The sequence below is a fragment of the Miniopterus natalensis genome, chromosome 7 (assembly GCF_054644295.1).
Source record: "Miniopterus natalensis isolate mMinNat1 chromosome 7, mMinNat1.hap1, whole genome shotgun sequence".
In the NCBI taxonomy this organism is placed as follows: Eukaryota; Metazoa; Chordata; class Mammalia; order Chiroptera; family Miniopteridae; genus Miniopterus; species Miniopterus natalensis.
Window position 1 is genome coordinate 38698033 of NC_142087.1, and position 288358 is coordinate 38986390.

The window sequence follows — 288358 nt, forward strand, 5'->3', positions numbered from 1 at the left end:
CTTTTTGCTATTGAGTTGCAGAGTTCCTTATAAAATTTGGATATTAACCCTTTATGAGGTACATGGTTTGCAAAATTTTCTCCCAGTCCATAGGTTGCCTTTTCATTCTGTTGTTTTCTTTGCTGTGAAGCATGTGGTTAGTTTTTAACTGTTTTTTTGTCCATCTTTCCAGTTTTTCTTCCATTTTCTCTGAAGCTGTAACTTAGGCTGATAATTCTCATTTTATCCTGACATACAAGCGGGCTAGCTATTCTCAAGTAAGTTATTGGAGCTAAAACTTGTTCTGGATGAAGAAAGGATGCTGGTGTGTTGGCAGTCACACAGATTTCAAAGTAAAAAGGATATAACAATGAAGAAAGCCAAATTCTTCCAGTTTCCTTTTCATTAACATTTGTCAGCTCCTTGAATGAAGTATTTCACCCAGAAAAAATACCTCAGAGGCTCCAGAGCAACTTTTTTTTTTTTTTAAATGTAGTAGAGGCCCTGAAAACAAAGGCTGCTCTTTTTTAACCTGGACATTAAAGCCCAATCTATATAATCCACTATTGACTTTCCCGTATAGTCTGTCTATACAACCATCTCTAAAGTGATGTATTATAATTAGAGATGATGCCCAACACTACTGACCATGAAACAAGCATGGATCAACACAGGCTCATAAATTAAGTGCTACTTTAGCATCCAAATCAGATCTTGAGATGCAAATATATAAAATGCTCTATTAAAATTTCTGGGGTCAGGAGGCATATGTATTTTCACCATAGAACACTATAAATCAAGGGCTAATTGTACCATGAGAAGGCTTAAAGAGGTAGCTGTAACTAGGGTTTGCAGAATGCGCAATAGCAACGTTGGTGGGAAGCGGTCCAGTTTACAAAGTGCTTTCACATGCACAGGGATGTTTGGGTCTGGAGAAGGGGATGTGGGAGCATGACCCATGGGTCTAAGCCACCAAGCTAAAAGAAAGGAAACTAACTGTGGAAGTAATACTTGGGAGGTTGGGGAGAGGTAGGTGGAGAGAGAACTGAGTGGTTGGGGCCTGATCATGGAGACCCCAGAAGCCAAGCATGTGGGAAGGAAACAGGACACGATGCCTTGTGAAGCATCAGGGTATTCCATCAGTGGAGTCAGCGTTGTGACAAAGCAGTGCATCTGAAATCATAAGCTGACTGGAGAGTACAGTCTGAGTAGCCAGCTGAGCAAGACTTATTAAGAGGTGACTGACAACCAAGGCAATGACAAGGGACAAGAGAGTAGTATAAGAATGCTAGAGGCTCCAGCAATGTTAGCTTTAAGCAGTAAAGGATTAAGGCTCAGCAAAGAGCTTGGAGCAATGAGAATCCCATGAAAAGAAGATAAAGCATACTTAACATAACCTCAATAAAGTTATAAAAACTAATCAATTAAAAAATGTGACTTCCCCAAACCCTCTCTCTTTGGTCCTATAGCTATTAATAGCAGGCCCAATTTAAATTCTACATAGGCATTTGAATTTGATACCTCAAAGTATGCTGATAAGCCGTGCAGAGCAGTGTGTGAACATCCTTTCAGGGAACAGGCATGTTCTCTGCTCTCTGCTCTTACATGACACACTTGGCCAAGGACCAGCTCTCCATTAAGCAAAATATTCTGTAATGGGTGCTGCCAAGGTAATTGAAATTTCTGTTTATGCCAGTATTGAGAAATTTCTATGTGTTTCAGATTTTTCCAATTTACTATCACCTGATGAAGAATGAAATTTTTTTTTTTTTGAGAAATGAATTTTGAATTGACTAAGGGACCTAGTTAGGCTTCAATGTAGTCATTTTAAACCTCTACAAATAACAGGTAAGGACAGATACAAGGGCTTGTGTGATTTGACTCAAAACACTCTGGAAGGAAATTTTGAAAAATAAATACAGTTCTAACAGGCCCATCTAGAAACCAGGAGAATATGCCAGGGAATGAATCTTGACAATTTTAGAAGGGGTGAAGTTTGAATGGAGTGAATACAGGGCTAGCTATGACACTGTTTATTGCTATGTTGGCACTTTCCCACAGGAAAATACAGTTCTTTAGTTATATATATTTTTCTTTACCAGTCTGATCTTAAATCATTAAGAAATACTTTAAGTCATTTTAGGTCATCAGTCACCATCACTCTTAATGTTTTGTTTTTTTAAAATTTATCTTTATTGTTGAAAGTATTACAGATGTCCCCCCTTTCTTTCCTCATTGACCCACTTCACCCTGCACCCACACCACCCCTCAGGCCTTCACCACACTATTGTCTGTGTCCATGGGTTATGCATATATGCATATAAGTTCTTTGGTTAATCTCTTCCCATCCCCACTCCCCCACCCTCTTTCCCTCTGAGATTCATCAGTATGTTCCATGCTTCTGTGTCTTGATCTATTTTATCATTTTATTTTGTTCATTAGATTCCACAAATGAGTGAGATTATGTGATCTTGTCTTTCTCTGACTGACTTATTTCACTTAGCATAATACTCTCCAGGTTCCTTCATGCTGTCTCAAAGGGTAAGATATTCTTTTATGCAGCTGCATAGTATTCCACGGTGCAAATGTCCCACAGCTTTTTTTTATCCACTCATCTACTGATGGGCAGTCGGGCTGTTTCCAGATCTCATAGATGACATGATATTGTATATAGAAAACCCTAAAGACTCCACCAAAAAACTACTAGATTTAATAAATTTATTTGGCAATGTAGCAGGATACAAAATTAATACCCAGAAATTGATGGCATTTTTAAACACCAATAATGAACTCTCAGAAAGAGAAACTAAAAAAAAAAAAAATCCCATTTACCATTGCAACAAAAAAATTAAGATACTTAGTAATAAACTTAACCAAGGAGGTAAAAGATCTGTACTTAGAAAACTACAGGACACTGAAAAAAGAAATAGAGGAAGATATAAACAGGTGGAAGAATATACTGTGTTCAGGGATTGGTAGAATTAACATAATTAAAATGCCCATATTACCCAAAGCAATTTATAGATTCAATGCAATCCCTATTAAAATACCAATGGCATATTTCACAGATCTAGAACAAATAATCCAAAAATTTACACAGAACCAAAAAAGACCCTGAAGAGCTGCAGCAATCCTGAGAAAGAACAAAGTTGGAAGGATCACAATACCTGATATCAACTTATACCACAAAGACACTATAATCAAAACAGCCTGGTACTGGCACAAAGACAGGCCTATATAGATCAATGGAACAGAACAGGACCCAGACGTTGACCCAAGCCATTACACTCAATATTTGACAAAGGAGGCAGAGCATACAATGGAGTAAAGACAGTGTCTTCAATAAATGGTGCTGGGAAAACTGGACAGGTACATGCAAAAAAAAAAAAATGCAACTAGATCACCAATTTACAGCATACACAAGAATAAACTGGAAATGGATAAAGGACTTAAATGTAAGTTGTGAAACCATAAAAATCCTAGAAGAAACCATAGGCAGCAAAATCTCAGGCATCACTCATAGCAATATGTTTGCCAATAAATCTCCTAGGGCAAGAGACACAAGAGAGAAAATAAACAAACGGGACTACATCAAAATAAAAGGCTTCTGCACAGCAAAAGAAACCATCAACAAAATGAAAAGGGAGCCCACTGTATGGGAGAACATATTTGCCAACGATACATCTGATAAGGGGTTAATTTCCAAAATGTATAAAGAACTTATACAACTTATTAAAAGGAAGACAAACAATCCAATTTAAAAATGGGCAAAGGACCTGAATAGACGCTTCTCCAAAGAGGACACACAGATGGCCAAGAGACACATGAGAAAATGCTCAACATCACTAATCATCAGAGATGCAAATTAAAACCACACTGAGGTATCACCTCACACTTGTCAGAATGGCTCCATCAACAAATCATCAAATGACAAGTGCTGGTGAGGGTATGGAGAAAGGGGGACCCTGGTACACTGCTGGTGGGAATGCAGACTGGTGCAGCCACTGTGGAAAATAGTATGGAAGTTCCTCAAAAAATTAAAAATAGGACTGCGATTTGACCCAGTGATCCCATTTCTAGAAATATATCCTAAGTATCTGGAAAACACCAATCAGAAAGAATACATTCACCCCTATGTTCATAGCAGCGCTATTTACAATAATTAATATTTTGTTTTTAAATAATGAATAGAATAGTCTTTAAATACTAAAATTCCTTTTTTGCTGTGACTTATTTGCAGGCATGTTTTTCTCAGATTAATTTCAATATATTTCACTTCTAATGCCCTAAATGTGGATTCTTACTGAATTTCTAATGTTGGCTTTGTTTTCCTATTTTTCCGGTCTTCAATTTAGACCCTATCAACATCTAAGGTTTAAAATATAACATTAAGTGCAAAGTATTACAAAAGATTCAAAAATTAATATTCATGGTCCTGACTTCTTCAAAATACGTTCCCATTGTCTACTACACATTTCCACTAGGATGTATCACCCAGCACCTCAAATTTATCTTGCCTATATCCTGTCCCCCTCTAACCCACACAATTAGCTTCACATCTGAATTTCCCTATTTTTATTGGTCCTACCATCATTCTCTCAATAGGTTATAAATTCTTCCATTGTTAGAAATGTTAGGATAATCTTGATACTCATATCCAACCAATCACTCAGTGCTACTGGTTTTTCTTTCAGAATGTTTTTTGTATTACCAACTCTATTTGCTAGTTTGTCTTTTTTCATTCATTTAATAAATATTGAGCACCAACTATATGAAAGGCAGTATTCTTGGCCCTGAGGATAAGGCAGTGAAGAAAACACACCAAGTCATGCCCTCCTGACTTTATCTGTCCTACTTCCTTGATGTCAGTCTCTTTCAGCTTACGGGCTCTCTGCTCAATGCAGCCAGCTTGCACTGCTAACATACCCCCTTGATCATATCACTAGACCCCCTCTAGCCTCTCAGAGGGTTCTATAAGTTAAAACTCACCTCCCCAGAACCCCAGTCATCTACAGCCTCAGACAACCATCTAAAACTCCTTACCTCCCTGAACCCTCTGTCCCAGCCAAAACAGGCTCTTTGCTGTCCATGAATATGTCTTGGCTCATTCCCACTTCATTACTCTTGCTTTTCTACTTTTCCAACTATAATTTATTCCTTTCCTTTCTCTGCATGTGAAATTCTAAATTCCCTCTTTTCTGTGAACTCTTCTAGCCCACTTCTACTAACAGACATCTCTTTTTTAAAAATTTATCTTTAATGTTGAAAGTTATTACAAATGGCCCCCTTTTTTCCCCATTGACCCCCTTCCTCCTCCCTTTCTGTCCCCTCCCCAGGCCTTCACTCCACCACTGTCTGTATCCATGGCTTATGCCATTGCATATAAGTTCTTTGGTTGATCTCTTTCTTCCCCTGCCCTTTCCTTCTGAAATATAGGTCAATGTCTCTGGATCTCTTTTCCATTTCTGAATTAGTTCATCACATACACCTGGCAATTAATCATGGTTTACCTTAGGGCATCTTTTGCATTGCAAAGAGCTCCTTATTAATTGCATTATTTATCTTTTAACTGTCTTTCCCCAATCTTAATCAGTGCTCCTTAATTAACAATAGATTCAATATATCTGATTGCAAGAATTTGAAATGACTCCTTTTTTGAAGAATCATTATTGTCAGCACAGTAACCTGTTATATTCTTAGTATTTCTACTGTTCCTGTAATCAACCACATGGTTTAAAAAATAGAAGAGGAGGGAACATTTCCTAATTAATTCTATGAGGCCATCCTTAATCAAAGACAGACAATATTTAACATCAAATAGCTAATATTGAAACAGACAAAGACACTAGAAGAAAACTACAGACCAGTACTCTGTGAAAATAAAGGAAACTTCATTAAAATGGAGTCAGGAAGCCCTGAAGGGGGTACATCTCATCCATCTACCACTCCTTACAGTCTGCATAACCAGCAGAAAGAAAAGAATTATTTTGACAAGGGAGGACATTAATCACATGGGAATTTCACCTCTTGCTTTTAAGAAATTGAGATGGCTCAACTATATTCAATCCCTGAGGCTGTCCATGCCCAGACAGAAGTTGCAAAGAAATATGGACTAAAACCACCAACATTATAAAATAGGGGGGAAGGAAATGACCCTCAATTTAAAAGAAGTTTTTTCCCTCTTCCACTGAACCCTAAAGAAACTGTCATGAACTGTGTTGAATGGTGGAACTTTGTATTTCTTTCATTTTTTAAAAATATATCTTTATTGATTTCAGAGAGAGGAAAGGAGAGGGGAGAGAGAGAGAAACATCAATGATGAGAGAGTCATCAATGATGAGAGTCATCATTGATCGGCTGCCTCCTGCACACCCCTGGCTGGGGATCAAGCCCGCAGCCTGGGTATGTGCCCTGACCAGGAATCGAACCGAGGTCTCCTGGACCCTAAGTTGGTACTCAATCGCTGGGCGAACTTTTTATTTCTATTTGTGCTGTTGCCATCTGTTTCATGCTTATGTGCATGGGAGTAGCTTAATCATGGTTTACCTTAGGAAATTAGAGTTGCAGCTTTTATTCCTTAGGCAACAAAAGCTTAGAACCTGTTAAAGGGGTTTAAAATACAAGTTTCAAGTACAAGTGATAATTAGCCATGAAAATTAAAAGTTTGGTTTGTTAAAAAAAAAATTTTTTAATCAGTAGAGTCATTAAAGAAAATTGCCCTCCTTAATTAGGTGTACCTCATCAAATCTGTGAAGGCCTGCATACAACGAAAAGTTAAATTTAAATTTTTTTTAAAAACTAGTAGCTAGCTTGCTTTGGGGTTTTTAATAAGATGTTATACTAAGTTCTACTTCATTAGACACTATAAGACTGAAGGAGAAAAATTCCATGAGCCACTAAGTTATATAAGGGAATGCCCATGCTCTTGGTATTAGGAAAAAGACAAGGATATTTATATTTTGTTAGAAAGAAGAGTGAGGGAGGGGGAAACATCAAATAAAAGGGAAAAATATCAATTGAGGGTATATACACATAGGTTGGTTGACATTTTAAGAAAAATGCAAAATATTCAATTTTCCCACTAAGATAAAAAAGCTATTAATATTTTATTTCCTTATCAATTCTTTAGAGAGAGAAAAAAATGGATAGACAGAATAGATAGATGATAAATAGATAGACAGATGATAAATAGATGATATGTAATAGAGTTTATGTTTTTCAAATCTTTATGTGTGGAAGTTCTTTGAAGAATGGGTTGAAGGTGAACTCCTCTAGAGGGTTTATACTGTCAACCAATGGTCATTGGCGCCAATTCAATGTCCACAGGAACCCCCAATTTGGCGTTTGGTAAAGAAAGAAATTTTATTCAGTGCAAAACAGCTTAATGGTGATACAGCACAGCTGTGAAAATAGCAGGGCTGTGAGTGCGCACTGCGGCCAGACAGCTCAGCTCCTTGCTGGTCTGCTCCACTCTGGTAAGCCATCTTCAGTGTTTCAACTCCAGCCAGGGAAACACAATCTTCAATGGAAAGAGAAAATGTCCTCCTAGAGCTATAGGGGAGCTAACTTACATAGACAAAGGTACTGTCCTGGGTCCTTGATTGGTGTGTCCTCATGGAAATGAGGACTCCAAATTTTCGAAGTTTGACTGGTCCAAAAAGCAGTGCCCTAATTGGTCAGAATGGAGCCCCTCTAATGCGTCGGTAAAGCTGCTGATGGGGATATATAGCTGTGCAGAGCAGATGGGATGGGGAAAGCCTCAGTCCTAGTGGTTGAAATAGAATTTCTCCTTCATAAGGGCTGGTTCAGACCGCAGAAACAGTGCAGGCAGGCAGTTCAGTACAGAGGCCCCTGTGTAGAAATGGCTGCTAGACTCAAGGGTTATTTTTTTTATTTATTTTTTTTATTTGAGCCCAGTTAGCCACCAGAAGCTCTTTTTAGTAGGTATCTTCTTTCTCAGGGTCCATAGTACATAATCATAAGTTTCGATGTTTTTGTTAAGAAAAATTGTTCACCTATTTTTACCCAAGTCTCAGTCTAATTCTCATTCGTTTCCATTTCTCCCGCCTGCTAAATGGTGAGCCAAAGTAACCCATCATTGACCTTTTTACCCCTCTTCCCCATCCTCCACACTCGTGCAAACAAAACTCCCAGTCCTAACTTGTTTAAGCAATGTAATTCCTCCCTGCCCCCTTTCTCTGGGACCTCAGCATGTTCCACCTGACCTGCCTTCACCCTCCCAGCCTTGGATTGAGACATCTATAGAAGTTAGCTGACTTACACTTAAGAGTGAAACTTGAATGAAGGGCTTTACATCTATATATTTTTTCCCACTTCCTCGCTCTTAATTACCACACTAAGTATGATACTGATACATATATTCATTTACAATAGGAGATTATAAAGTAGTGAAATGGATGTTTTCTGTGTGGCTTATGAAAAACATATAGGTACTGTATATACCATGTCAGTGGGAATATATATGCAATGCTTATTCCTGATTAGAAAACTTTCTCATGGGTTTTGTCAGGTAAGCACTGGTCAGCACTCTGCCCCAACACTTCAAGTTTCATGTGCTTTTAGATTCTGTTTGACTAGAAGAATGGCACATTTTATACCTAGGATTCCAATCCACAAATTGTTTAATGCTGGCCTTAGCTTCAGGCTCGCATATTTCATCATATCAACCCCAAGTCAGCAGAACCTGCATCAGTTTCATGTCTACTGAAGAGTTTTCGAGCAGTGCCAAAATTTGAGGAGCTGCTGCCTTCACAGATTTTATCGCTTCATCCACAGACCAGCGGAGGCTGCGGTGGAGCCCTGTTTCAGTACTCTGAGGTCAGCCCCAGTGTTAACCTGGGACTTCAGTTTTCCTCAGGGAGAATCCCCAGGGAGGGCTGAAGTAAAGCCCTCTTTTTTCCCCCAACATGTTCTAACAGGCTGTGTCTGAGGAATCTATAAGCCTCTTAAAAGCATTTCTGTTGTCACCACCGTCCAGTGTTAACTATAATCTGGCACCTGTAATTCCAATGACTGTGGCAATACATGCTGAAGCAACACTGTAGAGGTAACATGCTTCCTTTTCAAACCAACTTTGAAATTATTAGCTAGAGGAATCTTGGACTGTGTTAAATACTGTGAAAGGAGCACAGGAATCCAGTGCGCCAGAGATAGTCTTGTTTTCTTGCCATCGAGAGGGAACTGGACAAAGGAAATGTGTGTTGTGCTAGATCTAATACAGGATGCAAATAAAGTATTAGAGAGTTTAGCTCCTGCAGAGACAATAAAGGATTAATTGCACCTGTAAATACCTTTAAGAAGAAATCTTTAAGAAGAAATCAAGTTCAGTACGGGGGAGAGCAAGGGAGGGTATTTTCATCATTCCATATGGGTATTGTGAACTGTAAACAAATCATAAGGTGGAGAGGCCGAGCCTGAATCAATTACTGAAAAGAAATAACAAAAATAACTAAGTTTCTATAGTTTTAGAGTTTTAGGAAGAGTCCTAGAATTTTCAAAGTACTATTACAGAAATGATCTCATTTTACCATAATGATCCATGCAGCAAGCAGAATAAATGTGTGATTCCTCATTTTACAGAGGATGAAGCTGAGGCCCAGAGTGTAATATCGTACATACAACATCACATAATAACAGGGAGCACAAGTAATCTGAATATTGGTCTAAATCCTTTGGAAACAGCCACCTACTTCCTGAATCACAGTACTGACCTCACCAATGAAGTTATTTTTGGACAATTTAGACTAAAAATAATCCATCCGGGGGCATTTTTAGGGCAAATTACTAATCAAGATAATCCTGATGGATTTTTAGTTATTACATAAACGGCTCTCAGGGGTCATATGTAGATAATGAACAATGGAGAAAAAGAAAGCAATCACAAGATCTTAGTATACTTTCAAGCTGTTGAAGACATTTATTCAATAAATATGTATTGAGCAACTACCAGGTGCCAGCCACTGTGTTAGAGGGTAGGATCCCATGGTAATGTGGGGGGGAAAAGGGGTTCTATAAAAAGTAACCTCACAGGGTGATCTGATCACAGATTCCTAACTGGGCAGGTCATGGTGGGGAGTCATACCCCAGGCGTATAATTTTTTAGTAAAAGGTTTATCTTTGCCTTAAGCAAGCCCTATCCATTGTTTCTGTGCATCCAGGTTTGAAATAAGCCGCAACCGCCCTCGAGAGAGCACGTCATCCTCACTATCCTGTAACCCAACCTTGCCTTGCCTTTTCCTGCCTCCATGTAAGAGCAGGTTACCAGCAGGGGCATAAAGCCAGTCTAGTGGTCACTTCACCCTCCCCGCTGGTCGCTCTGGAGCAGACGCTGCTGAGGCCTCGCCCGTCTTCCCTGACGGTGTGACAAGCTCGCGCCCGCCAGCCCCCTCTGCGAGCACCTGCGGCTCTCCCTGGGCACTTCCTCTTGACTCCCGAGGACCGGACTGCCCGGGAGCTGCCGCACTCAGCCCGGGAGCAGCCCCTGCCTCGGTCCCGGTTGGATTCCCGGACCTTGAACCCCGCCTGAAAGCCTCTGCTGCCTTGTTGCCTCATCTGTCTCTCAGGCCTTCAGCCCCTTTCATACCCTGGGCCCCCAGCCCCACCACCCCGACCTGGATCCGTGGGCACGACTCCCAGTCATGTTTATGAGGGGACGAAGGTATCGGTTTACTCTTTAAATGGTACAAGTATTTGGGGAGGGCGGGAAGGGGTGGCGCGGAGTACATCTGGCCCAGCCGGCAGCGCTGGGAGTGGCCGCTGGTCTGGGACTCAGCCCCGGCCAGGGCCACGTTGGCCCCTCTCACAGCGGGACCCAGGCCCTTCTCACGGGTCGGCCTGCTCAACCAACCACAGGAATCGCCTGAGTGCTTGACCATTCGGAGGCCCTCCCCTGCTTGGACCCCAGCGTGGGCTTTCTTGGCCTTTTGAGTGTCTGGCCCCTGTGGGTTCGGCAGTTTCGGGGTTCTCTCAGCCTGTTCCCAGTTCTCAAGCAGACAGAGAGGGAAAGCAGGCGGCAAAGTGCCTCAAAGCCACGTCCTCTGGATCAACGTGGTGAGGCAACCGCCAGAAAGGCTGCGCCTCCCCACCACCCCCGGAAATAAAAGCGGGGCTGGGGTGGGGCGGGGCTATGCGCTAGGGGGCGTGACCTGAGGGGGTTGATAGGCCAATTGGGGCGGGGCTGGCCCAGCAGTGGGCATGGTGATTGGATGGAGTGGGCGGGGTCCGGAAGCAGTGGAGGGGGCGGGGCCAGCCCTGTGGCTTCAATTTGGCCGTTGGTGGCCGTTGGTGGCCGTTGGCGTGGCGGTTGGGAAGGGGTTGGGAAGGTTTGGGTGGCGGGGTCTCCCGGTCTCGGCCCTGCGGGCAGAGTCACTCGTATAACTGCCGTGCGGCTCTGCGGCAAGCAGACATCCGCAGCCACCCGAGGCTGAAAGGAGCCTCTGCTCCGAGACAGGGCTTCCCTAAGGAGGGAGGCCTGGTCCCTGAGGCGGCAGAGGTGGGGGAGAGAGAGAAGCTGGGAACATGGCTTGTCACCTAGACATGTAGAAAGTGATTGCGGGGGAGCCAGCGGGTATTTCCAGTGCAGCGGGGTGTCCTCCTCTTACGATCCCTTTTAGTCAGTTGGAAAGCAGACTAAAATAATTTACATCCAGAGTGGACTTGGGGCGATGAGCCGAGCAAGAGGGTAGGGGGCGCGGGCTGTTAGTGCAGGCAGCACGAATGGGACGGTTGACAGGCCTGCGATGGTCCGGCTGGAGCGCCTCGGGGACTCAGGGACGGGGAGAGGTGGTGGCCGCAACAGGGAGCTCAGGTTTGTGATGTTCAGATGAGGACAGTTAAGAAGGGTGGGGCCTGGGCTACGGACCCTCCCGGGGGGCTCCGGCTGAGTGACGCGCAGTCGGCGCGGCGGGCTCTCTGGAACTGAGGGTGTCACATACCGTTTTCAGTCCCTCGCTGCGGAGGGCACGGCCCGACCACCCGACAAGCCGCAGGGAGGGCGGTTTAGGCCGGACCGAAGGTAAGGACTGGACGGCCAGGGCGCGAACACCCGCTCCCGCCCTCAGGCGGCGTGCGCCCGGAAGGCTGAGCGTTGGGGAGGAAAGAGCTCGGCTTCGGGCAGGAGAGGTGCCTCGGCTCGGGGGTCGTTTGACTCTGAGCCTGCATGGCCTCGTTTCTAAGCTCTGGGTGAGCGTTCTTGCTGCCTCGGAAACTGTGGAGGCTGTTTGGTGGCAGCGCGCCAAGGCCTTGCACGGTAGCGTGACGAGGGCGGTTACCGTCCCCGTCCCCGCCCCCGTGAGGGGCTTTCGGTCGGCAGCCTCAAGCCTCGCATCAGCTCAGTGGCGCATGCTGTTGCCCCCCCTTTACAAACGACGGTCACGGCCGCCGTGGCTTAGAGAACTTGAGAGCTTTGCCCAGGTCCTCCGCAGGCAGCTGCGGCCTCAAAGCTTGGATGTGGGCGCGGGGACTCCGGGCCTGTCCTCAGCCCTGAACCGAGGGCCGAGCCCAGCGTTTCCTCTGCTCTCGGGATATTCCAGCCCCAGCCCCAGGCTTGGACAGGACGCTCAGCTGTGTTTCTTCCCCGCCCGGCCTCAGACTCGCTAATTCCAATAACTCTGCCCACCCGGTTACAGTTTAACGTCCCTGAGCCTTCAATAGTCTTTTTACCTATGAGAGTCCTGTCAACATGTCGACATCCCTTGGGATGGTGGGAAGATTAAGACAAGGTGCCTTGTAACAAACACAGATGGAAACTTGACCTAAGTAGAAAGGCGGAGGAGAGCTGTGTGAGGAGGTAATGCTAAGCTGTTTGCCTCTCAGCTGGTGCTTCTGAAGTGTCCATAGCGAAGGACCAGTTTCACGGTGTTTTTAAAAATTTCCTATCTACTGTGGACTGATATTTCTGTAAAATACTACACAAATGATTTCATAGAAAAATGATATGAAGAGCGACATGACATTATATAAACCCAGTTTTTAAAATTAAAGACAGCTCAATGAAACTGCATTTTATTAACATTAGAATAAATATAACAAAAAAAAATTAAATCAATACACATTCATTTAAAGTATATAGGTGACACAGAGAATTCCTGCTATACTTTTTGTCATTGCACAATTGTGCTTCTTGTTAATTTATCAAATATAAATTTAGGGTTTATAATGTGTTTTCTAAGGGGGAAGGTATATCTAAATGACTTCAATATTTTGTTTTAAAAACTATTGGAGAAACTAGCCTCATAGAGTTGTATTAATTGCAGTATAAGAGGGGATTCTAAAATAGTTTCAGCAAGTTCAAGATGATTCATTTTTAACTTTGATCCAAAATAAAACAGCTGGTGCTATATTTTCAAAATTCATTTTCAGTCCATCAATATCTAGTTCCACAACTTATCTTGTAAAGTTATAGTTATATTTCACTTACCTTTTATCAAAATTACTGTTCAATAAAAGGCAGGGTCATGATTTTCCTACACATGGATCTCCTATAAGTGAAAAAAACCCTTTAAAGCATTCTGTCAAATTCATAAGATATTTACAACTTTCGGACTGGCAATATTAAGATAATCACCAACTTCCAGGATAGTCATTGTTAAGTTGTGGAACATGTCAAAAATCTGTGAAACAGTTGTTCCAAACTTCTAACTTTTGTTTTGACCTTTAGTCATATATCCCTTGGCAAAACACGTCACCATGCTTTGTGGCATGGAAGCATAAGCATCATTAAAGATGTTGACGATAGACAAATGAGCAAGACTGACTATCCAGTTTACACTTAAAAAAATTAGGACCAAGCTAGCTTCTTCTTTTGCAGAAACATGAAGAATTTGTCTTGTAGTTCAGACATTCTTGACAACGTTTCCACTCCATAAAGATCCTAACACACCGTGCAGTTACCAGTTATGGCTCAACATCCATGTTATTACATTACAAAAGGAAGAATCTTAAATTTACCACATTAGGTTTTGCTGCATCACTAAGCATACTTGTTAGTTCCGCTGACATATTTCAGAGCAAGACTTCTCCATGACAGAAGGTGTAAAGTGGTTATAGTCAGTTGCAAGCTCTCAATCTGGGTAACCCAAAAATGTCTCTCACTGCTGTTGTGCCATCAGAACAAATTCCTACTCAAAACTTAAATTCCAAAGCTCATTTGTCACAATGTAATCAGTCCTTCATAGTTTTATTTGGTTCCGAGCTAGTTGTGTTTGTCAATAATAAAGCTGGAAAAATATATATCTTTTCAACATATATCATGTTCAAATTACATAATACTAAAAAAATAGTCATTGAGAGCAATATCTGTGCAGTTGTCAAGTTGCAGTGAAAAAAACGAGTAGCTTTATTTGACTCAGCAATTGGAAATTTTCTTTAGTCTTAGCAACCTAAAGAACAATTCTATGTGAACCCCTCAAAGTGTTAATATTTATGTATGTAATACTAAACATCTGCTTCTGTCAGCCTTTTTATTCAGAACTCACCAAATTCAAGGCCAAAACATTCTTTGAGAGTAAATCCAATTTAAAAACCAGTTTCATGACTTCATTAGTCAGTGCTTTTTCACAAATTACACTCTATGGTTTTATCACTTTGCCATACAAATCACTTGCCTAATGTAGTTACCAAATATGTGTGTGTATTTATACTAAAAGTCTTAATTAAAAGTCAGAATAATTATAAAAACAATATAAGTGAATCGTAAATGCATACAGATTATACAATGTTAGATTATAGCTGCCAAACCTAAAAAGACACATTTGCAAGACGTCCTTCTGTGCCAGACAAGTGCACAGCTCGTGCCACATGTCCCTCTTAGGGACATCTGTTTGGAAATACTTTTGGTTGTCACAACAGGGAAAGGGGAAGTGCTACCAGCATCCACTGGGTAGAGGCCAAGAATGTTACTAAACATCCTACCATGCTCAGAACACTCCCCACAACAAAGAATGATCTGGCCCCAAATGTCAAGTGTCCAGTTTGAGAAAGCATGATTTAGTGACATCTATAAGTGTTCTTCTAAGGTAACATTTTTGTGGATTTCTAGAAATTGCTCTTTTCTCTTTGAGGATTAGCTGTTCCATATGTAAATATTTACCAAAACTGAAACTTTTCCAGTTTCTTGAATAAAGCATATTGGTAAACTGCTTAATAAAAAAGATACATAGAACTACCAATTTGAGTATGCTAATACTCATACTTTGAGTAGTTTTTAGAGAAGTAGATTGTAATGTTAGTTTTACGATTTTCAGGTTAACCTTCTGCAAAAAGAAGACTGTTCAGGGGAACAAACACACTTTTCAATTAAGAAGGCATCTGTACAACTGAGAAGTACATGCAGTCTGAACAGACCTTATTGTATTTCGATGTGGTAACCTACCTTTTATGCCAGCCTTAGCTTCAGGCTCACATATTTCATCATATCGACCCCACAGTCAGCAGAACCTGCACCAGTTTCATGTCTACTGAAGAGTTTTCGAGCAGTGCCGAAGTTTGAGGAGCTGCCTTCACAGATTGTATCCCTTCATCCACAGACCAGTGCAGGCTTCAGTGGAGCCGTTTCAGTACTCTGAGGTCAGCCCCAGTGTTAACCTGGGACTTCAATCTTCCTCAGGGAGAACCCCCAGGGAGGGCTGAAGTAAAGTCCTCTTTTTTCCACTCCACATGTCCTAACAGGCTGTGTGTCTGAAAAATCTATAAGCCTCATTTCTGTTGTCACCACCATCCAGTGTTAACTATAATCTGGCACCTGTAATTCCAATGACTGAGGCAATACATGCTGAAGCAGCACTGTAGAGGTAACATGCTTCCCTTTCAAACCAACTTTGAAGTTAGCTAGAGGAATCTTGGACTGTTAAATACTATGAAAGGAGCACAGGAATCCAGTGCACTGGAGATAGTCCTGATTGTCCTCCTGACACCTTTGTAATTTAACTAGTTATAACAGGAAGGGAGCAAAGGGAAAGTCAGATATTATATGCATGTTCCCTGTAAAACACTGGGGAAAGGGGACTGGACAAAAGGAAGAAATATGCCCAGTAAAGTTGGGATGACATAGGGAAGGCACTTGCCTGTCAGTCACAGCTGGGGACAGAGATGGTTGGCCAGACTAGACATGGCCACTGCAAGCGTGTGGAAATTTGGAATATATAATCCCCTAAACAAAGAAGCTTGGGCTCTTATGCTCTTGGTTCCTCGGGGCACCCTTAGCTTGTGGCTCACATTTAGCTTCTTGGCATCATCCCATGTGGCCCACAGCCATGCTGACCCCCCCACACAAAGGCCTAATGGACTGCAACTAGCCTGATGCTGTACTGGACTCAGCTCCAATGTGGAAAGGAAATTCTGGACACTGGCTCTGAGTTTAGCTTTACTGAAACCCCAGGTATATTTCTTCTATGACTAAGGAAATGGAACTTTGGACACCCAGGGATGTCATTCCACAGAAATAAAGCTTTCTAGATATCTCATCTTCCCATGGGGGTTCCCTGAAATGCTTGTTCAGGTTGTACCCCAAGAACCCCATTCCCACTAACAACGGAAAGAGGTGACACGTTTGTCTCTGATTACACTTCTTGACTGGAGAAATATGCTTGGTTGAAATCAATGACAGTGTGTTCAGAGCTGGTGATGAGCTTGATGTAGCTGATAGGGGCTGAAAAGAATCCCTTTAGAAAGGTAAAATGTTTAAGGTAAAATGTAGTGGGTTGAATTAGTAGGTTTTTCCCGAAAGCCTTTGCTCTTCAGGATGTGGGCATGTCATTTCCTCCTGAGAGAGTAGTACTGCATCTGGTGCAAGTAGTGCTATTGTGAGGTGCTCAGGAGAGGAATAGCATAGGTGGAGGCTTCTGAGAATGTCATTTGGCAGTTCTGTTTCCTGATATGTCTCCTTTTGCTGATTTGTCATTTTTATCTTGAGAAAGTGTTTTTCACTGAGGGAAGATGGACAGAGTACTTCCCTCCACCAGAGGAAGCAGCAGCCACGTCTCCTCTATGGAGGAATCCATGAACAGTACATCTTGGAGGGCACAGTTCACATGGGTGTGTGTGGCCTGCCAGAGCACCCCACCCCTGGGGTCCTATCAGCAAGTGTGGGCAGCTTTGGGGCTCTCTTCTGATCCTGGTGAGCACTAGTGTTTCCCTCTGTGTTTCCAGAGACACAAGCAGCAGACATCACTGTGGTGATTGTCTCAGCAATGTCATCCTTGACCAACTGGAAGGCCAGTGGCTGTGTCTAGCAACTTTACACAAGATAAGATGTAAGAGAGCTCTTCTCTAACCATCAAATGTGATTTAAACTATCTTCAATACCTGCAATAGTTGCAGTGCATATCACATTAGGGTTCTTTTTGTTTACTGCTTCAAGTTTCATTCCCATCTTAAAGACTGGCTTTGGTAATTCCTTCTTAAAGAATGTCAAAGTTGTGACTTCAGACCCATTTAGAGTTCATAAGAGGGATGAACATTAGTCATGATGACACATTCATCTGGAACCCCAGGGAAGGTTGAAGTAAAGCCCTGTTTCCTCCCCTCCCCCCACGTGTCCTAACAGGCGGTGTGTGTGAGGAATCTATAAGCCTCCTAAAATCACTTTTCTTGTCACTACCATCCAGTGTTAACTATTCTGGCACCTATAATTCCAATGACTGTGGCAATACATGCTGAAGCAACACTGTAGAGGTAACATGCTTCCTTTTCAAACCAACTTTGAAGTTGTTAGCTAGAGGAAACTTGAACTGTGAAGGAGCACAGGAAGATCAATCTTAATTGTCCTTCCTGACAATCTAATGATCTTACTGTTCTCCCCATGGTAACCCTTTCTGGTGTTCTTTTTCAGGTAATGGCAGCAGGCAAAGCATGGTTCTCTCCCAGGGTCTAGTTGATATGGGAAGTCAGGGCACTACCACCACATTTTGGAGCCAAGTACAGAGGACAAACCTAAGTTTATTGAGATATAATTGACATACAATAAACTTTACATATTTAAAATGTACAGTTTGATGAGATTAGCTTATGTATACATCCCTGCAACCATCACCACATTCAAGGTAATGAACATAAGCATCACCCTCAAAAGTCCCTCCTGTCCCTTGGTAATCCCTCCCAACCCTCAAATACTTAACACACTGTTTCAAAGTTAAAGTCAAAAAGTAAGAAAACTACTCCACCCATTCAACAAGTCTGGTATGTAACCTTGCCTCTAAAACAATGTGAGGAAATCATAAGACAATTACAGACCATTTTTACTTTTGTACTCAGATGTGAAAAATCTCAATAAAATACTGATTAATTGAATTAATCAACTATGGAAAAAAATATGGGCAATTTTTTGCACCCTAAAGATTCCCCTTTTTATTCTCCAAGGTGTTACATTTTTCATTAAATCTTTGCTCATTTTTCTAGTTTTTCTTCCAGTTTCCCTGCAGTTTTAACTCTATAGTTGATAGTCTCATTTTATCCTGACATTACAAAGCAAGTTGGTTGTTTCCTTACAAGCTCCTGGAGAGGAAATGTGTCCGAGATGAAGAAAGGATACTAGTAGGTGGCAGTCACCCATATTGCCAAATGAAAGAAACAGAGCAATAGAAGATGTTTTATTCAATTACAATTTTCTTAGGCCTTTCTATTGTCAATCCCTTGAATGAGTCCCAAGAATACCACTGGAAGGCCAGGTATAAAACTTCATTTTGTGTCAAAGCTTCTGAAAAGAGACTGCTGCTTTGACCTGGAGGATAGGGCCCAACAAATAGATGTATGATAAGGCATTAACTTCACATTTGGTCTGCTGTACAGCTGTCTCCGACACAGTTCATGGTATTTAGGATTGATACATGACTAAAAGTTGAAAATCAAATATTAATTGCTAACTCAGCGGTTGAACTTGGTGTTGAGGTGAAAATGGAGAAAATGCTCTACCTGTTAGGATCACAATGCATATGTGTATTCACATTAAAACACTATAAAATTAAGGGCTAAATTGAACAGTGGGGTAGAGAGTTATGGGAGGCTTTAAGAAGGTAAAACTAAACAAGTGAGTATAGCTGCCTGTGGCAACTGAAAGCCAAACTAGTGAACAACATGGGTTTGAACTTCAGGGGTTCACTTAGGGGCACAATTTTTTTCAATAAGTATAGAGTTGGCCTTGGACCCGGCTCCCCCTGGGTTTGCATATGCAGATTCAATCAACCTCAGATGGAAAACAGTACAGTTGATCCTTGAAATATACAAGGTAAGGGGCACAGACTCACATGCAGTCAAAATTCACATATAACTTAACTCTCCCCTAAAACTTGGTTATTCCTAGGTATCCTCAGAGGATTGGTTCTAGCATCCAAATCCACAGATACTCAATTTCCTTACATAAAGTAGCCTAGATCATGGCACACAGTTGGCCCTCTGGATCCAGGGACTTCCAACCAGAAACTAGTACACGTATAAGTGAACCCGCACAATTCAAACCTGTGTTATTCTAGGGTTAACTATACGTCCTCAGGCTAATCCCTCTGTATAAATTGCACAGTGAGGAAATATGTGATGAGATCACAAACAGTAAGAATGAATTATTGTTAGCTTGAAGTTCATGAACAAATTGTAATAGTGCACATATGCTTGCAAGTTGATATAACTCAGGTAAAACCTTTCTAAAGCACACACTTCCCCATCCCCCTACTCCTCATCACCCCCACCCATCTTCTGTCTGAAGATATTTAGAGAAGTGTACTTTACTGTTGGGAAGATAAAAGAAACATCTAGGGGGAAACCCAGCATTGCTCAAAATCCCAATTCTCTTTAATCTGCTTTTATGTTTTACTGTCAAATCATATTTTGAAAAGATCTTTGGAATTGAGAAAATGTCCTACCACATTGTGTGAAAAAAATCTTTGCTTACCCCAAAGTCATGAACAGATGGTATTGCTTTTATATTTTATTTGCCAGTTGTCTTTGGCTAATATATAGAACACAATTGATCTTTGTGATTGACCTTGATACCATGACCTTGCTAAATGTTCTTATTAATTCTAGTAATTTTAATAATAGATTCCTGACTTAGGATTTTCTTTACATAATTATGTAGTAATATTGCCTGCAAATTAAACAATATTATTCAGTCCTTTCAAAAAATTCTTTCCTTTTTCTTTACTACGCTAGCTAGGATCTGCTGTACAGTGTTGAACAGAAATAGCAAAAGCAGACATGCTTTCCTTGTCTGTGATCTTAGGACAGGGTTTCTCAAGCTTAGCTCTACTGAAATTTAGGGCAAGATGACTCTTTTTTGTGGAGGCTGTCCTGTGCATTATAGCATATTTAGCTGCATCCCTGGCTTCTCACACACTACAGGATAGTAGCATCCTCTCAGTCCCCAGTAGTGACAACCTAACCTGTCTCCAGAAATCACCAAATACCCCCTGGGGGACAAAATTACCCCCAGTTGAGAACCTCTGTTAGGAAGAAAATGTTCAATGTGTCACCATTCAGCATGATATTAACTATAATTCTGTTTTCAAAATTATACTATTGAAAATTTCAAGCATAGAGAATATTACATTGAAATGGTATACCTACCACCATTCTACCACAAATATACTATAATTGGTCTGGTGCATATCTATCCATCTATCAATGTTTCTATCCATTCATCAATCTGTCTTATTTTTAAACACATTTCAAAATAAGTTACAGACACCAGTACTTTCCCCTAAATATTTCAGTATACATATCATTACCTAAATTTTAATATTTGTTATTCACAGATTTTTTTTCTTTTCAGACATTTGCATATAATGAAATGCAGAAATCTTAAGCAAACATTCAGTTTTGACAAATGCATACACCTTTCTTGAAGTATCTGTTCAAGTCTATGTCCATTTAAAAAATTGGGCTGTTTGTCTTTTTAATTAGTGAATTCCTTATATATCCTGAACCTCAGTCTTTTGTCAAATATGTGCTTTACAAATACATATATATACTTCCTGATATGTAGTTTGCTTATTTGATTTCTTAATGATGTCTTTGGATATACAGCAGTTTTAAATTTTGTTGAAGTTTAATTTATCATTTTCTTTTATAAGCATTGCTTTCTGTTTCTAAGTAACCAGTGCCTAACCCCAAGTCACAAAGCTTCTCCTTTGTTTTCTTCTGGAGGCTTCTTTGTTTTAGGTTATATAAGTAGCTCCATAATCCATTTTGGATGAATTTTCGTGTATCCTGTGAGGGGGTCAACTTTTTCCCCATGTGGATATCCAATTATTCTAGTATCATCTGTTGAAAGTTTCCTTTCCCCACAGGTTGCTTTGGCACCGCTCATTCTAAATTCAACTCTGTTCTTTCTTTTTTGTAAGATTACTTTAGATACTCTAGATTCTTTATATTCCCATATATACTTTATAATTAGTTTATTAATTTCTACCTAAAAAGCCTACTGGTACTATGATTGAGATTGCATTGAATCTATAGATCTATTTGTGGAGAACTAACATCTTACCATTTCTCTCCCATCCATCTCTTGCTATCCAGAAATATTGTATATCTATACATTTATTTAGCTATTCATTAGTTTTTACCAAAAATATTTTGTAGTTTTAGCATACATGTTTTGCATATTTTTGTTAAATGTATTCATGAGTATTTGCTTCTTGATACTATAGTAAATGGCAGTTAAAATTTTATTTTCCAATTGTTTGCTAATAAAAAATATAACTGATTTTTATGTAACACATAACCTTGTAAATTATATTAATAGCTGAAGATACCTTAGACTTTTCTATAATTTGCAAACACAGACTGCTTTGTTTCTTCTTTTCTAATCTTTATGCCTTTTCTTTCTTTCATTTCGCACAGATATATAGTAAAACGTTGAATTTTATAAAAATTCATAAATGGGCATTGAATTATGTCAAATGTCTTTTCTATATATATTTTAAAACAATTTTTTTAAAGCACCTATTAAAAGCTTGTCCAAAGCACCAACTCAAACAAATCTAGGAAGTAGTGTCTGCCTATTCAATCTGTGCCTTACCCACAACCATCCACCATGACCATGGTGCCACATGGCTTCCACACAAGACCACCATCTGGCTAGTAAGTGACAGAGACTTACAGGGCTCAGACAGGAGCCTTCTGATTTCCAAGCTCCTGTTCTTTCATCAGCACCTTGGTAGCCTTAGAGTAATTAAGTAAGTATAAGAATTCTCATGGCAATGCTTTTATTTTTTTTAATTTTTATTTTCATGAATAAAATGCAACATACATATTATACTGAACAATAAAAGCTGGTGGGACAAAAGGATCATTATTAATTTTTAAGATGGGAGGCAACATAAAACACTGGCATTCCTTGTGATATGATACAATTTTTCAACCAAATCAGCTTTAGAAAATAGCTGAAAAATGCCTGAAGGAACATGTGTTATTTTTAAGTTACGGTGTGTGTATGTAAAACTATTGAAAATGCTTGAAAGAAACATTTTAATCCATGTCATATAACTTTTTCATTAAGTGACATATTTATGGAAAAGAATTGAAAATGCCTGTCAGAAATACGAACTATTCAACCCCATAATGTATAGTCTTTTCGGGTGTGTGATGCATTTGTGAAAAACAGCTGAAATATGTTTGATAGAAGGGTCATGTTAATCTCATCTTACTTTTCAGTCACGTGCAATAGAGGAAAAGCAGGTGAAAAATGCCTGCAAGAAGAGATGAATATTAATCCCTACACTTGAAAACCTGCATCTCAATAAGGTTAAACACACAAGACAGTAACTAAGGGACACGCAGTCTCTCAGAGCATACCACAGATCACAGTTTCAGAGTGTTTTGGCTTTAAAGCTTTTGCTAAAAATATTTTACATCATTAAATGTATATTATTAAATGTACACTGAAACTAACTGAAGTGACAATAAGACTCAGGGACAGTTTGTAACAAAAATTGTTAAAGTCCATTAATTTTTTTTCCCAAGAAAGGCAAGTGAGGTAGTTTATACTGTGTATATGTTATAAAGAAATTAACATTCCAGTTTGTTCAAAGATCATTCACTCCAAGAATTATATCCCCCAGTGAGTGGCTTAACAAAAGGATTCTCTTTTGCAAAATAAAGGAAAAAATTAGCCAGTTCTAGGCCTTTTTTTTTTTTTTTAAACGAGTGTTCCTAAAATGTTAATTTTCTCTAGTATTTTCCTGGATATTATTTTCCTAACAGTACACCAAGGGCATGAGGGGCAAGGTGGAAGCTATTAAAAACAGAATTTACAGGCCCAATATCTGACTCTGCTTTTGTTTCCAAATATACTATTCACTTTTACAGGTTATAAGTATTTTAAAACAACTCTTGATAATGCAAAGATACGTGGCAGGCATTTTTGAATTTTAATTGCAAGGGTTTGTTTATTCTTTAAGGATAAAGTTAGTAAAAAGAACCTCTTTATCCACATAAAAATTTGTCTGTGTATCTACTGAAAGTTCTCTAATCAGTTAACCCTGTGACTGAGAATAAAAGGTATCATTGGATAATGATACTGGTATTGGCATGGCCTTCCATATTATACAGTTATTAGAAAGTTGTCACACATCCTTAAATACATTAAAGTGATTAAAGTCACTGACTCAGTTAAGTCTTTAACCTATGAAAACACACACAAGTGTCTAAGGAATTCAGAAACTTACTGTTTTTACCTGTCATCCGTTAGCCATTTATTTAAAACTGATCACAAGTTAAGTAAATCTTGAAATCTTTAGAGCTTATTATAGGTTCTGATATGTTTTCAGTCAAAAGAAATGAAAATTCCTAATAAAAAATTAAATGAGTAGATTCATGAATTTTCTATATAAACAACAGAATTTATTCTAAATGATAAGAAATACAATGGGATTAACCAATCCTTATTTTCATATATACAGAAGTGTAAGGTAGCTAATTTGAAGAATTCCTTCCATGTGGGTAGGCATATATTACTGCCATCTTATGTCTTGGAACTTAGCAACTACATAAAGTGAAATGTTTGCTCCTGCTGCTTGAAATGCAAAAATGATAAAAGCATTTTTTCAAACTCTTGAAATTCATTATGTAAACTCATACGCCATCAATTACCCACATATTGAAAACTAATGAAATGTAAGCATAAACTTACAGAACATGTTTGTTTTCTAATGGGTTTTCAGGAAAAGGAAATGAAAATTCTCAAACAAATAAAATGAATAGATATTTGAGTTTTCTACAAAAATATAACAAAATCTTAATGACCAGAAATGGAATTATCTACATGTTGAATATAAGTAATGTTTTTATAAACATCAAGGCATACTGCAGCATATAAACATTCTCTTGTATATATGGGCTTAAATTATTATCACATTATGTTTAAAGGCTTGGTAAGCAGATAATGTTTTCTGCAATTGTGAGCAACTTTGTCTCTTGTTTGAACTGCAAGAGAGAATCATTTGAGTGTTTAAATCTCATTAAAACTGATACAAAGTCATCAAAATATCAATCTGTGGATTTAATCCAAAGCATGTGGGATAAATGAGACCTCTGCCTCATTTCTAGCTAACTCTACAAGGGCTGTATCTGCATTCTCAAGATGAAAGGCAGAGCTGTCTGACCTCCTCTCCTCCCCTCCCGCATATTTTAGATTTGCTTTCAATTAGAATCATGGGGGACTGTGTGTTCTTATCAACTGTAGAATTGCAGGTCTGGAAAATTGGCTCCACAGGATCTTGATAGAGATACAGTTTTCTGCTTACAAAATATGCATCAGATTTTAAAGGCTGATGCTAATCCACAGTTCTTGGCCATGACTATGATTGATGAACAGAAACAAAACCTGCTTTTACAGTATATAAAATCTGAAAGTAACAGTATTTTTCAGCACTCTTGGATAAAGGCAGTTCTGTATTTTTAAACTGGGGCTGCAAAAATGACTATCTACAGTTGTAAAATATAAAAAATGATATGTTTGGTCAGAAAAGGAAATCAATGCCTGGCACATGGAAAGCTATTTGTTGAGCACCATAATCATGATGTGAAAAAGAGAGGCTCTGTGACTTTTGACTACATGGAAGGTTATGAAAACATAAGAGTACCCTTTGTCAAACTAAGCTTGCCTCAAGGGCCCTGTACCCATAAGGGAACTAGTTTGAAAAATATCAATTTTCACCATCCCAAGAAAAAGAAATGTTCATTTGCACCAGAATGCTGATTGTCATGATACAGTACAACATACATAACAATACGGTATCTTTAAACAGAAATTCCCCCTTCTCCAATTCTGGAGTAAGTCAGAGCATAAATATTGTACGTGTAACTTCAGAAACTGATTCCCGTTGGAAAGTAGATCTGAATTATTTTATAGAGTGAAAGTTACTGATATTTCTGGCATTCTTGCTCAAAAAGGTCAATATATGTATATAACGTAAGTATAAAAGTCTTATTCCACCTCTTGTGTTTGGTAGCATTTGCTCCATGAAGAAGTGTTTCCTGTCCCTAGGTACAGGACCAAGTTTATTTCTGCTGAAGTCAAAGTACTAGAAAGAATGAGAATTCCCATTCTAGGCTGGCCTTTCTTCAGGAGGGATCACAACCTCTTTCCTTCACTCTTATCAAGGAACCGTCATGAGAAAGCTTTAGCTCAAGTAGTTGACCATATCCTCTTACACAGTTCATGTTGACAATGCCAGGAGACACCACTTCGGCCGAGAAATACCAAGAGGGTTATAGGAACAAACATGTCAAAAGCAGTCTTTTCCCCCCTACTTAACGTAGAATTTTCCTGGCATATAATACATAATAGCTGCCATCTTGAGGGTATTTCAAAAACTCGACTGGGGTTTAATCACCCATTCTGCTTGAGGATTTACATGATATACATCCAATATGTAAGCATCTGGATCCAAGCAATGCTGTCCTAAAAGAAAGAGAAAATCAGAGCATGTTTTTAGGAGTAAACACTTCTGCCTGTGTGTGTATAAGGTTTGAATAAGGCCAATACAGTTTTCTTAGCCAAAAGTAGGTACAGTGAGCACTTTCCTTATTGTTTATAGAGTTGAATACTTTAGTTATTAAGTACTTTCATACCGTTACTAATCACTCGACAAGTGATCAACAATTAAAATATATGAGACCAAAAAAATTTAGATGGCGAACATCAGAGTGTACTTACACAATCTAGATGGCATAGCCTACTACTGTATGTGTGCTGTGTTGTTTTCTTAAAAAAATATATCTTTATTGATTTCAGAGAAAGGAAGGAAGAAGGAGAGAGAGACAGAAACATTAATGACGAGAGTCATTGATCGGCTGCCTCCTGCACGTCCCTGACTGGGGATCGAGCCTGCAACCTGGGCATGTGCCCTGACTGGGAATCGAACCGTGATCTCCTGGATCCTAGGTCGATCCTCAACCGCTGAGCCACGCTCAGCCAGGCTACGTGGGCTGTATTTTTATAGAACTGGCAGCACAGTAGGTTTGTTTACACCAGCATCACCACAAATACATGAGGAATGTGTTGTGCTATAATATCATGACAGCTACAATGCCACTAGGCAAAAGGAATTTTTCTGCTCCATTATAATCTTATGGGACCATATATGCATTGTTGACAAAAAGCATGACTGTAGACACATTTTAAAGTTTCTTAGCAAAACCTGCCTATCTTCCTTCCTTTCTTTCTGGCTGTTAAGTACTTTAAGTAAATCCCATGTGAAATTGTGGAAAAACAGACATACCAACCATAGGCAAATTGTTCCCTAGACTCACCACCTCAATTAGAAAAAAAATGGAAAGCACTTGTTTCAGGTATAAACTGATCATTTATATTATAATACCTGTCCTCTAGTGGTTTTACAGATAGTAACCTGACCAGGACTAGAGAAGATTAAAAGCAAATTCATTTTAGTTTTACTATGGAGGCAATGCCCATAGGCAGGAGATCGGGAAATAACAAAAAGATCATTCCATGTGGCAAATACATTTGAAAATATTTATATACAGTGTGTTTGAAATGTAAAGTCTGAAACAAATTTACCAAGATCTGATGGCTTGCTTGATTCATTCACTTACCAAATATTTATTGAAAGTTATGATATTCCAGGAATTATTCTAGGCCTGGGGCTACAGCAATGCATCAGATAGTCAAAAATGCCTGCCCGCTGGGTGCTTACATTCTAAAAGTGGTAAAGGCAACTAGCAAAGAAGCAAGTGTAATATAAAGCAAGTCTGACAGTAGTAAGAACATTAGAGAACAACCTAGCAGGGAAGGAACATAGAGAAGATATAATCCAGGAAGGCCTCATTGAGAAGGTGATATTTATCAAAGACCTGAATGAGGCAAGGGAATGAGAAATGAATCATCTAAAAGAGAGCATTCTAGGCAAAAGTCAGCAAATGCAACGACCCAAGGCAGAATATGCCCAGTGATTGAAAATACAAGGTTGGTGTTTGAGGGAAAGTCTGGATATAAATGTGAGAGGCATCAGCATACAGGTATATTCAAAGCAATGAGATGAACTGAGCTCCCCAAGGAAGTTAAGTGTAGATAGAGAAGAGTTGGAAGGCCTGAGTCCTACTGCTCTCTAATCTTAAGAAGTTGAGAAAATAACAGGCAAATGATACTCCTGAGTAGCCAGTGTAGTGGGAGGAAAGCCAGAAGCTTAGGTTGTCCTTGAGACCAGGTGAGGAAAATGTTTTTCAAAGAAGGAAAAGATCAACTCAGTAGTTACAGAGGCAGACTGAATCGTTGGCTTTCACAACATAAGAGTTCTCCAGTGACCCAGACAAGAGAGCAATTCTGATTAAGTGTTGAAAGGCAAAGTTTGACCAGAGTGGTTTCAAGAGAGAACAAGAGGAAGAGAACCGGTGTAGAGACAACTGATTCAAGGGGGTTTTGCTGTAAAGCATAACAAAAACAGGAGTTGACTTGAAGGGGTTCAAGAGAGAATTTTGTAAAAATAAGAAACATGCCCTGATCAGTGTGGCTCTGTTGGTTGGGCGTCTTCCCACGCACTGAAAGGTCGCCGGTTCGATTCCCAGTCAGGGTCATGCCTGGGCTGCAGGCTCGATTCCCAGTAGGGGGCGTGCAGGAGGCAACTGATTGATGCTTCTCTCTTACATCAATGTTTCTCTCTCTTTTTCCCTTCCTCTCTCTCTAAAATCAATAGAAAATATTTTTTAAAATGAGACATTACCAGAATTTTTATGCAGATAGAAATGATGCAGTTGGAGGGAAAAGCTGATGGTAAAAGAGAGAATGGGGGAGTAACTGGATCAATGTCCTCCCCGGGCAAAGGGGGACATATGAAGTGAGACATGCATGGAAGCGCTGGTCTTACACAGGAGCACAGATATTTCCTCTGGACTGTGAGGAAGGCAAGCAGAAGACATGGGCATGGAAGAAATAAGAGGGAGCTTTCTTTGGATTCCTTTTCCAGCCTCAGAGAAATAGGAAGAATGAACTTGGGCTGTGAGTGGAAATAGGGAAGTTAAATAAAAAGGGTGTCGTGATTTAGAAAGTTCAGTGATGTTCTTTTTTTGTTTTTCATGAGTTTCCAGGAAGAGATTTTCCAACTTTGAGTCACATTTAAAAGACCCAAAGTCTATTCCATATAAACTAAACTATTCACATTTAAATTTTGAAAATATTTTAGGAAGGTCATACTGTTTTTACCCAAGATTAAAAATAATCAGAAGTTGACTGCTTTTGAATTTACATCTAAGAAACTTAAAAAATATACTTTTATAATAATGGCATCACATTCCTTTTAGAGTAACCAGAGAATTTAGGAGTAAAAATTGTTAAAGAATCCTTACCTATATTTCCTCCGATTTCATATAGTCTTTGGTTCTGAATTTTAATGCATTCTGAAGAACCGTGACTGAAAAAAGGAGAAAACAATATAATTTTAACCCTTTCATGATCTGAGGTCAACCTGTAGATTAACTATGGTAACAAATAATTCATTCTGCCTTGAGTGAAATACATCCCATAAATCATCATTATGACTGAAGTTCTGATACCATTTGTTTGTTTGACGTAGACGAGCATCTGAGGCACAGAGAGGAAGGGACTTTTCCAAACCTAGATGGGTGCCCCGGTGCTTCCACGGCAACCTGGAGCCCATTTACCCACAGCTGCCAGCTCTGTTTAGAGGGGCAACCGCTTCTGACTTAGCTCGGCTGGCCGAGGAGCCGGACGCTTCATATTCCCGTCATTGGTCACATCACTCTCAGTTCAAAAGAAGTCAGGTTTCATTTCCGTATTTGTCCAAAACTGAATGGGATTCTCCCCTCAGCCTATGTCACATTTCTAAGTTTGACTAATGCTTTGCTAACACTGATTTTATTGCATGTCTTTGCCCTATAATAAAAGCAAGTCAGAGAAAATGATTTCCCAATTTAATTCTTCTATTCCAGACTAGGATGCTGGGGTAGAAGAGTCTGGAAAGACCCTTTCTGATCTCTACCCCCAATGACTTTAAGGTTGGTTTCTTCAAAAAGATTGTTTTTCCTCTCTTTTGTGAGGAAGAATATGTGTGTTCACCTTTGTTTAAACTGTTTGAAATAATTGTAACTGTGAATGTAGTTGTAAGAAATAATACAGACAGATCCTGTGTCCCCTTTACCCAGTTTCCTCTAACAGAAAAGTCTTGAAAGACTAGTGCAATATCACAACCAGAATGCTGAGTGATTCAGTCAAGACACAGAACATTTCCATCAGCACGAGAGCCCTCCTTTCCCTTCCATAGCCACCCAACCCCATCTCCCTGTCCCTGTTCATACCCCCACCCTTTACCTCTCCATTCTACATTTCTATAAATCTGTCATTTCAAAATGTTATGGAAATGGAAATGTATGGAACTTGTTGGTATTAGCATTTTTTCAATCAGCATAAATCCCTGGATATCACCCAAGTTGCTGATTTTTTATTCCTGAGTAGCATGCCATGGTATAGCTGTGTACCACGGTTTGTTTAGTCATTTACCTGTTAGAGGACACCTGGGTTTTTTCCACTTTTTGATTATTATAAATAAAGCTGCTATAAGCATTTGTGCAGAACATTTTGTGGGAACAGTCTTAATTTTTTTGGGATAGATTCCCAGGAGTAGGAATGTTGGGTTCACATGGTAACTGCATATTTAGTTTTATAAGGAACTATCAAAGTGTTTTACAGAGTGACTATACCATTTTACATTCCCATCGGCAATGTAGGAGCGATCAAGTTTCTCTGTTTTTGCCACTGTTTGGTGTTATCACTATTTTTTATTTTAGCCATTCTCATAGGTGTCTAATGATTAAAGATACTGACCATTTTTTCATGTGCATGTTTGTCAACTGTATCCATTTTGATGAAATGTCTGTTCATGTCTTTTGCCCATTTTCAAAGGAGATTGTTTGTCTTTTTACTGCTGGGTTATGAGTGTCCTTTACCTAGTCTAAATACTAGATCTTTGTTGAATATGTGGTTTGTAAATATTTTCTTCAAATCTTTAGCTTGTCTTGTCATCCTTTTAATGGGATCTTTAAATGTATATTTCAATTTTGATAAAGTCCAATTTATAAATTTTTATCCTTTATGGGTCATGCTTTCAATGTTAAGTCTAAGAATTCTTCACTAGCCTTAAATCACAAAAGTTTCATTGTAAGTAATTTTCTAAAAGTTTCATATTTTACATTTAATTCTGTTATCCATTTTGGGTTAATTTTTGTATAAAATGTGGGGTTTAGATCAAGGGTCATTTTTTTGGCTCATGGATATCCAAAGATTTTCTTTCTACAAAAGGTCTACATGAGCATACAGAGACAACTTTGTAAGTAGAAATCTACTGGACGCCCAAATCCCTCGAATGGAATTTCAAGTCCCTCTACTACTGCCCAGGGGTAACTGGTGTTTTAGTGTCAGGGCCAGCGGCAGAAAAGAGTAAATGTTGGGGTTCCTGTTGGCCTCTGTCTACTCGTCTTTTTTTATGTAAGCTTTATATGTATGAGCTTACATAGTAAGTATAAAAGATACAAAAAGTGCATACACCATGTAACCGGCTCCCATATCCAAAAAAGGAACTTTGTAGAAGCCACTGTGATGCCTTCTGAGTCACTAACCTTTCACCCTCATAGAAAACCACCATCCTGATTTCTAACAGCATGGATTACTTTTACTGGCTACTTCTGTTTTTCTTTTAACTGAAATTTCTATTGAGGTAATTGTAGATTCACATGTATTTGTAAGAAATAATACAGAGAGATTATTCTTTGCCTAGTTCTCCCCAGTATTAAGATTTTACAAAACTATGGTATAATGTCACAATCAGGATGTTGACATTGATACAACCCAACTCATCTTATTTGGATTTACCATTTTAATTGTACTTCATTGTGTGTGTATTAAGTTCACTATAATTATTTAGAGGTTCCTTTATCAACCACCAGAGTCAAGATATCAGTTCCACCACCACAAAGGTACTTGGTGTTGTCCTTTTATAACCACACCCATTCTATCCACCCCACCCCCCACCGCAACAATCAACCCTACCCAACCTCTGGTATCCATTAATTTATTTTACATTTCTAAAATTTTGTAATTTCAAAAATATAAGTATGTAATTTTTTACAACTGGCTCTTTTTGCTCAACATGGATACTCCTTTTTAATATGATTTGAAAGCTTCTTTTTAAGGATACCATCAGAGCTTAACTAGAGACCATCAAATTGTACCTGCTCTCTAATGGACAGATTTAAACTAGTGCTTCTCGTCTTTTAAAAATCTCAAGGGAAATGTTTATCCCTGAATAAGCATGCCTAGACAAAAATGATTATTTATGCCCTTTTAAGGCAATTTATGGCTGATATGCAAAATTGTTTTTTTGTAAATACCATTCTGATGCCAAGGTTTATTGAAAATATATTTTAAGGAAAGCAACAGCTATGATGTTCACTTAACTATATAAACTTTATCTGATATTGGCATATTAAAGCCCACGAGAGCCTGAAATAATGATATTCCTGGAAATCTATCAAGAGATCTATAAAACTAACTTGCTATAATTTTTATTCTAATAAAAAGTAAAACTCATTGAGTAAATGAAGACACCAAGATAGAATAGGTTTCCTATTAAGAATCCCATTTGTAATCTTACACAAAAATTAACTCAAAGTTGGTTAAGACATGAATGTAAGACCTAAAAGTATAAAGCTAGAAAAAAATGTAGGTGGTAAGCTCTTTGACATTGGTCTTGGCAATGATTTTTTTTTTTTTACTCTAATACCAAAAGCAATGGCAACAAAAGCAAAAATAAACAAGTGGGATTGTCAAACTAAAAAGATTCTGCACAGCAAAGAAAAACCATCAAAAATTAAAAGGTAACCCACAGAATGGGAGATAATATTTGCACACCATATATCCAACAAGGGATTAATATCCAAAATATATAAAGAACTCATTCAACTAAATAGCAAAAAAGCAATTCGATTTAAAAATGGGCAGAATATCTGAATAGATGTTTTTCCAAAGAAGACATACAGATAGCCAACAGGTACATAAAAAGATGTTCAGCATCACAAATTATCAGGGAAATGCAAATAAAAACCACGAGAGATAACCCCAGATCTGTTAGAATGGCTATTATCAAAAAGATAAAAAATAACAAGTGTCAATGCTGTGAAGAAAAGGGAACCTTTGTGCACTGCTGATGGGAATGTAAATTGGTGTAGTCACTATAAGAAAAAAACAGGATGGAAGTGGCTCAAAAATTAAAAACAGAACTACCGTATGATCTGTCAATTCCACTTCTCTGTATTTATCCAAAGGAAACAAAAACACTAACTTGGAAAGACATATGTACTCCCATATTCATTTCAGCATTATTTATAATAGCCAAAATATGGAAACAACCTAAGTGTTCACTGATGAATAAATGGATAAAGAAAGAATATGATATATCTTATGGAATAGTATTCAATGAGCAAACAAATGATACCTTGGAATTTGCAGTAATAACATGGATGGAGCTTGAGGGCATTATGCTAAGTGAAATAAGTCACAGAGAGAAAGACAAATACCATATAATCTCACTTATATGTGGAATCTAAACAACAACAAAAACCAGTCTCACAGATTTAGAGAAAAGATTGGTAGTTGTTAAAGTAAGGGAGTGGGATTGTAGAAATAGGTAAAGGGTGTTTAAAGGTACAAACTTCCACTTATAAAATAAATAAGTCATGGTGATGTAATGTACAGCATGATGACTACAGTTAATACTATATGGCATATTTGAAAATTGGTAAAGAGTAGACCTTAAAAGTTCTCATCACAAGAAAAAATGTAACTATGTACGGTGACAAATATTAACTAGACTTACTGTGGTGATCATTTTGCAATATATACAAATATCAAGTTATTATGCTGTATACCAGATATATTATGTGTCAATTATATCTCAATTAAAAAAATAAAAAATAAGAATCCCACCTGTAGAAATTCCTTTAAAACAAAAGAAAACTTCTGTTACTGTCAATTCTATGGTCTACTAACTTCTTACCCTACTTTTAACTTTTCATTTATTGGTTAAGTCCCCAAAGTGACAGGTTCTAATTTTTTGAAACGGCCAAATTTGTAAATTCCTGGAAAGTCACTCATCTGATACAAGTTCATTGTCTTTGTACAGAGAGCTTTATTCACTTTTACTCACCTGTTCTCATATTGAAATTTTGCGAGTATGTCTTTGGCTTTGGTTTGACTATTTAGTTGAATGGCCATGGACACCTTTGAGAGACGTGGAGCATGGACCCTTATGACTCCTTCTGGCACATCAGACTGACAATGAGGAAAAATTCAGTACATTCTGTCAAACTAGGATGAACATCAATCAGTTCAATGATTGTACTTAAGAGATATAAAAATCAATGGCGCTCTGAATTAGGAAAACATGAAAACATGACTAGTATTTAACCAGAATGAAACACTATTTTCTTTTTAACAGGAGAGAAAAAAAAAACTTAACCTGGGATTTTACTGTCACAACACACTTACGTCTTATTTAAAACCTTAAAAATCATGAGTAGTAGAATTGGGTTATGCCAAAAAAAACCCAAAAAACTGTTCCTTGAACAATGTTCTAAAAAAGCCTATTGTAAGCAGAATTATATATTCCAGTATATTATCAACATGAAAAATTCAAGGATCAATTATAAAATATAACTTTTTAAATATCCCTTTTCTTTAGTCAGCCCAAAGTTAAGTCCAGATGGACACTTGAACTTGATCCCTCAAAGTGTGCTAATAACACTGTGAAGAGCAGAACACGGGCTGCTACTGGGGAAGAGAATGTCCCTGCTTTCATGTAACATCACTGGCTTGGGAACTTTGTAGGTCCCATCAAAATGAAATATTCAAAAAATGTTGCTCTCTAATTAATAGAAATTTGTTTTGTCAGGATTGACTGGAAAATTCCTTTGTTTCAAAATTTTGAGTGTTTTAAAGATTAATTCTCTAATTAGAGATGAAAAGAAATAAATTTCTATTTGTCTGGCTACTCCTCAGGTAATTATTCTAAATCTGCATATTCTATTCACAAAAGGGAGTATTGTTGATGCAGGTTTATGTGAACTGATTCAATATGTACCCTAGGAGGAATATGTTATATATTGAATTGTGTCCCCCACAAAGATATGTTGAAGTCCTAACACCCAATACCTGAGAATATGACCTTATTTGGAAATAGAGTCATTGCAAATATAATTAGCTAAGAGGAGCTCATATTGGAGCAGGGCAGGCCCATAATTCAATATGACTGGTTGGATTAAGAGAAGAGACAGAGGCAAGAAAGAGACAGCGACACATATATAGGGTGAATGCCATATAAAGATAGAGGCAGATACGGAAAGTACTGATAAGCTTGTTGTGCCCTAAAAATGTCAAGTTTGAAGAATATATCATGACCAAAATTATACACAGATATTCTGGAGGTAGCCAGGGAATACTATGTAGGAAGTTAATAATTAGGAAGGAATGGAAACTATTTGTTTTCTTACCATTCTTCTTAAAGAGGGTGATTTTTGTAGTACCTTTGAAGTCTTGGGGCTTGTTACCTAAATAAAACACATTTAGTTTTTAGCATTGATGTTGGAAAGACAAGCATATGCTGCTGCTGGAAATAAAACCTGGTGCCGTCTTTATGGAAAACAGTTTGGAATATTTACCAAATTTTAAAACGTGTATGTACTTTGATCCAACAATTCCAAACCTACAAATTTATCCTACAAATATACATCATTTGTGAGAAATGACATATAACAAGTTTATTCACTGATGCAAAATCTTAATAGCAAAAGACTGGAGACCATCTAACTGTTCAATAATATGAGACAGCTTAAATAAATTATGATGTGTCTGTAGAATATCACACAAAAGAAGCAGAGAAGAAGGCCTTGTGGACCGATGTGGAAGAATCACCATGATTTCTTAAGTCAGTGAAGCAAGATGCAGGATAGTGTTTTATGTGTTAACATTCATGTTAAAAAAAAAGGGGGAGGACATTTACTCATGTTTGCTTGTATGTGCTTGGTGCCTCTCTAGAAGTATATACACTTGCAAGTTCCTGTGTACACATAACCTGCCATGGGTAACATTGTTTGTATCTGGGAGGGAAAGTCAAGGTAACCAATTTTTATTTTACTGAATTTTGTAACCTTTCAATGAACTATGTATTCCAATCAAAGAATTAAAAACATGGTATAGTTCAATTGAACTGAAGAAAGACTATTTCTTCATCTTTAAGTGTTGTTTTCATGATACTTTAAATTTGGCCTTGGTTCTAATTTACAATTAAAACATTAAAATAATTGACATTTATATAGCACGAGTTGATGCTAATGATAACTCTGGGAGCTAGAAAACATTACTTCTTCCTCCCCTACCCTGATTTATAGTAAAGTTGAGATTCAGATAAAGACTTTAATTCTCCCAGGCTCCTAGGGCAAAGCCTGACCTGACCTTAGTTTCAGCAGCTCTGAACATATACTTTTGCCATTAAAATTTTTCAGAGTGAAAATGGCAGAGTAAGGAGTCCAAAAGTTTGTCCCTCCATTCACGCAATAAATAAACTGGCAAAATTTGTATCAACTTTTTCAGAACTCAGTATCCCTTTGGGATACTAACCCAAAGGTTGCAACCAAGGAATGCCTAAAGTAAGAAAAACAGCTGAATCTTGGTAAGAACAGTGAGCTTTGTGGGTTTTTAACTTACACTTTCCCCGTCTCTGTTCCCTAGCTCATTGATAACCTTGAAAATGACAGCCTGCATTCCTGGTACAGAAACTAGAGGGAGTAAAAGACACCTCACTCACAAAGAATTCTATTTGTTCTGACCTGTCTGGTGGTTCCCTGGAAGACTGGCTCAAAGGGTTTGCCTTTAGCTTGCCTAACTTGGAACTTGATCAGTGCTAAAATAGTGCTATGTTGAAAACATCTATAGGCAAATGTTTTTAGTCACTGTTGTCTGGTGCAGTGGGTGAGTTGGGGAAAATGAGAGACTAAAAAGCTTTAGAGGCAAGCCTAGAGATGGACATTCTTTGAAGAATAAGGGCTCTGAAAAGCTTCCACATATTCCAGAGAATCTGGAAGGCCATGTGCATGTCCAAGGCTGTGCACATGTTCAAGAAAGACCTGCGAAGAACTTAAACTTTCACCTCTAGCTGACATTCAGGCTCTGTCCAAGCAGAAAGTGAAGGTTCAGGCAGAGCTATAAGGATCCCTGCTCCAGCCTTCTTACCTAATATTTTACTGAAAGTTCTAGCCAGGGCAATTCAACAAGAAAATATAAATAAATAAAAGGCACCCGGATTGTAAAGGAAGAAAAATTATCTCTCTGCATAGAAAACATAGGGTCAAATCTTTGTGATCTTGGATTTGACAAAGGATTCTTAGGTATAACAACAAAAACATGATCAAAAAATAAACAGATACAAGTACACTTCATCATAATTAAAAACCTTTGTGCATCAAAGGACAATATCCAAGAATTGAAACTACAACTCATAGAATGAAAAAATTCTCAAATTATACATCTGATAAAGGACTTGCATCTAGAATATATGAAGAACTTTTACAATGTAATAAAAATGCAAATACCCCAAACAAAAAAGAGAAAGGATCGGGTAGACATTTCTTTAAGGAAGATACACAAATGGCCAATAACACATACATGCTCAACATCATTAGTCATCAGGGAAATACAAATCAAAACCACAGTGAGATACCACATTTTACCCCTTAGGTGGCTAGAATAACAAAATTCTGGTAATATGTGTTGGTGAGGATATGGAGAAATCTGAATCCTCATACACTGATGGTGAAAATGTAAAATCGGGCAGCCACTTTGAAAAACAGTGACAATTCCTCAGATGTTTCAACATACAGTTGCCAAGTAACCCGGCATATTCCCAATGGAGTTGAAACATATATTTACACAAAAACTTGTATATGAATGTTTATAACAGCATCGTTCGTATTAGCTAAAACGTGTAACTAACCTAAATGTCCATCAATGGATAAGTGGATAAATAATATGTGGTATATCCATATAATGGAATATTATTCAGCTATAAAAAAGAAAAGTATTAATGCATACTTTAAGTCTGATGAACCATGAAAATATAATGCTAAGTAAAATAAGTCAGCCACAAAAAAATACATATTATATGATTTTTCACTCACTAAAAGTCCAGAATAGGGAACTCTATACAGTAGAAAAATTAGTTATTGTTTAGGGCTGGTAGGTGGAAATGGGACAGATGGGGTTAGAGAGATGATAGCCAAAGAGTGTATTTTTTTCCTGAGGTGATGATATTCTAGAATTGTTTTATTGACTGCATATATCTGTGAATATATTAAAACCCACTGAATTGTTTACTTTAAATAGATGAACTGTATATGTGCATTATATCTCAAAGTTGTTTTTTAAAAAGAATATAAAATCAAATAAAAAAGGAAGAAATGAAGTACTAATATATGCGATAATATGATGAACCTTGAAAACATTTTTTTAAGTGAAAGATGTCAGACACAAAAGGCCATATACTGTATAATTCTGTTCATATGGAATGTCCCAAACAGGTAAATTTAGAGACCACAAGTAGATTAATGTTTTTCAGGGGCTGTGGGGAGGGGTAATGAGGACTGAGTGCTTAATTGGCATGGGATTTCTTTTCGGGATGGTGAAAATATTATGGAATTAGATAGTGGTGATAGTTGCATGGCATAGTGAATATACTAAAACCAATGAATTGTGCAATTTTAAAATAATAAAAATGATGAATGTTCTATTATGTGAATTTTTCTCAAAACAAAAATTTTTTAGATAGATAAATGTCTTGGTTCTACTGGATGTAAAGTCACTTTGCACATTCATCATGTCTGTGATAAATCACCTAGCAGCACTCCCCCTCACCGCCTTGGCATTTACCATTCCCCTCCCTGGATGAGCTTTCCTTCCCTTCTCCCTTCAAAATGCTATCCATCCTTCAGCGTGCAGCTCAAATGACACTTCCTCCATGAAGCTGTTCACATTTCCCCATGAGGAGCACATTTTTTTCTCCTGTGCACGGTCCTTATACATTGTGTGCACAGCTGATCTGGCACTTAACGCATAGTCACAGCTCTTGTACACCCTTATCTCCTGCATTAGGTGTCAATTCCTTTAAGGGCAAAGTGGGTTGCATGTAATTCTCCATCTTCCTTAAGTCAAATGCTGTGTCTGACACTCATAATCATCCTCAAATTAAATTAAAGCAACAAAGATAATTCTTCCAAAACCTGTTTCCATTATGTACCTCCACGCAAACAGCTGTGCTAATGCAAATATTCTTCAGGATGCAATGAATTTATACAAAACCACTTGAGCATAAGATATTCTTTCAGTATTCAATCACTAAAGAAATCCCTTTCTCTACTTATTAGATATATTAAATACTGAAATCTAATTCATAGGGACTAAAACGTCAACTTACAGCTTTTGTGAGAACCATTTTAAGTACTTGGCAACATAAAACAGTAAGTAATCTTCATGACAGTGATATTTCAAAACTTTAACCAAAACGCACAACAAAATAAAAAGACCACAGTCGTCTGCCGTGGAGAGTACTATACACAATTTCCACAATGTGTATAGTCATAAGATTGACATTTTGTGAGAATATAAAAGTTTTGGTTCTAACTTACAAGCCATTCTGAGGCTCACTATGAGAAATAAAAACCTGGTGGTAACGATATGTGCCTCCCTGTTGATTACCTCCCGCTCTATGGTCTTCCTCCTGAGCAACTTCCTGACACTTGGCAGCTGCTTCTTTAACAACATCGTGGCTTCATTCATCCTTCTGACTTGATTGATTAAGAAACATGGGACCTGGAGAAGGAAAACAGCTTGACTGGAAGGAAACCACTGGAATCACACCTCCCCAGCAGACTCTGTCTTTAGTTATGGTAGCTCCTGGCCACTCAGTATCCTGCAACGGTGGCCAGGAGTAAAAATTAGAAAAAACTACTAGGATTCATACTTCAAAGAGAGAACATGTTCAGCCTCAGCCTTTAAAGAATGTACAAAAATGCCACGGGCAACGGGAGCATAATCTCAACAGGAGCATTTCCTCCCCGTGCCCGGGGCGCTCCCTGCTCCCGGAGCCTTTATGTTTCCGGCGCTGGGAGACTTCAAAGGAGCGTCACAGGCACCACCTTGTGACTCACCTTCCACAGAATTTTCTGGTAGTTGAGCATGAGGCGGATGATGTGGGCTGCAGTGTTTGCTAACCGTAATTCTTCATAATCAGAATGTTTGCTTCTACTGAAGAAAAGGTTCGGTGCCATCACAGTAGAAATGTTCCATATACTCATTCGGTTCTTTGATTCATTGGCAATCACTTTATTGAAGAATGTCATGAGGGCCTACAAAGATACAGCACTGTGTCACACTGCTGTAAATTATCAAAAGCCACCCATCGTTGCTGTCGCTTGTTTCTATACTCACTTGCTGTGCCTCTGGAAAATTGTAAGAATATTCTCAGAAGTATAGAATGGTTAAATGTTACATTCCCCTTTACTTGCTTAAAAGTGCTCATGAGAAATGTGAAGTTTTTATGGAGTTCATTGTATTGGAGTCTCTATAAATAATAGTTTTCATTTTATTATTTTCTTTTATCCTAAACAAGTTTGACAAATATGAAAATTAAATAGTAAACTAGGAAGAGAAAACCCTCCATCTAAAAACACCCCACATAAAACATGTCATGCAGTTTTGTTGTGAAGAAAAGTAATTCTAAAAAACAATCTTAATTTAGGGTATTACTATTAAAAACTATTTTACTGTTTTCTTAGGAAAGGAAAATCCATTTTAAAGAAAAAAAAGAGGATCTCATTCCTCAGTCCAAATGTAAACACAACTGAAAAATTTGTTAATTTTACATTTTGGGTATCATTTTTCTATTGTTTTTTCCATTTTGGAATCTTCAGTAGACTAAAGGAAAATGCTTACATGCAGCTGTTTTAAATATTTTTTAAAAAGCTTTGAGAAAGCTTACTAGTTTGGCTGAGCCACCAAAGTATAAATGCTTATCAGACCTTCTGCCATTCCCCAAGAGGACTGAAATCCTAAAAGGAGATGCTCTTTAGTTTTCCAAGTTTGAATTCTGCTACAGTATTTGTAAGGAGAAAATGGACAGCACATAATAGTAATTATAGTTACCATTATTTGATGATTTATTGTGAGCCGGGCATTATTCTTAGTACTTTATATATATCCACTAATTTCATCATCATTCTAAATCTTGCGTGGTAGGTACTGTTATTAACATTGTTTTACAGATGCGGGAACTAAAGTGGAGAAAGATCGACAGCTCTGTCAAGCGTCAGTTCATTAAGTGGCAAAGCCAGGATTTGAACTAAAGAAACCTGACTCTTGAGCCAGAGCTCTTGATCTCTACACCACACCAACTGCGGTGGTAGTTCCAGCCACAACTGAGAATGGGAGGGAGGAAGAATGGGGGGGATTCCTCACGAGTTCCATAATGTTTTTTGAGGATCTTTTATTAGAAATGTATTGAATTTTTTGATAATTGCTGCATCCTCAGTTATATGAAAAGGTAGATGACACTTTGATCCAGAATTTGATACCAGGTGCATTTTTTTTTGATAAAAGATCATTGTTTAGACAAAGCCAAAACCAAACTAATAAATTCCAGCTTTTGGAAAATGACCAAACTGTATTAGAGAAAGGTTCTTCTGCCATAGCCAACCCCATCCTTGGGTTGAGGATATGATATAACTGACATCTACTATAATTAACATAGGCGTTTTCACTATGTAGGAGGAAAGGTCCTCGCCAAACTGAAATGTTGATAAAGAGGTAGCATTAAGAATCATATTTGTTTGTAGCATTATGTTTACTGACGTCAAAAATATTGGCTCTTTCTAACTCATCCTTACCTCATTTCAAAGATCTTTAACACCTCTTGTACTTATAACACATTTCCTATTATATACAGAATCAGTATCAAAATAGCAAGAGCAACTTTGATTTTGACCAACATATAGCAAAGACATGAATTTGAAATAAAGGGAGGGATATTTGGGATGAAGAACTATGAAACAGGATTCTACCAAATGTTCTATTATATGTTAATGGAGAAATCACTTTTCTGAGCTTAATTTTTCTAATCTGTAAAATAACAAGATCCTATCAGGTAATTTCTAAAGTTCAGAGATCATAGAATTCTTTAAACTGAATTGAATTTGGAAATTGTAAGGCATGAACATTTAAAAAAAAAAAATTAAATCAATGTCTTCGAATTTCCTTCCCAAGGACACTCATCAGATCTTTTGTCCCTAGACTGAGGTGGGCAGCTGAGGACCAACAATTATAGAGTTTTATATTTTACAACTTACATAATATTCTCATTTACTTCTGACATTATTCCATTTAAGTCTTCCATCTTTGCTTTTCCTACTCCTAACCCTGGCATGTGGTAGACATTTAATATAACTTAATAGATTGAATGAATGAAACTGAAATATTCAAGAAGACTCCAGGATTTACATTCTTTCTTGTCTTCCTCAGGAGAACAGCGAAGGGGACATGGAAGGGAAACCAGTCTGCAGCATGCTCAGCTGGCTTAGTAATTTGTCATCTTGCTTTTCAGTTTTCTACCTGAGCCATTTCCTCTGACCAATAAGAGCCAATGACAAACCATGAGGTCAATACAACATACCTGAGCTGTGTCCCTGTTGGCATCAGGCAGTGCCATGACCATGAGGTGTAAGGCTTGAAACTGTACTTTGATGTGAGGCCCTCCTAACGAAAAAACAGAAATAACCACATATTTGGAACACCACTGATGTATTCTGACAGCATTTCTTGCTAACATCTGGTGGCATAGGAGGGCTCCTGACAGTTCTCGCTGGTAAAGACTTAGTTTTTGTGCCCAACAATGTAAATTTGTTCTCTTGGACTGTCTATCAACTCTCCTTTCACATCTCATGATGCCAATAGAGGCAGGTGGCCAACGAGACCCTCAAAATAATTCTGGATTTGTATAACATTTCCCTTTCCAAAGTACTTTCACAGACCTTGCTTTACTCGTATACTATAAACAAAAGACTTAAAGCGCAATTCAAGAGAAAATAAATCTTGCTTCCACATAAAGAAGCAACAAAATGCAATTATTAGGAGCACAGGTTCTATAACCAGATTCAAATCCTGCAGGTACTACTTAGTCACTGAGTGACCGTGGGCAGGCTATTTAACCCCTCGTTGCTCTTATTTTATTATTTGCAAAATGGAAGCAGTCATTATACCTACCTCACTGGGCTGTTATGAAAATTAAGTGACTTAGAACTCAAAATGGATTAAAGACTTATATGAAAGAGCTGGAACCATAAAACTTCTAGAAGAAAACATGGCAGTGAGGTCCTTCACATAGGTCTTGGTGATGAATTTCTAAACCTGACACCAAAAGCAAAAGCAGCAGAAAGAAAAATTAACTAGGACTACATCAAACTGAAAAGCATCTGCAAGGGAAAGGATACCATCGACAAAATGAAAATCAACCTGCTGAATGCGAGAAATATTTACAAATCATTATATCTGCAAATCATTAAATATAAGGGGCTAATATCCAAAACATATAAAGAAATCATACAACTCAATAGCAAAAAACACCAAACAACCTGATTTAAAAATGGGCAGAAGAAAAGACATATGAACAGACATTTTTCCAAAGAAGACATACAGGCCAAGAGGTACATGAAAAGATGCTCCCCATCATCATCAGGGAAATGCAAATCAAAACCACAATGAAATATCACCTCACACCTGTTAGAATGGCTACTGACAAAAAGACAGTAACAAGTGTTGGCAGGGATATGGAGAAAAGAAAACCCTTGTGTATTGTTGGTGGGAATATAAGTTGGTGCAGCCACTATGGAAAACAGTATGGAGGTGCCTCAAAAAATTAAAAATGAATTTATCATATGATACAGCAATTCCACTGCTGAGTATTTATCCTAAGAAAATGAAAACACTAACTCGAAAAGACATATGCACCCCAGTGTTCACTGCAGCATTATTTACAATAGCCAAGATATGGAAACAACCCAAATGTCCATTTATGGATGAACGGAAAAAGAAAATGCCCCCCCCCCATGAATATTATTCAGCCATAAAAAGTGAAATCTTGCCACTTGCAATAACACAGGTGGACCTTGAGGGCATTATGCTAAATGAAATAAATCAAAGAAAAATTAATATCATCTCATCTCTCTTATCTGTAGGATCTAAATCTACAAAACACCCCTCCAAAAAACAACCCCTCCCCAAACCCCAAAACCAAGTTCATAGATACAGAAGACAAATTAGAAAAAAAAAACCACATTACTGAAACCTAGTTAAGGCTCTGTGATTTGGACAATGATATAAAATCCATTCATAAATGCTCAAATTATCCTTGAAGTGAGGTTGTGAGTTATGCCCCACCTCTATAGTTTTCCTTGGGTTGTGATAAATACAGAAGTGGCAAGACTTGGCAACTGTTAAATCACTCAGGGGATATTTCCCCACCAATAATTTTGAAAAGTTTGGACTGATTTTGCTTTGCTATTGTGCTGGATGCTGCATGTAGCATGTGCACTAAAGTGCTGGACAGTCACTTGCGTGTCTCTGAGTAAATGTCTCAGTCATGTCCCAATCCATTGCTGTGTAAGAGGCAGTGCTGAGACATCTTTTCTTTTATGTGGGGACAGACTGTTATAGTTGAATTAGTAATTCTTATGCAAATATGGATTCATGAAATCAGAGAGGAACCCTTTTAACACAGAGAGTAACACAATAAATAAGGGGAGCTTTCGTGCATAGCGGTTTATGGACGGAGTAACCCCTTTGGCTTCAGAAATGTGGGCTTTATTTCCTGAGATTTCCTTTGTCTGTTGGACTGCCTCTAAAAACTCACTTGTTTCTTCTTTATGTGGGGTGTCTCGGGAACTCAGAAAACTTCTTTGTTTCCATATCATGCCTGTAGCAACACATGGGACATGATGCCCGCATCCCACCTTCAGGACTGAAGGACCTAGTCCCTCAGCTGTCAGCTCCTCCTAGAAATTGCTCTCCAGCTATTTCGCCTAAGGTCATGCTGTCTTCTCAGGTGCCGTCCATGATTCCGAATGAAAATGCCCAGCATTCCCACTGCAATGGGAAACAATCCTGAAAGGCCATCCAGCTTCAGAGCTCTCCAAGGGGTGCCTGAGGTCTTGTGTGACTGCGTCACTGCCCAGCCTTATCCTCTGCCCAGTTCTGCTTCCTTTCCCTTCCCTTTCAGAGGTGTGGCCGCCAAGGATAAACCCTAATAAATGTTCTACACAAACTAATCTCGGTCTTAGGTGCTGCTTCCGGGGAACCCAACAAAGCTTCAATCACGAGCAACTTCTAAGGCACATTACCAGCAAAGATGATAACTTAAACCTTTAAATAAGGTAGCTTCTGTAAGCAGAATGCCCGGTATTAAAAAAAAAAAAAAAAAAAAAAAGATTAAATGAATTAATATGTGTAAAGTGTTCACATCAATACCCATAAGTAGTTACCTCTATGTGTGTTTGCTTTTGTTATGATTAATGACACATATTCTAGATCTTAAATGGACATTTAGGGAAGGTGACTAGTTGAATCTCTGGAGTGTTGATATCTTATTTCTTGACAATGACAGAAGATGGCGCCAGACGTCTGGCATTTATACTTGTGTTCTCAGTGCCATCTCTCCCGTTTCAGGGACGGGATTTTAGCAGTTCCACCCACAGCTGGAAAATCCTCAACCAGCTGTGCTGAAGAATAGTTTACCTGGCATCCGGGCTTTACTTTGTCTCTCAGTACTCTCCTCAAATGGGCTCTTAGTGGGGAGTCCTGGCAGGAAGCATTACTTCTAGAATCCCTGGGGAGTTCTCAAGTTGAAGAAATAGCTATCTATCTATAGTCAATGGATGCAAGGCAGCGGGCTGCTTATAAAGTCACTTAGCTTTACAATACTGGAAGCACTCCTGTGACAAGGTACTTGCTACAGGAGGTTGTGTGCACCCCAGTTAGGAGTAGATGACTAATAAAAATAACCACGGGATGAAGGAACAGTTGGAAGGAATATTTATAGGATTGTATCATATTGTCTCAGCACACTCCCCATGTGGGTTTCTAGAAATTTATGTCAAATTTGTAAACAAAAATGACACAGGTGCAGAATGTTTCTGAAAACAGCTAATGCATGATGACATGAGTCTGACTGAATAATAGGATCTATCAGGAGTACATCTCAGTACAAGTATTTAGGGACAGAGAAAGCATTATTTTAATGAGTACACTGCAGGCTAAGGGCTGTCTATAATCTTCCAGTGTAATCCCCAAAAACCTCCGGTGGGGGAGATAACAGATGCAGATGCAGACTCTGTATTTCCATCAATTTCAGAGAAATTATAAAGTTCCTGTTAAGATAAAAAATCTAAACTGGCAAATAACCCATTTTCATTTTACTTTGGAAACCTGGCCCTACACTATTTTGTACTTAATTCATTTATTGCATCCTAGTTAAGTTTTCTTTTTGTCCTGAGGTCATGATTTCCTTAGAAAGCTATTGAAATTTTCGTGAAAATATCTCAGGTTTGATTGATGAACTATTAGTCTTTTAATTTTATGGGCAATTTTGGGGCCAAGTTTGAAAAGAGAAAGTGATTACACTAGTTTGGAAGCGACTCTGTATCCTCATACTCTGTTCCAGAATACAGAGAAGGGCATCCTGAACACATACCCGCGTCTACGGCTTCACTTCCGAAATGAAGTGAGCTTACTCCATGGGGCAGGAAGGCTATTTTCCATGCTGGTAGCAGCCCTGAACTTTGGGCCTCCTGTGGGGTTGGCTGGTTTCAAATCAATCACTGTATATAGTATTTTTTTACTTTCAAAGTCATACAAAACTATGTGAGCCTTTTCAGGATACTTTCCAGATTCTCTCCCTTAAATGAAGTGTGTACTGGCTGCACCCAGGGAAAAACCGAGCTGAGCAGTGGCCACCTCATTATTTAGGGTGTGTCCTCTCAATCTGCCACAGCCCTTTTCTGTCCACGTAGAATCACCATTTACTTAATAAGCTTGTTCAGTAGGTCCTCGAATAACTTCATTTCATTCAACATTGTTTTGTCATAATGTTGATGAGATGCTCTAGGAACTTAACTCTCCTCAAAAATCTTCAACCCTTTGGCTGAAACCATGACAAATCATTCCCTCACTGCCAAATACAACACAGTTTCCATTACTACACTTTTATCAAAGTACCTCACTTAAGGCCTAATCTATGTATCTTTGTAATTTTCAGAAATACTATGCGATATAATTTTCAGAGAGGAAACACCTTCTGTGTAACATGCTACCCATCAGAGCAGGACCTCAGATTTAAAGAAGAGAGAGGTCTTATATTTTTTCAAGGACTATTACACACCAGGCACTATTCTAGATGTTTTCATTCAATAGTCACAACAACTCTGACACAGAACTATTAACTGTAATTTATAGGCACAGTAATGAAACTCAGAAAGGTTCACTGCCTGGCTAACAGATGGCTGAGCAGGAATTTAAATCTCAGGAGTCTATGCTTTCTGCAACCCCCTGCCTTTGAATGATTATAAAACCTTCTAAATCATATCTATCAGACTTAGATATATAAATATGTAAAAAGATGACTGTTTACCATCAAACACAATATTTCACCAAGCATTGCCAGGGAAGAGCAAATATAAACTTCTAACCACATTTTATTGTGCATCTTTCTCCCATTCACACTTAACGTATTCCACCTACTTTCCATCAGAGTGATGAAGGCAGGTATATATTCCACAGGGAAGAGAGAAGTGGGTAATTCTCTGAAAAAGGCTTTCAACATCACTGCAGCTTCTCTATGGCACATTTTGTCCCATTTAAATTTGTCAGTGTTAAACTTGGTATCCAGTTCTTCACGGTATTGCTGAAAATCAAGGAAAACAGTCAATATTTAATGTACTTCTACCACCTGACAGCCCCCCTTTGAAAACTGTCATCACACAAACTATTAAAAAGCCTAACTTTTTTCAAAACAATTAAAGAAGTGAAATACTTTTTTCTGAATTAATTTTTTAAAATGTTTCCTGGAATCTTTTTAGAACAATGTTAATCTTGAAATTATTTGCTAATTCTACACAAATTAAAGAATTCTTTACTCAGGTCATAGTTTCATTTCTGTGGTTTTGGCAGAATGCCACCTACGCCACATGACAACACTGCTAGATTTTGACAAAGCCTCTATTTCTCTCTTATCCACTATCCCTTCCTTTTTCTATCCTGGTCATCTAGAATTACTAAATCAGATCATGAATGTATACCTCTCAGCTACTTCCCATCCAGAATAAAGAAACTCTGATCTCACTGCAACATGCAAACCAATGACATCTTCCTGGAGCAGTTATGGCAAAGTTTTAAGCCAAGACATACACATGTCTTCCACATGTTTGCATGCTTGTCCAATTCTTCATAAGGTTTGGAACACTGTGTAAATACTTTAAAAAAAACAACCACTAAGGCTCCGTAAGTTCTACTTGGGTATACATTTTACATTATCAATTCATTTGATTATCAGTGCCACCAATTCATGTTTCTTTAAGTCAAATTCACTTTCTATTGCTCCCTTGAACTACAGATTTTACTATTAACAGCAGATAGTTAAGTCAGTTCCCTGGCTGACCCTAACAGTTCTTAGAAAGATAAGTTTGAAAACTCTCAATTTCTCTAAGGCTCCTACTTTATTCCTATGAGAAGCCTAATTCTTCAAGCCTGAAACATGCATAGCCAGAGTCAGTGGGTTTTTTTGGTGTTCTTTTAAAATATATCTTTATTGATTTCAGAGAGAGGAAAGAAGAGGGAGAGAGAGAGAGACAGAAACATCAATGATAAGAAAGTCATTGATTGAGCCCGCAACCCGGGCATGTGCCCTGACCAGGAATCGAACCCCGATCGCCTGGATCCTAGGTCGACGCTCAACTGCTGAGCCACGCCCAGCTGGGCCAGAGTCAGTTTTTACATCTGACTTTTTCCTCCCAAGGAGCAGCTCATTAACCACCCCAGAAATAAATGCTCTCATGGCTCCTAGTACATGCAAAACAGGGGTGCCCTGGCAGGACACATCTTTTATAGAGAGACAGACATGATTTCAAGCCACCCTTTGATGACATCAAAAGATTTTTCTTCTTGTCCTTGAGACGCTCTCAACATACAGCTAATCACTGACCCCTTTGTTGATAAATACACTTGGTAAAGCATTGAAGCATACGTATTTAACTCTTCCTGGAATAAAAGTCAGGGTAGACAGGGACCGAGACAAGGCAGGGTATATGAGATCCGTCCTTTGCCTTTAGGCATCTTATAGTCCAGTGGGTACAACCCGTTCATGTAATCATAATGCTAATTTAGGGTGTTAAATACTATAAGAAAGGTCATGTATCGAATGCTATGCAGTCATGAAAGAGAATCGAATTCTGCCAGAGCAAAGTCTTGAGGACTAGTGAGGAGCTTTCCAGAAGACGACATAGAAGGGTGCCCTGGACAGAGGAAACTGCTCAAACAGTAATACAAATGCAAGGAGGCCCAGGGGGCCTGGGGACCCCAATTAGTTCAGTGTTGATGGCGCATCATGGGCAAGGAGGAGAGTAAAGAGAAAGATGAGACTGAGGAGCAGCCCAGAGGTGACCTGACTTCATTCTGTAGGCGGTGAGGCAACATGGAACATTTCCAAGCGAGAGAAGGACATGGTGACATTTATCTTTTCTTACATCCAGATGCAAAAAGAAGGAAATCTTGCCATTAGCAATAACATGGATAGACCTTGAAGGCATTATGCTAAGTGAAATAAGTCAGACAGAGAAAGTCAATTACTAATTACTATATGACCTCACTTTTATTGCGGTATCAATAAAAAAAGCCCATGGATGTAGACTGGCAGTTGCCGAAGCCAGGATGGGGGTGGGGGGGATGTAGGGTGGGAGCAATGGTGAAGTGGGTCAAAGGGTAAAAAGGAAAAAAATTTAAAAATCATTGATGAATTGAACATGAGACTCAGGGGGAAAGTAACGGTCCAAGACGACTCTGATCTCAGATTGCTAGCTGGAGTAATGGCAAGTGAGGTGTTAACAGGAAATACAGGAGGCAAAAATGCTTTTCATCCATAGCTGGTGCCCCCGCTACAAAGCAAAGGGGAAATGGTGTCGAAGTGGGCAGGAAGCACCAGGCAGGGCACAGTAATTCGAACTCATTTCCTACATACCTCTGCCAAAGGAAGCTACCTAAACCTCATGTGACCATCACTCTAAGCTGCCAGTGTTCCCTGTCACCTAAACGCAGGGAACACTGACAGATTAGAATGATGGCTCCAGTGTCAAGAGTAGGCTCTATAACCAGGCTCTTTGGGTTTTTATCCCAATTCCACAACTGACTAGTTGTGCGGCCTGTGCCTCAAGTTTCTCACTGTTTAATAGGGATATTAAAGTGACCTCAAAGAGAGTAAATCGGATGATATAATGTAAAGCTCAGGGGGCAGGGCCTGCCACACAGTAACTGCTCAATAAATGTCAGCAGCCAGCTATGTGCCGTTCTCTTTGTTACAGCCTTTAGTGTTATTACCATGGGAAATGCATGTGCATGTGGTTGTGGATATTTGGGTAATAATATCACTTGGTCTTGTCTGATGGCCAGTGTGAAACAAAACTGGGAGAATGTCCTCTATTGGTTTCAAGCTGAGCCAACTGTGGAGCACAGGGGCAGAGCTGGTATTTCTCTGGTCATAAATGTGAAACCATATAAATCAGGTGTTGAGTTTACCTTGCCAAAGGCAGGTAGCGTTTAAAGGTTGGAGAAGTCATGTTTTCTGCCCAGTGTTAATGAGAACACTACGCCAGGGTCAGAGCCATGTCCTTAAATCTCCTCTGGCAAATAGGCAGCCTGCTTCCATCCCTGAGGTAGTTTTATAACAACGCAAGTGACCTGCCTTCAGCTTCAAAAACCAATTCAGGAGGGGAAACCAGCAGACCAGTTCATTACAAAACATGCAGAGAAGCCTCAGAATAATTCCAGTGAGTCCAAAAAGAAAACCTCACGTGTCCAACAGCCTGCTTTCTTCCATAAAATATATTCCCCAGTGTTTGGCTCAAATTTCTGTCCTTTTGGGAAAAAATGTCATTGAAAACACCAAAGTATTAAACTGGTTCCAAATGATCTGAGGCCTTAAATACAGGAGGGGGCCCTGCTGCTGTGGGCCCCTGTGTGGCTAAAACCTGCAGCTCCCCTTCAGCACCCGTGCCTGTTGGTCTGACCAGGCCCTGAAAGCACAAGACTGGGCTGGACTGTTCCTGATACATTCAGGTTAGTGTCATCCACTTGGCACAATTAGAGGCTAATTATAATGAAGTGGGGTTTTTTTTTGAAACAGTCTTTCCTCAAGCATATTCCAGAAAAAAAATAGTCTAACAGATAAAATTACAAAAAAAATAGTTTAAAGTTTGAACAAGGAGAGAAATAAAGACCCGTTTACTATATCAAGTTACAGTGCCTTTCTAACTGCAATGTTCCCGTTTTTGTTCACTGGCCCAGATTTTTTTCACATTGGCTTTCCTGGAGCTCAAACCATGAAAACATCTGGATTACATTTTTTGGACTAATAAGAGATGAAATAAGAAGGCTGAAACTACATAAAACTGATTAGGGGAGAGAAGGGACCTCTACCCAAATGTGATTCAGAGATGCATGTGCCTATAAGAACACTTTGAAGGAATTACTAGCCTATGATAAGCATTTTTCAGTCAAAGATTAGCCAAAGAAAAGTAACTTCTGCTATGATGTTAAAATTCATGCACCCAAGAAATGACCTGTAATGTTTTCTCTTTTCGATGACTTAAAAAGAGAACTTTAAATGCTATTCATTACGCTCCTCTCTCCCTCTGTCTGTCTGTATTCCTCATTCTCTCACACAAACAGACACAACACACACACAGGAGCCAGTAAGAATTTGTTCAAATAGAGCTTTCCAAGCATGAAGGGATGTTTTGAGGGATACAGTCTAATTCCCTTTTAGGAAATTTGCTTCTCTGGCTTCATTTTGATTCTCTGACTCTACAGATATAACCAAAGATTTAACCAAAACTAGTGACAGCCTTCATCGTCGGATTGAGGATACGTCTGCTCAGCAGTACATAACAACCACACCTATGAGAGCCTGAGACGAAAGCAGATTCAACTTAGGAAGTATAAACCTTCAGGAGCCACTAGGGATTTTCCTGCCTTTCAAATGAACCTGTGGCGGTATTTAGTAATCTCTACTGCCAGGGAAGTCACAACTCCCCCAAATGCCCTCTTCTTTCTGCCACTGACAAAGTATAGTGCACTGCTCTGAGCTCCCTCCAAGAAAGAACTTGCTGATTATCCGACAAAGTCCAGGTAGCTGACTCCCCAGCTGCTCGGACTTTCTGATGGGCCTCAGCCCCTCCTCCACAGAAAGCCCTAGAATGACTGAGGGTGCTGTCGGGGCTGCTTCAGGGGACGGGGGGAGCTGTTAGGCCTGAACTGTGGGCTGAGGCTCAGCCTGCCTAATCCTGCCTCCATCCCCTGATCTTACAGAAGTGCGATCCCCCAATAATCCTCTTCTACCTTCGTCGCAGCATCTGCCCTCTGGGGCTCCCAATAGACACCGCCTATTTATCCTCAGTTCCCACTCAGAAAAATATCTTGTCAGGTTTCTATATAAAAACTCGGAGACTTCTGATAGAAATAGAATTTCTCAAAACATGTACAAAAATGAAATAATGAAGAGATGCTTTTTCGCCTCAATACATTTCCTTTTAATAGTCCTAAACAGAACCAGGTTTACTTTTCCCTCTCCCCGAGACCTTTGTCTGGGGGATTCATCATTTCAAACTGCTCATGTTTCCATGTCTACCAGCCAGACAGTGATGGAGGGCAGGAGGAGATTCTTCATCCTGTATGCCCACCAGTAGATGAAGTGGTATACCTTCCTGGAAATTTATGAAAAAAGCTTTTCTTTTCTAATGATTCCTTAGTGAATGTAGAGTTTGCCACCATATAGAAGTAAGAAAGCAAAGTAGAAGGATTCACATTGCACGGGTGCTTTTATATGAAGAAACTAACATTACTTTCAGTGGAACTGGGCTTTAGAACTGCTGAGTGATTATTGTAGTGGTTATGGCCATTCCTACAAATTCTTATAAGGACTTTCATTAAAAGGAGAGCCAAAGAATATTTCTGAATATAAAGCAAGTGATAATGGAAATAGGACTTATATAATAATAGGCTTAATAAATTCAATGACTGAGAGGAACACAGCAAACTAAAGTGTTTACCCCCCAAAGCAGTGATGGGACATTTCAACTTTTCAAACTAAAGACAAGCAGCAGTGCTGATGGTGAACTGTTGGTGGTTTTTTATTGTTTTAATTTAAAAGGATACATGACTCAGGACCATGAACAACATCTCATCATAGGTGAGGAGGAAGACTAGGTAGGGCCAAGTGATAGCATCAAGACAACAAAGGACTCGATACCTGATGCTTGTGTGAACCGGGTCTAGCTAGCTTAGCCCTCTAACTAGGAAGAGAGAAGATGTTTGTTACCTTGACTTTGGCTGTACATCCTGAAAGTCGAAAAATTCCTTCAGATTCCAAACCCGATTCCTCCACCTTCTCAAAAAACTAGAAAGCAATGACACATTACAAAAATAAATACCTCCAGTATGACTGCAAACATCTGAAATAATATTATTGATGACAACTAATGACAAATTACCAAGTATACATACATGCCTGGTACTCGAATGCCTTAAGTGTTCACAACCACTCCATGAGGTCAACATTAGGCTCCAATTTGCAAACGAGGAAATGGAGGCTTAGAGCCGTTATATCGCTTTCCCAAGATTAACGGTAAAAGTAACGGCACTGACTCTCTCAAGCTTGTGCTCTTGGCCACTAAAATATGCTGCCACTGCACTATTTTGAGAACTGATTTACTACATCTCTTTCTGCAGATTGACCAAAAAGAAAAGATTCTAACTTCACTATCATTAGTTGCAACCACTCTGGCTAAGAAACTATCAGAAGTCTAGAAATATGACCAAGGGGGTAAAATTGTAAAGGGTTATAGCTCTCAGGATCTCTCATGGTGATGGTGATAGTGTTAAAATCATCATGATCATCATAACTACTAACATTGATTGTGTACTTTTTGTGTGTTAGATACTGTTCTCAGTACTTTGTATCTATCAACTCATTTAAATCCTCACAATAATCCTATGAGGAAGGTACCATTAGAATCCTCGTTCTACTGCTGAGGAGGCTGAGGCATGCTGAGGATAAGTACTTGCCAACTTCACACAAAAGCAGGATCTGGATCTCTTGCTATTTTTCCTTCAAGATGTGATAGTGCCTGGAGCTAAGGTAGTTCTTGCAGGTATGGAAGAAATAGATATTTGGAGGAAGAAACACATCCACAAGAAAAGACTCTCCCATAGGATTGGAAAGGTAATACCTCAAGCTGTCTTAAGTGAGGAACACTTGACATCAGTAGAAATAATAGCTGACATTTTTTGAGTTGCTAATACGATATAAATTGGGATTTAGTTTAAGTAGCACTTATTCTGCACCTTCCATTTGCTACGTCCTGTACTAGGTCTCTGCACTTACATAATAATATAAATTCATGTAGTGAATCTTCTCAGTCTTAGGTTTTTATGCATTTTCTTTAAATTCCATCCTGTACGCAGAGGACAAAGGGCATAATTCTAGTCCTAATTCAAGGAAGGAAAGAAAATCTTAATCACCAGGACTTTGCCTTGGATATATACTGTGCTCCTTTTCGCATCTACCTCTTGCTAGTTGTGTGTTCCTGGGTAAATGATCTTACCCTACTATGCCTCGGTTGCCTCACTGGTAGAAGGGAGATGATAATGCCAGCTCCTCGGGCGGCGCAGAGCTGATGAGATGTGACAGGATGTGGAAGGCACTGGCGCAGCCCTGTGCAGGAGAGGCACCCTACAGATAGCTCCTGTGCACACTGGCATGTCACCAGCATCCTCTGCCATCCTTCCTGCTCCCACTGGCAGCTGGATTTGAGGAGCAGCTCAACTTGAGGTACCAGTAGCAAAATTTAGAAAGATAGTAAGGAGATGGAGAATAACTACTGTGACTAATGTGAACATATGTTTCCTCAGTCAATATTTCCACATATCATTTAAAAACTCAAGTTAAAATTCAATAGGATTTGTGTTTAATGCTTGGAACTTTAATTGTGCCACTGGATGTCACTGTTAAATAAATGCTTACTTAGGTGAACTGGTGTAAATTATTGGGTATAAAAATACACGACTTAAAAGTAAATGTGCCATTCACCAATGACAGAGAGATATTAGCATAATTCAAATAATATCACCTTTAAAACTTCCCAAACCAAAATTCTTCTTTGTCTAACTATATCGTATCTTCCTAGTCATACCTAAAAACTATCATAACAAGCTAATTTTTAGACTTCATTAAGCTTTGTTTGGAAAATTCACCTACAGGATTACAAATACACATTTTATAATACCCAACCTATGATATCTCAGGAAATACTTGTATGGTCAGTAAATAGATTGCTGATAATTACTAGTCCTTTTCATTCCAGACAGAATAATCAAATACACACAAACACATGCATATACACAAATAATATTTTTTTTAAATATTGGAAATAGATATAACCAAAGGAAACCATGTGACAGAGCATCTGTATCCACCTGATGCTTTATGGTCAGACAATGCAACAGGCTCCAAAAGTTCACAGCAAGGCAAACTGTGGGATGTCCAAGTACTTGTGGGATGGCATGGGGCTTCATGGAAGAAAGTGAAAATTACCAAGGGCCTGAGTCCTAACAGGGCTTGGCTTTAGTGTCTTTAAAACTAAAGGAAAATTCATTAGCAGGTTTATAAATAGCAAACACGAGACTCTATTAATTCCCATTTATATTCTACTCACTTTTTGTAACACAAGGGGCACTTTCACTCCAGGGTCCTTCTTTCGGTCATTGTCCAACAGGACCGTAAGTGGAACTCCAAAAATCCCATTGTCTTCATTGTAAAATAGTTGAGAAAGAAAAAAGAATCAGAAAAGCACTAATCTTATTCCAATGTGTCACACTGTTAAAATCAGAAGAAACCTGTCCTCTTAACTACCTCTTCCTTTTACTTTCTCTGTTTTGTTTCTCTTCAGTGGAATTCCAAAGGCATCAAAAAAGGCCGTCAATTCAATCAGAGAGAGGTGGCGGATTTTCTTCATGTCTTCAGCAGACAGATCTCCTGCTTCAGTTAAGCCAAATCTGGTTTTCTGCACAATAAATTTCTAAAATACATATTAAGGACATTTATTTTTTATGGCAAAAGAAAATTATTATACTTTCATCAAATGCTACCTGAACATTCTAAATCAATTTGCTATTTGCAAAATAAAAAATCTCTGAGGAGCAAGCGGCATCATAGAAAGATTATGAATATGAGTTTTAGAACATTTGCAGGTTACTACTACGCTGAATGTGAAGCACACCAGTGGTCTGCGCATAATGTAACATTACCATCACAACTGTAAAAACTGCTTTCTTCTAAGGATCATTCTATATCATCAACATTAAACATCCCAGGCATTGCATGAAATGTACACATCATGGGCACACATGAGACAGGCATGCACATCTAGGTACTCCCGGGAGAGCTTTCAAGATATTTTTTATTTTAAGGACCATCAGTCCTTAAATCAAGCATCATCTATTCTCTTCTGCAAAGTTTAAGAGACTAAGTAATTTCCAAATTGGAACTGATTGCACATTTTCGCTGAGACAGTAGTTCTACCTTAAAAATCAAATTTAGATGATTCCCAATTGTCTTAAAAGAGAAAAATACAGAGAATGTGCCAAGTAATCTTACTATCAATTTGAAGACAATGATATATTCTCTATTTCCATACTAGAAAGCAAAATATACTAAAACAACAAAAAACCCTTCAATAATCCAGAAATACTGTGAAGACTATAAGACCTTTTAAAAGCAAGAGGTTGTTCTTATTAATATTTAAGTATTACTATAAGTATTATATGTAAGTAATAATAATAAAATATAGGTATTATATAATAGATATATAGTTAAGATATAGTTATATAATAAGTATAATATAGTAAAGTATTACATATGAATATATGTTAATATATAAGTATTACATATAAATATATATGTATTGTATGTAAGTATTATACACACACACACACAGCACATAACAAATACTTTGCTCTCAGAAAACCTGATATTGAAAAAAAAATATTAAAGTAGAAAAATACCATAGTTATTTGAATTACAAAGCTTTAAGTATGCACTGTCCGTAGGAGTTCCTTAAATTAAAGCTTCCTTGGGGTTTTAAAACCATCTACCAATTCATTCACTCATTCATTCACTCATTCTTTCATCAACAATTGTTTCTTAGTTATTTTATCTTTTTTCTTAAACCAAGGCCCCATATAACAATAACACTTAACAACAACAATATAAACAAGAAATGCAATCATTTATTGAGCAATTACTGCATGCTAAACCCCATGCAAAGTTCTTCATGAGAGAGAGGCTGTCCTGTAACCTGGGTGAGCCAAACCTCAGGAGAAGGCATACTCTTGGGGACTAGGGTCCAGCATCCTCCCTTGGACAGATCTCTCTAAAGATTCAGAGAGACTCCCCCAGGAACCAGAGTCCCACTGGATGCCCTCTCTTGCTCCAGAATGCCACTGTGCCCTTCAACATAGAGGCTGCTTAGGGACCAAGAGGGCTCTTGGAGTTAGACACACATAGGTTTAAATCCTGTTTCTGCCATCTACTAGCTATGGGTTACTTAGCTTCTTTGAGCCTCAGTTTCCTCATCTGAAAAATGGAACCAATCACAGGGATGATTACAGCTGAATACCTAATGCAGTGTCAGGCCCATAGAAGGCATGCAGCGAGTCTTACGTTCTTGCCCTGCCTCCCTTCTTCCTCTCCATCACGGCGTGTTTGTCTGGAAATGGTCCAGGCCCCCTGGGGCAGAGTCTGCCTATTTCTAGATGACTCATTCTTTTAGCTCTGACAGCACCTGAGCCCTGCTCACCATGCTGTCTGCCCTGATCAGCACAGAATATTCAGGGATCCATATCATGAACTCTTCACCAATTCATTTATTGAGTAGCAAATAGATCAATGTAATATAGATTCTGTATTGGGCTTTCAGGACATAATATCCTAGGTATATATAATGAGGCTCTCAGGATAATGAAGTATGGAGCGCTACTTGCTCATCCTTAATATTATAAATTCTTGAATTTGCTTTTGATTAATTTTAGTGTCTGTCCTATAAGCTCTCATTTCTTGTTGTTATGACTGTGAATTTCTGCAATACTTCCTTCCGATATGTGCTTCTAGAGGCACAAGTAGATATACAGTTAGAATCTGCATTAACCTATAAGTAAGGATATAAAGTACATAAAAACACATGATCCTGGTGGAAATCCTACTTCATCCATATGATAATACGCAAGCACACTCCCTTACAACTCTTCCTCAAGCCAGGGCTGCCAGGAACAGCCAGGCAGGTCTCGCTGCACAGAAATGATGCCCTGAGTTTACGTACACTGATGCCTGGCCTCTCCCCATCTCTGTGCAGTGAAATCTTTTTAAAATCCTAGTTGGAGCCATGGAGACGTCACAGGAAGCCAGTGGAATAATGATAAGAGGTTTTACGTACAGTAAAAACATAGTCTTCTTTCTTAAAATCTGACTTCTTGAATTTATTTCTTTTTGGAGCTTCTGTAACCATTTCTGAGTAAGATACTTCAAAGGACAGCTCTTCAGCTTCTGGCGGAATGTTCCTTTCCAGATAATCATCATCTAAGAAAAAAGGATCTAGAATATTTAATATGCCACTTAATCAATCAATACCATTTACTGTAAAATAAGCACAAACTATTTATGATTCAATCCATAAGCACGTTAGAATGTTTACGTCCAGAAAAAGACATCCGGCTCACCCAGAATGATTTCAGCGAAACAGTAAGTAGTGTCATCAGACTTCCATATGTATAAATTTCTATACTGTTGTCTAAACAAATTTTCTATTTAATGTGATGTTTTCAATTTTAGATTTTTATGTCTCATGAAAGGCATTGAGGATAACTGGAGGAAAGCCTCAAAATGGGATACTGCTATATATTATTGTGATATTAAAATTCAGACCTCCTAGACCTAATGTGGCTGCCTGGGGAAGCACAATCAGAGTGGCTACTCTTGGCTTGCTTGCAACATTAAGCAGATGCAGACTATTTGTGAAAGGGGCCCCAAGCCAAAGACACTACCCAGTGAGTAGTTTCTAAACGATACAGCAGGAGCGAAGGAGGGAAACATTGGGCTTCTAGTAATTTTGTCCGGTGTGACAGAACGGCATTTTGCAGGTGGAAGGAGGCCATGCTGGAGAGAATCAATATGGGAAGAGTAACTCATTCCCCTTTTAGAAATTCACTGCTGACTCTTGAGCACCAGCACAAAAGCGAGAAGACAGAGCTTAAGTTCGAGAGGAGGCTGTGCCACTCACCACTCACTGAATTCTGAACGGGCTGCCCAGGGGCTGCCGACCCATTGGAATGAACTGGCACATCTGGAATAGTCTCAAGGATAGACTGTGAAACAAGGGAAGATAAACATGAAACATTTACCATAAATACAGTCTACCCTGCATTTCAATCTGATTGATGTTCTGTAGTATAAAAGAATTAGCAGCAATTCTTGATTTCATAAAGCCTGTACCTAATTTCCTTTGTTTCTTCATTCAGTTCAGACCTGTACAGCCCACACAATTATCTCAAAAGAGAAGTAGGTCAAGGTTAAAATGAGCACGTCTTCTTAGCTCTTAAATATTTATTGCTCATATCTTTCCTAACATACAGAAATTCAATACTTGATGTCACATAGTTTGACAATCATAGTTTTTTTAAAATTGATTTTAGAGAGGAGGAGAGGGAGAGAAACACCTCCCACACATCCCGGACACCAGGGATATCGAACCGGCAATCTAGGTCTGTGCTGACTGGGAATCGAACCTGCCACCTTTTGGTGTACAGGATGCCCCTCCAACCAACAGAGCCACACCTGAGAGGGCACAGTATTTGTTATTCTTGATGTACTTGGTTATACATTTTGTTCATAAACTCTAATCATGACATAGCCAGGTGGTTACTAAAAGGGATGCTAGAACCAGACTGCTTGAATTTTAATCTGGCTTTACCATTTACTGTGTGACTTCAAGCAAGTTACTAGAACTCTCTATTGCCTAGTCTCCTAATCTGTAAAATGAAGATGATAGCAGAACATATTTCAAAGAGTTATTATGAATTGTAAATGACTTATCCTATATAAAATCACATGAAACAATCTGGTAGATAGTACTATATAAGAGTTAGCTACTGTTAAATTAAAATATTAATTCCTTCACTATAAAATAGAGTGATAACAACTACCAAAAAACTAAGTGTGTTTTCTAGTTCAGTTTCCACTCTTAATAAATTTGCTCCTTTCTTCACTGAGATCTACCGGAGCATTGCACACCCCTGCAATACTGCCAGACTGGGGATCTCTTTGTCTAGCCCTGTGAAGCGAGTTACTGCTCAGGTTAGATGGGTACTAACAAAAAAATTACACACAAATCCTGCTGTTTCTATCCATATAAATTTTAATGTAGGAGTTATCTGTGAATATATGCAAGGGTAAAAATCTTACGTTTATTTAGCAATAACAACCCCTGCTTCATGAAAGGTGCTTTGCTGTGCCACAAATTACACAAGAGTCTCACACTCTGAGCCTGTGCTTTATTCCTATTTTAATTCAAAGGTGATGACACACTTACTGAGTAAACAGCATGTGAATAGATGGCTAATTATTAAAATGTAGATGCCTTATTAGGTAACTGGTAGAAGACTAAAAAGACAAAAGAGGCCTAATGTCATACAGTTACATTGTCAGTCAGATTATTGGCGGCTCTAAAAACCAGCACTACAGATGAAAGGTTACGCACACACTAAAATCCTTAAAAAGACCTCAACTACTTTTCAGAGGTTTCCTTAAGTTTTCCAAAGAAGAAATGTTGTATCAAAGTTTGAAATAACTGGGACAGAATGCTCTTAAAAATGGAAAGACATTTATATAGGGCGTAAAGCTGATGGTTAGGGTCCTTTAACCCACTAAATGCTCATTTCTTAATCTGTAAAGTGGAGAAGCTAGCCTATTGTGCTGAATGAGTGACTGTTCTTTGCAAATTATTCTGGGACTTTCTTGGGGGAAGCAGAAGTTTAAATTGTGACCCTTGCTCTTGACTATTTATAATGAGGAGAATGAAGTAACACTGATGGAACATTATTAAAAGAGAGTCAATCCACTGTTAAGAGGGAATTTCTATAATCCAACTGTTTATTGGAGAGTACTGGAGAGAAAGGCTTGGCCCAGAAGGTTTTACTGGAGAGGTTGAGCTTGTGCAGGACACAGGAAAGATGAAAAGAGCTTACAAAGGCAGAGGGGACAGGAGCATTCAGGCCAGACATGGGGGTGTAAATTCCAGGTAGGGAGCATGGAAAGACTAGTTTGCCAGGAGTTGAGGTGAGATGTTAAAAAATATGAGAGATACGTTAGTCAAGAGGGTCTGTTCAAATTCTGGAAAGCTCTGAAAGCCAGGTAGAGGAGTTGAGACTTAGAGCCATAAGGGTTAAAACAAGAACAAAATAAAAGAAAATGTCTGTGTGAAAGCAGGCGGAATACATGGTGAAAATGAAAAAGGAAGAGAGCCTGCCAATAAATGGACCCTGAGTTTTGAAGTAGATTGAGCGAAAAGGCTAGGTGCTAGGTATTCAGTTTTAAAACATCTATTCACCCATTAAACAGCAGTATAATTTTAAAAATGTACTAGTGATTTTAATCTATTTAAAGCATACATGCCACTTCCATTTAAAACAGACTCCTCTGGCCTGTCTGTAACAGATCCTACTGTTTCCCTATGTGCCCATCCACAAGTTTCACACTGGGGCTTCAAATGGTAAAGAAAGGCAACATTTCCAGCCACCACGGCGTGAGCTGCCCAAATCATACAGCAGTGGGGCTGGAGAGTAGAGTAGGGGGGATTTCTAGTTTAAATTCCGAATTATAGAAGGGGTTCTATAATGCTTGAGTTCTCTTAAAACTACACTTTGACTGTCTTGATATTTCCTTCACATTAAAGAAACACCAGGCCAAACATCTTTCATGTTCATTACTTACAGGAGAAATTCACTGACTCGAGAGGTTTCTGACCTTCCTGGCGGGCTGCCTGGTTTTTATTCACGGTGTGAGCCTCTGTACTGTAACTCTGCGTGAAACTCTACGTGCTAAAGCAGCCTGTGCTTGAGTCCATACAGAGAACAAGGTTCCCCATCTTCTCCTTCTGCACCTGAGATCAAAACTGATCAACCCACATCTGCAACCACTGTGCCAAATTCCTCAGAGATGAACTTAAATAAGCCACATTCTCTGAAAAATATGCAATCAATTTAGAAATAAAAATAGAGTAACAATTACATAATCTATCCAATTATGAATTCATAAAGAAATTTCAATGACATGCTGGATTAAAAATTAAATCACATCTGAAATTATAAACTAAATGTTAAAGACAATGAGAACATTAAATTCCAAAATCCATGAGAATAGCCAACGTACTCAAGAGATTAGTTCTAATGCAAATAGGAAAGATTATAAATAAATGAAATATGTTTATAACCTAAGAGACTAGACAAAATTATCTAAGGGGAGTCAAGAATGGATGAAAACATTAATACAGTAGAAAAAATTAGGCTTCATTAATTAAAGGTAGTGACTTCTTAAAAAATTGGTGATATAAGTAACTATTTACAGTTCTGATTGAAATAAAATAAACAAACATAACTTTTAAGAACAAAAAAAGAGTAATAGCTACCTTCACAGAAAATTTAAAAATTATACACCTAAATAAATGTGTGGCTTTATTTGTGTATATATAACAACATATTTGGAAACTACATGAATTGGATGTTTTTCTAGAACAAATATCTATTACCAAAATTCATACAACTTGGGATTAAAAGGACTAGAACCCCTAAACCATATCCATTTAAAAATTAACCAAAACATTATGCCAACAATGATGCCAGGCTTTGGATGTTTCATAAACAAATTACAATATAAATTTATATCTAATAGATTTTACAGATCATTTACACCAAAGTTTAATAAATGGCACCAAATACTGGAAAAGATTTGAAGTTCTCAACCTATTTGTATCAAGACTAGCATAGCTCTGGTAACAAAAAGAAATTCTGCACACACACACACACACACACACACACACACACACACACATACACTAACCCCACTTATTAGACTAGTGGTTCAAAATGCTAAAATAGAAGCAAATCTTATTCTGTAGTGTAATAAAAGAATAATATAACACACAAGTAGGGTTTATCTAAGCAAAGAAATTATAGTTCAGCATTAGGAAAACATATCACTGTAATTTCCTGAAGTAACTGCTTAAATGAGAAAACTACTATATTCATTTTAATAGATGATGAATAATCATTTGATAAAATTCAACCTCCATTCCTAATAAAAGCAAGAACCTGGAAGAAATATTCTAGTTAATGATGAAACTTAGAAGAATTCATGAGAAAATTTATACTTATCTAAAGATCTCCATAATTATTATTCAATGTTATAAGTAATCGTGGTCAATAAGACAAGGAAAGTATATAAGATAAATTGGGTAAATAAAATTTTCAGTATTTCAGATGTTATGTGCACAAATTATAAAATCAAATGAAAAAATTTTAGAAGTAAAAAAATATTTCAGAAAGGAAGCTGTAAGATATTTTTGTAAAAAACCAAAACAATTACTTTCCTTATGTATCTGCAAAACCAAATTAGTAGATATAAAAACCCTACCATTTAAAATATGAAAACTATTAAGTTCCTAGTAATTAAACAGTGAAAACATGTGTGAAAAAAATATGTAAAAAAGAAAACTGTGAAGTTTTTTGAAAGACAGATGATAAAATAAATGGAAAGACACAATCATTGTTTCTCAACAAGAAAACTCAATATTTTAAGATGTGAATTCTTTCCCTGGCATTAATTTTTAAATTCAATAAAATTCCCAGTGGAGCCCTAACAAAGTATCTTTTTAATGGGTAGTAATAGTCTTATTCTAAGTTCATCTGAAAGAAAACATTTCTCAGAAGAGCAAAGAAAATTTTTATGCAGAATAATGAGGGTGAACTTATAACAGATTTTAAAAACAAACTATAAAGTCACAGTAATTAAAATAAGCCAGGTGTTCATAGAGAGTTCATGTATCATAAAGGTTCATTTCAAATGTGTAGAAAAAAATGAAAGATTGAAAAAAATATTGGTCAAGCCAAGGTTATCCCTTTGGAAAAAATAAAGTTAGGTTACCTACTTTATAACATTCCACAACATAAACGCCAATGTGCAAACTATCAGGAGTCTCTGTAGTTTTGGAGATGACAGTAAAATGTCCCTGGGAACTTATCTAGGCAGGTGAGATTCACCTTTATAGACGTCATGGCCAGGACCCCCGAATCCATTTCACTGAATTACGGGAAACCCCACCAGCTAAAAAGACTGTGCCCTGTAGCTCCCATAACCAAGAAGCAGGGGAAGCAAAACATATTTACCTCTTGGTAAGATGTTCTAGAATGATTTTCAATATAGGTGATTAAGAGTTAAGTTGGCATCTGTGGGCCATTCTAGCAAATAACCAATTGTTTAACATTTCTAAGTAAAGATATTCTGAGTAACAAACCAAAGTCAGTCATGTTGGAGACTGGTGCCAATGAGATTTTATTTTAAATTTTTTTGCTGAAACTTTTATTTATCTCATTATCAGCATTCAGTTTTCAGAAAACAAACTGAAAATAAACCCAAAATCTGAGTAATTCACTTACCCCAGGAAGCTCTATCTATAATTCCCATAAAAAAAATCATTTCTTTCTCTTGCACTCTCAATTTTCAAAAATCCTATTTGCAGACAGTATGTGCTAAGGACTTGTTGAACGAATGAATGACCGCATGACTGACTGAATCAAGCAACCAGTGATACGGAAAAGCTAACAGAAAAGGGTACAGAAATGAAAAATCACGACGAGCACAGGTCTCGTTAGAAGTAAAACTGTGCTCATGGAACTGCTATGGGAAAGCCTCAAAAACAAGCCTTTCCAACCGACTCTTCTTTAGCAACTCAACTGTGCAAACATCCCTTCAATTTCTGCTCCGTGTCTGCCTGGAACCACAGGCAGGCCTTTGTTGTTGGCTTATACAAAACGCCCGGGGTGGAAAAGTCAGCTAGGGAGGCAGACGAGGGCTCAGACTATGCCAGGAGCTTTCACATCAACCAGAAGGTGGGGAGGAACGACTGTGGGCTTTAAGGGGCTTGTGGCTGTTGGAAAGATGAATTTGAGGGGTATAAATGAACACCCAGGAGATGATTTAAGGACCTATTCCAGCAATACAGAAACTCACCAGTTTCTGTACTGCGGAAGTAGTTGTAGGAAAAGAGGGGAGTAGGAATATTCTAGAATTATTAACATGATAAAATCCACAGGTCTTGAGGATAGGCATGTAGAGGATAGGTGAAATTGAGGCTAATATTTACGTCTTGGGCACATGGGTACCACCAGCTGAGGCAGAAAATAAAGGACCCTGGGCAAGAACCTAAAGCAGGAATCCCAGTCACAGGGGTACAGCACAATTGTGTTAAGGTCTATTACAGGTAACTACTCACTTCCAGTACTTACCAGAGTTTGTGAATGACTTACTGTTTTAATAAGTAGGGTGCATTGGAGATCACTATTTGAGACATACTCACTTGCACTCCACTGTGTGGTCTTAAATGGGAAAGGGCTGAATTCATAGCCAGTTGTGCAGACACTGCGGGTCATTCTTAGCCTATCTATGCCAACACCTGTAGTGTTATTGGTAAGTTACTCATTGACAAAAGTCACTCACATTATTCGGTTTCTTATGTGATCACTGTGCAACGAAACAAAACAACTCCATAACCAAAATTCTAAAAACACAACAGAGAAGCTAATTTTCATGGGGCTAATAGCATTATGTCCCTGAACAATGGGGATATACTGGGAGTGTGCTGTGCATGTGAATGTCAACTACCCTGTGTCTCAAAATGGACAGCAGAGAAACCATCGCCCTGCAGGGATATCTGAATGTGCCCCCGGCACCTGCCTGTTTCAAGTGCTATCTGATGCTGTCCATCAACTTGCCATCAGAGAGCTGCTACCTCATCTAACAGGATTTCTCACTTCTTCTGGCCCATTGCACCACCCCTGCCAGAGCATCTGCACAGAGACACCAGGTGGGGATTTCCAGTGAAGGGGGGGAGAAGGAGTGATGAGAGTTTTAACCAAGAAATGTACAGGTTCTGTCACTCAAGGCCAAGTGAGTGACTGTGTATGGAGTGGAGGGTTTGCATGGATGAGTGCTGAGAGCTAAGGCTGGAAATGTAGACAAGAGTAGAAACCTTTAAATGTCAGAAAGAGGAGTTTTAATTAATTCTGCAGGTAAAGGGACCTCTGGATTAAGATGGAGGAATCAGACCATATCACATGTGTGAATTCAGCTAAAAAGACCAAAGTTAAACCTCTCCATGCTTGATAGACGTAAAGAACATCCTTTGGGTTCCACCTGCAGTGGTATTAATTTATGAAGTCCTTTTTTAAACTAAAATATAGTCATTCCTCAGTTTTCAGTCTCCTTCCTCCTAATTATTACAAGGTTGCTGGGTCTCCTGGCAGCTGTGGTTTTCTTGCAATCTTAGTTCAAGTTTTTCGTATCTGTTTTGCAGAAACTGCTTCTTTTTTGCCTCGAACTGGCAATTTTGCCCTGACATGCAAGAGTCTTGGCATGGGGTGACTTACCACAGAGCCACTCCGGGGAAGTGCAAACTTCCCTCCTTCATCCTGGGACCCATCTGACAAGGCAGGACTGCTGAGAGAAGCATCACCCGGCTGAATGGAGAAATGAGAGCAGCATTCTTATTCCGGCAGATACGTTCTAGTGCTTGTGCATTCTACTATGTGTACATAGTCAGACACGTGTGGCAATCCATGAAGTTACAAATGCCTGGGCATCCAGCCCTGCAGGGGTCATTACGGCAGCCACCGAAACACCCTCTGACACTGGCTTCTGTGGCAAACACCTCTACTGGCTGCAACAAGCTCCATTTTCCTTAACAGTATCTTGGTTTTGTTCCAGGGATTTAGGTATTAAACTACAGAACTTGATCCCCGGGCTCTTTTGTAGCTAAGAGTGATCATGTGACAAGTGTGGCCAATAAGGCATAAGGGTAATTTTATGAAGAGTGCTTCCAGAAAAGGTATGGCTTTCCTGAACAAAAGAGCAAGGTCAGCTGATGGATACTCAGGACAGCACATGGATAAAGCCTGGGATGGCCACGCATCCTGTATGATGAGGACGGCCACAGGGAAGAAGGCCACAGACAGACCATGTGTGGTTGGTCCATGCTAAGGGGCAGCACGTATTTGCTCCGTGAGACTTGGACCACGTCTCCAGGGGAAGCAAAACTACTCCTCATTTTCTATTACGTGCAGCCAAACACAAACTTAACTCACCTAATCTTATTTTTTTAAACAGGCTCTAAAATGACCTTTATCAGAGATCAGAATTCAGTAGCACTAGTACCAAGTTGTTTTTCATTTATAAAGATGGAATGAAGAAATTTTTGCTTTAGTGCACAATGACTACTGAAATTTAAGTTGCGAATATTCTTTCCTTTACTAAAGGGGCCTATTACAAATTTCGGTATAATTTATACTTATAAAAACATACACTATTTTGTCTTTTAAAAAACTGTCATTCATCTTGCCTGACAGTAATTTCTAAATTTTCTATAGAAGGCATGCATTACTTTATAAAATGAACAAGAAACCTTTTTTTAAAAGAAACTAATAAAGCACAAGAATAAAAGAAACTGAAATTCAAGTCAAGATGGTAACTTGACAATCACTATATCACCTCCCACCCCGGATCACTAAAAGTGATAGAAAACTATAGATATATTTAAATCCCCACTCGAGAGTATGTTTTCATTGATTTCAGGAAGAGAAGAAGGGAAGGGGGAGAGAGAGAAACATCCATCAGTTGCCTCCCACATGCACGCCAACCACGGATCAAACCCAAAACCTGGGTACGTGCCCTGACAGGGAGTAGAATCCACAACCGTTCAGTGCTGGATGACACTCCAACCAACTGAGCCACCCAGACAGGGCAAAAACATATATTTTAAAGGAACAGATTTGTTTAACAGCACTTTAAACCAATAAAGAATTCTGTAGCAGATCATGTTATAGAAATTTCTAGATAAAAAGAAAATGGAATTGGTTTGGTAAAATAAAAACCTCTACCTAAAAGCAGAATTTAAAAAAGAAAATTTTAAAAAAGGAAACCTGTAGGGAGGGAAGAGTAAAGCAAGCAAATAACAGAGTGTACACAGAGTAGGAAAGGGCTACAGATAAATAGTTTAAAATGTTTACAAAAGAGGAGCCAAGTAGATCTCCCCCCTCTTAAATATGTAGACAGTCTTTAAATATAACCCTAGGGAAACCCCCCAAAATGCAGTCTACATAAAATGAACTAACTGCCTTGGGGCTATGTCGGTTTTTAGTATGAGGATAGTGGTCTGAGAGGGAACTTAGGAGGCCACAAGACATGGAGGGGAGGCTGAAAAATATTAGCTTTGACTGGACATAATAAATTAGAGATCTTCATTCCCTTCATTGGTTTTGATTAGGGGAGTGTTTACTAACCTACCGGCCTCCTCCATGCACCTGATATGTAAGTATATCCCACTCGCCCACGAGAACATACAATCAACAATTTTCGCCTGTAGGGAAAATTGATCTATTGTAGAGGAAACACATAGCAATTTCCTACACTAATCAATCATAAGTCAATAATTCTGCAGAGAACTTTAGGCGCCTGGAGAGCTGTAGTTCCACCTAAAAGTGTGCTGGTATCTTCTGCCTTGTAAAAAACACTTTCCACCCTATGTTTTCGTGGATGGTGTCTTTGGTGGATCGTCTCACTTTCTTGCTCTGACAGGATTCTGATACAGGAGGGAGAGACTGGGAGATGAACAAGAAAAAACCACCAGGATCTATAGCCTTGGTCAGAAGCTCTCCCTGCACTGCAGCAAAACCTCAAACCTGAGGACACCTGCTGCTGCCCGAGGAGACAGTGCACGTCCCTGACCAGACGGTACCCACATGCAGGCAGACAGCTCACTGTTTGCGTCACTTACTGCCTCACATTCCAAAAGCTAACATGTTCTCCACACAAAATGTTTACATTTGGAAAATAACTGGACCAAACTAAATATTTATATTATAGTTGATACTGAAATACTGAAAAAAATATTTACATGATAGACTGTTATTTTTCATGAGCTCACCCACAAGGACCAAGGTTTAGTTAAGAACATCCTTCACTTAGGATACACATTTTTTAAAAAAATCTAGTATTTGCGTTTGTTGTTGTTGTTTCTGCCTGTAGATGCTTTTTTTTAAAAAAAAAAGAGAATTTAGTTAATTTTTATTAGTTCTTGTTGATTTTAAGAGCTATGAGTGATGGGGCTGTGGGTATTTGTGTTTGCCAATAATATGAATGATGTTGCATTTTTACCCAAGAGAAATGAGAATATACAATCCTTTATATTACATGAATATTCATGGAAGCATTACTCATAATAGCTTAAACCTGGAAGCAATCCAAATGTCCATCAACAGGTGAAAAGATATACCAATATAGTATATTTATGCAATGAAGTAATACTAGTAATAAAAACACCAAACTTCTAATACCAGCAACAAATGGATGAATCTAAAAATTATTATTCTGAGTAAAAGAAGCCAGATACAAAAGTACATATCATAATTCTCCATTTATATGAAAGGTGAAACCCACTTTAAGGTGTCAGAAATCACAACAGGGCTTGCCTCTAAGGAGTGGGAGGACAACAGACTGGGAAGATTCTGAGAGAAATTTCTGGGGTGATGGAAATGTTCTGTATTTTGATTAACTGGTTACTTGGGTGCAAACATTTGTTAAAACTAACTCAATTATACACCTAAAATGTATGCATTTATTGTCTGTAAATTATACCTCAATAAAAAGAATACATCAGAATAATTTGATTCCTTAGAAATAACTGAATTCTTATCTTCACAGTGATTTATGGATCATTGCTATGAATCAAGAACCTATGGCCATACTACTCAGTACATCAGAGAAAAAAATGTTGTTCTTGGGAAATAATAAGTTTGCTAAAATTTACAAAAAGTGTGAGACAAGCTAAAATATAATACAGTAATGACCAAGAAAGAAATTATTAATTTGAACATAAAGTTGAAGAAATCTGGAACACAAAGCAAATAAACTAACATGAAAAAAAAACTGTGAGATACTGAAATCCAATGCAAGCAAACCATTTAATATGTGTTCTAGAGGGGTTGGGCATAGAAAATGGGGAAAAATAATTAAAGTCATAACAGAACACAATGTTCAAAACCTGAAGAAAGAAAACAGTTCTTAGATGGAAAGGACACACTGAGTTGTGATCAGGATGAATTAAATAAAGGGCAGGTCCTTGTGAAACTTCAGAACTACAGCAATAAATTCAAAATAAAATCAAAAAAGAGGAAGAGAAGCTAAACAAAAATAACTTAAGGAGCTTATTTATAAAGGAATGAGATTCAGGAAACTAAAATGAGAAAAAAATATTAATATACTAAGTGTGACAGTCACTCCATGAAAGATAAGAGAAATTCTACTGTGCAGGTTTTCCAGAACTAAGGTTTTCTGTTAATAACAGTCAGCTGGCACATGTTCCTAACAGGAACATCAACGTGGTATCCATATTTTGCTGAGCATCTCGTAAGCAGAAGGATTAAATCCACATGAAAGGAAGAGGTTACCAGCTCATCTAGAGGTGGCATGGCATTGCATTGCAGTTGTATCCCCCTTGGTCTACATACCGTTAGTCTTTTGTTTTGCGACTAAAATATACTCCTACTTGTTTAAATCAAGGCTCCTTAGATTTTCATTTCTATGAAGCAAACACAGATGTAACTGTTAACAGATGGTATGATTATATTTTGCAGTGAACTCTGAATCAATAGCAAGTGCAGCTATTTGATTTTTCCTTAAGGCATTGGAAATAAACTAGGTTGACTGCCTTTTAAATAAACTAACACCTCAATTGAATAATTCATTTATGTCAACGGCACACATGGGAAATGTTTTATCTATACAAGTAGTTGATTTGCAGAGTAGGTTTGTGATGACTGGAGGTTGGATTGCAAGCCTTTTGTAGATGCCTAGATTCAGTGGCATTGGTGAGTTAAGTCAAGGGTCTACTACATGTAATACATGAACAGACTATTCCTTTATTGTGAGTAGCTTATTGCAAAATAAACACATTAAATATTACTGAAATCACAGAACATTATATGGACTCTTTTTAATAGGTTGTGGTATAACTGACATACCATTAACTACACATATTTAAATAGCATAAAGTATACAATTTGATGAATTTGACAAATATACAGACCTGTGAAACCACTACAATGAAGACAGTGAGTAAAATAAGCACCCCCACCCCCAATGTCCTCATGTCTCTTTGTTATCTCTCCTTCCCTCCCCTCCCTGTTCACACCCAGTCCCCAGGCAATCATTAATCTTCTTTCCATCATTATAGGTTAGTTTACATTTTCTATAATTTTATATAGGCTAAATCTTTTTTTTTTCTGGCTTCTTTCACATGGCATAATTATTTTGAGATCCATCCACCTCTACTGTGAATATGCACAGTTCACCGTATATCTCTATTGTGTATATCAATAGTTCATTGCTTTTTGCTGACTTATGTTCAATTGTATGGATATACCACAATTTGTTCATCTATTTATCTGTAAAAAAAAAAAACTGGGTTATTTCCAGTTTAGGGCTATTATGCTATAAACATTTGTGGATAGTCTGTGTATAAATATATATCATCTATAAGTAGAATGGCTGGGTTTATAGTAGGTACATGCTTAACATTTTAGAAGCTGCCAAATTATTTTCCAAAGCAGATGGACCATTTTACATTCCCACCAGCAATGTCAGAGTTCCAGTTGCTCCGCATCCTTAGCACCAGTTGGTATGGTCAATCTTTTCAATTTTAGCCATTTTACAGGGTATGTATACATATCTCATTGTAATTTTATTTCCATAATCATTAATGATACTGAGCACATTTTCATAAACTTATTTCCCATCCATATACCTTCTTGATTGAAGTGTCTGTTAAAATCTTTTGCTCATTTTATTTTTTAAATTTATCTTTATTAGTGAAAGTATTAAAGATGTCCCCTTTTTTCCCCCATTAAAAAGACAACAAAATTTTACCACTGGAAAACTCAAGATATGTTCCTGAAAGTGAAAGTTGATTTTTTTTTTTTTAATTAGGCGATTTGTGTGGTTGTTAAGAGAACCTGAGGTTGGAAATACCAGCATAGAACAAACTATGAACAATTTCTAATATCAAAAGAAGGAGTTTTCTGTAAACAACAGGAATTATATTCTGGGATGAAATGGAAGAGTTATGTCAAATGACCAAGTCTCTCTCTCCTAAAACATAGTAGAGTCAACAAAACATACCTGAAAAATAGGAAAACAAAATCCTAGCAGCAGTCACGAGTGATGGTTGGAGAGAGATATTCCAGGAATAATGTGAACTCTTTTCCAAGATCCAACTCTCTCCCCATCAAACAGTCCCAAAGAAGAAAGCAAATGAAGGAAATTTTGAAAAGGACAGCTATCATCTCCTCCTAATTATGAGGGAACATGACAGAAGGCGTGAGCAATCACATCACAGTGGGTTCAATATATTCCAGCCCTTTCAAAGCGAGTCTCTCCCCAACACCATCTCAGCAGGGAGGGTAGACCTATTGGGATTCACCACTTTGCTTTTTTCTATCCAGGAGAAAGTTAGAAGAGGGACTATGAAGATGGGAAAATAGGTTACAGAAGCTCCACCGAGGGAGAGAAAAGGTAGTTTATGAAAGCAATGCAAGCAGAAACAAATATGAGAAAAGGCTCCAGGATAGACCATAAATAAAGCAACTGGTCCCATTTGCAGACTAATAGAAGCTTTATCATTCTCCTGAGCTGCCGGACTTTGCCCTCCTTTGGGTAAGTGGGGAGTAGAAGTGGCTCTCAGCAAACACAGGGGAGATGGAAAGGGAGGGGGGCCTGGACACCTGGGATAAAAAGTATTGTCTGCAGAAGGTGCCTGAAGTTCACCCTGCACTAGAGAAACAAGAGGAAACTACTGGAGAAACCAAACGGTGAACCTGTGACTTGACAGAACTAACAGTCCTAAGAGAATTGTTTTTAATGAAAGAAAAAATGTAAAGAAACTAGATTTGTCAAAAAGAAATGCCTACAGTCATCGGTTTCCTGGGTGTGTATCTGTTTTTATAGAGCATGCAGTTATTTGTGGATTTAATGGGTTCATTTACTACTGAATGTCCTCCTACAAATCAGTTATAGGCAGATAGGTATGCTGACAGTGGTGGCTGTCCAGCCATCATAATTGTGCTGCATTGTGTTGAAGTTTTACATGATTGTCTTGACGAAAAGATTGTCTTCTTTCATCCCTACCCCCAGTTCTCCTGCTAGAACTTACCGAAGAACCACTTGTTTTGGTAACTACAGGCAGCTCTTTTTCTTCCTGAGTAGTATGATTGTCACAGGTATCACCTGGCTAATGAGAGAAATGAAAGTAATTTTTATCCAGACATATCTTTCCCAGCATGATTGTTTATTCAATTATGCATTACACTAGAACCTGTAAAAATGTACAGCCATGTGGAAATATACAGAGCTAATGACTACCTGCGCAATGGTAACACCATTCACCAATTTGTCCATTATATTGATCTCATAAATATACACTATAATAGAAATTGGTCTCAAAAGCAGACACTGCTAAATGCCTGCCAAAATCCACTCTTCTTCTGTCACTTATGAATATCATGATTTTGCTCCAAGATGCTGTGTGTCTAACTAAAAAAGACTCAGTGTAGTCATGTGATGGTTACATCTAGTGAGATAAGATTAGAATTGCACTTGGTGAAAGCTAATGACACCTGCTGTAGTGGATGGAATCAGCTGGGTGATGCTTCTTCCAGAACATGGGCATGGTGCCTGTGATGCCCAGACACTCTATAGCAGTGAATATTAGCCCCGGGTGCTAAGCAGAGTGGAAAAATGAAAAAGTTGGTAGAACCATGTGAAGAATATCAGCCATACCAGCCTGATTTCTTACTTTGTAAGGAAAATAAACTTCTAGTTGTAGGTCTAAGTCATGCAGATTACTGATAAAACTATGCTACTTTAATATCAGACATCATAACTATATTTTGCAATGATTTATAAATGAATAGAAAGAATAGTCAGTTTTTTTCAATTATGAAACTAGAAATGCATTAGATTGTCAAACATATGACCGAAACAAATATTTCTTGCTCAGTCACAGAACACTGGAAACGCTCTGGTTTTCATTAAGCAGGAAGTGTATTTGGAGACTATTCTGACAATGATGGGCTGCATTGTAGGTCTCTTGCATACACTCTAAGATTTTTAGCAGCATTTGCAATACAATAGCATTTCCAAAATAAGATGAAAATATTCTATTGCCTGATTAAAGCAACTTTTTGCAAAATTAAATATGATGAATATTAATAAAATCATAAACTTTTACATGAGAGCTTAAAAACTTTTATTTTCATCTTGCTTTTCTGTATTGTCTTTCTCTAAAAGTATGTGTATTATATTAATGACAAAAGCACACACCTATTTTGAAGTGGAAACAATGCTAAGGAGGCACTACAAGAAAACTTAGGTACAGAGGGAGGGCTGAGGGTGCACCACTCCCAATCACTCAAAATTAGAGAAAGTGTGTATTTTTATAAGAACTGCAAACAGCACTGGAAACCAACAAAGTGTTCTTATAACAAATCAGAAGTTGTTAGAAATTCCTGAAGAGAAAAAGTACATAATTTATTTCATAACTATAGAGAAATTCTCAGACTAAGAACAGCATATGACAACTTTGCGGGCAAGGAAAGAACAGATCCACGAAAAGCAAATAGACAAACAACAAAGCTCAGAAGGCAAATTTCAAAGGCAGCAAGGGGGCCCAGGGTAATGGCCAGGATGACTTATTGTAAAGTGTTTTCTCCACAGAGGGGCAAGGCTCACCTCCCAACAGCCCCTTTATACTGAACAGCAGGCAGCAGCTATGTATGAACCCAAGAAAGACTCTGAATGAAGTGAGCTACCTGCCTTGGTAAGATGTCCAGCTCTGGGACCAAAAAGACTTTCATTTAATCAGGTCGCTCTGAACCCCCACAAAAGACATGGGTGGGAGAAAAAAAGGAAAACATCAGCTTTGTTTAGGACAGAAAATAAAGTCACTGTTTTCCCTTTGACACTGAAGATGTGTGCTTGTTTGTGTGAGGGGTATGTGTGTGTGTCTGTGTCTGTGTGTGTGTGAGGTGTGTATGAGGGATGTGCGTGTGTGTGTGTGTGAGGTATGAGTGTGTGTGTACTAATGTATGTGTGCTATTTAACTTTCACTCATGCACTATTCTCATACTTTATTGGTTTCTACAAGACCCAAAGTTTTCCCTCTTATTCAAAAAAGGGTTACTGGGAAAATATCTATATCATGGCAGGAAATCCTATAGCAATGACATATCCTAAGTCATTAATTAAGCAGCCCAGTTCATTAATAAATATAAGCTAATCACCAAAGATCATCAGTCATTGGACAAAACCAACATAAAAAAGTCAGCCATGGAGAAAATTAACATCCTGAAAAAGATATATAGTGATAAACATTCTGGGAGAAAGATAATTGAGAGAAGACAGCTTATAATTTATTAATTTCAGAGGGATTTGAGAGGCTACTGTATCCATAAATCTGGAACTAACTATAACAATAAAGAGGAAATCAGTAAAAAGGAAGAGCTCTTTTGAATTAACAGAATAATTGCTAAATTAAAAAATTAATAGCACTTTAATTATAACCACTCAGGGCAAATACTAGAATTAGGGATATACAAAATGAAGTAAATAAAATCTTTTTTTTTTTTTTTAAATATATCTTTATTGATTTCAGAGAGAGGAAGGGAGAGGGAGAGAGGGAGAGAAACATCAATGATGAGAGGCATTGATGGGCTGCCTCCTGCACGCCCCCGACTGGGGATCAAGCCTGCAACCCGGGAATGTGCCCTGACCGGGAATCAAACCCCGAACGCCTGGATCTTAGGTCAACACTCAATCGCTGAGCCACGCCCGGCTGGGCAAATCTTTACTAGCACACAAAACAAACAGAAAAAAAAGACATAAAATATAAAAGAAAATTTAAGAAACATGTGAGTTTAAAGCAAGCAATGAAATGAAAAACAAGAGAAAATGAGAAAAATAAAATAATTGGAGAAATAATGGGAAGATAATGTTCAGAACTGAAAGGAACATTTTTCAGAAACAAAAATCTGAGTACTGATCAGGATGGGGGAAAAAATGATTTCATATCCTGATGACAGTTCAGGTCTCCAACAATAATGATAAACCTAAAAAACTCCCAGAAATGTGAAAATGAGAGCAGGATATAAATAAGGGAATGGGTGTAGAGAGGCATCAGACTCCCCAACATTAACACAACATGTAAAAGCAAATAGATTAATATTTACAAATATCTGAAAGAAACTGATTTAGGGCCTAGCATTTTGACACTCACCAAGTTAGGATTTAAGCTTTTTGGATATAAAAATTTAGTACCCAGAGATATTTCTTGCCACATTTTCTCAAAGGATAAAAGATGCATTTTGCTAAAAAGATGTAACATTTTGTAATACATGTGATTATGCCAATTAATATTGTTACTATCCTCTGTAGTCACTCTGTAAGCTAGCCCTTGTCCTGTGAGGAAGAACAGTGCAACCGACCCTTGGCCGGCAGGAGCTTGAGCTGCTCGGGGGCACTTTCAGGGCCCAGGGTCATTTCTACAGGCTCCCTCATTCATCACCTGTGAGCAGTTCAGGGGGTGGCTGGAGCGAAGCTCAAATGTCCCTTCCATCTTAGTGAGAGTTTCTTCACGTGTCTGGCACCACACCTAACCCCTGATTAGTATGTAAAAGGGGATAAGACCTTCAAGAGATTGAAATAAAAGGAGATAAATAAAAATGATAAAAGAGAAAAGAAATAAAATAAATCCAGAGTAACCATGAGAGTCCATGGCCAGGGAGGGAGTGGGAGTGCGGCGTAAGAGCCAACTTGAAGCCCACTGTCTGCTGCCCTGACCTCTGGGAAATCAGGAACCCGCGAGGGGCCTAGCCGCAAGCTCCTCCCAATCTGCTCTGCCAGATAGGCGCCCCAGCCGGCCAGTGCCCTTAGCCAGGGACCAGTTCCTCGTTATAAGTGGTAGGTTTCAGTTCCTTGCCAGCCCGTGAAATTATACAAACAAGCCAATCACATCGTCCCATGGGAACCACCTGCTGCAGCCCCTGCTTGTTCACTCTGCTCCCCAGTGTGCCCCACACATGGCTCCGTGTCCTCCCCTCCAGGCTCTGGAACATGGGACTAATAAGTTGCTGTCGATCTTATCTGTCCAGTGTCAGGTGTCATGCATTTGGCCACCCGTTACCCAGGGGTAGGAGTCCCTCCCTCACCTAGGAGGTGGAGGGGAGGCAATCCAAATGTAGGTAGGGTCAGGTGGGGTAAAGCTCCCAGAAACCCATTATTCGGAAACACACGGGTCTACTCTGACTTGCCCCCCTCTGGCTGTGGGGAGAGGCAGTGCTGCTGTGAGGGAAAACGGGGCAAGCAGAGAACAAACACCTTGAGCCAAGTTCCTGGCTGGAAGTGAGGTATATAGGACTCCTTGTGCTTAGAGCACATGAAACCAGAGGACACCTGCTTCCAACTCAACAGAAAATATAAAAACCTCTGACCAGAAAGAGTTAGCACTCTTATGAGAAATACAATAAAACTAGGAAAAAAAATTAGAGACAAAATCTGCAAAACAGGAGAGCTCACAGCCCCAGTTGACCAGACTGCACCTCCAGACCTCAGCTCACCCTCAGTAACAGAAGGGCAGCCAAACTGGCCACATCCAAACCCTGCAGCAGAGTTTCAGAAGGGACCAAGAGTAACCCACGATAGAGTGCCCCGTGCAAAATATGCATAAGATGAAAATAAACTGTATAGAAACTAAACATTATTATCATCATCTTCTTAAGGTGGTAGAGGGGTCATTCTTAGAATAGTAAAGAATCCCTCTTCTGCTGCTAGGAAGGAAAGAAGGCAGAGCTAAAGAGAAGGAAACATATTGCAGTATAATAGAGGAAAGTCTCCCACTGCAAATTCTCTGCAGCCATGAGTCCAAGCGGAGAAAGATATCAGCAAACCCATGACCTTCTAGTTTTCCCTCCAGTTCAGTAAGTGGACCAGGCCTCATGCCAAGTGGTACACATCATGGCATGGATTCATCTCACAAAAATAAGCCTTCTACTGAGACAGCTTTCCTGGCAGTTATGAATGCAGATTAGCTCTCCTTGAAACTCAACTAGAACGAGCAAGGTGCTCTCTAATGGAAGGTCTCACGTCCTGTGACATAATGAAAGATGGCTACCTCCTTGCTAGATAGTGCTTTTTCCCACTTATTGCTATACGTTTAAGATGCTGCCATGCTGCTCCCCTCAAATATTTACATTTAGAAAATAACTGAAGTGTCAAAATATGTCTTATGGTGAGAATTACATTAATATTCAAAGCTACATGGAGGGTAACGTAAGATGTTCCATTATGCGCTCAGCAACAAGAAGAGAAGTTTGGCTGACGACCTCCCCACATTTTGACTTATGGCTGTGGCTGCAGCTGTGGTTGTTTTTGACTTTTGATATTGTAGGTTCAGGCAGGCCATGCAGTTACTTGTGGTTTTAACTATTTAATTATTCATTCCTGAGTTTAAGAGTCTCCTTTATCTTGTTGCAAGCAGGCATTTTTCTCAAGTGTTCCTGATTGCCTTGAAATAATTACTTTGTTCTAACTTCCTTACTCTTAATTCCCCTTGCTTTATCTTACCAGTAGACCATTTATGGAGGGAATTGCTGATACCCCTTCTTCATCCAGGCTCGCATCCAAAAGAGGAGTTGAGATACAACAAAAATCACCTGGCTATTAAAAAAGAATGAAAGCGTGTTTTTATTCAGGCATATCCTCCCAAAGCTCATTGTGCATTCAGCTATGTGTTATGCACAATATGTGCACAATCTTACATATCTGTGGAGCTATAATACATATGACTGCCTTGCGCTGATCGTTGCATTTAGCCATTTATCAGCCAATACTTGCCAGGATGATGACAGGCACCAGTCTCTGTGGAGACCAGATACTGTCAACTGCCTACTCCTAACCTAGGCATTTATCTCCCTTTAAAGAATTCTGATTTTTTTTTCCAGGAACTTTTGTGTCCAGCTAAAAAAAAATTATTTCCCAGGTTCCCTTGCAACTAAAGATGATCATGTAACAGTTCTGGACAACAGGTGGTAAATAGAATTCTACCTCATCAGATTTCCAGGAAAGTAAGGTCAGAGGGACAGAAGCCGTCGGTACAAGTTCCAGGAACTGTCAGGAACATGAACATGGTGCCTGGAGTGGCCAAACCAACTTGTAAGCAAAAGGGTGAAGCCGACATATGAAAGGCAAAATAGAAACTTAGAAGGAAGCTGGACTGGATCAATGCTCAGAAAAAGTAACACCTACCTTTAGCTTCTTAAAGAGAGAAAAACAAGTCTGTATTTGTACAGCTCATGATTTCTTGGGCTTTCTGTTACATGTAGTCAAATGTATATATTAGTGATATGATCACATTTTTAAAAACAGAATCTATGACCACACTTATACTGTCAATAATAAGTCATTACCACCTGTAACAGTTATTTATCAGTTATGAAAGTGGAAATAAATTAGACTATTTTGCTCAATTAAATGTGTTATTGAAAGAAATATTTGGTTCACATCTTCTGCATATTATTAAAATGTACCTGGGCCCTGGAATTCTATTCACAATGAACAAAACTATAGACACTGTGTTATGTACACAGAGGCTGATTTAATATTTGCAACTTAGTGTATAATGGCTCTACTAAAACAAGGGTTAACTATTCTATCCCTTATGGTAAGAACTCCATTAAAAAAAAGAAAATTTACTAGATATTTAATGAAATCATAAAATTTTATTTGGGCCCATAGAAATAGTCATTTTTTACCTTGCTTGTCTATATTTTCTAAGTTTCCAGTAAAGATTATGTATTACTTTAGAATAAGGGGGGAAAAAAAAATTTTGGAAAGGAACAAATGCTCCTGAAGAATTAGCATAAGAAAATTGGATCAAGATAGCAAAATACATACACCATTTTTTCCTCCCCCTACAAATCACTCAAAGTGTCAAGAGAGAGACCTTTTTCAAAGAGTAGATCTAGAAACCACTAAACATTTTCATTAGCAGAAGAGGAATTGTTGAATGTTCCTAGGAGATAAAAAGCAAGAATGGTGTGGTAAGGATAGAGGAAAACCTCAGCCTGAAAAAAGGTACGAGAGAAAAATGTGTAGAGGGTAAATTCTGATCCAGAAAAAAAAGCACGTTATCAAGAATGAAAAAAAAAAACAAGAGAGCATAAAAGCATCCACCAATTTAGAAAACAATGAACAAAGTAATTAAAGAATGTTTTTCTGAACAACAATGAACAATAGATAACAGCTAAATGTGATTATAGGATAAAACCCAAGAAGTCCTCTTGGGACACAGCAACCACTTGCCCTGGGGATGGTGGTGACTGTCCTAGCATGTGTGTGGTCCTGGACAAAAAGAAAGTTGAATTGCACTTCATTGGAGCCTTCTAAAGGACGTGGACAGGAGTATAAAAAGGGAAGTTAGGTTTGCCTGATATGAAAATTAATTAGGATTCTGCAGAGCTCTTGTTACTTTGGCATATATGTAATATTGATAATTCTTAAAGTGAAGTGTGATAGTTGACACTGACACATGTCATCACTCACAGGGGCCCAGACTCCTATTCACAGGGGAGTTTTGGGGAGAAAACAGGTCTACATAAGTGCACAGGAAATATACAGCCATTCCCCATACTAATCAATCTAGTCCTCTAGTCCTTTAATAAGCATGAGTCAACACCCAGGATCAAAATCAATTGGATAGCAAAGGAAAAGAAAACAATGATGCCAAAAGAAACTCTTAAGCCTGAAGCAAACAGATAAGTTAAGGAAAATAAAAGAACCCTGGACTTTAAGGTTAAATTTAGTACCTTCAGAGTACTGACAGGTTACTGCAGCCAGGAAACAAGGACAGATGGCTGAAAAAAGGGGGAAGTCAGGGGTAAGGAGAGTCTCTGGCAAATTAACAATATGACTGACAAAAATTTTTAAATAAATGAAAGGTAGAAGTATTAATACAACCATGGCAAATTACTAATATAAAAAGTGAAATTGAAGGGATATCCAAGAATGCAGACCAAACATACACACAGACAAAGCTTGGACTATATGAGAGCATTTAAAAAAACAGAAGTTCAATCCAAACAATACAGCAACCATCTAACAAAATTCCAGAAGGAGATAACTGAGAAAATGAACGGAATGAATACTTGTTTTAAATGTTAGAAGAAAATATGTAGAAGACTGACGCATGAACGAGCTCTCAGATTGCAAGAGCCCACTTAATAGTGACCAGGATGAATTTTTCAAAAAAGGTGAAACAGTTTTAAGTTCCAGGTTCCAATGATAAATATAAAATTTAAAAAACTTCCCCATCTGCATATAAAGAAATGAAATTGATACAGACATTGCTGCAATGATACAAGAGAGAAGGTAATGGACAAATATCTTCAAAATTCTGAGGGAAAATGATTTTGAGCATGGGCTTCTATGTGCATAAAATTAAGAAAACAACTAGTATAATCTACGTATCTATCTGTCAAATCATTGAGTTTATATCTGAAAGTCTGCTGGGTCAAATTCATATGTGTAAGATTAATGCAAAATTACCTTATGAAAATTATGATGTTAAATCTTCATTAAGGAAGTGAAATGGGAAATTTTAGGTATTCTATTAATGTAGGTAAAAGAAATAGAGTAGTAGGGGACATAGGAGGGAGACAAAAAGAGAGGGAGGAGGGGGGAAGGAGGGGGAGGAGGGGGGAGAAGGGGGAGGAGCTAAACACCCAACAGTTCACTGCACCTGTGCATTAACAGAAACATAAAAGACCCTTCATTTCTTTTTAAACTTAAAGCTCCAATGGGTAAGTGCCCACTTTATGTTTTCCTTCAGGATCGAAGTAAAAGAGGGAGGAGCCCAAAAATATCTCTTTCCCTCCCTGTTTCTGTTACTAGGTGTCCAAAGTTTTAGGGACCCTAAACAGGTTAGTCACGCATTTTCTTTAGTAACTGGAGGACCTGGGAGGCGCCTATAGGCCCTGCTCGATTTTGTGGTTTGCTAGGGAAGAGTGACAACCGTGGTCTGAAGTAGCTGGAAGTAGAAGTGGGAAAGAAAGGTTGTAGCCCGAGCTCTCAAGACTCTCAACATGATCTGGGGGATAATGGAAAAATGACCCAGGGAATTTAAACCAGCAGGGTCAACCTTCTCCTTGATTGACACCTTGATAGACAGGAACCTGTGGCTGGAGCCCTTGTGGTTGTGAGCATCACCTTTATTTATTAATTACAGCTGTAGGAAATCTCACCATCCAGAAAGACAGGTTTCAAGTAGTTTGAAAGTTCAAAGAGCACAGAACTCAAAGCGCACTTACTCCTAGGTATATCATTATATACGGCAGAAGATTCTAGACATGTGCTATTCAATTCATTAGCTACAGGCCACATGTAACTACTTAAATTTAAATGAATTAAGATTTAATAAAATTAAAATTTGAGTTCCTTATTCACACCAGCCATATATCAAATGCTAGAGCCACAAGCATCTGTGCCTACCATTATTGGACAACGCAGAAATAGATCATTTCTATCACTGTAGCAAGTTCTAGAGGATAGTGCTATTTTAGGACATTATTAGCAAAAATGCAAAGGTTAACTAAGTATGCGTGAGCTGCCCTGGCAACTACTCAATGTGATTAATATATCTAAGAGAAGATATGACTTACAGACAACCTAAAGTAACTCAAATGGAAACTGTCTTCAGCTCTGCTTGCTAGCCAATATCCTTGGTGTTTTAACTTAAGTCATTATTGATATTACAATTAAAAAGATGAAAAGCCTAAATCAAATTGATTAACTGACTTGCCCCTTGCAACTAAACTTGTAACTTCAGCAGAATATCAAGTTTCCTTTTATCTACATACTAATTACACTCAAAGTTCCAAGAATCCTATCTTCATAGAACCTAATATAGGACCTTGCACAGATAATGTGTCCAATAAGTATTTGTTACACCAATGATGCAATGATTCAATACAACGCTGCAATGATGCAATGAATGAATGAATGAGTTGTAAGGCAGAGCTTAGAGTAAAACAAACAGAATTAAGAGAACATGACTAACAGCCTCATAGGTAAAAGTGTGGCATGGCACCGCTCAGGGTAAGCTGGAATTTCAACCAGCCATTCCTCATAAAGCATGTGATGCTTCCCCTATGCTTTTTATGAATCATTCTCTCTCTTACGTAATTAATGCTCCTATCAATTTTTTTACCTTTTTAACTTATTTGACCATAAAGGCTACCCTACTCACTCTCCCACCCCTGTCCCCATTTAAAACAAACCACCCAGACTTGCTTATAATCCTGGGGCCACTTTCCCAGGACTCCTATACCTGTTTCCATTCAACAGATTTAAGTAAAGCCTTTGTGTATCCAATCCACAAAGACCTGCCCCATTGCCAAAAAGTTATTCTACAACTTCAAAGAAGAAAGGAATGAATTTAGTGTTGAGGGAGACTGCTGAATGGAAGATAAGGAATGACAGCTTAAGTTTCAAATCTGTAAAATTGTGGACTGTGCTGTCTGCTTCAGTTTTCTCTAAAACCTAGAGAGTGATGCTTTTTGCATGTTCCTCTCCATCTCCTCCACCCCCAACCAAACCAAACCTTTTGAGCGACCTTCATTACTTACAGGAGATTCGCTGACTCCAAAGATGTCTCTGACATCCCTGACAGACTGCTTGTTCTTTTTTCTCATGGTTTGAGTGTAAGTATTATATCTCTTTTTCACCGCAGCTGCCTGGGTTCGAGTCAATGTGGAGAGCAAGGCTTTGCCATCCTCCTCTTCATCACCTGAGATCAGGGTTGATAAACCCACATCTTGCAACCACTCTGCTTCAAGTTCTCCTTCTGTGAAATAACATGACCAAGAGGAGGTTAGAGCTCTCTCTGGCTGGCTGGATGACACGCGTATCTGTAGGTCCGTGCATATCAGTGAATGAGAAATATCAATACAGTATTCAATAGATTAAGACTGACCTCTTTTTCAAATTATGGAAAAGGCCTATTAAAATAAAAGTCTGTATTGTATTTTTTAAATAATCTAATTTCTAAGTATTTTCTAGTATAGTAAGGTTGACTGGCAGATTGGGCAAGGTTTTTTCCCTTGTCAGACAGTTAAATATATGCTCTATCTGGACTATCAATTCAAAAAACGAGAAAATTGGAATATTTAAGCTAAAACCATAATAGGAAAAGAGGGGTTTAATAGCATCCAAAAAGGCTTTCAATTACTCGAAGGCAGGTTCAAATCCCAATGCAATCATTTACTAGATGAATGGCTTTGAAAGTTTTAAGATATCTCTTGGCAAAATGGAGGAAATCACAGCCTTTTTATGTGGCTTATGAGGATTGTTTCATCAGTGTAGTTATGACAATGACAAAAAACCTGGAGCAGAGTATATGTTCAATAGATACTTGTTTTCTTACTTTTCTCCTTATTCTAAACATTAGGTAATCTTTCCATTTTTCATAAGGCAATTAAAAATGTAAAATTAGTCATAATAAGAACAGTTGCGACTGTAAATGAGAGGTACAGAAATAATAAAGAATCCAGAATAACAACATCTTTAACAGAAAATCCACTCCACATAAATTCTGGGAGCTATGCTGAACAGGCATTCCTGAACGACGTTTTGTCTGAGGAGCAGATTGGACTGCCATGTAAGTAGCCTGTCAAAATGTCAGCCTAGGAGTCAGACTATGCTTACATTATTGCATCATCGGTATGTGAACAAAACCCTCGAATGTGCTTCACAGTTCCCATTTCTTAGCTAGGCAAATCCTTCAGTTACTTCCTTGTTTTTACTGCTCATTTGCTTCATAACAGAAAATGCAAAGGTGAACCTAAGTTGTACTAATTCTGTACCACTCTTTACTAATCCACCACCTTAGTAAGTTTGTTGGGGAACAAGGGAATAAAATCTTTCAGAAGAGGTACCGTAACCTGTATAGAAATAACAGTCCCGTGTACAATTATGAACTTTGAACTAAGTACATAAAAATAACTATTTGAAGGTAATGGAGAGGAACCAAGAGCAGACAGGAAACGAAAACAAACTTTGATAAAAGCGAATGCCCTGGGTGAGATTCACATTTATACAACTTTACAATTGAGGCCATTTTCCAACTCCTACAGTACTGTGTGGCTAGAACTCAAATAGAAACGAGTCTTAGTTATTTGAGAAGTCAGAGGATAAAGCATGGGATTACCAGAACAGCTGGAAAGTGAGAGATATATCCCTGTAAAGAAAGCCACACAGGAAAAAGCTTCAAAATCTATGCATAAACTCTAACCAAATCCTTGACTGAACCTTAAACTAAAAAGGTGTATGAGAGACATCAAGCTACTGAAAATAGCAGCAAGAAGCCTGAAGGAACAATCGAGATTACAGATGCTGCATAGAGCAGGGAAGACAGACATGGGGAGATGAGCCTGGTCAAGTTAACTGCTAGACCTAAAGTTGACCCCCTTTAGAGAAAGATAATGGAATACAGTCTCTAAAACATATTAATAATGTCACCATATCATTACATTATCAAAAATGTTACAATATATCTAGGATATAATCCAAAGAAAAAATGTATTAATTTATCAAGAGAAAAGGTAGTCAACAGAAAGTGACTCTGAGGTGATTGATGTTGGACAAGGGCTTTAAAGCAGCCATAAAGGAAAAGATGCTCGTGATGAATGTACAGAAAATGTCAGCAGAAAATGAAAAATATAAAAACTAAAAAAACTAAAATTTAGATTATAGAACTGGAAATTAACATATATTAAATAAAAAATTTGCTGATAGGGCTCAACAGTGTATTAGAGACCTTAAAAGACAGGGCCAGTAAACTTGAAATAATCAATAGAAGTTATCCTATGTGAAAAATAGAAAAATATTTTTAAACATACCCCAGCAACCTTAGGGAAATGTTAAGTTGTGTAATATATGTGTAGCTGAAGTTTCAGAGAAGAGAGAGAATAGTGCAGAAAAAAATATTTAAAGAAATAATATCCAAAAGTTTCCAAAATATGCTGAAAACCAACTAGTTCAGAAAGTAGGCAAAAACAAAAGAAAGTGCACTTAGGCATCTTAAAGTCTAACTAATAGAAAACCTAAGATAGAAAGAAAATTTGAATGCAAAGACAATACATTACATACAGGGAAAAACAATATGAATACATTGACTGACTCCTTATCAATGAAGGAGAAACAATGGAGGTCAAAAGACAGTAAGATATCATCTTTAAAATCCTGAAAGGAAAAAAACCCTGTCAAACAATAATTAGCTATCCAGCAAAAATACCCTTCAACCCCTGGCTGATATGGCTCAGTGGTTAGAGTGTGGGCCATGCACCGAAGGGCTGTGAGTAGGATTCCCAGTTAAGGGCACGTACCTGGGTTGCAGGTTCGATGCCCGGCCCCAGTCAGGGCGTGTGCGGGAGGCAACCAATCAATGTGCCTCTCTCACATTGATATTTCTCTCTCTCTCTCCCTCCCTCCCTTTCTTCCACTCTCTCTCCAAAAAAATAGTCAATGGAAAAATATTTTTGGGTGGGGATTAACAACAACAAAAATACCCTTCAAGAATGAAAGTGGTATAAAGTCATTTTCAGGCAAATAAAAATCAAGAGATTTTATCACCAGCCAACTTGCTCTGTAAGATATGCTAAAGAAAGCTCTTTTTAGGATAAAGGAAAAGACATGAGATGATAATGGATATATAAAAAAAGAAGTAGTAGAAATGTTAAGTATGTGGATATTAATTTCTTTAAAAGACAGAAGGCCACTTTCTCTTCTTAAATTAAGTCCTAAAGACTAAAGCCATTAGTTGGAACAGAGCAAGGCAGGTGTCTATGTAGAGGAGTAAGCTAGGGATGTTGGAGCCTGAGATGAGAAGGGCAACCTTGAAAGGTAAAGAAAAATTGGTAATGTACAGAGGGATGGATCAAATAAGTATAAACAAGTATATATATTTAAGATAATGGAAGCGAATTTTCTCACTAAGAAGGAAGTCTCAAATATGCTAAGGGAGAAAAGTACAATGAACCTAATGGTCTTATATTAAAATTGAAGGTATAGCTGTGAACTCATATATTTCAATGTATTTAATTAAAGACATATAGATATAAATGTGTATATGTATGGAATACATATACATACACATTGTATAAATACATATAAGTACATGACATATACATATATGTGTAGGGGTGTGTGTATACATATATATATAGATGTGTATATATGTGATATGTATACACATATATGTGTAGATGTGTATATATGTGAGAGAGATATGTGAGATATATATATTATTGCCTAATAAAAACATTCTTATGGGAATACCTGTATACTTTCTAACTGAACTACCTTCAGTCTTTCTTGGATGTCTAATGTATTTATTTGTTGATAGGTAGGACCTAGAGTAACTTTGCCCCCTTTGAAAACTAAAGACAATTATACTCTTTTATTATTTTTTATTTTGGTTCTCAGCCTTCCTCTGTTTAGTTTTACTAAGCTAGTATATTTTATATGGCTTTTATTTTGGGTGATACAAAAGAATAGATTCTTTAAATACATTAATAACAGTAAATGCTTCAAAGTCAAAGACTTTTTTCTTTAAAATTATACTGGCAATTTCTTCCATTTCTCTCTCTCTCTCTCTAATTAATAGTCAAGTATACAGAGATAAAGGCCATCAAAGTTAGAACACTTAGTCTGATAGATCATAATGAATCATGATAGGCACAGCATCCTAAGCAGCGATATGTAAGGGATCGATTTGAACTTTGTTGACACCCCTCCTTCAGGTCATAACACTTTGCATAGAAGCCACCCTGAGCCAGTCCAGTAGATATAAACCAGTGGGAACAGGTAGCTGATATGCTGAATTCTACTAAATTCACTTGTTCAACTACTAATGGGATGAGTTCTACCTGCTGACAGAACAAGAGAGAGCACAAAAAGTAAGTCCACACACAGAAAAAGGAATCTTGCACCTTACCATCCACAGGCTTGACCTCAGCTGGCGCCTGCTCTTCCTGCCCTCCCATGCTGTTCTCTTTCATACTTTCTGTTTCCCTCCAGAAGTCCTCCATGGAGGCGCTGTCTACGGAGGCCTGTGAGTTGGAGCGGTTGAAAGCAGGAGAATGTAGGGATTCATTGGACAGCATCCTGTTAATTCTTCTGCAGCGAGGAATGGATTTTCTGAGGATAGAATAATATTTGTGAATTAAAATTTGTGTCTTCTATTTCCTAAATCACAAACTCCAATTTAGGTTTAAAATCCATGGAGAAATGAAGCTAGTGTGGGTGAGAGGGGTTTGAGAGGATAATCTCTACTCAGGGGTGGCCCTTTTGTTTACTCTCTATAATTCATAATGACTCTGTGGCCATTTAGGACTTACCACAAAAGCACTTTTATAATTTCACACACTCACAGGGTAGGAGGTTATTTGTATTAGTCAAAACATTTATAGTCTGTCTCTGTAAAGTAGCTAAGATGATGACAGAGGTGTAAAAAGCTGGCAGCTCACACCCATTAGGGTTGCCACACACACACAAAACCCCCACAAAACACAGAAAACAACAAATGTTGATGAGAATGTGGAGAAACTGGACCCCTTGTGCATCACTGGTAGGAATGTAAAATGGTACAGCTGTTGCAGAAAACAGTACTGATGTTCCTTAAAAGATTGAACGTATGATCCTGCAATTCTACTTCTGGGTAAATACCCCAAAGAATTGAAAGAAGGGTCTCAAAAAGATTTTTATACAACCATGTTCATAGAAACAAAACAAATATCTGTCAACCAATGAATGGATAAACAAAATATGGTACATAATACATACAATGAAATAGTATTCAGCCTTAAAAATGAAAGGAATTCTGATATATGCTACACATGGATGAAACATGAAGATATTATGCTAAGTGAAATAAGCCGGGCATAAGAAGACAAACACTGAACGATTCCGCTCACATGAGGAACCAAGGGTAGTCAAATTCAGAGACAGAAAGTAGTTTCTAGGGGCTGGGTGGAGGAGGGAATGGGTAGTTGTTTAATGAGTACTGAGTTTTATTTTCTCAAGATGATATGAGTTCTGGACCTGGATGGTGGAGATGGCTGTGCAACAATGTAAATGTACTTAATACTTAATATGTGCTTAATACTTAATACCTGCTTAAAATGGTTAAGATGGTAAATTTTATCTGATGTGTATTTTATCATATTTTTTTAATTGAAAAAACATTTTTAAGTTAGTTTTTGAGATAATGAGAAAGTGAGAGAAAATAATCTATAACATTCAATGGAAAATCCTTTATTAGGATGGGGAAGTATGACATCAGCATATGTAAAGCACACTGATATTCACGAAGGTACAAAAAGAAAGGGAGATAAGAAAAACATCCATTTGCTCATATTGTCCATACCTCTAGGAATCCTAGATTTCTAAATCACCCTTATAAACATTTCTGGAATTTTATCATTGATCCTTTCATGGTTCCAGGCTGAAAGGCATTCTAGTTTTGAACATTAACTGGAGCAAGGTAGTCAATTTACTTTTAAAAATCAAAGCATTTCAGGAAAATATGAAATATCCTCTTTCATTGTATATGTTGTGCTGTGTGATAAAAACAATTTAACACTGCTTTGTTTTATAATTAGGTGATAAAAGTTTTTCACTAAATTATAGTTTGACAAGACACATTCCGGTGAGTGAAAAACAGATGGAATCGACATAGGTACCAAGGCAGTTACAGCTCTTTATTATTCTTAGGCATTTAAGCCTTTCCCTTTTGCAACAAGACTAATACTAAAGGCTGCTAACAAATTCATAGAGCTATAGTATATAAATACTTGCTTCTTATACAACTGTAATCAATTATGAGTGCTCATACAGCCTACTGCCCTTCATGTACCATATTCAGAAAAAGTTTATAGATGCCCCAAAGTCTCTCTTGTTCTTGAATTTTTAGGTTTCTTTCTTTAAAAAAATTAATATGCTTGACTTGAATAAATACACAGTCTTAACAGCAGACATGGACAAAGTTTTAAAAAGTTATAATACAGTATATTAATAAGTGTAAAAGTTTAAATTATATACAATTGTATAAAGCAGAAATTCTCCTCCCATCTATATCATATCAATATTGCTCTACATGCTGCTTTCTTTTCCCCACTCAAAAAAAAGTCATAGACATATTTTCTACTCCAATACAAAGATGTCATCTTAATGGCTGCATGGAATAGCATAATTTATCTCTGAAATTAAGCAAAATGCAGATGTACCCATGTACTGCAAATGTTTGAAGAAGTGACAGATTTGAAATAAGTAAATCTTAGAAGATAAGGCGCAGATACATTTAGGGCTAATAATGACAATTTTAGTTACAGTATATAGTTTCTTACTCATGCGAAGGGTATCCTGATGAATCTCAGAGAAGACAACATCATAAAACTGCTGAGGGCAGGGGGATCAGATGTGAAACACAGATCATGAACGTCTGAGTAACACACTGGTTTTGTCTGACACAATCCACCTAAAGTATGCTTGAATTGCAATGATCAACTATTCTTTTTTGGCAAAATAGACAGCATTTTTGGGATAAGCACATTTAGAAGCTCGCTCTCTTTTTTAGTGAGGAATCCAAATATTTCCCCCTTCGTCGCAGGGTGGAGTAGGGACCATGACCTTCCATTCTTGAAGCATCGCATAATTGTGATCCTCAGGCTCATGCAACACTTCGATGAGCCTTAATGTGTAGCTGCATACCTCACCATATTAGGATAAACAGACCTTAAGCTTCATCAGCTGTTTGTATTTTTTAAATTTCAAAACAATACCAGGAAAACATTACACGAAAAACAGAATGCAATTGTATTACATAGTGACTTTTTTTTTGGAAACACCATTAGGTTTAAGATTAGATTTTAAGTTCATGGTAATTACCATAAATTCCAAGTGGCATTTTAAAAATACATTTTATTATTGTGTTTTCCTCAATTACCTTTTAAGGAATAAATTATATTGTATTTTAATGATTACTAGAGATCTGTAACTGATTACTGTCTACCTTGAATTACTAGTTTACAATTTCATAACAATGTAAATATCAAGAGTCTAATTCTCTTTCCTCTTCATATTACTATGGTGACAATGTTGCTTCTTCGCATGTCTATATTCCACAATAGTTCGTTTTTTTTAAAAAGTTAAAAATCTTTTTAAAACTTAATAAGCCGTCTTTCTTGTGCTCTTTATTCCTTCCGTCACGTCCGTGTACCCCTAACAGGTCACTTCCGTTAAGCTTTGAGAACTTCCTATAACATTTCTTCTCTTTCCTTACCCTTTCTTAGACTGTGAGTCTGCTGGCAACCAATTCCTTCAGGTTTCTTTCCAATAAGTCTTTAATTCATTTTTACTTTTAATGAATATGTTCACTGGGCATAGAAATTTAGGCTGACAGTTTTTTTGTTTGTAAAACGCTTTTAAAGATGTCATTCCATTGTCTTCTGGACTCGATACTGATAAGGAATCAATTAAAATTCTTATTGATGTTCTTCTAACTATAATGTTTTTCTTCTGTAGCTGCTTTAAACATTTTCTCTTTATCTTTTGTTTTTAGCAGTTTAAGTATGATATGCCTAGATTGTAGTTTTCTTTCATTTATTCTGCTTTCGGTTTACTGAGATTCTAGAATCTTTCACCAATTTTAGCATATTCTTTTTTTTAATCTTTATTATTTTTAATATATCTTTATTGATTTCAGAGAGAGGGAGGTGAGAGAGAGAGAGAAACATCAATGATGAGAGTCACTGATCAGCTGCCTCCTGCATACCCCCAACTGGGGATCGAGCCCAAAACCTGGGCATGTGCCCTGACCAGGAATCCAACCGCTATCTCCTGGATCCTAGGTCGATGCTCAACCGCTGAGCCACGCCAGCCAGGCAATTTTGACATATTCTTATCCATTTTCTCTTCAAATATTTCTTCCATCCTATTCTCTCTCTTTTCTCTGGAACTCCAGAAACATGACTGTTGGGCCATTTGTCCCAAATATTCCTCACAATTGACTTTGCCTTTTTCCCCACCCATTTTCTGTGCTTCAGCTTAGATTTCTATTGCCCTGTCTTCTGGCTCACTCTTCCTTTCTTCTGTGTGTCTAGTCTGCTAAGTCCATCCAACGAATGCTTCAAATCTGACTTTGTGTTTTTTCATATCAAGAACGTCCAATCAGTGCTTTTGAGAGATTCTACTTCTATGTTGGCATTATTCATCTTCTTATCCACTTTCCTCTAATTTCCTTAACATATTTATTATTATTTGAAAGTTTTGTCTCTTAATGTCAACATCTGTGCCATCTATATTCGTGTGTCTGTATTAGTGTCTGCTAATCATCAATATTTGTGTGTCTGCTAATATTGAAGCACAATCAATCAGTTGTTCATAGGTCACATTTTTATTTTCCTTTACAAATCTCCTAACTTTGTGTTGTATGGCAGACACTGATTTTAAAAGAACTCTAGAAAACTGGAGTAAATAATAATTACCTCCAGATGCACAAGTCTTTTCCTTTGTTCTGATCGTTGAAGTGAGGTATAGATCTCTTCAATCCAATCAGGAGTTGAGCTGGGTCTGGGCTGGGTTACAACTTTAATAAGTTTTAGGTCTCCTTCAGTTTCAGACGCTTCAAGGGGGAGATGTGTCCTGTCTGTATTACAGGTCACTCCCTGTAGGAGGACTTTGGGGTAAACACCATGGGACAACAGAAATCTCTTTCTGCTTTAGAGCTCAGCCCCCAGCCTCCTGTGTTGCTGTGCTCTTCGCAAAAATCCTAACGGGAGAACTATCATGTGTGGAGAACTAGCTCTGCCTTTGGCACTTCTACAAATTCCAATCTGTTGAGCCAGTGTAGGCAGCTATTAACAACTCCACTGGTGCCTCCTCACCTCAAGAGAGTCCCTCTACCTATGCAGGTGTGATCTTATGTCCCCTCAGATATTTGTATATCTGCTTATAGCTATACATATTTTTATACCAGAGAAAAAATATAACAGGGATTTAGAGGGAAAACTCTGAAGCCAGCTGGCCCAGGCTTAAATGTAGACTCTGCCACCTCCGAGATCTATGACCTTGAACAAGCTATTGAACCTCTGTGCCTCCATTTCCTAATCTATAAAATAAGAATGTTACCAAACTGGAGGGGTTCACCCGTTGGGTGTTCCATGCAAGAATGAGACATGGTTCTTGCAAGGTAGTTTTATTTACTTGCAGCAAGGATACATATTCAAAACTCAGTCTCCCCAAAGGGAGCCATTGCTTACAAACACTGTTTAGTCAATTACATATTGATTTCTTCTTCACAGCTGACTACACTTACTTCATTGAGTTCCTGTCTAGCTCATCCTGTTTACATCTGCATCTACAAAATACTGGGCTACATTTTAACGTTTAGCAAGAATAGCATTTAGTAATAACATTTAGAACTGATCAGATCTTGAGACCCTTGTCCTATATAACAGAAATATTAATCATATACATTTCATGGAGTTATTATAAGGATTAAGTGAGTTAATACATTTAAAATGCATGGCACATAGCAAGCCCGTGTGTTAAGTGGTTGCTATAATTTAACTAACTTGCTAGCATGCTCATAGCTAGATTTAGGATCAGGTTATAACAGGTGCTAGAATATCACAGGGGCACTAAAATATCACTAGAAATGTAATGAGAGAAATAAAACAAGATCAATCAATCAGAACTGCTCGCTGACTCAACATCATTCTCAAGGCTTGTTTCCCTCCCTTAGGTCCAATGTGGACATCTGACACAATTCTGGCCACAGTCACACAAGAAACATTCCTCTCCATGGTTTCAGTAAAATCATTTTTTTTTTTGATATAGGTGCTATTTCCTTCTTTCCCTCCTTCTCCCTTATTAAAATGTGGACAGAATGACTGGCGGGTCAGCAGCCATGTTGTAATCACGAGAGAAAAGTCAAGAACAGTAGTCGTCAGCCTTGAGTCCCAGAAATGATGTGAAATGCTGCCTATCTCTGGACTTCCAGAAATGTGAGAAAAATAAACTCCTATTTTTAAAAACTAATCTTTGTTGTTGCTATTGTTACTTGCAGCTAAAATCATTCTAAACTGATATAACTGGGAAAAATATTTCAATAGGTCATTTGGGGAAGGGTGACATAAGACACCCTCTCCACCACATTAAGAGTAATATTTGAGTAAAAATAAACAGTAATAACCTGCTTCCTAAAGGGAGGTGGGGTCTAATGTAATGATTTTCAATTTTCTAGCCTAACCCATGTCTTGGTCTGGTATTGATCCGTATAGTAGGGAGTTAAACTTTATGCTGAAGCCATCCCTGCCTAAATATACAGGAACAGATTCACATTGCTCTCCAGTCTAACATGTTCGAAGAGTTTTAGGAAGATAATTAAAGATTTCCCCTTCCCCTTCTGAAAAGAGAGGACTTAATTCTTCACTGTCAGTGTCTGAATGACGCTGGTGCCAGCATAGTGTGGCCATGCAGAGGAATGGGCTTGGGTACCGACCACAGTGGGAATTTACAGCAGGGCTCTTGCAAGACAAATCACTTGCTCTCTGGGAAAGGCCCTGGGCACAGTCCCAGTAATGCAGCTGTTTGCCCTCTTAGCTTCCTCAGGAGGCCATTCAGATAAAGTAAGAGGACAAATCCCTTGTTTTTATGCTCTGGCTTCTCAGTAATCTTTGGATTCTAACATGCATATAAACAAGCTCAACTTGGATGTCTTGCAAAAAGCACTTGAAAGGCAACGGTGATAAAAGGAAGCTATAGATGCAGAGTAATAGAAGCCAGAACAGAGAGGAGGTTCCCACTTTCTTTCTCAGGCTCCCTGATTCTGTTTTTCAAAGTCACTCTGGCGTCCTCTCACACTCATCCTGCCGCCTGCCATCCCAGTTTTCTGTTCCTTTCCTGGCCCGCATCACCCCTCTTCCTGGACAAGGCCAAAGCTGAAGCAGCTGTTCCATCAAAAGGTAAACAGGTATGCCTGAACCTCTCTGTTGCCAGTAAAGGATACAAAAAATGTGTTTGTAGATTAGGGGGAGGCTTAAAACAGCCAACAAATCTCAGTCACTCAACAAGGAATATTTTAAATGGTTTTAAAAGCTGGAATTTTTTTTTTCACCAATTGAAATTCACATCAACAATTAAATTCTTACGCATCTATGAGTCACCCCTGAGTGTAAGCACTTTGCTAGAAATGGGGAATGTGGCGATGAAGGAAAGAACAACTTCAAACCCTTATACACCCCATCCCAGTGGATTCCAGAGGAGGCTCAAATGGGACAAGCTGTTCCGTAAAAGAGAATGACAGAATCTTTTCCCGGGGCTGGGGGAGGGCAGCAGGTTTCCCTGTACTTCTAGCTATGAAAGTGAAGCAACTCCATGTGCTTGACTCAAAGTAATCTATGCTATGTTTTGTCTACTGATCTACCAAAGAGAAGGCAATTAAATAAAATTAATGTTTGTATAGTTGCCACATAATTAAAATATATTAATTATATGGGCATATATATACAAATAAAAAATCAAAATATAATGTTTCTTAAATTCTCCCTACTTTGGCTCAAGGGAGGGGGAAAAGGAAAGTGAATGTGAATGAGTATGGAGTTTCTTTGTGGAGATTAAACATATTCTGGAATTAGTGGTGATGGTATCACAACTTTGTGAATATACTAATAAAAACCCACTGAGTTGTACACTTTAAAAGGGTGAACTTTATGTTATGTGAATTATATCTCAATAAAAATACCATATCAGAAAAATTACCTTTCTTTAATTTTTTAAAAGATTTTGATAATTAAAAGTGCTTTGATACTGACAATACAAACAGCAGTAAGGATGCAGAACAACAGGAATTCTCAATCATTGCTGTTGGGAATGCAAAGTAGTACAGCCACTTTTGAAGACAGTTTGGAGATTTCCTACAAAACTAAACATACTCTTGCCATACACTTCAGCAATCACTCTCCTTGGAATATATCCAAAGAATTTAAAAACTTAGGTCCACGTGAAAAATCTGCACACGTTTAAAGCAGCTTTATTCATAACTGGCAGCTTTATTCATAACTAAGATGTTCTAAAGTAGGTGAATGAATAAACTATGGTACATCCCAACAAAGGAATATTATTCAGAGCTAAAAAGAAATGAGCTATCAAGCCATGACAAGGCATGGAGGAAACTTAAACTCATATTTACTAAGTGAAAGAAGCCATTGTAAAATGGTTGCATACTGTATGATTCCAACTATATGACTTTGTGGAAAAAGCAAAACCATGGAGACAGTAAGAAGATCAATGGTTGCCAGGAAGAAAGTGGGAAGAAAGGAGAGGGAAAGGTGAACAGGTGGAGTAAAGAGGGATTTTAGGGCAATTAAACCATTCTGTTTGATACATGTCATTATATAACTATCCAAACCCACAGAAATGTTCAATACCAAGAATGAGCCATTATATAAACTACAGAATTATGGGTGAGTGTGGTGTGTCAGTTCAGGTTCCTCAATCGTAACAAATGCACCGCTCTGATGGGGGAGGCTGCTTAACGGGAGAGGCTATGCATGCGTTGGGGCAGGTGGTACAAGGAAAATCCAAAGCGAAATATAAATTCAACTTACTAAATTCTGGCAGGAGTGTGTTGGTCCTTTGAATAAATATTTATCAACATCCCTTGATTCCACTTCTTTCACAATATAATTTTTCCACATTCAGACTCACTCCATGATGGTTTTAATTCTATAATGTCTAGTTGAGCAACAACCATCTTGTGTTCCATTTGTTGTCATTGGCTAACATTAAGACAGCTACTCCTTACCTTCTGTACAAACAACTTTAAACGGTAAAGCCGTAACTAGGGTTTCCAATGAAACAGGGGATCATAGAATTGGAGAGCAGAGAGGGAATTTGAGAAACGCCCCAAATAAATCAACACGTTTTATGGATAAGAAAAATGAAACTCAGAGAGGTCAAGTAATTCATCCAAGATCACACTGCTAATTATTAAGAACCAGAACTACAAACTTGGTGTCCTGATACCTAATCCCATGATCTTTTCCCCCTGATCACCAGTCTTCTGATTCATTTATACTTTATGCTCTTTAATCGCTCACCAAAAGAAGAATAAAGCTTCAAACTTTTACTCCACCAAAACAGAAAACTATACACATTGTTGAGAGAGAAAAAGAGATGATGTATAAACCAAGAATGAAAGTAAGTATCACTTTCCCTGTTCATAATACATGAACATTACCTGCCAATGTATGCCACTTAGCGTCATCTATAACAATGACTTGAAGATGCGACTCACCTCAACTATTACGTTTTAAACTACCTGAAATTAGAAATTACAGGAGGTTTATTTTGACATCTCTCAGACTATCAAAGTTCCTGGTATGATGCCTGCTTCATGAGTAAATACTAAATGTGTAAAGATGGATGAATTGTAGGTACAGATAGATCCTTTTTTAAGGGACTGCCGTATTGAAGAAACATGTTTCAGAGAATTATTTTATATGTTTAATAATTTTCTTTATGTGTTACAAAAAATTTTAAATTTTACTAAACAAAATAAAAACCTATCTTCTTCCTCCTTCCAAATTTAATGATTTTCCTTTAAACTCAAGTTTTCACTTAAAAAAAAAAAAAAAGCCAACAGCTTGTTTTTAAAAACCTGAAGTTAATCACTGTTCTCCAATTTCCTTTCTCTCACAGACCTCCAAATTGTGGAAATCAGTCCCAGGCAGTGCCAGCTCAAAAAAGATAACAAAGGTATGCTATTTTGGAAAAGAAAAGGAAACAGAAGACCAGAGAGAGGGAGAGAGGGAGGGGAACAAATGCCACACAAACTTTCATGGAAGTCCAGAGTCCTTAAGTTGTATGCATTGTCCCAGAGACAACTGCCAGGGCTTTCTGGCCTCAAGCAGCACTCTAATGTGCAGGAAGATAGATGCCCAAGGAGAGCATCGCAAGGCAGGGATCTGTGAGATGACGGTCATCTTTTCTTTTCCACCTTTTCTCAAAACAACACAGAACAAACTCCAAAAAGCATCAAAGTGATCTAGGTTATTTTCCATTTCTAAAGCCTTGCTTCAGGTGGGGCACACTGATGCCAAAGGGGAAAAAGGGCTGTCTTCCACAGAGGAGGGCGATTTTGAAAGTGGATACATTTTCCCACCGAAAATTAACCTTACACAACACCTTAAGGGAAGCAAACAAACAGGCAGAGACGGTTAGGCACCCAAAGCCTGTTTACTTTCAATAAATATTTATTGGGCATAGACATATAAAACTTTTTCCCCTCTGGTGAAATCTTAAGTCTGCCTAGATACACCTTATCTTATTGCCATCACTAGTTTCCACAACTCTACCAACCAGCCACCCTGGCTAATGTTCGTTTCTCATTTTCCATTTGTCATTTAATTTAAACTTTTAAATTAATTTTGAATGAAATATGAAATCACGGAAGTGTGTGAGTGTGTGAGAGTGTGTGTATACACATGAAAAGGAGACAGAAGCACAGGTAGGTTTACTGACAGGGGACTTCGCCAATTTTATTTCCAAAGGTCTGATATGACTTTTGTTAAATAAGTTAACTTGCCAATCCCATTATTTATAAGGCCTATCGGATTTTGTAATGAGGTATTTTTGAAAAAAGACAACAAAGTTGAACTTAACAGAATTCAGAAGGGAAAAAGAGAGACAGAGAGATTAACTTCAAAAAGAGTGCAGCAAATTGGATACCACCGAATTTCTTAGGCAGCATGAACACTTAGCTTTTTCTAATGAAATGACTAACATGTTGAATATAAAATGTTGCACTCAAGTAAGTGGTTACTGATTTAGAATAAGGAAGATCTGAGTATCTTTGGAGGCAAAGGGCAGGAAGCTTTTTGAAAAGGAGAGACTGATTTGGGGGGGTGAGGCGGGGGGTACCAAGCAGGGCTGCCAAGGAGGCAGGAAGGTATAGGTTCAGGCTTAGCAGAAGTCTCATTTTTCTCAGTGAGAAATAAAGACAGGGAAGATGAAGATTTGTAATGGAGGAAGGCAAGCGCCACGTGATCTCAATATTCTCTGAAAACATAGGTATGCATGTGTGTGTGTACACTCTGCTACATCTTCCAAGGACTTCTTTCCAGCAAGCGCTCGCCCGTAGAACCTTGCTGGCTGTCTACTACTGGGGCCTGCTGCTCTTGGTGGGCACCTGGGCCTTTCTAAGAGTTATTAAATATTTGTAACTTCACCCTTGCATGCTGCTATACAGTTTGTTAAGCATTTCTATCCATCCATTTACCAGACTGTCTCCAAATGTAGGAAAAGCCTATAGGCCATTGATATAACAATCCGGCTTTGCCACCTGCTATAGTTTGAATTTAGATTCCAACTTTACATATGAAATGTAATGGTATAACTGTTCCTTTGCTTCATGTTTTCAAACTTTTCTTGGAATGGCCCAGGCAGCGGCCTGGGTATCACCAGTGCTTAGGGAGGTATAGCCTCTAAATACCTTGTCCCCTGTTTTGTAAATGGGAACTAGGCCCCCAAGTGCCTGCTTTCACTTTAAGGGCTGGGCTATAGCAAGCTAGCCCAGTGAGAAGGAGGCATGTGACCTGGAGCTGGAGTCAGTGAACATGTGGACAAGTCCAGCCTGCCGCTGGCTTTTTGAAAAGCCGGTTTTACTGACACAGAGCCACTTTCACATGTTTAAGTGTAGTCTATGGGCGCATTTGTGTCGCAGCGGCCGAGCTGAATAGATGTAACAGATCTCATGGACCACAAAGCAGAAAGTATTCACAATGGCCTTTCACAGGAAGTCTGCTGACTCCTGACCCACAGAAAAAGAACGTGTGCAGGAGCGGGCTCCTGCTGTCACTTGCCTAGGACAGGTCTAGAGGAATCCTCTCCCTCCTGCAGATTAAGGGGACGGACTGTTTCCTGAGGAGCCAAGGCTGTCAGACAATACCCTCCCCATTCCTCCACCAGGACCACAGGCTGCGCCCTCCCGGAGCACTAGGAAGCTCTAAGACAACTCTCCTTGCTGGACCTCAGGAAGAATGGGAGGCTCATTCACAATTGTTTGTGCTATTTTCATACTCTGGTCTGAATCTCTGTATAAAGGTCACTCATCTAGAGAGAACAATGCTGAGGTCCACTCCTGGGCTTAGAAAATTAGCTTTTAATAAAGCCAATATGCAGGAAAATAATGGCAACCTGTGAAAATAAAATTTCAATGTCTCGGTTGACTTCTCTAGAAAATTTAAATGTATTTAATCTTCCTTCCTGCACCTAGGAAAAATTGTAATTGAGAAATTAAATCAGTCATGTGATTTTAAAATTCCAAGGTTCAATATCTGTCGAGTGAACAAAAAGCAGGATCCGAAATAAAGGCTTTAGACCCTTTAGTGAAGCTAAACAATGTACAAGAAAAACTGAAAACCAGTGAATTTTTAGTATTGCAAGTTAAGAAGACAGTGCACTCTGAAACAAAATTATTGGAGCATTGCTATATCCTGGGAGACACAGATCAGCAACATGATGTCAATAGCCTGGGAAGGACCAGGTTCCTCCTGCAGGGACAGGTCAGTTCCTAGACCCCTCGCAATTCATAGGACTGTTGACCCATTTTCCTATTACATGTCAAAGGTCAATGAGCTTATTTTAAAAAGTGACAGCTTCTCTAATATTTCTGAAGTCAGTATAAAACGTTAATCAAAAACCACTGCAGCAGTTTACTTACTGCATTAGGAAGGGAAAAAATAGATTCGAACAAAACTTGCTAGTCTATTATAAAACTGAGTTTGTGGGGAGGACCAGACAGAATTGCAAGAAGACTGTCCATCACGTGTAGTGAGAATGCTGTAGAACACAGAACAAACTTGGCAGCTATTTTAAGCACAATTTTCTGTGTATTTTACAACACCATAAGTCTAGAATTACATATCATGCACATTCTCTCAAAGAGAAATATTATTGAACACTAAGTGGAAAATCAGTTTAACAGTGTTTATCTAATATTTATTATTTTTCCTAACTGAAAGTGAATAAAGAATATTAGTTTTATCATTGTACAGAATTTACAAAGTATAACCTCTCTCTCCCCTCCATAGCCTTTGCATAAATGATCGAACAGAGGTTTGGGCAAGTAATCCAACACACTCTCATCTTGATGAATGAGTTTGAGTGTAAAATTTCCCATTCATATTGTGAATTGTATTTTCTGATATCCTTCTTGATTACCCTTAACCTTAGTGGATCACCCTGAACAAATGACAAGTCTAAATCAAATCCTCATTTGGAAGCCAATATATATTCTTCACTGTTGAAAACAAACAAATTTATCATCTTTTCAATGTCACTGCCCAGAAACACATACTGTGTTTTATAATTCACAATGTGGCTTCACATAGAACTGAAGTGGGGGAAGGAGGGAGAGTATAAAAAGGCATTTAAACAGTTTCCTGAAAAATTGGCTGCAATTCCTTATCCTTTTTCACTCAGAATGTAACTTCCGGAGCTCTAAATTTAATTTTCTTCCACATCATTTCTATCCACCCCAAATTTGCTCATTTCCTTTGAGCATGGGAGGCTAGAAAGAGGGGAATAAATAAACATGAAATGGCATTAAAGATATATATAAAAAGAGCATCCATGTTCTGAATACCTAAAATAACAGTTGAAAGAAATAATGTTATTATCATAATTAGCTAGTTAATATTAATAATAGGAAGAGAGCAGAGAGGAGGCCAGACATCATAAGCATGATCATCTAGACAGAAAGCTTCAGCTTCACACTCCCCAGGGAACCACAGGTTCATTCCCTGAAGATCACTGGGGGAAGAGATCAAACAAAGGGGAAGATGGGTATATGTGCAGAGAAGCTGGGGTGATGTAGGGAAGGTGCTTGCCTGTCAGTCTAACCTGGGAAAGATAATTGGCTAAGGGTGGGTGAAGCCACTGCAAATGTGCGAAATCATGAAGGGTTAATTTGTTAAGCTCCTGGTTATAACCCCAGACAAAGAGTTCTCTCTCTCTCTCTTGTTCTGCTCTTGTGCTCTAGCATTCTTGCTCCATGACGTGCACTTGCCCAATGTATTCACCTGTTCTCTCTCCATAGCCATGTGGCCTTGGACTCCACATGCAGAATGCTGGAATGGAGACTATGGGCAGTGGCCTTAATTCCTGACCTGCTGTAGACAAGACTGGACTTTCCATAGCAGGATGGAGGGGAATGGGACATTGGTAACCTAGGAGTTTAATGGCACGAAAATAAAGATCACTCATCCTCCCATGTGAGTCTCAGGAAAGTCTTTTCCTTGTGACATCACAAGAATTCCACTTCCACCAGTAACAGATGGGGAAAGAAAGGGCACCCCATCAGCAACAACTAGAGGAGCAACTTTCCTCATTTGTCTTTATTTGGAATATAAGAAGACCTTACCTACTCTTACATGCCAAGGTCTTCTATGTTAATCATGATCCATAACAATTATGGACCTTATACTTTATAGCATTTTAGATTTCACATTTATCATGTCTCATAAATATTTTAATTGGGAAGAAATGGAAGCTCTAGGTGTTAACTAACTTGCCCAAGGTCACATGACTTAAAGTAGAATGATCCTTTTGGAAAGAAATGTGGAAAGCTTTTGCATCCAAATGATCAGTATAAATGCCACACAAATCACCCAGACTAACTGAGGTGTTTCTTTCAAGATCTTCTTTATGTTCTGCTTAATGTTTAAAATACAAGTTAGAACCACGTAATTATAAGGAACAGATTTTGTTTATAAGTGGGCTGAACACTGGCTAGATGAGAGCCATTGCAACATTTGTGTATCTAATGAATTAACCAAAGAATGTATAGTTGAAAGAGGAAGAAAGGGATGGTAGCAATTTATGTAAAAACAGTGGGAAAACTCTATCTGATTAGGGAAAGAGAAACACAGAGTTCCACAAAGGTCACCATTACTGCACCATTATGTTAGTCTCCCTCCATTTCTTGCCTAAAGACTAAAGACTAAAGAACCCAAGGATAGGCATTTGACACTGTGAACCCATGCTTCTCTCTTGGACTGTGTCACTCTACAGGGAGTGCTCTGGAATGCTGTGGGAGAGCTTTTTGATTGTTGGAATGACTAGGGACCTTGCTGGTATTTAATTGGCAGGGCCAGGAATGCTAAGAGTCCTACACTGCAGTGGATAGTCCTGCATCAAGAAAGGATTGTCCTGTGTCACCCATGACTTTCAAATACCCTGGTGGACATGCACCACAGGTGAAAGACTTGTTTATAATTCTTGAGACCTAGAGCCTGATTCAGTTTTACACTTAATATAAAGTACTTTTTATGCACAGAATCTTCCAGCAACACAATTATAATGCAAGTTGAGAGAAAACTATACTTTGTTTTGTTAGAATATTTACCGTTCTGGAAATTCAGATCACATGCAGCAATACTGCAATACAGCTCTTTTGGACCAGCCTCCATTGGCAGCATCCCCATTCATGGTAAATACGCACATCAGAGAAACTACCTGACTCCTTCACCCTGTCATCTCCTTTAGTCATTTCCCAACATTTACATATTAAAATACTTATTCTATACACTTTCATTTTTTTCCTTTATCTTATATTAAAGTTGGGGCATTATATTGATTTTTTTTTTTTTTAAATCATGTGCATTGGCAGGTTATGCTATCTATAAATTTTATTTGGGGATAGTAAAAAAGACCATGTGTCTGATAGGACTGAGAGCCAGGGCTGTACACCTTTTTTTTTCCTGGACAACCTCTCACTCCTGGCAGAGGTAACTATGCTATCTCCTGGTTTTCCTGAACACTCTGCTTATTTCACTTGTACCCAATTCTTCAAAGCAGCCGTGTTCCCCACAGTTTCATCCCCACCTCTCTTCTTACTGATTTATCTCTCTCTCTTACTTCCCGGACTTGGGCTAACACTTGCTTGCCAAATTGCTCTCAAATCTAGACTTTGTGGTTCCCACCTTTTGCTGAATGTCACACACATTTTCATTTGCTCCCTGTATTGTAGTACTTAGATATCCTACCAGTGCAGTATCTCAGACAAAGCAAGTCCCAAACAGAACTCATTATCTTCCCTGCAAAGCCTGCTCCACCTATATTCTTATTTTTCCTGGTTAGTGACGATACAACTTAACAAGTCTGCAGAATTAGAAAACTGAAATCATTTTAGACTAATTCATCATTTTTTACTTTCCCAAAGCAACTGTTCACCAAATCCAACCAAACTATCCTATATCTTGAATATTTCTAAAATCTATGTAAAGCACAAGTGTCTACACTTGTTCTGAAATACAGTACAGCAGTATTGAAGTCTTAATGTTAAGTGCAGTTTAACTCATTCATTTCGCTTGTTATATAGCCTGTGGAAATCATAATTTTAGACAACTGTAGGCAAAAAGGTGTTAAATATAGGGTTTTTATGAAAATTTGGAAACAACCAACTAAGGGAACAGTTTGGTATTTTTTTTGTACATCTACACAAAGCTATTTTGTAGCCATTAAAATGTGCTAATGGAGTGTCTTTATTATAATAAGAAATGCCTGTCATAGTGTTAAATAAAACATCAGGATCTAAAATTATCTTAACCTTATGAAATGTGCAGGGGAAAATGACTGGAATGAATCATTAATGATGGTTATCTCTGGTGAAAGGATTATAGATTATTTGTATTTTCTTCCTAGTGTTGTTTTTTTTTCATTTTCCGCAGCGCTCATGGCCTTCCTATAAATAATTATTTTCGGTCCTTTTCGAGTCTCGCCAATGGTGCCCGTAGAGTTCAGCCTTCTTTGCTTCCTGGATCCTTTCCCTTCGGTGGATCCTCCGTGCTGCAATTAGATGAATTTTTCAAGATGTTACGTGTTCACGGAGGTCCCTTTCCACTGGCTCCCTACCAGGCCAAGGCCAAGGCGCAGACACGTAGGCATGTCATGAAGGGTCGCACACCTTGTCTCCCAAGTGTGTTTCTTCAGTCTCATCCCCTTGAATTCCTCGCCAACAAGCAGATCCTGTGCCACCTTTGCTTGAACCAGCCATGGACTGTGGCATTTGTCAAGGCTGTTTTCTTGGTCAGGAATGTCCTTCCCCCCTTTGCTGCCAGGTCAAGTAACACTTTATCCTCAAGACTCCCGCCGGTTGCCATAGCTCCCTGAAGCGTTTGCGACAGTCAGGAGCCACCTGCGCTCTCCGCCCAGACACTGCTGTGGATGCTCCCGCATTTCTCTTGGTATAAGAGAGATATAGCCCCAAGATTCCTCTTCCTGGGAAAATACTGTGTCTCTGTCATCTTTGTATCCTGAGCCCTGATACAAAATCGGGCACACGACAGGCACTCAGAAAGTATCTGATGAACGAGCAAATTAATGTATGCAGCGAAAGCCTGTAGGAAGAAAATCAGCAAGTACCTCAGGTACCCATTTGGTGAAGAGAAACTGAAGCCCAGCTGTGGCAGAAGGAACCAAAATGTATTGAAAGAAGCAGAGCTACGGAAGCTAAAGAGGAAATGACAGTTGGATTAAGGAGCGATTGATAACTGTTAGAGATTGTTAAAAAAGATGAATTAAACTTTTACATTAAAATAATCTCTTATGCCTATGTATTTAAAATACAGCAGTCTTTGAGAGTGGTGCCTAATACTCCCTCCACCCACCCCCCGGGGTCATGGACTCCACTGTCAAACTCTTAAAAGTTTAATAAGATTGACATGTTTAAAGAACTGACTAAGAATTCTTAGTAAAATTTCTTTGTCTTTAATACAAATTCAATTTATATTTAACAAAAAACAAAACCTAAAAATAACACGCCACGTTGGATGACACAGGTAAACAGCACACATTTCTGAAGAGGAATGCATTAGTGGGTATAGACGATTATAATAATCACGTCCTTTGACTCAGGAATTCTGAGAATGCCAGTGTTGTGCCTACTATTTTAATAAAAAATCCTAACTGTGCTTAAAACTGTGTTTTTGAAAAGTAAAACAAAACACCCATGGAAAACTAATGAGAAGCCAAGATACCAGATTCATATTCAAGGTACTATCACTCTGACTTCACATTAAGATTTTTAAAAATCTTAATGCCTGGGCCACATTCTAGGTCAACTGAATCAGAATTCCGGGGCCTGGAGCCCAGATATCAGCATTATTTTAAAGCTCCCACTATTGAGAACCACTAATCTACATGAAAAGTTTTCCCCAATTATAGACCATGTCCCTGGAAGGAAATGTGTGTCTTCATAATTATCTTCATTATTAATCTCATTCTTAAAAAGTGAGAGCAAATTGTATATTCTTACTATCAAAGAAAGGTAAATAACACAGTGCAGTTTAAAGAAATTTTTTCACTCCAAGGATGCTGATATTTATTTCAGTTGATTTTTTTTCCTATTTTGAAAATACATTTTCAACACAAAATTCAAATCTGAATAAACTATCATATGGGAACATTTTGGTGTTTTCAGGCCAAAGAAAAAAAAGTCTGGAGAATAAAAAGTTTTGTAAGAAACTGAGATGTAAAATGAAAATTTGCTATTTTGGGGATCCCCACCCCCAAAGCAATATTTTAATAGCCTTGAATGGCAGTTATTGCTGTGGGAAAAAATTGTTTTAATCCTTTTAATCAAATTTTAAATGGTACAATCTTGTATCATTTTTCAGAGATTCACTTAATAGCAATAATGATTTCAGAGAACTATGTGGTCAGTCAATCTGAGACAGCATCCTGCAGGCATGTACTGATGAGAAGGTCACAGTGGGATAGGGGTGGTGACACTGGGTTCCAGCCCTCCCTTCCTGAGGGCTTCTTTTCTCCTTTGGGTTCTCACATCTTTACCCTAATTGTCACCAATTTATCCTGACTTGGGTATACATTTGCCCCATTTAAACTCTTTAATTTTTCTTTAAGTATATATGACGGGATACTTTTTCAAAAATTCTTTACTAAAAACTAAAGAAAAAAGGGGAAAATAAAAATAGTAAAAAAAATAATGGGAAATTTATAATACATAAATTTGTGACCAAAAGTGGCTAATAGTGCAATTTGGCTGGTATAAATTAGTAACTCTAGAAATTATTTATCTTGGTCACTTGATCTCAAAATGCTGTTTTGTTTAACTGACGTCTGCTCTATTTAAAGATAAGTGCCTTACTCCCAATTCAACCCACACCCTCAATAAAACTTATTTCAAACATTGTAAATCTCCTAGGGGAGTATTTTTGAAAAATGTTTAACTTCAACCCATATCAAGAAATATAATTTATATCTTTATCCAGGACACACATATCATTACTTGCAACAAGTACAAATTTCATGAGTCCCATTATGTGTCATATATTGTGATGTATTTCTATTCCATTTCCTCTTCTATTCCATTTTTTCAAATACTAATAATGACCTAATAAATTGATTTTATAATCTACTACTGGATGGTATCAGTAGCAGATATCCATCTTAGGCTAGCACTCACAGGTCCATGGAAGCTCATTTATAGGTCATGGGCACAATAACACTCCTTTCTCAGTCTCTCAACTCTGTCTGCTTCTTTAAAATTCCCAGGACCTGCTGATTGATTCAGTCATTTCCCATACAGTAAGGACTGACAATAACAGGGGTGTAAGAATAACAGAGTCCCAATCAGAGCATCAACTAGTATTAGTCACAGAAGTTAAACTAAGTTCTAGCTGCTTGCAAGCAGAGAGGAGGGAGCAACTTGTGCTGGTTGAAGGTCTCATCTGGAACAAAGAAGAAAGAGCTGAAGCTCAAGAATCCAGAATGATGAAGACATCTTTTCTCTATCACTCAGTTCTAGTGCCAGGAAAAGGTAGTAAAACTGCGGGTAAAGAACACATTTTGAGTGATACATCTGGTTCCCCTGAATGATGAATGGATGGGTGAATAAATGAATGAATCAATCAATATGCATAGCTCTAAGCCAATATTTGTTTTTAAAAATTCCTAATGGTATAAAAAATTGTCCTCTCATTTTGCTTGGGTAATTTAAAATCTGTGTAATTTCATTTAAATGAATTATGCAGAGACTTGGAGTGTTGCTTACAGGTGACAAAAGATGGGGGACCTAATTTGGAAATCCTATGAGAATCTTTATAAAGGGCGATTCAGATTCTTTAACAAGCACTGAAATTAATTCCAAGGACAGCTTATGAGGTAATCAGTTGGTTGTTTTCTCCATAAATTTCCTTTTGGAAAAGATCAGCTCCTTAATTTCTTCTCAGGGCTCTGGCTATTCAGCATCTGCCACAATACAAACAATTCTGACGCCGCAGATTGCTAGCTGTTCCTGGGAGAGATACTGCTATTTGTCAAAGCTGACATTAGGATGAAGTTGGAGGATGGAGGATTACAATCAGATATCTTTACTCAAGATTTTTAAATGTGACTAAAATGAGAAAACACTCACAGGATTTTACAGAGGGACTTCCTCACATTCATCAAGCGAAGTAACTTTAATTTTGATAAATTTGGTCTTTGTTTCCATCTCACTTTCATTCTTACTCTTACTCTAGGCAGCAGAAGAGAGTAGCCAGGACCTGATCCTAGTCCCATAGTGTGAATCTCTGGCAGGCTAAAGATAACATCTTCACCTAAATTATGTTTCAGTTCCTGAGGCCTAAGATGGAATGACCCCTGGCTACTTTCCCATTAGAGCGAACAGAAGGATGCTGGAAAAGACCTGAGCTCAGACCTGAAGAAATGATTTATTATCCTGACCTCACCTCTGACCAATCAACTCTCAACAGGACCCCAAACCCTTAACCCACGGTGCCTTGTGATTTAATCCTGTATAAACCTACAGGCCATTGGAGAGTTGGGTTTTAGCACTAGCTCCCATCTCCATCTTTCTCAATTCAATATTAAACCATTTTTCTTTCCATACTACAAACTCCTGCTCATGCATTTCTTTGGGCCAGTGTGCACAGGCAGACATTCATTAAAAACAACTGGGGTGCTGGTAACATATGAACATGTCTTCATTTCTTCACTAACTCCAGTTGAGGGCAGGGATGTGTGTCTTACTCTTCTTTGTATCCCTAACACCTAGGACAGCACCTGGAGTTTAGAATGGGTTCAATAACCCCTTACATAAACAAATAATGGGAGGGGTAAGTGGGATGTGAGCTGTGCTCCAGGGTGGAGGGTAGAGGGAGGTGGAGGCAGGACAGGAGAAGAAAGGAGAGTTGTGGTCTTTCCCCAGAAATGAGAGACTGCATGGAGAGAGGCAAGCTTCAACCCAACAGGATTACTGGCCACTCACTCCCTGAAAAGGAAGCTTATCTCTAGAGCGGGGCATCCCAATCTTTAAGGTATAGTTACATCACCTGGAAATCTTGTTAAAATGCAGCTTCTGATTCAGGAAGTCTGGGGCAGAACCTAAGAGTCTGCATTTCCGACAAAGCTCCCAGGGGTTACAAATACTGCTGGTCCACAGTTTACACATAGCTCAAGGAGCAAGGCAGCCCTGGGACCTGTGCTCTAAGGACCTGTAACTATTCACTTGGGGCCCTGGGAAGCAGCAGACAGTGGACTCAAGCCAGGTGAGCGAGGAGGCTTCACTATGATGTGAGAAGCACTAAAGGATGCCGGGAAGAACACAATGAAGGCCTATGGCTAGCAACCAGGGGGATGAGCTGCAGCCATCCCCAGACCGAAAGGGCCAAAGGAAGAAGAGGTTACCAGAACCAAAGAAGTTCAAAGCCGGAACAGGAACGGCAGGCTGGAGCCATGAATAGAGCTCAGTTCTAGGTATCTGGAGTAAAGGAACAAAGGCACTTCCGAGGGTGGAGGGAGAATAACCCAGTCTTACTCCCTTCCTACTTTCCCATCCCTTCCTGTGCCTCCCACTGGCCAGGCCCAACGGGGACCCAGAGGGCAAGGGGCTTGCTGAGCTCCTCGCAGCTGCCCAGAGCAGAGCAGCGCAGCGGCGTGGAGAGTGGACGAAGGACACAGGGAGCTATCCAATACAGGAACTTTGGACCAACTGGCAATTCACAATTTCCTCTAGTTAAAAGTGAATACCTTTAAAACTGAAAGAGTATGGACCTATCTATGGGGGCTACACAAAAAGACTTCAGTGGGTCTGTGCTGTTCCTCTAGGCAATCTTTAGGAAGAAAAGAACCACAAGTGGCTTGGTAAGTAGGGGCAGCTTTAAGGATAAAAGAAAAACAAGCTGAATGCCTGAGGCAAAGGCATAAAGGTAGTGAAGAAAGCCATTAAAAGACTAGCTCAGGAAGTTAAGAACAGAGTGGCCCCTATAGGGTTCTCTTAGAGAAAAAGGACTGGCAGGTTGGGGCTGGGGGCAGGCAAGAAAACCAGCCTTCCCTCTGCCTAAAACCTTCCGACTCCTTTTTTAAATTTAGATGCAATATCACTGGTGGATTTCCAAGATTTGGGGAAGAAAGCAGACCCAAGGAAAATTAGAAACAGTAACCGCCATGACTAAATAGTCAGCTCCTAAAAAAATCCAACCAAAGTTTGCTAGAGAAAGATGATTGTAATTATAAATGTATGTGTGTGTGGACGTATATATGGATTTCTCATTAGAGCTCTAATCAAGGCTCTTGGGAAAACATTAAAAAATGGAAAAAGCAAAATCATCCTATTTGGACTTTCAACATGTTAAAAACCAGTGTCTTTTATTCTAAAAAAACAGTGTCATCTCCCATCTGTGATGGATGTATCACACTCCTCATAGTAACAGTGGGGACATAGCACAGCAGTCCTCCCCAGGTGTGGCGGGAAGCCAAAATGTCGGGAATCTCAAGAAAGTAAGACCCCAATCTGGACCCTGACTGATGAGTCAGATTTGGGTGTCCTTTGCCAACAGGACATGATATATGCTTCACTACTTCCAACCCCCTTCCTTAAGCCCATATTCCAAGAGATAGATAAGGCACGGGGAGCTCACCACTGACTTCAGGGGAATTACCAAGAGAAAACAAAACAAAACAAAACCAACAAACATAAAACACGGCAAACACAGATTTTAAATTCTTGGCTCTAGTTCAACGGAGAGACAAATTAGTTTTGAAAAGACATAAACGGGCAGAACAAGTTTTTGGTTTTGGTTTGGTTTTTGGTTTTGTGTTTCACCGCCCCACTCCAAACTGTGAAGAAGGAAGAAACCTGAACAGAAAAAAAGAGCATTATAAGCAATTAGAGGCCATGCACTCAGTGCTCCACCCTCAGAATAAGGCTGGGAGTGGGGGTCCTTACAAGTTTCCCTAGGAAGTTTGGAAGGATCTAGGAGGAGGCTAGCTTTCTGCTTCTCTTCTTTAATTACTAAAGGAGGCTACTGCGGAGACATCCCATGTCACAAGGACAAGAAGAATGGGTATGTTACCATCATAATTAGCTAGTTATTAGCAGTAATAGGAAGAAAGCAATGGGGAGGCCAGACATTGTAAGCATGGCCATCTGGACAGCTTCACCAAAAAACTGCAAGTTTACACTCCCCAGGGAACCACAGGTCCATTCCCTGCAAATCAGGGAAGGGGTCCAACAAAATATGCACAGTGAGGTCAAGGTGAACATGACATGGGAAAGGTGCTTGCCTGTCAGTCTAACTGGGGAACAAAGGTTATTGGTTAGGGTTTGGAGCCACTGCAAGTGCATGAGATCCTAAAGTATTAATTGGTTAAGCTCCTGGTTATAACCCCAAAACAAATAGTTCTCGCTCTCTTGTTCCTCTTGCTGGCTTGCCCTTGCACTCACTCTGTGACCCGTGCTAGCCTGACGTGCGGCCTTAGAAGCTGCATGGCCCATGGCCATGCGGACCCCACATGCAATGGACTATAGCTGGGAACACAAGCTGAGCTAGCCAGATGCTGGACTGGACTTTAGTGTGGAACAAAGACTCTGGGCGGTGGCTTTGATCTTAGCCCTGTTGGACTTTTCCATGGTGGGACAGATGGAGATGGGACCTTGGAAGGGAACTCCCTTAATGGTGTATTGTTAATAAAGCTTTCCATCTCATCTTCCTGTGGGGGCCTAGGGAATTTCTTATTCCTGCGGCACCCCAAGAAACTCACTTCTACCAGCAACAGGTAGAGACACGGAGGTTATCCCACCGATAGCAGGTAGAGATGAGCTTGGTGGGCTAAGGTAGATGGGGTCAGGCATTCCCTGCATTGCCTAAGGGGTGCTCGCTTCAGCTGTAAGAGAACGTGTAAAAGGCAGATTGATGTATTCTCAGTCTGACACTCCTGGCTGGAGATAAGGGTCCTGATGGCAGGGGTTGCTAAGAGGGTAGTTCATAAAAGGGAGCCAAGTGGGAGCCATGCCCATGCCCACAGATCCACATTTGCATCCCTGGAGCCCTTAGTCTAATTGCACAGAGGTGAGGGGGTCAGTTCAGGGCTCAGAGAAGTCAGGGAGGGGAGGCTGAGTGCAGAACTTGGGCCCCATGACTGCCTCTTTGGAGCCACTGGATTGAAGCAACAACATGGAGTAAAAGGAGAGGGATGGAGGGCAAGATCCTGAATGTTCCTGATTTTTAACCAAGAGCAATTTAGAAAGTACTAAACGGGATGAAGCCGGCTGGCTGTGGCTGTTACTAGACCAAGTTTTTTTGCTGTCAGAAATAGGGGATTAGAGTTAGAATATAAATGTATTGCCGGAAGTTTTTTAAATATTATATTCTGGCCCGGCCGGGCGTGGCTCTACGGTTGAGCGTCGACCTAGGATCCAGGCGATCGGGGTTCGATTCCCGGTTAGGGCACATGCCCGGTTGCGGGCTTGATCAATGACTCTCTCATCATTGATGTTTCTATCTCTCTCTCTCCCTCTCCTTTCCTCTCTCTGAAATCAATAAAGATATATTTTAAAAAATAAATAAAAATTATATTCTGTGACTGTGAAATTCATGCGCATTACAAGACTGATAGATTTTTCTCAGTTCCCATTGCTTAAATGTTATATGTGAATATTCAATTAAGCTCAAATTCTCTCCAGAAGCAGCAGCCTCATGGTCTAGCTTCTGCAAAGGACGAAGAAGCTGATTCTGGTTGGCCATCTGGCCTTGACCTTGATCTTATCTGAGGTCAGATTTAGAACTGGGACGGCCTTCCTGGTACAGCCCATACTTAAGAATTGGCAACCCTACCTGGAAGCACCTGGGCCTATCCAGGTCCTTGGTCCTGCCTAAGAGGTGAAATGTGCAGTCAAGTGCTGCTCACACATGACAAGGCAGTTGTCATGTGCAACTCTACTGCTCACAAGCAGGACCTGACCCTTCTGCTCACCTATCCTTTCTAATGTTTTGTTACATCCTCATATTTCCCCTGAATTTTCTAAACTATTTCAGTTCCTAGGGCTCTCTCTTACATAACCTAGGGCCTCAGGTTTCATGTCAGTGAAGTGTTGAGTTCTCTTCAATTTACTTTTTTTTAAAAAAAATATGTCTTTATTGATTTCCGAGAGAGGAAGGGGGGGGGGAGAGAAACATAAATGATGAGAGTCATTGACCTGCCTCCTGCAAGCCCCCTACTGGGGATCAAGTTGGCAACCCAGGCATGTGCCCTGACATTTGCTCAACCACTGAGTCACACCAGCAGGGCCTCTTCAATTTACTTTTACAGCAGGATGGTTGAATTCCTGCCAGAGGTTTGTCAGAAAGACACACATTGACCAGAGTTATTTTGAAGCAATAAAGAATTGTTGGAGGCCTATCCACACCTTGGCAAATGGATTTTCACCATTAACTAACACATCTTTTCTTGAAAATGATAGAGATGTTTAAATACTATACAAGATTAGGCAGATGTTTTTGCTTTTCATAAGGATCGAGGAGCAATTGAATGTGAACTCTGCTCTAGAAACAGGTTGGATGTTCATAAAATGGCTGTTTAGGGGATCATGTGATACCTGTAGCCTGGGAGCTATGTACTGAAACTTTAAATGCAGAATTCTGATAAAAACAACATGGAGACACACTTTATATAAACACGGTCTTCATATTCAGTTTATGAAACCAAGTAGGAGTAATGGTAAAGCCATCTCACAATCTTGTTCTACCCAACGAAATGTGATAAATGTTTGCAACATTTAAAAGTGACTGTTTTGCAAGCAATATTACTCATTTTCTATCATGTTAATTCCACAACCCTGATCAGAAGCCCCAAGAGGACAGGTCTGCTTAACTTTGCAGAGTTTCTATATCTTAATATTGCAGTTTGGGGAAATTTATCCAACAACATGATACAGGATTGTTTTTATATGCAGGACACAGTGCATACTGCAATAATGCCTGGGCCCAAGTGAAATTTGATTTGTATAATGGCCTATGAAAAGGCCTGGACTCTTATGTCTGCATGAGTCTATGTCAAGGACATTAGAGGAAAAACTTCTTCAATACTCAGGCAGTGTTCTTTGAGACCTGGTCTGGAGAACAAAAGAAATGAACATACCAGAATATCAGCAGATTGCTTCAGATGTTCTGACCCCTGCTTAAGCTGCAGAGTTAGGCCAGTGCTCTGCTTACAGATGTGAAGTGGTGATTCTGTAAGAGGAAGGGAGGGATACCCTGAAAAAATATAGTCTTCCAAATCCATTAGAATGACCTGCTGTGATAGTTCAATATACCCTAGCATCAGATAATCTATTATTCATAGTACCATCTAGCCAGATCTTAGATCTAGGAACTAGATCACATTCAGGGAAGTCAGTTAAAAACATTTCCAGATGGTACAGCACGCACAAAGGTATATAAAACAGAATTAAAGAGAGAAAGTGACTCTAGTCACTGTGCATTAATACTCAGTAATTACATGCAACACTCCCTAGTGTCCAACACTGGGTAGAAAACCTGTTGAAAATCCTCAACAATTCTATGAGAACTACTATCTGTACTATCATAATTTATTTTTACAGATAAAGAAACAAAGGCTTAAAGAAGACAATCAATAGCCCAAGGATATATACAGCTGGTAAGAGGAAGACCTAGGATTCGAGCTCCAGCAGTTGAACCTCAGGCCAGAACTCTTTGACCTGTACCTTACGTACTTTTCCCCTAGGCTACTTGCAGTGTTGTTACTTCTCATGGAAAGGTCACTGCCTATGAATGGACAATACAACCCATTTTTAGAGAAGCTTCTGTTCATGACGGAAAGAGACCACCACAGTAGAATCAAAACACTCATACATTTTTAGGACCTAGGACGCTGCCAATAAAGTTTCCAAGACACTTCACAAGAAACCTGGAGCTCATTAAGGGGTTGTCAATCATTTCATATAGATTCCATCACTGCACTAATTTACTTTAGAAATGTAACATGCAAACTATATGGAAAAAAAAATCCTAAAGAAAACCTAGGGCATCTAACAACTGATTTGTGAGTGAATTATACATATCTTCAGACTATACCAATCCTTAATCAATTTACAGAGCACAAACCATTTCCCAAGTTTGCAGTCAATCTTCTGAGAGTGATACTGGTAAAAATCAACAGGTAATGGCTTAGCTACTACAGAAGCTAATCTAAGACACGTTGTAATCATGTTGACAGAGGCTTGAGAAACACCTATGTCCAATCCAAGAGTCCTCACTGTACCCAGCAGACTGGAACACTGATAGAGCGGGTCATACCTTCAGTATTTGGGGCTTTCCTGGGTTTAGTCCTTTAACCTCTTTCCATCTCTCTCTACTTGCAGCACCCCAGCCCCTTACCTTGACCTCATCCATTGCCATGGTTACATTTACAGGCTGAAGATTCACAAATCTTTGGTCCGATTGCTCTTGAGCTCTGACTCTTCAAGATGTCCAACTGCCCTCAGTATGTTCTCCTTCACCTGAAACTCATCACCTGAAAGCTCAGACCCCTCCTAACTGCAATCACTCCTTTTTCCCAGCCTCAGGAATGGCGTCATTAAACACCCTGCCATTTTTACTGCCCCCCGTATTGGACCAGTCCACAAATCTGGGCAAGTCTACCTCAGACACATCTCTTAAATCCATCTTTTTTTATTTTGTTGTATGTCCAGTGTACAAATTTATGATATACTTAGGGCATTGTACCACCTAACTTGACTCCCAGTATCTTGTCTTCTCCCATTTTAATACCCTTTACATACACTTGAAAGAATCATGTTGCTAAAACAAAAATTATATAATGCCATTCTCTTGTTAATAATCAGTTGATGTGGTTTCCCTAATTGTTGGCAGTATATTCCAAACTCATTAGTTTATAGAGGAGTTTCTTTATAACCTGCCTTAACTTATCTTTTCCAGCTCATCTCTATCCCCCACTCCAAAGTTTGTTCATAATGAACTAATCATGGCTCCCTTAAGTAAGCTGCTCATTAAGAGTCAATGGGGACAAGATATTCTCGTGGTTAAGAAAGAGGGCTTTTCAGTTGCGCTGACGTGCACTGACCCACAGATTTACCTCTTCCTGATGGAATAACCTATGTATCCACTCTGACACTTATTTCCCGTGTCTCAAAAATGGGATAGCATAAGGTCATAATCAGAATTTATTAAGTTAATGTGTTAACTATTATAATCCTCATAATCAGGTATATCTAAAACTATTATTTAATGTAGACAAATTTTCAAAGAAACACTTTGTGCAAGTATGTTATTGCTGTTTAATTGATGATGTCCTCAAGGCTTGTATTCTTTGGCCTCTAGAGCTTCTTGAAGTGATAGTGTGGGGAAAAAATTGAAATAGGTTTGTAGCAATTAAGAACTATCCTGTTGAGGCTCTGATTATACCCACTTTTCTATACCACTGACCTAGTAATTCATTGAGTACAGAACTTCCATGTGATATGACTTATATATTTTATTTACTATGTGTTATATCTCCAAATAAACCTGAGTATAGGAATTTTACCTTATATTTCTCAACATCTCAACACTACATAGCCCAACACAAGATTCTTGGTAGACTATCAATAAATGTTGAGGTCAGAGTGAGTTATCATGCTAAAGACTGCTCATCCCCACGGTAATGTCAAAAATTAATTTCATGAGTTTCTGATGTTGGTGCACCATGATGTTTTTTCCAACAGAATAAACATCATACTTCATAAAAGAAAAAAAATATTTTACAATTTTTGTCATGCTGTACAAAGCAAAATATAAATTAGCATGAGCCCATGGGCACAGAAGTTAAAATTAGGTTTTGAGTAATTAAAACTATTTTAATTACAATGTTGATACATACAGTTCATAACACGGAAGCGATATTTCTCTAGGTTACCTGCACGACTTGATACCAGTAAATATGCACAATGCTTATAAAAATGTCAGCTAATATTTGACCGAAGTGAACACGTCTGTAAGTCTGGCCTTTAGTTGGAGTCCATCTTACAGTGCCTCCTTGGGAAAACGTTGTTCCTCTCCAATATGCTATCTCCATAAACTTATAAATGTTTCTTTGGATAGCCACGTTTTGAGAATTCAAAAAATCATGTCCATAAAGTTATTCTGAGCTTCACTAAAATTTACACTTATTGAGTATCTATGGAGATAGCTAACAATTATTAGCAGTGACTATGTACCAGGCACCATTCTAAGCACTTCTCACATACTAACTGGTGTGTATTACTAGCTACATTTTACAGATGTGACAAGTGAGGTTCAGGGAGAAAAACTCACACATCCATGATTATGCCATTACTAAGTGGTACAGCCTGGGTTTGCACACAGTCTGTCCATTCCCAGAGCCCCTGCTCTCAACCACCAAGCCATGCTGTTTACATAAAGTGGAATTCAATAGGTGCTAAAAGCTTTAGCCAATGCTTTGGGAACTCAAAGGAAGAAGAAAGTACTTCCTATTGAAGTTCAGGAAAGACCTCAAGGAGAGGAATGTGCAGGATTCTGATCAGCAGAGATGGAATAGGCATGACAACCTACTAGTCTAATAGACTATTTTGAATTATAATCCAAAAATCAGGGAATTTTCCATTGGGGGGGATTAATGGACTGAAATAACAGGATGAAACAGTAGGAATGAGGGTGAAGTTCAGAAACTTCAGCTGCACATGTTTAGGATGATTGCTTCCTGGCATGAGTACAGCTCCTGTGAAAAAGATGAAGGCAATCTGGCCAAAGGAAGGTCAGTACAAGCCAACAGCATTATGTGGATGCCAAGCAAACTAACTGGACCTAAGTGGCATAGAAGCCTATCATACAGAAAGGAGAGACAATTATCCTAAATGCAGCAGAACTGGAATTCAGCTGCGGGCAACGTTAAGGATGTTGACAACCACGACTGAATTCAGAGCAGAACGGAAGAGAGACCAGCAAACAGCCATACCACACATGAAGGAAATGTTGGAAGCACTGGAGAAACCTAGAAGGCTCTGAGGAAGAATAATCACTGTCTTCAAATATTTCAAGAACTGTCTTGGAAAGAACAATCTGTGTAGATGCACTCACGATATAAAAATAGAACCAATAGGAGGATACTAGAACCATTAAATCAACTAATATTAATGCCAACACTACATTAGCCATGGGGGAGGAGGGACGTTACTGAGGTGAAAGAAGTAATCTGTATCCTACGGGGCCTACATGCTAGCCAGAGATCTCGCCAAGACAATGTTTTGAAAAACAATCCTCATCTCGCTGAGTAGAGAGTACATAAACATTAACGGAAACATATTGATAACGTAGTCTTTACAAATTTGAGGGAAGTGGTGAGATAGTGTTTTAAGAGGGGGAAGGGGGCCATTCCCCTCTTTAAGGAGAATTTGAGCTGGAGTCTGACAGATAAATCAGTTTATAAATCCAAAGTGTTCAAGTCACCACCCCAAAGCCAAATCTTCAGCAAACAAAATTGCAAACAGATTATTGAAAATGCTCAGTGAGCCCACTTAGGGTGTAAGAACACACAGTAATTCTCTGTGATACACCACTTCTCAAACAGTTCCTAAGAGGTAATGGGATTTCCTCCCCTTCCTTTCTCACAACAGTACACCCACCCCCACCCCAACACACACACACAAGAGCACAGTGACAAGATTGACGCTTACTAGGGAAAAGAAATGGGTACTATCTTCTTAAAGAGAGTAGATAGGAAAAGAAGGCAAAATGGTCAGAAAATAGGGAACAAGGGGGCCCCACTAATGAGGAGAAACAGCCTCTCTGAATTGTTCAAAGTCCTGCAGCTACTTCCATGGAAACCTCAGAGTTTCCCTACTATCTCCAGACTGAAAAACACAGACAGATAAGGAATTTGTCATTCACTCAGCATTGTGTGGGGGAAAATGCCCAGGCCTCGAGTCAAACTCTCACATTCTTGCCCTGCCTCTTATCAGCTGTATAGACTTGATCAACCCACGTGACCTCATTGTGCCTCAGTTTCCTTCTCTGTACACTGTGGATAGCCAGTTCTGCATGGAGTTTTTGTGAAGATGAATGAAAGAGTATTCCTAAAATGCCTGCACACATTGTATAATTCTGAGTTTATCTAGTATCGCTTTCTGATTTAAGTTCATAAATTAGAAAGCAGTTCTGAAGGGATTGCAACCTCTTATTGGCAAGGAACTTCTATGAATTTACCATTTTGCAAAATGAGCTTATGCTTTAGGGTGTTTTGCTCAGTAAGGAAGAAGAGGTAGAGGGCTGTGGGAGGAGTGAGGGGGGCTGGAGGGCAGGGTGAGGGGGAGGAAGAGGAGGAGCTGCCACTTCTAGGGCTAGATCAAGTGATAAGTCCTATAATATTTTAACTAAAATATACTAAAAGATTCAGACCTACTGAATAATTTGAGGTTGGCAAAGAATGAAATGAAAGACAATTAATGTTTAATATGCTGTTATTTAAAAAGAATCTGTGGAAGTGAACTTTTTGCTTCCATTTTATTTAAACGTCTGGAAGGCACCCTGTCTTGACTACACATACAATTCCTCCAGCAGTCAGGACTGGCATGTGGTTACTGCCTCCGTTTCTCCAGCGTCCCTTTTGAAGTTTAAGAAAGCACTATTTGCAATGAGCTCCACAAACTGTGGACCAAGAAGAAAAAGAAGGTGAAGTATCTTGATAACATCTACTAATTCCAGAAGTTTCAGGTAGTTAAGTGTACAAAAAACCAAAATATTGTGATTTTTGTGAAGCACCAGGTTGGCTTCTTAGAAAGTCTAAACTAGGTTAATCTACAGCTAAGTGAAACTATCTTTTACATACCTGGCTCTAATTTTACTATGTATATTCTTAAGAGAAAGAAAAAAGTTTAAATCTTCATGTTCATTTAATTAAATACACCTAATAGAGAATTACTTCAGTCATAGCTCCCAGAGACAAGACTTGCCTACTCTGCTCACTTACAAACCCCAAGCGTGTGTGGTGCCTGAGCTCTGTAAACCTATCATTTATCTATCACTAAAGTCACCCAGCAATGAACGGCCATCTAATCAGCACTTACATTGTACAAACACTCCTCTCAATAGCCCCCCCCCCCCCCCCCCCCCCGCCCACGAAAATAATCCACAGGCTTCCCTATCACCAAGAAACAATTCCCTCTCTCAATCTTTCCTCCCTTCTGTTTATATACGCACTGGGTGTGGCTGTCCTTGGTGCAATCTCTGCAAATGGCCCTGTCACACAGGTCACACTACATGCAGAGTGCTGCCAAGCTAGTTTACTCCCTCTCCCAAGGCAGTGCAGAGCTGCTTCCCCGCACGTTTACTATAATAATACAACGCATCTTGACTGAACTGCTTTCACTCTCTGCTTTTGGAAAATCTCCAGGCAGGGTCTGTGTTTACGTCAGCAAGACTGATTGAAATACCATCTCCAAGGTTTTAAACAGGCCTTGAAAGGCACTGTGTGCTCAGCCCAGCTGGGGTCAGCAGAAGGCCTCCAGTAAACCTGTTACTTTGCTCTGTCCTTCTTATTGCTCAGGGGCTCTGATTTCCTTTTAGATCATCTCACAAGCCATTTTGTTATTTTTTTCCTAAAATTTTTGCCAGAACCTTGGCTAGCAGTCCCCTGCATTATTATGCCTGTTGCCTTCAGAATTCCTTACCTGTAAAGATTCTGCTTACTTAGGCAAGCTAAACTGTGTTCTTTCCATCTGATTTTTTTCTTTAGCTTTAGGACCATAAAGTCTTTTGTTTGCATTTTCAAATGTAAACACAAGTCTTATCTTATTAAAGGTGACTTTGATTACAGTTGCTATTCAATTAATCCCTTGGTTAGTATTTAACAAGAGCCTTACAAAATTTATAAAACAAGGGGCATATGCAAAGGGGGCAGGGCAGTGATTACATGCAGAACTATAGGGACCATCAAAATGAAGCTGTAGAATGTGAAACTTAAAAACAATTTCTAAATATAAAGCAATTTCCTCACTACTTACAAGATTTAAAGTTAAAGAAACTCCCCATTTGGTTATAATCATCAAAGCTCATGAATGTTAAATTATTTTCACAAATGAGCACATTAAGATATTGCCACACCTAGATACCATGCTGGAAATGGATACCCTATCATGGACCTTGGTTTTGCTTACCACCTCCTGAAATCTGGGGTAAAACTTAAAGAACAGACAGACAAACAAACACTCTTATCTCCTCCTCCCCCCCAACTATACAAAAAAGCAATACTTCATCTAAGAAGGCTTTCTTACCACACACTAATTTAAAAAGAGACTCTGGGGCCAAAGTAGGCATCACCTTTGATTATAAAATACACTGGTGAAACAATTTTAAAACAATAAAGAAACTATAAACACAACTGTAAAATATAAGATGATGCTACTTAACTAAGAAGAACCCAGAATGCTCGAAACCAACTTTTTCTAATCTAACTTAAAGAAAATGAAATTTAAATAAACAACCAAAACCATCCTTCCTAACCCTTCTCCTTTTCTCTGAAAGACAATACAAAGGACCTGAAAAACAATGAAAAGAAAATAAAGACAAATAAGTTATTGACAAAGTGGCTGTATGGATAACGGTATTCTAAAAGTTAAACAAGAAAGGTTAATTGATATTATGGAAACCTGTCTGGGGAGAGCAGGCCATCTGTGCTTCCTGAGGTAGACCCTGGGCTTGCTGTTAAACAGGCTAACCATGGCTTCGACAGTACACTCTAGCACAGATGCCAGTTTCTCAAAGGCGACGCACAGGGGAGAGTGGGCAGAGAGACTCTGGGGCCAAAGTAGACATCACCTTTGATTATAAAATACACTGGTGAAACAATTTTAAAACAATAAAGAAACTATAAACACAACTGTAAAATGTAAGATGATGCTACTTAACTAAGAAGAACCCAGAATGCTCGAATGCAACTGATTCTAATCTAACTTAAAGAAAATGAAAAGAGGCCAGGAAAAGAGCAGAAGAAATGGACAGACGCAGGTCACACAAGTCCCCAGGCAGAATACTTTTCTGCAGGGCAGGTGCACAATGAGAACACGCTCCCCACTCACCTGTCTTCTCTAGGACCAGGGCAACAAGCGCAGCCACTTCCGGTGGGTGCCCTTGGTCCCAGCACTGAAAACAAGAGGAAGAGCCTGGCAGCCTGACCAGAGAAATACATTAATTCCGTTATCAAGTGGAAGAGCTGGCTTGGGTAATAGAGACCACCTCAGTAGCTATTTCTAAAATTTAATAATTATATGGAATGACTGAGTTAGATAGTTTAAAAGCTCTAGCTCAAAAACAGGAATTGGAATCAAAAGACTTCTAAGCTCTTCCTCTTTATGCATCTATTAAGATCCTATTTTAACTAGTCTCCCCAAATTAGCAACAGGGTTTATCTACCTTCCCTCTATATCTGACCTTGAGAAATTTACATTCGCACTGTAACAAAAATCTTCTTTAAAGGTTAAGAAATTACACTTTACTAAACTTAACAGTATAAACCAGTAATCTACTAATAAAACTATAAGCCCCGCCTATGCATTCACTTAAAATTGATTTTATTTAAAAAGCTGTAGCAAGTATTTGCTCGCTTCTTTTCTCTTAAATAAAGACAGAACCAAATTGCAGAAAGAAGTCTGTAGCCCAAGTTACTGATTTAGGAAGTTCTCTGAACCTTACCTCTTTGCAGGTTAAAAGTCTCCAGGGATGATATGCTTAAGGGAGAAACACGAAACATCTCGGCAACCATGTGTCCTCAGGGCCCAGAGGGGGTGGCCCATCCTCCAGCCCACATTCCCCACCTCGCACCACTGAGTGCTGCCTCCACGTTGAAGACAGGGCAGCTGGCTGCCTCCCGCCTGCAGGCCAGTGAAACAGGACAGCGGAGTTCCTCGCCTAAGTGCAGAACAAATTCCCACTGCACTGCAGTTATTTAAAGAGGTGGGGCCTGCAGGACAAATGTGGCCTCTGAGCTTTCCTGTTTGTGTCCTTGCTCAAATTTTCATCCATTTCCTAAGGAAGACTACAGAGCGAACATAATAAGCCTTGAGAAGGCTGAGATTTATGGAAAGTGTGTGAGGCAATATTTAGAAATAGTTTTTCCCTTTCCTTCTTTTCTCCACAAGAAGATATGAGGCTTTGAAAGTACTTTAAAAGTCAAAAGCAAAAACTATCTGTTGTGGTTTGGTAAAGATTTTTAACCTGAAATATAGAAAGGAAAAAATTTGTGGATGATTAAGCCAATATACATATTACATAATAATGCAGGGGGAAAATGTGACTTATAGTCAGAGGCAAGGATTTGATTAGAAAAACCTTTGCCATTTACTAGCTTTAATTAAAGAAATTTATCCAGCCTCTCTGGGCCTCTGTTTCTTTGTCTGAATAAATGGGACTAATAACATGTAATTTACATGTGTGTTCTGAGACCTGCATAAAATGACTGTAAACAATCCTATACTTTGCCTTATATAAAAGTCAGACTATGCTGTCATTACATTGAACTAATTTTTCTGCTGCTGTTACATAATATCAGGCATTAGAAACTAGATAAAAAGTGCAAATATATTTCTTTTCTTCTCTGCACAATATGTATGCATTTGTTTGCCTGTGTATTGTCTGACTTCCCCATTGGCACCAAGGTTGTAGGAGGGCCAGAGACCTCATTGGTAATGCTGATTTACCATATTACCAGTACCAAGAACAGCTCTTGGCATATATTACCATGCAATATGCAAGAAATCTGGTTAAATAAATGAATAGATAAAAGTATGCTTTCATACAAAATCAAGCACAATGCTCTCCACATAGTAAGTCTGCAACAAATATGTATTGAATTAGTGAATGAACCACAACTTTTTTCTATAGAGAAACATCCCAGGAAAATGCAATAATAGATTTTAAAACAAGTTGGAGCTCTTATAAACATTTGAGATAAATATGACTGTATGTTTTGTTAGATCACTCTGTTCAAATATATTATTAAGATGGTCTGCGAACAAACATCTTACTTACATCATGAATATTAGGAACAATATTCAATATGAATTAAGTCACTGGAAAGCATTTTAGCTCAGTTTAGAATATAGCTAAAATCATTCCTCAGGCCTATTTCTGTTAAAAATAGAAATTTTCTTCTGGTGCCCTTTAAGTCCTAGCTTGGTGGCAATGGGATTTGATAAGGACTCATTGATTTCTTTAAAAGCATTACCCAGACAAGACGGACAAAGATGTGTGGTCCTTTGTGATTCTTATGACACAACTACTAATGTTTAATACAACATAACATGCCAGGAGACACGAGTCTCTGGGATCTGAAACAATAGATTTTGTTCTGAGCCCTCACATTTCTGTCTGAATCCAGTTTGGGCCAGTTCAGGCCACTAAGAGACTAAATTCAATTCTATGATAGCTCTTCATTAATCGATTAGGTAAAAGATAAGGACTTTAGTGGATATTTGTCCACGTCACCAAATTACCAAGAGAGGAAGGGTCCTAAATCTCAAAGATCATGTGAAACATAATTCCCTCTTGCTTCTAAGGATTTCTCTTGCTTTGCTTGAGAAATAGGAACGCAATGTGTCTCTCTTCCACTCCTCTCTGCTCTCTTCGGGCTCCCACTAGATGGACAGAACAAAAGCCCTCCTGTTACAGACCTTTCGCAGGCATTAAACATGGAAACAAGATTTAAAGATGCTCACTCTGAATGAAGCTGTTTTAGTTCCACACTATGAGGAGGCACTTCCTAATCATAAAATCTGAAAGTTCTATGGCTCTTGGCCGATGAAAAAGAATCTGAAGAGCAGAGAGTGGTGGTCAAATAAAAACAGAATTTACTGCCCTTAGCAAGTATCTATCCTCTGTTTTTCTAAGCTCAAGTTTCAGACACTGGGAAGATGTTTTTCGCCCCATCCCTTCTCCTCCTTCTCCTCTCAAGCAGTTTCTCTACTGCCTGAGGCATTTTTAACTGAGTAATTAAAGATTCTAAAGAAGTTCTGAAATGGATTTTTGACATCTTTCAGCAGCAAGGCTTTCTCGCCTTACACATAGCCTCTGGCCTAACAAATACCAGTCTACATGGAGCTTGTGAGTTCAACTACCAGGGTTATCGGATGTGGCTTAAATGCCTCCGGGAACATGCACATTTGACCCTGGGGAAGGAGATGAATTGTGGAAACTGTCACCCAATAGTCAAGCTGCTTCTTCCTCTAATGTAAGAGCTCTTGTAAGCACTCACCCAGAGGCTCTGACACCCTCTCCTGGGGATTCTGATGAACCTGCTGGCTCTTTCCTGGATTAATAGCCTTACTGCCCTGGCTACTGACAGACTTAATCAAGATATCACTGTGTTACTTGGTTAGCAAATAAAAAGATAACTTCAAGTTACTGATTACAGAGTCTTCTTGTGCTATTTCTATTATTATTTGAGACCATACATCCGATTTTAATAAACATTTACCTAATACAACAGAAAATAAAATAATCAATCCTGTAAGAGAAGACAATTTACAGGCAAGACTAAAAGGAGCAAATACAGGACACATTATCCCAAAGTCTGCATTACTGGATATGTGCACTGCACAGCAGAGCAATGATGAATTCCTCCTTTTTGCCATCTGTTGTTTTATAGGAGAGCTGATTTCCTGTCAGCTGACTCTAGTAACTATGCTTTTAGGAATAAAATAAGTAAAACAAAGTTACAGTGAAAGATTAATTTTATTGATAAGGAAGTTCTGTGATAGCAAGTTCATTCTAAGAGTTTAGGGCTATTTCTTTGCCAAAATGGGAAATAAAGGGGATAATATTTCTCCCTCCTTTTCTCCCTTTCAACTTGCTGTGGACAAGGGCAATTCTAGATGCTTTGAAGACACAAGATGTGTAAATACAGGTTCCTATTTTCAATCAACTCATGATCTGGTAAGACAGGCACAGAGATAACTATAGCACAAAGGTTATAGTGAAGGGGGAAGTACAGCCTAACATCAAGAGTGCAGGCATAAGGTAAGAAGGACATAGACTTAAATTCTGGCTTTGCTACACCCACGCTATGTGATCCTGGGCAAATTTCTTAATCCCTCTAAGCCTTGCTTTCCTCATGGGTAAAACAGAGAAAATACTAGATCTGCCTCATAGGGGCATGGGGAAAATTAAATAAATTTATAAATGCAAATCCTTAACAGAGTGCCTGGGTTTTGAAAGTCCTCAATAAATAGCATTTATGCAGAAGACAACTATTAAAAGAAACACTTAAATTGCCATGGACATTCCATGGAGAAAAAAAATTCTATCCATAACTAAAATAAGAGCGAGAATTTTCCAGCCAGGAAACTGCTCCCTTGGAATAGTTTAAATGTAGAGGCTATCCTTGACGTACATCACTGGAGTTTGGAAGATGATTGGGAAAAGAGTACTAGGAAAGAAGAGGGGCCACAGTCAGCCCTAATCTCCCAGTTGCCATACTCCCTTCTTTTCTGGGATGCCCAAGCATGATCCTGTGTCTAATCTCAGCCTGTGCTAATCCACAGCACAGCAAATGGCCTTGGAGTTTCTTCTCTCTCTCCTGCAAAATTTCTTCTCCCTCAACACCAGAGATGGTCTCAGTTTCTTTAGTATGTAGAAGAAAACATCCAGAATATTCATAAAAATGAAAACGTCTCTTTCTGGCCATGATAGATTAAGTGGGACTGAATCAGTCTTCCCACTATAAATAACTGAGGGACTGGGTAAAATATTCAAAAAACTGTTTATAGATGTTAGATTAAAGGAAGCATAAAATGTGATCTCTGAGAGAAGGAGAACATCTGCCATGAATTCCACAGTCATCCCACCTTTTGGCTGGCCTAGACGTACATGTCAGAATGCCACTGCAGTGAGAGAAAACCTAACACTGGAGTCTCAGGGAGTTAAGGGGACACAGAACAGAGTTCATGGAGGCTAAGGCAGATGGAATTTGTTAGGAAAAGCACCATACAGGAAGGATCTATGCAGATGAAGAGTTCAAGAAATCAATATAGGGGTTTCCTTGAGTTTGCTGCTGAATATTAAGTCATACATACATAAGGTCAACTTCATAATTATGGGCAAAAGCCAAATGCAAGATCTACAGGTAAACAGTTCCCAAATCTGCCAGAGAGCTAGGAGACACTTGAGTTGTTACCAGCCACAATAGGAAGTCTTTGTTGAGTATCTGGGGCTTAAGGTCACAACACCAGAAAATTCTTTAGTAGTATGATACTTTGAAATATCAGTTTAGTGGTATGGCTAACTCAGCCCTAGAGCAAAGGCTATTCTAGACCTGCCCTATCAAACTTTTTAAGAGAAAGACAACAAAACTTGACACTAAACAAAACAAACAAAAAATCACAAGTCCATCATTCAATAAAACACTATGACACATGCAAAGAAACAGGAAAATGACACATAGAAACAGACTCAGAAATGACAGAGCTGAAGAATTAGCACAAAAGGACAATTATAAATATACTCAATTTCCTTTAGGATTTCAAAGAAAAGTATGAGGAGATAAACGGAAGATTAGAAAGAATGAAACTCGATAGAGATTTTTAAAATTGAAAATATACCAGATGGAATTATCATAACATTAAGTGCAAAAAAAGAGATCAGGAAATTCAAAGGCAAAACAATATAGAAAATATCTTACATGTCCATTATATCTCAGTTTTTTAAAAAATTAAAATATTAGACAGTAGCAGTGGTACAGGTGCTGCAGCACTCCTCTCAAGGACCTGCTGACCCTGGGAGTGAGGACATGCCCCCAACACTGCACCATCTTTCCTACTGCCACTGAGTCCTCCCTTCTTACCATGTCCCAGAGCAGGCACCACATGGTGGCCCAGCCACTGGAGCACAAGGACAGTAGGGCCTTCAGTTTGGGGAATATGATTACAGTTAAGCCAGGGAAAACACCGATTCAGGTGTTACACAAATATGGCATGAAGACCAAGGACATCCCAGATGGTTTATGAACGTGAAAGATCCGATGTGCAAATGTACGTGCCCACTTTCACCTTCAGAGCAACCACTGGTGACATAACCTGCGCAGATGAAGGTACAAGTAAGAAGCTAGTGAAACACAGAGCTGCAGAAGCTACCACAAACATTTTGAAAGCCAATGCAAGAATTTGCTTAGTAGTTCCTGATCCGTTAATGCCTGATCCTTCCAAGCAACCAAAGAAACAACCTAATCCTATTTGCTCATTACAGGAATTGGCTATTCATCATGGCTGGAGACCTCTTGCATATACCCTTTCCCCAAAAGGAGGAACTGCCCATAATAGAGAATATACTAGAATTTGCAGGTTTGAGTCACTTATGGAAACTGGAAAGGGGACATCAAAAAAACAGGCCAAAAGAAGTGCTGCTGAGAAATTTCTTGCAAAATTCAGTAATATTTCTTCAGAGAACCACATTTCTTTAACAAACATAGTAGGGCATTCTTTAGGATGTACTTGGCATTCCTTGAGGAAGTCTCCTGGTGAAAAGATCAACTTACTGAAAAGAAGCTGCCTCAGTATTCCAATACAGATTACACCCAGCTGCTTAGGGGAATCACCAAGGAACAAGATTTTAATACAATGTATTTTGATATAGAAAAATTGAGGGCCAACGGACAGTATCAGTGCCTCACTGAAGTATCCACCAATCCCATCACAGTCTATCACAGCTCTGGGATCCCTTGTGGCAATGCACAGAGAGATGCAGCTCACAATGCTTTGTAATATTTAAAGATAACAGCAGAAAGAAAATAAACTTAGAGCAACTTAGAAAACCCACTTAAAAATAAAACACCCTTTCACCCCTTCCCAAGCAAAATGTTTACTGTAATGTTTGAGTATGTGTATCATTTCTAAATCTCTTCATAGATCCCATCAACATTCCAGATTTAATCATCTCCAAGTAGTTGTTATTAAGCTCTTTTTAATGGCTTCTACTTTGTATTGGTATACTGTACTTATACACTTTGTACCATAGGCAAAGGATAGTACCCATTTCATAATGCCATGTACATAAAAGAAAGAAACTGTATGTTTATTGATGATGATGAAGATGATGAAGTAAAACTGTTAACAACAGTCTTTCTTACTGGTGCTTAACTTCTCTGTGCAAGGCTTTATAAAGGGAACCTGAAGGAAACCCCTTAGAATTACAGTGTTGAGGAATGACTGTTAAATGTCAGGGAACATCATTGGTCTGCTGTGTATTTGAATCCATGTAATATGCAGGTAATAAAGAGCTGTTGTTATAAAAATAAAAATTAATTCGTTAATTAAGAATTATATGTCAATAATAAAAAGAAAAGACCCAAACTGAAAAACACAGAGAAAAAAGGCTGAAAAAATGAACAGAGTCTCAGTGACCTGTGGGACAACATGAAGTAATCTAACATATGCGTTATTGGAGTCCTGGGATGGGAACTGGGGGATAAAAACGATATAAAGAAATAATGGCTGAAATGTGTCCAAATTCAGTGAAAACTACAAACCAGAGCTCCAAGAAACTCAATGAACCCCAACAAAGATAAAAAAAGAAAACCACAGCCAGGCATATCATGATGCAACTGCTGAAAACAGAGATGAAGAGAAAAAGCAAAAGCAGTAGAGTGGGGGAAAAACAGACATATTATGTACAGAAGAACACAGATAAGAGTGACCACAAACTCCTCATTAGAAACAACACAAGCAAAAAGCAGTAGAATGACACCTTTCACATAATGAAAGAAAAAAGGGTCAACCTAGAACTCTATATCCAGTGAAAATATCCTTCAAAAACAAAGCCAAAATAAATACAGTCTTAGACAAACAAAAGTACAGAGAATTCATATCCAGCAGATCTGCACTACAAGAAATGTTAGTAAGTTTCTCAAGAAGAAAGAAAATAATACCAGATGGGAACTTGGAGGTACAAAAAAAATAAAAGTGTGGGAATTTGTAAATATGTAGGCACATAAAAAAGTACTTCCTTATATTTTTATTTCTTTAAAATAAAATTGACCATTTAAAACAAAAATAATAATAAGGTATTGTAAGTTTCTGACATATGTAATAAATAAAATGTATGTCAACAATATCACAAAAGTCAGGAAGAAGAAAATAAAAGCATAAAGTCATAAGGTTCTTACATTATACATGAAGTAATATAATTTGAAGGTAGGATGTGATAAGATAAAGTGCCATATTGTAAACTCTTGAGTGACCACTAAAAATAATCAACAAAGAGCTATATCATAATACAAGAGTAGAGATAAAATGGAATACTAAAAACAAAAACAAAAAAACATAAGCAATGCAAAAGGCCAAGAAAAAGGGGCAGTGGTGAAGAAAACATATGGAACAAATAGAAAACATACCGCAAGGTAGTAGACTAAACCCAGCTCTATAAGCTGCTTACAAGAAACACACTTCAATTACAAAGACAGAGTAAAAGTAAAAGGATGGACTAAATTTACCATGTAAACATTAATAATAAGAAAGCTCGCATGGCGGTATTAATTCAGACAAAGCAGACTTCTGTGTCAGTTTGGGTCTTAGAGGAAACAGTTATCAAGGACTCTCTTGGAATATGAAATTTATACAATTTTGGTTGTTTATCAAACTTTGACAGTTTCTACTGAAGTAAAAGAATTATTCTAGTGCCACTTCTAAACACACTTCAAGTTTAATGTCTGAGACAAATATCAAAGGGATTATTAGCTATTGTTCAAAATTTACTGCTTCTGTATTTTCAGTCTTCTTGTAATGGTTCTTCTTTTAACAACATTTTAAATACTGACTGATGATTTTATTGTACTTTCCATATGGCAGTAATTCATTAGTAGACAAAAGAAAACTACCCTCACCAGTGTTACAACTGTAGCTTCTTTTAGCTGGAAAATGCTCAGAGGTTTTCATTTTCAAAAGTCCTTATGCCAGTAATGGTAAACAAAACAAAACAAAACAAAAAAGATACCTCGTAGTATATCAATTTAAGTTTGAACTGCATGGGCCCACTTATATGTGGAATTTTTTAGATAAATACAGTAAATATATCTCCTCCTCCTTATGGTTTTCTTAACAACATTCTGCCTCTAGATAACTTTATTGTAAGAATATAGTCTATAATACGTATAACGTACTAAATACATGTTAACAGACTGTTTATGTTATGGGTAAGGCTTCCGGTCAACAGTAGGCTATTAATAGTTAAGTTTTGGGGGAGTCAAAAGTTATACATGGATTTTCACCTGTGTGGGAGGTTGACACCCCTTACCCATGCACTGTTCAAGGGTCAACTGTGGATGGAATGGTAACAACATAGCGCAGTGTTTGGCCCAACCTGGGTACTCAGTAAACATTTCGTTTTTTCCCCCTTCCCTTTCCACAGTCATGTAAACATCGCCCAGTGAATACATTTGCCTTGCAGGTCCTTCTACACAAAGAGAAATACTTGAGTGAGTATGATTTTTCTTGTCTCACAGGTTCACAAAGTTCCATAAAACTGTAGCATCCTTTTCTTGCTCCATCACGCACGGGTCAGCTGAGTTTTGTGTTCAGCCCTGAACTGATTTCTTTTTGCTCTGGCTCAGGGGGCGCCTGGCATCTCTGCCGTGCACGGCGCTACCCTGCTTACCTTTCAATATGACACCTTCTCACACGCTGTTACTACACTGTTTGCAGATGCTCTTGGAGCCTTGGGAATGTGCTGCTGGATTCTTGAAAATGCTTTTCATCCCAGCAAGTTGACCAGCTGCTGAAAAGCTCACTGAAGGACCAGATTATTATCCTCATGCTGTATCTTTCCTGATTCAGCTTATTATACCCGGAGAGACCCCAAAAAGTCATTCCCAGAAGTAGAAGACTTGTAAAAATGTAAATTCTTGCATTGTGAAAGCTGAGGGAGTGACTGCACACTGGGGAATTACTCCTCAGTTTGTGCAGCATCAGAGGCCAGCTGTGTAATCCTGGACAAATAATTAATCTCTCTGTACCTCCATTTCTTTATCTGTAAAATGTTGGTAGTGATAGTACAATCTTCTAGAGTAGTGAGATTATTAGTTAGTATATCTAAAGCACATACAACATTAATCAGCATGAAATACAATGTTTTATTATCATTATTTTAAGCCTGGCATGACATCTTCATTGTTCATGTCTCCCGGTTAAAGTCTAGACTATGGTTTGGCTTCCTATATAAGAAACATAAGCACTTGAAAATACTAAAAATCTTTTCCCTTATTAATGATCGCTAATGATCAAAATTAAAGACAACCTATTAGGTAAGGCAAATAGCTTGTTTGACTTAAAAATGGAGAAGCACACTCGATTTTGTTATTTGTTCTTCTTTGTTGAATGTGATTAAATAACAAAGGCTTCACTCAGTTTGTTTCCTGTAAAATTACCAAAGGCTGTTATTTCCAATCCAAGCCCAAGAGCTGTTGAAAACGGGCTATAAAATCAAGATTTAGTAGAAGTACAGCATAAAAGCCACAGTCATCCTGTGACTTAATGCCTTTGCTATGCAGTTAATAATCATTGGCACATAACCACTAATAGTCAAAGCTGGCTGTTCACAGCTTATTGTAAACAAGAACCATTTGCTATCCTGGATTCAGAGCACATTTCCTCCTGACAATCATTTTGCTTCTTTTGTTCCCAGTAATCATTTTGGGACCTTCTGTGCTTTCAAGGAAGCTACATTTTCATCTCCAGACTCTTTTATTCCAAAAAAGAGCTGGGTTGAGATCTTGATGCATATTAAAACCTATTTTAAACCTTGCTTGTAATTAAGGTTATTAGTTAATAATAATTTTCCCTAATTTTATGCAGGCACTACTGCTTTAGTAACATACATTCACCCTTCACTTTCCCCTCCTGCTACATCTGTTACTATACATGCATTGATGTTTCTCTCTCTCTCTCTCTCTCAGATCAATTTTTTAAAAAGTTAATGCTGTTTTTTGGGTGGGTGGGGTTTTTTGCTTTCTTTTAAAATTCCAAATCCTATTCAGCTTTCAAAATCCTATCCAGCTGTTATAACATCCAAGAAATCTTACCAGACTCCTTCACTAATCAAGAGTTAAACACATTATTGGGTGCAGTTAACACTTGCATTCTAAAATACTTATTAACATATGGATCTTCCTATGAGATTGTGAACTGAAGAGCAAAAAATTCAACTGTGTGTACCAGAGCTTAGAACAGTACCTGGCATATGTAAGTGTTCAATAAATGTTGAATTCAGTTACTTAAGGTAGATTCAAAATAAATGTAATTAATAAAATAAGTCATACCAAGTATAAAATAAAAAACTCTAGAGTAGAAAGTATATATACTTGGATTATGGCTATGTCCATTTTTTGAAAATAATTTTTGATGATGATCCTATACTTAGAAGAGTTTTATGTCATGTGCCAAAAGAATTGTCTGAAATAGCTGGTTTTATTTCTAAGTGGCACTATATGTGTTTCAAGGATTTCCCCCTCAGAACCCAGAATAAAGGCCACTATAAAACTCTCCGGTCTCTCCAGGCTGTAATAGCTGCGGCCTCCTTTGTGTCCTTGGTCTTGAACATATTTCCATCCCAGACTGTCTCCCTCATTGCACGTCTCCCTCATCAACTGTCTCTCTCACGTTTGTCTCTTCCACTAGACAGAAAACTCTTTGAGGGCAGAGACTGTCTCACCTTCATGTCCCTGATGTCTGGCACACATAAGTACTTCATCAATGCTCACTAAAAAATTAAATCCATTAAAAACTTCTCTAAGTTTAAAATTATAATTCTGAACTAGCCTGGCCCAGCTTTCATTGGGTACCCAGATCTGGACACGGGCCAGTGTACCAGTGTTAATGGACCTTGGATTGTAGAAAGTACCTGTGAAATTCTAGAAAATGTGCCAACTTGCATTATTTTTTAACATCAAATAATTCAATAATTGAGCTATTTGTCCTTCACTGAAATTACTCAGTCTTATTATTTTATTCTATGACGATTCTTCCCATGTATAAATTAAATTGTACAATTGTAGAATTATGTTTTATCATCCATTCCTAAATTTCTAAAGAAAAAGAATTTTTATTTAATGTTTTGATAGAACAAAATAGCCAAGAAAGGGCCGACCAGATACAGGGATATAGATTGGTTATATAATACTTATTGATAATTACTTTCCTGCTTTCATACTTTCCTTCCCTGACTACAAATGAACAGACCTGCAAACACTGTGGGGAAAGAAGAGGGAGATGCTAAGAGATGCTGTGCTCACTTGAGCCCTGTCGGCCACACTTCTGCTCTTTCATCCCCTCCACTTCGCGAGCACTGCTGCTGTCCTCCTTCCCCACTTGCAGGCTGACAGGGGTGCTTATGGCAGTTCATCTGCGCCGGAGCTGGGAGCATCAAACAAATATTTGTGGGCCACACACTGTGCTGGACACTGGCCGACAGACAGGTGGAAAATATACAGACTCTGTGTTCCTGGAGAAGAAAATTAAATAAGTATTTGCAAAACACTGGAGGAATGCTATGATAAGGTAAATAAGGCTAGTCTGGAGTCCAACTCTAATACTTGTGTAAGAATATTCTACCTTGACAAATAAGAACCGAAGAAAGAGACTGAGTCATTTGTACACAATCACATTGGTTGGAAATCTCTTTTCCCCAGTTTCTGATCAGTAAATTTAGGGTGATAAAACTGCCTTCCCATCATAAAGGTCTTTTGAGAATTAAGTGAATGACACAAGGCAAAACACTGTGAACAGGCCCAGCCCATAGTGAATGGTCAATGCATGTTTGATGTCATATGAAAGGGCACCTGGTCCGACCCAAAAGACGAAGTGACTTCTAAGCTCAGACCTGAAGAATGAAATAGATTCATTGTGGATATATTAGTTTGCTAGGGCTGCCCCAACAATATTTCATCAGCTGAGTGGCTTAAACAGAGAAATTTATTTTCTCACAGCTCTGAAGGCTAGAAGCAAAGATCAAAGTGTCTGCTTGTTGTCTTCTCACTGTCTTCACTTGGTCTTCTCTGTGTGCCAGTATGTGACCTAACTTCTTATCAGGTCAATCAGGCTGGAGTAGGGCCCTCTCTAAAGACCCAATTTTAACTCAATTGCCTCTTTAATTGCTCTATGTCCAAATACAGTCACCTGTGGGACTACCAGTAGACCATTGGTTATTAATAGTACCTACTGCTTATTAAACCCTAATTATACACCACATAGTGTGCCAAGAACTCTATACACACACCTTTCTACAGATGAAGAAGCTGAACCTTCAGGACATAATATAACTTGGCCATAGCCCCAGGTTCCTTGTACACTCTGCCCCCACTCCCACCCCTAGGGGCACCACTATCGAGCTCTGATACCAGAGATTAATTTTGCCAACTTTTGTATGGTATATGAATAGAATCATACAGTGTATGTCATTTTTCTCTGTATGTCTACATGTTTTTAAAGTCTTCAATTTAACTTGGGGGGGGGTATTGTAGATAGACATAAGTATAATCTCGTGATTTCATTTTCTTATATTCTAAGGAGCCCTGTCATGAATATATAGTACCTACACATTTGTATTCTGAATTACACCCAGGTAAAATCAGTAATGTGAAATGAATCCCAGGGAAGGACAAGGCCCATTTCAGTGTTGTATCCTTTAGAAGAGATTGGGTCTCTGACTCCGACTAGCTGTAACAAATCCCTTCATATGAATTAAAGATTAGAATGTAAAGTAATAGTAACGGTGAGAGAGGTCTTAAAGGAAAGTTCTATTGCAGTAGCTTAAAGTAAATTGAGATAAGCCTTATATAATAAATATGAAATCAACTCTAATTGTTGCTTTACCAAATTAATCCTTTTTTCTAGTTATGAACCTTTTATCCTGATAAGGAACTGCAAGTGGCAAGTGACTTTAGAAAGTGTTTGAATGTGCTATAAAAACAATAGAAATGTCAGCAGAAAATAAGCTTTTACTAGTTTTAAAATTTCTTTTCTAAAACAATTTCATAGAAGTTGTGTATGTAACTTTTCAACATTTTACTGTATGTTCATTATACAATAAAACTACATTGTACTTGCTGAATTCTGACTTTGTTTCTCACCTGGCCCTAAGAATTTCTTGGTGGGGTAAGGATTATAGTCTTATTTTTAGGATAAGAGGATCTTGGCCCTGATTATATTACTTTTGCTTTTAATTGCAGTATAAAAAACTGTAAAAAATATTTAACTTGGAAGATGAAAAATCATATTTGCAAATTTATAGCCATCAAACTTCTAAATTTGCCCAATGTTTTAAAAAGGAGGAAAAAAAAAACCTGATTTATTCACTGCAGTTCTCCAAAACAGGTAGTTTGGTAGGTTGGCTGGTTGGTTTGAACTTGTATAGGTATACATACTTAAGGTATAACTCCATTTCAGAGAAGATTCACATCGTTTTTTACCATAGTGGATGCTTTGTATGAACTCCTACTGCAAATCTTTTGATCACAAGTTCCTCTTAAACCCCCCAAAATTCCTGACTATATTTTGATATCCCTCTCCTAGAAAACAGCCCACAATTAGCATAGCCCTCTTGTTGAACCAAACACGGTTCTCATTACAATCTTAATGAATCCCCTTTTGAGAACATAATCAACCACCTGTGACCAAAATGTTGACTGCAGGACACTACGCCATTAGACACAGTGGAAAGCAGAAACTCCTGGGTGAAATTTAAAGTCAGATTATTTTTTAGCCAGGAGCATTCTGTGAGAGTGCTCAAATTTTAGTTACTTTCTACTTTTCTTTCTCATTTTTGTAATTTCCATATTTATTTCCTGTCATGCATGAGTTGCAGATTTCAGTGCCTTCATTCATTTATGATTGATGTTCCATAAGTGTCTATGGCTTATTTAAAATTCTTAAATACAGTAGGTGCAGAGCTCAACCTAGAAATATGTATTTTTTAATTAACCAACTACACTTTATGAAGAATAATTGGGTAAAAATTAGTAACATTTTAATAATAAATGAGAGAATTACATAAAGGAAGAGAGTAATTGCAACTTTATATATAGTTTGGTAAAGATATAAAATGATAAAAACTATACCCAAACTGAGTTTTTTAATAATCGTAGGATGTTCTAAATGAGAAGCAGAATTTCCTTATTGGTTTCTAAGCTTTACTTTCTGAAAAATTGGATTTGTTCCAAATTTGCCTACCAACTCTTTAATAAAACTTTCTGAAACTTGAGTAATTAATTTCATCTAAAAGGATTAGAGTCAGAATTAAATCCCCATCTACCAGGACATCTGAATCTGCCTCCTTTCCATTCCTATATAAGGCATCAGTGGTGAAATTATTAGAAGAAAACTAAGTAACTGTTTAAAAGGAAAAGCTTGCAAATATTAAATTTTAATTGATTTTAACCAGTATCTTATTCAAACTTATATTATATAGTCTCATGTGCAATCATTAGGATAAAAAAATACTTCATTAATAAAAACCTGTTTAACAAAATGGTAAGTTCCATATTATTTTAGAACAAATCTAAAGCAGTCCTATGTCCTTATTGGACTCTTACTATAAATAAATCATTATTTCCTATTTTGCCTTTGATCTTCTCTTATTAAAAACCACAATTCTCATTTATCTAAGACAATAAGTGAACAGATATAGACTAAAAAAAAAAAATCACAAATACCATAAAACCTCAGTATCTGGTCTAGCTACCTACAAATTTTTAACTGACCAACCAACTAGAAGGAAAATTGGATCATTTGCATTTCCCTTCCTTTCCTTTGCTTTCCAGTGCAATGTTAAAAGGCAAGCAAGCAACAGACTCTAGGGCAGAGCCTACGCCCTCAACCAAAGCAGGAAAGAACAATCTTATTTATGCTGTATGGATTTTAAGCTCCACCTCCCCACTTCACATCTGTAATTAGTATGTTTGCCACAGGAATTCCTTACTTTGAATCTTCTAAATAATATTTCTAGCAAACCTACACTTCCATGCAGTGATATGTAAAAAGAAGACGACATAAGCTTCACTTTTTCCCCCAGCCCCCTCCTCCCAAACTTGGGAAATAGCTATTTAACAGCACAACGAAAGGACTCACAGGCACTTGGAAAATGTCCCTCAAAGGCAAAAATGTACAGCTTCGCACTGAAATGCTGAGGCCTGGTCCTGGCACCACCCTCCAAGCCTCTGGACTGGGCAGGCAACCTAAGGGCAGAGCGCATTCATTTTCCTCTGGGGCAAGTATGCGCACGAGCTTCGTTATCTAATCCTGCTTGTGTAGGGTCAACTGCGTTCACGGGCTAGTCTCCTGAACTCTGAAAAGACCCTTGACACTGGTTTTTAAAGGATTTAGCAAAGTTGCTAAAAATGCTGGACAGTCAGTCTGTTCCAACATCTCTGATGTCTCAAGTCCCATTATCTCTGGAATGATGGAGAGACGGATACAAACAGGGAGGTCCCAAAATTTTGGAAAATTCCTATGTCCTTGCTATTGCTTAATTCTTAATTCAATGGGACGGGTAGGTGGAACACTGACCACCACTTAAGGGTTCCTTCACCAAATCTGTGTGGATTTCATTTCCCCAGGGTAGAAAAAACTAAGTGAAAGATTCTTGTTAAATAGAAAGCTTGGGGATGGGACCACATAGCAAGAAAAAAATACATAAAGATAACAGAGTAAGTGCTGGACAGACTACAGTTTCTGAAGTTGTTACAAAAAATGATAATGATATGAAAATAATATGATAAAGAGATCAGATCTGAATTTAATATAAGTTGACATGTGCCAGTTACACTGGTTGTGCATAAGTAGGATGACTATTTCATTGTTCAAATTGGGACACTTCTGAAAGTGAAAGATGGTGCTGTTAACAATCATGCCTGGATAACAGGTATAATGGGATTTTTCTAATCAAACCAGGAATGGTCATCCTATCCCTGAGTCCAAATATCATAAAACGTATTCCATGTTTTCTAAATGAATATCATTTCTGGACAACATTTGAGCAGTTTCTTTATATTACCACTGGTTCTCTTCCTCCAGCACTTTCTAGTCTATAATAACCACCCTAATAACATTTCTATCCTTAAGGGATCCACTGTCACTTTTTGGAAATAAGCCACTGAATAGTTTCATTCTCTCACACTATGCTTCCCACAGTGCCTCCAGCTCAGCAATTGCCTTAGTAGGCCTACACTTTCTCTGTATCACTTTATAATTCTTCTGAAAAATTACTTTTGGTCCCCTTACATAAATTCCCTGCACTTCTTACCCTTGGATCAAATTCATCATCCATCAAATATCATCTACCAGATGTATAGTCTACTTGGGAAACAGCTGGCGAATTAAGCTGCCCAGATCCTGGGCTTTAGTCACCATATTGCTTATGAAGATCTTTGGGAAACTGACCTAGGAAGGGAGGAAATCACTGCCTTCCTGCTCTGGAAGATCAGTTTATCTATGCTCTGAAGCACTGGGTTTCATTTCTTTACCCTTATATCTCAGACTACATAGCTATACATGTTGGAGGGTACAGTCAACTACTAGTTCTGGAAAGTTGCTCCATGCCAGTAGTAAGTTATATATGAGAAACAAGTGCCCATTGTATCCTGCATAGTTATTTGAAAGTGTTGACATTTGACAATGTTCTCTCTTTCTTAGCCAGCATGGGTTTTTAAGATGTTAGTATTTAAACTTATCCTGATTATAATACCCAATACAGAACTATATTCATCTTTAATTTCCCTGAAATACACCTTATCCTACCACGATATAGCACCACTAAATGGCCTCAGTTCTCCAAAGATAGGTTTAACCTCAATAATGACATGTCATTAAAAGGTTCTCTATAGAAGTTGCTTGGAGAGAAACGGCAACAAGGTCTGAAAATCACATTTAATAGAAAGAAGTGGATATTTTATTAAAGAAGTAAGAAAAGTAATTATAGCTTCAGAGTAACATGGCCAAAAATAAATTATATATTCCATTCTATAATCATCTTTTAAACAGTCATTTCTTCCTAATTACCTGTTACCTTATTCCTTCATGAAAATGGTCTTATTTAAGATAAGTAGACATCAAGAAAAAAGGTATAATTATTGCACACAGAGAATCAATTGTATCTCATATTTTAGAGCTATTGATGTGATACTTAAGATAAGCACATATTCCCTTAAGGTAGACCAGAATTTGACCAAATCTTAATCACAAATGGCAAACATGACTCTGTGTCAGCTTTCAGGAACCTCTTTGTCTTTTAGGAGCACAGACCATATTTACTAAGACAAAAATCACTATGCTTGGGGTGAAATGTTTCTAGATGAAACTCTACTAAACAGTCAGAAGCATGCAAAAGCCATGCCTCTGGGAAGACCATCAGACCTCAAACTTTAAAACAGAAACAAAAATAAGATGTCTAAACTCATTCAATCCCATTGCTCCAAATATCATCCTTTCATTTAATTTAGAAAATATCCACTTTATTAACAATAACTTTTAAAAGTCAATCTTAAACCAACCCTTATGCTATGTGAAGTTTTGTATATTACATTCTTCCAACTATGGTCTGCAGTTATAGACTAAGCTGAGACTTTATTATATGATACAGAGTAAGTCATAAGATTGCATTAACCCCATGAATCACAGATACAGATAGGGAACAGAGAAGAAAAAAAGAGTTGATCTCCATTTGGTCTCACTGAAGATGTAATACTTGTTCTATTGTCACTTTGCGTTAGATAAAATAGAAATATCTAAGAAAAACATTTAAAAAGCTGATTTGAAGGAATTTCTTTTTCATTAGACAAGTGGCTCTCATGTCAAATTAATGTTTTTACTTTAAGCTTTTACAATTGCAATATTGTACTAAAAATAAGTAGGAAATATTTAATAGTATCTTTCAAAGACTCTTAAGAAAACTACAAAATAAGCCCACTGACTACCATTACAAGCAGAGCATCTAGCTATCACAAGTCCCTTATCTCTATGGACTCCCAAATAATAGCCTAATCACAGAATCACTTGACTAAGTGGCATTTCTGTAAGACTCAAAAGCTACTGAATCATTAGGAAATGGTTTGAAGCACCATTTTCAGCTTATCTATTACTCCTACATATAGTTTTTACAGCAACAACAGAAAAGAAATCATGGTCAACCAGCGGGCCAAAGACAAGAGTAAATAGAATGATTATGAGCATACAAAGAGGAAAAAAATAACTTGGTGCAATGACACTGAGCATTGCTTAGGAACCCAACCTCTGCATTCCTGAACTGTGACCAGAGATGATAAAGAAGTGTTGAGAGGAACAAGCAAGCTCATTGTTACCTGTCTATGTTCTTTAGCAGAGTAGAAGCAAAGCCTGTGGTATCATCGCACAGCAATCCCAGGCTAAGAATTAACCTTGCACCGAAGAGAAGCTTCCAGAGCCCATTTCACAGCAGTCCTTTCTGTTTGGACACCATCCTCTTTGTGCAGGGGCTGAAGTGGCTTAGCAATTGGTGTTGCTGAGCCTGGAACCTTTGTTGCACTGCCTGAGGTCTGTGTTAACAAATGGCCTCAAATAAAGACAGAAAGGATTGTGAGAGGCCAAATCAGGGAGAGAGAATCAAGAGACAGGCATAAGGGAATTTTAAAGTGAAGCACTAGTCCTTGATTGACTTGTGATGCCAGTGATACAGTCAGGATAGGAAAAAGGATCTGTTTTGCTTCATTGTTTGAATTTAGGTCTGAAGACCCAATAATTTATGGTTATGCTCACATTCTCTTAAAACAATTCCAGAAACTGTGGTTGCTGAACTCACTAGGGGAAAGGATTCCACTTGGCCCACTCATGGTTCCCCTCCGACAGAGTAACGAGAATTAATAAAAAGCATGGCTGAGTAGCAATCTTATTAATCTACCAAGGGTGAATGGGCATTGGCCAATTTGTAAAGGGAGCTAAAATTAAATTCTTAATATAACTGAATGTCAATTAAATGTATATAATAAAGAATGACCACCCTGAAAATTAATCTGTTTAATAGTTAAAATATAATCAAATTAGTCTGTTCTACAAATGTAGCTCTCCTTCCTTTCTAATTAAGCACTATTTTATGAAGTTCCATTTCCCAGACCTCTGCAATTTTTTAAAAGTTTTGTAGGCATGTCTTCAAAATGCAAGGGACTTTCCTATTTCTTATAACAGGAAAATTGGCTTCTTGTCTTAGCAATTGCCAATTACCTTCATGACTCTAGAGAATTTCAAGGACCGGAAATCAAACTAAAATCAGGAAGGAAAATTAAATAGCAAATCTTACAGTCTACACAGTTAGAGAGAGACAGCACAATAGTAATTTGTAATGTATGACGCTGCTGCAGCTGCTCTTACTGGGTCTGGCAGTGCCATCTGAGGATGGAACACCCCAGTAGAGAATCAGTACATACTCCAAACACCCCATAGAGTATGTGTGTGCCCACCAGTTGGATGATATTTCTTCTTGTTGACTCAGTTGGCATAGCTCATTTTGCCTTTCTATGCTCCAGCCCCAACAATCAATTTCTATGTATATTCCTCACAGCCATCATTTTCCAGTCTTTAAAATTACAGTCTCTGACATTCTATGAATCATCACAAGTTGCTGAGCCCTAAATTAGATGCTGCACTTAAACAGGAGACATATTATCTCCAACAAGAGGGATTGCCTCACAATGAGGTCATGGAAACTCTAGTTTTACAGATTGAAAAACAAAAGCATTTCCTTTCTCTTTCGCCTCCAGTGATTTTTCTTTTTCTTTACATGAGATAAAATCTGACAAAGTGAAAATATAAGCAACTGGCCTGGTGGAACCTGACCCTGATTAGCATTTCTGTGTGTTTCATCAGCATTTTAATTTCCATTGCTTATTGTAAGAAACTGTCTTCTGTGACAAATTTTAGCCAGAGTCAAATTTGGAAAAGAAAATTTTTCAACTTTGGAAAAGAAAATTCATACACTGCCCCTTTTCCCTTGGTGCCATAAACATTCTCAGAGCATGTTACTGGGCGATGAGGTCGTAAAGACAGGCCATGGCTCTGCTCTCAGGGAGCTGCCGTCCAGTGTGGGAGCAGGAGGCAGCGACAGAATAACATCACAATTGTCATTGGCCCAGGCTGCACAGGGTGCACAGACTGGAAGAGAAGAGGAAAAGTACTAGAGAAGCCTTTCTAGGCAAAGTAAGCTGTGACCCAATCCCCAAGACAATAGAACCTAACAGGGCGAAGACTGGCTCTTCACACAAGCGTAGCAGGATGTGTAGAAAGGGGGCAGAGTGTGGTGGTTAAGAATGACAGGCTCTGTATGTTATGCATATTTTACCACAATTTTTTTTTTTTTAAAAGAAGCGGCAGTTTGGGATTTGAAATGAGGCCATTATATTTCCCTCAGGCAAGTTACTTCCATTCTGCGTCGCTAAATCTTTAAAATGAGAAGCAGTAGAGTCCCTATGTCCTAGGAGTAAAACTCTGAGGGCTTTAACACACTGCAAAGCACCTGGACCCTGCAGGCATTCGAGGAAGCACTAAATAAATGTTAGCATTTAGTCCTGTGTATACAGACCCAGAGAGGAGTGAGGGCAGGGTACCTTCAAGAGCATGGTGAGCTTTAGTTCCCATCTCCAAAAGGAAAATTCCAGGAGACATAAGAAGAAACCCAGAAAAGACAACTGAGCTGAAGGTTATCAGAAATGACATTTTTAAAAAGACTTTTTTCTTTTTGTTTTGTATCTATAGAAGATAATGGATACAGTAATCATTTTACAATATGTATAAGTCAAATCATTATGCTGTGCATCTTAAACTTATACAATATACATCAATTATATCTCAAAAAACTGGAAAAATTATAATAGATGATAGATAGATATAGATACATAGATAGATTAGATAGATGACAGATAGATAGATGATAGATGATAGATAGATGATAGATAGATAGATAGATAGATAGATAGATAGATAGATAGATAGATGATAGATGATAGACAGATGATAGAGATAGGTAGATGATAGATAGATAGATAGATAGATAGATAGATAGATAGATAGATAGATAGATAGATAGATAGAGATAGATAGATAGATAGATAGAGATAGATAGATAGATAGATAGATAGATAGATAGATAGATAGATAGATATAGATAGATAGATAGATGATAGACAGACAGACAGATAATAGATAGATAGATGATGATAGATAGATAGATAGATGATAGATAGATAGATAGATAGATAGATAGATAGATAGATAGATAGATATAGATAGATAGATAGATAGATAGATGATAGATAGATGATAGACAGACAGACAGGCAGACAGATAGATAGATAATAGATAGATGATAGATAGATAGATAGATGATAGATAGATAGATAGATAGATAGATAGATAGATAGATAGATAGATAGATAGATAGATAGATAGATGATAGATAGATGATAGACAGACAGACAGGCAGACAGATAGATAGATAATAGATAGATGATAGATAGATAGATAGATAGATGATAGATAGATAGATAGATAGATAGATAGATAGATAGATAGATAGATAGATAGATAGATAGATGATAGATAGATAATAGATAGATGATAGATAGAAAAAAGGAAGGAAGGACGGGAGGAAGGAAGTTTTGAAGATATCACTTTTACCTCCCTGAGGTCCTCACTTAACTCTGACTGTACGCCAAGGACATATCCTTGAAGCTACTACCTACTACACTTTCCTACTTGAGAATAACATGTCGATGCAAAATAATTACATCTTGAGCATTACAACGGTCCTTTTGCAGGGCAGACTGATCCTACTGCTTATATATACCTTCTATCCAAGGCCTGAGAAGGAGCGCAGACCTAAGTCTATGGATGCCAAACATCCCCAAAACCATGTTGTTACACAGCACCACTTGACAGCCTGGAGAGAGAAATGTTTGTTATGATGCCACACGTTATAATGACAAAACAACAATATGAGAAAATACGACGAGTCAGTCTTTCCCATTTAAAAAATGGTACAGAAATGTCAGAATAGTGGAAGCTTGAGATGCTTAATGTCTTAGTTTCCTCACTGGACAAACAAGGCTAGATGTTGTCTAAGGATGCCTGGAACCTTGAACGTCCTATGAACTGACTGATGAACGGACTATATGGAATCAAGGCAGGATCCGAACCCCTGGGTAAGGAGAAACATACATCCAGTCTAGAAATTCGTCAGACAACGCTACCAGGGACTGTTTGCAGGAGAGAGCACAGTCATATTTGTTCGGCACTGACGTTTCTAACTTTCCTATAAAGATATGCTACTAATTTGCTCGTCAAGACTTCAGCTAACCTTTCCTGTCTGTTTCCAGTGTACTGTGGCCTGTGGCTGCTACGTGGATGGCGCGCAAACAGAACCGATCAGGTGTTTGCTCTGCCTGACTTCTAGTGCACACATTTTTGGTCAGACATGTGCTAGAAGCTTTAAGCTTCATCTCAGAAATGCTTCATTTGCATAGACAAACATTTTTCTCCCTGTCTTAGCACGTAACAGCAGAAGCTGGTGCTCTCACACGCAGATCACACTCCTGCCTAGGTATCCAAGGAGGAAAGTACCAGAAACCCCAAGCAGACTCCCACTGAGGAAGCAGGCCATGGACTGTAGGTGTGAGAGCCAAAACCAAAAGGATTATTTTCCCTTATCTCCTATTAGCCAACAACAACACAATGCCCACCCCTCATGTGGGAAATACGGAAAGGCTTCTGCTTCCTCTACCTCTTCCCTGAGAAGTGGTAAAACTCAGTACCCTCTTGCACCATGATCTCATTACGTGTTGATTGCCAACATTTTCTCACGCCTGAGAACATAAATATCCTATTCATACAGGTACTATCTCGTGAGCCCAGGGCGCTCCCAGACTCTGCCCTGTCAGCCTTCTCATATCAGCCAGAAATGCCCAAGCCACAGATGTTGTCCATCCATTGCAAAGCCACCTAGAAGCGCCCTGATTACAGGGACATAACACAGAATGGCAGCCTTGGATGCAGCAGACATTCTAGCAGCCATGTGCTATATTTATATTGAACTTGTTTCACACTTGTTCAACGCTAATCTCTAGGTACTAGGGAAACACTCTTAATACTATGAGAGGTTTTTTGGGGTACATAAAATGGTCATCACAGCTAAATGTGTAAAGATATCCTGGATGAGAAAAAAAGAAGAAAATTTAAATACTAATTTAACCAACATCTTCTTAACCTGTAATCCATGAAATCACCTGAAAATGCATATGCAAATTTGTATAGCATAGTATGTATACTTTTCATAGGAACCTAAGGATTTTGTTAGATTCTCAAAGAGTTCTATGACTTGAAAAATTAATAATAATTAATAATGATAAAAATAATAATCTTTTTTATTTCAGTATAGAAACACAACTCGAGTCCCCAAGCTAGGAGTAACATGAAAACATAAATACATCACTTTTTGCTTTCATTTGAATATCTCTGAGTAATGAATGTAAATTCCAAATTAAAATACAGTATCTGCCATACATGTTCAGTTTCTGAAAAATTACTTTGCTTCAATAGTTCATCAAATAATTTTGACAATTTGTAATTTGGCTTTGAATAAATTCATCCTAACACCAGAAAAAGAGAGCTATGCTAAATGTAAAACTGTTCCCCAAAATAAGTGCTGATGCAGTAAATGGATCATTTAATTGAATACTTGCTGAATTTGAAATCCAATCATGTTTGGATATGTGGAGATATGTGGAGAATTCTATTCTAGGAGTGGCATCATTCCAGGAAGGCAGAAAACCTGTAACTGAATCTCTTTCATCACTTTTCCCAAACACATAGGGGTGCATTCCATAACAGCAGCAGCCACAGGCTTAACTGCAGCTGACCAAGTCTGAGATGACCTCCAAATATGCTCTGTTATTAGTAACACCCTTGCCTTCATGGAATTATCAAAATGCCTATGGGGGTCAGGGTTTCATTAGAGTTGACCCAAAGTCTTCTCCCTCTGCCTGCCCTGTATCCCTCTGGTGCACACACCAGGAAAACTGTCACCCACAATACCCAGCTGTGTCATGCAATCGCAGGCCAAGTTAACTGGCGGTAAGAGCTATATATGTCTCTGCTAAATGTGAAGTCTGAAGACTGGGATTTTGGCCGAATCACTAGGATTTCAGCATGTGTTTGTGATTACTATTAAGCCAGCTACTTCCAATGTGTAAGCTAATTTGTATCAGTTACTTGGGGGGGGCGGGGGGCATAAACTGTTTGAGAGTTCCAAAATAATTAAGTTTTTGCTTGATTCTATTTCGTTTAAAATTAATGCTTTACTTCAATAGACTATATTATATCTATAAAGAGTTGAAGACATCCTCCCAAAGTGAGGTACTTTTATTAATTTATTTTCATTGCTTTGCCTGAACAATTGATATCTCTTTGACAACTTGTTCACTGAGCCAACCCCAGCTCGCAAATAAAACACTAAAGATATGTACATAGGATCTACTACTACTTCCCTCACCAATTTTTAATACATTTAAGCTGAATTATTAGCCCCTTCTTACAACCTCTTTTTGCCCCACACCCCATCCATATACCAATATACCCACATCCCAACTCGAATACCATTTTCTCTATGAAGCAAATCCTGTCTTCTCTCCAGAGGCTACAAAGCTAAACAAGACATGGTTCCAAATTATCTTGGGTTCCAGTATAAGCCCTTAAGCACAAGAACCCCATCTTATTTAGCTTTGATCCTTCACAGTGCCTTCAAGAAAAGACACTCAATGACTGTTAGCTAAAAAGAAACTTTAAAAAAGAATGAACAGAATAACAGAGAATCAGTTAAAATTTGTATTTTTTTCCTCACACACTTACAATGTTAAAACAATTATTTGTATAAAGTGTGCAATATACTGTTTATTTTCATTAATTAATCTGGTTGCTAAATGTGTAACTCTCATTCTGTCTTGGCCAAGACAGTTTCCAGAATGCCACCATTTGAATTCATATTTTTGTCTCTCTCTCTCTCTTATTCTTTTAAAATACGTGCGCTAAGACAGTTTAAGACAGTCTCCCCGAATGTCAATCAGACAGTATATTTGAGGTACTGAGGTACTGTGACTCACATCCATCACAATCTGAATAGGGCAAAGAACCCTGGTTAAAGACTCGGGAGCTCTCAATTGTCTGGGCTCTTCCACTGACTTTTTGTGATCTTCAGAAGTTACTGCTCTGAGATTCAGAGTCCTCATTGAAAAATGAGAGGTTGTAATAAGTGAAATCTCCAGTTCCTTAGCTTTATGTATTCTAGAGAACTAACTGTCGGTATTTCGCTCTAAGCTTACTATACAGACTTCATTAGTGGGCAGAAGCAGCAGCTATCTACATCAGGGGACTGAGTTCTAGGGTCCAAGGACCACATTTGGCCCACTGAATGTTTTTGTAAATAAAGTTTTATTATAACGCAGTTATAGTTACTGGCTTATCTATTGCTGCTTTCATGCTAACAATAGCAAGGCTGCAACAGAGTCTATATGACCAGCAAAGTCCAAATTACTTTTTTTTAAAAACTTTTCCAGCCCAGCCAGGCGTGGCTCAGCAGTTGAGCATCGACCTAGGATCCAGGTGATCGGGGTTCGATTCCCGGTCAGGGCACATGCCCCGGTTGCGGGCTCGATCCCCAGTCAGGGGCGTGCAGGAGGCAGCTGATCGATGACTCTCTCATCATTGATGTTTCTCTCTCTCTCTCCCTCTCCTTTCCTCTCTCTGAAATCAATAAAGATATATTTTTTTAAAAAAACAAAAAAAACACGTTTCCAGTCCCTGGTCTAAATGACATTCACGAGATATGTGACTTCCTGCCTAAAGAACTCTCCTCTGTTCCCTGAAGCAGACCTGAAATTTCAGCATTAGAGATTAAAAAAACTGTACATATGCGTTGGAAAGGCAAAACACCTAAGTACTAAGCAGCTAAGAAACAAATGATCCCTAGCTGGTACACTAGAGAGAAAGTGGAAAGGCTCCAGAAGTTAAAGCAAACTGAACGGGTACCTAAAATAGATGTGCTTACGCCTCAATTTTGCCTGGCTCCACCATGCAGAGATGAGTCTTTCGATTCTGACAGTGACGGGTTTTAATCTAAACATGCTCCCTCGCCTAGCCTCTCTTATGTGCAACAGCCAATACCTGTAGGACAGCTGGATGACAATCAGGTACAAGAAAAAAATAAAACCACCAAAAGGGTCTATGTACACTTTTACCACTTTCAGGCTCTCATGAAATGATGTGTTTGAATCTCAGACACCATTACTCTGAATAAAAGAAGGCAGACACAAAATAATATAGACAGTATTATTCTGTTTACGTTGACTTCCAAGAACAGGCAATACTAATCTATGATGACAGAAGTCAGAAACTGGTAGGCAGGGGGTAATTAAAGAAAAAGAGGCAGGAAGGAGATCTCCGGGGTGATGAAAATGTTCTAGATCTCGTTCTGGATGGTAGTTACATGGGTGAAAGCAATCTAACTGAACACTTAACTGGGCATTTTACTGTATGTTGAGTATACTTCAATTTTTAATATAGTAACTGTTATCACTAAATAAAGGATCTTTCTGTTTGTTTGGGAATATGCATTCAGAAATCTTGGAGAGCTTTAGGATCACTACCATTATATAATTTTCCCTGCATTATAGATAAGAGGGTGAGGCGACAAGTGAAAGGAGAAGACTGGAGAAAAAGAGGAGGGGGATTTCCTAAGCCTCTAGCCCATTTCCCTCACAGGCACATTCTTGCAACATGTCACAGGTATCTCAGTTTGGGGACCTGGTATCTCATAAAAACTTAAAAGGAGAAAATGAGGAAACAAGTGAAATAGTTTTTTCCTTAAATTGTGTGTGTTTGTTCGACTATTAAAAAATACAGAGAAAATATTCAACAACATGCTCATGTTTCTCTATTTTATTTAAATTGTATTAAATATTTATTCTAATTTTGTACCGATGTTAATAAAAGTATTAAATTTAGCATGTTTGATATTGATAAAATTTACCTTTCAAAAAATAAAAAATTTTTTAGCTTATTTTTTATTATTGACAGTACTACAAATGCCCCCTATTTCCCTCCCCTTTCCCCCCCTCAGCCCAGCCCCTACCCCACCCCAGGCCTTCACCTGTCTATAGTCTGTGTCCATGGGCTATGCATATATGCGTATAAATTCTTTGGTTAATCTCATCCCAATCCCCTTATTCTCTTTAAACTGGAACAAAAAATAAATAAAATTACGGAATTCTTAAATAGTACCAAGATTTCTCTTAAATGGCCTACCAACTTACAATCATCTAAAAATCAGTTCTACTTATTGGACAGGCAATATTTTTCAAAGAAAAGCTAAAAGACAAACATCTTACTAATATATGATCCTGACTTGGGTAGCTTGATTAAAATAAGCCAAACTCTACTTATAGTAATTGAAGGCACTAAAATTAGACAACAACTTATGCTTACTACACAGACAGTATAAGTACCCAAGAGATTAAATAAGCAAAGTTAAATGAGAACGGGAAGGGTGTGTTACAAAATTTGTACAGGTCTCAAACCATGTTTTGGTTAAATATCTAGGATTATCTAATTATCTTCATTTCCAACTTAATAATAGAGAAAATAAAATTTAAGTGTTAGAAGAGACCTTAGAGGTCCACTAATGGAACCCCTTCCTTAGCCAAATGAAGAAACCAGACATGTCACCGAGTTCAGTCTGGCCCTAACCACTGCCCAAGTGCACAGCCAGTGGCCTCTACTCCCTCCTAGTTTCACATTACCTTGCCTCAGTCCTATCAGCAACTGCGGCTGCCTGCTGCCCTCCCTCCTCCTCAAACTGGTTCTTCTGCCAGGAACTTATTCCCATTCTCATTCACCCTACTAACTTTTTAAGACTTAACTTAGTTATCAACTCCTCCCAGGAGTTTTCTCAACTCCTCTCACTCTCACCAACAGAGCCCCTGAGTGTTAGATACACCTTCTCCGCTCTCCTAGAGCACCTCATGCATTTTTCCTCAGTCGTTCTTTCAACCACTCAAATACTGAGTGTCCACTCTTGGTCTTGGCCAGTGGGCTAATGCTAGGGATAGAGAGAGAGAGGCGCCGTTGCTGCCCTCAAGGAGCCACACTTCAGCAGCTGGAATTGCCTGTTAACAAGTTCATCTATTCCCATCGAACGACTATGACCATCTCTGGCCCAGAACCTGATATAGTATATGGCATACACAGGCTCAATAGATGTTTGTTCAAGTTCACTGTTATTGTACGAATGAATCTGAATTGTTATTTTAATGAGTGAAATAACCCTTAAGCAAAATTTAATCTTTAACAATGAAGGGTATATATACCTATTCATTTCCCACGCTGCTCTCAGTTTTACATGTTAAGACATGCTCATTTATAATTGCTGACAGCTTTGATTTTTATTAGTTACTCTTCACTTTATAACATATTACCAAGAGTTTATGTTATCCTATGAATAAAGACTATGTTAGTGGATTCTGGGAAAGCAGGCTGTATGTAAGATCACAACAGTATATTCTCTAAAAGAATACCAATCCAAGATTTCTAGTACTTCTAGGGTCAAAATAATATAAAATTATGCACATTTCATAATATATGTAGTAGGATTATTACCTTCACTAACCTTTAATGAATTGTTCATTTACTCAATAAGCATATGTACCTGGCATTAAATTAGGCCAGGAATACAGGGATACTGATATGAATAAGCCATGGTCTAGGCATCAACAAATCCCCGGTCTATAGGGAAGTCAGCTATATAAATACAATAGTGAGATAAGTACAATACCAGAAGAATGTATGAGGCAGAGAAGCCCAAAGGTGGAAGGTGCAAACTTAGATCGAAGTGGGGGGCAGTCAGGGAAAATTTCACAAAGGAAGTGATGCTCAGATTTTGAAGACTTCCCTGATAGCTTCTCAACCCAAGGAGAGGTCGCATTTCCACATTTCAGCCACCACTGTATTGATTAAGCCACCATTTATTGAGACTATTGAGGAGGGGAGGGGGAAGATGGTTAAGGATACAGCAATGAAGGATATCGGCAGTGTTTTTGTCCTAGCAGTGCTCACATACTGCTGTGAGCTGTGTGGCTAGCAGAAGGGTTTCATCCTATAGGCAAGAGTGTTGTTATCAAAGGATCTAAGTAGGAAACTAAATGTGTTTAAGTCTTGCATTTTAAAAATGACAGGTTTCTTTCCTGACTTTACCAGATTTATAGTTCTGGATAAGTTTTTAAATCTCCCCCCTTCAGTCTGCCTTTTCTCTCTCCCCACCTTCCCAAAAGCTAAAATTTTATAAGAGGTTCTATTTGCAGCCTCTGTTTCCTTATCTCACATTCACTCCTCAGCCTGCAGCAAACTGGCTTCCACCTCTACAACTCTATTAGAGACGCGCTATCAAACATCTTCACTGCTATCCACGCCACAAATCCAGTGGGCAGTTTTCAGTCTTCACCTTATTGGTCATTTAGCTACTCTTGATATGGCTGTCCACGCATTCTGAATCCAAGGCCTTGGCTTCCAGCTGCTGTCCTTTGGGTCTCCATCAGAGCTCTTCCCTAACCTAACCGGCACTGCTCCTGCTCCAGGTTTCTATCTTTGTTCCTGCTGCCTTAATAGATGCTGTATGCCCTTCTGCCAGATCTTACTGGGTCCCAGTTGTATCTATCTCCCACATGCTGAATTCTCTATGAATAAAGAGCTTAGAACTTTATTCATAGGTTGAGCGTCAACCTAGGATCCAGGCGATCGGGGTTCAGTTCCCGGTCGTGGCACATGCCCGGGTTGCGGGCTGCAGCCGATCAATGACTCTCTCATCACTGATGTTTCTATCTCTCTCTCTCCCCCTCCTTTCCTCTCTCTGAAATCAATAGAGATATATTAAAAAAAAAAAAAAAAAAAAGAACTTTCAGGCTTGATCTCCCTCCCAGGTTTCTAATTGTACAGCCAACTATCTGCTGGGCATACACACTTAGCTCAAAATTCCACACGTTAAATTCATCTCTCCATCCACAATTTGTTCATCCACCAGAATTCTCTTGTGTTTTTTAAGGCACATAATTTTTATTAATGCTTACATGCACAGGAGTTTAGAGAAATTCAAAGAAGCAGTTATACTTAGGAGCTTTTATACCCTTCTAAAATAAGGGAGGGAATTTTGGCTTCAAGGGATGACAAAGTGTGGGGAAATGGTTAGGAAATATGTGGGAGAAACTAATGGGAGCTCAGGGCTATTTTAGTAAGGCCTGTTTACCAAAGCTCCTCTAGCCGGGCTTTGATGATGGGAGTCACTCTTTCCCCCTAATGGGGGGGAGGGAGGGACCTTCCTCAAAGGGAAATTTATATCCTGCCTTTAGGAAATGAGGGGAGGGCAGAGAATTCTTCCTGCATCTGTTGACTTCCAACTGCCTTCACCTCAAAATAACCTTTCTGCCAAAGTGGCACATTCTGGGGTGGCATATTCTGATCCTCTTCAAGGGTCTAAAGATTAAATATTTGTCCAGGTTTACTCAGGTAGTGAGTGGAGGACTCTGGGATTTAAATCCACCTCTGCTAGGCTCTAAAGCATCTGCTTTTTAAATGTAAACATGCAGAAAAACAGCATGGTTTCCCTATTTCATTTAAGATCATTGAAATAATACTTTTATCGTAATAATGACAGTCATTGTTTACTATAACATGATGCTGGTTCACAGCGCTTTTATGAATCAGCTCATGTGATCCTCTAGGTAGAATGACAGGATTTGCTAAACTGGTTTTACAGACAAGAAACTAAGTAACAATTTAATGGCTTGACCATGGCCAAGCAACCGGTGGAAACACCGCCACAACCTTGTCTAGGTCTCCTGAATCCCAGAAAGGTGCCTTATTTTGGCTATTTCATTATCGATTCTTCCCTAACTGCCCACCTAATGAATTTAAATAAGATTATTTCATTTAACCACAGACCTCTGGGGCACAGCCTCGCGGGGTAGTATGAAGGTCGCTGTTCTGAAATCCTAAACCTGGGTCTGAGTCCAGGTTTAGCTACATGGGGTAACAGCACCTGCCTTGTGGGATGAACTGGAAAGGAGATAAGGCAGTAGAGAATATCACAGAAGGGCCTCCATTTCCCTGACCATAGGCTTCTGGGTGGAAGAACCTCCACCAGAAAAACCTGCTTTACTCTTTCCATCTGGATTGCTTATCCCCCATTCAGAAGGAGTGATGTGTCTGATTGGGCATTTGGGAGAAAGAACTGGGAGAACCCATCTATCCAGGTCTGCATTCTGCCTCACTGTGGGTACAGGGGGGTGGGGATCTGGGGGAAGGCCTCTGTTGTTAGTCAGAGATGAAGTCTACTGTGAACAGAAAGCCATGTTCTCCAACCTAGCTGGGCTGTAAGAGAGGTGCTGTTCTGATTTCCACTTGCCTGCCTCCTTTTAATTGATTCTAAACTTAGGCAGGGAAAATAGGTTTTATTTAGAACCCACCAAATAAATAGATTCCTTTTCCTTCCTTGTTCATAGGAGGTGCCTAAATTCACTGAAAAAACTGCATCTGAGCAAAGTTATAAATAATTTTTGATATGTGAACCCAGCTTTAACTTGTAGGTGTGAAAAATGCTTTTATGTGATTATAAATCGAAATGGGTATCGCTTTCCCACAAAAATCAGTGTTTGTTATTGGTGGTTCTAATAAAATTTGATAAATATTTCAGAAGCTTCAAAATGTCATAAGAGCAAACTGAATATTAAAAACACACACTTGAAGGAGTGGAAGAATTAGTATGCTAATAAAATATCACTGAAGTTGGGAAAATGGAAGTAAAATACTTCTTTCTTCCTTTTAAATTAGAGCCATTAAAGTGATTAGCAGTAGGAAAGGGCTAGCACTCTCCTCTAGTGCTAATTTTTCATACAGAAAAGTCACAGCCCACTTGGACTTTCAAAAATTATTCTTTGAACTTGTTATAACTCTTATTACTGAGTCTGGGAACTCTTCCACCGGAGGAAATCAGTACATCTACTCATGGCAAGAACAGACAGATAAACCCTGCCCATTCGCCTTCCTCCTCTGGTGTCTCAGACATTCCTCTCCTCTGCCTTTTGTTTTCCTCCGGCTTGTCCTTGCTGATGCTTCTGCCAACTTGTTAAGTGCTGGAGTTCCTGGTCCTCTTGTTTTCTTCTTTCCTTTTCCAAGGGCACCCTCATCTACACTACTTGCACTGAAGACTTCTAAATCCATCCATACTGCCTCCCAATATTATTCTCCTGAAGCTGCACATTCAAATTCCTAACTGCTGGAGGTATCACACTATCTCAAACACAGCATGTCTGGAACTCAACTTATTTTATACACTTCTCCCAAACTGAAGGATTTCATATAAAAGTCAACTTCTCTTGAAAAACTGGAAAATCTGATAATACTGAACCCATATGAAAACAGCTGGTGGAGGTAAGGAGTAGCTGCCTCCTTTAAATGAAGCCTGTGGCTCCTGTGGTTCACAGTCCCTACCACTCCCAGTGTCCTGTACCTGGCTGACTTCAGGCAATATGCTCTTTGTCTGGCAACTGCAGATGCTTGAGTTTGTGACCACTGATCTAGGCCATACTAGATCACCTGCTGAATTAAGAAATGAATGAATGAACCAAATAGCATCACTCTTTTCTATTCAGGCTGGGATGACCTGATTTTACTGAATCCTGGCTCTGCCAGTTACTAAACTGATTGCAATGCTGCATAAGTTACTTAACCTCTCTATGTCTCAGTAACTTCATCTATGAAACAGTCATTCACTAGAATTCTCAACTTCAATTAATAACACTCCAAAACAGAAACTCAAGTTATTTTCCTAGTCCCTAGTGTACATTTATTTCATCACCAGATCAAGCCAATACCATTGCTTGTTTCTCCCACAGAATCTTTTATTCCCTTTCGCCCAGGATCCCAGTTCCTTATCACCTCTCCTTGAAGAACGGCATCAGCCCTCTAAATTACTTCTCTACCCCCAGTCATGATCCTCCTTAAAACCATCTTTTATACTCTAGAGATTAGGGGAATCCTGGAACAGAATGAGCTAAGTTATAACATTACAATTTTATTTTATAGATTTGAACCCAACAGTGCTGAAACCAGATTAAAATAGCAGGGATCTGAATCCAGTATGAGCAGGGTAGGGGTGGGGAGTGGAAGAGACACAACAGAGAATAAACCTGGGTAAAATTTGGTGAATTGAAGAGAGCTTCTTCTTAAGAAACATAAGATAAGTCCTCTGAGTAGCCACTTCCATGAACTCTAAGGAGAACTGGTGCTAAATTTTTAACTCCCGCAATAAGGCCTTTTCCAGTCTGGATAAAAGGACAATCATGTTTGTTTAGGGTTGGTATAATCAAAATCAGCTTCACTTGGGCTTCTAAGCAATGACTCATGTTGTTTTAGCTGGTGTTGACTCACTGCCCCACAAAGGATGACACAGCTTTAAATAGGCGGAGCACGGCCTGCTTCTTCCAGCTACGTGCTTCCAGCAACTGGAAGAGGTGGGAGTTCTCCAGAGTGGATCTTTCTGCAACTAAGCACAATTCAGATTTTACAAAAACAGTTGCCAAGTCAACCTTGTAATCACTGAGCTTTATAAATGAGGAGGGAAAGAAGCTAAGTTGTGGTATGTTAAAAATCACAGGGGCCAGCCATTCTCTGTTTTGCAAAACAGAATGTGCGGAAACTTATAGTCAGCTTTTTCCCCATTTAATTGCTTACTCTATTGAGGTCAGCAAATGTTTTTCTTTAAGATTCCAATGAAAAGTTGCAGCGTGTGTTTTTGAGACTCTCCAAGTTAAATTTACTGAGATAACGTGCACGGGTAGTTGTAATAGTGTTTGAAAGGAAGCTAAGGAAATGCCGTTCTCACCATCACCACCTTTTCTCTGGTTCTGCGCTCTCACTGTTTCCCAGTTAGAAAGCCAGTGTTCCCCTCACTCATGGTTTCCTTGTTGTTCGCCTGGCTGCTCCCAGAACACACTGGACCATGTTGTGGGCCTCAGGCCCCTGGTCACGGCAGCTGGTGACCAGGGGTCAGCAGAAGGGATTCAGAGCCTGGCTCCACTAGCTGGTTATTTCTTCTGAGGCTCCCGAGACACTTTTCCCTACTCTGCCTCCCAGCTGCTTAGCAGAGATTGTTCCTGCAGTCCTCGCTCATGACTGGATCTTCACAATGCCCAGTTCCCATTAATAACACACTCCGGGCAACCTGGCTGGTTAAGAATAGTTAGAGAAGACTTCTAAAGATATGGCACTTAGCAGAGGAGCCCAGACCACTCTTTATATAGAACTAAAACGACTGTCCAATCTCTGTAGTTCTGGAGTCCTAAGAACTAAAGTATGTTTAAGGTATTCATTCATTCATCCAAATGAATGCCTTAAAAAACAAACAAGTGCCCAGAGCCTAGAGGCCATCCTGATTCTGACTTCTCCAGAAGATTCAAGTCCAGACAATGATGGGCCCTGGATTTATTTTCTAAACAGAAACCCTTGAAGCCCAGTCTAGCTCAGCATCAGCCATGGCTCCAAGGTCACTGATGGATAAGGACTATGCTCAGGCTTATGGGAGACTAGAGATGGCTCATGGGTCTGGATTGCCACAACCCATCTTATCTTATCCTAAATTTTTAAGCAAGATTTAGAACAGAACTGATCTTCACAAAGTTTATAGTCCAGGACCTGGCTTGGTCCTTCAGTTGGTTTCAAATCAAGATAAGCTGAAAACCTGACTGAATACTGGGAGACAAAAGAAGGTCCCAGTGTGGTTCAGTGGTAGACCATCAGCCCTCACACTGAAGGGTGACAGGTTTGATTCCCAGCCAAGGGCATGTACCTGGGTTGGGGGTTCGCTCCCTACCACTGGTTGGGGTGCGTGCAGGAGGCAACCAGTTGATGTGTGTCTCACATTCATACTTCTCTCTTCTCTGCCTCTCCCCCTCCCTTCTACTCTCTGAAAGCAATGGAAAAAATATCCTCAGGTGAGGATTAACCAAAAAAAAAAGAAGGCCCCATTAATTCATTAATTCTTATGGAGTGTTTTCTCAACATACATTAAGAATTCTTATGCTATAAATCATATAGCAAGGAATGGAATATAAAATATATTTTTAACCACAGAAATCTACCTTAGTAGCTAAAGAAAGCAATTAATAAAACTAAAATGAAAAATTCTAAGAGCTAGTTACTAAGAACATGAACCTAAGGATTAAAGGATTAAAAACTGCCCTCCCCCTTCTGCCCAAAAAAAAAAAGCCACAGAAAGATTTCCTGTTGCTGATTCTTTGGATCCCACTTTCTTGGTCAAGTTGAATGACTTTTCTAGCATATCTTTTCTATTTTAAAATATTCTTACCTAAATAAGACTGTATGAAGAGGAAGAAAATTTTTTTTAATTTTAAAAAACTTTGTTATTGCACTTCTTTCAAGTGATAAAATTTTTCAAAGAAACAATTGATATGTATTCATATTTAACCTACTCCATGATTATTCCACCAAAACAAAGTAGAAATAATTGCAAAAGGAAAGACTAAGTCAAAACTATTTATAACATCTACTATGTGGAAGTTGCTGATGCTGGTTGCTAAGGGGGATACAATAATACTGCCCCTGCTCTCAATAAACCTACAACCAAATTCAGGCAGAAAAACACTAAATACATAATATATTAAATAATGTTTCAAGATTTAAATAAGTGGTTTAAAAAGCACCAGTTTGGGAAGGGCTGGGTGGGAGTCCTGGCTCTATCGTTACCTCACTGTGTGATTGTGGTTCCTTCCCCGTGCCTCAAGTTTCTTCCTGGCACAGGACTGTTGTAGGACTAAATGAAATACTTCATGTCAAGCTCAGTGTGCTATCAATCAAACTAGGTCCTTTTTTTTTTAAGCATTGACACCACAGGACAGTGCATGATTAACTACCAAATGATTGCCGTTACGGCAGGTGAAAACTCTTCTGGCTGCTGTGATTAAGGAAATCTTCAGAAGTTCAGTCCTTACTTCTCTGACTATGGTTATTCTCTTTCGTTTTGCTTTTCACCTCCTGCCACTTAAATATGGGCTGAGTCCCAACCAATGACATGCTAAATTCACTAGTGTGTGGGGTTTTTCAGTGTGGTAATGAGGTAGGGAAAAGTGGGAAGGAAAGAGATCAAATGTCATATTATTTGTTATAATGTCATTTTAGTACATTTAACATTTTTCCTAAACACCTATCGGATTTCTCTACTGATATGTAAAGATAAAATCCTTTGAAGAATCTTTGTAAAAAGGTAAATTCACTGGCCAGTGTTTTCTAAATTGATTTTCATACATGAATACTGAACAGGAAATTTCAAAGGAATTATCTTCCTTATGCATTACAGATGTACAAATAAAGATGTAAAGATTTATCTCTTACACACAGAAGATAATCAGTACCACAACTCAGAATTACCAAAATAGTACAAATAAATCTCAAGTGTCTGACACTTTAAAAACGACTGCATGCTACTCCGTCTTTGATTTCCTTTCTCTTTCCTGACTTTGGATTGTGTGTGTGTGTGCAGCCGTCATCTATTCATCCGAGGGATCAGAAATGGAATGCACAGGTTTAATTAGTTTTAAGAGTAACATGAGACACATCAGCTGGTTCTCCAAGGGACACTAAGAATATGTTCTCCCACCCTCGGAATTACTTGGCACTTACTGCCTGTCAAAAGGGTAGTGTTATCAATAACATTCATTTAGTGAGGAGTGATTTAACACATTTGATAAAGAATGTGTCATAAACCCCAGATATTTAAGAAGATGAGTGCATAGTAAAACAATCTACCGCTTTCTTTCGTTCTCAGTTTGGAGAATAAAGCGACTTTATTATTTTGTTTTGATGCACAAAGAAATGGATCCGTGACACTTCATGAGGTGAAGAATGATACATTATCTAAAACTCACTAACTCAAGTAACCAGAGGATAGCAAGAAACTGAAAGCAAACAAGCAAACCAAAAAACTCTCAAAGAAACCGAAATAAATGCTGTCAAAATCTTTTGTTAGGTTATACACTGTAGTCATTTGAACAGCATTTTCTTTAAACAGCTCTAACAAGCTTGATTATCTAATCAAAAGTAAATTACAAAGCATGTTAAAAATAAGCGTATCAGAAAGAACAGAGTACTGCCACAGGCTTTCAGGGCTGCCTGAAAATAAGGGGAGAGTAAAAACAATGATAGATAATATTTAAATTATATATGAAATAAAACAATGCACCAATATAAGCTCCTTACTAGTAAGGCAAGCAAGCTTACACATCTCAATAGGTGCCTTTACCACAGCACAATAAGTCACACTGCCTTAATAATAAGAGTCATTAAGAAAAGGTTCCTTTCTACACTATTTAAGGATACATCTGACTTTTCATCCAAACAGGCTTAAAAGGAAAACAAAGTCTACTGCTTAAATGGATAAACTTTATTTCCAAAATGTTTGTCAGAGAAACATTTTATTCCCTTCCTTTGCTTCGCTACATAACATTTTACTTCCATTCTTTGCTGGAACTGATATCTAGAGACCATCGACTGAGGAAACAGAACGGAAATTACTGTAGAAAGGAAATAAGTTTGGTTTAAGAATGGAATGAGAAGAAATTTTGATTATATGCAAATGAGAATGTTTGCTTTCACTATAACACATTTGCAAAAGTTCAAGTAACATCTTAGGAACACTAGGAGGGGAAAATGTTTTCCACTGGGTAGAAACACAGTTCTAAGAAAACAGCCTCAGGAACAGTCCCCAGCAAAGTGAGATTTAACAACTATCCCCTTAACGCAGAATTTCACTTAGCGGCTTTGTGATTATTTTTCTCTTAATCCAATAATAAAATTTTCCTTCCAAAAAAATCATGAAACTTTGAAAATTAAGAGAATTTATTTTTATAGGTTTCATGAACTCAGAACTGAAATAAATAAATAAATAAATAAATAAATAAATAAATAAATAAACAAACCATTTAATTGTACTTTGTGGCAAAACTGTGAAAAATAAAACGTAGGTTAAATGACTATTGATGCCTTTTTATATTTATTCGGTTGACTTTTAAAAGGTGTACAGCACTCCCCCATGACATGTATTAATTACACAGGGGAAAATAGTAGTTTTTCAATAGGGAAAGCTGGCAGACACCACCTTAACCAGGTGATCAGAGTGAACATCAACATTAGGGAGACATTCCAACATCACATACCCCCATATGATGTACTGAGAGCCAACATCATTCTGCAGGGTTCTCACACAAAATGCGTAACTTCAGTTTAATCCTGAGAAGATCTCAGACCAATCCAAACTGAGAGACTTCCTTTGAAATGACCAATCAGTACTCCAAAAGTGCCAAGGTCATAAAAGACAAGGACAGACAGTCACAGATTGGAGGAGGTTTGGGAAGCATGAGTGGGATCCCACCTTCAGTCCTACAACAGAAAAATGCCAGTGACGGTGGAAAAACTGGTGAAACCGGAGTAAAGTCTATAGTTTAGTTAACAGCATTGTACCAGTGTTAACTTTTCAGTTTTATAATGGAACTATGGATATGGAGAAGCTGGGAGAGGATACACTGAACTCGCTCTGCTGCTTTTGCAAGTTTTCCATAAGTCTAATATTATATCAAAAGTTAAGAAAAGGCTGTCATCTTTATCCACGTGAAAGTGACTCTATAACACCCTAAGTTCTCTCGATTTTGTGGATACGTGAAGGATTAATGATCAAGGAGGGCTGAGTAGGTTAAAAATGGACAAAGCAACTGGCCAAATGAAGTGTGCCAGATGTTTTCCAGGAGCTACGCAGGGAGGCACCTACACTCAGCGGGGGCCCACTGTAAAGAGAAACCAGAGACACAAACTCTGATTTCAACCGTAATACAGAGGGACCGATAAATATTAAATATTATTCTCTCTGAAGACTCCTATGTCCCTTATTATTCCTAAATCCTGTAGAAAAAGTACTACTGTGCCCAGAATTTGGTGTGCTTATTATATATCTGTCCATAAGCTCAAAGTACCAATGGATATGTCATTAAAAGTTCCTAAATTTAGTCTTTTCTGCAAAATAGTTACTTTCCAATCATCATTTCCATTTTAATATAACCATTCTCATTACAGTTACGGTATGAGGAAGCAATATCCCCTTTACAAAAGTTTTCACATTGTTGTCGAATTAGAATCCCTAGGATAACCTTGGTAGCTTCTGTGTTTGTTTTTGAGGAAGAGTTGGTTCTTTGCTTCTATTTCTGTCCTCTCTCAGGAAGTTTATGGCATAATGAGATAAACACAAGAAGTACCCATGGCCATTAACACTATACCTTCACAGAAAAATGTAAATATTATTCGTACATAAGTTAGAAAATCTTTGAAACAAGATGTCCAGCTTTATCTTCAGCTACGTTTCATTTTGTAAGTGAAATTATTCTGTATGTATGTGGACATGTTCACTATGGATTCTGAATAAGGGTGTAGAAGCTTAGCCAATATAAAAATCACATGATTCCAAAGACAGTCCCAACCATTTGTTTTAACAGAACTGAGAATTTATAATCTTTTATTCTCATTTTCCTTTGCAGGATAAAATGTAAAGGAGAGGATGTTTGTGATAAAAAGGAATTATTTCTCCTCCCAACAAATGATTAGTACTCTTGAGTCTCTTTCCTGCATGAGTAACTTTGCAGGGTCGGTACCAAAACTGTTGTACTCTCCTATCAACAACTGTGGTGAAAATGAGAGTTGTAATACAGTTAGCAACTATCAGATGCTCCCTTGGTGTCAGACACTATATAAGCAGCTGAAGCAAGTTGCCCAAGGCCACATGGCAGTAAATAGTGTAGGTGATGTGTGAAGTCTAAGCCCAAGCCTGAGTAACTGGCAAGTATGCTTTATATAGGCTACTTGCTTTAATCAAAAAAATGGGCAGGCCCAAAAGAAACTGCAAGGGACACCCTGCTTCAGTGTTGAAGATTAACTGGGAGAAGCGTGCTCCTGAGCAGCCATTACTCAGCTTCAGCCAGTGCTGAAGGCAGCAGAGGCCTGGATTGCTGGATCCTCTGATTTTCTTTCTTTTCTCTTCTTTCATTTCATTCCATTTCTCTCCCCTCGCCCCCCTCCCCCCTGAGGCTTATTTTGAAATGTTGCTGCTTATTTCAATCTTTTTCTAAAAATTCCATTGGTCTGAAAGGTAGAGAGCCATATTCTCATGGCAGGGACTTTGTCTCATTTACCTTTGTGTGCCTAATGCCTAATGTGCTGCTGGCACATAGTAGATGCAAAAAGGTTGCCTTCTGCCGTTAAAAAAAAAAAAAAAACCTGCCATTTTACCTTGCCATTTTATAATCTTGGTAGGAATTCATTCATTTATTCAACAAATATTTACTGAACTACTACAATGTGCCAGACACTGCTCTAGGCATGTGCAATACAACAGTGAAGAGGAGAACAGTGAAGACAGGGAGAGCAAGAAAGAGAGGAAGAGAGAAGAAAGAGAGAGAATATTTTAGTGGGAGAAATAGGCCAAAAAATCCCCTAAAGCACATAAAGTCAGATGGAGTGGAAGATTGGAAAACAAGGAGATGGTTTGCTTTGAACTGAATCCATGCTACCCAGGACTAAAGAATGATACTTAGAAAGTTAGATACACTAGTCCATGCTTCCTAGTGCCATACTGGTCACTACTCCACAAGTATGACACACATGTGTAAGCAATTTAAAGAAAAGGGTGTTCTTGAAAGAGAGTGCTTTCTTCATAAGTGGGACAATACGATCTTGCTCCTTGGCTTGAAAGGAAGTATTGATCAGTAGTTAGTGAGTCAAAGGTTAATAACTTGGGCTTGATTATTTCTGTTATCAGACTCATGATTGATGGTGTCCTCTGGCTCCACTAAATACAGGAACCTCTTTCTGATTACTGTTACTGGGAACCAAGGAATTAAGCTATTCTCTGGTGATTTAGTTGCAGCAGGGGCAGGGGTCGTCTATGTCATGCATCAGAGGGTGAGTGGCACAAAGGTCCCTATAGAGAAGGTGCAGGGCAGTCACCAGAAATGCAAACTTGGAGCAACATAAATCTAATTGGTAACATGTATGGTAAAACGCCAGCTAGCTAAGGCCACACAACTCTTCTGCTCTCACGTATTATCATTCCACAGACCACATGGTGAGTTAATGGAACTTCCCCTCCAGTTTGCTTTGGAAACGGATGTAGTTTCAGATAGCCCAAATGGCACAATCTGCCTATTGCTCCTAGACAGCTGCTGGGAGTTATAGACAGGACAGCCATACCAGAACCATCTAAAACTGCACAAACATGGCCCCCTGCTTCTCATCAAATCACTTATATCTATGTAGTACTCATAATTTGAGTAATTAATCAATGAATATGCTTAGAAAACACCCTAAGGACAAATACAAGTTTGTATGTTCAAACAGCCTTTAAAACAATGTGCACAACCCCTACAGCTGGAAGGAAAATGTTATTTTCTCATTGTCTTTATATAAAAATTAGATTTTACTCAACCTGCTCTTTTTGGAGGAAACAATATTTTCTTTGTTTGCCAAGCCCAAAACAGGTTTCATGCCAATGTATTCTGTTCTTGCCGAGGATACTAGCCAAAAGGATATTCCTTGAAATAAAACTCGCAATCTGTTGAAAGCCTCCCAAGTCAATTAAATCAGGAAACAAGTAATTATTATTACATAACTAAAAAGTATGAGAAAAAATAATGACTGAAAATAAATATGCAAAAAAAGCACACCACTCAAACTCCCTACTTGTAAAGAAAACCATCAGTGAATCCATAGCAGCCAAATAGTCACATCTAAATTAAGTAAAACTTCCCCTAACTAGGTGTCAGATATCAAACCATCTCACTTATTAGTGTAGGGCTTTTGTCTACCTACGGAAACTTCGGAAAAGTCTAACATCTTTGGTTTAGTTAATGGAAGTCTCATTGGCCTTGATCTTGCATCAAGTAGATGGAGACTGATAGAATAATTTAACACAGATTCCTGATTTATTAAGCCTAAAATGCACATAATGAGATGGTTACAGGCCTCTTCTGACCCTAAAGAAATGTTATAATTGCACTTAGAGAATAAAGTCGACATTAGCAATAATAAAATAACGATACCAATGCATTTATACAATTTAAACTTTTTTTAAAATCTATAAATAAAATTGTTGCAGAAGTCTACTGAGATTTAGTTTTTGGAATCTCTCCCTCTGGTACGTTTTAGCCCAGGTGGCATGGAATAACTGAAGATCAGGATAGTATTCGAGGATTTAGGGTAATGTATTTTAATTTTTTTCCCACTTTCTGCTTGTGTTACATTTTAAATGACTTTTTTTAAAAAGTCTCCGATAGCTCAGTGGGCGAAGCCGGCAGAAGTGAGGCATACGCCTGCTCTCACCAAGTTGCATTAAGAACAGGGCTCCGCTGCTAACCTCCGCTCGGCGAGGACCTCAGCCTCTGCGGGCGACACTGCATTTCCCACTTCCAATCGAGAACAATATAAAACAGCGGGCGCACGCATCCCGTCCCCCAAAACTTGACACAGCAATCAAGCGGCGGCGGCGCTGTGCCCCGGCAGGAAACCCGGCCGCGCGCCCCAACCCCGCGCCCAGGGAAGCCCGCTCCCTCCGCGGCGCCGTCGGTACCTGCTGCCCGGGTGGCTGGCGGCGGCGCGGGGCGCGCGGCGCGGCTCGGCGCTGGGCGGCTGCGAGCGAGCGTACGAGTGGTAGGCGGTCAGCACCACGCCGCCCGAGTCCTCCACTTCCATCGTCAGCCGCGCATGTCTCAGCTCCCGCCCGAGAACAAAGGCGGGGACCAGCAGGGACCGGCGCCCGACCCCGTCACCGCGGGGAGGCAGGGCCGGCCCCGCGCCCGCGCCGCGCCGCGCCGGGGGTCGCTCGCCGTCGGGGAGGCCGGCCCCGCCCGCCGCGGCGCGATCCGCGGAGGCTGGAAACACGCCCCGGAGCCCCGCGGGTGGGGGCGCGCGGGGGCGGGGCGGGGGCCCGTCTAGGAAACTGGGAGCCGGCGGGAGCCTTCGGGGCTCCGGCTAGCGGCTCTAGGAAAGTTTGTTCGTGCTTTGTTTCTTTTCCTTTCCTCGCCTCCCCCACCTCTGCCCCCTCTCCGGCGGGAGGCTTAGCCCGTAGCCGGGAACATTTCCTGCCCGGTGGCTGGGGGTGATCGAGGGACAGGAGCCGTGCCCGGGAGCCCCGGCCGAGCCGGAGGGGAGCCCGGGCGACCGCTGTGGTCTGGGGAAGGCAGGAAGAAAATGTGACTCTCATTTAAAGCATCCACATCAAAAAGTGAAGAACCGGATTAGTCAAGTTCCAATAAACTGATTTCCTTTGGGGCAGGTAATTCCCTCTTCCAGCAAGCAGAGCATGTCCCTCCCTCGCCCGCAGTGCCACAGCCAGGCTCTGACCTCACTCCCACATCCCTTCCCCTCCCAATCTGATCAAATTAACAGAAGGGCTTTCAGCTGGTCTGAAAATTAGACTTAATTATGATGGGCTGAATGCTTATTTCCAGAGGCCTTGGGGGGACGGGGGGAGCTGGCTAGAAAGAGGCCCCAGGTAACTCTTTCACAGCTGACAGGTGTGTTACCCGCAGTCTCTTACACTCCCCTGGGAGTAGGGGAGTGGAAAGAGAGGTTAGTTTACCCCTTACTGAGGGATGACCTCAGTCATGCTACTTCACATCTCAGAGTCTGTTTCTGCGTCTGTGAAAGGGGAAAATCATATTCTTCTCATGGGGTTAAGAGCACCAACTACACCTAGGTTCTCAAGAAATAGGGCTCTCTCTGCTACTTCCTTTACATCCAGCAAGGAGAACATTTGTTTTCACTGCAAATTCAGAGGTTAGGAAGGCAAAACATTTTTCATCCAAAATGCTTTTTAGAAAATGTTTTGTTGATTAAAGAAAGGGTGGGATAATAACTAACATTTACCAAAATACTCATGTCTTGGGTCCTGTATATTAGCTCTTTAAACAACTCTGTGAGGTAGGTGATATTATTATCCCAATTTTATGAATAAAGAAACTTACCAAGCATCAGTGTATGGAAAAGGCACAGAAAAGAACGCTTCATTCTCCAAAACTTGAAGACACCAAGAGACATCTGTTTACCTACTGTGTCTAATGCCAAATACATCAAAACTAAGATAATACTTTCTTAAAATGTGAAATAAAGTAATAGTGTAATATTGACACATGACCCACAATGCCACATCTAAAACCTTGGGGCCAGATATAATTCAGAATTTATAATTTTTTTAATTTAAAAAAGTAACCTGCCCAGCCGGGCGTGGCTCAGCTGTTGAGCGTTGACCTAGGATCCAGGCGATCGGGGTTCGATTCCCGGTCAGGGCACATGCCCGGGTTGCGGGCTTGATCAATGGCTCTCTCATCATTGATGTTTCTATCTCTCTCTCTCTCTCTCCCTCTACTTTCCTCTCTCTGAAATCAATAAAGATACATTTAAAAAAAAAAAAGTAACTTGATGCATGCACTATTTAACATAGAACACCCTTCATCTGGTATAACTTGGGACAGCACCCTGTGTTTAAACATATTATTTCTTTAGCAAAAAGAATTGACCCTAAGTGGGAATAAAGTCTATTCAGGTCAAGTTTGTCACCAAATAAGTTTTGGCACCAAACTTTTTTTAAAAAATGTGTACTTTTTACAGCTTTTTGAAATTTGGAATTACTATAAGGAATTATAGTAGTGGAACTTTTTCTGGCTATGGGATTTCTCCTTGGCATTTTTTTTTTTCTTTCTGAACTACAGACTCACAATTTTAAATACCTGCAGGGTACTTCCTTGAAAATACTTTGGCATAACTCTGCCTTAAGATACCCAACACCACAGCAGTGCTCCCTCACACCAGCTTCAATAACCCTCCTCTTTCTCTTGTATATTCACATTTTACATACCCTGGAGTCACTTTGACTCCTCCCTCCAATGGATTATCAAATCTGTCATTTCTCAAAATGACTACCAACCATTCCTCCTATTCCCACTGCTGCCGTTTCTGTTCTCACATCACCATCTCTTGCCTGGTGAGGGCAAGCCTTCCTTTACATAGGTTACTTTCAATCACCTCGGCCTTAAACCCTCCCCCTATTCACAGTGCTGGTAGTGATTTTCCTAAAACGTAGGACCTCCCCTTCTCAAAAGTTCTCAGGTATAACCCACTTACTACAAAATAAAATGGGAACTCATTAGAATAGCTTCTCATTAATGTTCACTACCAGGGCCCTGTGGCCCATTTACACTAGCCTGTCCTGCACTACTTTTCCTTTGCTCCTACCTGTCATTTTCCTGTCTGGAAATCCTTAAAAACCCTCTACCTAACCCCATAAAGCCATTTTAGGTATTCCTAATTCAAGGTAAGCCCTCCCTCCGACCTCCTGTGGAAATTTCTCTTACTCTGTTGTGGGAATAATCTCATTCTGCCATGTGGTTAAAGCAGTCACCAAAACTGTGCAGTGCGTACACACTCTGTTCCTTGTCCATGTCACACGTAGTGATTAGATCAGACTGGTTTTTTCCACTGAGCCCAGATGTGCCCACAAAGTCCTTCTCAAAACAGAGTCCCCCAGAGCAAGATAACTTTGAGATAAAACTATTTGCTAACCCAGGATTGTACTACTATTTTCCAACAAATTAGTGCCTTTCCCTACATCGTGAGCTATTGGAAGGCTAGTGTCATATTTTTGTCATTATACCCCAGAGCCCGTGGTGTTTTGCAGAGTAGGCAATCAACAATGCATATTTGTTGAATGAATGAGCACATGACTCTAATAATGAATCAGTGGATGAAATGGCACTTTCTAGTGCAATATTTCTGTTCTTTCAGAGTAGCCAAGGAATTATGCATGGTTCATGAGTCTACACGGCACTGCAAACTAAAAACAAAACAAAACGTGTTGCCCGGCCGGGCGTGGCTCAGCGGTTGAGCGTCGACCTAGGATCCAGGCGATCGGGGTTCAATTCCCGGTCAGGGCACATGCCTGGGTTGTGGGCTCAATCAATGACTCTCTCATCATTGATGTTTCTATCTCTCTCTCCCTCTCCTTTCCTCTCTCTGAAATCAATAAAGATATATTTTTTAAAAAATGTGTTTCACATGTATGTATTAACATGTTTTAAATGTGGATATATGCTAAATAAAATACAACTTAATAAAATACAACTCTGTAAGCATTCTTCGTTCTCAGGTTTCATAAAGATGGCAGAGTGCATATATTACATGTTATAGACTACGCTGAGCAAAATATTCTCCTTTTGCCCTCTAGACCCACTTGCCCCCTCACTACCCTGCTCGGGCCTGGTGCCCTACCTTACTTGTCTGCATCTATGAGCTCCCTTGCTTCTAGCTTCAGGAAGGCAGCAACCAAAGAGAGGTGCCACCAGAGGATCTAGAGGGAGGAGAGAAAACCAGGGTTGGTGTTTATTTTCCAGGCTGCTTCTCTGCTCTTTTGCTATTGGCTGGTTCCTTTTCCCTGAGGCCATAGCTCCTGACTGCCCTCTCTCCCATACTGGTCTCTCTGGACTCCGGTAATACTACCTCTGCCGGGCCCTTCAGATCTAGGGTGGTAACAGCTCTGGGTTCATCAAGTAATCCCTCCATCTTCCCTCCTGCAAAATCCCTAATTGGTCCCTCACCCCAGCCACAACTTTCGGGACAGTTCCTTTACTGAGCGCCCCATCCCTTCCTGCCAAGACCCTCACTGACACGTAGCCCACAAGATCCCACAGGCAGAAACGTCAGAATGTCTGCAGTGAACTGAGGGGTGAATACATACAACAAACACTCATGTCAGTCCAGGTGTTTTGGCACCAAGTAAGTTAAGGTCTGAACAAGTTTTGCAGTCAAATGAGTTATAAAAAAGCGTCCAAATTTAAGAGCTCTTTAGATTTCAGAATTATGGATGTGGACTGTGGCTCTGGTGGTCTGTGAACATTGTTGGCATGCTGGGAACCACTGGACTAGGGATGAGAGCACGAGACTGTGACAGCTGGTTCAGCGGCAGAGTAACCGGGCCGCTGGGAAAGATTCTTTATCTGGAAATTGCCCCTGTATGGACGGTGGACGTTCAGGCACAGAAGTAGCATTTCCAGTTCAGCTGGCGTAGGGCTAGAGTAGAAGGAACATTCTAGTTTCCTGCCCTGTGCTGCTCTGGATGTCACTGCGCTGCCCACCACCGGAGTGAGAATGGGAGACCTGAGAGCACCAACTGCACCGACAACACGGGAGCTAGTCGCTCAACTACACACTTGTTTCTCCACATGTTAAAGAAAGAAAACAGCCCACGCCCGTTGAATATGTACCATGTGCCTGGTTCTGTTCTAGGCATCAGAACCCCAGTTCATGCAATGCTCCCAGCAGCCTTCTCAGACAAGCATTACTGTTAGCATCTTCCTTTTACAGTTGAAGAAACCGGCTGTAACCTTCCCACCTAGGACATCGCAAAGCTGGAATTCAAACCCAGGCAGACTGGCTCCCTGGATCCAGGCTTTTAAGTATTATATTTCTCTTTCCTGAAAGGTTTGCTGAGATTCAAAATACATTCCTCCATTATAATGTAATGAAATGGGTAGGATTTATGTTTTTTGTGGCAGCTTTCCATAAAGCTAATTAGCATATTGAAGGATAGATATCACTAGCATATAATAATGATGAAAATAGTAGTAACTGAAAGAATTACATGTATTTTCAATGCACAATACTATAGTTATTCAAAATGTATATCTATTTCATTAACCTCTGAGAGCAGTTCACCACCTGCTCTTAGAATGTGCTGAAGGTTAATGTAGTAGTATTTCATCTGCCTTGTAATTTTGTCAGTAGATACACATAAATAAGTCATTGGAGAGTAGTAAACATATGTGAACTACAGGTGCACAAAAACTCGTTTCTTTCCAAATAAACAGAGGAGGCAGAATGACAGACCACCAAACAGGGTCAGACAGAGTTGAGTAGGAGTTTGAATTATGAATTTGCTACTACTTGTCTGCATTACTTTAATTTCTCTCTGTTTCAATATCCTAATTTGAAAAGTGGGGAACATCCTCAAATAGCTGTTGGAAGGTAAAATGAGGTAGCATCTTTGAAACACCGGTCAGAGTGCTAAGCATACCACAGATGCCCAATAGATGCTGGTTCTCTTCTCTCTCTTTTACTATCCTCTGTCACCCATCTTCTACCTCGATCTTTCCGGAAGCATCATTTAAGTTCAACCCTCAGGAGTAAACAACCTGATCTTAGGAATTCCAAAGGTGTTTCATAATCTTTATTGAGAAATGAGTCAGACTCAATTCAAATAAACTGACCTAAGAAGGCCTCGAAAACTCTGGCCAAGAGTGTAAGTGACATGGCAGTGAGTATCATGAAGTGTGGAATATTCCAACAAATTCAATTCCATGAAGAAAGGCAAGAAAACAGAGCATTTATGCAAAACCTTACCATGGACAAAGAAAAGTGCCCCTTCTGCCTTGGCTGCTTCTCTGGCAAAATTGCTTCTAGGAAAATCGTTTAATACCAGAACAGGAAAACAGCTGCAGCGGCTGGAATCTTTGCAGCCTCTGACTGCCATTCGCTCAGTAAGAGGGTTTGAAGTTCCATAGTCACTGGCCCCATCTTGCAGGGAATGAAAACACAGTTCTTACATAGGGGAACGTGTTAATTCTATCAAAACTCCACCTTAAATACATTCACTGCTTCCCCCAATTCCTCTAGAAAGATTGGGTAAAATGAGGGGGAATGAATGCAAAATTGGATTTAATATAAAGAGGAAATACTTCAGTGAGACAAGTATTTTAAAAGTACATAAAAAGGTAACGTGTAAATCTTGACTTGCTACCCTAAAATATTTTTAAACCTATTTGTACTAATTAAATTCTACATATTTATTTTCTAAATGCTCTCATCATGACACATAATTTTTAGACAACTATGAGTTCCTATTGCTTTCTAAGCATCTATTTTTAAAGAGCTATCAGGGCCTGTTTTTCTTCAGTAACTTGTCTGTGCTCTATGATCAATTTGGTAATCAGGTTATGCAGACTGTCTCCATGAGAGCCTATCAGCCAGGTCAAGACTTTTGTTATTTATGTGATGAGCATAACTGAGTCACTTAAGTGACTTAACTTAGTGACATATGTGACTTCTACAAGTAAATTGAATCAGTATTGATTGGAAGTGAATCACTACTAATAGACCGAGCAGAGTGGGGGAAGGGAACAGATCAGCCATGGACACGAAGCTTGGCCTATCAAGCCTTGCATTATGGGATACTTTCTGCAGTGCCACAATCTGCAGTTACGCCAGGGCTTTATTTATTCATCCATCCATTCTAAGAACCTACAATCATCATTAGTGCCCACATTGTTAAGCACCGGGAATATAGAAATTAATAAGAACCTGAAAGCATGCTCCCTGCAGGGGCTGGGGTTGGCGCCAGAGTAGGAGGTCATCAAAGAACACTTCCTGGAGGAGGTAATGCTAGAGATGGGTCTTAAAAAATGAGTAACAACTGGCCAGCTCCCGAGTAGGTGTCCGAAGTTGGTGGGGAATGAGAAGAAGGGTACTCTAGAGAAGGGAGGGCTTAGAACAAGATCCTATCAGTCCCTCTCTGTGTCACTAGCTCATTACTGCAGATCAGTTACCTGCTTTGTTGACAGTCATTCCAGGCATTGCGGCCCACCTGACCTGCAGAGGGACAGAATCACATAAGATTTTCCCTAATGACAGAAGAACAAGGCAGTAAGCCGCCTGGGGAGAAACGCAGGGTTACCAACCAGTGAGAGGAAGTGATGCCCAGAGAAAGAATGCACTTGCCCACCTTGTGGTTTTGCAGATATGTGGCCCTGAACAGGGAGGCTCTTGTTTCCTGAAGTTTACAAATCAAGTGGACCTGTGGTTTTGTGATGAAAATAAGTCACTAATCCATGTTGGCTAATCGGTCTTCAAATAGGGCCCGGACTACACCATTCCATAGACTTGCATGACCTGAACTAAGTCTGGAGACGTATAACTGAATGTATACATTTATTTTATTTTTTAATTTATCTTTATTGTTGAAAGTATTACAGATGTCCCCTTGTTAATTTTAAAGTAATTCTTTCACTACTTCATTCCATTTCCTTCATTCTGAGTGGTGCTTGGTGGGTGGGAATAAATGAGTTTATGGTTACAAACAACTTGGAGGACTTGGAAGGAAAGCTAGGTTCTAAGAATCATGCTAGTCTGTTCCCTAAAAACAAGTAAGAGTTTTGTTCTTTTCCACAAAGAATGGACTTGATTGTGTCTGCCCCGTCACCATCACATGCAGGAATAAATGGTCACTCGAGGCATGGCTGATTTTAGAAAGATCCCCTCAAAGTGAGTGAAATGAGGCTGAAGATGATGAGATGCTTGAGAAAGAATGATTATACCCTTAATCGCAGTGCTTCACAAAATTTAGAAGCCCTTTGTTCTGAATTCATGTCAATTGCTAATGGTGGAAAAGGGGTATATTTCCTAAATCGGATGAGCTCCTGTTATCTACAGATCACAAATCTGACCCAAATGAAATGTAATTCTAAAGGTAACTTGATTAATAGCAACTAACCTTCGGGTAACTGCAGTCATCTGAAATCTGTTTCTTTTATGATTTATTCCCCTGCAGCTTCCTCATTTTTCTTTGGACCTGTTCTCCTCTGTAGACACCGGACAAACAAGCCACTTCCCTCTTCTGGGCCGCTTTGCTCCTCTAGGAGCCCCTGGGGGAAAGGAATGCTTGGTGCGGGGCAGTCCTGGGTGGGGTCACCGACTGTAGCCACTGAAGGGAAAAACCACCCCAATTATCTTCCAACCTGTACAACTACAGTATTGGGGGTGGGTTAAAAACTATCTATAGTTCTGATTCTTCTATTCATGCATGTACTTATTTATTTCCTGATTCACTTATTAAACATGTTTATGAATTTATACATTTCTTGAGACCATATATGCCAAACATCATTCAAGGGTCTGAGGATACAAATATAGTGCAATTACATTATGAGATTCATCCCTATGCTTTCTTTTTTGTATTTCCCAGTATTATATTCTTTCTCTTCAGCCAAAGGTTACGACTGCTTTAGAGTGGATTCTCCATTGGAGTATACGGAACATACAAAGGAAATGCAACAAGGTCTCATTGCTAGCAGGCGGCTCAGAATTGTCCTCTCCCTCCAACACAAGTTTTATTACAACTGTTGTTTAATGTAGCCTTACACTCCTGTCTTCAAAGCCACTCTAACAAGGCTGCACTGCAGAGCTCCAGAACATATTACATAGCATCCTATTTTTGAGAGTCATGGGCACTGCTCTCCTATGACTTTTAGTTCTACTTTTTAGAGGAAGTCACAGTAAGGTTACACTTTATAATTGCAGATGCAGAAACTGGTAGAGGTTGTTATAGTTAGAACAGAGAAATGGGAAAGCTTTAAGTGTCAGATTTTCACTTTCGAGATTGGCTCTTGAAGGATATTTCAGCTATATCAATCAAGAAAACTAGGTTTTCTATGACTAGAGTTCAGCACTTGAGTTTCCTAAATTTCAAAAATTTCCCATTAATATCAAAACCAAAGTTTGGAAGACTGAAGGCGGAGATTTTTTAACCATGACAAGCAAAGCTGCAGATGGTAATGTAAACAGAGGGGCAGCATTGCTTCCAAATAGAGGCGACTTGAGAACTCTGAGCTTGGGAGAGACGGCAAATGGGGAAGACAGTTATATTCAAGAGGGGCTATGCAATCTGCCCCTTCCTGGGTTAAATCTCTGGGACACACGGTGATATGAGTGCTAGGCTTGAGTATTTGAGGACAGAGAAGCTTATGTGCCATCCCTTACCTGAAACTCTGGATGAGGCAGTCCTGCAGAGGATCTCAGACGGCCCACACCTCCCAGAAAGTGTCGTGGAGAGCACGGAAGGGATCACCAATTCCCCAGGTGCCCCAGCAGGAAGTGACTGGCAAGCTCTCAGAGGAAATGACCTGGTGGCAGAGGGTCTCAGGGTTGATAGCCCAAGCTGAGGAGTAAAAGAGTGAATCTAGCCAGGCGATAGGGGATCCCGGGGGCCAGCGAGTTCTGAGGTGGGGACCTGATGAGCGGGGTGGGGGGGAATGTCAGAGTCCCCAAGGAGCGTTACCTATGGTGGCAGAGTGAATAAGGAGTTCCACTAGCAGTGGGGACAATGAAGACAACCACCCCCACTGCCACCAAAGAGTAAAGCAGATGAGCAATTGGAGGACAGCACTAGCCCCACTGTTACATAACATCTCCTGGGCCCAGACACAACCTCTGGATACCAAGCAGAACACAAGAACCCACCACAGAGGAGAAGAATCATGAAGGGAAGCTGAAACTTTGATTGACTAGGTTTAAATCCTGAATATAGTGATTTCCTGAAAAAGATTTCTTTAAATAAGAAGATGCTATGTATCCTTGATGTGATAGGGTAGAGCTAAGATGAGTTCAAGGATAGATGAATAAAGGTACATTTTTTTGTAGATTCGACTTATGACTGTATTCGAAATGCAAACCCCACCGCATGAAGATAAATGAAATAAAATTTCTGTCTTAAAAAGCTTATAGTCGAAAGGTATGTTATATGGAGAGGCATGGAAGCCAGGAGTTTTCTGCCTTATAATTTTGCACATGATTAGTCGTAACATTTTATGCAGAAAAACATGCCATGCTTATAAATGAGGCCTATGGGTGCTAAAATGAAACTAGATAGTCTAGAACCAGAAGAGCTAGTGTTCGACCTCAGAAACATGACGTCTAATGAGAGAAACACGATAGAGCTGGGTGGAAGCCCAGTAAAGGACAGTCTAAATAATTACCAAGTTGAGGAAAATGTCTTATGGAAAGAAATATTAAGATGATAAACCAGTCAAGAAATGAAAATGTTGAGGGGGCACAGACTGAAGTCTATCATCATAAGCCATTCTTTTACCCCACTATAAAAAAATTAAAAATGAATTGGATAACTCTGAGGTCCGATTCTCTGTGGCATTTGTTTTGACTCAGTAAATCCCACATAATATCAGAAGTGACATGATCCCAGGCACTTGTATTTTATATGCATATGCTAGGGAGATGAGCAAAGTTTATATAGTATGTTTATTAGTGTTGCCCAGGAAATGGTCCCGCTATGGAGGATCTGTTTTCAGAACAGACCTCAATCAAGAAGAGATTTTCCACCAAAATACTTTAAAACCAGACACTGAGAAAACCCAGATGCAATGTAGAACAATGCTCCTTCCCCAGTAAAATCTCAGACTCAGAGACATTGTCCGCATGAAACACCCTGGGGAAAGTCTCAAAGAGCTGCAGACTTGCTCAGTCCCTCCCAGGGCAGACAAGACAAGTCTCACAGCTCAGTGTGGGCTTTAGGCAAATGCATAAGAAATGACTGTACCCAGGACTTTGAAGGAAGAAGCAGACATCTCAGAACACAGAAGATTTTGAGTTAGGGCAACAATTTGGGGCACGTAGCAGAAAAGGTGACTGGGGCCAGCAAGATCATTCAATCATAATAGATAAAGCACTGTCATCAATCCCTCAGCGAGGAACAACCAGACACCTGTATAAAAATGCACTCTGCTTCCTCCTACATGTTCTAAATGATACAGGGATCTTATTACAAAGTGTGGGTTTAGTCATTCTCAAGAAATGCTTTTGATGTTTCCATAAAAATCTAAGTTAAATATGCCCCTCTGCATGGATTCTGACTGGTTATTAAAATCAAGATTCTGGTAAAGAGGGGCAAGAATTTTTTTTTGATGAGTATGCTAAGTGGGCTATACTTACTTAAGTCTCTACCGTTCCTCTCTCTTATCATTTATCCAAGCTGCACAATCTTATGTTAGTTTTGAACCTCAGTGTAGTTAGGCTGGATGATATGATTTATTCCATGCACTCCTTTTTTCTTCCTTTTTTAATTGTTGACACTATTACAGATGTCCCCATTTTCCCCTCTCTGCCCCCCTCCACCCAGCCCCTTCCCCACTCCTTTTTAAGTCAGCCTATAAGGTCCTCATACTTGTGCTGGTGGTGTGCAGGAGCTGATTTGTGCTGACTCATAAAAGTTGTTATTAAATTTTTAGGAACTTTGTGAGCCAGTTGTTGGAGCATTCACTAACATTGAGTTATATAAACTTACAATTAAATAAATTATTCCATTTTACTATTTTTATGCCTTTGATGTTATTTACATCTATTGTTCCTGTATAGTGGTAATAAAATATAATGGTGTGCTACTGTGAATCTCTTCCCAATTCTGAATTCAATGACATCATGTCAGTAGCTTAAAATTAGCCATGGTGGGGGTATTTACAGCAGGGTAATCAGCACACTATTACAAATGGGCCTTGATTGTTTTATTGATTTCTCAAATTTAAAAAGTAAAGGAGAAACTATTCATGATACAGATTAAAATACCATCAGCATATTTCACAGATCTAGAACAAACACTTCAAAAATTTATATGGAACCAAAAAGCAACCCGAATAGCCACAGCAACCTTGAGGAAGAAGAACAAAGTTGGAGGGATCACAATACCAGATATAAAGTTATACTACAAAGCCACAGTAATCAAAACAGCCTGGTACTGGCATAAGAACAGACATATAGACCAGTGGAACGGAACAGAGAACCCAGAAATTGACCCATGCTATTATGGTCAATTAATATTTGACAAAGAGGCAAGAACATACAACGGAGTAAAGACAGTCTCTTCAATAAATGGTGCTGGGAAAATTGGACGGGCACATGCAAAAAAATGAAACTAGACCACCAACTTACACCATACACAAAAGTAAATTCAACATGGATAAAAGATTTAAATGTAAGACATGAAACCATAAAAACCCTAGAGGAAAACATAGGCAGCAAAATCTCAGACATCTCTCGTAGCAATATGTTTGCTGATACATCTCCTAGGGCAAGAGAAAGAAGGAGAAAATAAACAGAGACTGCATCAAATAAAAACCCTCTGCTCAGCAAAAGAAACCATCAACAGAATGAAGAGAGCCCACCGTATGGGAGAACATATTTGCCAATGACCCATCAGATAAAGGGTTAATATCCAAAATACATAAGGAACTCACACAACTTAACAGAAGGAAGACAAACAAGCCAATTAAAAGATGGGCAAAGGATCTAAATAGACACTTCTCCAAAGAGGACATGCAGATGGCCAAGAGACATAAGAAAAAATGCTCAATGTCGCTAAGCATCAGAGAGATGCAAATTAAAACCACAATGAGGTATCAGTTCACATCTGTCAGAATGGCTACTGTCAATAAATCAACAAACTACAAGTGCTGGTGAGGGTGTGGAGAAAGGGGAACCCTGGTACACTGCTGGTGGGACTGCAGACTGGTGCAGCCACTGTGGAAAACAGTATGGAGTTTCATCAAAAGATTAAAAATTGACCTGCAACTTGACCCAGTGAACCCACTTCTAGGAATATATCCTAAGAAACCCAAAAAACCAATCACAAAGAATTTATGCACCCCTATGTTCATAGCAGCATTATTTATAATAGCTAAGATCTGGAAACAGCCCAAGTGCACACCGGTAGATGAGTGGATAAAAAAGCCGTGGTTCATTTACACCATGGAATACTATGCAGCTATGAAAAAGAAGGATCTTTTATCATTTGGGACATCATGGAGGGAACTAGAAAGTATTATGCTAAGTGAAATAAGCCAGTCAGAGAAAGTCAAGTACCACATGATCTCACTTATATGTAGAATACAATAAACAAAATAAACTGATGAACAAAATGGATCCAGAGACATAGAAGCATGGAACAGACTGAGGGATCTCAGAGGGCAGGTGAGGAGGGGGGAGTGGGTGGGGAGAGATTCATCAAAGAACTTATATGTTTATAAGCATAACCCATGGACACAGACACTGGTCTGGAGAAGGCTTGGGGGTGGGATGGATGCAGGGTGGAAGGGATCAATGGGGGTAAAAAGGGGATATATGTAATATTTTCAACAATAAAAATAAAGAAACTTTAAAAAAAATGACACCCCTGGGTAGTTACCACACTAAGCAGCTGATTTCTAATGTCAAAATTCCCCACTTTGAGAAAGTTCTGGCACAGGGTGGTACTTCCTTGTAACTGAAATAAGATTACCCAAGTTTCTGGAAGACATAGCTTTCACTGCTCCCACTAGGGCAAGGCAAAATGAGATCATTCTTACCTGATTTCCACAACTCATGTTTTTCAATATAGAAGGTCGAGAGGATTCCAATCTCAAATTTACATACTGGTTTTGTAAAATAACATAGTGGAAACCGCCACGCTAGACATTTTAGAACTTTGAGGATGCTAAAATGTAGAAACAAGGATATTGCTTTCACTCTTTTTCTCATACTTCCTAGACTTTGGTGCGTTTCCAACACCCCATATCCCTACCTGCTCTCCAATCCCAATCCGGGCCAGGCAAACTATGGCATGGGGCCCAAATCCAGGCTGCCCCCTCTTTTTGTAAATAAATCCTCCTGGAACACAACCCCACTCAATTGTTTAAGGATTGTCTGTGGCTGCTTTCATGCTACAAGAGAACTGAGTTATTGTGACAGAGATCATATGGCCTTCAAGCCTAAAATATTATGATTTAGCCCTTTTATTGCTGAAAGTATTACAGATGTCCTCCTTTTTATTCCCCACACCCTGCCCAGGCCTTCACCGCAGTACTGTCTGTGTCCATGGGTTATGCATATATGCATATAAATTCTTTGGTTAATCTCTCCCCACCCACCACACATTTAAGAAAACATTTTCCGACCTTTGGTCTAGTAGGATCACTGAGTCCTCTCTCTTTTTCATCCTTTCCACCTCACCACACATGATGAATCACCAAGTCAAGGAACTCTTTCACTTTTTCAGGACCCTGGCAAGTACTTTTATGCCATGTAAACGCTCCCTTTGCTAGAAATACCCTCCTTCTTTATCTTCGCTTCACTGGGCTCCTACTCATCCTTCAAAGCCCAGGTCTAGTGCAGTTCTAGAATGAGATTCTTTTCTTGACTCTCCCATGAAATAAAACTCTTTTGTATCATCTTATCCAATAAATGTATTTGTCAGACTTTATCTCATTCTCTTTTAAGAATATCTTTGTGTCCTCAAGTAAATCAATACACTTATTTGAAGAGAATCTATTTTTTTTTCCTACTATATTCTCTTACCACACAGACTCATGGTATCCATTTATTTGATTCTTTTTAAGAACTGTTTTGATTCTTCTTCTAGTATTAGTACTTTGATTCAGCAATGGTATCTTATATTTCTTTGTACTTATTTCATTGCCCCCAAGCCCCTCCCCCAATCCACCCCTGTCACTCTCCAACTAGCCCAAAGCACAGTGCCTAGCTTATAGTGTAAGATAAATTCCAAAAGGATCAGAGATTAAGTGTAAAAAATTACACCACACACAAGTACTTGGAAAAAACCATGGATGAATTTCTTTGTAATTTGGTAGTAGTAAAAAATTTTCTAACTATAACTCAAAATTCAGAGAAAGTAGGAGAAAACCTTGATAAATTTTCTTACATGAAATATTAAAAATAAAAACTTTTACATAGGAAAGGTGCCATGAATAAAGCAAAAGAACAAATGACAAACTGAGAGGAAAATATATGCAATTTCTCTCAAAAAAAGATAATATTCTGATTATAAAGAGTTTCTAAAATAGAAAAGAAATAAGCCAACACCCGTTAGAAAAAAATGAGCTAAAGATATTAACAGGTAAATCACAGAACTGCAAATAGTTCTTAACTATACAAGAAAATGTTGAACCTCACTCATAAGAGAAATACAAATTAAACTATGATCAGATATTTCTTGCCTCACAGATTGACAACAATTAAAAAGTCTGAAATCTACCCCAGCTGGTCTTGCTCAGTGGTTAGAGCGTCGGCCCTCCGACTGGAGGGCCCCGGGTGAGATTCCAGCCAAGGGCACATACCTCCGTCGCAGGCTCGATCCTCAGCCCTGGCCAGGGCGAGTTCAGGAGGCAACCAATTGATGTGTCTCTCTCACATTGATGCTTCTCTCTCTCCCCCCCCCCGCTCCTTTCCATTCTCTCTGAAAAGCAATGGAAAAAATATCCTCAGGTGAGGATTAAATAAATAAAATAAAAATTAAAACGTCTGAAATACGATAATGAGACCTTGGGGTAACAGGCATACATGTATTCAAAATGGTACAATCCTGATGAGGGGAATATGGCAATTCCTAGCAAAACTGCATATGCATTTATCTTCTAACTGAGCAGTTTAATGTCTAACAATCTAACCAAAGATACACTGGCAAAAGCATGAAAGGGTATATGCAGAACTCGATTATTTATACCACTATTTGTAATAGAAAAAGACAGGAAAAACCCAAGTGTTCATCAAAAGCAGACTGGTTGAGACCACGATGGAGAACTATGCAGCTACAAAAGGAGAAAGGATTCCTCTCCACCCTCCTAAGGAGAGATGTCCGTAACATATTGATATCTGCAAACAGCAGCGTGGAGAAAATGCCTATGGCATGTGCCTGCCGTTTTTCCGAAACAGTTGGCTTTCCTGTATCCACCCCGCTGCCACATAGACACACAAGCCAGCAACAGCACGTGCCTTCAGGGGAGGTGGGGCTCACCGCCTCCGTTCACTTGGAGTCACCAAAGCAGGCATGCACTGTTCTCCGACTGCCCCTCATTGAGTTTTCCTAGTTATACTCAGAAACTTCTCAGGCAACCAGGGTCTGCAGCACTCAGCCCTTTCTGAGACCCGAGCTGGGGAATGTAAAGAGCTTTTCAGACCAAATGAGTTTAGTTATTTTCATAATTTCCAGTTGACCAGGCCCTAAAACAAGAACCACATGATAATGTAGCTATTTAATACTTACCCAAAAAATGAACAGCTGAAATTACATCAAATATATTTTTATTGTTAATTATGGGAAGAATTTTACTTAACACATTTTATACCTACTGTGAGCTAGGCACTATTCTCATTACTTTGTAAATATTAACTAACTTAACATCATGAACCTATAAGGTAGTTACTATTACCATAGTTTCATTAAAAAAGAAACTGAGGCACAGAGAGGTTAAATAATTTGTCCAACGTTATACATTCAATCCCATCCCCTACCTCAACTGGATAAAATGACTTTGCTTGGCCCTGTGCCCTGAACTCCCTGATATCCCCTGGCTGCTTTTCGGCCACAAGTTCCCTTTCCACAAACCTCAACAAAAAAACATATTTTAGGTACTTACCTTTGGTCATCCAGCTAACTTTAGTTCCTCTCTCTCTGAAAGGTTCCCTCACAGTGCAGTTTCTCAAATATTTACTGAGCACCTGCTATATGTCCCATGCAAGCATTGTGCTCTGCACTAGCTGGTAGGGAATGGAACTGGCACACCCGGAATAAATTAAGCATCCTTGTGCTCAAAAGCCTTACAATTGAACGGGTAGGGGGCAGGGGTGAAAGATTAATTAGGATATAAGGGTGATTCCTAAGTGAGATAACGAAGCTTCATTGGCAGAATGAATTGTATGGGGAAAGGATGAACTAGAGAAAAATACTTGCCTCTCTCTTTTGTGAGCACACAAGGGGAAGCAATTGCTTCTGACAAGAAGAATGGGAAGGCCTTTGTCATGGTAACGGCTGGGACTAGACCTGGAAGGATCAGTAGGATTTCGGTAGCGACAACGGGAGGGAGTGCAGGAGAATGCTCTTGGTGTCCCTGCCTACGTAGTTGCCCCCTAAAATCTATCTGATTACTCATTTTCCAGTGGGGAAGTATATTAGTTTGCGAGGACGGCCATAACAAAGTACCACAAACTGAGTAGATTAAACAATAGAAATGCATTTTCTTACAGTTGGTTCCTGAGGCCAGAATCCCCAGATTAAGTTTCCTAGCAGGATTGGTTCCTTCTGGGGTTTATGAGGGAGATATGTTCATGCCTCTCGCTTAGCTTCTGGTGGTTTCCTAGTAATCTTAGTTTGTACAAAAAGCACCCTGATCTCTTCCTTCCTATGGATTTTCTCCAGTGAGCATGTCATTCTTCAAATTGCCCCTTTTTATAAAGATACCAGTTATATTGGGTTGGGGCCCATCCTAATGACCTTATTTTAATTAGTCTACATCTGTAAATATCATATTGCCAAATAAGGTCACATTCTAATGTATTGAGTGTTAGCACTTAAACATATGAATTAGGTAGTGGGGACACAATTCAACCCTAAGAGGGAGATACTAAAAACATATAATAACATGTGAATATTATATTAATTCTATTACTAATTAACACTAAAAGATATGTGCATATTAATTGATACAATTATATAACTAATATATTAATACTAAATAAATTATAAATATGTTATAATTAAATATGTAATATAGATATCATAACAAACCTTTACTGATCACTGCTATGAGCTAAATTATTTTTTCTATCTTATTTCATTTACTCCTCACAACATTCTATGAGAACATTCACATTTAAAGGTGAGGAGGCTGAGATTTAATAACTTGCACATAGCCACACGTTTACAGCAGCAAAGTAGAAAGTCGCACCAAGATCTCTATACTCTATACTCTATGCTCTAATCACTGCACTAAGTATGGTGCTAATATGTAGGGTGTCCCCCCTAAAATATATACATGCTTTAACAGCTGACAACTCACTTAATTTTCATTCCTTTTCAGGTTTAACTGATTTGAAATAATGGGTGAAGCCAGACTAAGCTTTGAGCAAAGAAATTTTATCCTAAAGTGTCCCTAGACTTTTTTTATGGGGATACATAAAAGATAAAGTTTACAGTACAAAACCCGCAACAGTTGACTAATTGAGGGCGCGCAAATACAGAATGAAATGATCCTTGATGTTTGTGGTTCTACTGCTTCGCCTCATCAGCAGTGCCTGGACCAGAATGGTCATCAGTTTGCAAACAGGCATTAACAAACAAAATTATTCATTTCTGTAGATTCGTTTAAATTTTGAAAATGAACTCTATGTTAATAAACACTGACTTTATAATCGTTCAAAGTGTGTGTACATTTTTTGGGACACCCTGTATAGACACATTTGAAAATTGATAGATGTATAATAATAAAATAGATCCTTCTGTATAGTTTGTGAAAATCACTTTTTATTTACTCTAGATATTATGTAGATAAGCTAGAAAGATTTCTTGTAGCTCAAAGAAAGGCTTTTCATATTTACAGATTTTTGTTAGGTAAAATATTGGTCTTGCTCAAATTCTTCACTTCAAATCCCAAAGTAATTTTAAGAAACACCTTAAGTTTCATGTTTTTAGATTTGGCAAGAAGGGCACATTTCATGCTTACAGATTCCAAGTCCATAGACGACTTGTTTTTTCCCCACGAGAAGTAAATGAACAAAGGAAACAGATCATGCATTACAGTACGAACAGGAACCACATAAAAATATTAGAGAGCTTGGCTCCTGAACAAGTGATAAAAGTTATTATTGCCATCTACTCTTATGGTAAGTGCCATTAAGAGGATACCAAGTTTAAAAAGGAGGAAAGCAAGGGAGGGTCTTTGCATCTTTCCGTTTGGGTAATAGAAGTTGTATTGAAAAGGGATCATAATGGTAATAACATTTTAGATAGAGTGCTTTAGAATTTTTCAGTGTTCTCACATGTTTTATTTCATTTGACTAAAAAACTCTGGTGGGCAAAATAAGGACAATGGTCTCCATTTTATAGATAAAAATCCTGAGGCTCACAAGCATTTAAGTGGTCTCCCAACTCATAAATAATAAGAAACACAAAGAATGTATTCTGGACCTTCAGAAGAGCTTTTGGTTGGCCTTTTGGATCGCTAGCCCTTGGGAAGGGCCTGTGCCTCCTCAATGTCAAACTGAATTGGCTTATGAAGCTCCTCACCAAGAATGTTTTGCAAAAGATGCTGAATGGTTTTCAGACGAAAATGTTTATTAGCTGTTAACCAAAGTGTTCCTGATAGAGCTTTGTGCTGGCTGCCAAACATCACATGTAAACATGAGCTACAGAAAAATACCACAAGCCTATATCATTCATCCACAGTATTAAAAGGTAATATTAATTTATTCATTGATTCAACGAATGAGTTAAATAAATGAGCTGGATGTTGAGCAAATACTATGTGCTAGACCTTGGGCTACTCACTAGGGATACAATAAGGAGCCAAAGTGAAATCATCCCATCTCCGTGGAACTTACTGTCAGGCATGTGTGTAGTGTGCGTATGGTGGGGGAGGGGGGGTCCCATAACTACATAGTTATAAAATGTGAAATGTACTATGAAAGAAAATTGTGACAGGAAGACCTTTTCCATGCAGATACAGTGGGATGACCCAGAAAGCCTCTCCTGAGGAAGTGGTGTGAGTTCAGGACAAAGTATGTGAATGAGTTACCAAGGACCAATGGTGGTGGTGGGGGGGGGGCACAGTAAAGAGGAAAGAGATCCAGGTAGATCCAGGCCTCAAACTGGGATGGAGCATAGCACCTCTTAGGACTTGGGAGAATGTCTGTAATAGCCAGTTTCTCTCTTGAACACGCTCCATTTAGGTTTCCATTTCCACCATTCCACCCAAACTGGTCAAGTTGGCAACGACCCCCATATCGTAAACTCAACAAGCACTTCTCTGTGGTCTCATTAAATCTTCCCCTGGCATTCATGCTGCTGATCCCCCCCACCACCCTTCCTCTTTAAAAAGCTGGAAACAGCCTCTTGGCTCACCTTCGCCGCCTTCCTTGCTGGCTTTTCTTCTTTTGCTCGACTTCTTAATATTGGAGCCCCAGTGTCTGATCCTAGGTCCTTCACTTTTCTGCATCTCCATGTTCAAGAGATGCCACCCAGTCCCATGGCCTTAAATCCCACTTATGTTGTGACTTTCAAATACGTCCCTCTAGACCTGAGCATAGTACAGGTTGGAGCAAAAGTAGGTTTACAGTTGTTCATACGGAAAATAATACAATAGTTAAATAATAATACAAGAATAAAGTCTGTGTTTTGCAACTCACAACTGAAAACCTACTTTTGCCCCATTCTGTATTATATTTGGTCCTGTTCAACTTTTTCTATGCCGTGTGTTTGAGAACATAGTAAGGGATTTAGAAAGCTGTGTCACCGGTGTATTTTGACACCTGGGAGACTCTTTCACCTTAGCAGATTACAAACGTTATCAGACATCATTTTCAAAGACACAGAGATTGTGGGATGTAAACAGGTGACTGTATTCTTAAAGCAAAGGAGCTGAAATGCAGGCAATTTCTCTCTCACTGCTTTGCCGAGTCTGCACAGCATTGGGTGCTGACAGTGAGCCTTGCAAAGGCTGAGGTCAAATACCAGTTTATAATATTGTTCCAGGTTTGTGAGGTTTCTTAGAAAATGGCAGCTGTCCCTGAGTTGTGCCTCTCAGGTTAAACATTATCCAGCAATGATTGATGCAGAAGGAGAAAGGTGTGCACCAGAAGAAAGAGCAGCATTCTTATTAGAGGTTGACAAGATGTGATTATCACACGGCTTCCAGGCAGAAATTTAAAGCAAGTCACACAATGGTTAAGTGTCAGGACTCAGGAGTGATACTGCCTGGGTTTGGATCCTGGCCTTGTCACGTCCCAACTTGACAAACTGGGCAAGTGAATGTCAACCTATTTAATAGGGATTATAATTACATTATGATGAAGGATAGTGAGGAGATACATATAAAACACTTAGCATAGTGCCTGGCACACAGGGCATGCTCAATAGGTATTTGGCATAAAGTAGCAGGACAGGCCACCAAAGGGAAGTTCCATGCTTAGCCCATCTGCAAGCACTGGACTATGCCCATCTTAGCCCCACCATGGGCCAGACCTGAGGGAGAGACCGGCACAGCGCAGGCAGCCCGCGTAGTGGAAACAGAAGTGACACGATCACAAGGGGTGAGCACGAGACAACACTAGAGGATTCACTCAAACCCAAGTCCACGTTACAAATCGTCATGGGTTATTTGGACTCCGTGAGAAAAAGAATGTTGGCTTTTCACATTTTCACAGCCTGAACCACTCAGCTTTCCAAGGACATAGTGCGTAGAACCGAGGACAGAATCAGAACTAAACTCTTCTCCACTTCCCGCTGTCTTTGAGCTCACTCGACTTTAGGCATGTCAGTGAATCTGTCTGCATTCTCAGCCAATAAATGAAGGCAATAGAATTTTGACTTCTTGTGTAGTACATTTTGTTAAGAACATAGAGATAAGATTTACAAGCATTGTAGGGGGGAAATGAGTTTAAGAGAGAGAAACAAAACTATAAAGTTTATTAAGAGATCAATAAATATTCTTTGAATTCAACTGAATGATTCACTGTGGTAACAATTGATGGATATGCATGATATACACATATATGAATAGAATTAATTAATTAATTAATTAATTATACAACCAGAGCTACAGATTTAGAAGCAGATGCTGTATGGTCCAGTCCCAGTTCTGACACTAACTAGTTCTGTACTTTAAACAAATCAGTTAACCCTGCTTCTCTTTAGTTTTCAGCTAAAGAATACAGATAATAAATTCCCAATTTATGGCATTATTTTGAAAATCAAATACATGAATGAACAGTTTATGATTTCCTCTTAAAAAATACAGTTAGTAATTAGTACCAATAGCATATTTTTATTTAATTGTTGTAAAATATACATAACAAACTTTATCATCTCAATCATTTCTAAATGTACAGTCTGCAGTGTTGAGTACATTCACACTGTTGTACAACCAATCACCAGAACATTTGTATCTTGCAAAACAAACCCTGTGCCCATTAAATAAAACTCCCCACCTGCCTCTCAACTCAGCTCCTGGCAACCACTGTTTTACTTTTTGTTTCTGTGAATCTGACTACTCCAGGTACCTCATCTAAGTGGAATCATACAATATCTGTCTTTTCATGACTGGCTTACTTCACTTAGCATAATGTCCTCAAGGTTCATCCGTATTGTATCATGTGTCAGAATTTTCTTCCTTTTTAAGGCTGAATAATATTCCTCCATAGGACAGTAATGTGAATAATTTTCTTTCTCTTTTGGTGCTCATTATTTGTAACTCATTTCCTACTTCTGGACATATTTTAAGCTTCACCCCCCCCTCCCAATTTTTATATATTTAAATGTGGCTCATTTGTCACAGCTAGCCTGATAAACTCATTCTTTTTATATCAAATGCTACTCTGCTCTCTACTAAGAACATCTGATTTTTTTTTAAAATGAGGATCCCGACAGTAACTGTAATAAGCTAGTACTATACCAATCTGACATAAAAAGCATTTCAACAAATTGGACATGATTGATGACAGTCTCTTAATTTAGCTGTGTAGAGAGAACCTGCAATGATTTGGCACATCTGTCACTCTCTTCAAAGAAAAGCCATTTTTTCACAAATCTACAACATCTATTATTATAATTGATGACATGGTCTAATGCTAAAGTTTAGTGCTGCTGTTTCTACAGGGAGCGAAGTTTGCCTAAACTGGAAAGCACTTATTTTATATAATATTTTGCAACTGCTTATTAAAGGAAAATTATCCAAACATGCATACATTTATAAACTATAACGTTCAATAAGATTAGTTACTGAGTATTTTATTCCAAGGGTGTTTAAAAATTATCTTATTTTCTCCCTTCATTAGTTAAAAGGACTTTCATATAGATTTCTATCTTACTGCAGACAGAAAGTTGAAAGGTAATCTCAAAACTTTCTAAATGATTTGTTAGAATTATTTAATTTTTTTATTCCAAATAAAGAAAGATCCCTGTTTCTCCGTTTTTCTTTGCATGTGGTCTGAACTGTTTCCTCCAGTGTGAAATGTACCAAACACAAAGGAGGAGATGAGTTTGAGAGGCATGTCAGGTACTCTGGATGCAGGTTGGCTTCCCCACCCTTAGCCCATCCCTTCCCGCCGCAGCTGCGCTCTCAGTCGAGCCAACCGTTTTCTCCGCGTATTTTAGCAAACTGGTGTGAATGATCAAAGCACAGCATCCACCACAGTTTGAAAGAAACTTCTTCTTACGGATAGTGTATCCCGTGTGCTAATCGGGGTGGAGGCGGCATGAGGTGGGAGGGTGGGATGGAGGAGTCCTAAGGTCCCTTGGCATAGGGTGCCTGGGGTCATTCCCTCTAGGCCCAGCCAGGAGGTGGGACCAGCTCAGATGCTCTTCCCCTGGGGGCTGCTGCTTTGTTTTGACATTACACCCATAAAGCGGCTTCTCTTTCTAAGGATGCTCCATCTACTGCACTACGCCCTCCCTCTCGGGAGAGCAGAATACCTCTCTCAGCAAAAAGGGCAAAAACAGCGCTCTCCTGGGACTCTCCCCATATTCCAAATAACCATTGCATGTGTTTCTTTTCCTGCTACCAAGAAAGATGTCCTCAGCCTGCCACCTTCCTGCTCCCAGAAAGAGGAAGATGGCTTAGATAGTCACCTGTCTCAGGCATTGGCTTCTTTCCTTAAACACAGGCAGGCTTGTGCTGGACTGTGATGTTTGGGAAAAGGCAAAGATGGCTTATTTCCAAAAATGTCCCACTTCCTGTAATCTATCCCAGGGAAAGAATCTGATATGTGGTTAAATCTTTAGATACAACTTTATTCATCACATCATTATTTATAACAAAAAAAACCCTGAAGATAAACTTAATGTTTAGCAGTAGAGGAATGTGCTATAATAGCCTGTCTTCGTTAAACATGGTGTTTTTAAAATTAAGGATAAGTTAGAAAGCTCACCAAGTGAGAAGAAAACAGCACACATGACTGAACACCCAGCATCAACTCACATTTAACACACGTACATTCACATCTGGGTGCACAGAGAAAAAGAAAATGAAATATACCAAAGTGTTAACAGCTGTTTTCTCTAGGAAAGGTGATGGGGTGGTGATATGATTTTTACTTTTTTCCATATACTTACTTGCATTTTCCAATTTTTTTTTTTTACAATGATTAGGTATTGTTTTATAATAAAAAAGAAATGTTTTTTTAAAATGCATGCTTGTTATAGAAAATTTGAAAATTACTAAAAAGTATAATAAAAAATAAAATTACCCAGTTCTCACTTTCCAGAGTTTATAGACTTTTTTCAAAAATTGTATTTTTTTCTGATCTTTCCCCCATGAATACTGTGGATTCACATTATACATTTATTTGACTTGTGCATTTTTAACTGAAATGTAAGTACAAATAGTGGCACTATATGGTTAATCAAGTAAAAATAAATAAATAAAAATAAAAGCAATGGAAAAATATCCTCTGGTGAGGACTGAAACAAAAAATTAAAACAAAACAAAACATGTCATTACTTTTTGATTTTTGGGAAATTTCCAGAAAGTAGAACTTCCTAATGCAGAATTTAAAGCAGTTGTATTGGAGGAATAGTAATTTTGCTAAAACAAAATTGTTGTAGTAGAAAAATTGGAGGCTATACCTATTACAAATGATTTTAATGGGCTCCCTCATAATTTTAAAGCTCTAGACAAAAATTTTCATGGAAATCCTTTCAATATTTTAGCTTGGGCCCCACAGCTTTCAACTCGATATGTAATATTTCTAAAGCCACTAGGAAGTGGGATTTGAGAGTGCTGTTTGGATCCTAAAGGAAGACAAAACTGTTGTTCACAGAGAAGGAAAATGCTTCTTGATTGGGCAACAGCTACCTGCCTGAAGGTTGATGGCTGAATTAGGTAATTAATTTTCATTGTGACATCTAAATTACATGCAGCACAGAGCAAAAACAAGTAACCACCACCCAGATTCATCAAGAGATGTAATTATTACCTGGGAAACCTTAGATCAAGAAAGAGAACATTGCCACAACCCCAGAAGCCTCTGTGTGCACCATCCCAATATAGCACCCCCTTATTCTCCCATGGAAAAATCTGTCCACTAGCCCCATTCTCATTGTTTTCTGCAGGAAGGTTGATCTAAATAATCTAGCTGGCCATTTCCATAAATGGAAGGTCTGGGTGAATTTTAGAGATCCCCTTATTCCTACCGTTCAGGAATAAGCTCAAAACAATAGGTCCATACTCAAGCCCTCTTTGTAGGTGTCTAATGTAATAAGAGAGAGCTACAGTAAAGTGAAGGCTAAGGATTTTCACTGAGCATTAGGCAATACTTAGCTGACCTGAAGGAAGAGAAAAAACTTTGAAAAATCCTTATATAATATTCATGAGTGTCTCCCACCATAAAGTGCAGTTGCTTGAAGGAATTACTCACGGCTTCCTCTCTCACTCAAACTGTCTGCGATTTATGACACCTCCTTCCTCCCTCTCTTCTCCTCTGCCTCCCCAAATCTCACTCACTCACTCACTGAGCAATTCTTCGGGGAGCTCTAGAGACTGACTAATCTTTACTTCTGAATTTCAAATTCCATTATAAACAAAGACCCCTTTTTCCTATTGATTTTGTCCCTGTTTGCTGGAAGCTCTAAATGCTTCTTGGCTTCTCTACATCAGTCTCAGAGTAATGTCTTTCTTTCCCCTTTGGAGCTTCTTAAAACAATTCAGCATAATTGTGTCTACTTACTCCTTTAGCATAAAGCCTTCATTCTAGTCCTTAAAACCACTCAATGATCTTAGAAATGTTTCTTCACATTTTTGTTGACTCTTTATTTTTAAAGCAAGTAAAAGCAAACAGTCCAAATATTTGATTTATTTTTATTAACAACAAGACCCAGAGGAAAAACCTTTTCTTCCTGAGAAGTAAAGGTTTATCTGATGATAACATTACTGCTTCAAACATAATTCCTTAAAATATAAGACTGTCCTTTCTTAGGAGACAAGCACAGTCAAAGCCGTCATTATTTAGCTGAACTATATCGGCTAAAATGTATCTTTTTCTTCTCTCCAAGATCATTTTAATACCATACACAAAAGGAAAACAATATCCATCTAGACAAAAAAGGGCTTTTCAGAGGGAAATTTGAAACATTATATGCTGTTTCTTGGAATAAAAATGTATTTTCTATTTTGGAAAGGACAACATAGATCCTTGCAGTTGTTGTTAAAGATCATAGGGAACGGACAAAGTCAATCCACTTCTCAGGAGAAACGAAAAACCATTGCTTGGATCTCTCCATGGGTTTTCAACACATAAAAGGAATTTTATGAACATGTCACATGTCAGATTTGCAAGATGTTCACCACAGTATTTGTTTTTTAAATAATAAATCCTAGAAGTTTGCTAAAAATTCATTAATTCAGAATTAATTAAACTATGGTCTAGTGTATATAAGAATACTGTGTAACTCTGATAGATGACCTATATCTACATTCATAGACAGAGAAAGATCTCTATATCATCTTGATTTAAAAGCAGATTATGAAATAACACATATAATTCTATTCATTTGAAATTATTTCCGTGCTTCTATCCATGTATGTATGCGTATAGAGAGATGGTTAGAAGGATGTTCTAAATGTTTAGGATGCTTAACTCTGAGTGGCCTAACTTCCTCAAGTTTAAAATCAGTTGATTGTTTTGTGACATGGATTTTATCAAAATATTAATCTACAGAACACTAACTATATTGCTTGAATTTTCTCCATGAGTATATATTATAGTTGAAATCAGAAAAAAGTAAATTTACCTTTATTTCAGAAAAAATATCTGGCTAATTGATTTAGTTCTTCATTTTGTTCAGGATTACCAAACTTGCTAGAAAGTAAGAGATTTAATGAAATAATTGTCTTCAGCATGGACTATGTATAATGTCTCAGAGATGTACCTGTACTTCACTTTGCCCAGGAATATTTTACAGTAAATTTTGATTTGGGTACTTCTACCAAAAGTTTTAAAATTTACATTAAAGGTAAAAAATGAAATGAAAATAAAATATCTAATTATTACTTGCTATTTCTACAACTATATTATTTCCATGTTGTAGCTTAGCAGAAACTTATGTAAAAAAGCACTTTGAGTTCTTACCCTCTTGATTTTCTATGAAACTATTTTGGAAAACTGCCAAGCATGTGTTCAACAAATGTATTATACTGGAAATGTTTTGCCATAATCACAAACTGATTGAATATCCATGATAATTTTAGTGTTCTTTTGTTCATATGCGTCAGTGTTTTGCTCATTTGCTTGAAATATGTGCTTTGTTTTTAGCTAAAATCAAGTTCAGATGTGTTGAAAAATAAAGAGCTATATATTGCTATGGCCATATTCTTGTAACATGAGAACTGTAAAAGGTTTTAGAAATAAGGTAATAATCACTTGGCATCAAGTGAAAAGAAAGCTATTTTGGGGAGATGCTTTCATAGTGAAAACATTTGATTTTGGTCAAAGAAGAATTAGAATTAATTTCAACCGTGGTATGTCTAAGATATAGACAGCCAGATTATTTTAATAGGAAACATATTTCATATTCAGAATTGCTTACTCTGAGGCATAAAGTTTCCATTTCAAACACTACAGTTTGGTATAGCAAATTCCTCATTTATCTGAAAACCTCAACTATCCAGATGACCACTGAGAATCAGGAACAAAGTGAAAGAGGCTCCTGAGCATCAAAATAGAAGTCACAAATCCTCAGCACACCCACCCTTCTCTTAAAAGTCTCCAATAGATTAAGAACCTCAGGTTCAGAAAGACTCTTAAAAGTCAAACTGAAAGTAGTACAAAGTAGTGACTGTTGACATTGTGATAGCCCAAGAGGAAATAGCAAAGCTGCAAAGCAGGTATCATAATCAGAAAATTGAAGTCTGGGTCCATTTCAAATAGGATCAGTGCACTCTTTAAGAGCAGCAATGTAGATCACAAAATATAATAATGGATATTTTAATGATACTGATTATTTGCTCCCCGAATATACATCTTCCAGTTGTGCTTCTTGGATTGGGCCACATATGGCACCCAGTTCTCCCATGAATTGGCTGTGACACACTCACCAAGTATATGGGCAGCAACTCTGAAGGTGTTCGGAGCAGGGAAGGATCATGCGTTATCCACCCTCCTCAGTTATACTGGTTTTATCCTCAGTGCTCGTACTGACATGAATTAATAGGATGGAAACATCAAGAATACAATTTCAGTGCACAGTGCCTTGCAAGTAAAAATATGGCTAAAACAATGATATATTTTGGTCTGGAGCATTTTCATATTTATATTGTGAGATATTTCTAGTTTTCTAATGGAAAAAATATCAGTCAAGTAGGATGCAATTAGCTTTTAAATATAGCTCACAAAATTATACTGTGATTTTGCAGGTGTACTACTAGGTTCCAACAAAAGAAGGGAGATTCAGATGAGTTTCTGTTCTAATAAGCAAAAGGATAGAAAGATCATGAAAAAGAAACAGAGACTCTGTCCAGACTTTGCAAACAAGCTTTTCTCTGCAACCATAGAAAGTAGAAATTTAAAAAACACACAACCTATTATGACCATGATCACACTTAAAAGACCTCACAGGTAGCAGGACTGTCCCCTTGAATATGACATTGTGCACCTCTGGCCTTGCTGCCTTGCCACAAATAAGAAAGCAAGAGCACAGGTGAACTGGTAAATTAAATTTACAGAAAATTAGGCAGCATCCATAAGGAATTCTCTTTCCTTGAGGAATTTTTTAAAAGCACAAGTCTTTTTATAAGAAAAAAGTGAAATTTAACTTAAAAATTTATTTTGTGTAGTTGAAATTTTGTAACAAAAATGCTTAGCATTTGCTTTTCTTCTGTTACAGGGGAGAAGATGCCTCATTTTTTTCCCTATAGCAGTTGGGAATTTATGGCCAGGGCTAACACAAGCATTATCTTTCGCCCTTTGCTTGTCTGTGGATTGCCTAATCCCAAATTGAGTGATTAGGTACAATGCCCTCTCTTGCTAAGAGGTGAGAAAATATGGGTTCCACATGCCTGGGGTTTTACATCTAGGACCAAGCTGGAGTCCATAAATAGCCTTCATTGGCATCATACTCTATTTTAATTTTATTATATACTTAGTTTTGTTTTGGAGGGAAACACTACCTTTTGAATATTGAGGCATTTTTATAGAAGGTAAGAAAATGGTGAGTGTAGAGCAGGCAGGAGTGCTGAGTACATCTCACCACACATCAGGATGGGGCAGAAGATAACTAGGCTGTGGTATGTTCTCCTGAATATGCATTTTTCCCTCTTGCTTTCCTTTGTTTAGCTGTGTTTCCTCCCCGGGGGGCATCACAGAGGCTGCTAGACACACTGAGATAACAAAGAGGCTTATGCAGTCGCTGAAACCTAATAAAAATATGGTCCCTGGGGAATGCCAGTGGGGAGCAGAGGGGTCAGAAACCGGGAAGGACACAAAAGGACTAGCAGGCAGCAGAAAAAGGAGAAGCGGACACTTCTGTGTATTCTGCACACACAGGGTGGGTATTAAGTGTTTAACACCAATCAACAGTTATCAGAAGTACTTTTAAAATTCTCGATGTCGTCCAGCCGGGCGTGGCTCAGCAGTTGAGCATCGACGTAGGATCCAGGCAATCAGGGTTCGATTCAGGGCACGTGCCCGGGTTGCAGGCTGCAGCCGATCAATGACTCTCTCATCACTGATGTTTCTATCTCTCTCTCTCCCTCTCCCTTCCTCTCTCTGAAATCAATAAAGATATATTAAAATAAATAAATAAAAATAAAATAAAATTCTCGATGTCTGAGATGCTGATTCCAGATTCAATAATTAGAATATATTTGTAAATGTCATTTACACTATATTTGTCAAGTGTGCTATTTTCTGCTTTAATACTCAGGAAAATATTAGTAAAGACTTGCAATAATTCCTTGAATCGATTTTTTTAAATCTCGTGTTTCTCAGAAACGATGAGTCTTCCCTGATCACAGATGCCAGCTCCCCGAACCCTCAGTCAGCTCGTTCCCTCTTCTTCGGGAATTTCATTCAGATCCCACCTGCTCTGGGGAGCATTCCCTGAGGCTCCGAGGGTGGCTCCCAGGCTACATTAGCGCCCGCACTTCTCCTGTCTGAGCCCTTAACGCACGGCATTGTAATGGCTTATCCAGGGGTCTCGATTCTCTGCTAGACACAGGAAAGTGACAGTTATGAGTATGGACTTTGAAATAAGAAAAACACTCTGTAGCGCATACTACGTGCCAAGTGCTATTCTGAGCGCTTTACTCACACTAGTGAATCTAATCTTAGAACAACTCCATAGGAGACTGGGCCAGAGGCCGGTTATCTTCCCCAAGGTCACACTGCCAGCGAGAAGCAGATCCAGAACCTGAGCCCTGGCAGTTGTTCCCAGAGACCGTGCCCTGTACCATACAGTAAGGTGTTGCCTCTTGCATCAGCCGCTGGTTCGAAAACACCATCAGTCACCTACTGGCCGTCCGACCTGGAGTGATTTACTCTGCGTGAAAGCCAGCGTGTTTTATCTGAAAAGTGGCAATAAATGACCGTATTTAGTCGAAGGAGTTGAGAGGATTCAATGAGATAATGCATCTAGCAGGCAGTTCGATACAGACAATTCACTCAGCATAGTACTTGACATATAATAAGCGCTCAATAATTATTTGTCTGCTGCCATTTCTTCTTATTCCTCTCCTTCTCCTCTTCTTCCTTCCTTTTTGTTTTCTCCTTACTCTTCAGAATAATGCCTGCAGCTCTGAGAAGAGATGGACATATCGTAGACATCCGTGCACATCTCCCGAATGAAGGAATAAGGAATGCTTGAGGGAGTGGATGAAGGAGCAGGGGCATTTCACTGGAAGATGCGCATCAGTCTTCCACGTGTCTTAGCCCTGTATTTTCCTCTTTATTCACTGAGGGGATCTGGCAGTGACATCTGCAGCACCGGACAGGGGTGACCCGTCAGGAGGGATTTTCTATAAAGCAGGAATTTCACTGCTATGTGTTTTCCACTGCTCCAAAAGGAATTTACAAAACTTGTTTCATTCTGTAATCAATGGACATAATATTTTTCATTCTGCCTGTGCTTGTGTGTCCCTGTGTAGGCTGGAAACATGCCCTGGTTCAGAGGTGAGCAGAAGCACACACACTGGGGAGAGCGTGAGGAAGTGTGGTCACCTTGGTCGGTTTCAACTAGGCTTTGCTTATCCCTCCTTGCCCCTTAGTCCCCTCTCTCCCCCCTCTTTTTGATGTGCTTCTACTGTATTGTTGTGGCTGGTGGTGGTGGTTTGGTCTGGGAGAATACGCAGTTCTTGGCTTTCTCCTTTGGCTTCTTGATCCTAAATGGCAACTGAAAAGGACTCCACCTGTGTGTGAGGACCATGGGTATTTTAGGAGAGTCCTTCTCCAGATCGTTTTCATTGTTCATGTAGAATATTCAGAACCATAAGCAGAGACTGGCCCCCAGTGCTAAGTGTATTGTAGTGTTAATGGGGCACAAAAAGTGAACTCTCTGTTTCAAATCAGTTCTTTGGCATTTTATATTTGTCTATTCCTTTAGAAGAGTTCACTAGCCTTAATCAAATTTGGCATATAACTAAAGGAATGTAAGATTTACCTTAAATTTTAGTTTATCTTTGTTTTTTTTGGCTCATTCCAGTGCCTCAAAAAATGAAGGTAATAGAACTTCTGAAAGAAAAGTCAGTGGGATTTTGTTTCAAACTTACTGAGTTCATGGAAAGTCCTGTCTTTTACTTGGAGAGGGTTTTAGAGGAAATATCTCTGCCATTATGATGTTCTTATATATTTACCAGAAATCTGTATCATTAGCTAATGAAAGTTAAGCAATTTTCAAAGTCTTCAGAAATATATAGATATTTAAAATATTTAGATTTTTATTTACAAAAAATAAAATGTAGTTGGTCAAAATTAGATAAATAAACTATGATTAATGACTTACATTTTAATTATTGAGGCTTCACTTCATCATGGGCCAGGCCTATGCTAAATTTCACAATATACTTTAAAAAATTAAGTATAGAAAAAAAATAATAAGGTTGAAGAAACTGAAAACACTATTTCAAAGACTTGCTCTGGAAAGTGGCTAGTTACAAAATGCAGTTTTATTGTTTTGTTGTTAAGACTAATCTCTTACAAAAGGAAAGATTTCTAAAATTGGAGTTGTGTCATTGAGAAGACATTTACAGAATTAGACTTGTTCGTGGTACATAAGGTATGTGCAAAACTTAATTTATGAGAAATGATGTTTAAAAGAAAGTGCTAGCAAGGAGTTAAAAACGAAATAACTTTTAAGCAAATGAATTCACATAATACTGCATCTGTTACTGAATGCATATAGCGTGCCTTAGGCTGGAAACCTGAGCTGTGGACAGTAAGTAGGAATAACAGATGTGGGCCCTGAGCAAGAAGGGATACAGCTGAAAGTGTGCAAAGGTCAGACCTCCGGCAAAGTCTTGTTGTACATAGCAAGGGCTTCTAGAAGCAATCCTCCTCCTCCCTCCCTCACACACACACACACACACACACACACACACACACACACACACACTTTATGACTTTTCCTTCTATAACTTTAAAGCCTTTGGTGTCCTTTAACCTCAAGTTTCTATTAATTGCTATCTGTTATCACTCTCTTAATTCATATCCTTCCCTTTACGGGTTTATGTGTTTATTTGAATATTTTTCTATGTCCTTTTAATTTGGGACTTGCTTTATGCGGTAACTGAACCTTTTCTCTTTCTGCAAATTCTCTCCCGGTGGTCCCAGAATCTCAGTGCTGCAAGGGCTCATTAAGTTATTTCCACCAACCTCCTGCTTGGTGAGGGATTCCTGGCTCCTTCTATCCCTAAAGAAGGGCATTGGGGCTGCTTTGTTGCTTAGAGAAGTGGAAACTCCTTCCATGACAGGCCTACACAGATCACTGCTAGGAAGTCCTCACGGTGTGCGCCCACCTCTCCCGTTTTCATTTCTACTATTAGTCTTTCTGTGGCTAGTAAGTGGTTTCTAAGGTAATATTTTTCATTATATTGATGATGATGTTCCTTTCTTCCACCCTCCTTTCCTTTCATTTTTCACCATCACCTAACATGATTATAAAAACAAAATAGTATAAAATTATGTGTGTCTCCCAGGCACTCTTGCTAATTTGGTTAAAAGTATGCCACCTTATATATAGACAACCTCCGTTGACTATGTGAGCACACACATACACACACACACCACACCACACACATCACACACACCACACTATCCCATACACACACCACACCTCACACCACACATACCACACTACACACTGTAACCTAAACCATACATATATATTTTTTTTATGTAGAGAAAGATATTATATATATATATATATGTAGAGAGGGAGAGACTAACTTTTATAGAATATATGTGTGTGTGTATATATAATATATAGACTAACTTTTATTTAGAATTCACAAGTTAGCTTAGATTAACTTGTAACCCTACATAGATCACCCTGGGTGTTGTAAGGTTTGTATAACCATGTCCTGTAATTTGCAGAGTTAAACAGGAGGGCTGGGACTTAGTTAAACTTCCTTCCCTACCTGTGCCATCCCTGACACTGATGATGCCGGAACTCTTTCCAGGGAGAAGCCCAGGATTGTCCGGGGACCCAGGGGTTAACCTGGCTCAAGCTGCCCAGCACCAGCTGCTGGCTGAAGCAGCCTGGAGGCCTCCATACCGGTCTCCTCGTGAGCTGTCCTCATTATACCCTCAGTATAATACCAAGTTCTCCCCCCAGGGGCCGGAGAGTTTCCACCACTTTTCACACATGATGGATGCACAGCCATGCTTTCTAACTGTGCACGAACAGGAATGTCCCACCTACGCACACACATAAAGATCAGTTTCCACTCAGTAGCATCCAAGTCTGATCCACCATCCCTTTCCTTTTTGTGCATGAAAAAGACCTTTGACTTTTTCAAGTCCATCTGGTATTTGTAACTTTTGCAAGGAAATAACAAGAGTGTTCAACATGTAGAATTCTGAGCCTCAATCACCCTTACAGAGATGAGTGCCCTCCTCCCCCTAATACCGGGCCTGTGAGGAAGCGGAAGGCGTCCTTCACTGCTGCTCCGTGTAAAGGCCTGTGGCAGTGCTGAGTTCGCCTGAATCCTCACCTTTACTCACGGGGCAGAAAAGTTAACAGGGAAATTGCAAAATGGTAGCCAAACAGCTGAGTCTGGCCCTTCAATGATATATTCTGAATGGCCTGCTCAGAGGTTTAAAGGTAGTTTAATTAGTGGTCATCACTTACAAATGAAGGCATTTTACTTAAAATCTGGACTGCAGGGTCTCTTAAACTAGTAGAAGCTCTTACAACCTCAGGCTACCTCTTTCGTGGGAACACTTGGCAGGAGCCGCTCAGCACCCTTCCCTTCCCTGGGAGATGCACTCCCTGTTTTTAGCAGCCTCAGCAATTAGTTTTTTCTTACATTCATCCGACTACATTCTGTTGTCTTGACTCCTAGAGGCATATGAGTTGTTCCTCTGATTAAGACACTTTGAACCTGGGTGAGAGAGACAAGCAAACAAAACTTGAAGTGAATCCCAGGTCCTGGTAGGTATTGATGGCAAAGGTAGAGACTTTGGAAACATGGTTTAAACCAGAATCAAAGAACAAACTGAACAGCTTGTTCCTTACTAAGGTAAATTCCTGGCAAATAACCTATTCACCAAAAATTGCTAATATAACAAAGACAGAAAATTGGGGGTAATAAAATATGAGGGGGAGACTGCTGTGTGTTCTCCCCAAGCCCCAGTTCCTTTTTCTTCAGAACAGATGACTTATCTCAGCCTTAGCTGCCCATGGATGTGTCCACATGACCGAGTACTTGGGCAGAATGAAGGGTGTCACCTACAGACCTGACCCAGAAAATCTTCCCACACAAGTTTCCATGCTGTGTCTTAGTCTCCAACCTCCAACCAAAAGGAGAGGACACCAAGGACCTAGAAGAGGATGGGAGATGAAAAGAGTCTGGAAACACCCCCAGGCCAATTCCACACACCCCATTCCCTCTCCACATTGACCTGCGACTTGAGTGGGAAATAAGCATTTGTATTCCTTTGAAATGCTGATATTTTAGGGGGAAGGGGGATATTTGTTAAAATAGTTAACCTACTCCTGACTGGAAAGCCAACTAGGAAATGGGTGAAGTAAGATATTCCTAAAGATAGTAATGATTGCTAATAAGTGAGCATGTCTGCACCACAGAATGGATAAGGGTCTGAATAACAGTGCTTAGTCCTTAATGGGCTAGACGCCTGCTGCTTCTAGGTTCCAGCTCCCTGCTGAAGAGCAGGTGAAAGCTATGGGTGTGTTTAAGAACCTCTTACACAAAATTGTTCAATGCAGTTGTGCTTTTCTTGCCCAAGAGGAGAGGAACACATAAAGGGAAAGCCCATCTGTTTGGGGACCATTAATGTGCCTCTAGACGCCCTAGGTAACACATACCTGAAAAGGGGAGTAGAGAGACTATGGTGATGAGACCTAATTCGGCTTTGGAATAGTGTCTGAAATCCATGGCTCCCTAGAGGGATGTACAATTCCAAGTTAGAACTCTTTATTAGTTCAGTACTGTTAAAATGATTGGAGTTTTAAACTTCTGGTTTACATTAGCTTTAAACTAGGGCTACATTGTTCTAACCACAAGTTTTCTCTTTTCCGTAGTGTGTAGACAATGATAGTGAGAGTTTCTAAGGACTCAGCAATTTGTCGAGATAATTAGAAATAAAGGAAGAGAGGGCATACTAACTAGCTTGTTACTTTGGACTTTCTTTTTGCTCTACTTGTTAATGGGTTGTTTGTAATATAGCAATTTAATATAAAACATTTTAATGTTAATGATTTATTTTCTGGGGACTTGCCCGGACTGAGAAAGTTGTTTCCTAAGTGGTTCCTGCTCCCCAAATGAGACTTGATAGTGTCGGGAATTGAGTTTTGTAAGCATGGGGAGTTTTGGTGTTCAAGGCTGACTGCATTACAGAATGACAAAAACCCAGAGTCTAATTCCATCCCATGGCACAATGCCATGGAGGAGTGCAGACCTCAGCGCTTTTGAAGCAAGTCCTTGGGTAACGTATTTGAATGTGTATCTCTTTGAATACAATGAGGAAGATCAAAACAAAAACATATATGAGAGAGTTAATAATAGAGGACTGAATAATCAAAGCCAAAGAAAGAGGTTTTGTGCATGGTTAGAATAATTGCTTCATAATGGTGGCTGTAGTTGAATCAAATTTGGCTCTGCGCTCCTGGCAGCGGAAACAAAGTGGACACGGCACACCATAAACTCGTGCTCCTAGTCACTGGGGACTGAGTCTTCAAGGGCTTCAAATTCTCAAAGGAAAGTGTTAGTCTGTAGGTATGTGAATGAGCTTCTGAGAGCCAGCAACTTTCCCATGTTCCCTGCAAACGTAGCTTCACATATCTTTAAAGTAAGGTGTTCATTGTCTGCAAAACCAGGCTTTCTGGTTATCTCAGGTTAAAGCAAATGAGCTGAAAGGTAGCAAGGATGAATTGCAGAATGCATTATTGCTGAAAATTAATTTTTTTCTCCCTGGCTTATCTTTCATTGACTTGCTTGATCACTCATTTGTTTATTCACCAGATGTTTCACTGAGAACATGCTGTGTGCCCCAGTGAACTGGGATTCCCTCATGAGGGAGAAAGAAAGGAAAAGACAACCATTTATGAGCCAGTTCTCCAGGTCCAGGTCACTAGGCACAATCCCAAGCACAGATGAAGGAAAAAGTCTGTTCATAAGGACATGACATAGAGGCTGATGCTGTGGATCAAACCAAAGAGCATCCTATTGACAGTTTGCCAGTCTATTCAGGTTCTCTGCGGGGAAGGATATGGTCCAAACGTCATGAAATAAGATAGAGAGCCAGTAGGCAGGGCAAATGGGGCATGTGCCTTGGAGAGGTAATGAAGGCAGGGGTGGAGACGGGCAGATGAGACCAGCTACCAACAAACTGAAGGGCAGGTCAAGACAAAATTTAGAGGATGCAACCCACTCCCTGCAATATCTCCCTTAGTAAATGGTTCCTCTGGCTTTTTGAGGCTGGAAATGTGCTTGCAAAGAAATAACTCGCTTCAGGCTTAGACCTTGGAGACTAACTGCAATGGAGGGCATGGTGGGTTCTACCTGCATGTGCGATCCCCAGGTGGGGCTGTCCAGCAGGTAGATAAACCTGCAGACCTGGTGCTCAGGAAGTAAGATGTGGAAGTCACCTGCCTATATTCAGATGACTTCCTACAGAACATTGTTCGGTATAGATTCCAACCTGATGGCCGGGGATTGGTATATAGGCTACTAGTGAACCTCCAACTCAGACAGGTCACGAGGTTTAGATTCCTTTCCAGGATTATGATCCTGTGGTGCTGTGTTTCAGTTTTCCTTTTGGTCCCTCACTCTTTAGGAAGAGAATTGGTTAAAACATTTCCTTTGTACTCTTGAATTTCTAACCTGCTTTCAAAGAATTATGCATATTATTATTGAAGAAATGCCCCCTTTTAAAATTAGCCTATAAAAATCAGATAAAGCAAATAAATAACCTATATTGTTGCCACCAGGTGTTTTGATATTTCACCCAAACCAGGGCAAAATAAATTCACATTAAGAAATCTGACTTTTCACCCTTCTATTCTCAATCCCTCCTATCATGGAAAATTCATGGTTTAGGGAGAGACTGGTCCATAGAAGTTTGAGATGTTTATTAATTTGAATGATCAGACCTATGGAACCTCATTATTGGGAGGGAAAGATGGAAAAAGCAATGTAAATTTTTGCCAAGCTTAGCTTAGGAGCAGAGACAAGAATGCTGCCCAAGATCTTCTACTAGGAAGGTAATTGGTGCACACAGGCACCGCCAGAGCCCTGCCGTCACCAGATGGAAACACACATGGCAAGGAAGAGGCGCCGCATCTCATATAATGGGGAGTGGTGTAGAAATGTATTAACATCAGCTAAGAAGCAACACATAGGAGATGTTCAAGAGTCATTTATATGTTCCTGACTTTTGGTCTAAAAACAAATAACCTCCAAGCCAGTGGAGAAGGGAAGGAAATGTTTCTATTTGCAATTTTACACTGCCTCCCACTTTTTTTAGTAGCGTTTTTATTCTGTGAATCTGCTGCCACTTTTGTAAGCAAGGATGTTGTAGAGATGAACCGTTGATGACTTTGGGATGTGTCCTGTCAGGCAGAGGGTGGCTATGATGCCATACGTGGTGCAACCTCTCGGCACGAGCTCTGGAGAACAGTCCCCACTCTACTCTGTCCTTAGCCTGACTCGGTGCCTCCACCAGAGAGGCCTCTCACCCTCACTCCTGCCCAGAGCAGCCTGAGCACCAGACCAGGCTCTGCCCCCTTTCCCAGCTATAACCCTGTCCTTGAATCCCTACTCCTAATTTTTAGTTCCTTTTCCCCCTATTTGTTGCCTCACCGCCCAGTAAACCCCATCAACTGTCTCCCACAGATGGCAGTTAAGAAATTGCCACTGAATGAGCCTCCTGCTCTGGATATGGGCATGGGCTCTGCAGAGAGGCCCTACCCTGGAAAGCCCCCCTCTCAATCAACAGCACCACCTAAGTAAGGGTAGAGAGGTCTGCTTCACCAGCCCAAAGCTCAGGATGTAAGGTGTGGAGGCTGAGTGGATTCCAATAGCCAGATTTGCTAACAGATAAATCAGAAACCTGATTCTATATATATAATTAGAGGGACTTTAAATCTAAACAGCCTTATGTGAGCACCATTCCGTAGGGATGCTACTTACTGAGAACTGGGTGCCAGATTCCACATAAGGTGCTCTTTAAAGAATGAAGATACATCCACAGAGATGGGAAATGTGAGCTGTCACAGAAGCACCCTGCCAGATAACGTCCACTGGGACACCCTCCACCCTGCACGCTGCCACCATCCTGATCAAACGGACCCCAGCTTTCTGCTGTGAATCATCTTCTGGGTTGTATGTATACAAAAAGGTGCTCGGTGGCTCAGCCCGACTGGCTCTTCGTGAAGCGATTCCCACTTGGGCAATCTGCTCGCTGTGTCTTATGCCTTGGTCACCTGACCTACCTTTGTCCTGAGTGCTTCCTCCCTCTTCCTCATCAGCTCCAGCTGCGAGTTTCTACAAAGAACCTTGCTCTGAATACTCTCCTGCTTGGCGTCTTGGGATAGAAAAACATCTCTCCACCCCTGCTGCAGTTTCTCAGACTTCAGACTTGAGGTACAGGCACTTCATCAGCCATTCATATAGTTTCAGCTGTCTAAGACTCTACAAGCGATTACACAAACCCCTGCAAATCCCAACCTAGTTGCATCTGTTTCCAACAAATTGCTCTCTGCAAAACGTTAGCAGGAGCTGTGTGTTGCCCAAGGATAGATTCTCTATCTTCCAGTTGGATTCTGCTGTAAAACTCTTTGGTCCTAATACTTTCTGAGTAAAGTAAATGGGTGAAGATGGTCAACGGTATAAAACTTCTAGTTATAAGATAAATAAGTCCTGGGATGAAATGAACAGCATGGTGACCACTTAATACTGTATTGTATATCTGACAGTTGCTAGGAGAGTAGACCTTAAAAGTTCTCATTACAAAGGGAAAACAATTGTAACCATGTGTGGTGATGGATGTTAACTAACTAAAGTTACTGTGGTAAGTTTAGTTATACTAAATAATATTTGACCTATATAAAATTATGTTGTACACCTAAAACTAATACAAATGTTTAAAAACTAAAAAACAAAACAAACAAAAACTAATAAAATATTATGTGCCAACTATATCTCAATTAAAAATTAATTAATATTTAAAAGAGAGCAAGAAAACAAGAGAGCAAATGACAATGTATATGCTCCTGATGAACAATAAAAAAATTAAGTGTAATAAATACTTATTGTAAAAAGGTAAATAAAAATATACTCATTAATCCTAAAAACAAATAAACAAACTCCTTGGTCCTAGTACTTTTTGAGTCCCACTACCAGATATAGACCCTGGGCCTGGCAACCTGAGGCTTTGCTATGTAACCCTTTCACACCAGGCTTTGCGTGCCTCCCTGTAATTTCTATTCTCTACATGAACCAACCAGGGAATCTAGAGTGTTGAGAATTGCTCGTAGCCCCCGCAGCAGTTCTTGTGGTCCGCATGCTCTTGAAGTCCTGGATGCCATTGGCATTGCCTCTTTTCTTCTCTCTTTTTTATTTCTAAAAGTACAAGGACTCCTTCAAAAATGCTAAGAAACAAAGTGTGAATAACTAACGGTTGCATGCTCTAAAATGTAAAATATTGGCCTGGGAATCTTTTAGACATTACCTAACGTATTCTCTGAGTGCCCTTTATTCAATTAAACTGCTCCTCTAAAGGGCATGCAAATGTGTGTAGTTGACAATTAGATTTGAGTCCTGTCATCTTAATGAAAATATCATAGCTTTTTAAAACAGTGATTATTGGTTAAATTCTTAGTTGTGAATTCATATTTTGCCACCAAGTATTTTTTCTAAGGAAAATATGTGCGTATAATGAGAAAATGCAGCTTGGTAATCAATGGATAGTGAATTCAAAGTACCTGAAGTGTTTTGGACAATATATTAGATTCATGTTCCATGGCAGGGAGTCGGTGGGCTGGCTCAGGTGATGGTCACCGGATTGTAATTATTGGCACAAGTTACAAGACAGTTTATAATGACTGGTTCCAAGGATGCCACTAATCTGAGTTGGAGAATCATAAATGGAGGTCAAATGTGCCATCAAATCTAGCAAGGCCAGATGTAGGGTTTAGTGGGAGGGTCAAGGGATTGTGGAAGGAAAGCCCAAGGAATAGGGGGTTGGAATAAGGGAGGAGGGGAGGGAGATCTGGGTGGTAACCGGGATGAGGTGATGAGAAGCATTTGCAGCATTCAGGAATGTACAGCACGGCTGAGCTGATTTCATTTGAAAAGCCAGCCACAGAACAAAAATCCTGCATTTTCTGCTGCCTAGTGGAAAGTTCCAAGTTTGATAAATTATGTATGAAGTGTTTACTTTGGCCACATACTTAAGGGCTCAGTCCTTAAAGGGCTTACATTCTGTAAAGGAATATAAATTGTGTACATAATCACAAGATGGTGTAAGTTAAGTATCACATGAGTAGTATAAACAACATACTCTAGTTATTCAGAGGGGGAGAGATCTGAACTTTGAATTTTAAACCACAGGTTTTTTAAGAGAAGAGCATCATGCTCTGTGAAGTGTTACCTGGAGGCAGAATACAAAGCAGATCAGAGATGAGGTCATGGAGAAACATAAATCAATTAGGAGATTATAGTAAAATAGTCCATGCATGAGGAGAGAATGGCTTAGTATAAATCTTGACAATCCATGTTTTTGGGTTCACCCATTTAAGTTCGTCTCTTTAGACATTTTCTTTAAGAAATAGTACCAAAGACAAAGTATGTTTAGCTAATTGAATCCATACACAACCGAATATCCTTTGAGCCAGCTATCTCTCTTTACACACTGGTCTAACTGCTCAGAGGGGTTAGAAATTAGCAGCAAGGTGATAAATAACAGAGAGCAATTACTAGAGAAGATGGTATTGTAACATATTTGTGCCTACATAAGGTTTGGAACCAGACACATCTGAGTTTTAATTTGTTTACCGGCTAGTGAACTTGGACAGTTACTTAAATGTTCTCTGAAGCTCCATTTCCTCATTTGTAATTTAGGACTAATAATATCCACCCAGTGGTGTTAAGGTAGGATCTGAAGGAGACTGCACAGAAGCTATCTCTCTAGACAGCCAGCTCTCTAGAAAAGCAATCTGTTGTTGCTATGACCATTTAAAAGGTCATGTTTCTGTCATTTCACATAATAATGATGCCTCTAAGATTATCTGTAACTATAGAGCTCAGGAACTGCAGCGTGATGTATCCTGGTTGCAAGTTATGCAAGTTGTTATAAAACAAACATATTGCATCCATCTGTCTCATGTTGTAGATATTAATTTTAAATTATGGTATGTTCCTCATTTTTATACTTGAAGTTAAGACTTACCAACTCATTTTAACATCGATATCAATGCAAAGTAATGCTTAAATCCACATATTTCTTAGTACAAAGCTTTAACACTTAAAAACCTAGTTTTGAAATGCCAGGCACTAAGTGGTGCTTACATTCGCATCTTAGGTAAAGCCATTTCTTCATGTGCTTATGTGAATGTATGTGGCTTTAGTGATTAGATCTAAGACATGTCTGAAAGTCTTGGGCCTCAGAGACCGTGGAAGAGGATTGCCTGTTTCTTCTTTGGTTTCACACGACTAAGCTCAATCAAGAAAATAATAACCCTGAAGACACTTTGATGCAGAATTTAGGCTTGGAGGGAGGAGGGGGACACCCAAAAGTCAAGAGAAACCGCTGCTGGAGAACCGAGTTGCTGGGACCTGTTGGGTGTTCTGGCCTCTCACACACAATGACTGAGCAGAACAGGCAGCTAGCAGAGCTCAGTGGACATGTTGGGGTTCCTGCCCTGCATTAGGGGGTGTTTATTCACTGCTCCTCCTCTTTCTCTATCCTCAATCCTGGCTCTAAATATCAGCGCCCATGTACGCACAAAGACAAAACCTCTCAGATTAATATCAATCCACTAAAATCTACTTATTTTTTCAAGGCAGTGTTAGGATCCATCCAGAAATCAAAAAAAGAATTATCTACAAGAACCTACATTTTCTTAACAAATGTCACAATCTTCTCCTCTGTGAAAATAAATGAGGAAGAACAACATATACAAATAAATGGGGCCAATTAACTACCTTATATAATTTTGAGGTAGTGATAAGCGTAAATTTGCCATATGTGTGATGTGATATGAAAATATCTGTGATTTATCTTGGTAACATCGCAGGAACTTCTAATATTACAGTGCTTTGTTGTCTGCATTCAAATTTGAATAAAGTTATAAATTTTAGTTTGAGGTTAGTGAAAATAAAGTTACTATTTTTCCCACCCCAAAATAAATAAATAAAAATTAGTTCGGCTAAGTTAAAGAGAACTTCAATAAGGATGTTACACATGTTTCCAGCACATATCAGCCCTATGAGTAAGTATGTTTCAGATCCATTGGCTCAAGTTTGAGGAGACAGAATAGAGACGAACAACAAAAGGAGCTCCCTGCAAAGGCCTGGCCTATTAAACAGCTCACGGGATACCAGGGTGAAGTTTAATGATCTGTGACTCCACCAGGCACAGACCACCTAGTTAGTACCATTGAATGCTTTTGATTAGCTTGGCTGGAGAAATAACCTGCAGGACCCTGAGTAGATGTGGCAGACAGAAATCTAAACATCACCCAAAGCAGCAAAGTCACAGGCATTAACCTTCAACAAATATTTATAAAATAGCTGGCAGTCTAGATGCTCTCATCCCAGGAGGAACCAAAGGAGGGAGAGAGACGTGCATGTGACCAACCACAATTTATTTTCACAAGTGGTGGGCTAAAGAACAAAGGACTAGAAGAACACATTAAAAAAGCAATATATTCGGACTGGGGACTTGGAGTCTTGTGGTAGAACTCACAGGAGTGGTGACATTCAAGGAAGGCCTTAGGAAGTAAAGAAATTCACCACCAGAGCAAGAGGGGAAAGATATTTTATACGAGAGTGGGAACAGCATGTGCAAATTACAGTACCGAATAGCACATGACATTTTTACAGATGGAATATAAAATGTGGAGGTGGGTAGGTTGCAAAGGGGACTAAAAAGTGATGTTCCAGTCATATTCTGAAGGAGTCTGAATGCATGTTTAAAAATTGGACTTTACGCTAGAGATAAGTACTATGAAACTGCTGAATCACTTATTTACTCAAACATTCTACAGGACCTATTATGTGTTAAGTATAGTCATGCGCAGCAAAAGGACATTTCAGTAAGCGGCAGGCTGCATATATGACGGTGGTCTCATAAGATTATAATGGAGCTTAAAAAAATTCTATCACCTAGCACAGCAATTTCGAACCTTTCCTCTCATGGCACTCATAAGCTAATTACTAAAATTCTGCGGTACACCAAAACAACATATTTTTTGCTGATCTGACAAAAATAAGTATAATTCTGATTCATTCACACTGTACAGCTATTGTTGTGTTGGCTGTTGTCATTTTCTAATTTGACAATCTAAGGGAAAAGTGGTCAGTGCCTCCTTTGCATGTTTTAAAAATTCTTGCTGCACACCCGTGGAAACTCTCGCTGATCTCCAGCAACATCGTAGCCATCCTAACATCATAGCACAATAGATGACACAAATGCTTACCGCTGTGTTACAATTGCATTCAGTATTCAGTACATGCTGTACAGTGTTATATCCTAGGAGCAATAGGCTAAACCATGTAGCCTAGGTGTGTAGTAGGCTATCCCATCTAGGTTCCTGTCAGTCACCCTATGACGTTCACATGACAAAAATCACACAATGATGTATTTCTTAAAATGTATCTTCATGGTTCAATGGTGCAGAACTGTACTGTGTTAGCTTCTGAAGATTGAAAGAAAGAGAAAGAACAGTCTTCTCTCAAGGGTGCAGAGTATGGCAGGGAGAGAGGCAGGCAAACAACCTCAATACAGTAAGTTAAATGCTAAGAAAGAAGTGGGAATACTGGTGGATTACAGAGACAAGACTAAGTCTGCCTAAAAAATTAGGGCATCATCACAACTGCTTAGCAGATTTTTTATGAGTGCTGGGAACTGTTGTGCTATATGTACATACTTATTCATTGAACCTCTCAACAACCCTAGGTAGGTTTTCCTGTATTGTTATCCCTGTTTTGTGGATGCTGAATTGGAAACAGGTTGCTTTGCCAGTTCGCAGGGCTGGCAAAGCAACCCAGCAGAGGTAGGAGCCGAAGCTGACAGTCTGGCATCAAGCCTGGATGTTTAACTTCATTGTTTTGTCTCTTAAGGAAAAACTAAATTTCATATGAGGCTCATAGGGTGACCTGTGAGATGAGTGGGAATTCTCCAGGCACAGGCCACACTAGCAGAGGCCACTCTCACTGGGCCTGGCACCGGAGGGGCAGTGGGTATGAGTGCGGGGTGGCAGGGCATTCCCAGGCCTGACTAGACTCTACATTCTAGAATCAGCATCTGTCAACACAGTCAAACCCAAAGAACATTCCTGGGGACAGTCATTTTCTAACTAGGCGTTTGTAAGTTTTCAAGATCCTAATTGCCCTCTTGCCTGTTCCACACCAAGGTACAGCCTGCTTTGTAGCTTTCATACTGGAGGAAAGGATGGGGAGTTAAGATGTGTCTGCGACCAGAGCCCGCCTAGGTGCAGGGAAGAGCCTGCACTCATCCCCTGGCTGAGGTTCAGTCCGCTTCCAGGCCTCAGGCGCCCCTTCCACTTGGCCCGCCGGCCTTAACCTGCTCTGTGGCGGATGGAAGCTTCCAGCTCCACCACTCACTGTAAAACTCACTGCTTCTCTGCCTCAAGGCCTTGGATTCTAGGCTTTTTTTCAAGGGCTGGATGGCAGTGTGTGTGTGTGTGAGTATGGGGTGGGGGCCTACCTGGGTGTGTAAGTGCCCCCTTCAGGGCCTTCAGATGGAAAATTTGAGGTGCTTTCTGCAGCTCCTGGTCCAGGGACTGAGCGTAGCTGATCATTGGCTCTTCCTCTCCTGACACTTCTCTGCATGAACCGCCTGCAGCCTGCCCCCATCTCAGGCCCCGTTCAGAAAATCCAAACTGAGGCAGTTTCTTTATATCCCATTGAGTTCCTCCTTCCAGAGTGTCCTTCGTTACCTGCCACGCGCTGCGTGGGCTCCCACAATAGCCAACGACAGGAGTCTAAGGTTCGTAGGTTCCAGTGGGGAGAATCACATCATTTTCCACCCTGGCCCCTGAGATTTCCATTCCTAATATAAGGGAAAGGAAATGGAGACTATGGCTCCATTTGTCATAGCCTGACAAGCCTGCAGCTAGAGTACAAACCCCACCCCATCCTGACCTGCTGGTGGGCTGTTGCCATGACCCAGAGCAGCGGCCTCCACCGGATTTGAGGATCTGGCAAATATCTTTACTCCTAAGGCCTTTCACCCATTGAATCGTGTGTTTTCCTTCCTTCTTTCTGTCCATTTTTCATTTCTTTTCTCCTTCCCTCCTTTTCTCTCCTTTCTCTTCCCCCCCTTTCTTTCTTTTCCTCTAAATCCCAAACTGGATTCCTCCCAACCCCAGGATTCTCCATGTGTGTGTTCTGTGTGTGTTTAAGGAAAGGAGCAAGGTAGCTGGTGGGGAGGCTCAGACTCTGGGGGACTCACTTCTGCTCTATGACCCCCACTCCTGGTTTGTAACATCAGGATGGAGGCCGCATCAAAAGAGATGACCTCTAAGAATCCTTACGCAATCCTACGACTGGAACACAAACTCCGGAATGAAATAAAGCTGTTTCCAAAGTAATGATGGGGGAACACTAAGATCTCGAAGAACAAAAACAGTCATCTGCTGAATGTGAGACCCAGAGGCAGCGGCTAGTAGTTGGCAGAGCCTTCCAGAGAATAGCTCTACGGTGTAGAACGGGGTACCCCAAACACAGTGAGATACATGCCATGGCACCACCTGCCTCTCTCAGGACCCATCCTCCATCCTACTCTCCAAGGGCCTATCTCCTGACTAGCTCTCAGCTAATTCCTGCTGATGCGCTAAGTTATAGCAGGGAGATTTACTCCAGTGAGGAACTCTTAAACATTACAAAAACCCTCTCCGATCAGAAGAAATAATGAGCTGATGGAGCGAATCCAGGCACGGTGCCAGCAAGAGACAGCTACTTGAGAGAGAAGTTTTCATAGCACCATTAAATGTGCCTCCTGCAGAGGCCCCTAATCTGCCTACATGTAATATGCCCTCCACAGCCAGTCAGTTCTCTGCATGAGGAGGTGAGACAGCATAAAACAAATAATTTAATGAGCCTATACCTGCACTTACCCACAAAAACCTCAAGAATTTCATGAAGACAAGCACATTTCAAAAACCAACTTTGAAGCTTGAAAATAAAGGCAGTCGCTCTCTTTCTGCGTTGGGAGTGAGCCCACATCTGAGCCTGTGGCTGTTAAATGGGCGGCTGGAGATAATCAGTTTCCACGGGGTGGTGATGGGGGATAATGAGTGATTTACTCTGAGGCCTCATAGGCCAGGTGCCTAAAGCACTGGCAGTTCACTTTGGATTTGTGTGCTCATGGCAAAGCCTACCAGGGCATTAAAAAAACAATAAAACCTCATTTATAAAGAAAGGAGAAATACAGTGATAGCCAGGCATTTGCTTCAGCACAATAAAATTAAAATGCAGTTAGTCTGATGGCCTTAAGGTGAACACAGAAAAGACCCTTCATCTCTGCCATTGTTTTGTTGCCCAAACATGATGCCTTAGTGGGAAGAAATTTTGTTCTGCAAAGACTCCTTTTTTTTTCTTTCACATTTAGAGAAGAAAAAGGGGAACATGGAAAATTCTATTTCAAATATTCGCAAGAATAAGTATCAGTTAGCTTCTCGGACTAACAACCCCAGAAGTCAGTGGCTTAAAACAATCACCGTTTATGTAGCTCGTGATTCTGTGAGTCAGCCCTGTGGGCTCATCTGGATGGTTCCTCGTGTGTCTGAAGTCAGCTGCGAGGTAGGCAGCTCGCTTCCAGAGGCTGGCTGGCTGCCACCGGGGCCCCAGGCGCAACAGCAGGCAGCCAGGGCCTGCATATAAGGAGAGGTGAAGAACTGCCCGTTCGCACAGTCTAATGCAGATAGGATGCTCTGCCCACATAAGATACAAAAAGTGCTGAAGGTGGAAAAGAAGACAGAAATCTTGGCTACTTATCGCTATTCTGTTGGAACAGAATCAATTCCAAAATAAGCGTATTTGTGTGTGTTTTCACTAGCCTCAAGTCATCTTAGCAAACAACAGTATATAAAATTATCTATTATAGGCATAGGATATTATATAAAATAGTACTTTTAACTTATTTTGCCATCTTTTTATGATTTTACTATACTTTACTTTACCTTACTACTATCGTTCCATTCACCTTCACCTAGAGTGACAATTAGGTTGTCACTGGAGACAAGAGAAGGATCCAATGAAATAAGTCTAAGGCTTAATTATTTTTCAGATGGCCAGAATGCTCTTGAACATACTGTCTGAAAAAAAGCTCTTTGCTAGAATAAACTAGATTAGCCAATAGGCCAGGACCTACTTACTATGCTCTAAGTGGATATTGCTAGTTGCTGCTTCCAGCTGCTCTGGCCGGCTTTCGTCACTGTTGGCCGTACTTCTTGGGGAGGTATAGGGACATTGTAGCTGGCAGCAGGGCTTATGCCTCTGCTCTGCTGGCAGTAGCACTTAGGATTAGTTCGGGCTGAAGAAAAGAGAAAATCCCAAATTGTAGTGTATAAGCATTATTCCATCATAAAACTGTCCTCACATCATGGAGGTTAAGTTAAGCAAATCGGGTCAGGAAGGCAGCTCCACAGGTTTCTTCCTTCTGCTTCTATCTGCATCTTTACCTTATCACTTCTATCCTCAAGAGCCTCACGAGGCTGCTGAAGCTTTAGGCATCACTTCTGCCAGCCAGGCAATGAGAAGGCGGGAGGCAGGAAGGCAAAAAGAACGGCTTCCTTTCAGCAGCCCCCTGGAGGTCCCATCCAACATTTCATGGTACCTCTTGTGGGCCAGAGCCAACCATTAGGCTACACCTTGCCACAAGGAAGTCTGGGAAACGTAGTCTTTTCATTGGACACTTCCCCAGACTGAACAAAAGTAGAATTCTCTTATAAAGCAAGAAGAGGCTGAATATTGGGCAGGCACTTGCCAATCTCCCAGACTTGCCCACTGGAGACAGACAGGCTTTGGTGAAATAAAATGTTATTCTCCTCAAACAGCATTCCCCCCTCCTGACTGGGGAGGGACCCTGCACTTCATAGCAGGAGGTTAGAAATTCCACCTAGTGACAAGGCCAAAATAGCTAACAAAAGGTGAGAGCTGAGCTTTTAAATAATTCTACATATTTAAGGGTCACTTATTATTTTTTTTAAACTAAAATACATTTGAGCTCATGACGTTTTCCTCCTAATGTACTTTAGCACTGAACATTTAAAAGTAAATTTTGGTCAACATAAAATAAAAATAATGTTAAAGCAATGAAAAATGCTAAATTAGTCATCCAGAAATACAAGTTTAAATGAAAAATATTGAAAATAATAAGTATTAGTAAATATTATTTATTAATACTTGCTCCAGTGGAGCAACATACATTGCTAATGGGAATAGAAAGGGGTATGGTCATTTTGGAAACATGGCAATTTTTAAAAACGTTAAATTCACTCTTAACCATACAACCCTGCAATTTCACCACTGCTATCCATTCACTCCAAAGAAGTGAAAACATAGGGCAACACTGAGGTTTGAACACTGATGTTCACAGCAGAGTTGTTAATAATAGCTCTAAACTGGAAAAGTCTCAAATGTCCATCAAGTAAATGGGTAAACAAATTGTAGTACATCCATGCAATGGAAAACTACTCAGCACTAAAGAATAAATGAACTATTGAAATATGCAACAACATCGGTGACCCTCAAAATTTTAAAAATATGCTGAGTAAAAGAAATCAGACCCAAAAGAGTACGTACTGTATTATTTTATTTATAGAATATTCTGGAAAAGGCTAAATTATAGGAAGAGAAAACAGTTGTTACAATGGGCCAGGGGTTGAGAAGACTGATGACAATGGGGAACAAGTGTGATAGAAATGTTCTAGATCTTAATTGTGATGGTGATCACATGGCTGTATGAGTTGTCAAAACCCATAGAAGCGGGTGCATTTATTGTATATAAATTATATCTCAATAAAGTTGACTTAAAAAAGGCATCAAGATAAGCCTTGAAAACAGTTACCCATTTATCTCTGGAGAGCCTGATGTGAGAAAGCCCCTCTGTGCCCAGCCCTGGGACCACAGGAACCCGATCAGCCCAAGGGTCCTGGATTGCTCAGGGGGAGAAGAACCTTATCTTCAACAGGAGCTGGAAGCAGTACAGATAAAACCTGGATTTGGTAAGTTGTATTTGAGAGTGGTTAATGGGGCAGAAAAATCTCAGAAATATCCTTTGGCTGATATAATGGAAAATTGTATCTGCCTAAATATTAATTTCTAAGTAGGTCCTATTCAAAGGGCTATATGCATGGTTATAGCTGCTTCCTCAAGCTGTATCTAGTAAGAGTTATCAATAGAAGATTATAATATGTTGTGGCATAGAAGTGGCTTGAACCAAAATATGTAAATGGGCTCAACTCTGTAGCCTTGATGGCTCCATAGACTTAATGAGACCCACCTCATATAACCAGCTCACTGCTAGACTCTGTGTGGTGTGTCCAAGTTGGTGTTGTACCAACTTCCAGAAAAGTCTCTGGAAAGTTAGCTGTCTGCTTTAAACAGCTGAGACTGTCTTCGCATATATACTTAGGAGATAAGTAAAAATCTCTATCACTATTGGAATGCAGGCAAGCTTATGGTATAAGTTAAAAATAATAATTATGATAACATGGAGATGGGGATGAACATTATCTTAACAAATGTGTAGTTTGGTTCATTAATTGGTATTTTTCGTAGGTCCCACATGGTCAAATACATTTGGGAAATGCTACATATTTTGATGCCCCCTTGGAAATTCACAAAGAATATTTTGCCCATCAAAGGAGTTAAAAACCACTGTATTTTAAAACTCTAAGACAATATTTCCCAAACTTACATGGCCAGATCCTCCTTTTCTCCTTTATCTTTTGTTTGCTACATAGGACATTTTAAAATTCCATGAAACACACTTCAGGAAATGTAACACAGAATGAAGAGTTGGTTTAATTGCTATAGGTGCACTCTTCAAAGGCCACTGGTACACTGGTGTCATATGTGAGAAATGATGACACACTGAGATAGACTTTATGTACACATTTTGTCTTAATTCAATAATTTTATATCTATGAAAGTAAGATATGGATGTACATCCAAATAAAAACATGTAGTTTTACATTTAGGGTTAATTTGACACAGCATAAATTTCCAATTTATATTCATAATTTGTCCATTAGCAAATGCAAAATTTGGTAGCAAAATAATCATGTAGAAAAGCAGTCTGGTGCTGGCAAAATAAACTACTCTGAGTACAATTAGCCACCTGGCATTCAATAGACACAGTGGACTAACTGGCATGCTTTCAAGTGGAGGCTAGAATTATTTTACTGTTTTTTTCCCTGATAACATTTGTAGAGGAAATTTTTTTTTAGGCATATTTTTTAAGAGAAAAACTAGAAATGTTAGAAGAATGTTAAAACTCTCCTGAAGGTTACTATTCTAGAATAAGTTCTTAATGACTACAGAAGCTTATTTTGACATAAGCCATTTTTAAAACTTATAAAAGTTCAAATAACACATTCACTGTACATGCCGTCTCCATAATTTTCCATTCTTCTCAATCAGAAGAATATACAGTTTCTTCTTATTTATGTGAAAGGGCTAGATATTTAATCTTGGTAAAGGGTACTTAAATCTAACTTTATGATTTCTTTTTATCTGGATGTGTTTAATTTGAAGATCAGTTCATTGCAATCAGCAGTGGACTCATACCAGTGGCTTTCTAACACACATGTACATCAAGTCAGTAAAGGAACTGTGCTGTGATCACCTGAGTATGAAGATTTAATATAAGTGCAAGTGTGATAAACTTAGTGCTTTTTCCTTTATTAAATCTAGATACATCTATATCTATATAACCAAATTAAAAATGGGCAAATTTGATTTCCAGAAATTCAGGACATTGGACATGTGCCCTGGTGGCACTCAGAACTCCCAGTTGTCCTGGGATTGAGCCAAGTATAAACTGGTATTTGATATAGTTTATTAATTAGTGATTAGAAGTATTAATATTAAAAAATGACTATGTGATTGTGACTAACACCAGACATTACTACAGATCTCAGACCACTCTATTCAGGAAAAGTCAATTTAATGAGAATGATGAAAAGACACAAATTTAGGAATCCCTTAGCATTCCAGGGTTTCATCGGCTAGATACTAAGTATTATAGACTTTAACTTTTGTGTATAGAAATAACATTGCACCCATTTAGTATATGTGAGAACGTAGGAGGATTTACTTAGATTTTTGCATAAAGACATATAAAAAATAAAAACATTAAAAACTACGGGCATTTCTTCCTAATGACCTAGGATAGCTAAGAAGACGACATCATTTTGAATACTACCAAAAGATGACAGAAAGGGAGGGAAAGAAGGAGGTAGGAGGGAGGGAGGGAGGGAGGGAGGGAGGGAGGGAGGGAGGGAGGGAGGGAGGGAGGGAGGGAGGGAGAAGAGAAGGAAGGAAGGAGAAAGATATAGTGGCAATTTGGATTTCATCTTAGTTATAATAAGGATTTTCCAAGGGGCTCATTAATTTTAAAAATGCTTACAATATTTCCCTTGCTGAAATTTGTTTATAATAGCTCAATTACTATATTGTGGTTGCAGTGGTTTTTAAAATGCGATATGCATCACATCAGTGCCCTATTGTTGACTCCACCTGACTGCTCAGAAGAATGATGCAGGCAGCTTTGAAAGAACAGAGGCCTAGACCCCACTCTAAAATAACTAAACCCAAAGCCTGGGGGGCAGGCTCAGGCCTCTGTGTTTCCCAAAGATTCCTTGCCCCGACAAATGTAAAACCATTGGACTCCAATTCTTACCACTAAAGACTTATCCCATGTAGTCTCATGAATGCTAAATAATAATAATATTCATGTCCTTTTGAGATATTTTTCATTAGAACAAACTTATACACATTTTGCAAAAAAAGATATGCTCAGATTGATCACACGAGGAAAATCCTAAAGTACCCCTGTAATTGCCCTCTTCAGTTTCACTAGATCAAGTTTCAAGAAATTGGAATGTATATGTAAATCTATGTAAATTATATAACCTTATAATTAGCACCTTGAGGTTCTTCTGCTAAATTTCTCCTAAGCCACAGCTATGAAACTCTAAATTCTAAAATTGGCGGCAGAAGAACGATGCTTTCCAATTAGGGTATTTTCTCTTAACTAAATAATTAAGTAGCTCAGTTGATTTTAACAGCCTTTAGGTAAGAAAAGAGAAAAATGGAAATGTCCTTAATTAGGGAATAATGCATTCATGCAGAAAAATAATTCACAGAGATGAAGGAAAGAAAAATGGAAATGATTTCTTAAGTATGATAGCTCCGTTGTGGAATTCTGTACTATGCCATCACTTAGAACTTATGAAGAAGTTTTGGCGTCTCCACATACTTAACAGTAATCCAAAGTGGGTCATTCTAATTCAGAATGTACCATCTCATTTAGACCTATAGAGATAAAAAAAACCACACACCAACACAAAATCAAGAACATATGTATTGGAAATAAAATGTATTCTTTAAAATTTATTCTTTAAATAACTGTCCAAATATATTCAGAGAGTGAATTCATGTAACATTGTTTTTGAATCACTTAAAAGAGTACAGAGTTATTCCAAATATTGTTTATCAAGCGTGAGGCTTCTCTCCAATTCCTGCCTTCCTTTTTGGATCATATTTGTTACTTCGGGAGACTATAAAGGCTCAGATAACCAACTGCAGGTTTAGCTATTTTGGAATGTTATTTATCAACTAAAGATAATTTTAGGCACAAGCTCCTGATAACAAAAATCGCTTTTAATTTGCCAGGTTAACTTCTGGGATGATTTATTCATTCAAAATGTTCTATGCAGGATTGTGGATTAGTTAAATAGCTCATCTGGTAGAAATCCCCAAGTTCAGAGGACATAGTTAATCCAGCTTCAAAGAACATCAAAATAAGAAAAATACAAGGAAATAGAAAATAAATGCACATAAAATGATCCTATATACTCCTCTTATAAACTGGTCATGGTTTTCTTCACATGTCACTTGGTGTTTTTCTCATATTTAGGATGAAAAGATAAGACAAAAGCAGAAAACACACTCAAGTAGTTAAAATTAAAAAGCTTAAATGATGTTTAAAAGTGGAAGATGCACCCATAGAATACTGATGTGACAGTTTAAAAACATGTGCCTCAAGACACAAAGACAGATGGTCAATTAACAAAAGTATTCCTTTGCTGTTTGTGTCTTTTTTTTTTTGTCTTTTTTTTTTTCTGGTTCATCCTGAAATCCCAGGAAAGGAGGCAAGAATATTTACGAAGGGAAACAGATTCTACCCAACAATCCCTCAACAACATTTATTACATTAAGATATTCTTAAATAAAGAGCCAAGTAGACAAATAGGAACCATTAAGAATAAATTGATCAGCTTTGAGAATGACAGCGGAGGCTTCCCACTACAGATGGCAGACAGAGTGCTCATATCTAAGCCCACCCAGCGTTCCTCTGAAATTACTAATAAGATATTTGTAAAGCTATGCAACCATAAGTTTATCAACAGTGGTCCAGAAATATTAAGAAATATGTGAAAGATATAACTGAATGGAACAAAATTAATAGAGAGGGAGAAGAGGAATATGTGGCTTAAGAATAATTCACTACAAAGAAAAATCAGATCTCTGAGTAAAACTGAGAACAAGTCATAGACTAAATAATTCACAAAGATGCATGGATGTGCTCCTGAGCCTTTGCTGAGTACTGGGCCGTGCCTGGCCCATCAGGAAACAAGTCTGCCCTCTGCCTCAGAGGAAGGCACTCATGTTACTGCACAAATGTCCTTGAAGAGACAGTCTCGGTCAAAGGCTATAACAAGGCATGTACAAATGTCACAGCAGGTGGTCCCCCAACAGAACTCCAGCAAGATAAAGAAAGAATCCAAAAAAGAGGACAATGTGGGATATACCCCTATAAAAGTCATAGATGACTATGACCAGCAGAAACGGTTAATGCTAGAAAGAAATTCAAATGTGATTATTATGAACTGCTTGGAAGATTCTCTTTTGACCTGTGAAACTTAAGTTGCACAGCACTGCATTTACACTTCGTTTTCTATATGATGCATGGATATAACCACATTCTAATTCTACAGTGAATAAAGTTTATATAATTTTTAATATGCTAGATAACGTTTGGTTTATTCACGTTTTAGATTCAACCTTAAGACAAAATGTGAAAGATCTAATTATGATTACAAATTTAAATCTCAACAGTATAAGAATATCTTAAACTTTCAGAGCCAGGCAAAACAAAATAACCAGGACCAAACTTACAACAATTAAAAGCTGCACAAAGTATGTGAAATAATTGTTTTCAGACATTGGACAAAAGCCAGCTCAGGACTATGATCCCTGAGAGTAGGCAAACAAACAAAGTAAGCCCTGCAATTGCCCCATATTTCTGTCTAGAATCAATTTCCCAAACACAGGGTTCATGGTGGCCCACTGAGCTGATGAGATGAAATCAGAGTCTTGGGAGCCTGGGACAGCTGGGGTTGAAGGGCAGAGCCCCCAAAAAGGGTGGAGCTACATAAAAACAATTTCACAAATCTGCACAGATGTGTTCCAGAGTCTTTGCTGAATACTGGGTCGTGCCTGCATAGAACGATTCTCTACAAAGGTGGGCAAAAAATAACTAGGTAAATTGAACAGATCTCACTCATGTTGGAGAGCAGTTCTCGATCTAAATAGCCAGAGCATAGAGTATTCAGTGATCACTCAAGACACTCAGTAAAGACCCCAGATGGGTCACTCCTTGCCAGTAATATTAAGGCTGAGCTATTTTGGAGAGAATGTAGAGAGAAAAAAACTCTTGTGCACTTTTTGTGGGAATGTAAATTGGTGTAGCCTCTATAGAAAACAGTATGGAGTTACTGCAAAAAAATTAAAAATAAAACTACCATATGATCCAGCACTTCACTTCTGGGTCTTTATATTAAAAGTAAATAAATAAGCAAAACACTAACTCAAAAAGATTTATCACCCCCATGTTCATTGCAGCGTTATTTACAGTAGCCAAGATGTAGAAACAACCTAAATATATATCAGTAAATAAATTGTGGTGTATATGCACAATGGAATATTATTCTGCTATAAAAAAGAATGAAATCATGCCATTTGCAACAACTTGGATGGACCTCAGGGGCACTCCACTAAGTGAAATGTCAGACAGAGAAAGGAAAATTACATATGAGCTCACTTATATGTAAAATCTAACAGATACACAATACCAAGCTCATTGATACAGAGAACAGATTGGTGGTTGCCAAAGGCAGGGTGGGAGAAATGAGTGAAGGGAGTCAAAAGGGATATACTTCCAGTTACAAAATAAATGCCAGAAGGATATAATGTACAGTATGGTGACCGTGTTGCACATTTGAAAGCTGCTAAGAGAGTAAATCTCAAAACTTTTCACAAGAAAAAAATTTTTGTAACTATGTAATGTGACAGATGTTAAGTAGACTTATCCTGGTGATCATTTCACAACACATACAAATATCAAATCATTATGTTGTATACCTAAACTAATATGATGTTGTATGTCAATTATATCTCAATTTTTTCAAAAAGGAATTTCCAATGCAGCATTACCTGTAGCATTTTCAACATCGTCGCACACTGGTTCAATTCTTTGGTAGTCTTTGAACTAGAGTTTATACTTGCACTAGAAACTTTGCCACACCACAATGCCAGACTGCATGGGAATCATGCAGGCTGTGTCCTGTCTGCACTCGCAGACCACACACCTTTTATATATATATATATATATATATATATATATATATATATATATATATATATAATTAAATCAAATTTACCTTAAATAGAAATGATTCTAAATTCAGATTGATGCACAAAGTAATGGTATCCCCCCAAATACCACATTTTACTATGTAAAAAGGACAATATGCCAGAAAACAAAATTACAAAGAACTGGCATTGTAACCTTTTCTCATTCTCAGAATGTGTAAATTAACAGTAATGGCAACTCATAGTCTTTGTAAGAAGATAACAAAGATGATGAAAGTAAAACATTTGGTGCATAGAAGGCAGGCAAATGGTTTTTTATCTTTTTGAGGAAGAGGAAGACATTTTATAGGGAAAAACTGAAGATCCTTATAAAAAAAAATTGAGATTTTGGTCACACTGGATGAATACCGTGACTGACAGTGTTCAGAGTCCCTGTTGAAAAGGGTGCTCTTTAAACAGGGCCTTCACAGCTCCATTATGAGACTTTCTTCAGCCACGAGCGGTGTCATAACTGCCCCAAGCAGAGAAAATGAACGCAGCTTTCGTGGGAATTCAGTGACACTACAGACAGAGGAGCCGGCTTTTCATCATGGCTTCATACGGAGTGATTTTGATTCCTGGGGCCATCCTACTAAAGCAAAGGCTAAATCTATTGAATATTTTGAGAAAACTTGATATATGAGCGCTGTTCTTAGTATCTTATTCATTAGGAATCCCAAAGTTTAAAGACAACTTAATGTACAGCTCACAGTCTGCTGCAGGACGGACTTTTCGAGCGTTTTATTGAAAGAAACAATACAGCAGACTGAACTTGACCTTTAGACCAAAGGAGTTTCAAGAGTTATCTTACTTGAATTACCGCAGTTAAAAGCTTGCTCTCACAAGGAGACCCCTCAACCCTCTTTTACATCCCGCAGCAGGTCAGATAAACAGCACGTCCCACGCCCACCGGGCCCGCAGCATGCCGGCCGGGCCCGCACAGCCAAGCCCGCCGTAAAGCCAGCGCTGTGCTCGCTCCAGGTCAGCCCTCGATGCTAATTCAATATGTGATGGAAACATGTCAAAGAAAGGATTTTCTTCACAAGCTCTATAATAAAATGGCACTCAAGTGATGAAACCAGAGCACCCTAACAACTGAGAAAGCCACAGGACACAGCCTAGAACCCCCGACAGGATCTGCTTCGCCACGAGCTTTAGTAGCATGTTCGCTGCTCAGGAACGTCTCCCTTCTAACTGCTGAGCGGTGGCAGCTGCAGCGCAGAGCAGGTGCCACGAAGAACCTTGTCACAGGGCAGCTCTAACAGGATCTCCAATGACTTACCCCGACACCTTCCCATCTACTTTTGTACAGCCGCATTCATGTTAACTATGACTCTAAAAACCCCTGATTTCCTTAGCCATCTCTGCCATGAATTTCTCCTGGCCGTTCGAAGCTTCCAGAAAGGATATGCTGAGGTCCGTTGGAATATCTGCTGACATTATGTCTCTTGTTACTAGACTCTCAACCCTCCAATCAATGAGTCGGGGCAGAAAATCTTAGTGCAGTGTGCCTCTAAATTCTCATCTCAATATTTAACCTGCCTAAATACACCATAAGGAGCTCCACACGGATTGGGGGGATTAATAGATGATATATTCCTGAAGAGATGAATACATTAAGTATTCACCTATGTCGTAGATAGGTTCTGCAATTTTAAGTCAAACAACATATAATGAAAGTACTTTTACCATAATAAGCTAAGTGTAATTGATATAAAGAGTTAAATTCTTATACATTTCATCAAATTTATAATGAAATAACGTTGAACAAAATGGTATTATTCGAAGACCTGCCATACTTGATATTTTGGCAAGAGGGGATCTGTAAATACATCCTACTTTAGTACAAACTTCTTTCCCTTTCTTTTTTTTTTTTAATTTCTTCTTTTCTTCTGTTTATCTTCTAGTCTGGTTGATTGGTGACGACTGCATGTTTCTTTTGTGGTACAGAGTTTCAGGGCACAGTCGTAATAGGTTTCATTGTTTCACATAGAAAATTATAATAGAAGCCCTGGCTGGGTAGCTCATTTGGTTAAAGCATCCTCCCAATACACTAACATTATAGGGTTTGAACCCCCGGTCAGGGCACATACAAGAATCAACCAATGAATGCTTATATAAGTGGAACAACAAATCGATGTTCTCTCTCTCTCTCTCTCTCAAATCAATCATTAAAAAAAGAAAGTTATTGGATTTGCTTTATATTGAATATATTTTTTCTTTTTAACATTGGGTGCAAATTTGATGTCATTATTTTCATATAAACTTCAGAAAATATAGCTTAACAAATTGTCTTGATAGATAAATGGGAGATATGTTGAAGATAGTGATATTTTTACATTAAAAGAAAAAGCTTTTTAAAAATGAAAACCTTGATGTAGTCCATGCCCTTGAAGTAGTCCATACCCTCACAGAGCACATTACCTGAGAAGTAAGGCTCCCAGTCACAGCACTGACCTGGGAAACAAACTGGAGTTTGGACCCCACAATGATTGTACTTAGTTTATAGAGTTATTTGGGAGTGATAACTGAGAGAGCATTTGTGAAAATGCCCTGTGCAGGGCCTGACATCTGTGGGTAAATAGAGGTGAGCAAGGAGACCTGGAAGATGACCTGAATGTTTGCCAAGCCTGAAACATGAACTACAAATAGTCTTTTGACTAACACCTCAAATTCTTGTGTTTTATTGCCCTTGGCTTTTTACTCTGTACACAGAAAAGTGTTCAGTTATTTGCACTTTCTTGTTACTTAGACTCCAGATAATTAAAGTTTTATACATCCGTCTATTCGTCTGGAAAGACAGACATTAGGTTCCCTGCTGCATGATGTTTTATTTGATGGCTCCGTGTTTAGGAACATCAAACGCGTGTTTTTGAAGCATGCTACAGACTAGATGGATGTTGTGGTCAGACAAAGCCATTCCTGGCTCTTCAGAGGGTGTGGCAGTCTAAGTGGAGCTCAGAAAATCACTGGCATTTGGAGACTCCTTAAATTAAAGTAATAAGCATGTTGGGATCCAGGTTTAAACTGAAGAGAGAGATTTGTCTGAGAAAATTTAACACCCGATGATATCTATAATACTGCTATTTGGAATCATTTCATTTTTCAATTTAATAAGGAATGGATGAACATTCAGTCTCAAGTCAAATGAAAAGATGTTAAAAACAAGGCTTTATCCTGAAACCGTCTGTGGGCTTTACCAGAACTGCTGGTTCTGAGCACGATAGTTGGAGTTCTGTCAGAGCTTCTGTTACTAACTTCCATTGTTAGGTTTACAGTTTCATTCTAGAAACTTGCTGTGGCCCAAACCTGACAGGCTCTGACTTCTGTGGAAACGGAAAACTTGAAGGGGAAACAGCCGGCCGTGATTTTGTAGACATTTTGTAGACATTCTTTGATTCTATCTAGGAATACTGGGGTATTTGTGTTTGCATATAAGCAAGCAGATACGTGACTGGCGTAGGGTTTTCACCCCCACCTCCTTCCAGAGAAATTCTGGAGAAGATTACCCTGTAAACCAGACATTAAGGAATTCAGTCTCAGCTGCCTCTCGGAGCCCTTTTGCTGATTTAGAAATTGGTACGTCTTTATTCTTCAGTTCAGGATTTGGGCAGCTTAGGCTTTTGATATCGTCCCCAGTACTCAGTGTCATGCTCACTCTATCGTTCATGAAGGTTACTCCACAATCTGAAGCCCTTTGCTTAGCATCCATAGGGCTTCTGCTTTAAACCAAATAATTTCTGATTAAATTATTGTTTCATTTTTCTTTGCTTACTCCCTCCCACTTGGTTGAAATGAAAAAGAAAAGTGCTTGGAATGTTTATTATTTTTTATTTCAGCCTCTGCTCCAAACTGGCCCTTCTCAGCCTTTTCTTTTCTTTTTTTCTAATTTTTCCCTAAGAAAAATGAAACACATCATGCCAAGAAAAATATTTTTTTTACCAAGCATCTTCCAAGAAGCTGAGTTTTTGCTCCAAGTTTCTAAATGATGCTTCACATTCATAGGAAGTCTTCACATTTATCTCAACCTTACATTTTCGAGACCTTAGTACCTTTGTTTTTTGCCAGAGCAGCAGTTTCCAAATGTCAAGTATGATTTATTCCATTTTAAATAAAGGATTTGAAGTTAATATATTTTTTCCAAATCTTTCTGTCTTTTGGCCAAAACTATAGCTCTCTCTTGAATGATTCTTAGATGTAAGCAAGCCTCTTCTTAGGGTTATCATGTAATTAATGATCCCCCAAAACTCTTTCTAACTCCACCTTCCCCTACTTTTTAATTTATTTAGTTGAAACATCACAGTCAATAGAATTACATTTAGTTGTTAACATTTGCTACTGGTGTGTGTTTACTGCATGGCAATCAAATATTGTGATTGCCAGTAGAAAACTTCCCAACCTTACAAAGGTTTGCAAATCCAGCCGTAGTTTTTAAAATGCAAAAGGAAGTTAAATTCATGGACCCTTCTAGAGAGGAACATGACTTCCTCCACCTCCACCTCCTCTTCCTTGTGTTTGGCTAGTCAAGGCTTGAACTCCCCACAGAGAAGGGGCAGATTAGGGAGAGAAGACTGAAAACAAACCAAAAAGAGGGATGGAGGCCAAGTAGGCAACTACCCAAGAAATGAGATGACTGCTAGAAAAAGGCAGAGCTCTAACTTTTAAAATTAATCATTCCTTGTCCTCATTTATGTACTGCTCCTTTTTTTGTTTTGAACACTGGAAAGGTTAAAACAGACTAAAAGAAATATTTTCTTAAGCAATTCTGTCTTTCTAATGACAATCCCCAGCATTCCCTCCTGGAACATGGACTCTGCTCTCTCTCTCTGCCATCACTGTCTCAGAACAGGTGCTCTATGTACAGGGCCTGCATGTCCACACTGATGTCATTGCAGGGGCCATAGCTACAGGATGTGGCTTTAAATGTATCCCTTTTAAGGTAAATTTGCACATTTACATTGACTGCTACGTAGCAGCAGCAGGATAGAATTCTCTGATGGTTGATATTCCCGGGGCTGAGATCACTGCCTGTTGTCTTGTTTTGCTTTCTTTTAGTGTGTGCTTCTCAAATTTAGTTACATGCACCTCCGGGATATGAAGCAATCCGCAGAATAAATGGCATCAACTTTCCTCAAAAATGTGGGAGGGTGGAGAAATTAAGGCAATATAACTTAAAATGTTTTTATAATTAAAAACACCATGGTTATATTTTTAAGTGGAATGCAAAATTTCCACTTGCCTTGATAGAACACAAGGCTACACAATTTGACATTTAAGGGCCTTGCAAACCTCAGAAGCATTGGCTCTCTTCTGTTTGATAGTTGGCTTCAGCAAAAATATGCCCAGAGGCATAGAATACACTGCTTGGATCATACGCTCATCTTTAGAAAGGAATGGGAAGGCCAGTTCTATGCAAACCACAGTAGACTGTGGTACATGTGAGCATGGGTAGGTGGGGGGAGAAGGGAAGTTATGGTGGGTTCAGAAAAAGTGGGAATAGATGCTGTCAGGCAAAAACCATGTTAGTCCACTAAGATTATTTTACAAAGGCATGTTTCGCCTAAGAGCTCTGAGTACCTCCCATGTGGTGAAAGTAATTCCTTGGCTTGATAACACAGGGCTTATTGCAGAATGGAACTAACATTTATCTACCGCCTACTTTGGTAAACAATATTAAACTGCATTTTACAGAGGAAGAAACCGAAGCTCAGGGAGATGACAGGTGGTGCTTACAAAATAATGACCATAATAGCAACTGTACCCATGGCCACGTACCAGCAGAACCGGGTTGGGAACAACCTGGAGTTGGGGAAGAAGCTGCAGACTCAACAGTGGAGGAAGGGAGGACAATAGAAGAGGTCCGAGGTATTTCCAGCCACAGCAGGCCTGCCATCGAGTTAGCTTCCTGGTGACACATTTCCCCTCTCGATCCATACCAAAAGGGTTTCACCGGCCAGTAATCAAACTGCCCAAAAATGCATGAGGTCTTTGAAGCGTTAAGTAGTTGTCAGTCATTTATATATTTGGATGGATTGAATTAATCAGCTGTTTTTCTTCAAACACCGGGATGAAATTAGTGGACTTTTGAGAAATGGATCACTCAAGTGTGAGGGGTGGCATGGCCCACCCTGGGGGAGCTGGTTCTGGGGGAGGGGCTGTTCTGTGGGACTCAGGCTCTGCAGACTGTGGGCAAAAATGGAGACAGGTAGAAATCGGCTCAGAAATAGAGGCAGATGGATCCCAATGAGGAACTTCAGGTACATTCACATTTTGAGCAGAGTTGGTCCTGATTCAGGAAACTGCACAGGAGTGGATGGGTTCGAATATTCTGTGATATCCCATGTGCTAAAATTTCTTTTTTCTGTCCTTTATTCACAGGTCCACACATTTGAGTGATAAGACCTAATTCCCAGTAATAAGAGTTAAGTAGTTTAGCCAGGCCCTAAATACCATTTATAGCACAATGCTCGGAAATCACAATGACGTTTTGGAATGCAACCTCTTCATTCAATGTCCCCTTCTGGGTTGCTTAACTCTCCCCATTCTTGGAAAACATTACCTTCTCCCGCATGACCTGTCCAAATTGGTGAACACAGGCTCTAGTGTGAGGTACCTTTCAAGGTGAGAGGAGAGGTGGGGGAGGAACAGAAGGCAGCAGGCTCGCTTCCCCATGGCCCCCAGCTGCCCTCCCAGTAGTCAGATACCTCTTAGATTCCATACTGGACAGAAAAGTTCCTTCCTATCCACCTATTTTACTAAAACAAATAACTTCCAGGGGCTTGCTTTTCTATGTGCTCATGTTTGCTAGGATTGAGCCACACAGAGCATCTGGAAGGCTGGGACAGAGCTCAAGGCTGGAAGAGCTGTGTTTTCAAAGAGGCCAGTAAGCGAGAGGGGCCATGGAGAACTGTCAGGGGAGAAGAGTTGTTGGCAGGAAAGACCTTTGAGGGTAATTCTGGTGTGAGAAGAAAAAATATACACCCGCAAATCCCAAGAGCCGCTCCAATGAAGTGAGTCTTTTTCCTCTTTATACAGTGCCTGGTGGTCTCTGTTCTATTTTTATAACATTATTTCACTGAATTGCATGTGTTTAACATTTCTTTTCCCTTTGTGGAACAGGTAGCTGAAATTAAATTGAAAATATAATACAGTTTACAACAATTTACAGTGAATTTCTTAAGAAATTTCCTTCTAGAAGATCCAGAGAGGACTTTGCCCTCCTGCTCTCACACAGGAGTGTGGGTGCTCCTTGCACCCCAGAAGTGGGAGCTGCACGGACGACAAAGGAACAAGGAGACTCTGCCCTGGGCAGCCACAGATGTCTCAGGTGGTGACTGATCGAGAGGCGCTGGGATTCAGGAGCAACTGGCGTGACTCTCATTTCTCCCTTACTCATACCTAATCCATTCTTTGGCACATCCGTCAATCCTCTTAAAAAGAGAGGGAAAGAAAAAAGAATGAAGTGTGTGTGTGTGTGTGTGTATGTGTGTGTGTGTGTGTGTATTTGGGATACATGTGGACTTGGTGCTGTTGAACAGTATGGTTTGTGTCTCAGGTCCACCACTTTGTTGCAGAGAACTTCCTCTGGGTCTCGCAGGATGAAAATGGAGACTCGGGACCCGATGGTGGCTCTCTCTAGGCTCTGGGTAGGTGGCTGTGCCCTTCTGTAGATATTAAAGTTCTGAAGTTTATCAGGCCCACTTTCTCCTGCCTTTATAGAATAACACTGCCTAGTGGAAGTGGGGGGAAAGAAGGGGGAGGGAGGGAAGGAAGGGCTGCAACTGGCTTCAAGGCTAAAGAGGGATTCAGAAAAGGGTTACTGAGGCAAATACCTCAGGGCAAAACTTGAGACGAAACTTTCATTAAAAAGCACTAACTGTAGCTGACTTACATTGAGCACTGACCACACCAGTACTTTATATGGTAGTTGATGGTTCCTCGCAGGAACTCCATAAGACAGGTGTCATCATCCGAGCTTCACGGACAAGGGACTGAGGTTTAAGGAGCTGAACTGACACCTCAGATCAGCCAGCTGCTAAGCGGGGAAGCTGTGAATTCAAACTGGACAACCAGATGCTGGAGCTCCTGCTGGCACCACGCTGGGCAATGACCGGCCACCGTGAGTTGCCTTAAGTTTCTCTGTGACTGGTTGGCCCAGCAATGGCAGTAGACATTTTCACCAGTTTCCAATAACAACCGTGAACTGATCTACTAATGTCAGGACAGGGGAGAGTGAGGGGAGGGGAGGGGAGGGCATGGCAGGGCAGGGCAGGGCAGGGCAGGGCAGGGCAGGGCAGGGCAGGGGAGGGAACCACAGAAGTGAGAGCCTGCCCAGATCTTGGGACCAGCTGGGGGCACTGCTGAAGCACTAGGGGCAAATACAGCCAAAGAGACCCCACTGTGGGGAAAGGGAGTAGGCTGAGGGGTCACATCAGCACATTGGCCCTGATTTGGGCAAAGTTCCTGCAGGCTTGAAAGGGGAAAGGAGAGGAAGCCTCTATCTGTCAGAAATACTTCCACAGTGGAAATGTGAGAAGCCTCAGATTTCCTCCTGGCTCCTCTAGTGTTTTCTTAGCACAGACAGTCAATTTTAGCCATTAAAGGAAATTTATTTTTTTATGAAAGACTTAGATTCTTATTCTTTCTAAAAGGTTTGTATTCATTTTATGTGATGTTCCTGAACATGCTTAATACAAAACTCACCCTCTCACATACACGTGAAATTAAAATTATTATAACAGGTTATATACAGATGTTTTGATCTCTTTTTCGCATATTTTGGAAAGCACTGGAATGGTACATTATTTTATTATAATGTATAAAGTAATCAAACCAGGTAACAAAAATGTTAGGAAAAAGGAAAAACACCTGTAGTTTCAGGTTACTAATATAAATTCTATTATAATCTTGGTCTTTTCCTTCAGTCTATTTTTTATAGGCATATCGTCATAGTATTTGCATAATTTTACACTCTTCCTTTTTTTCACTTATTTTAAAGGTATGTCTTCATTTGGGCATATAGTCCTTTTGTCATCATTTTAAATTGCTTAATATACCACTAAGTAACTATAGCATATTTTTCTTAACTATCCTTTTATATTGGGAATTAAGTGGTGAAGCACATTTTGATTAATAAGAATTTTGGCATAAAATAAATACATGATGACTTTAAGGCACAAGGCAAAAAACTGACTATTGTAGATAGTTAATATAGAAATGCTTTTGAGAATAAAATCATGGGATACTTCTACATTAACCACTGTTTTCATTAATGTGCTACCAGAAATTATAGCAGTTAATGCTTATTGATCATCTCCTATGTACCAGGTGGCAGCCTAAGGGCTTTACAATATTAGCTCATTTATTTCACCCACAGCTTATGTAAGAAAGGCACTATTTGCAACCCCATTTTATAGATAATGCCACCGAGACACAGAAGAATGAAGTTACTTGCACAAGTTTATACAGCTAGTAAATGGCAGGGTCGGAATTCAAACCCATGCTGTCCAGACCCACAATGTGTATTCTTAACCAGCATCATGTTTTAAAATTAGTAGAAAACCCCTGCACATTGGTGGGAAGAAGTTGGTTTCGTGGGTAAGGAAGATTTGGGTATAGTTTTGACTCTTTTCCTTATCAGCTGTCCATGCTTAATTAGATAAGTGACTTTAGCTCTCTGAACTTGAGTCTCTCTACCCATAAAATAAAATTGAGTTGTTATAAGATACAAACAAAATAATTTAAGTAAAGTGCTCGGCACAGTAGCAGATGCTGAATCAACGTTAGTCCCTGCATCTTCTCTGATCACCATTCTGATAAGCAGCATGAGAAGAGCAAGGGGTCAATTCCCCATCCTTTAGACTAGATGAAAAAGCTGAAAATAGACGCTAAATAAACTCAAGCTTTCAATATCATGTTTGGTTTTCACCTCAATCTTCAAAAAAATATTGAGATATCAGAACAGGATCATGCAACATGGAAAGCAGGAGTTAGCTTAGTGAATGGAAACGAAAATGTTAAAAGATAAGGCATGTTGAAAGATGGTCTAAATTAACTAGATACATCCAAAAGTGTAAGTCAAGACATGGTGACATCCCCAGCACTTGATGGTGGACGCTCATAAGTACATGGTGAGTGATGGATGGGGAATGCATTGATGCAAATGAGGCTGCATCTCAGACATAACAAGAGGTTTGCATTTCTAGCAGGCTGGCTTTAGGGAAAACTGTGAAGTGGATGTGGTTTCCCCTAACTCTATAAAATCTTGCTGACTTCTGACTCTCTTTTTGGCAACTTACCTTAGATTCTCTCAGCCTTCATGCTTCCTAAATACCCCATTCTGTATTCTTCACAGGGCTGCCCCTCCTGGCTCTCTGTTGGAGGCCTTGCATCTGCTCTTAGCATCCCCTTTTCTTCCTTCACCTCTCGCCCCCTGTGAAAACTTGCCTGTCCTTTCAGCTGACTACCCTCACCTTCTGGAGTCCTACTGGGTAATCTGATTGCCTGAATCAAACTTAAGTCCTATACCTAATCATGGCCTAATGTATATTTCATCCTGTGTCATTTTAGTGTCTGGGAGGTTACAGGGGATATTTTGAAGGCATGACCCTTTTGTGTTGTTCAGTAGTGAAGTCCGTCCACCTCCCAGTGTTTTGCCTCTGCTGATGGGAATTTCCAGCAGTGTGTTCTGCTCTCCACAGCTGAAGAAGTTAAGGAGAACATAAAGACAGTTAGACAGTTCCACAGAGAGTCATAGAAGGGCTAAAAGAAGAGAGAAAATGTGAACGCTTCTCTAGAGAAAGTGAAAGTCACTTAATATGCATTTGCACTGGTTCTACTGAGAACAAGCAGAGGGGCTTACACTGTGGCCTTGTGTGTCTGCCCACTCCCAGATCCCTTTAAAGCACCTACTCTGCCTTCAGAGCACTCAGTAGTGCTGCTAAACTCAGGTGGGAGGGAGTGATCAGACAAGGGTGGTTTCCTGGAAAAGACTTAAACTACTAGAAGCCATTATTCAAAGAAATGTGAGATCTTTTTCTCTGGAGGTTAGGACAATTCATTTCTCTGAAATGACCTCATTGTGGTTGTTCCTAATGATAAGCAACTGCCCTAGAAGTTTGCCTACAGCCTTTCCTGGTCCTGAGAGGAGAGGATTCTGGACTAATAGGAGCAAAGATCTGGGGAGTGCTTTCCCAGGCAACTCTAAGGCATTACTTCCCTGGTATTTTACTCTAGTGCTGAAAGGTGGGGCTTCTCATAGGGGGAGGAGGCATGCCCCAACAGAGCACCGCACGATAGATGTTCACCTCTTTATGTTTAGATCCTTGATACTTTTAAGGATAGCTTTAGTCTTGGACTGGGCCAAGCTGCCCACTCTCCTTTGGAATTGCCCCTGGCCTTGCGCCATTGTTCTGCTCCTCCTAATCGGACCTCACACTTCCATCAAGGCATAACTATTTCCTATTTTCAGCAGAAAAATGAACAATGCATGAAATAGAATAATTGTCTCTAACATGTAAACAAGCCTAGTCGAAAACACCTGTGCTTCCCCCTCACTTCACTCTAGCCACATTGGTCTTTTTCTAGTTCTCTCCTTAAGATCCTTGGCTCAGGCTGGAATGCTTTCCCCTGGATGGTTCTTCAAACAACGGGCTTCTTCTCCCTCAGGTTGGAGCTTAGCTATCGTATCCTTAGGGCAGTGATCCCAGACTTCATGATCTAAAGGAGCACCCTGCTTGTTTATTGATGTCTAACAGCACCCTGCTCATTTCCTTTTCAGTATCTCCCTCAGTGCAAAACTAATTTTGTATATGTGCATACACATATACACACATTTGTACATACCTTGCATATATATGTTTGCCAATTTATTGTCAGATTCCTTCACTGAACTCTTAGGTCCCCGAAAGCAAGAAATGTGTGTTTGTTTCATATCCAGAGAGAAACACAAAGTAGGACCACACCCTGTATTCAGTGAATAAATGAATAAATATCTGTAAACCTCTCACAAGGGAATAGCTGAAGCTACATTGTCTCTACCTGTGCTGTCCACAGGTGGCTAGTGGGCACTTGAGATGTAGCTCATCCAAACTGAAATGTGCCATAAGTGTCAAATACCCCCAACTTCAAAGACTTAGCACAAAAAAGTGTGTAAAATACCTCATTAATAATTTTAGATTGATTACATATTTAAGTAACGTCTTAGACATATCAAGTTAATGAAATGTAGACTATAATATTAAAATTAATTTTACCTGGTTTTTTTTACTTCTTCACTGTGGCTTCTAGAAAACAAAATCACCTAAGTGGCCCGCAGTATTTTCCATTTGCCAACGCTGATCTATAACTTTGTGAGAATAATGATGAAGTCGGTGTGTTACCTCTCAGTGTTGTTTAATCAATTAAAAGAGTAACTTCTTCCCCATATTTACCAACCAGACTCTAGTCTGGATCTGCCAATAACTTGCTGCCAGATGGGAGCTGAGTTGCCTTCCCTCAGGGGTCCCCAGTTCCCCCACGTGACAGTGCAGGAACTGAACTAGACCATGTCAAAGAATCCTTTCAGCTGGAACAGAATAGTGTAGAATTCTGGCATTAATTGCTTATTTTAGGTTAGGACAGCAGAGAAATCTTCCTGCGGGATTGATATACATATTTTACAAACCCTTCCTCCCTTTCCCTCACCTTGTCCTTCAAATGCCCCCTGCAAGCTGTGCTATGCAAAGTTAAAGATTTCAACAAAACTTTTGTTTTCCTGGACTCAATGTATCCAAAGTTGGTGCAAGCAATAATTTGTTAATCAGGCTCAAAGAGGTGGGTTTAGTTGGCTTTCCGGAGCTGCCTTAGTGGAAACTGCTGATTTTTCTGCACACATTTGTAGACAAAAAGCATCTGGAGTCCTCACTCTCATGTGGCATTTTGCCCCATCTGGCTGCATGAGCTCTAAGCTGCGAGTGGCCTCCCAGAGGAGCTGGGTCCAGAGTGGTTCCCAGCCGGTCTGAGATATTATGGACGGATGCCTGCACTGCTGCTGCATGGAATCAGGCTGGGCTAAGGCACTCAGGAAATTTGAGCTGGTATGATTTTATTTTACATTGAATGCTTATTTGGTAAACCTAGAGAGAAAGGGGTGAGGGAATTTTATAGCAATTCATACATACTCATAGATTCTTTTGTCAGAGTAAAATTTTTAAATATAGTTTTGATCGTGTTCATTGCTTGGCAGAAAAAGAAAGTGTGACTTTCTCTCCTCCCTCCCTCTGCGTGGCCGATAGTGGCAGCTGCTCCCTGACTCCCTACTTTCCTCCTCTGCCCTTTGCAAGTGGCTTCCTTTTGCCTGGAGGAGCCCTTGCCCCTTCCCATTGGTGAGGTCCTGTTCAGCTAGCAGTGCCCAGTTAAGTACCAGCTCCTCTCGAGAGTCTTCTTGATTCTCCAGGACAGGAAATGAAATACTCCTAACCTGTGCTCTCATAGGAACAGCAGAGTGGACACAGATTGGCCATGCATCAGATGCTATTCTAATTTTACAGGTATTACCAGATACAGTTTCTGAAACAGCCCCATGAGGTAGGTAGCAATGAGGATACTGAGGCATAAAGAGATTAAATAAATGTCTCCAGGTCCCCCAGGTGGTAAGTGTCAGGCTCAAGATTAGGGCCCAGAGATTCTGTGCTCTTAACTACCATGCTCTCTTAGGCTATCCTGATAAGATGTGTATCGCCCTTTCCCTAGATTATGGGATTTCTGAGGCCTGGACTATGCTTCATCCATCTTTTTATTTTCCAAAGAGCATATAATAATGGCTAGCCTATAACAGATACTTGCAAGGAACTTCTTAAATAAATACATTAATTAATACTCACTCTAGGAAAAAATGTAGATTTAAACTTTAAAAAATTGCACAAAATATTCCATCTTCATCTAAAATTTGCAATTACTTAAGCTAATTCATTTGGTTTCTTTCTTAGGAGAGTTTTCCCACTTCTGCCCAGGCATGATATCAAAAGCCCAGATAATGTCAGGAAGCTCGGTAATAAGTAACACTGGCACTAAGAAGAATCGAGGCTTTCTGAGGACAGCAGGAGCTTTGATTTCAGGGGTTCTTTCAAGAGAGTCCTAAATCACTTCCCCTTTGGCATTTTCATTTTTCTGTGGCCCTAAGGGGACCTGATTCTGTCCACCCCTTCCAGGAGTAACTGCAGTATTCAGGACAACAAATATCAGGCAAGATATCACCAGTCTTTGTCCAGCTCTTTCCTGTCAGAGACCTCTGGTCGACCACAGGTTCCCCCCCCCCCCCCCCCCCCCTCTCTCTCTCCTGCTGTCCTTCAACACAACCTCAGAATCTTCCTCAACAAAGCCACTAGCAGTTGACTGGAGTTAACACTCCAAATGAAAAACATTTGCCATCACTGGCTGGCCAATGGCATCAGTGGCTGTAGCAGACCTGCCATGCCTGCCCATGCATTCCTGTTTTTACAGTTTCAATGCAGACTTGCTGGACTTCCAGCTGCAAGCATCTGGATTCCATTGCCTGAGGGTCTTCTACAGCTAATGGAATCCACTTTCCCACCTCCACAAAGAGGCTAGAAATGTTGGGAATTAACAATAAATGGCTGCATAGCTGGTGAAAATTATTGTATAAATATCTCTGCCCCTCACGCCTCAAATATAACTCTTCCTTTAGGGGTACTCTGGGAGCCGCATAAATAGCTATCACACCTGTGACTGTGGACTTGCAATAATAATTTGCTTGATAATGAACCTTTACTTGGTTCCATTTCTTTCCTATCTTACTACTCCGTCCCTCTGATGGTGTTTCCTGGAATCATCTCCCAGATAAACTACTTGTACCATGGCGGTCTTAGGGTAAGCTTCTGGGGGGACCAAAACGAAGACAATGGCCCTATCGAAGTCTGAGGAATAAAGTCACTGCCATAGCCTAAGTTTTGCTCAGTGTTTATTGAGAGGTTAAGTGCTTCTGATGGGAGCTAGTGAGTAGGGTGGGGGCATGGGAAGGTGAGGACAGGATGAGGCTGAGGGAAAGGACAAGAAAGAAGACAGTGTTTGTTCAAGAAACTAGCTCTGCTGGGGGCTCAGGAACATGGAGAAAGAGTTTGAGCCGGGCAGAAGAGAAATGCAAGGAAGGCCAGTAGCCTGCCACTAAGTCATCGCCTCCTGGTAAATCATGAAGTCTGCCACAAACAAATGTACAGATGGGCTCTTTTTGCGCTTTCTCCCTTTGGGGTGGGGGTGGGGCTTGCTTATTCCCTTCCTAAAAAGATAAGAGAAAGTGACTCGAAAAATATTAAGAAAAAAGCCATTATATGACGCCTTTAGTTTCAAATACGAAGAACGCTATTTTCTCATTTCCTTTGGAAATCTAATTGACTATTCCATGTGAAAAATTGCTCCAGGATAAGCACTCAGAATGATTGCTGCCAGCTACACTCCTAATGTTTTCCTATCATTATTTACTTACACGGAAAGCACATAGATCATGGTGATGGCCCTGTAGCTGCCAAGTGAAAGGGTATTAAGATTATTTTGATTCACTATATTGAATGTTATTGTCTTTACTGTAAAAGAAATTACCTAGACCCAAGTAATTAGCCCAAAGTCACTAAATCTTTTGACACAGAATGGCAAAATCTTTTAAGAATAGATGACAGAGTAGGACCAAGGATAAAGTGAGTTCAACAAGTCAGTTACTACGTTTTATTTGTCTAGATTGATTTCCCTGGTCTCTTCTGCTGGGGAGGGGGCAGATATTGTACCAGAACTAAGGATGGGGAAACCGAGGTGGTATTGTCTGCCTCCATGCAGGCCTTGCGGGATCTCTCCCCTCACGCGTCTGAGGAAGGAGCGTGGGGCACACAGGCGCCCTGGGGGAAGGACAGTGATGGTGCTCCTGTTGGGGGGGAAGATTGGTGGGGGGGGGGAAGGTGTATAAAGAAACGATGTTTAAGCCAGTTAGTGAAGGCGAGTGGGGGAAGGGCAAGAGCTGGGAAGGGAGGGAGTTCTGAGAGAAAGCAGGGGGAACAAAATGGGTGATTTGCTTTAGACTGGACCGAAAGCTCATGCTGCTCAATAAGAACACACGCAGTTCCCAGGGAGGGCACATTTCAGCTGAAAGTTTAACGAATGTGGGGGGAACATTGTGTTGATGAGAAGGGGCCCACTCAGACAATTCCTTTGAGTGAAGTCACTGAGGCTGCACTGCCTGGCGTGTACCTCAGCGGGAATTCTAAGGAGAAGTGTGGACAAGCTAGACCCAGGACACTTTATCTGCACAATGACCGGGGCATCCGAGAATGGGCTCTGGCTTGGAGAGCAGCAAAGAGAACGGAGGGCAAGCTCAGTCACTGCGGGCCCTCCCCGTGCACTCTGCCCGGGCCACCCTCACGCTGCCTCGAAAGTCAGGGTACCGGGAGGACAGTCTCCAGGCGGACAAGTGGGGGAGGAGAAACTCAAACCAAGGACTGTCTGGCCTTGATCTTGTCCCTTCTACTCCACGGCAGAAGAGAGAGAGAAGAAAGCTACAAAAATCCCACTCAAGATGGACTTGGTGACAGCGTGCTAAATTATGACGTCCTGACAAGAGTGTACTTTGTGTCCCCGGAGCCAGCCATGGGGTGTGCAGCTCTCGCAGCAGGGAGAAGAAAAGGGCGCCCCCAGGGGTCAGTCTAGGAGGGTGGTGGGAGACGGTGGGGAATGGGAAGAAGAGGGGGCGCTTGGCTACCAACCTTGGCCCTAATGTTCTCTGGGCATTAGTTAGCACACAAGTGATGATCCAGTAGTAACATGTGTACGACAGATCTGGAGAACTGTTAGGACTTCTGAAAACGTCCCCCAGCTCTTTCTCGATGCCACACCCCTCCTGTTCACACTGTCCCACGGCTCCGACCGTGTTTTTGCGCCCTGCACCCGGCTGGCTCCCCCTCTGTGCCCTAGCTCGGGCATCTGCTCCATCTGGAAGACTTCCACCAACCCATCTTCACACACCAGCCTGGATCACTGGTGAGCATGAGGTGGGAAGTGTGTGTGTCGATGTGTGTCACCTCTCATAAACCACGAGCCCCTCTGACAGAGGCAGCGCCCTGCCGATGCCTTTTCCCGGTGCTTTCGTGCATAGCAAGTGCTCAGCAAATGTTTTCTTCAAACTCTGTGTAACTACATCACACCTTCCTTTGCCGTTTCCATTTATTCTTTGCTTGGTAGAAGAAAATTATTTTTTAAAATGCTACTTTTGTCCATAATTTTCTTGAACAGCACAGTCAACAACCATGATGATATTAACGGGTATTGATAGAAAGGATGAAGGCAGAACACCTCCCTCAGAGACTGGTTCATTCACCTGTCGGTCTAACTGGCATATTGTGACAGTTTTGCCCCCAAAGTTTGACAGTCACCGTGACTTCCCATCTGCTCAGTTACATGGGCGGCTTCCATCTGGAACCTTAATTACACAAGGCAGATAACTGAGGCCCTAGGAGTGAAACTCAGGCATTCGTATTTTTTAAATCTCAGGTTATTATGATGTGCAGCCAAGGTTAAGCATCTCTACTTAAATCTAGTCTCCTTGGTCCGCCCAGTACTGCCTGTTAGATTGTGAACTGAGGTTGCTCTTCTTTACTGAAGGATTGGGACCATTTCAGGAGGGAATTGCAATGTTCTGATGTCCCACATGTCCTCATGGTGAATATTGTGCTTCAGTTCCCACCAAATATAACTGCTTTCACCTCCTGAGACTATGTGGTGACAACCTCACTCCAATGCTGGTGAACAGACTAGACTCAGAATTTCTTTGTTGGGAAGGATGGTGTGTGTGTGGTGTAGCTTTGCCCCTCTGCTGTTTAGGACATAGAGACCACCACAGTGTCACTGAGCTTAATGCGGAAACTTTGTGCTATGTTCAAATTCTGACAAAATGAAATAATGACTTACAGATTTTCCTCCTCGATTTTGTTTTCTGCTTCTTGGTGAGCATTACTGGACAGAGTGCTGGTGAAATAGCTGAATTTAGTTCTCTGTTTCTAATAAAAAAAAAAATCTTTAACTAGAATGGGTTTTAATCTGCTAGGGCTTGCTGTCAGCTCACAGGACTGTTCCTCTCCCAAGCAGTCCTGACTGCAGGTCTTGTTGCACACACAAAACAAATACCTGCAGCATCCCTGTGACTTCCAAAATGAATGCAGTCTGCAGATGGAATAACTTGTCAGATTTTTAAAAATAAATTCTCTAAGCCTCCAAATTCTGTGTTGCATACTCTGATGTGGCTGCATCCAAATGCTCAGATAGGCTAAAACTGACCAAACTCTATGGGCCAATGCTCTAACCATTGAGAAAACTGGCTAGGGCTGTTTTTTGTTTTAAAGTCCCTCTTTTTCACTTCACTGGGGTTAAGACCTTGGAAAAGAACTTAGTTTACTTTATTCATAATTAAAAATCAAGAATAATTAAATAATTAGATTAATAATTAATACTTATTTAATTAGTAATTAATTGTTGGTTATTTGTTTTCTCGTCTACAGGAGAATAATTATTCAGGCCTCACAGAGTTATCTTGGGGATAAGATGACATAATATATCTAAAGTTCCTTCAAAAAAATGTTAAACAGTAGTAATTATAATTCACATGATAATAGAGATATGAGTCAGCTAAATTCTACTCAAACTGATGCTTCAGTTCCCATTTAACTTGGGGATAAAATGGCACATATGAAATCATATCACAGTACCCAAAATATATTATATTCTCAACAGATGTTTAATAAATTTAATAAATCGAATTGAGGCAAAATGATTTACCCAAGAAGTTCACATCCCTTCAGAATGCTTAGTGACGCCTTGCAGCAGTCACACCTGTTTAGTGTTGTTAGTGATGATGGATGCTTTTCTTAGGCCTATAAGTACTTGGGGAGAGCTGGATGCAGACTTTTATAGTATCCCTGAATCTCCCGTCCCATCACTACCAAGATGGCTGTTCCAAACTGAGATCTGAAGCCACAGCGCAGTCCCAGGACTGCTTCACTGATTCTAGTAAGACTTCATGCCCTCCAGCAGTCTTCTGATCTCTGATTCCATCTTTTCTTTAGTTCCTTATTTCAGCTCCTATAAGGAACTCTATTAGTAACTTTCTTCTTATGTTATTTCAGAGTGAAGCTTATTGTGCAGGGAATTAGCATCCATCCATGGCTGCAGACATGAACCTGGGAAGCCACAGGAAGCGATGGGTGAGAAGAGAGGCTCCAGGCTCTGGTTGCTTCCATCTCCAGTCCAGCTCTGCCACTCAGTGGCTGTGTGACCTTGGGCAAGTGAGCTGACCTATCCAGGTCTCTGAATTATAGTCATAGAGCCTTTCCCATAGAATCACGGGGGGATTAGAGGTGTTTCATGTGAACAAGTGCTAGTATAGTCCCTATCTCAGTGGAAGATCTCAGTGACCATTACTGTCATTAACAAAAAGGAAAGGACCTCTAAGTGACACTGTGACCCTTTTCAGACTACACTCACACCCTCACTAGCCACACAAATATCAACATTATTTGTACATACCACACAGACAAAACTGTTTTATGAAAACATAACATTTTTAGCTGGGAGGGATTACAAGGTTACAAAAGTTTCCATTTGTAAGAGAGTGGAGACCAAATTGTCGAGTGCCACCCAAGGTCGATCACACAGTGGCTAAGATGAAAACTCATCTCTCATCATCCACGTGACGGCACAGCTGGCCTTCCTCCCACCCCAGGACAGCCCTGGGTCCATGCCCGGCTGGCAGCAGCCTCACCTGCATTGCTCAAACCCCGTGAAGGCCAAGGCACAAGGATTCCTACTCCCCTCTCTGTTTTTAAGCACTTCGTACTCGCCCCAACTGCCATTGCGGTATATGGTTGACCGGCTTCTGGCATTGACTTCACCCACCTGAATATTCTTTGGGACAAGGACTATTTCTTATTCCTTTGTGTCACTAGCCCAGTATAGGCACAAGGAGTCAACACATAGTTGTTAAACAAATGGCATGATACCCACAAGTTGCTTGAAATATGACAGGTGGGGTAAGACAAGACTCTATGACCCCCACAAGTAGCTCAGGTAGCCAACAGTCTGGTGCCCTTCAGGAGGTGTCGACAGCTCTGGAGATCCAGGGAGGCCTTAGCTGTCCCAAGAACTGTGGCTCTCATTCACTTTTCTTTCTACTTTGGCGCTTGGCCCTTGGGAATTGTTGTCCTTGTCACCTCTGGATGTAGCGGAAACGAGTAGCTGCTAGTTAAGCCCTCAGCTGTCAGGTGGCTGAGCAGCTGCTGCCCAGGAGGCCTGCCAGGAAGTGCCTGTGCCAGGCAGGGCCCGAGAAGGAGGGGACTCGGCCCCACAGGAATGCTGTGTATGTAAGTGGCCTTCTCCTTCCTGGCATTTCTCATTGTCTAAAAGAAATATAACACTGCTTGTTGCTGATTCCCTTGGTGACCCTTTTTTGGGGAAGTAAGTGACATCTCAGTTAACCAAACAGGCCAGGGAGGGGGGAGTCTTCGGATGACAATCCTTAGCTAACAGAATACTCATGTGTGCAGTGGCTCTGCCCAGCAGGGCTGCCTCTGCTCAGAGACACAACTATCTTCAGGTTTCAGTCTTATATTTACTTCACATCAACCACATCTCCTCATTCTTTTGATCGGAGGAAACCATTGCAATATCATCAAAACATTTCTAAAGGCCTCATAAAAGAACAACTCTGGATTGCCCTTGGTGACTCTGAGGTAACAGAATCTTCTTGAGAGAAACCAACATCAGTTCTCAGTAGATAGGAAGAGAAAACAGTCCTGGAGGAAAAACATTGATTAGAAACTAAGCGGTTGCAGTAATTCTGGAAAACAATGGGGGAATTGTTAGCATAATGAGCAGTTAAAATGTAAATGTCAAGTTACCTACCAATCCCCTTGCCTAGCCTGGCTGAACAAACAAAATTGAAAAGGTGAAATGATTTTCCCCTTTGAAATCAGAGCTTTAAGGGCAGCCAGCAGAAAACTCCAGAAATCATTGAGAAATGTGTTGAGTATATCACATATCACCAAATCTGCTATCCAAAACAGAAATTGGGCCGTATCTGTGGTAACTTCAGAAGCTGTTTTCTTTTCTCTGCCATATCGTATGTAGACAACCAGCTTTTTATGGTGCCACTTTTTGGGTTCTGGCTTTCCCAAGCTTCCACGCTGGGCGGGAAGTTAGGTCCTGGGGTGCAGATTAACTTGTGAACATTCATGTGCTGCGTATTGAGGTGCGGGGTGAAGGTATGCTGAGTTATTTTTGCTGAACTGTAGCAAATTCCAAATGGTCCTGTGGTTCAATCTTTGCATGCATTTGTTCTTTCAGAGTCATTTTTTTTTTTTTTTTTTTGATTCTCTAAAGAGCCTCATAATACTTGATACAAATTAGACTCACTATATGGCAGCTGTCTTTCTATGAGGTTTGGATGACTTTGGACATGGTTCTAGTTATAGGAGGAAAGCTGAGGCTTATTCAGAGGTTCCCAGCTGTGATGAAAAGAGTTGTGCAATCCCCTGTCCTCTTCAGGGACTGGGCCTTCCCTGTTGTTTAGACTGGATGCCTAACACAATACCTGGTACTGAGGAGGTACTCACTAACCCCAAATATGCAAAGGGTTTTCTTCCCTGCTGACATGGGTGACAGAATGGGCTACCCTTGTGGGTAACTAATAAAAGTAAACCCCCAGACCTAGCCACTCACCTAGCTGCAGGAATAACTTTGGGCAACATATTCAACTTTTCCTAGCTATCTTCCCCATCAGTAAATTGAGAGTAATGAGACCTAGCACATAGAGTTATTATGAGATAAATGAGACAAAGGCACGTAAGGCCCCTGGCACACAGTAAGAACTCAACAAATGCTCCATTTCCTCTCTTTTGTTCTATCTGGTGATTCCTTCCCATCCTCAGTTTCACTTGCCCTCTTGTGGGAGATTGGGTTTTGGTAATTGTTGCTTTTCCTGCTGGAGCTTTAAACCGCCAGCTGCCCCAAATGACTCTGGCTTCTCTACAGCATGCGGATTAAAGAGGCACTGGGTGGCACAGAGGGAAGTTTCTGTGCTTTGCAGGCAGTCAGGAGACCCAGTTTCCCAGATTTCAATATACCATGTTTACCGAGCACTATCCATTTTTATGTTAGCTTGTATTTCAGAAATGATTTTTTAATAGGAAGACAAGATTCTGTCCAACCCAAACTACTGTATTATACATCCAGAAACTATTTTCTAGCTGCATTTCTGATATTTGAAAAATAAATCATGCTTTCAGGAAATGTTTAGCCCCTTTGGAGATATCAGGGAACAGATAGTGCCACTGAAGTGTAGGCGAGGACTGTAAACCCAGCCACTCTATCCACCCTCTCCAGGCTGCCAGGGAGAGCCGGTGTGGTGTCCACCATCTGACGCTCACGCTGCTGCTCTCCAGGGTGTGAGCCCATTCTAAGGAAGCTTCTTTAATTTCCAGCCTTAGCTGGAAAAAATTACAAGCAGTTTCTGTTGACTCCTCATTATATTTTATAAATTACATTATTATTTGGTGATTCCAAATTCCTTAGTAACCTCAACCATATGAAAGTAACCACCTAATTATTTTTTTATAATGCAGAACAGAAAATTTGATGGATTGGAAAATAATTAATGGTTTTTTGCCTAAAGGGGCTGTTGGGCTGGGGCTTTGGACAGGTGAGGAGTTTTGTGCAACCTTCTAATCTTGCTTTTTAGTGCCTCTCCAGCAAGCAAGCCAAGGAACTGTCTATGTGGAGAAGAGAGCTGCTAGTATGGCATGTATTGTAGCCATTTCTAACAGTAGAGACAGGAAATAGCTTGTCTTCTCAGTGTGTTCTGAAGATACATGTCATTTGTTCATGTTTGTATAGATATTATTATTAAATTTTATAGTGTATGCTTGACATTTACAAGTATACAGAGCATTTTGTTTGGCTTTTTTTTTTTCTTTTCTTTTTCATTTTTCCCCCTCTAAAGGACTGTTATTACTCTCATACCTTATCTGGTGATTTTCAGCTCTCTAAATAAATGTAAATCCTGAGATATTCTTTCTTAAGTGATATCGACAAACTGATATTTGAAGTTTCTAGGATTGTCCCGGGATTTCAGCTGCAGGGTATCCCACAGCTGGAATTTACTTTAACTTCCACACTGAATACATTATAGTTACATTTTGCTAGTTATATCAGATGCAGATAAAAAGTTGGAGTTCTCATAGTGCTTGTCAAGCTTTATGTGTTGTGCAAAAGGGTGTTACATTATCATTTTAATTGTGAATGTCAAATGCTCAATGAAAACCCAATAGGGTTTGTTTTATGGGGTGCTCACATATGTCTCATGTTCATCTGTTTGGGGAGTTTATCAGCACACACCACAAAATATCCCCTAGCAGGTACTAATGCCAATGTAATGGTACTTACAGTACACAAGGTGGTAATGTTCATGGAGCAATATTAGGATAATGTTCAGCGAACAGCTAGATACATAAAGTTTAATTAGTAAGAGAACAAACTTTTCAAGCTCTGACCAACTCAATTATTTGCTGGCTGGCAGTGTAATAACCGCATTGCCAGCAATACCACCCTGAGAGAGAAGGCGCGGGTGGTGAAGACGACAGTAAGCAGCCTGTCAGAATTTCTGGAGCCTTACCCTTCCCACCCTAAGCGGCAGTCCCCGTCCTCCTGCTCCCACACCTCACACTCCCTCCCTCTGCTGTGTCCTGTGGAGGCTCAGGCCTTCTCCTTAGGGACCATCTGTTATCCACTCCTGCCACCATTCATTTACTTACTCATTCACTCAACAGACATTTCTTGAGCACCCACTGTGTGCCACTGCCTGGTCCCTGACCTCAGAAAATTTACAGTGCAGTGCTGGCCCTCTTAAATCTTCCCTCCTGGTGGCTGCTCAGCTCCCCCGCTCCGTGTCCATTCCCAGGCCTGAAGGACCCTGCGCAGTCTTCACTGGTCAGTGGAGACGGTTGACCTGGCCTTGCTGCTTCCAGCCTGAAACACCGCGTCTGCAGGCTCGGGTCCCTTGCTAGCTCACACTCCCCGTCCTGCAGCCCAGGCAGGAACCGGGAGAGGGTGGCATGGCCTTCAGTCCCGAGGGAGCCAGGCTGCCTTCCCATTTCCAGCTCAGGACCTTGCTCCCCTCTATTCTAAACCCTGAGCTGCTGTGGAGGCAGAACCCAGCCCAAGGTTTGCTAGGCTCACTTAAGACCTTGGCTACACAGATTAAATGAGCTTAGTATGTTGTTTGTTTTATACAGTATTCAGTAAAACTGTTTGCAGCTCTTAGAGGAAATAAGCTGAAGTATACTGAAGAGCTAATGACATGCAGCTGGGTTCTCCCAGCTTATGAAGCAACTTCATACCAATTAGAGGCTCCCCTCTGAGTGGACAAATTAGAAACATGTGCCCCATTTGGGACAAATGCAGCCTCATGGACACAGAGCCAGGCTAACATCCCAGGTGCTGGGCTTCTGCCCCCACAGTCCCCCTCTGCTGGTCCCTTTTGTAGCAAAGAATGCACCCCCATGGTGACAGTCCCAGTTTTTCTCGTTTAGTGGGAACATGACTTTGTTGGACCAGCTGGGTTCTAGAAGCGCTGAGCTTGCTCAGCCTCAGCAGGTCCCTCTTCCAGGAACTCCATGCCCCACTCAACCCCAACATAGCCAACCCCATTGAATTCAATGCCACCATGGCTGGTGGGCTTTCCCCTACGTGCCCTGGTTTTAGCCGACCCCCACACAATCTCGGGGCACCCAGTGCTTCTCTTCTGCACACCCTATTGCAATGGTCTGTTTGCAGATTTGCCTCACATGTGCAATGGTAATCCTATGGGAACACGGACCTTATTTTACTGAACTTTGGTCCCATTTCCTGGCCACTGCTCACTCTCAGCTTTTTATTTGAAAAACAAACAGAAAAACAAAACAAAGAATTAGAACAGAATTTCTACATACTTCTGTGACCAAATCTACCATGTACAGCACTTGTTCTGACACCCCTCACCTCTGTTCTGATACTATGACAGAAAGGCCCATGTGCTCAACTGTGGCCCCACCCTTTCATCTACTCCAGGACATCATTTCCAAAATTATCCCCATCAGCATAACAGCATACTATTATTTTAAAAATCTCTCTCCGACTGATGCCCAGTTTCTCGGTTCCACTTTACAGCAAAATAGATTTAAAGAATTGTCAGTATTCTGCCTGTACTTCTAGCCTTCCCATTCTCTCTATTGAACCAACTTTAATCAGGCTTTTCCCCCACCACACCACTGACTGCTCTCATCAAGGCCGCTGGTGGTTTCCATATTGCAAAATCCAATGGTCCCTTCTCAGTCCCCATTTATTGATCTACCAGCAGCATTGGTTGGGGGTGATGAGTACCTATCTTGAAACGCTTTATTCATTTGTCTTCCAGAAAGCTCTCTCATCTCCTGACCGCCCTCACTGAATGTTACTTCTCAGACACCTACTGAAGCCTCCCCATCTTCCTAAATTCCAAACTCTGGAGCACCCCAAACTCAGTCCTCAGTGTTCTCCTCTATCTACATTCATGCCCTCTGTGACCTTGTCCAGCCCCAGGGTTTTAAATATAAACTACAAGCTGGTGATTCTTTTTTAAAAAATCTATTGATTTTGAGAGAAAGGAAGGGAGAAAGGGAGGAGAAAGAGAGAGAGAAAGAGACATTGGTTTGTTGTTCCACGTATTATGCATTCATTGGTTGTTTCATGTATGTGCCCTGACTGGGGATTGAACCTGCAACTTTAGCATATTGGAACAATACTCTAACCAACTAGGTGACCAATCCAGGGCCCTGGCGATTCTTAAATTTTTATCTCAAGCCCAGACTTTGCCTCTGAATTCTGGAATTATATTCCCAAATGCTTACTGGGATTCCTAACAGACATCTCTAACTTAACATGTCTAAATTAAACTGCCTACCACACATTCACTGCCTATCCTGCCTCAATACCATAAGCACTGAAGTGAGGGAACAGAGACCCGATGCTGATTAAGGAGGGGGGATGGCTGGAACATACATGATGTGACACTGGCCTGGCCTGGCTGGAGGGTTTACTACGGAACGTGTGGTTCTAACCTAGCCCAGATCCAAGCGCTTCCTCACCTCCTGGCTCATTTTCCTTTCATTTTATGCTCAGCTACAGGTTTGCATTCAGCAGCCTCCAGCTGAGTTTTGTAATCAACAATGAAAGGGAAAAGTCTGAGCAAACCTACAGTGACAGCAAAGGCAAGTTAGTGACACCAGGGCTGCCCACAGGTCAGAGAGGAGACAACTGGACAGTAAATACTCCAGATTGGTGGCATCCAGAGAGGAGGGACACAGCCTCTTTGACTCAGTCACACAAAGGACCAATGTCAAAAATGCCCTTAAAAAGTTTTACAACAAACTGCAACCTAACAGCATAATAACATTTGATGTTTATTAACCAGAGTGGGCAGTTGAAGGAGGGATTGCATTTAACCAGGCAGAGATAATTGGCAAACTTACCTGTGAGCTGAGTTTCTCTTTGGATGGAACTTGCTTTTGTGGTAGGCAGTTAGACCAGGAATGAGCAGAGCGATGACCAGGGGCTAGGTATAGATGGTCATCAGGGTGGAAAGCCTCAGGTGCCTAGCAAAGGACAATTATAAGGTGGCACCTGCCCCCAGGGTGGCCTTTCTTCCCCTAGCATATCGCTGAACCCCTGACCTTTCCTCGCTAGAGATAACATGTAGGCCTCAGTTGTATTTCAGCTCCAGACCCAGAAAAGTGACAAAACCAGCCACAGCTGACCTCAGGACCAGCTGCATTAGATAATGACCCCCTGCCCTGGTGCCAGCCAATCAACTAGTGGAGGAGACCACAACCCTTAACGAATGCATCTGGAAAACTGCTGAATACTCTATTGTGATCTTCCCCTGGGACCTCCCCCCAAATCTCTACCTTTAAAGCCTTTAGGACCCAGGACCCAGTGAGCTCTCCCTCCTGGAAGCATTCCAGCGGCTTTCCCTTTCCAGCTCCCCCCTCCCCACCCTGCAAGCACATTACCATTGGCTTCCTCACACCCAAGCTCCAAGGGCCCTTCCTTTACCTCTAGTACTAATTTCCTAAGCCCATTTCATCTAGGGATTACTTTTTCTACCTCTATAATTCTATAAATAAGTATTCTTTTATAGCTGGAGTCTTGGCTTTGAATTTTTTCCTAGCCAGAACTCAAGTACCGAGGTTTCTGAACCTAAGTTTTGTCTGACCCCACTGGTCTAACACCTAGTGCCGTCCCTGCCATCTACAACACTTTTATTTTATGTTAAAAAAAAAAAATTTCCCCCAGTGCTTGTAACAAGCTGGTCTCATTTGCACATTTCTGTCCTCAAATACCTTCTGAGTTTCTTAGTCGCACAGCACCACTGAGGGAAATACCTGAGAAGTATTCCTGCCCAAACCTGTACTTCCATAGATAAGGTAACAGAAGCTCAGAAATGAAGCAACTTGCCCTGCAGCTGGAAGCAGCAACAATAGTTCTTGGGCCTTTTGATGGATCCACTGGCCCCTCTGCCACCCCAGTGATGAAGTCACACTTACGTGCGCCACCCAGTGTCTTTGCGCCAAAGCCAAGGCCAGAGTAAAGTCCTCAGCTCCTGCCAGGCCGCCTTTCCTCATCATTCCCCCCTGCAGCCCCAACACCCAGAGCCTTCCTCAGCCTTGGCCTGAGGCCCAAACAGCCCTCCTATCCTGGCTCCTTGTCTGAGTACAAAACCCAGAGTTCAATCCCTGACTCTCCAAGCTTTGCCCTTGGAAAAGAACTTTATATCTGCTTCCTCCTCTGAAATGGGGGCTAATGCTGCTCACCCTGTAGGGTGGCTGTGACAGCCACAAGAAATGAAGTGAGAGAATTTCCTATAACCTTGTAGATAAATACTAAGCAGCTACTCCCCTCCCCCATCAAACCCCACTTCATTGTCTTGCCTTCAGCTTTTATTAAATAGGAAATGACTCCGATAAAAGAACTCAGGGGCCTGTTTGACCTTGGGCAAGGTGCAAATAAGTGATAAAGCTTAATGTGTTCAAATAACCAGAAGCTGTTTGTACCCTTTAGCAGAAAGAGCTGGTTCCCTCATCCTGAAGCCCTAAAGCGGAGGTCCTGGGCTGCCTCTGTCTCCTGGTGGCTGCCCACTGTCTAAAAGAGAAGTCCAGGCAATGGATGCCAACTACGGCTCTGAATCTCCCTCTCCCCTTAGTGTCCATGGTGACATTGGAGGGGCCTCTCCTCCACACCTCCCTGCTCATTCATTAGTGTACAAGGGTCAGGGAAAATTATCAGACTTCAAAATGGGTACAAAAGATTATGGGGTGTATTAGTCAGGGTTGCGGAGAAACATAAATTATACAAGTACAGTAAGGAATTGAATCATGCAATTATGAACACTGAAAAGATCCAGGATCTGCAGTCAGCAGGCAAGCTGGAGACCCAGGAGAGTCCAAGGTACAGCTCCAGTTCAAATGAAGAGCTGACATTTCAGTTAAGTCTGGAGGCAGGAAGAGAGTGATGACCCAGTTTGAAGCAGTCAGGTGGGAGGAGTTTCATCTTACTCAGCCATTTTTCTATTCTGGTCTGATGAGATGAGGCCCACCCATATCAGGGAGGGCAATCTGCTTTACTGTCTTCCTATCAAATGCAAATCCATCCAGAACCACTTTAACATACACAGCTAAAATAATGTTTGATCAAATACCTGGGAGCCTGATGGCCCACTCAAGTTGCCACGTAAAAGTAATGGTCACACTGGTTAACCCTCCAGTGGAAGGCAAGGCACACTCCTCAGGGTTATCTGATTCTGTAGGGTCTGTGCCTTTCATGGTCTTTGAGCTGCTTTATAACTATAAATTATACAAAACTAATAGTAATTACAGTGATTTTTTTTTCCCCCATAGAGATGATTCAAGGGAATTTTGCCCAGGTGGAGATGCAATTGATTTTACACCTGGGGAAGGGACAAATTTTGCATCTACTAGCAGGTTTATTTCAGCATTCTTTATTGCCTATATGTGTTCTTTGGATCCTCTCTGGGAACTCTGTTTTTTTGTTTGTTTGTTTGTTTGTTTTACATTTTAATGATTCCCTCATTAATAATTGAAATAAAATATTGGATATGTGTTCATAAAATATTTTTAAGAGAGTTATGGTTTTACCTTTTAAAAAAATATCCCTTAACATTAGGAACCTCCCATCCCACGGACATGGACCCTCCCCTGCAACCCCCAAAGAGGTCCTCCTTGGCTTGTTTTATCTGATCTCCTGTAAGCACTCATTGTCCATACAACACATTTGATCCTGTCGCCTTCCTAGTACTTTTTGCTTCCACACAGACTAAATATCCCTGGAGAGCAAGGACCACATCATGTTACTTTGGATATCCCATAGCACTTGTCACTCTGCCTCGCATAGGATAGATATTTTGTCACTTTTTTGCCTTACAAAGCCTCCGACATCTTGAAATCCTTCAGTTTGCTTCTGATGGCTAAATATTGACGAGGCACCCAAAAGAGCATAACTCAGATGTACACATGATTGGGGGAGTTCCAATCATCACTGTGAAATCTGTGTGTTAAACCAGATCACTGTCCGTTAGGTTCGGCAACCAGCCATGTAGCAATCATGTACTTAAGATTTATCAGAAGTCCAAGTAGATGCTATGAAATATTGGGGGGTTTTCTGGCTATAAATATTTTAAGTGAGAGCGTTTGTCAACTGATGCCAAATTGTTGATTGCCAAACAATATCATTTTTAAATAAATATTTCTTCCTTGATATAAGCATATGCATAAGGAATGTATGCTAGATAAGACAGAGGATGAAACACATGGCAGGTTATCTTTGAAGGATGTTTCAATTACGACAGGATATAATGGAAATTCCTGAAACTTCTAGAGAAAGAGATAAAACAATGTGTTCCCTACTTTGATGGATAGGATGCTAATGTTTTCTCTTCCGGAACACACATCCCTTAGGAAACAAGCACACGGTAACTGGTTGAATTTTTAACTAAGTTGCTGTCTCCCACTTCAGGCTCTGGAAGTTCAGATTTGTTTTGCTTACCTATTTGTAGAGGAAATCCACTTTCCTGAAGATAGGAGTTTAGTGGCCTTGAGCACTCTCTTTAGCTGCTCCAAAGCTGTCTTCGCACTGCCAATATTTGTGTGAACGCCACATGCACATCCCTGCACGCACTCACACGCATGCACAGATGCATGGAAAATCATGGGGACCTTGGACTTAACCCTGGGAGATTATAAGAGGTATACAACATCAGGTTCCCAACACCTGCTTGTTAAATAAATAAAGGAATGCATGGTCCAACTTGTAAATTGTACAACATGGAAACACAAGAAAGGAAGCAAACAAAACGCAGTGTGAGCAACTAGGGTTACAAGAAGATGATGACTTTGTTTGTGGCAGGGACTGGATTTACTTAATTTCTCTTTGTAGGACACCTACCAGACAGAGTACCACAGCGAGTAGGTCACCCAAGTATAATTCCACCCAGGTAGTGAATAATCCTTCTAGAATCCTTTGGCTCCGTCCTTGGCCTCCACTTTCACTGGCCACGAGCAACTGGAGGCCGTCTTGTTATTCACAGACATCAAGTGCTGTGGAGCATTCAGTTCTGAGTAGCATTCTGAGCCTGGAATTGGGCACACTGCTGGCATTTAGAAAATGCAAACAAAAGTAGAGAACCTCCCCAGTAACTTATCTGCGAGTCTCGACCTCTCCTTTAACATGGGGGCAGAAAGAGATCCTTGTGAGCTCAGCAGTATAAGATTAAACAAAAAAGGTCACAGTAAGCATCCGTTATGCTTTGATAACATTGTCCATTTATAAAGCTGTATACAGTACAAATAATCCTTTGCCATAAAGGCGTTAGTCTACAGTATCCTCTTTCAACTGGATCCAGCTGAACCCTTCAGCTTTAAAAATCAGAGTCCAATTAAAATTAAAGAACGAGACTGAGTCAACCCACCCTTGAAGTTACATTTGTGGCCAATAGAAATCTGTAGAAAATGCAGCAGAATCCCCTTCTGCTTTGACTACCTTTCATGCGTGTACAATAATGACCTTTTTTCTTTTTCTTCTGGCTCGTGTGTGTTTTCTTTGTATGAAACAATGTGTACTCTACAGTAACAGTGAGCTTTGATAGTTCCAAGAATGTTTCTGTGTTGCTGCACCGTTACCTCTCCTCTGTGTGTGCAGGGCCAAAACTTCTTTTTTGGATTAACTCCACATCTGGAGAGAAGTAGATTCGAAAAGATGGCTTTTCCAGGAGTAACTATGTATGCAGAAAGTGACTAAAGGACTATGAATGTTTTCTCAGTTTGAGATTTATCCCCGTTGCTTTTTTATCAAATTCTCCTTGGTAGTAAGTAGTTGGGGCTGAGAGTCTTAGGACAGATGCAAATACCTCAATCATCAAAGACTGATTAAAATGTCAAACCTATGAAATAATGCTGTTTTATTTTTTGTTTAAAAAAGAAAAAAAGAAAAAGATTAAATAATAGAAAAGAGTAATAAAGGAAAAAATTGGTATAAAATCCTAAATTGTTGGGTTTTAAAAATTAAGATTGAATATAGTCATTAATATTATAATAACTATGCATGGTGTCAGGTGGGTACTAGACTTATAAAACGGATCACATTGTAAATTATATAAATGTCTAACCACTATACTCTACATCTGAAACTAATATATAATGATATCAACTGCCAATTATAATTGGAAAATAAATAATAAAAATCTTAAAACAAAATAATAAATCTCAAAAATATTATTCAAAAAATGAAATTGAATGTGGACTCTGTGCAAGTCATAAAATAAAGAGAAATGCCTCCTTTGGCCTGTGGTCAGGTCAAAAAAAAAAATTGGTGGGAGGCAGTGAGCATCCCTATAAACACAAGTGCACAGGTGCTCCGTTCCAGAGATCGAAGTCTCAGCTCTGCCAGGTACTGGCTCCTCGGCCTGAAGCAAGCTCCTTAATCCCTTGGCATCTCATCTCTCCCCAGAGTACAAGGGGATATTATACTTACTTCACTGGGTTATTGAGAGGGCTAGAGGAGACAACACAGCAAAATGATGAGACAACACTGTGGGGTCGGGAACGCAGCAGCTCCGAGTTTTCTGGAACAAGGCAGACCGGGGAAGGGATTTCTAATTAGGGGCTTGGCTGCAGAGTCAAGGGGAAGGCAGGAGCAGCTGGAGCTCAGCGATCGCAAAGTCCTCGGGCAGACGGACACAGACACCCCAACCGTCAGAGATGGGTCAAAATGTGACTGCATGGCTTAATTTACATAAAAGAAAAAAACCTGGTTAGTTGGACAGCTGCTCTTTTTTCCGCTAAGGTTTCTTAGCCGAGGCTCTTTTCTGTCGTTTGCCAGGAGAAGACACAGACTCTGCGCACGTCGCCCCCCAGCCTCCTGCGGCCTCGGCCTTTCCCCAGGGGCTGGGACAAAGGCAGGAGAGTGTTGCCAATAGCTGTGTTCTGCTGCCTTCAGCAACGCGAACGGCCTCTTCACACCTGACTTGCTGTGCTTTCATCAGGCAATTTCTGAGTTTCCATGCTCTCTTCCAGCCCCAAATTAATGAAGCATCGTTTACATAACACAGGAGCATCTCGTTCAGGCAACCTACATTTCTGCCGTGGCTAACACTCCTGCAGCATCTTCAACCCAAGTCATGGATAAGACATAGACCTTTGGTGTCTTTTGACAAGAGAGCACATGGTTTAAAACCCTTTATAGTTTTCGCTCACAGCTCGTTGGCCACTTAGTCATTCCTTAGATCATTAATGAGCTATTTGATAATTCTGTCTGCAATAAAATGCTAGGGAACAAACTGAAACTCAGTGGAAAATATCCTGATAGAAGATTTTAGTGTTACATCAAGCTGTAATTAACTGAATCAATATAATGTTAAGCATATTTCAGAAAAATTTAGTTAAACAAAGTTGTAAATTGAGACTAAGTAGAACAGTGATGACATGAGCTCCGGCTGTGGAAGCAAATTCATCTGGGTCCTGATCTCATTTTGAACTTTTAAACTTCCCACAAGTTTTGTGACTTAGAGTAAATACTTAACCTCTGTGTGCCTCAGTGCCCTTATCTATAAACTGAGAGTAATTATACCTACCTTATAGAGTTGTTTTAAAGATTAAATCTGATGACACATAAACTGCTGTGCACTAAGAAAATAGTGGTTGATTTTTTAACATCATTATTATAAGTTCAAAAGAAACTCATAGTTGGGATCTGTTCTTTGTTACATGGCACTTGGTCTTAAATTCACCCTTGGGGACAATTTCATACTTTATATCAGATTAGATATTGTTAAAAATGATAACAACAATCAAGAATTATATTATTAAAAATGATCATCTATTTATTTTTGATGAAGTGCTTAGAATACTCCTGAAAACCAAGTGAAAATGAAAACTAAGACAACATGTCCAGCAAAACGCTGAGTTATACAAAGTCTGCAACTGACCAGCCCCTAGAGACCCATGAGGTGAAGATGAAGAATGAAGCACAGAGGTCAAAGGACCCATCTGAGAAACAGGAACTGGGGTCTGCAGAAGCCAGAGGGATAAGCCAGGAAATTGGTAAATGACACTAACACCAAAACTAAGCACCCGAATCCCAAGGAAATGGCTCTCCTCACTCACATCTGAGAACAAAGGACTGTTATTGAATCATCACCAACATCAACTGATGATATTTGCTTAAGTGCCCACTATGTGCCAGATGCTACTTAAAGCCCTTTGCATGTAGTATGATTTCTCCAACAACCCTACAAGGTCGTTACTAGTGTTACCAGTCTCCTCTGTGGGTGAAGAGACTGAGGTTTAGAGAGTTCACGCTTACTTGACCAGTACCGAACCTCTATGGCAGAGGTTGGTCTGACACTAAACTCGGTCTTCTTAACCAAAACAAACAAATAACAACTCAGAAAGGCAGGACTTCTGGGCATTTTTATTTGCCTCCTCTGAGTGCCTCCCAATCCATACACTACTGGCCTGGGGCTGGCGTAGGCTCGCACCAGCTCCCTGTTTTCAGTGACTTCACTTTGGTAGCTTGAAGTTGACCATGGTGGGAGTATTTACACTATGGAAACCGGCAGCTATTACAAATCGGGGCTCCTTTTTTTTCCTGGAGAGCTGGTTATCACCACTGCCTGGAGGCTTCTGGTGTTGATATCCACAAACAGCTTGACTGTCTGGCCAGTGAATTCACTTCTGTTCCGTTCATTACTTCGCTTCCATTCTAGAGAAGGTAAACATCTCAAGCAATTAAAATTTTATACTGTCACTTATCCCATTTTTTCTAACAGCTTTTTATTGATTAAAGATAAATTTATTAAGCCCAAACTCAAGTGATATTTATAGTGTAAGTGCTAGGATGGATAACTCTACTTCTTCTGGAAATACGCTGTTGATTTTCTATGCTGCATACCACTCTTTTTCTCAGTTACTGGGAAAGGGTAAGCTTTTAAAAGAAATAGTCTCATTTAAAACACTCTTTGTTATAAAAACAGCAAACTGTCTGTTTTGACTGAGTTTTGACTTCATAGTTAGCACATTGGAAGATTCTTTACCGGGCCAACACCCACTGAATACTCATCGCTCTATGCCAGGGGCTCTGTCATGGGCTGGTAATAGAAAGTTCTTCATATTAGGGCTCTCGCAGTGTACTAGCAGGGAAACAGAAATGTGAGCAACAGTTACAACTCAGTGTGCTAAGCTCTGCACTCGAGGTCTGTACAAAGGACTCTGGGAGACCAGAGGTTACACATTAACACAGAGTAGGCAGGCTTTTCCGAAAATGAGAGGCTGGAATTTCCAGGATAAAGATCAGCATGAAGAAAGGCATGGGAAAGGGAAAAAATAGAATGTGGTTAAAAATTGACGAGGCAGGGTGGCGAACCCCGTGGTAGTCACAGCTACTGCTGGAATGATAAATTGGGCCTTAGTCAGGAGAAATTAGGGAAGCAGAAAGGAAATGCCTTCTCAATCTGTGCTGATGGAAGATTGCTTTAGTAGCAGCGTTCAGGGAGTTGGAGGAAAGGAGAGGGAGGAGAACAGGGTGCAGGTGCTGAAATAGTCCATGGAATCAGTTATGAGAGACCAGACTAAATACTGGCAGCGGGGAGAGAATGGACTCAAAGAAGACTCAGGCTGTGTGACTAGACAACCTTGGATGCCTGACTTGATGGGAGGTGGGGATAAAGCAGGCAGTGTGCATAGAAAGAGCCCAGGCTTTAGGGCTCTTACCACTCTGTGACTTTCAGCCATACAGCTGTGACTGTGTCCCATGGAACAAGGACCTGCCCATCTCACCTGGTAATCTGGAGCCTCAGATGGCAATAGGATGAGCTGTAACATGGTCCCATTCACTTGGTGTTAGGGCACGTGGCCTTTCCTGCAACTGGCACGTTGCTTCCTACATAATACAGGGTGGGTAAAAGTAGGTTTACAGCTGTGAGTACGTGAAACACAGTTTATTTTTGTATTATTATTTATTTACTGTTGTGTTATTTTCCATATGAACAATTATAGACCAACTTTTGCCCCACCCTATATGCTCTCAATAAATCCTTGTTCAGTGAGGAAGGAAGGAATCAGGGATGGCTCGGAGGTTCTGAACAGAGAAGTTCAGTAAAGACACAGCTAAGTTGCTTAGCTTGTCAGCAGGCAGATTGCGTTTCTGCAAAGGTTGAATGTGGGAGGAATATTGACGTGGTTCCTAGGGCCGTGGCTCCAATGGCTGCTTTCTTTTGTTCTACACTATAGTGACTCACAGAGGGCCACCCCGTCCTGGCGTTCACCCCGGCCCAGGCTGGCCTGTTTATAGTTGTGAGGGACAACAAAATACCTATTTCTAGATGTGGCCAAATAATGGGACTTCTAACCATTGATGGAGAAAGAAGCTTAGAAATTTTAAACGTAGTTTATGGCTATGAAGTCAGCCATACCTTATGGAACAGGGTGAGTAAAATCTTCTCCTGCCTCGAGGCTTGTCCTCTCATGGACAGCGCCCTTCTTATTCAGGGGGTCCACGCGGGGCTCAGAAAGCACAGAGCCACTTCTGGGAGGAGATTCTATCATCACTCTGCCCTTCAGCCAGTCTGTCTTTGTCCAAAGAAGGTGGCTGTTTCCCCAAAACATACTGAATGATTTTCAGGAGCTATGGAAGAAAGATCAAAGCCTTAGGAGTTGGAGGAACATAAAATCTACACCACAGGCAAAGGGCACGTGGACTGTCTCCTGACTTAATCATCTCTAGCCAATTCGCCACGTAGCCTCCACATTCCCAAGGCCATGAGACACTCCCTGCACTCTTACAGGCAGAGCACCTGAAGGTTTAAACAGGCGGAGTCTTCTCACCCTGTCATACCAAGCCACATGCATTGGGTTTTTGTTTTTGAATTGTATGTTTTCCAGTGCATTTCAAAGGCATTGATCAGAACCCCAATAATAAATCTTCCTTTACTTGAAGTAATATCAGCTGACCATCATCCTTCCCAAATGAAAAGTGTCTTTAATAAACAGGAGGCTCAGTGAACCCAAGTAGTAAGTTTATAGCCATGGCCTTTTCTGTATTAGCATTTTCCCCTTTGTCCATTTGTAAGATGTAAATTTAATGGTCTGGAAGTGCTGGCAGGCCTTCTAAATTTTTCTTTGCATGGTATTATACCAAGATTCATTTCTTCATGTCCTGAACTATAATACAAGCTTCCTAGCAGTGAATGGCTCTAATTGCGATCGGGTGCCTGCCATTTCATGTTAGAGAGCTTTGATAGCCTAACAAATCGGGAGGAAATCGTTCTTCACTCTATTCTAGCCCATCTCTCTCTTCTTCTCTTGGGATTTCCCCCTTACAATTGAAGCAAGTGTTTCTATAGCTTGTAATTTGTATTATTATAGCCCCGATCCCAATTCAAAACTTCTGAGACTGAGTAACCTTCCTCTCACTCAGGGTTAAACTGCAGATTTCCTTCCTGCTTGATACTGGAAATAAGGTTCAAAATATCTGGCCTTGGGACACTGAACCATCCTTAAAAAAAAAAAAGCCAGTTTCATATACCTTGGGTAATTCCAGTTTGGACAGAAATCTTTTCCTTGAAAGAATTGTATTTAGGTTATCTTACTTTAATTGAAAAATAAAGATAAAGTAAGGATTTTTAGTCAATTTTGTCTTGGGTAATAAAATTTGGGGCAAGTTAAGAGACTGGATAGAAAGAAGGGAATACAAAAGTGGCTCAGAGTCTGTGTCTTGGGGAAATAATGGGTATGCCAATTAACTACTTATCTGTAAAGATATGGAGAAGCCAGTGCATCCAAGGACACCCTGCTCTAGCTCACTCCATCCCACTCCACATGCCACACGGAGCCCTCCCCCACATACAGAAGACAGAGACACCTTCACGGAGGATTAGCAGAAGGGAACCTGAGAACACCCCGTGGGATCTCATCTCCCCAGGTCTTCCTCGGAAGTGGTCGGCACCCCTCCCCTTAGCATCAAATAGAGAGAAAAAAGCTTCGAAATTATTATTACAAAATGATTTGGTGTCTCCAGTTTCTTCACTCCCCTCCCAGGCATGCTCCACAGTGTGATGCTAACATGGGAGACTTTCTGGAAAGATTAAGCTTGGGAATTTGACCCATTTCAGAATTTTTATAAAAACAATGGTACTAAGATGGAGATTTGCTCTAAAGATATCATCCTTCTTCTGTTTGAGGAAATTGAATGGAAGCACAGCTACATTTTCAAAAGATAAAAACTGGGTGGATTGCCCTTTTTCTTCCCTGAAGTCTCCTCACTCCTTAAAGTGCCCAGACCCAGCTTCTGGTCGCAGGGTCCCCTCGCCATACCTCAGTGCTTTCACTTGCAAAGGTCTGAGCCCAGGGGTGGGGGGAATACATACGACATCTCACCAGTCAAAATCCTCTGGCTTTCTCTGGCTGACCACTAGCTTCTCACACATCCTCTATTGCTTAAAACATGTCTTGTTTTTGCTTTGTTTTTTTAATTGGGGATGCGCCCCTTGGTAAAAATGTTTTGAGCATCTTTAATACATGTACATTTATTTCTATGCTGTAAATATATATTACTCTCAAAATACATTATATACATTGTTAAATATACACAAAAATGAAACTTTAAAAGGATTAAGGTTATCATAAATAGCAGTTGTAATTTTTTTCTTGCACTCCAACTGGGATCCGAACAGCTGACTTTGAGGACCACTGAGTTGGATGCTGACCCCAGAGCCAGGAGATGATGGAGGTGAGAGAGGGGACATGGTGCACGCCTTCCGACTGAAAGGAGGCAAAAGTGCACTAACTGAGATCGGGTTTTGTGACTTGACTGCATCCAGATTTATTCTGAGTCATTTTTGATAATCCCAGCTCCCAGGAAGCTCAGTGGAGTCACGCATCAGAATGACTAATGGCTGAGTTAATAATAAATCTATCAAGTTATCCGTACCTCTGAATTATTCCAACCAAACTGAAAGAAGCTGGGAGGACAGGACAGTACTCAACTCTGCCTGCTAGTGACACAGTTCCCCCAGCTCTTTTTTTTTTTTTTGAATCCTCACCCAAGGATATTTTCTTACATTGCTTTTCAGGCAGTGGAAGGGAGACAGAGAGAGAGAAACAGCGATGTGAGAGAGACACATGTGACTGCCTCCCGCTCACGCCCCACCAGGGCTGCAACTGAGGTACCTGCCCTAGGCCGGAACTGAACCCCGGACCCTTCAGTCCATGGGCCGACGCGCTAACCACTGGGCAAAACTGGCCAGGGCCCCCCAGCTCTTTTTAGGATGGGGTATAAAATACAACTGTTAGAACATGGAAGGATCATTACCAGAAACTGCAAAACACCTAAAACAAATTATCCTGATCTCATTGAAGAAGTATCCTGACCCCAAGTAGATAAAGATGTGAACTTTCAGAAATGTATTCGTTTGCATTTTAGATAAAATATTTGAAGAGATCAATTTTGTTTTTATTAACATTATGAAAAACATTTATTAAAATATCAGTTGGGTGGGGTTTTTTAATGAAATGAATCTGACAGCGCTTTACTAGTTAAATATTGAGGAGTTTGTAGTTAGTTAGAAAAAAATATTACCACAGCTCTCCATTGTCTTTATTACGTCTAATATCACCACCGATCTTGACAAGGTCATGGCAGAAAATGCTCAGGCAGAGGCTTACTTCAAAGACAAATGTGGACAAAACTACTGCTACAGAGAAAGATCAAAGCTGCTTTCTTTACCCAGACATTCAGAGTTCCCTCTTCATCAGGCTCCTACTGAATTCCTAGGCAGTCAGGGCGCAGAGCGGAGAGATGCCCCCCGTCTCAATGAACGAAGAGAACAGAGGGAGAGGCCTTACCCACAGGGATGGCCAGGGTGCCATCAGGGCCAGACGGTGGCCTGGAATAGCCTGCAGCGTTTAGGTGGCCCTCCCTGCTTGCTGCCTAGACTGAAGTCTAAAAAATGTGATAAAGTTATGAAAGAAGATAAATATGAAGCATTTACTGAGCAAGTGCTGTGTAAACTACTCTGCTACAAATTTAATATAGTTTCATGATAGGAATATAATAATTAGGATGGAAGGCCTGTGAGTCAGATTTTCTGAATTATTATCTCAGCTGCAGCATCTTCTAGCTGCGCGTATTGGGGGTAAGTTAGTTCACTTCTCTAAATGCCAATTTTCCCATGTGTTAAATGGGATAATAATGGCTTTTATTTTAGAGGTAAATGCTATAGTTATGAGGAATAAACTAGGTGATGTAGGTAAAGCACTTAGGACTATGCCTGACACAGTAGATGTTCAGTAAATGTGAGCTATTATATGTCTGTTAATCCTAATAACCCATGAAGTAGCTATTATTGTTATTGTTATTAGCTCCATTTTATAGATGAGGGAACTAAGGCCCAGAGAGCATTAGTAACTTGCAATGGCGTGGAACCTAGGCTGCCTGGGGACTGCAAGCAGAGGTACTGGCCCAGGAAAGGGAGCATAAATGAAATAAACATGGTGGTTCAGGGGAAAACGGGAAGGGAGGGTGCTTGCAAAGAATTGACTCCGTGATTATTTCAGAAAGAGACGGCCAAAATTACCGAGTGTCAAAAGGAAGTAGACTAGAAGTATGTTTCATTATGCGGATGTTAATAGATTATATGAATAGATGATCTTCATGAATAAATAAGAATTTCAGAATTTTCGGTGGATTTTGGCTTTTTCCCACAAATCAGCTACACTTAAGATATATATTCAACTGTGCAAGCTGGGAGAAGACAAGGTAAAGTTGCAAGATTTTAGGATTAAAATGTTAATACTTAACATATACTGAAGCTTCCTTTTGTTCTTCCCATTGGTTGACTATTTGGTTGCTATTTGACATTTGATTGTAAAGAATGTATTACATGCTACTTTGCTTTGTTACACCAAAACATTTTACTTTATAAAACATTGACCCCTAGAATTTCTTCCCATCCACTCCTAAGGCTTAATTTTCTACACTCTTATGCTATAGCCTAAGTTGCCATCCCAACTCAGTACTGGTGATGGTGACCAGGAGAAGAACATAACCTGAGAGGACCCAGCAACTACTAACGCTTTTTATAAGTTGCCACTAACCGAACGAGACTATCCAACGAGTCTACTAGAGTTGCTTCTGAAAGGAGTACCACCTTCCTGTTAAAGGCCCCTTCTCATCACTACTGGGCGATCTTGTCTCCGTAGAGACACTCCTGATTACTGTTTCATTCTATTAATTTATCAAACAGGAAAATAAAGAAAAGCATCTAACGAAACATTAAATGTTAGTACTTTTCTGTTTTGAATGATGGAAATAACAACAATGAATCATTATTTCCCTCTGTGTGTTTACTAGCTCACATTTCCTAAGACTCAAGAGTGAGAAATACAAAGTCTGACTAACAAGGCTGGTTTGCCATCATTGTGGCTCATGACTATTTGCTCTAATAAAGGAGACTTTAGGCACTGTTTTGATTCCATTAATGACCATTCAAGATAAGGAGCTTTTTTCCCATGTGCCTAGATGCTTTCTGTATCACTCAAAATGTTAGACTTGAGAGAGGCTTTGAAAACAAATGAGTTGCTTCTAAGGCCAAGGAATAACCACAAATGAATTATAAATAAAGGAAAATTCTGCTCACAGTTTTTTCCATACAGATGAAATAGAATGGGTCTTTCTTGGACCTGTAACTGCAACAGCTCAAACTTTGCTCATATTTTCTGCCAGATTTCAAAGGTGTTCAGGAAATAGTTTATTGCAACATAAAACAACAACAACCATGCATCATTTATTTTTATAAATAGTGTAAATAAAATTACTAAACAATTAGTTGAACAAAAACTGCATGCAAGCTTACTGGAAGAGAAGCTAATGAATAATCTTTCTCTGTATATTAACAATACTGGGTGGGGCAAAAGTAGGTTTATAGTTGTAAGTATGTGAAACAGAGCTTATTCTTGTATTATTATTTATTAATGATTGCATTATTTTCCATGTGAACCACTATAAACCTACTTTTGCCACACCATCTATATTTATATAAATTATTTATTTATTGCTATTGGGCTTTAGGGTCCCCAGGGAGCATAAGTGAGGGGCAGGGGAGTGAAAGTGGGGAGCAGGGGAAGTAATACAGGACACCTATAGGGCTTAACCCTTCCAACTTTTTGAGGATCCTCATGAAATGTGCTCTGAACTGTCCGCCCAGAGAATAAACAAGAAGGGAATGGCGCTCGGTTGCCATCCCCCATTGGTGAACTGTGGCCCCTGGCAGTTGACTCCCCTACACTGCCCAGCAGGTTGCCATAGGCATCCATTGAGAAACCCCAAGGAGGAAGCAAGAGGCATAGACAGTGGGCCTTCGGCAAGGAGTTGGCAGTGCCACCTGCTCCAAGCTGGTCAGTGCCTGTGTGGAGCAGGTCACTTCAGCACTGGCTGCGGGGGGGGGGGGGGGGGGGGTGGAGGAAGAGGGGTTTGTCGTAGTACACAAATAAAAAGGTAGCACAGGAGAAGCAGAACACGTGTGTTTTTTTAAAGTATATCTTTATTGATTTCAGACAGAGGAAGGGAGAGGAAGAGAGAAACATCAATGATGATCGAGTCATTGATTGGCTGCCTCCTGCACATCTCCTACTGGGGGTCGGGCCCGCAACCCGGGCGTGTGCCCTGACTGGGAATTGAACCAGGGTCTCCTGGATCATATAGGTTGATGCTCAACAGCTGAGCCATGCCGGCCAGGCAGAACACACATATTCCTAATTACGCTTAAAGCCTAAAGTTGCCGACAACGCTGGCTTTACTCTTCCTGAAGTCAATTCCTCTGAAAAGCCTTTCAAATCCAAAAAAATATACATGGTGTTCTGGGACTGGATGAAAGAAGAAGGATTAGCCAGAGAACATAGATGCATAACCCAGGGACACAGACGACAGTGGAGAGAGGGAAACTGACCCATCCTCCAAACTAGAGATGGGGCCCTCATTATTTTAGCTCAAGCAAGGTCATCTTAGGCTCCTTTTGACAAAGACTGGTTCAGGGAATTCGGGCTGAAGCCAGTTGGTGCATGACAGTCCCACTGTGTGTGACCTAACTGTCACTAGAGTTTGCACAAGCCTCTCCCCCAGAATGCCGTAGTATATGGATATGACGCCTGGGGCGATTACAGCAATTTCTGCCCCCAGTGAGTGAAGCCAGCCGAAGGCAACACCAGAGGGAGGGAACCACTGAAAAGACACTGACCCTGGATGAAACGACCTTGAAGCCATCCTATCCGGGACTTCCAGTTGAGTAAACACCTTTCCTTATTTAAGCCATTTTAAGTCAGATTTGCAGTCAAAATAATCTTAACGGAAACTCTGACAGTCTGAGTCTCCCCAACTTTTATTTAATCCCACAGGGAAATTGTCATTCTGGAGTTGGAAAACATGTCCCTCTCCAAGGCAAGGGTCACCGTCTTACTTTGGGTACACATATTGACTTGTTTGCCATTGCATTTGTGTGATAAGTGGGAAATAACTGCTTGGTGGTCCCCCAGGCAGAAATCTTTCAAATCGCCATTTTTTTTCCCCTTCTGAAGCAGTTTGGCCAACTAAGCTGTAACTTGCCTTAAAAATATATTTCACCCAGGACCTGTGCAATTTGACTGAGCTGATAGGAAAGAACTCAGGGCAGTTTTCCAACAAGGGAGTAGGGAGGGGAGGCCTGGAACTCGGAGTTATTTATGTAAAAGCCCAGCTTATGTAATACAAGGAATATTAAATTGTTTCTTATTACAGAAATTCCTGTCACATTAATATTTCATACCCCTAAGGATTTAGTTTGTTGGCTCTATTTTGTAGTAGTTTCCTAACACTGCCCTCAATTTATGAGGTATTCTCTAGAACAGCGATAGTGGGTTATGGGGGGAAGACAAAGTCAAACTTTATGGGCAGGTCCCCGGGGACCTCTCTCTCTGCTTCAGAAGATTGTGCTGTGGAAAAACTTCTGTGGCATCTCGTCCCTGAATGTGACTCATTCTCTGCAGCATAACCATCAGGAGTGCAGCGAAGGGCCTTTCTGTATGACAGATACTAAGACAATGAGCCTATTACATGTTTAAATGTCCGTGGCAAGAAAAATTCCAAATCTGTCAGACATTTAGACAAGTTGTTGTGTGGCCTTCCTGCTGCTGCTCCTGGCTTAGTGAAGTATGACACAACTTCACATCCTCATATGATCATCCGCTAGGTAATTCAAAGTACCTTTACCTTCAGACTCAGAAAGCTAGTGAATTAGGAGGCATTGCTGCCAAGTTTCTGAAACTCACAAAAGAGGGGTTATAAATATTCACTTTCCGCCAATTCATATTTAATGTCTTATTGAAATTAAAACCAATTTACTATGAGGGCCTGAAAACATTTTAAATTATGATTTCTAAATCTAATCTGCTTATGGACTGCTGCGTGAATATATTTTGACTATCACAAATACATATTTTGTTGTTTAAAAAAATAATCCTAACCTTTTTAGATGCCACACCAAGGGCACCATCCATGAAAGAAACAATTGATAAGGTAGATTATATTAAAGTTTGAAACTTCTGCTCTGCGAAGGACACTGTCAGGAGAAGGAGAAGACAAGCCACAGACTGGGAGAAAGTATTTTCAAAAGACATCTGATGAAGGATTATTATGCAAAATATACAAAGGCTCGTAAAACTCAACAATAAGAAAATTAACGGCCTGATTCGAAAATGGGCAAAAGTCCTGAACAGTCACCTCACCCAAAACATAGACAACCGACAAATAAGCATATGAAAAGATGCTCCACATCATATGCCCTCAGGGAAATGCATAAAAAAGCTGTGGACTACACAATGGAATACTACTCCCGTAAAAAAGGAAATCTTACCCTTTGAGACAGCATGGATGGACCTGGAGAGTATTACACTTAGTGAAACAAGCCAGTCAGAGAAAGAAAGTACCATATGATTTCACTTACATGTGGAATCTAATGAACAAAATAAGCTAACAAACAAAACAGAAACAGACTCATAGAGAGAGAATAGACTGACAGCTGTCAGAGGGGAGGGAGGTGGCAGGTTTGCATGGAAAAGGTTAAGGGATTAAGCAAAACAAAAACTAAAACTCTTAGACACAGACAACAGCCCGGTGACTACCAGGGAGGGAGGGAGGTGGGGAAGTAGAAAATGGTAAAGGGCACAAGGGGGATAAATGGTCATGGGTGGAAACTTGACCTGGGGTGATAAACACAATACAATATACAGATGATGTTTTATAGAACTGTACACCTGGAATATACATAATTTTATTAACCAATGTCACTAATAAAGTCAATAAAAAAGAAAATGCAAATTAAAATAACAATGAGACACCATTACATACTTATTAGAATGGCCCAAATATAGAACAATGACACCACCAAATGCCAGTGAGGCTGTGGAGCAGCTGGGATTTTCATTCATTGCTGATAAGAATGTGAAATGGACAGCCACTCTGGAAGGCAGTTTGGTGGTTTCTTACAAAATTAAGCATGTTCTTGCCCTATGATCCATCAGTTGTGCTCCTTGGTATATACTCAAATGAGTTGAAAAATTGTGTCCACACAAAAACCTGCACATGGATGTTTATAGCGACTTCATTCATGATTGCTAAAATTAGGAAGCAACCAAGATGTCCTTTCGTGGGTGAATGGATAGAGAACCTGTGGTACATCCAGACAATGCAGTATTATTCAGCACTAAAAGGAGATGAGCTACCGAGCTCCATGAAAAGCCATGGAGGGACTTTAAATGCATGTTACTAGTGGAAGAAATCAATTTGGACGCTACAAAACATATGATTCTAACTATATGACATTCTGAAAAGTCAAAACTATGGAGACAGTAAAAAGATCCGTGGTTGCTAGGAGTAAGGGGTGGGGTGGATGAGTACACAGAGTACAGAGGACTTTTAGGGGAGTGGAACTACTCTGTATGATACTTTAATGGTGGATACATCATTGCACATTTGTCCAAACCCATAGAATGGACAACACCAAGAGTGAACTCTAATGTAAATTATGGACTTTGGGTGATAACGATGTGTCAGTGCAGGCTTGTTTACTGTAACAAATGTACCACTCTGGTTGGGGATGTTGATAATGGAGGCTGTGCATGTGTGGATGGAGGGGGTACATGGGAACTCCGTACATCCTGCTCAGCTTTGTTGTGAACCTAAAACTGCTCTAAAAATATATATGGTGGCCCTGGCTAGTGTGGTTCAATTGGTTGTATGTCATCCCATACACCAAAAGGTGGCAGGTTCGAATCCCAGTCAGGGCACATATAGGAAGCAACTGATTAATGTTTTCTCTCTCATATTAATCTCTCTCTCTTTCTCCCTCCCTCCTTCCCTTCTGCTCTCTAAAATCAATAAAAAGTATATCTTCAGGTGAGGATGATACACACACACACACACACACACACACACACACATATATGGTGATAGAAGAAGGTTTGACTTTGAGTGGTAAACACATAAGGCAGTACACAGAAGATGTATCATAGAATTTTATACTTGAAACCTATATAAGTCTATTAGCCAATGTCACCCCAATAAATTTAATTATAAATTCTATTTAAAAACAAAAAAGATGCTAAGTTTAAAGCAAGTATATAAGGCACCAATGCTCTCCCACATAGTTAAGATTTCTAATTTTATTTTTACCAAGGACTGAGAAAAAAAGGTAGATTATCTGTAATCCAGCCATGTGTAGAGATTTTAAAGTTTTTGTTTTCAACAGAATTGAGAATTATTATGCCAAAATAATTTAAGTAATTTAAAAGGATATTTTAAGGTGTCCAACACACATGAGTTTTAAAGAGCAGTTGTTCTCCTGCATCTCTGTGGTGTGGGCGAGCCAGCACTGGGTCCCAGCCTGCACCCAGAATCACGGGTGAAGAGAGCATGGGCCTCTTCTTCCCTGTGCCTCCAAACCTTTTTGTTCTTGGGGGATGGAGATAATAATACTCTTAAGATTGTTGAAGAATCAAATGAGATAATAGTAAATATTTTCTGTTTCTATTTTTCATCTTTTAGAAACACTTAAAAAGGGGGGAAAATGAGGTTTTTAAAATTTTTATTTTCAAGGTTTCCTGCTTTTCATACCATGCGTGACATCATGTTCCCCTGGCAAGTTGTGATCCACAAACATGATTCTTGCAGAATTATAAACAAGCAGCTGGGACAGCTCAGTTTAGAATGTTTTCTAAGACTGGCTGCCCAAATTAGGTATGTGCAGACTGAAGCTTGTTTTGCAAACAAGTATGCTAGAAACTAAACAGAACATGGAAGGCTTGCCTTCTAGGTCTTGAACATATTTTAAAATTTTCTCATTACAAAGACTTTTTAAAAAATGTTTTGTCACCAAACAACCATGGAACTTGCAAACATAAAAGTGTTCTGAAAAAGATGGTTTTTTAAAGCAAAAGGCCAGAACAAGTTTGCAATGATGATCAGATATCTTTCTGGAATCATTTCTTCTAATTTCTTTCCTCTTTGTTGCTCAGCTTGAGTTTCACCTTGGGTGTTCTTGTGCCTTTTTCTGGGAGCTGCATGAAGCAAGCAGACCATTCACCGCCTTCTTCTAAGGTAAAAGCATTGAGATCCTCTTAACCAGTGAATCCTCAATGCAAATAACCATGTGCCAAGTAGTTAAGCCTACAGCATCTGCAACCAGAGGCAAATGCTTCAGGAGCCTTGGGCAAGTTACCTAAACTTTCTAGAAGATGAAGGTGGTAATGTCACCTAATTCACCATGTTGTTATAGGAACTAAGCAATAAAATGTACATGAAATGCCTGATACAATGGCCAGAACATGAAGAGGCCTCAATACATGTCATTCCATGGCTATAGATAAATGGAGATGTTGCCTGTCTGTCTGGACGTCTAGGATGGATTGATTACAGTCAGGCTTGGATTGCAGCTATAGAAAATTCCAAGCAGAGTTATTTGATACCTGATTGCTCTTGGAGTCAATACTCTTTAGAGATAGATTCTTCAGAAACTTGTTAAAGAAATAGCCTTTCTGGCTATTCTGGGGTGTGGTCAGGGATACTTTGGCAGCCTTTGAAGCTGGGTAGAATCTCCCTAAAACAAAAAGATTAAAATTAGTATAAGGCAACCTGGAGGAGAAAGGACGTGGGCTTCCTCTGTAGGGGTGAAGTAAGACAGTTATGACTAATGCTGGATTTACTCATCCTTGGCTGAGAGCACAGTGTTTACTCAAAGTTGAGTCTAGAGTGAAAGAGGGTATAGATATACGTAAAATGTTGTAAGGCAGAGTTTTCTTGAAAGAGATTAATCTCAAATTCATTAACAGATGTATACCTATGTAAGAATCCACAGAACTTTGTGTCTATCCAGTTGCAAATATAAAAAAAAAAATGAAAATAGATGACTTCTGTCTTAGCAAGGTCATTTTCTTTATTACATTTCTGGTGCTTGGATTATGAATTTCCTTAGATGCAAAAGGCATTCCTAAATCTAGGAATCAAAAAGCATGCTTAACTAGAGTCCACAAAGAAACATAATTTTAGAACTCAATTTATTCTTTTAGTTTGGCAAATGAGTAAACTGTGAACCATAGAGGAAGTTGATATGAGCAGGAAAAGAGTCTAAAACTATCAAGTGGCACAGGTGAAATTAAATCTTGCCTCACCTGACCCCAGTTCAGTTCTTTCCTTTATCTCATCCTACCACTCAGAAAAACTACAGGTCAGTAGACTTCATTTTGTGAAGACAGTTTTGTCATGTGAAATGGCTGCTGTGTGAACTAGGACAGTTTATTTTACTTGGGTGTCAAAAGCTGGTTTTCTTTAGACACAGGAAAGCCATCCAAAGGTAAGCAACCTAAAAGTACTTTTTCTTGACCAGTTAAGTCCAAATGTTGCCAACACCACCATCTACCAGGTTCCCATGATGTCATTGAAGACAATGTCAGTCTTACAGACTGTGATTGAATCACCTTTGCTATCTCTGGTAGCAAGAAAGAAACTGAGGTTTCACAATAGACTGAGAAAGGATATGGAAGTCACCCTTCCCTAATCCACAAGAAGAGTGAATTATTGATATTGCAGCATATCAATGTGGTCCTGTCTGGCAAGAGTGAAAAAAACAACTGTATCTCAGTGGTTTCTTCTGCCTACACAGAACAATGGAACTTGCACTAACCTGCTTCATAAAGAGGCTCCTTTTCAGATCTTCTCAGGTGATTTAGTCTTATCTTATTTGAGATCTCTATTGTTTCTGAAAGGTAGTGGTAAACACTGAAGGAAAGGCCCATCAGAGGTGGAAGAACTAGGCTCATTCCTTAACCCAGGATATTGTTTTCCAAATTTCAGTATTAGAATGTGCCATAGAAAACGTCAAAACCTGGTAGACAAAATCTACACAAGGTTTAGATGACTTGTTTAAATCCCATTGATGACCGCCATGACTGCCTTATTTTAGGCACGCATAGGGAAGACGCCCACACTCTTTCTCCTCCGTGTCGCCCTCTATTGTTTTTAATCTCTCTCAAAATCAACAATAAAAAAAAAGTTGCTCAGTCCAGCCACGCATGGCTCAGCAGTTGAGCATCAACCTAGGATCCAGGAGATCAGGGTTCGATTCCCGGTCAGGGCACATGCCCAGGCTGTGGGCTGCAGCCAATCAATGACTCTCTCATCATTGATATTTCTGTCTTTCTCTCTTTCTCTCCCACTCCTTTCCTCTCTCTGAAGTCAATAAAGATATATTAAAAAAAAAAAAAAAAAAAAAAAAGCTGCTCAGAGAATCCCCAACCTTATAAGCAGTTTCACCCAGCCCTCATGTGACGAGATGACCCTCTGGGCCTCATCTGTAACATGGGGCCTATCTGGGCTAAATGATCTACCAGGGACCTGCCAACCCTCATGTGCATGACCTTAACCTTTACAAAGGAGGGTGATGTCCCTATGAAGGAACTATGAAGGAGATTGTTCTGAGATGGCAGAGTTCTAAAAAAAACCCCGAAAAATGTGTGTAAGGAAACTATGACAGTTCAAAACCACTAGGCCAGAACTCTGTAATCTTTTTGACCAGCAAATATACAAACCCGACCTTCTCTTGTCCAGTTCCAATGTCCCTCCTCCTACTCAAGGCCAGTCCCCCAGCAGATGGCATTCCATCTCTTCTCTTGGGTTAGGCCCTCTCCACATCTATCTCTTTCTCTTCTAGAACACTCCTATTTGGATGTATGGGAGCTCCACAAAGCAGCAGCAGCACCACCACCACCACCACCACCACCACGGAGCTCATTAGAAATTCGGTCTTGGGCCCCTCTCCAGATCTCTAAATCAGAATCTGCATTTTAACAAGTACCTTGGTGATTTAAAAACACATTCAATACACTGGTTTGCCTGCACACTGGACTTACCTGTGTAGTTTTTAAAAATACAGATGCCTGGGTTCTACCTTACAAAAGTTCTGATTTAATTATAATTGAAGGAAGCCAGGGCATCAGAATTTTAAAATTCTCCACAGGTGGTTCTAATATACAATCAAGGTTAGAAACTATTGCTGTAGCCCTGGCCAGTGTGGCTCAGTTGGTTGGAGCATCATCTCGTGCACCAAAGGGTTTGGGGTTCAATTCCCAGTCAGGGCTGTGGGTTTGTTACTGATCTGTGCACTTATGAGGGGCAATCAGTTGATGTTTCTCTCTCACACTGATCTCTCTCTCTCTCTCTCTCACTCTCCCCCCTCTCTCTAAAATCAATAAGCATATCCTCAGATGAGAGTTTTTTTAAAAGTTCCCACAAACTATCAGACTCTTTATTGCCTTATTCAGATGATACTTTTTAAACTTTTTGCTTTGAGATAATTGAATTATTTTATATAACTATATATGCAGGTACCTATAAAAACTCCATCCACTGCAGTAGCCCACAAGGTCAGTTAAATGTGTAACGATTGTCTTTCATCTCACACCACATTGCATTCTGAAGTCTTAACAGTTACTCTTAGGGCTCTTTCTCATCCCTGAAAAGCAAACACATTCTCTGTATTGGCAAAGGTCTTCTTTGTAGCCATTAAGGCTAACGGATTTATCTAATTCTACCATTACAAATTTTTAGTTCTACCTAGATGTGGCCAATCAGGGAAAAATGCATCTTCAACATAAATTACATAAAAATAGATAACCACTTATCTTCCTATTTCTATCATTAGGTTGTTGGTTTAAGCCACCTAAAACAGCCTCTGAATTTACAAATTGAAGTATACTGTGTCTGTTTCCTTTACTTTTTTAGGTGCTATGATAACATACCAATAATTTATTTAAAAATCAGCAAAAAGATACACTTTGTCTTTTAAATGCTTTTAATTACATTATTTTCAAAATACAAATGTTAATTTTTTAATTTTAAAGTAACATATGGTATTTTCTCCTTTACTTTTCTAAATTTTTAAAAATTAAACTTTTTATTTTGAGATAATTATAGATTCCCATGCAACCATAAGAAACAACGCAGCAAGATCTCATGTATTTATTAAGCAGTTTCCCCAATGCTAAAACCATGGCACAATGTCACAACCAGGGAATTGACCCTGATACAACCCACTGACCTTATTCAGATCACCTCAGTTTTACATGTAGTCAGTTGTTTGTGTTGATGTGTTTATTTCTATGCACAAAAATTATATGTATATTTTTTCCATTAAGTTTTCAACCAGAAGGACCTCAGACCTCATTTGTGTTTCTACTTCTAGAAGTAGCAGATAGAGACTTTAGCCACAGAAACCAGAGCCCTCCCTGCAGTGTGCTGTTTCCTATGATAGCATGAAAATGCGGCCCCAGAAAACAAATGATGGTTTGCATGGTTTTTCTGTCTTTTATTTCAAAATATGTTAAAAAAGCAGGCTTCTCTCTCGTCTTCTGTTCCATTTCTACCCTATCCCCTCCCTCTACCTATTTTCTTTCTGTTTGTTTTTAACAGATAAACTAAAAATGCCCTTTGGAAAATCACAACTGAAGTGAGCAGATCTACCCGTCAAAGGGTTATAAGATGATTAAGAGAAAACTATTTACTACTAAGTCCTAAATAGATCTCATCTTCTATTAATTAATCCAGAAAACATTTAAAAGATAGTAGGTTGTTGCTACTTTAATGCAAAATGAACACAAAATTATCAAAGGTCTGGGGAATAAAAATGAAGAACTCATTCCCTACAAACAGTTGAGATGATTTCTTACTTCTCTGATAATGTCCTCACCTTAAACTGACACACATGCACACAACACACACATACAGTGTCCAAGGCAAAATAAAACAAATACTGCAGCTAAGGTTGTACTTTTCCCAAACTGTAGATACTACAGCTCCTGTAATAAATGGGACAGAAAAGGCTTGTTGGCAAAGCATGGAGGATGGTGATTATTTTCTCAGGAATAAAAGGGTTAGATGTCATTTTTTTCCCTTGTTGTAACACAAATGAAAGAGCATTTAGAAAAACAAGATGCTTAAATCTTGTTAGGATAGGAAATCTAATGTTAGCTTAACAGTAAAACCCCAAATCTGCTTGCCCCAGAATTTTTTCCATCAGGACATGTCATTATCACTTGGTACAATTTTCCCACCAGGCTCTTTTCTCTGCACACTTCCTGAAGCAGATATGCTTGAGAGGAAAAAAACAGAAAGAAATACTGAAAAAAAGGAGGGATCCAGAATGAACTGTTCACATAAGGCGGCCCACTTTTCATTCACCTTTGAACAATCTGAGAATTCATGCAGTGTAGTCTATGAGTATTAAGCACAGAAAACAGACCAAATATCCAATGGGCTGTAAAAGACATGGTAGGGGATGGAGGTCCAGGAGGGATTCCTGGTGCATAGGGCCAGCTCCTGATCTCTCTGAGAGCCTTGGTTTTTATGCTTGTGCTTTTAGTGGAAAGTAGATGAGAAAAGTCCTCAGACATTATGAATTCCAGGTGTCTGTGAAGTGAGACTGGGAACTCTCCTCCCCCCACTGTGAGAGGGTTTTCCAGCTAGAAAAGGTATTCTGAAGCTTCTCTGTTCAGACCCAGGTATTCTGCACCCTGCAGAGAGATTCACAGGTGGAAGCCAGTGAAGGCAGCGGCTTCTCTCTGCACTCAGAGAACACCCACTGGCAGCCGGGTCACGGAGGGCCCTGCCGCAAGGCGGACGCACGCTGCACTTGAGCGTGGATGGCAGGGAAGGCGGCATCTGCAAAGAGCACTCGCAGAAATCTGGATTTGTCAGCAGGAAGGCATTCCGCATTAATAATGAAAGCGATGAACCTTTAAAAACCACCCGTTCCTCTTAATTCAGCAACACAATACAGAGACGGCGATCCGTAAACCAACAGAGCCTTTGCCAGCTACGCAGAGGCAGCGGCCTTTCCCAGCCGTGGTGGAGCCAAGCATAGCCCGGCCATCGCCAGGCAACCTGTGGGAGCCCGAGGTCAGGGCTCTCCCCTCGCCTGGCTGCCAGCAGCCTGGCACAGCAGCTGCGCCTGTTTCTGATTAGCCCAGTTCACCCAATTCTTAAGTGAAGCCTGGCTGGCGCTCAATCCGGCAGCACAATTCATTAGAAACAGATTTTGGACAGCATCCCGGGCTGCCCTCAGCGGAAAGGTCTCCAGCAGTGAGGTCTAGCCACGGGGAGGACCCAGGAGAGGGCACCTCCTTGGGGTGACGCGTGCTCTGGCCTGAAAGACACGGATTAGTGGCTCACCTCTCAGGATGTTCCCTCCGACATCTATCCTCACTCACCTGAACCTGTAAATCAAACCGATCTAACGTAAATCAAAGCAAGCGCTTCCCCGTGTCCCCGGTCACTCCAGCTGAGAATTATCAGTCTCTTCAGCTGATGGGCCCCTTAGCCAGTGTCCGGGATCAAAGGCTTGAGTTCACCTTATCTCTGCCGGGCAGACCGAGCAGCCTGTCGTGATGCCAGGCGAGGGGGAGCATTCCCGGGGATGGGATGTTTCATGTCAGCATGGGGTCAGTGTGGCCGGACTCAGAGGCCATGGCTCTGTGACAGCAAAGCCGCTAGTCTCATCTCTCCTTGGGTTTCCTTTACCTTCCTGAACGATCACACTTTAGCCCCACTAGAGAGATGGTCATGTCTTTTTGAAGCCTGCCTGAGTGAATGCACACACACACACACACACACACACACACACCCCTACACATATATATACACAAACCTTCCATTAATCTATGAGCATCAAAGCTGATATCCGATCCTTCCTTGCAGTGACTTGATGATTACATTCTTGTTTCCACAAAAATGTTCCAAAAGAGTACATTATTTTCTTCACTGGTCATTCTCAAGTAAACATTTAATTTGCAAAGATACTTAATGCTACAGGAAACTTTATAAGTGCTCGGACATGCTAATATAAACTGATTTTTGCCTTAATTAAATAGGGAGTATAGTATTAGTGGTTGAGCATTCAGGCACAAGAAGCAGACTTTCTGGGTTCAAACCTAATTCTGCCACTTATTAGAGGATTTGAAGTTACCTTGATTTTCTCATTTGTTAAATGGGCTAATGTTAACAGTACTTACCTTCTAGGGCTGTTATGAGGGCTAAATGAGTTAATGTAGACAAAGTTTAGAACTATGCCTGGCAATAGTAAGTAGCCAATGAATGTGGCTGTCCTGGCTGGTGCTATTTATTGATTGTTATTGACTAGTGCTCTACAAGCAGGCTCCTGGGTTGACAACTAACAACCCACTGTTCATAGCATTTCACTGCTTTCAAACTATAACCACATCCATTATGTTAATATCCAGTGCTCATCACAAGCCTCCGCTGGATGTGCCGCTCATTGTGATCTTCATTTATCAGCTGCAGAAAATGAACTTCAGGGAAGTTGTTTGTCCCAGGATGCCAATTAAGTTTCAGAGTCAGAGTTAACCCCAGCTTTCTAACCTTTGGACCAGGACTCTTCCAATAATATTGAGTTACTAGACATACTTTGCTGATAGCATAAATTATAATTATGAATTTTATTTGCTGGAAATTTTATTTGCTTCTAGTACTCACAAAAGAAAATTACTCCTATTTTTTATGTAAATACAAAAAATGCTCCTGGAAAAATTTGTGCACCTAGCAGTGTAATGATTTTCATCAGTGGACTGTGACCCTGAAGTGGGTAATGAAATCAGTTTAGTGAGTTGCAACCAGCATTTTTTAATAAAAATGAAATAGGATAGATTATACCAGGAGAGAATAAAAAAATATCAGAATGTTATACTATTTTATGAAACTCTTACTTCAGTTATTTTTCATTTTTATGTGTATATTTGTATTTGCATGTGAAATGTAAATAAATTTTTTAAATCTATTTTTTCACACCCACTAAAGTAGCTATATATTTTAAAAACAATAAAAATTACAAGTGTTGGCAAGGATGTGAAGAAATTGGAACCCTTATACATAGCTGGTGGGAGTGTAAAATGGTATAACTACTGTGGAAAACATTTTGGTAGTTTCTCTAAAAGTTAAACAGAATTGTCATATGATCCAGCAATTTTACTCAGAAGAACTGAAAATATGTATTCAAATAAATACTTGTACACAGATGTTTACAGCACCACTATTCACAACAGCCAAAAGGTAGAAACAAAGTCGTCAATGGATGAATGGATAAACAAGATGTGGTATATCCATACAAAGAATCATTATTCAGCCATAGAAAGAAATGAAGTAATGATATATGCTGTGGCCTAGATCAACCTCAAAAACATTATGCTAAGTGAAAAAAGCCAGGCATAAAGCTCACATATTGTATGATTCCACTTATCTGGAATATCCAGAATAGGTAAATCCATAGAGATAAGAATGGTCTGGTGGTTATGAAGGATGGAGAGTGACTGCTAAACCGATATAGAATGTCCTTGGGGGTGATGAAAATATTTGGAAGTAGAGAGAAGTGGTAGTTGTGCAACAGTGTCCATATACAAAATACCACTGAATTTTATACTTTTAAATGGTTAATTTGATGTTATATGAATTTCATCTCAATTTTTTAAGGTGGAAAAAAAATCTCTATTTAAGTAAGACTAAAAGGTTGTAGATGATGCATCAAACTGATGCTACATCAGTGAATCTTCTACCAATCTTATTTTCTAATAGTTGTTGTGATCCTAAGAGAATACATCAGTGGCCTGCTGAAGACCTCATGAAGCGGCCTACGTGTAACCAACATTACCAATTAAAAATTAATTCTGCCTTGCAAATTATCAAAGTGGACGTTGTAAAGATAAGATGGAATAGGAAAGCAGCATCCAAAAGATTCCTGGAAATGGTACATTTTTCAGTTAATAGTAGAAAAGTATGCCAGTGACAAGCATGATAGAGAAAACAAATTAGCAGCTTTTCTTTAAATCCAGTAGCTTTTCCTTTAAGTCTAGTAACTCTTATTTAATCCTCAATAATATGCAGATGCAAGTACCAGATGTTTCCACTGGTTTTACTTTTGCTGTCCCATCAGAAGGAAAGGCATGCTGTTAAGTGAACTGTCTTAACAGGATGGATAGATTTCTTCAGAAAAGCATACACTAATCCTACAGTAATTAATAACTACTAATACATCTGCCATGAGAATTATGGGAAAATGGTTTTGTTCAGAATTTACCCACAGTCAAAAGAAAGATTAAAGGTATGAGGCACCCATTTAAAAAATGCACTCCTAGCTGGTTTGGCTCAGTGGTTAGAATGTAGACCCTCAACTGAAGGGCACCACGTTCGATTCTGGTCAAGGGCACGTACCTAGGTTGCAGGCTCGATGCCTGGACAGGGCCCGTGGGGGAGGCAACCAATTGATGTGTGTCTCTCACACTGATGTTTCTCTCTCTCCCTCCTTTCCACTCTCTCTGAAAACCAACGGAAAAACATCCTCAGGTGAGGATTTAAAAAAATGCACCCCTTTCTAAATATCAAAAATACACTAAAGCCTGGCCGGGCGTGGCTCAGTGGTTGAGCATTGACCTAGGATCTGGGAGATTGTGGTTCGATTCCTGGTCAGGGCAGATGCCCAGGTTGCAGGCTGGATCCCCAGTGGGGGCTGTGCAGGAGGCAGCTGATCAATGACTCTCTCATCATTGATGTTTCTCTCTCTCTCCCTCTCCATTCCTCTCTGAAATCAATAGAGATTTTTTTTTTTTTAAAAAAAGATTATTTATTGGGGTAGGGGTGGGGGAGGGAGAAAAGCTCTCATTTGTAGTATTTAGGGGAAAAAAATATACTAAAGAGTGAATGTGAATAAAACATGAAGGAGATATATTTACATTTGACATAAAATATAGTGTTTGCTTATATTTTAAAAACAAAGAATAAACAATTATCAAATAAAACAAAAACAGTTTAAGTGATTACCTCTAGGAAGGGGGGAATAGGATGGAGGGGAAGAATGATGCTAGATTTCTTTAAATATACCTAGGAAACATGTAGATATTTTATAAATGCGATAATTTTATAAACAAAATTTAGCTCAAAGCAATAAATGTAAGTCTTAAAATAATATGACATTAAACTGAGCTTAGTTGGTGACATAACTTACTTTGAGCGACTCTAGTGGGCTGGCTATACTTCAAGTAAAAGAAAAATAACTAATAATAATAATTTAATATTAAACCTCATTCTAGTAACCATAATGTTGATGGGAGCATTGGTATTGATATTGAGATGATTGTGTGTAATGTGAGATAAAGTAAATGAGTAATTTTATTCTCGAACACCGAGATTTTAGGTGTGGGAAAAATGAGATAAAGACATAGGGTTGATTCATTACCGACTTTAAAGTTGAAACATCAGTATGAACCCCTGATGTATTTTGCCTTTGAAAGCAATACAGGCCTGGCCGGGTGGCTCAGTTGGTTGGAGCTTCATCCTCACCAAAAGTTCATGGGTTTGATTCCCAGTCAGGGCACATACCTGGGTTTCAGGTTCGTCCCCAGTCATCAGGGTGGGTACTGTAAGCAAACGGCCAATGTTTCTCTCTCACATCAATGCTTTTCTCTGCCTTTCTCTCTCCCTTCCTCTCTCTAATAAAACATATTCTCTGGTGAGAATTAAAAAAAAAACAAAACAAAAAAACAATACATATTTCCTAGTTCTGTTTACGGAAAAGCCTAGAAACAATTACTAATCCAGTAGCAATGAGTCCACACAGAACCTAGATTGTAGTCTCTAAATACCATAGCTCACTAAAAGAATCAGGTCTTCCAACGTCTTTTCAAACGAGATATAAAAGAACCTATCAAATATCACTAGGATCATATCAAAAGGACTCAAGATCCACATTAACTAAGCTCCCACACTGGCTAAGTATAGGGCATCAGTGAGATTAATAACGCAGAGGACTGAAGCATATCAACTATGTTTAGTGTTTGGTAGGTGTTTAGAGGACAGTGGAGCAACTCATACACTAGTAATCAAAAGCAAAGAATCAGGCATTCATCCTGTCTTTCCAAGTATCCAGGCAATGATCATCAACGCAGTTAACATTATATAAAGAAAGTCAACCAGACAGTATCAGTCTCCTCATGGAAGTTCTCTCTGTGAAGAACTCCTGGGGATAAAAAAAAAGAAAGAAAGAAACTAGAATATAATCAAGCATCTAGATATAATTACCATTTTAGAGAAAGTACAGGTGACAGAGGAACAAACATGTTAAATGACAAATGCACACTGTGAACAACTGTAGAGGACAAGCAGTCCTGTTTATGAGAGAATGGGTGGGTGAGAAGACTTGGAGAGCCTAAAAATAAAAAGAAACTTCAATAACCAATTCATCAACTGTTATGCATGAACCTTCGCTGGATCCTGATTCAAAGAAACAAACTATTTATAGTACCAAAAAACCATTTATAGTACAATTAGGGAAATATGAAAACTAACTGGATATTTGACAATATTATGGAATTCCTCTTTGGTGGGGGTGGGGAGAGGTGGTGGTTATTGATACTGTGCTTATGTTTAAAAAGGAAAGTTCTTGTTGTTTTTAAAAGATACATAGAGAAATATTCACAGATGATATGATATGACATCTGAAATTTGCTTTAAAATAATCCAGAGGGGCAGGTACTGGGGAGGAACACAGAGGAAAAAGCTTGGCCAGGAGTTGATAATGATTGAAGCTAGATGATGAATACATGATGGCTTATTGTTTCCACGATTGAACATAGTTGAAATTTTCCATAATGAAAATGTTAAGTGTATGAAAACAAAAATATTGCACAAAACGCATTTTAAAAAGAAATTTTCAGTTGTTAACTAAAAGATAAAAGCCTTTAGAATAGCCATAGGAGAAAATATTATGGATTTTCAGGATAATTGTTTTGAGAATAACAAACCACATGGTGAACAAAATTTACCCATCTAAGAAAGACAATGAAATCTTTGTTTATGTTAACTGTATGCTCATTGACTGACTTTTTAAAAAAAGTCATTTAGAAAAATCCTCACAAAGTAACTAGAAAATTGAATATGGCAAAAACTGTGACAAACTACCAAGTCGGAATTTTACCAAGTTAGACATGACACACAATCTTTACTGTAGCTCATGCTGGAAAATTAACCCAGTCACTCAAATGGGTGAGAAATGTGACATTTTGTGTTGTATTTGCACAGTCAAAAAATTTTTTTTGAAAAGATATATTTATTTGTACAATTTTAAATTAATGGTAAAAAAACAGACAAACTTAAATAAGAACCCCTAACATAAGTGTGTTGTCACGGTCAAGGGAAGTCCTGTGTGTCTGCAGATACAAGGAGTTCATTGATTCGCCCGTCCAATGTCAGCCAATCTCTTGAAAAGTGGCCACGGGAATTGCATGAAGCATATAAAGCAAAACCTCTGAAACAGTCCATCCCCACTGAGATTTAGCAAACTAGACTTCCTTTAATAATTCTTCCATATGCCTGAATAATTCCCTCTGGAATATTAACTTACCCGGTTGAGAGAAAGAAGAAACAAGAGCATACCATATTTTACATTCTCCGCAGAGTCACTTGCAAAGCCATTAAGTGGTACCACATGGGGATGCCGACAAGCTGGAGTGAAGCGGTCTTTGTGCCTTTTCATCTGTAGGAGGCAGAGCCGTGGAAAGCACACTGGACTGGCAGTTGGATACTTGATACAGGGCCAAGACCTTCGTACGGATTAGCTGCGGAACCTCGAGCTGGTCCCACTCTGCTCATCTGAAAGTTGAGTGGAATTGGGTACCAAAGGGACAGTGCCAACATGGCCCAGTTTTGTTTATTCAGAAACATCATAGGCAGCTTTACATACAGCCCTGTGGACACAATTTCCCCCACTACTGCCATTTAGGATCAATTTTCATTTTAGATCATATGTACACAGAATGCAGGAGAAATCTTCCCCCAGATCATATTTAGGCAGATTTGCTCATTTTATAAGCTGTGCATCCAGTGCTTTCAAGCCATGGAGATAAATTTATTTCCTTGGGCTGAATATGATATATTTGCTTTCTGAAAGAGTTAATGTAACTCCCAAATGTGTCTAACTTATTTCCTGAGAATATCTGAACTACGATGGAGGAAGCTTTCTTATTTAAAGCTAAGAAAGCCTTCATGTATTTAACATCTTCAAATACAGTTCTACACAAGTTAAAAGCCTCCTGGCGATGACAAAGAAAGACAAATGGGAGAAAGGCTGGTTTCTGTCCTTGAGGGTTGACAATTCACTGAGAGGCTGCATAAGCACCAATAAAATGATTGCCTGAAAAGGTTTTGTTAAAAATATATTAAGGAGAAATTTAAATGTTACATACTTCAATCTCCCCCCAAAAAGATTTCAATATCTTTAAGTGATATCCTTCCCAGAACATGTCACTACACCTCTATCAATGCTTTTAAAATAAAGTTTGACCGGAAGAAAAATTTAAAATATATCTTTACTTGGTAAATATTATCATTCCAATTTTGAGCTTGTAATGCCTGCTCCAATAGAAGCCTTTTTCTACATCAAGAGTTCTCGTGCTTGGGGACAGAAATGATATATTTCCCCAGTTTTTTTTGTAGTCATTTTGTCAGGTGCAAGTTCTGAAAACAAAATCTTGAGGAGAGAGTGGTTGACATCATAGTTTACCCGGAATGATGGGGACTACATGGAAACAAATGAGATCAGCTCAACATTCCCACCACCCCTCACTCGGGGCGTTCATGCTAATAAACTCTGTAGCATGCATCTAGGACCACAAAGAAATGGTTTATAAACGAATAGTTCAGACCCACAACCCCTTATCCACAATTTCCAAACTCCCAAAGCCCTGAAAATCAAGCATTTTTCTAACTCATTGGTGACAAAACCTGGCTGTACTGATAATTAGGTATATTATTTAGTTCACTTAGTATAAACATATTTTTCTACAGAAATATAAATGTGTTTGATCATAGAATGCTGCCCATCACCCACTGAATACAAATATAATTTATGCTTTATTTTATTTTTTTTAAATGTTAAAATTCTTAACTTTGAAATAAATCTTAACCCAGGGGTTTCAACATATCACAGCCCTGTAATAGCCATTTATTAAGCACTTTTCACATACAAGGTGCTGTACGTAGATCATCTCATTGATCCTCACGATGACCTATGATAAGGTGTTAATATTACTGTTTTATTGATGGGGAACTGAGGCCCAGCAAAGTCAAGCAACTCATCCAAGATCCCATACCTAGCAAGTGATAGAGCAAAGGCTCAAACTCAGGTCTTTGAGATTCCGGAGCTCGTGTTCACTTCGCCCTGCCTGGGGCTCTCTGCCGCTCCCTCTCGCATGTCCCTCTGCACTAGGCCCATGTGCTGAGCCACGGTGTCTGGGGTCCTTCAGGGCTGTGCAGATGCTGAGGGAGGGGACGGTGTTAAGCATCTATGAACAATTTATCTTCTCGCTTCTTTGGACTATTAATGGGTGTCTTCTTGCAAGACCTACATTTTTATGCTGATTCATTGCCATCTAGTGGTTATTTTTAAGATCAGTTTTACATAAAGTATTAGGATGATGTAGCATCATTTCTAACAGGCGATTTGGTCCTTGGGTGTTGTTAAAAAAAAGAAAAAAAAAAGATTTACAGTTTAAAAAATATACTTTTAAACTGCAATAAATTTTTGTTTTCACATTCTTTAGGTAAAGGATAGCAAGATGGATGGGTTTTGCTAAGTCTTTATAAAATCTCATCTGTAAGAACTAACCTAAATAATCAGATTAAATCTCACATAGGCTGCTTAGGGAAATAAAAGCCTTCTCTAAAACCATTTCATCAGCCTTTCTCTACATTGCCAGGGATTGTCTCTGTTGTAATTACAATGCAAATTGATGGTTGCAATGTGCATTTTTTTCATGAAATTAAAAAGTCATTCGTATTCTCATTTGCATACATTCCTGTTCAAGACAGAAATTCTAGCTTACTTTTGGTAACAATGATACCATTTATAAATTTGAAGGAGGGTCAAGGAAATCATAATATTTCCCATCAAAAGAAAACTTTTTAGGCATTGTAAATAGTTATTTAGTGCATTTTAGTCTAATAATATTTATTGAGCTCAGGAAAGTCCTGAAATAGATTCGAATATTGGCTCAGCAGTTTCTTGGCCTCAAGTTACTTAGAATCTCGAGAAGGGAGATTGGCAAGCGCATAATTAAGAGGCAATACAGATTCTGCACCCTTCTGTGGGTGATGTGAGAGAATTTGTCCAATATACTTGAAAATTGAAACAGTACAGGATTAAAATCCTGAAGACACTCATTAGCTTGCTACTTTCAGAGGCCAGGGCCTGGGAACTTCATAACACTAAAATGTTCTCAGATAAATTGAGATCAACCTTAACTGTCTAATGAATAGGCCAAGAGAGTTACAGTTGCTTTGGGGTTAAAAATGTGTACCTTTGGTGACCAATGCACAACCTTCTACTTGCACTTCCAGCCCAATCCTGATTCTGACATCAAGTGAGTCTTCTCCAGTGCACGTTGCCTGCAGGTTAAACAATGAATTTTTAATGAAGCATATTCCAAAAATTCACTTTATTATTATTCTTTATGTGGCTTGAAAGGAAAAAAAAGAAGGCTTTTACTTGCTGTAAGTGCAAGGATATACTGAGGAGCCCCCAGTCAGGGTAGTTTCTTGTTTGAAACCCAACAACCCTTATCACAGCTAAGTCGTAGCCTGGTGCCATCGGTCGCTGCTTTTTCCCTTTCGGCACGTCCCTCCCGTGTTCCATGGTCTGTAGATTCTGAATTGTGACAGTGTCTGGCTTTGTTACAAATGTTTATTGAGTCCTGTTCACGGATTTCATTCCATCCAAGTAAAAATGCAGTAGTAATGTGCTTTTTGTATTTTGTCTCTAGGTGTGTGATGACTCAATAAGACCAAAGGCAATAAAGGGCAAGCGGAACTCGATTTGCGACACGGAAGATGGAGGGGCTGTCACGCTGGCGAGGGGCGTCTGAAACTGCTCAGAGGCAGCGTGTGGCTGAGAGCAGAGAGGAGGGGATGAGGGGCCCGGGCAGCCCTTGATTGCCCTGCTTGTAATGAAGCCCCAGTACACTCCCCATTTATTCCTGAAATCCAGAGAAGCAGAGGTTCTCGTTTAGGGTAGGCCAGCATGGAATGCAGAGTCCTGTCCATTTGGAAAATTAGAGTAATGAAATTACCAAAATGATTTCCAGAGTTTCTAATCTATGTATAAACGTCATCGGAGCCTTTAAACAAGTGAAGTTTTTTATGAGGTGTGAAACTTCACAGTGTGTTTATTGGCAGCATGCACTGTGTTGGAAGGCAGTCGGAGAACCGTGTGTAACGGCAGCCACCATGTCCAAAGCCAGCCCGCTTAGCGTCAAACCTGACCAGCTTCCACGACCCTGGGCTAGTTCCTCAACCCTCTGGATCTAGATTCCATTATCTGTAAAGTGGGAAAGTGATAACTTACCTCACAGGGTTATTCCAAGGATTGAATGAATGAATGCGTATAAGGTACTTGGTGTAGTGCCTGGAACAGGGAAATCTCTCAATAAACGTGAGCTGTATTTATTACTTATGTACAATAAAGTTTTGAGTTAGCTTTAAATAATTTAGTATAAAACTATTTATCAAGTGGCTATTACATGCAACAAATAGTAAAATAAACTTCATATAAAAAGAAAAGATTGATGTTATCTATATGGAAAGAGAAATGAACAATAATTAGTAAAATACCATGGGAAATACTTTACATATTTTAATTAATTTAATATTCTCTGGGGAAGATACTTCATTCCCATTTCACAGGTAAGAAATAGAGACTTAGAAAAGTTAAATAATATGTCATACAATAGCATTAGAATGGAATTCAAAGCCAGGTATATCTGATTCCAAAGCATGGGTATTTTCTACTATATCTCAAAACCAAGTTTAGTTGTTAAAAAAGCAGTTGGGAATTAACTCTCCTCTTAGCTTCTTGGAATCCAAGATAAAAATAGAAGCAGGATTGATGGATTTCTTTTTTTAAAGGAATTATACTACTTCATCAGAAAAAGAGTAACAACTAGGGGGTCAAAACCTAAAAGGAATTCATAAGTACATACTGAAAATTTTAATAGGCAATATTCTCAAATGCAGTACTGTATTATGGAAAAAACAAAACAAAACAGTTCTTTGAGTAATTGATTTTTTATTTTTTATTTTTTTTGGTAAATGTCCCTTGCTGAAATCCACCTTACTTAAAATATTTCCAGAGGTAGAGCTATATAATGACATATAGATGTAAGTATTGTATTCATGGGTTCTAACTTATTTCAAGGACACATACTTTGGAAAATTTCTCCTCATATATCAAATTCTTGACTGGGATTTCTTCAGGAGCTAGTCAGTAATCAATTTAGCATTGAGCTCTAGGAAAACAGCAAAAGTACTAAAGAACTAAGGTATAATCCTGTTAGAGATTCAGTGTAACTTCTGCAATTTTTTTTTGTTAAAAAATATTTTTTAAATGCTAGTATACACCAACTGTGCAAAGGAAAAGTCATAAAAATAAAACTCCCAACCTCCAGTGTGTATAGGAAATGAAGAGACAAAAA

At 39.6% G+C, this 288358-nt stretch overlaps 1 protein-coding gene and 1 pseudogene across 7 annotated transcripts; one reads left to right on the plus strand and one right to left on the minus strand.

Moving 5' to 3' along the window:
* Positions 1-22804: 22804 nt before the first annotated feature.
* ARHGAP28 (Rho GTPase activating protein 28) lies at positions 22805-166745 on the minus strand. 7 transcript variants are annotated; one of them, XM_087818956.1, is made up of 19 exons: positions 166514-166745; positions 88342-88544; positions 83975-84192; positions 78918-79010; positions 73453-73530; positions 66620-66709; positions 59203-59287; positions 58360-58502; positions 55782-55947; positions 55585-55676; positions 53190-53267; positions 47345-47507; positions 42228-42310; positions 39712-39909; positions 39260-39373; positions 35005-35061; positions 33663-33787; positions 28792-28856; positions 22805-25891 (listed from the first exon to the last, which is right to left on the minus strand). In XM_087818956.1, exons 1-19 carry the CDS (start codon positions 166633-166635, stop codon positions 25797-25799), a joined length of 2268 nt encoding a protein of 755 aa, XP_087675082.1. In that variant the 5' UTR covers positions 166636-166745; the 3' UTR covers positions 22805-25796. The 7 variants fall into 7 exon arrangements, with proteins under 7 accessions (XP_087675082.1, XP_087675078.1, XP_087675080.1 ...); XM_087818952.1 differs by lacking the exon at positions 78918-79010 and adding an exon at positions 114852-114943 and having other exon boundaries at positions 166514-166528; XM_087818954.1 differs by lacking the exon at positions 78918-79010.
* LOC107535881 (interferon-inducible double-stranded RNA-dependent protein kinase activator A pseudogene) lies at positions 128578-129525 on the plus strand (annotated as a pseudogene).
* Positions 166746-288358: the final 121613 nt, after the last annotated feature.

Coding starts and splice junctions, on each gene's coding strand:
- ARHGAP28 (XM_087818956.1), bottom strand. CDS start 166,635: ATGGAAGTGGAGGACTCGGGCGGCGTGGTGCTGACCGCCTACCACTCG. Junction 88,545..166,513: donor GCCAGCCACCCGGGCAGCAG/GTACCGACGGCG, acceptor TTCTATCCTCAG/AAAATCCATTCCTCGCTGCA. Junction 84,193..88,341: donor TGAGGTCAAGCCTGTGGATG/GTAAGGTGCAAG, acceptor GTTATTTCACAG/AAGGAGAACTTGAAGCAGAG.